At 44.2% G+C, this 288,358-nt stretch overlaps 3 protein-coding genes and 1 long non-coding RNA gene across 11 annotated transcripts; 3 read left to right on the top strand and 1 right to left on the bottom strand.

Moving 5' to 3' along the window:
- Positions 1-45,141: 45,141 nt before the first annotated feature.
- PSD2 (pleckstrin and Sec7 domain containing 2) lies at positions 45,142-96,481 on the top strand. Its single transcript, XM_083448640.1, has 15 exons — positions 45,142-45,597; positions 57,490-58,081; positions 58,963-59,451; positions 62,847-63,041; positions 68,761-68,841; positions 71,789-71,901; positions 72,577-72,635; positions 76,192-76,281; positions 77,529-77,572; positions 84,308-84,498; positions 85,471-85,541; positions 90,287-90,444; positions 91,737-91,881; positions 93,007-93,150; positions 94,869-96,481. Exons 2-15 carry the CDS (start codon positions 57,531-57,533, stop codon positions 95,088-95,090), a joined length of 2,553 nt encoding a protein of 850 aa, XP_083304766.1. The 5' UTR covers positions 45,142-45,597; positions 57,490-57,530; the 3' UTR covers positions 95,091-96,481.
- LOC310681263 lies at positions 87,757-88,775 on the top strand. The gene is made up of 3 exons (XR_014513180.1): positions 87,757-88,278; positions 88,370-88,446; positions 88,598-88,775. It is a non-coding gene; the product is annotated as an uncharacterized lncRNA (long non-coding RNA).
- Positions 96,482-102,405: 5,924 nt separating the features above from the next.
- On the bottom strand, positions 102,406-228,881 carry NRG2 (neuregulin 2). Of its 6 annotated transcripts, none has more exons than XM_083448686.1 (11): positions 228,423-228,881; positions 155,557-155,728; positions 148,485-148,603; positions 141,783-141,903; positions 130,394-130,452; positions 123,362-123,385; positions 111,523-111,625; positions 109,604-109,727; positions 107,952-108,079; positions 107,107-107,331; positions 102,406-104,701 (listed from the first exon to the last, which is right to left on the bottom strand). In XM_083448686.1, the coding sequence occupies exons 1-11, from the start codon at positions 228,877-228,879 to the stop codon at positions 104,044-104,046; spliced, it is 2,190 nt and encodes a 729-aa protein (XP_083304812.1). In that variant the 5' UTR covers positions 228,880-228,881; the 3' UTR covers positions 102,406-104,043. The 6 variants fall into 6 exon arrangements, with proteins under 6 accessions (XP_083304812.1, XP_083304815.1, XP_083304817.1 ...); XM_083448689.1 differs by lacking the exon at positions 228,423-228,881 and adding an exon at positions 179,268-179,458; XM_083448691.1 differs by lacking the exon at positions 228,423-228,881 and adding an exon at positions 156,245-156,342.
- A 20,669-nt stretch (positions 228,882-249,550) lies between these two features.
- Positions 249,551-276,332, top strand: PURA (purine rich element binding protein A). 3 transcript variants are annotated; one of them, XR_014513144.1, is made up of 4 exons: positions 249,551-249,628; positions 250,126-251,689; positions 272,216-272,281; positions 275,007-276,332. XR_014513144.1 is itself a non-coding variant. In XM_083448801.1 (2 exons), exon 2 carries the CDS (start codon positions 250,312-250,314, stop codon positions 251,299-251,301), a length of 990 nt encoding a protein of 329 aa, XP_083304927.1. In that variant the 5' UTR covers positions 249,551-249,628; positions 250,126-250,311; the 3' UTR covers positions 251,302-255,034. The 3 variants fall into 3 exon arrangements, 1 of the variants encoding a protein (XP_083304927.1); XR_014513143.1 differs by lacking the exon at positions 272,216-272,281; XM_083448801.1 differs by lacking the exons at positions 272,216-272,281; positions 275,007-276,332 and having other exon boundaries at positions 250,126-255,034.
- The last annotated feature ends 12,026 nt before the right edge of the window (positions 276,333-288,358 follow it).

The following is a 288,358-nucleotide window of genomic DNA, read 5'->3' as shown; positions in this document are numbered from 1 at the left end:
ACCTTCAAAATAGAAAAGGAAACACAAACCGCTCCCATCATGGTCCTTTAGCCCCCATCTTAACCACAAACCAATTAACTAGAAAGAGTCTCTTGAAAACTCTCCAAAATTACTTTAAGGACAATGACGTGGGCAACATAACAACCCCCCTCCTCTGGGACACAAGGATCACCAGAGGAGCTTGCATAAAGGAGAGAGCATCCCTTTAAAAAAAAATAATACTCTGTTTGTCTTGCTTAATCATATACATATGAAAATTCATCTCACAAAAACCAGCCCTCTTTGCAATCATAACAAGTACACCTGCATCCCTAAAACCTGCTTCCACAGTCTCACACTCCAGATGTTTGGGTTAGCACCCTTGGCCATTGGCTGTGCTGGCTGCCGGGGCAGATGGGAGTTGTAGTCCAAAACATATGTACCAGGCTGAGGCACCAGGCTGAGGAAGCCTAGCTACAGATTAAATATGAAGGGTGATACCTGCATGAGCAGACATCTGCTCATATGACAGGCCTTCCAAGGTCCTTTCCTCCCTTCTGGTCTGGAGTTTTAACAAGAATTATACAAAAAATTATTTGTATGCTTCTTGTGTATGGACTTAGTCTTAGCAAATGCTGACTTTGCAGATGGTCAATAATATACCCAGTGCTTTTTTTTCTGGGGGGACGCATTTTGTGAATCTAAGTTTGGCCTCATTGAGGGGCAATATTTCAATATGAGTAGGAAAATGAGAGTACCCCTAAACATTTTTTTTAGACCCCCCCCCCTGAATATAGCATTCCTTTTCAACTGGCTGAGAATCCTGCTGGACCACAGACTGCACTCTTTTCCTTTAAAAAAAAATAATTGTCCAGTCTCTTGCTTTAGGATCCACTTGGGACCAGACTTTAACCTGCTTCTCAACCCAGTACACTGTGGAATCATTTCTTCAGTTTTCCAAAATCCAGAAGGAAAACAAAACACCTCTGCAGTGTTCCCTTCAGCCAGACAGAGTCCTAGCATTTTTAAATACCCTCATAAGTATATAAATTTTAGTGGGCATCTTCTGACCAATTTGCAGCTTCTATCTATACAAGTCTCTCGTCAAGCAGGTAGCTGCAACCACAAGACCATTCTGCATGTAGTGAGATGCAAGAAGGACCCTACTATTGTGTTTAAACAAGATCTCTTCTCATTCACACATCGCACAGTGAACCCATTTGTTCAATATGTACATATGCAACAAAGTACAACTCATATACAGTGGTGCCTCGCAAGACGAAATTAATTCATTCTGTGAGTTTTTTCGTTCTGCGAGTTTTTTTCGTCTTGCGAAGCACCACTGTGTATTGACGGTTTCCCATAGGAATGCATCAGCGGTTTTTTAAAAAAAGGCGCAAGACGTTTCGTCTTGCGAAGCAAGCCCATAGGGAAATCCGTCTTGCGAAGCAACTCAGAAAACGAAAAACTCTTTCGTCTTGCGAGTTTTTTGTCTTCCGAGGCATTCATCTTGCGAGGTACCACTGTATTCAGAACAAGTATAGCCTCCCCACCCTGTGGGGCAGAAAACCTTGTGCACGCACAGCATCGAGCTCTTTTCACATCATGCAAGCATTTCTTCTTTTTCGTTCAGTCCCATAAAGCAAACAAATGCACGGTGCTGAAAAGCATTTCAAGGGCCTCGGATAGTAAACATTGGGACGCCGCTTCATAAAATGAGGAAAACAGAGCACTCATTCAGAGATCGAGAGCTGCCCGCACGCACAACCACAGCCATGGCTCAAGCAAGTGGCATTAATATGCCAGGAACGTAGTCTACACAGTCAGGACATTTATTCAAATGCTGCATCCTGTCAGCCCCTGGTTTGGTCCCATACCACTTTTTTCTTTCTTTTTGCAGCTAGCAATGATGCCTCCTTCTGCAATGACATGTTCACATGAGTGCTTTTTGCACAGGCCATTTCAACATCAGCTGCACACTGGTGCACATCTGAGCCACGCAATGCCAATGATTTCTGGAATGGTTTTGGTGCTGAAGTGTCTATGCAGCCCAGTCCCCAGTTTTCAAGACAAGAAGCCTTCTTCCTGCAGTGCTCCACTTTGCAGCGCTGGCCAAACCTTCCTGCCCTATGTCATTTCAGAGAAAGCAGGTGGAGAAGCAGAGGCACCACAGTACAGGAACCCATCTGAGAACAATGGCAGGAATGACTCACCAAGGAGAAATGTTGCAAGGGAAGGAGAGCCTTGCGTGAAAGCCAGAGAAAATACGTAAATGGTTCAAAATAGCAAGAAGCCATCGGAGGTGAAAGGGAGGGCAGGGAATAAATGGAATAAACCTTGAAGGAAAAGGAAGGGTTTCTGGAAAGGAGAATATCTCCAGCCACTTGAGCTTCTCTTGATGGGCACTGCCATTCAAATGGTGTGTGTGCACTGCATCATGTGACTGATTATGTGGTGTGGGGCTTACCTCCCTCCCCCTAATATTTTATTCAAGTTGGCACCTATGTCTTGGAGATTTATTATGAATTAGCAGAGGCATACTTAGGGCCCCCTGTGCTCCTGGCAAGAAGCTGTATTGGCAACCCCCTCCCTTGAAAAAAATCACTTTACTGCAACAGCCACATTATTTATCTTAAAATTACTGCTAAAATGCAATTAATTACTGTCGATTTGGTTGTGAATGCTTTAATTTCGTGGATTAAATGTTCCATGTAATTTAATGGTCTAAATAATAAATAATATAAATATTAAGAATAAACAAATAATAAACAAACAAACAAACAAACAAATTTGATGTCCCTGCTAGAATTCGTTTAGGGACATGGGGTGGGGCCTCCTCTGTGGTGGCACCCTGACTACAGAACCCCTTCCCTTGAAAAACAATTTGTGGTTTTCAACACTCAGGAACCAGCTGAAGGCCTATTTGTTTACTGAAGCTTTTGCAGGATGATGGTGTTTAGTGCCCAACAGAAAGGTTGATTCTGACACAGCATTATAGCTGGTTGGGGATTTTAAAAAATGCATTCTTATGTATGTATTTTACTTGTCTGAGTGTATATTTTTCCTATGGGATTCCATACCTAAACTATAGGTATAGGACGCCTGACAGTTAAGTCCAGTCGTGAATGACTCTGGGGTTGCAGCGCTCATCTCGCTTTATTGGCTGAGGGAGCCGGCGTACAGCTTCCGGGTCATGTTGCCAGCATGACTAAGCCGCTTCTGGTGAACCAGAGCAGCGCACGGAGACACCATTGACCTTCCCGCTGGAGTGGTACCTATTTATCTACTTGCACTTTGACGTGCTTTCGAACTGCTAGGTTGGCAGGAGCTGGGACTGAACAACGGAAGCTCACCCTGTTGCAGGGATTTGAACCACCAACCTTCTGATCGGCAAGTCCTAGGCTCAGAGGTTTAGACCACTGCACCACTGAGTACCAGAGATGCCTTCAGGATGAAGAGGTTCAGTGAAACAAACCAAATGAGACAGAGAAATGCCTTCAGCCCCTCACTCCACTCACCAACTAATCTAACCTGGGAGAAGAGAGAGTAAAATCTACCAGTAATTTACCCTGACAGTTCAGGGAAAGATCTTACTGCCTCATGCCTGACATAGCCGATTTGACCATATCAGACAACCATATTAGTATAATTCCTCTCAGATTTTCCCCAAATTGGGCTCAGTTGTATTCACACTTACTTGGGAGTAAGCTTCATGGAAAACAACAAGACTTACTTCTTATTAGACAGGTATACGGGATTCATCAAGTTTGCAAAGATCATTCGCCATGCATGCTGTGCAATCATAGTGTTCAAAGCATTTCATAGCCGTGATTTTTAGCAATTCTAACAACACTCCTGTAAGGCAGGCCAGTGTTATGAATCTCAACTGCAGATGGCTGAGATGAGATTTGAGCCTTGAGCTTCTCCGCTCATTGTTCACAGTCTCAGCAACTCCACTACACCAGCCTCTGCGCACATCATATTTGTAGAGTATGTGTCTGTTTATGTGGAGAGAAAGAGAGAGTGCAAACTGCCACCCTATGCATGGTTACTTGCAAGTATGCCCACCTGTGTCCAGTGGTGCTTCTTTACTCTTAGGTCAGGGCATCCTTAGCTCTTCTGCATCAGAAGAAGAAGAGACAGAGAGAGGTTGATGAAGCTGGGGAGGGGGACCCTGGGAGAAAAATCTCAGGACGTGAAACTACTAGGAGAGGCCATTTAGCCCAGTGGGCAGGGCATTGGTTTAGAAGGTCCCACGATCTCCCAGCAAAAGGATCTCTGCAGGGCTGGGAAGAGATCTCTGCTACTCAAAGCTGGTGATGCAGGGCTGGAAGGACCAATGGTCTGACTCAGAAGAACACAGTGTCACAGGTTCAGATAAAAAAAGAAAAGGGAAGGAGTTTCAAACCATGCAATCCAGAAAAGGGGCACAGCAGAACTCACCAATTTCAGCTTCAACGCCTTGATCTTCTCTCCAGCCCCCAGAGCTCCAGAGCTCCAGAGCAGCAGGGTCTGCCATAGCTACCAGAATGCCTGGCGGACTCCTCCAATGGAAAGCCTCCAGCCCACATGCAAGAGAGGCTGAGACTCTTCCGCCACAGTTTCGCTTCATCCCAGGAAAACCCTTTCTGCCCAGGAACCAGCCCAAGGGGAGCCAAGAACATACCCTCCAACATTTCTCTGATGAAAATAGAGATGTGTTGTTGTTGTCGTCGTCATCAACTGAATGTGTTATCACAGCCACTCTGGGTGGCTTTCAGCATATATAAGAACATATTAAAACATTAGACTTTAAAAAAGTTCCCTATACAGGGCTGCCTTCAGAGATCTTCTAAAGTTTGTCTAGCTACTTATCTCCTTGGCTCAGACACTGCATAACTCCACACTCTCCAATATTTCTCTGATGATAATAGGGACATCCTAAAGAAAAGTGGGACATTCCAGGATGAAATCAGAAACCAGGATGGCTTCTGTGAATCAATCCAGAACTGTCCCTTGAAAACAGGGACACTTGAAGGCTCTGCAAGAAGCAGTGTGATTTTTGCACCCTGCTGGGCATGTGTCCTTGGAGAGAACCAACCTGCCTGACCCCCAGGCACACCCCTGTGAATTAGGCCAAGGCACCTGTGGGTTCAGATGTGGAGCCTTTGGTTGCCTGAGCGCCACTTGCCCACCAAGAGAAAGTGCTGTTCTGCTTAGAGTCTGGGTAGATTTGCCTTCCCCCTTCAAATAAACAAACAAGCACTGCTTTGACTAGGAATGGCTGTCTGGTGACATAATATTAGGGCTTTCATATTAGCATTTTGAAAGGCCAAGCGTTTTTCACCAGCTGCTTGAAAAGTATATCAGTGGTTGCCATGAATCATTGTTCCCATGCTCTAATGACATTGCAATCCCCCCCCCCCATTATGAACATGTCTTACTCTTTTCTGCAATGCTGGTGTGTGTGTTGGGGGGGGCACTCTTTCTTCTTGGTGATGAAACCACCTTGCGACCCCATAGCAGACACATGGTGACTAATTCCCTCCTGACGTTCTTCACAGCACTTGGGGAACAATTTTGTTCTTATTGCCATACTCTAACTTTCCGTATTTGACTTCCTCATACTTCTTCTCCTTTGAACATCCAGTTGCCCTGTTCCTCTGAGCAATTTGTCAGTCTGGGGAGTCTGACAATATTGGACAGAGAGAGATGCATTATCAACATTTTAAGGCTGGTCTTGGCAATAACGAGACGTGTCTGTGTGGTGACACTCAGTAGCCACAGGGACCTAGCCAGCCACACAAGAGTTTCCTCATGTTTGTGAGGGCTTCTCTGTCATTGTATAGAAACTCCCCACTTGATGGGAATATTCCGGGGGTAAGCCATACAGACTGGGGCTGGGTACACATTACCAGTTAAAAATGCTGCAAGGCTGTTATTTTCCTGAATTCAGATAGAAGCTGCTTTCGGAGGGAAAACACATCAGAACAAAGCATTGCATAAGAGACAACAGGATAGATATGAATTGTGGCTCATGTCGTGTGTATACCACTTCTTTCCAAACTGGCTGTGGGAGCATGCCAGATGCAATATAATTCAGCAGGGCAACAGTCAACGCACAGCTAATTAGCAGTGGAGACAAGGGCATAAACACTACCCTTTATCAGAAATGGCAAGCATCCAACTTGTGGGTGTGGACTACTCTGGTGTAATTCAAGTGGGGGGAAACTGGATTAGCAGCTAAATAGCACTCAAATGTGGACAAACCCTGAGTTGTCTCAAGACTTATTCCTTATTGCATGGAAAAAGAGAATCTCACTTGCTATTTGTGTAAAATGGCATGGCTGGTTCTTACACCTATATACAGTTACATCATGGTCATAATCCTGCAACTTGGTGCCTCCGGAGGAGCAGGGCTGTCAAGTACAGGAGGCACCAGGTTCCCCTCTCATCTTAGGCATCGTGACAGGACTATTCGTGAGAATGCCTCATTCCTTTCCTCCAAATTGCCTCCAAAAATACCTTTCCAACTTTAAAAATCTGGATGCAGTGCTATCTGGCTGTTTCCAATGGCTCCTTTGTCATAGTTGCACAAGGAATCCTGCTCTCATTTCAAACTCTGCTTTTACTGCTCCCGTCCTCACCAGGCTCTTACCTCCAGGGACATCTGGGGAGCTGAGACAGCAGCGGAGCCTGGCGTTGCGGAAACCTCTGTCCTCTAATGAGATGATGTGTCAGTCTGTGGTTAATGGCTGCTTTTGCTGGCTGTTTGTGCAGAGTGATTGCAGTTGTTTTTCCTGCAGCCCAGAGAGGAAAGCATTTCAGGTAGGCAGCTGCTGATGCTGCTGATGGTGGGGCCTTATTCTTTCGGCATCTCAGGGCTCAGTCGCCAGCCGGGAAAGAGAGGCTTCATTAAACTCACCCTGCATTTCTGTCCCATGTCCATTAGCTGCTTCAGCAGGGCCTGGGTTCTGCAACAGAGGTTCCTGGTAGGTAAAGGTGGGGAGAGACAGGATCAAAACCTCTGATGAAGAGCACTGACTTTTAAGTTGGAAAGACGGGCCAACTTATTTCATAAGCATGGCTTTGGAAGATAATTGCTTTGGGGTTTCACATTCAAGCAGCACAGCCCGACAATCTCCAGATGTGAAAAGATATCTGCTCAACCTTTTAAGGAAATGTTCTCTGTTGTCCCTGTCTAAAATCCAGTGCTGTAGCATGGCCAGAGTAACAGGGGCAGTTGCCTTGGGCACAAAATTATTAGGGGCACAAATTTAAAAAAAAAAAAAAAATAGAAAGTAGCAGTGTTGTTTTTTTCTAGAAAAAGAGGTGCCAAAACTCACCATGAATGCCTCCCTTGTTCTCTTATAATGGCAATGGCACCCACCTGAGAGGTGCCAGAACGGAGTTCTGGTGAGTTTTGCCTGGAAAAAAGCCCAACAAAGTAATAATAAAATAGTGCGCCCTTCCCCTCACACAGAAAATCTCCCCAAACGCATGAGTGGACTGAAGATCAGTTTTGGGTGATGGTTGGTTGCTGGAGCACCTTCTGCATGCACTTCGGAAATATACCCACCCCTGACCAATCCCCTGACCCAATCTCCATCGTGCTCAAAGCACGTGGGACACCACTCAGGTAGGTCGCCAAGCTATTGTCCCTTTGTTCCAGCCTATAAGTGGGTGGTTCCAAGGATATTTGCCTTGCCCCGGGCACTAGCAATCCACAGTACGCCACTGTTAAAACCAGAGGCTACGCTTCAGCCACTGCCCTGTTCACTATTCTCTTAGATTAAAATGCAAAAATAGGTCTCCAGTGATGGGGGTGCATCACTGACAATTTATAAAGACTGAGATTGTTTCCTGTTGAAATTTCACACAAATACCTAGCAAGAACAGTGGGAATCTTGCAAGCAGGGTGGAGGGACAAGAGTCCTCTCTCACGGTGGCTTCCCAGTGATTGGCAATCAGAGGCCTCAGATCCTGGAGACACTTTATAGCCATCATTGTCATGACTAATGGCCTCTAATAGTTGCATCAACTGTTATTTTTCAAATGCCCTTTTAAAGCCATCTAAGTTGATGGTCATCACCACACCTTGTGGTAGCCATGCCTGCTCTTCAATTATGTACCTTGTGAAATGGTACCTGCTTTTCTCTATCCTGAATCTCTTATCATTCAGCTTTCCTGTATGACTCCGTTGGTTCCCACACCGTAGGGAGAAAAGCTCTCTGCCTGTGTTCTCCTCCCCATGCATATTTTACACACGACTCCCTTCACCTTTTGCCCCTAAACAAAATGGCCTCAGAGGTCACATAAAGGTGCGGTGACCAGAACTGTGCCAGGATTCCAAAGGTTGTTGCGGTATAGATTTTTATAACAGCCTTATCGTATCGGCATTTTATTTTAAAACCATCTCCTAATGATCCTTAACATAGAATCTGCCTTTTTCACCCTACCCACCACAATCTGGTCACCTCACATGCGGATTACTGCCGTGCATGCTATGTGGAACTGCTCTTAATGAGGGTCAGGAAGCCACAGCTAGAGCAGAATGCTGCAACCTGGTGGGAGCCATATAACACTGATGCTTTAGGAGCTGCTAATATACCACTGAGTCAGATTTAGGCTGCATTTGTTGCTTTTAATTGGTGGTTTGAGAATTCATGTCCTCATAACTGCAATGCATTCTGTGTGGGGCTGTTCTTGACAACCTTTGGGAAGCTTCAGCTGATAACATAACATTTTGCACACCTCTTTATGTGTGCAAGAAGACACAAACATGTTCATCATGTGCCTAGAGACTTACCTACACAGGCTGCCAGTTAGCTTCAAGGCACAATTCATGGTGCTGCATTTAATCAGAGCTGGATCTGCCCTCAAACATTCTCTTCCAAATTTTCTACAGCACATTTTGATGTTGAATTTTTCAAGATATTCTCTGAATCTGCCTTTCCCCAATCTGGTGCCATCAGATGTTTTGGACTGAAACTCTTCACAGCCCCAGCCAGCATGCCAATGGGAATGAAGAGAGCCATGGTCCAAAACATCTGGAGGGGGGAGCAATGTAAATACTCATTTAGTTTCTTTGCTCCACTGCTTTGTTTTAGCAGAAGTTCATATCAGAGACCAATCACTTGCAAATCCTATCTCAAGATTCCCCACCCCCACTTCAACCACCTTTTCCAAGCAAAACTCATAAACATTTATCAAAAGCTGCAAGTGTGCATGGGTGCCGTTGTGCAAAATTAGCATTTACTCCCCCCCCCCAAGTTTATGGAAGGGGAAACTATGCATGCACAGAAAGACCTGTGAGGAGCAGAGCCGAAATGACAGACGCGCTGGCCAGGAGTTGAACACAGCCAAAGGTTCCTCATCATTTTGGCTTTCAGTAGCTCACAGTGAAAGAAAAATCTCAGCATATTAGTTAGTAGCCCATGGTTATTTTGTGACTGACTGTGATGTAGTTGCAAGCAGGCACATTGCAGAATACAAATCTCAGTCAGGATGGCTATAATATGTAACACAATAGTAAACATGTGGATCAGCTGTAGCTATTATGCCTGCCAAAGTTTGGTCCCATGTTTCTCCCTCTCCCTCAAATGAATGTGGTTTTAACATTCAAAAATGCTAATGAACACAGCTTAAAACTCTGTCTCATTAGCAACCCTGCAGTGAAGATGTTTCAAAGCTTGACTCTTTCTTGGTGGCGGCAGTATCCGTGCTTTCCTGATCAACTGCTTAAAATTCAAGGTCAGGTTGCGTTGGAGTCAGCAGACTTCCCTGAGCAGGGCAGTGAGAGTGGGCTGCTTTTCTGTGTGGAAATAGCAATGCTGTTGTACTGGAGGGAGAAAACATCCACCTGCCCTCAGAGGAGCACTGCAGGGAATAGATACTGGAAGCTGTTCCACCTGAGCAGATGGCTGAACAACTTTGGCTGCAGAATAAATTGGCTATGACGGTCCAAGGGCCAATCACAGATGGCGGAAATTTTAGCAGTGTCCCAAATCTCCTGAAGAGAGAAGATTTTCTGCTTTCCCTCATTTGTGCTAAAACATGACCAGATTTTACATAGTGAAATCTTAAGGAAATAAGAACCAAAGCATTTCTTCCCAGCCTTTTCACTAAGTTTAAAGTTGGTTGCACATTTGTTCTGTTTCCTCCACAAGGAGACCAAGGTGGTGTAAAAGGGGACTTATTCCTGTTTTACTTTCACAACAATCCTTGATGGTTTGGCAAGAATCCAAGATGGCCCCGTGACATGTGTGGCTGATCAGGCTTTGAAATCTGAAGACCAGGACTTCATGAAACCACCGGGGTCTCAGTAGCCACAGTGGGTAGTTGAATCTATGGGATACATACCCTGCAAGTGTCGTGGAAAAACAGGGACATCCTGTTTTTTTCTTGCGAGAAAATGACGGCCATTTTGGATGCCATGATCTCACGTGATTCTGCACCACAATTCCCCCCAAAAGTGCTTGTTTTATGGCCATGATCTTGCATGGCATCCAAAACTTGCATTTTTTGGCACCATGCCCAGAAAAAGCATTTTTCAGGGGGAATTGCGGCACAAAATCATGCAAGATCATGGCTTCAAAAATGGCTGCCATTGTTCTCACAAGAAAAAATGGGAAGATAGTGTCTGAAAATATTGTGTCCCAAATTGTGTTGATGTGTTGGAGAGTTTGGGAATATGGAGCCAGGGGGACCCTGTGTGAAAGCTCACTGACGCCCAGAATCAGCAGACACCTTCACTGCAGTCATTCAAAGTCAAATAGATGGACAGAAAAGCAGTATCCACCAGGAGCATCCTCTCAAGCTGAGCTGGCTAGTAGACACACACTCCAAATGTATTTCACAATCTCTTGGGTCTGTTTTCACAGTGTCATATATGAATCCCACCCTTATACTCCGAATTAAGTAGGTCAGGCAGAAAAGAAAGTGGAATGGAAGCAGGAGCAGAAAAGAATCACACAGGACGTTAGCAGGCAGAAAAGGAACAAACTGGGCAGAGATTATTGGGGTCCACCTGGCTTAACTGAGTCAAGGATCTTCAATTAGGGACCAGTTTTTCCAGGGAGGGGCAGAGAGCTCCTGAGCCTCTCAGCTACTGAGTATTCACCACCACATTTCACAGATCCGTGACTCAAGGGAAGGGCCTCTGGAGGCCTGACTTCAGTGGAGCTTTGGACTCACAGTCTCTTTCCCTCTCTCGTTCTGGAGTCCTGGTGGCAGCAGAAGAACCACAGAGGGGAGTTAAAATTAGGTACTCAAGGCAATCTTGTTCTTACATCAATATGCATACCTTGCATAAATTACACAGAGTCAAGAAATGAAATTTACATAATTTCTCTGATTTTGCATGAAGTGTTTTTCAGTGGTTACTATTTTGCATAATAGTTCATTGAAGCCTCACTCTTCAAACCACTGGAGATCTCAACCAGCTACCCCCCCTCCTTTCAGATGGTTCTGCCTTCCCTCCAGTGGGGCTGCGCCTGCAATGCTTTCATTCTACTGGCATCCAGCTGTGAAGCCAAAGTCATGCTGCAAGAAGCAGCTCAGCCAACACCTCATTCTTTGTGCCTTCTGCGTTTGCTACAACACTCTCTGCAATGGTTTTCACACCAACCCACCCCTCCCAGCACTGCAAATGAACTGCAGAAATGCAGCATTCTCCAGATCACAGTTTCTTCAGTGCCGTTCTCCTCCAAGGCTTGTCAAGGCTGTCTATACATTTCTGACAATTTATGGGCCAGCATCATTCTAAGATGGCTCGCTTGCCAAATACTATTTACAACACAGTAGAAGAACTGGAGTTATTATTTGAGCAGCTTTTTGTCAACACGGGTCAGGTGCCATTTTTAATGTTGCCATTGCACTGTAGGGGTCTTCCCATTTCTGTCCTCCAAGAGAGATCGAGTGCTTATCTTATTGTGCCATGAAGTCCACCTTCAAAAGCAAGCAGTGTCTTTGAATTTGCAAATGTTTACAGAATGTTTCTGGTCGAAATTAAGTCAATAAATTGTATTCTGCAGGACAAAGATCTAGTGCACTCCCCATTCTGGATAGCAGATGGAGAAGAATTTAATCTCTCCTCTCTCTCATCCATCCCCAACTCTTTCCATTGGCTGCAGTCTTACACATGCCCATTTGCTGTCTTCGGACTGAACATCAGACACCACAACTCCCTAGTTCTGACAGTTTCACACTTTCCCTCCTTCCAATAGCACTATGGCACTTATACACACAACAGAGAATTCTCGGGCATGAACAATTCACACAGAGAAGGCGGCCATGGTGACTCCTAGAAAATAGCCCACATTTTCCAGGTTGGCAGGACAAGATTGGCAAGTGCAAGTTAGATATCTTTCAAGAAATTGTATGTCCAAGATCAATGGTATTTTCTCTGAGGAACCTCAGATAAGACACCAGCGAGGGAACCCCAGGATGTGACGTCTTTTCCATCCTTCTCACCTATCTAAGCTTCCCATGTCTTTTTATATCTAATTGTCATTAACTGGTCATCCTCTAGACCAATAATTATGGTGGCTCTCGATCTCTTCTCTCTGTGGAGCCATCTAGGAGGAGGGTCAGAACTGCACACCCTTAGATTCTACATGGAGAAATTTTCAAAAACAGCACCTCCAGTTGCAATCTGAAGCAGTGCAGTGCAGTCCATAACACTGCGTGTCTTGTGCACTTAGGATCTGACTGCACCTGATCCTGGTGATGCACCTGATTTGTGGTGGGATTTTTGTTTGTTTGTGTGCTTGTTTTAGTCTGGGATTTTTAGAGGTACTGCAGCACCCAGTCCCCGTTATTTTTGATGTGGGAGGAACCAGGATGGTGCTCCTAGGGTGTGTTTGATTTACTTGCCTGCTCTTCATGGCCGTTAACAAACTCTGTTAGAGCAAAGGAGAGGGAAGAGGTGGAGGAAGAGGGAGAGAGAGGGCTTGTCCACACTTCTGCTTGTGCCTAGCAAGCAGTTTGCCCCACCACAAACCCACTCTTTACTGCGGAATCAGAGCAAATGTCAATCCGTAGAAAACCCCGTGGACATTTAAAAGGGGCAGGACAACAGAAGTGTGGATGAGCCAGAGAGAGAGGGGGGGGGAGGGAAAGAGAGGACAGCAGCAGATAAAAACAGGAACAGCAGCAGCAACAGGAACAGCAGCAATAACAGTACCCTATAGATCAATAAATAAGTATGCAGAGGGAGGTAATTCCACAATTGGGTGCAATCACTGAGATAGCCCTCAACAGGGCCACCAGAAATCAGGTGAAGGAGCCAGAGACCTACCTACCTACCTGCAGGTCACAGGTTAGTCACCCATTTTCCAGCAGCAAGGTGCTCTGAAGCAGACCTGAGTCTGGTGTAAACGAGAGACAGAACTGGTGTTATCAGTATATGGGTGGCACCCAACTCCCGACATGTCCTGCATGTTGAACAGCAGGGAGGACAATATAGATTCAGAACCTTTTGGGACATCCTAACATAGCTGACAGGGTGTCAAACTACAGTGTCCCTGCACCATGTTATTGTTCCACCTAGTAGGAGTGGAATTACTGAAAAAACCCAGAAGCGGGCAGGGGATCTCATGGCCTGATGGAATCAGATGCTACATAAATGTGCAGAAGGAGCAACTTGATGTGTGTCACCCCGTCACTCTCTCGGCCCAGGCTGCTCCGTGACCAACATTCATTTCATCCCCAAAGCAGTCCCAGGAGCCAGACTGAAACATTGCCAAGAAACCCATCATGCTAGGAGCTGGGCAGCCTTGCCCTGAAAGAGAAGATTAGCCACCAGCCAGATCACCAGCACCCAGTGGGTTGGGGTGGTTGCAGTGCCCCCAGCACCATGGGTGGGCCCAGGATTTATGGGGGGGGGCAGAACCGAGCTATCTGTGATGTGAATGGTCAGTTAGCTAAGTATTTTTATTTACTTGATGGGGGCAGCTGCCCCCCTGTCCCCTGTCTGCGCCCATGTGAAGCACCACTTTGGCAAGGATAAAAAATGCATGAGATCTTCTCAGCAGGAGCAGCATCAAGCTGTGGTGGGAGTGTGCAAGTCCTCAGGTTTCAGAAAAGTGTTCGCCAGGCAGAAATGGGATCACCATGAAACCATCTTGTGTTACTTCAGAGCAAGGCTGTGGGCGCTGGAGAGAGGCTGGCTTGGCTCCCCTCCCAGCGGTGCTCCTGCTTGCTGTGCTCCAGCTGTCAGCCTCCGTCCTCCTTGCTTTATGGTCTCCCTCTGGAGATTTTCCTAAAGCCTAATCAGCCTTTGAAGATGCAGTCCAAGTTTCTAATATTCCTTCTTCTTATGCAGCCAAGCTTCTAAAACACCAAGCTTCTCAGGATGCTAAATATTCAGAAACCAAGAGGGGAAATTAAGTCCCATTGATTTCAATGGGAGAGAATTAAGGTGCAATCCTATACCCACTTGCCTTGAAGTAAGCCCCGTTGAATTTAGTGGGACTTAAATTCTGAGTAGGTGCAAATCAGATTGCATTGCTAAATGCATGCTTGCTTCTGCCATTGAAATCAATGGGACTCAAGATTTGTGTGACTCTAATTGTTTCATAAATGGGAATTGGCTGCATTTGTCCCATGAGACATTTGACACCCCTTTGACAGCCTTTTACCTTTTGATTGGCAGGTAGGTTGTGGCTGAGAAGTTCAGAGTTATTTGGAAAACCTTAAAGGTAAAGGTACCCCTGCCCATACGGGCCAGTCGTGTCTGACTCTAGGGTTGCGCGCCCATCTCACTTAAGAGGCCGGGGGCCAGCACTGTCCGGAGACACTTCCGGGTCACATGGCCAGCGTGACGAAGCTGCTCTGGCGAGCCAGCACCAGCGCAACACACAGAAACACCATTTACCTTCCTGCTATAAAGCGGTACCTATTTATCTACTTGTACTTAAGAGTGCTTTAGAACTGCTAGGTGGGCAGGAGCTGGGACTGAAAGACGGGAGCTCACCCCACCGCGGGGATTCGAACCACCGACCATACAATCGGCAAGTCCTAGGCGCTGAGGTTTTACCTACAGCGCCACCCGCGTCCCTTGGAAAACCTTAGAGAAGTTTAAATGTTACATGATAGCAGGCATGGATTGGCATGAAAGCTTCAGCACCAAAACCAGAAGCTCAAATTCTGGCTCATAGTGGCTTCCAGACAGCCACCACAGAGAGTCAGACTCCACATTACATCCCTCCCCCAGCCCCCCCCCATAGGAGATGGGGCATAAGACTCAGGTCCCTGGTGCACAAGGATGGGGTCTAACTGTGAGAGCTTAGCAAACTAGTTTACTTCTGGTGGGGGGAGAGTTTCACCAGGACTGTGGTGTGCAAGGAAATGGTTAAACCTTTAGGCCCCCAGAGGCTGCAATGTGCAATGTTTCTTTTATTTACTGTAGTAATAATAATGATTCATGCCAGTGCAAAGAGTCTGACCCTTGAGAGCAGTTTCTGCGCACACCAGTAGGAGAGTTTGCAGGGCTGCACCATTTCAGATTGCAGGTGGGTGTGGGGCATACCATGCTTGAAGGCTGCAGCTTCAATTCCTGGCCCCTACTCTGGTTCGCCAGAAGCGGCTTAGTCATGCTGGCCACATGACCCGGAAGCTGTATGCCAGCTCCCTCGGCCAGTAAAGCGAGATGAGCGCCGCAACCCCAGAGTCGGCTGCGACTGGACCTAATGGTCAGGGGTCCCTCTCTCTTTACCTTTACAGTTAGGGCTGCTGGGAAAGTCTCCCTGCCTGAAACCACCCTGGAGGACCTTTGCCAGTCGATGTAGACAAGACTGAGCTTGATGGTCCTGGGTCAGAGGGGAACAAGTCAGCACCCGATATTTCTAATGCTTCTGCTTTAAAGCAAAGTTTTCACACAAAACAAAAACTGCCCAGGGAAAGAGGTTCTTCTGACTAGGTAACTTAGCCTTCTCCCTGATATGTCTGGAGAGTTTTCATGTGATTCAAGCATACGATTGTCTACTTCCAGCCCATCAAAAACTGCACCGCACAACTGCCCCATAATAAGGGTTTCAGTAAGTAGCATTTGTCGGAGTCTTTATATGACCTCAGTGTATTCTGGGCTGCGATGTTTCTTCACCTTGAATTATCTTCAAAGGTGCATTTTGAAGAATTCTTGGCTACTTGACTGTTCCTGTGATTAGCTATTAAAATGGAAAGTAATCACAACAAATGCTCTGCAACTGATAGCTTCCCTTATACTTATCTTCAAGGAATCCAAGAGGTGGCTGCTAGCATTTCATTAAAAGGAAAATGGCACCTTTGCTTTGCTCTTTATTTCAGGGTACAATAAACAGTGGTTTTAACGAGTCAAGCGACCATTGGATGTTGTTCTCGTTACCAGAAGGATTATTCCTCCAGCATCAGCCTTTTAAATTTGATATGCTTTAGCATGTTTTTAAATTGCCTTAGATAGATATGCATACATAAACTAGTTCGCTAAGGACTGCACTGTGCATGCTGGGGCACTTTGCACTTAGCCTGCCCTCTTGCCAGCTGTTTTCCTCTCCAAACTCTCTCCCAGCTGCTTTTGCCCCTGCCAGGGGGCTGCATATTCTTGCTTATGAGGCTGCTCTATGGAAAAGCGACACAGTAGCAAAAGCCTCCCACATCTCCCCCTTTCCAGGCAGCTTGTGCTGAATATGTGGGTGGCAAGGGAGCAGGGCTGAGGAGTTCTGGCAGAGAGGCAGCTGCATGAACTGGAAGGCAACAGCTGTACTCCAACTTGACCACAGGCCACCCACCCTTTGGTGCCCAAGACACACTGATGTTGGAAAACACTGCATTTGGGCACCTGATAGTAGAAGCAAGGGGCATTAAGTTTCCATTATAGGGATCAGATCATCCCAGGACCAAGCCACACATGGGAGCCCAACCTGGGAGTTGGATTTGGCAAAAAGGGAGGGGCTTTCCAGTAGCAGGCAGGAAGATGCATGGAGAATGCAAGCTTCACGTGATTGAACTTGTGTGTATAACTCTTCTGAGTGTGTGGGTGTGGGTGTGTACCTCTCTCTCTCTCTCTCTGTCTCTCTCTCTGTGGCCTTGGTTCTAGCCCTCAGCATTTCGTATGTATGGGGACAAAGAGAGGGAAAGAAAAGCGAAAGCCTCATTTCTCCTGCTGCTGAAGACGAGGCATGGAAACAAAGAAGGGTGATTCCAGGCTGACAGGAGGCAGCAGTTGCTGCTGGGAGAACCCCGCAACCCAGGAGGAGAAGGCCCTGCAAACCTGTTGCCTTTCAGAAGCGCAGAGCGGGGAACCATCTGCTGGTGGGAGAGCTCAGGGGAGGTGGGGCGGGGGGGGGGGGGAGAGGTTATCAGGAGAGAAAACTTCCTGGCAGGGAAGACTGAGCCGGCAGAGGGAGGCTGCTGTGGCAGAGTGCTGACTGTGGGACTTCTGGAGTGTTAGAGCATCAATTAACCTTTCTGGAGCCGGTGGCAGTGCCAATCAGGCGGAGCAGCTTTTCCCCAGGAAGGGCTGTGATAGGCTGCAAAGTGCCGCATGGCCAGCTGCAGAGTTGGGAGAGAGGCGGAGAGGAGGAAGAAGAAGCAGGCACCTGAGCCAGAGGCACGGATGTCCCACGCTCAGGGCTTTCGTCTCCTCTCCTCATTAAGTTTATGAAGGCGACGCTTCTCTGCTGCTGCGTCACACGGCAGCTGTTAGAATACTAATAGGGGAGAGATATTAGTTCCAGCCTTCGCCCAGAGCTGCTGTCAGGCGGTTTCATCAGCCCCGCAGTGACCTCTCTATTTTTAACTTTCCTCGGGTCAGGCCAAGCAGAGCAGCAGCCGGTGTCACGCAGACACCGGTTTCAGTCCTGCTTCTCTGCCAGACTGCAGGGGCCGGAGCCATTTCCCCAGCCAACATTTCCCTGGCCCAAGCCCCCTGTTGGGCATGGAGGTGTGGGGTGGGGCCTTCCTCCAGAAGGGATCACAGGAGGAAATCCAGGGTGACGCTGTCCTGCAGAAAGCAAATTTGCGGTCCATCGTTGTGCGGCACTGCAAGGAAAAAAGAAGAGTGCATTCTCCATTTTGTTTCATGATGAAAACAAAGAGCTCATTCTCTCTTCCGCTCTCAGAAAAATCCACAGCAACCCAGTAGCCTCATCAATAAATTGGTGGGCCACATGCTGAGTTAAAAAGACACTTTTTGGCAATTGTAAGGGCGCAGAATATGTGAGGTATTGCTGGATTTGTGGTGGTATATTGAAACACAGTATTAATGAAAGCATCATTAAATACAAAGCAAAATAATTTCTGTTTAAAGCAAGTCTATCCAGACATGTAGATGCTGACATGTTTTGATTCCTTTTCAGTTTATTGCTGATTTACCTGTTTATATTGATATCTTTACTGTTTCATGCAAAAAGCACAGAGGTTATGTTACAATGAAGCAGTATATAAACTTTATTTTTTTAACTTAGTTAAATAAAGGGCTCTTGAGGCATGACAATGCATTGCAATAGCTTGTGTTCCAGATCCCATTTGCCCTGCCTAACCTTGTTCTTGGGTTTCCTAACTTTTCTGAGCCTGCCCTTAAAGCTGCTTCTGGTGGCACAGAGATATAAGGACCCATTGGTCAATTGGGCAAGGTGAAGGGTGCGAGAGGCTGTGCTTTGGTTCAGTTCTGCTGCACCCAACATTTGGGTTTCCAGATGGTGTAAGGGTTACCTTTCCACCTTTCCCCATAACCTGGTAAACTCATGCAACAATCGTGGGAGGAACATTGGCTGCCCCAGCTTCCATGTTTCCAGTCCTATACTCCAGGATCCGGGAGGAGGATTAAAACTGTGCAGCCGAAAGGCACTTCAGGCAGCTAGTGGACAAATGAAGGGACACCTACCAATGTAAAAGTTTGATTAATTGCCTTAATTATGTCCCAAGGTATGGCTCATAAAATAAGAAAACCACCACTGCCATTTGGGCTAGGGAATTGATTATGTGCCATGGATGAGACTGCAGTCTGAAGGAGGGTGCTGTTTGATCTAGGACAGCTTGAAGAAATGGTACGTGAACGGATGCAAATTTAAGCAGGGAAGCTTCAGATCATAAGCAAGAGACCTGCCACCAGCAGCTTGCAGCCCTAGGAGGAAGGTGCAAATGCTACTGGCAGAAAAGGCTGCGGATTTAGTAGCAAAAGGTCCTGGCATCTTTGAACCCCTGTGAAGAACCGGTATTATACCCAGGATATTCAAGAAAGGAAGTATTACCATGGTACATTTATTCCACAATGAAGAAGAGCTACCAATCACCTACAGTTTAAGGTGTGTGTGTGTGTGAGAGAGAGAGAGAGAGAGAGAGAGAGAGGGAGAGAGAGAGAGAGCGAGAGAGCGATTGTCACCAATGGGGGGAGCATTCCTGGGGGGGGGGTGTAATTTTTATATATTTAATTAAGGTGTGTATTTTTACCCTGCTCTTTAGCCAAAACCTTATTAGCAAGATCAATAAAATGGCTCATCTCTGCCCAAAGGCTTGCAATCTAAAAGATTGCAAGGGAGGCGAGGAAGGAAGAGGAAAACAAGGAAACTCTGGAGCCAGTTCTGAAAGATCCATAGTAGTGCTTATAATGAACAGTTGGGGGAAGACTGCTGCATGATGAGAGAGGGAGGAGCCTGATGGAAGGGGTCTCTCAGCATAGGTGATGGAGGGGCCCTGGCAAGTGCTAGAGAAGCTCCTCCCCCCTAAAAATGGAGGAGTTTGTCACTGCTGCTCTTCCCCCAGTAACTCTCGCCATCCCATTGGAAGTCTCCTAATTCCTTTCCCACCCCCTTGCCCTCCTCTTGTTCCTCCCCAGACCCTTTGAAATTCCACAAATAAGTTCACAGTGGAAACTTTAGCCCACTTTGGAGATATCAGGAAAATCTGCAGAATGTGACAGCCTGAACTTGTTGAGGAAGGCACAGAACAAATGTAGTAAACAGGTCCTACTATGCTGCCTCCAAAGTATGGCAGGCAGGGTGCAACTTTCCCCTCCCTCTGCTCTTTCCTCATGGGACAACTTCAAGTAGTGTTGCATATGTCTGGGAAAACCCGGACATGTTCTCTTTTTGGGGCCAACATGCTCATCCAGGCAGATTTTTTCATTTTTAAGGAAATGTCCAGTTTTTGGGGGCTCTGGTTTGGGTGGCTGGGGCTTGGGCTCCTCTGCATGCCACAGCCTCTGCCAGCCCGAGCCAGGGAAAGAGGCATGCAGGTGTGGCGGTGGCAGCCCTGCGCACCCATGTGCCGCTTTCCCTGGCTCCTTGGGCCGTCCTCTTTTTGCTCTTCAAGATATGGCAACCCTACTTCAAGGGCTCATCTTAGAGGATTTGTTCCCCAGACCCAGTGGGAGCTGGGCTACAGAATTCATCAAAGCCCTCATCTGTGCCCTCATCTTACCTGATGCTCAACATCTGCATGAAACATCTGCAGCAGGAGAGTTCAAGTGTGCTGGTGGCAATCACACCTGTTTTTCAGTAAATACCGGACCCAGGATCAGCCCTCCTAGTTCTTCATTGGTGCTTGGCAGCAGTACTTGAGTGGATGGGAGTTCGCAAAGTCAAAATTCAAGAATCCTAGCTTTTCCAGAAAGTGAATGGCTGCCATTTAATTATTCAACTTAGAAAAATGTATAAACTGTTTAATACTCTACCCCAATGTGTGCTTTAAACAATATATGACAGTGATCCATGATGTAGAGATATAATCAGCAAATATTAAAAACAAGTATATTTAACCGCATAATGTGTCTGGGCAAGGCTTGCTGGAAAAAACATTATTTTAGCAGGGGCCTAAGTATAGGTACTGCCACATGGAAAGAAACAGATGTAGAACAAATACATTATGTGGCCCTTGGAGAAGTGCGAGTTCCACACATCCAAGCAGTCCAGTGTGGCCAGGGCGATCCTGCAAGCAAGCTGCTCCCAAACTGCTCAGAGCTTTCTGTATTAGTAAGTCCACAGTCAGGGACAAGGGCAGCTCCAGCATTCACAGGTTGCAGGCAGCAGTACCAAAAGGATAAAGAAGGACAGAAGCGGGAATGCGCAGAGGCAGCCCCCCCCCCCCAGAGCAGGCCTGAGGGCAGCCATATTGGCTTCTCTTCTTTGGCAGATCTGACTTTCTGACAGCCAGAATGAAGGCGGCACAGTGCCAGGGGTGACTGAGTGGGAGAGGTGGCAGGCCATAGACAGCTAGCAGTGGACAGTTTTCACCGTGGTTTCCTTCAAGGATGTACTTAACAGAAAATGTGATGACCATGGGATAGCTCAGTCCATAGAGCATGAAACTCTTAGAATCATAGAATCATAGAGTTGGAAGAGACCACAAGGGCCATCAAGTCCAACCCCCTGCCAAGCAGGAAACACCATCAGAGCACTCCTGACATATGATAATAATAATAATAATAATAATAATAATAATAATAATAATAATATCTTTATTGTCATTGCCCCCTTCGGGGACAACGAAATTACTTGGCTGCTCCATAAAAACACTAATTAAAAAAATATAGTAAAATACATAAAACACCAATTAAAAAATATAGTAAAATACAGCAAAGGAGATTTGATGACTTTCAAAGTCCGGGCTTCCCATTCAGGGCCGAGATCACTCTGGAGAAGAAGCTGTTCTTAAGACGGCTTGTTCTTGTCTTCATCGTCCTGTATCTCCGTCCCGACGGCAAGAGCTCGAAGAGACAGTGACCAGGATGCGATGGATCTTTTACTATGTCCAGTGCCTTCCTATGGCACCTTGTGGCGTAAATCCGCTCTAAGGTGGAGAGTGGGCAGCCAACAATGCTCTCTGCTGCCTTCACAACCCTGCGCAACCCCATCCTGTCCTGGGTAGTACAGCTTCCGTACCACACACATAAGCCATAAGTAAGCACGCTCTCAATGGCACAGTGATAGAAGGCAAGCAGCAGTTTCTGCGGAAGATGGTTTTTCCTTAGTATTCTCAAAAAATACAGTCTCTGCTGCGCCTTCTTCACAAGCCCCCTTGTGTTGACACTCCAGGACAGATCCTCTTGTAACTCAATGCCCAAAAATCTGAACGTTGTTACCCTCTCCACACAGACCCCATCAATCAAAAGTGGCTGGACATTGCTCTTCTGTCTCCTAAAGTCCACCACAAGTTCCTTGTGGTGTGATTGTCAAGCCTCTGCTTAAAGACCTCCAAAGAAGGAGACTCCACCACACTCCTTGGCAGCAGATTCCACTGTCGAACAGCTCTTACTGTCAGGAAGTTCTTCCTAATGTTTAGGTGGAATCTTCTTTCTTGTAGTTTGGATCCATTGCTCCGTGTCCGCTTCTCTGGAGCCGCAGAAAACAACCTTTCTCCCTCCTCTATGTGACATCCTTTTATATATTTGAACATGGCTATCATATCCCCCCTTAACCTCCTCTTCTCCAGGCTAAACATGCCCAGCTCCCTTAGCCGTTCCTCATAAGGCATCGTTTCCAGGCCTTTGACCATTTTGGTTGCCCTCCTCTGGACACGTTCCAGTTTGTCAGTGTCCTTCTTGAACTGTGGTGCCCAGAACTGGACACAGTACTTCATCTCAGGGTTGTGGGTTCAAGTCCCAGATTGGGGGAAAAAGGATTCCTGCATTGCAGAGAGTTGGACTAGATGACACTTCTGGGGCCTCCAAACTCTGCAGTTCTGTGATTCTAATAGAGAATGATCTGGAGCACGGTGGACGATGACTCCAGCTCATGTGTATTGAATTTTGCATATCGCATTCAAATATGGGATTCTGAAATCCCAAACATGGAGACTATATCTCCAGACCGGGTGGCAACAGAACTTTGGTGAGTTTGGCTTTACATACCCAGGACTATAACCAAACCCTGGATCATGGGGTTCTGGTGGGAAAAATCATTTGAATGTAGTGCAATAGTTGAAACAATCTGAACGTTAAAGCCAGTGTTAGGGATTATAAGGAAAGAATAAAACTGACAGTTTCATTATTTCTTTTTCCAAATATATAACCTTGACAGACTCAGAGCACATTGAAGCTCCCTTTGAAGGAGCATATTGAAAGGCCAGACAAGAGCATGTGAACAGGGAAACAGGGATCAATGTTTCCCCTACTAGAACAGCGTCACCCAACAAAACTGAGCAATCAGATATTTTATTATAAGTCCTTCCTCATACAATGAATTATTTTGTTCCTAAAATACAGCTGGAAACGCCTAGCCAAGCTACTAGACCTTGTTACCAACGCAATTGCTCATCCGACAACAGCAGCTTTCGGTGGAATTGGTGATGAGAAGATTCCTGCAAATCCAGTGGTATTCCAGAGAACCGCTTTGGCAGGGAAATGATCAGTTGAAACAAAGCGTTGAGTTTTATTTTTCAGAGTAAAAGCAAGAAAAAGAATGTGAGCTGCAGTAGCGATTGCATCACCACAAAAGGCCACATGGTGGCAGCATATGACTCTGTAATACCTGGCTGTAAAGAGTAAAACCAAGTCTTCTACAATTCCACCTCAATGCCCCCCTCCAAGGCTCAGGTGCCCCCAAGTTGACTGCAGGTTCTACAAGGGCCCCACAAGACAAAGCATTCAACTTTGAAACCTAACAAGAATATTCTCTGCTGTAATCAGCCCTCCTGTTAAACTGATTCTTGGTGACTTCAGTACTGCCTGCCTCCTGTTCAGGCTGCCCCCTAATGCTTCCATAGAAGCATAGAATTGTGGAGTTAGAAGGGACCCTACGGGTCATCTAGTCCAACCCCGCTGCAAGAATCTCAGCTAGATAATGATCCAGAGGTGGGCAGGTTGTCCCTGATCCAGGTGACGGGAGGTCATGCACATTTCCATTTGCACTACATATGGTCATTATTGATTAGATCCGCAAACCCGATTCAGCTCTCCTGCAGGCACGGCAGGGCAACGGAGACACCGCACTGGGTTTGTTGAAGACTGTGGACACCTCACTCAGTGCTGGGCTCCTGCATTACCTAAATCAGAGGTCAGCAAAAAAAATTAACCATGGGCTGATACACTGTCCCTCGGACCTTGTGGTGGGCTGGACAAGTGGCACTGGGGGGGGGGGGGAGCTGGAAGAAGAGGCAAGGGGGGCAAGTAGTCCTCCCCATCCCCCAGCCCCCAGCCGCTGCACTTACCTTCCATGGGGCTGCTGCCACTGCTGCTTCTCGTGAGTAGGCAGAAGGAGCTCATCTACTCCGTTCTCTGGCCCACCGGAGCACCAGGGTGGCAGTGGCAGTGGGAAGATGAGCGGCACGGAACATCTGGCTCCGGAGAGGGGCTGCTTAAAATGGCGCTCAGCCAGCTCAGCCCAGCCCCCTTCCTCCTCTAGGCAGGGCGGGAAGAAGCCAGGAGGAGGGAGGGAGGAGGCGCCGCCACAGTGTGTGTGGGGGGGAAATGGAATGGTGCAGGGGAAAAATGGCACAGGCCGAACAAACTGAATCCCCACGCCGATCCACGGACAGTCCGTGGGCCGGATCCTGAAGGCAATTGGGCCTGATCTGGCCCCGGGCCTTAGTTTGCTGACCCTTGACATAAATCCTCCCCCTCATTTTCCTGGGCACTCTCGTGGAAAGGATCCTTTGTGCTGGAATGGGAGCTGCTTAGAAATGGCCAAGAGATCCCTGTTGCTGCTGTGTATTGCAGCCTGAGTGAGATCACCCTTCTCCTGCATCACAGTTGTATATATGCTGTGTGTCAATGCAAATTTCAGTCTCTGAGCGAATTAGATGCTGAGAGGTTGGCGTCTCACTTTGCTCCTGCGCCTTGAAGTATCCTCAGCGGCACAGAACAAAATGCAAAGGAGCAAGAGATCTGGGGCCCGGTGCAAAAGATCGGGAGCGGGACCCCCTGGCCACCCCCTAAAAACACATCACTTTCATGGGATGTGCAAGAACACCCTGCTGAGTGCTAGACTGCTTGGTGCAATGTAAACTTTTCTGCAGAGGAGGCAGCTGGTGGGGCTCAAAGTCCAAGGGATCAAAGTCGAAATGAGTAGATGTAAACCTAAGATGTCTGTCTCGCTGAAGATGGCACTGTGCTGTTGCCAAGTCTTATCCAGGTGGGCAGCCACACAGCCTGAGCCAAGGGAAAGGGATATTTGTGAGTGGCCAGAGCCAAGGGGGGTTTTCTTCGGAGTGGCCTATACTGTATTATGCTGGGTGAGACTCCTTAGGTAGTTCCATACTACCTCTGCATATAACCCCTCTGCAGCACCACAAATCCAACTCAGTGGTGTAACGCTGGAAAATGTTGATCACTGCTCCTACCTGGGCAGTTATCTTTCCACAAGGGGCTACACTGATGCCGAAATCCAGCATTGCCTGAACTGTGCCAGTGTGGCTTTCTCCCGATTGAAGTGCAGAGTGTTTGAGGACTGGAACATTCTCAGGAAATCAAAATGCTTGTTTACAAAGCTATTGTACTACCAACCTTACTATATGCTTGTGAAACATGGACCACTTACAAATGCCATCTCCAACTCCTCGAAAGATTCCATCAACGGTGTCTCTAAAATTTTTTACACATCACTTGGGAAGACAGGCGAACTAATACCAGTGTACTGGAAGAAACAAAGATCACCAGTGTTGAAGTAATGATTCTTCAACATCAACATCGTTGGACTGGTCATGTTGTGCGGATGTCTGATGATTATCTTCCAAAGCAGCTACTCTATTCCGAACTTACAAATGGAAAGTGTAATGCTGGTGGTCAACAAAAGAGGTTTAAAGGCAAATCTTTAAAAATGCAGTATAAACACTGACAACTGGGAAACACTGGCCTGTGAACGCTCCAGTTGGAGAACAGCCTTTACCAAAGGTGTCATGGGCTTTGAAGACGCTCAAACTCAGGACGCAAGGGAGAAACGTGCTAAGAGGAAGGCACGCTTGGCAAACCCACACCGTGATCAACTCCCACGCAGAAACCAATGTCACCACTGTGGAAGGACATATGGATCCAAAACTGGCCTCCACAGTCACTTACAGACTTATTGTTAAAACCATGTTTATGGAAGACAATCTTACTCGGCTATGAGTGATCACCAAAGAAGAAGAAGAAGTTCCATATCCGAAGTGGAGACTTAAGTAGTTTCTTGGACCCAGCCGGCCATCCCTCTCCTGCTGGATATCATGAGGCAAGGTGGGCAAAGGTCAAGGAAAGAAGTGGCAGACTGCTTTCCTCTCAGCACCTTCTCCAAAGGCCGCAGCAACAGCAAATTGCAACATAAAAAGGAGAGGGGGCGGGGAAAGGAGAGAGGAACTTGGTAATTACAGCCCCTTTCTTCTTTGTGGGGTCAGATTAAGGAGAATGAGGAAAGCCTGTTCTGCTATGTCCTGTTTGCAAAAAGGAAAGGAAAGGAAAAAGAAAAGAAAACCACTTGACTCCTTCCCAACTTGGATGTCACAGTAATAGCAGAATCGGAGACGGATGCAGCTATAGCTCTGTCTGGTCAGGTTGCTATGGTTACCTTCCCGTTTGATCAGCCTGTAGACATGGACAGATTAGATGGAGGATTGAAATCTACTTAGGGTTCCAGATTTGGCTCTGGAACTAAATCACACTTGTTGCTCTAGTAGATGCCCCACGGATGGGGTGGTTGGGCAGGGGCAGATGAGTCTCCTGATTCTGCTGACCTTCTCAGCAGATTTTGATATCATCAGTCATAGAATCCACCTTGGTGGGACGAAGGCCTCTTTTTCAGTGGCTCTGCTCCGTTCTGGAGAGTTGCTCCCAGAAAGTGGTGCTCTCCCCTGTGGCAAGCTGTCTGCCACGAGGAAGCATCTTGCTTTCTGTGCTTTTTAACATGGACAAGAAACTGCTAGGATAATTGCTCAGCTGAAGAGCCATCAGGATTGCAGATGACACTCTGCATCGTATTTCTATCAAGGCGGCAGGTTTGGGCTCAACTGAAACTCAATCGAGACAGGATGGAAAGACTGTTGTTTAGAGGTGCTGTCAATCCAGTCTAGATGGGTTTGCCCCCCTCCCCCAAGGACCAAGACCACAGTTTGCTCTTTCTGTGGAACTGCTTTTAAAGACAATTCAGAAACTACAGCTGGTACAAACTGCAGAGGTTAGAAAGTTGTTTGCTGTGTGGTGATCAGAGAATATGTTGGTGATCCTCTATCAACTGCACTGGTTTTCTGTTTGTTTTGGGAGTCAATTTAAATTTCTGGTGTTAACCTGTAAAACTTTAAGGGCTTGAGACCTGGTTACCTTGACAACCACTGTCACCCATATGAAGCAATCTGCTTCTGGGTGTGACTTTAGAGTGGAACCGATGCTGCTCAAGCGTACGTATTTTTTTGCCTTCTCCACATGACATAGCAATCAAAATGCAGGCCCACATTTCTGCTACATTTAATGCAGGTTTTCCTCTACTGCAAAAGTAATCCATTATACTTCCACGCATCATGTGACATCACAACATCTTCCAACACTGTGCAGGCCGGACGGGCAAAGCCTAGCGGAAGACTGTATTTGCCTGCGCGATGCCAGGAGTGAGCAGGACATGCCAGTCCCTGCAGTGTCTCCTTCCGTTGATGCTGCCCTGCTCTGCTCAGCTCCTCTGCCCCCTCAATATTTGGGGGGCTGAGCCCTCTGCTAAGGAATATTGAGGGGGTTGACAACACCTCCACCCCCTATAGTTGCAGACCCTCCAAGTTTTCAGGGATTTACAAAACCCAGATTTACAAAAGCCATCCTGGTTTCTGATTTGATCCTTAGGCAGATCCTTCTGCTTTTCCTTAGGACGTCCCTATTTTCATCAGAGAAATGTTGGAGGGTATGGAGTTATGTAAACCCCAAGCCAAGGAGTTAAGTAACTATACAACCTTTAGAAGACATCTAAAGGCAGCCCCTTTTATATATGTTTGAAGCTGCCCAGAGTGGCTGGGGCAACCTAGTCAGATGGGCGGGGTATAAATAATAAAATTGTTGTTATTGAATAGGATATCCCTATTTTCATCAGAGAAATGCTGGAGGGTATGGAGTTGGCATGCCTGGTGTGGAAACTCACTAGCACATTTTTGGGTGGGGAGTCTGTCATGTGCTTGATGATGTTTCCATGAGTGTTCACTGTTGCTGCGACAGCCCCTACTTCTGGTTCCCCCTCAGCTAGGAACGGAGGAGCAATTCGATTCAGTTCACACTCCAGATCAAAACCTCATTTTGCCGTTATGTGATTGAATCCCACCCCAAATTAGTGACAGCCTGGAAGTGCTCGAGGCTGCAGTATTAAAAATATGGAAGGTTGGTGCGTCTACCAGCTCCCTCCCATGAAGAAGGGCAGCTGATCTTTGATCTATTGTCAAAATAAATGTCCATGCAAACAAATTGTCATGAACAGGCAGGACTTCAGGGAGGAGGAAGAGGAGGAAGAGGATCCTAGTGAGGGGTGCAACTGGGGGTCACACGAGACCAAGCTGGGGATGGGGAAGGAGAGGTTGGTGTAGGTAGTACTCACGGGGTGACAGAGGATGATGGCTGAGCAGTGGGACCCCCTCGCCAGCGCTAAAGAGGCCCCCATCCCCACAAACACGGCGGGTCCCGAGACGAAGGGAACAGCGTGTGGGGCACTTCAAGAAGAAGAGGCAGGCCAGGGCCTGCAGCCTAGTTCACTAGCTGGATGGGTGGGGAAGGAGGCATGTAATTCCTCAGCTGGGGCAAGCTGGGAGCAGGTGAAGGTCATATGGCCCAGATGCTGCAGTCAGCAGACCCAGGGCCAGAGGGCAGCAGAGCTGAGGTGCTGTGTTTGATCAGCTGCCCACACTGAGGGACCTCACCTGGGATTCTCCTTAGACCTTCCTGGGTCTGTACTTCGGGATTGACTCTGGCCTGTATCCTGACTGCTGAGCTCCTATCTTGGCTTACTTGGACTGAACCTGGATTGCATTTCCTGCTCTCTGGACAACACACAGTGTGGAATGGACGGTGTGGGCCAGGGGCGACTTCTTTAGCAGGAGCTCAAACGGAGGAGGTTGTTTAGATGGAGGTTTGCAAAGGAGGAGGTGCAGGCAAGCAAGTAGGCTGTTTCCACAATTAGGGCATTCATGCATATCTGGGTTGCTGTTTTGGTGAGGGCATTTCTGTACGTTTGTCCACAGATGAGTGCTTTCAATTTTATGCCTCCAAAATATCCCTTGATGTTTCCTGTCCACAGTAGTGGTTGGTGGTTGGTGGTTGGTGGGATATATTCACCCTGCGTGCTGTTGTCCCCTCCCCTCAAGCACTGATTCCCAGCTCACCATATGTTCTGGAAAACTGAAGTCCATTGTGGGCAGCCATTTGTTTATCTGTGGTTGTGGCCATTAAAAAAAAAAATAGTACATTTCCAGTATACTAGAGTTGCAAAACTGTGGGTTTGGCTGTGTGCCTGATCAGCCTGACCAGCATCCCAGGAGGAGCACCTTCCCAACAGGAAGATGAGGTGATAAATGGCACCCAGCCAAAGGTCACCACGCACATTTAGAAAGCCCACCTTCACAATGCTCTTTGGCATGTTCACAGTTGGACCACATGGGTTTGATGATGAATTGGGTTTGTGTGTGGATGAACTTGTACATAAGTATGCAAAGAAAAAATGGACCTGTGTGACCCACATGCACATTAACAACAACAAAAACGGAAAACTCAGATGTGGTCAACAGGAAGCAATAAAAGGTCAGAATCTGCAAGCAATGGCAGTCATGTGACCAGGCAAGCATTGCTGCACTCCTACAGCCAAAGAGCAACCTGGAGTTATGGCAAAATGGTGAGGCTTGCCTGGTGACATTGCTGATGGAGCAGATAAATAGCTCCTCATGGTCTTGCAGTTGCCCCCATGGCGCAAATGAGACAGAATATTGCAAGCCGGGTCCTGACACAGTCCGCTTTTTGTAACAACGCAGCCTGTTCCTATCTGTATTGAGTGACTCCTGCCCACAGCCCACACATATGTCATTCATCTCTTTCTTTATTAAATTTATATCCCACCTTTCCTCATGGAGGGACACTGGTGGCGCTGTGGGTTAAACCACAGAGCCTAGGACTTGCCGATCAGAAGGTCGGTGGTTCGAATCCCTGTGACGAGGTGAGCTCCCGTTGCTCTTTCCCTGCTCCTGCCAACCTAGCAGTTCAAAAGCACGCCAGAGTGCAAGTAGATAAATAGGTACCTCTCCAGTGGGAAGGTAAACAGTGTTTCCGTGCACTGCTCTGGTTTGCCAGAAGCGGCTCAGTCATGCTGGCCACATGACCCGGAAGCTGTACGCCGGCTTCCTCGGCCAATAAAGCGAGATGAGCGCCGCAACCCCAGAGTCGGTCATGACTGGACCTAATGGTCAGGGGTCCCTTTACCTTTTCCTCATGGAGCTCAAGGTGGTTTACATAGGTCCCTTCCTCCTCCTCCCTGAATCTCCACAACAGCCTTGTGAGGTAGGTTAGACCAGGCATCCCCAACCTGCGGCCCTCCAGATGTTTTGGCCTACAACTCCCATGATCCCTAGCTAGCAGGACCAGTGGCCAGGGGTGATGGGAATTGTAGTGCAAAACATCTGGGGAGCCCGAAGGTTGGGGATGCCTGGGTTAGACCGAGAGTGTCAACCAGTGAGCTTCATGGTTGAGTGGGAATTTGAACCCAAGTCTCCCAGGTTCTAGTCAGACATTCTAACCACTATGCCACATTGGCTTGTGTGTATTTACACACATGCACTGTGCATTGCATTGCTATTGCTTCCTGGACATTATGGTGGGTTGTGTGGCTCTTGACTTTATTTGCACACAGTTGCTGTTGACCCCTTCTACTCAATGGTCTTGTGGGTGGTTCTTAGTCCATTCCTCCCTCCATCTCCTCACAAGACTCATTTGATTCCTCGTCCTCTTTCAGATCAGGGAAGCAGGGACCCCACAAGGCACTCCGAAGGATGGTCTTTGTCTCAGCACTGTGCCTCATGGCCCAAGCTGCTTCCCCTCCTCTCTGTCTCTGGCATCTCTACCTAAAGCTGCAGGGTGGTTTCATCCCCTCTCGCTGACATAATGGGATCAGCACGCTGGCACCACCGACTCCCAAGGGATGCTGTCGCTTAGCAACGGCTCTTACCCAAAAGGAAAAGGCTAAGAATGTGTCTTGCCTATCAGATGTTTGCACTGCGCATGAGGATCACAGTTGCCTGTTGGCGAGAGGGAAAACATCCTGTGGTGCTCTGTGCACAGATACCTACCCCCTTCATTTCCATCTCCGGAAAGAGGATCTCAGAAGAGGCCTTTGTAGCCCTGGACTAATAGGAATGTGAAGATCTTTGTTTAGCAGCAGCCTCCCGGGCCCCAGCCATTAGCAAAATCGGAAGGTCGCCTGTCTGCTCAAGCAAGCAAGCAAAGACGAAAAAGAGGTGGAGTGAAAAACACAGGGAGAGACTCAGGATGCATCACAATCTGATTTGTTACGTGATGCAAAATAGCAATCCTCTAGTCAGATTTTATGACTGATTATTTTTCTGTAATTTCCACATCACCTGATATTAACTGATTTGTGCGGTGTTCCTTTTCATGCTAAATACATTTACAAGGCCCCTCTTCCCAGCTGATTCATGCAGAGGAGCTGAGGAGGGGGCTACTTCCTCTTCCCCATTCATCAAATGATCAGGCTGAGTAACAGGAAGGGGCAATCTGCAACCCCATCAGCAATGGTGCTGACTTGAGCCCCAGACTGTGGGTGCTCAGCTTGCACACCGTGACGTCATGACGTCATGTGATATTGTGATGCCATGACTGCATGAGGTGGGGCATGTATTGTGGCGCCACAGCACTGAATGGGCCAGGACCTGCACCTCCATTGCGAGTCTTCTGTTGGGTCCTGCTGCGGCCACAGATGCCCACCAGAAGCATGTCCCTGGCCTCAGTGGGGCCCAGCAGAGGCCCCATGGTGGAGGCCCATTCTGTGGCCTAGTTGCCGCCATGGTGCTAGGGCACCAGAGGTAAGGTGGCGGTGGGTGGCCCGCGATGGTGGGCCCCTGGGCCCTGCTGGGGTCAGTGCCAGTGCCTATCAGGGCCCTGGGCTGAGTGGAGAAGTTTTAACCGCTCTGTCCACCACAGGACAGTGGCTACTTTCTTTATGCCATTTTAGCAGTCATTGCTTCCCTCAATGAACCCTGGGAACTGTAGTTTACCCCTCACAGGGATACAATTACCAGCAGCCTTAACAAACTACACTTCCCAGGATTCTTTGGGGGCAGCCAAGAAGTAGCCCAAGTACGCTTTAAGGGTGTTGTGTGGATATGACCATGTCCTCTCTGAAGTGCACTACCTCCAGCATACCTGCGAAAAGTTCATAGATAGGACAGGATCTCTCTAGTTCTCTCCATTCCATCAGGGACTCAGCTAAACAGCTGCAAATAAATCCGTTAAGTGTGTTTTAAGTTCAACATACAATGTGACACTAGATGGTGAGCCATGGAAAATTCAATGTATTTTTAAAAATGCTTTTAAAAAAAGTATTTTCAGAACATTTTTTATATGTGTGTAGATTCCACCCAGGTTTCTATTATGCCCACGGAGAGCTCATCCAAACTTCCTTTTGTGCCTTCCTTTTCTAGTCACAAGTTCAGGTTTTAAAGTGCTGTGTCCAAATCTCTAGTTGTTGTTGCCCTGGCACTTTCCCCGTGAAGATCTGCTCTTTGCTGTTGAACTGGAGTGACCATCAATCTACGGGGAACCTGAACTGCTGTTCCGATTCAGGGTTAAAGAGTGGGTTTTCTTGGGGAAAGAGGTGGGCAGGGCAAGGAGCGCTCACCTGTTTTGGTTTATTCATTAGCATACAAACACACATATCCATCCTCTGTCTAAATGTTTTTGGTGCTTGTATCTTAACCCATGGTGCTCTGGCCTCTCTGAGTTGCTATCCTGCACTCTCAGTGCCTCGTTCTACCTCTCCCCCATTTAAATGCTCATAATTTGTTCACCTTCACCTTTATTTTAGGGACAAGGTTTGTTCCAAACTCAACCCTCCTCAGTTCTCCCCAGCACAATCAACAGGCTCCCTAGACAGCAGTCAAGATCTGCAACCCTTGTGTCAGGCGGGCAATTCACCCCAAGGCGAATTCACTCCGCCCTTCCCTTTGCCCAGGACAAAACAGTGAATGGTCTTCCCACTTTTCTGGACTATTCACAAGCTACCAATTGAGTTGATAACCATCTGTTAACTCAGGCACTAGCACGGTTCTTGCCAATCCAGTTCCTATACTACTTTTAAAGCTAAAGGGGGGGGGGGCTATAAAAAGACACTGCAAGGTCATTAAGACCCACCCCCAAAACTTGCAGAGGATTTGTCCCGAATTTAGAAAGACTCAGGGTGGGAATCACTAGGAGCCCCCAAGCCTACGAAGACTGCTTGACACGAGGCGACCCTGAGATGCAGGTGGGGGAAGAATATGCATTTGTGGGCAACAAAAACACCAGTACTAAAGAAACGACCCTAGACTGATCCCTGTTGCTGTCTCTTCTCCTAACTCCGCCACCTGTCGTGAAGATACGTGGATTTACACGGGGAATGATGTTTGGTCACCCTAGTTTCCCCATGCATGACCTTACTGCAGATGTGAGAAACCTGAAGATGGCATGCACATAGCTTCTTGTTTGTGGAAAGCAATCAGATCCCATTTGCCAAGCTAAGCAGGGTCTGGTCTGGATTGGGGGCAGTGTGTTAAGATTCTGCATCGAAGGGGTTGGACTAGATGACCCTCAGGGTTCCTTCCAACTCTACAGTCGAAGCTGTGTTTCCATCCTGCCACACAGACAACCTGAGGTGCCATGTTGTTGTGATTCCTATCGAGGCCCTCCCCAATATCAGTTACTCCTCCCCAATATTGTTCTGCCGGCTGTGCCTTGGAAGCGGAAGCTTCCTTGCTGTGAGATCAGGATCCTGTGGAAGTATTCTGAATACTAGTATTACGAACCCCCAGCGTAGCCTGTGGTTTCCTTCAGGGAAAGACTTGCCTCAGATTTCCACAGGCCCCTGTTAGCTGGAGCGTGAGACAGCAGAAAGGTGCGAGATGCACCAGTTCGGAGTGTGGACACTAGATGGGGCCAAAGATCCTTCAAAGGACTAAAAGGGTCTAATCCACAAAGAACAGGCGAGAAAACAGCACCTTGCATCTGATGAAGGGAACTGTAATCCATGAAAACATATGCCATAATAGTATATACAGCCCTTAACAACCTGCGAGGTCACCTGTTTTGTTTCTTAATATGTTACGTATTTTTGTGTTTTTAAATTGTAAACGGCCCTGTAATCCTCGGATGAAGGATGGTACAGAAATTTAATAATACAATAGTAAATAAATATGCCCCTTTGACCACTTCAAACTGTGGAACTGGCATTGTTACACAAGTCACCTGATAGCCATTCTGCATTTGTAGGAAGCCAAGCTTTTAGTGTGGCAGCAGCTGCCCTCCGGAACTCCCTGCCTGTTGACACCAGGCAGCTGCCTTCACCCGTCTCTTTTCAGTGCCTGCTAAAAGCATTTTTGTTCAGGCAAGCCTATCTAGACATGCAGAAAGTTGTCATGTTTTTAGTTTATCTTTGATTTTACTTATTCCCTGGATGTTTTAAGTAGCTGTTTGAAACTGCTCTTATTGATTATTTTATTCTTCTCTTTGTCATGTTCAATAGATGTAATACAGGCTTCCTCAACCTCGGCCCTCCAGATGTTTTTGGCCTACAACTCCCATGATCCCTAGCTAGCAGCACCAGTGGTCAGGGATGATGGGAATTGTAATCTCGAAACATCTGGAGGGCCGAGGTTGAGGAAGCATCTTGAGCTGTAGGAATCCATATACATTCCAAACCAGCTGTTAACTGTAGCAATGCCACTTCTGTGATGAGTCTCATGACCTTCTTTGTTGTTGTTGTTGTTGTTGTTGTTGTTTTTATTAAAGATTTTCTTGTTTTACAGAAGTACCGTATGTGTAATGTCTCTCGTATTTTTTCCATGTAACATTTTTGCAAATCAGTTTCATTTGTTGAGACATTAGGAAGAAAAGGGGTGGAGGGGGGAAGATGGGTGGGGTCGGGTGGCAATGTTTCTATTTTGCTTAATGTATGTAGGGTTTGGTGTCAGCGTTGCTTGTGCAGATCTCTGCTGTTCACTTGTGTTCCTTTGGTGGTGAGAGAGGTTGGGGTTGGCCTAGGGTGTGGTTGTTTGTGGTTGGCTGTGGTGGTCTTTGTTTTCATGTGTGAGTGGGGTGGGTGGGTGTTTTGGATCAGGTTAGCCATATTGATTTATATGCTGTTGGTGGATTATTGTCATTGTCTTGTTGGGCTGTGTATGTGATAAAGGTCTCATGAGCTTCTGAGACCTGCCTCTGCCTCTTTAAGTGAATGCCGGCAATCCTCACGTCCACATTGGCCTTTGCCACTACATTCTGTACCAGCTGAGGGGAAAGTTCTTCTTCTGGCTATAAAAGACACTGGAGCTGAGGGCACCAGACAAAGCTTCTTGAAAGCTTCCTTGAAAGTCAGGCCTCATCTTCCTTTTTTGCCACATTTTAAGGCACAGCTTTGCTCTTTAAAGCTCCATGTCTGAGCACTTGTCTTGCCCTGGCTCTTTCCCCATTAAAACCTGCTCCTTGCTGCTGATTCGGAGCAAACAACAATCCACAGAAAACCCAGATTACCATTTGTGGATTTTTCTGGGGAAAGTAGGTGGGGTGGGGGTGAGGAGCACTTGGACATTGAGCTTTTGTGCCTAGAAAAGTGGCACAAAAGGAAGTCTGGATGAGCCCTAGGCCTCTCTGGTCTCAGGTACTGGAGTTATCATCTTTCTTATGTCACACCTGGTGGTAGAGACTGGAGGCTGGGAAACGGTAAAGCTCTCTGCAATCCACTACAGTACATTATTTCCAATTGCTTACTTGAAAGGCCAAAGCTTAAATAGGAGTCTACATGAGTCCAAACTTGATGGCATTTAACATAAGGAATTCTGTGTCTGAACCAGAGAATTGAACCATTTTAATTCCTGGTTGAAATCCAGTACTGATTCATCAGTATTTGCTGACTCTCCCTGGAAGTCAGCAACTTTGAACTGGTTTTTAGCTAGTTTTGACAAGTGCATTTCATACAAGTAGGAGCGCTGACTCCTAGGGGCTGAACCCTTTTGAGCCACCTTCCAATATTTGTTGAGGGGCTGGGCCCCCTCAATATTCGCCTGGGCATCGTGTGACACCTGGACGTGAGGTTGCACATGGCACCCAAGCATTGCACAGTCGCTCTTTCGCTTCCTCCTTCTCCGGCCACGGAGGGGAAGCAGCCCCCGGCCCATGGCAGCTGCAGCAGCAGCAGGAGGACTCGCAACCAGCCAGTCACATGAGAGCTACTGCTAAAGGAAAAACCCCATGTTAAAAGTGTATAACCTGAAAAAAATAGAAAAGCCTTATTGATTAAAGAATCCAGGTAGGAATCGATATATCTGTAGCAGTGGCATAGCATGGGTTGCCAGTACCTGGGGTCATGTGGAGGGGCTGAGTGAGAGGGAAACGGATGGAGTACGCATGCGCATTCACCTGCCTAATGGTGTCCACGTCACCTAGGAGATTGCAGCCACAGAGAAGAGAAAATGTGAGTTGTTCCATTGTCTGGAGAGCTCACTTCCTAGTCTGCATGGAAAAGCATTTTTCAACGGAGCCCAGCAACAGAAGCTTGCAGCTGTATTTTGTGCCCATAAATTTTTGCGCCTGGTGCAAAAACCCCTGTGCCCCACTGCCACCATACTATGCCACTGACCTGTAGTCTTTTCATTGATCTCATGTTTTTTGCTTCTGAACGTGGTGAGGAATAGCTCAAGGTCATCATCCGGACAACACAGACATTTTTGACTGGGGAAAAAGCAGACACCCTTCAAACAAATGGAGCAAGTATTTGAAATTGATGGGGTAGGGTAAAAGTGTGGCAGGGGGACGTGACCAGTTAAGCCTATTTTGAGTTTGGTCCAGCTCTCCCTCAAGCTGAACCAAGATGAAAATGGGACTGGTGCTCCCATCCTCCACACCTACCGTTCCCTCTCCATCCAACTCAAAATTTCCTATCTTTGGGAAAGGAGAGAAGGTGCCAGGCATAGGAAGCACAGGAGATGCCTCATGGGACATCTTCCCGTTGGCCAAAGAAGCCCTCTGTGCATAATCTCCTGTCAAGGACCCTGGCATTCTTGTTTCCGTTTTATTTTATAGTGGAACGGAACCATGTTTGTGTGAAACGAGGGAAGAAACCCAGAAACCCAGCACCAACCATGGGAACTGGCATTTTGGAGAGGATTTTTCAGTGGGCAAAAGTGGGGCAATTCATCACATCAGCTGCTATCCATAGGAAGCAATAACCTTTTAAATTTTTTATTTAACTTTATAGCAAAACTATTTACATAAAACAATACAAACAAACAAGAACGGTACCTCAACGACAACTACACATTAACTAACAACACATCGTCTAACTTCACACATACTTTTGATTTCTGATTCACCTTTTTGTGCTTTCTATATATTCTTAACCTATATGCACTTCCTGTTGCATCTGTTACATAGCAAGAAAGATATTTACATTTATAGTTTCCTTAATATTCAAACAATAACCTGAGCAGGACCTGCAAACAGGAAATGTTTCATTAAAGATACAGGAGCCCTAAAAAGCTTCCACAGTTCTTGGCCTGTGCATACTAGACAGGTTGGTGTTCCTTTTCCCCGCTCTCCCCCAAAAGTCAAGACAAATTAGATCTGGGAAAACACAGGACAACAAAACAGAAAACACGGGACTGCAACAATTTCACAATCAAGTTTTGTTGGGGGTTTTGCAGGGCCGGGGCTGGACTCTCAGAATGTGGGTGAGCAAAGGGCAGCAATTCCAGAAGAAAGGGCTAGTGTGGAAGCAGCCTTAGATGCAAATTGAGTTGTGCATATTCTTCATTGTCTCTCCTACAAAGGGGACCTAAGGATAATGAACGCAGCCCATCTCCCATCATTAAACCATTCAGCTTGTCTTCTCAAATTAAAGGCCTGTGTGATCTGTTTGCTCCCTAAAGCCAACACTGTTTGCTCCACCTGAATAATTTTGCTTGTCATTCTCTGTCATGGAGAAGTTTCCAATGAGAAACACAAACATTATGGCAGTAGGGTAATCATCTGGCATTCAGAAACTGTGTCTTGATTCATTGTAAAAAGTGTGTGCACTTTTTATTTCTAATAAACAGTACAGTAGGATATGGATTTCTAAAATATATTTTATTGATTTTTTAATTCTAAATAATATAAATACATTTGCGTAGACTTACATATTTGGTTGCATATGAACATATAACAATTAAATAAGATAAAAGAATGTAATATCATTTTTAACTTGTAGACAGAGTTATGAGAATGAATGCCAGAGCAATTATAATTATTGTATGGTGTACAATACCACATGATGTTTAGGTTGGTGAACACAGGCAAATAATACCAGTAACAATTCAAAATTCTGTGCTTCAATAGCCATTATATTTTCATTGGTTACACATATAAAAATTAAACAGAGAAATAATAGGGAGCAAAGGAGGAGGGATAACCTATGTGCGCCAGACTATAAGAATATGGATTTTACCTACATGGCCTTTAAGCAATGCTGTTTCTGCTGCTCTGTTCTCATATACTACCTTAACAGTGCAGTCCTAATCTTGTCTATTAAGAGGTAAGTGCTATTGAATTACGCCCAAGTAAGTGTGGTTAGGATTGCAGTCTAAGTGTACTGTCCAGGGGACATGTTTCTAGCTAATATAAGCTGTGGCAACATCCTACTGAAACCAACAGAACATATGCATCCCACCTAAATTAGGCCTCATTGCTTTCAGTGGAATTGAGTCCATCAGTCTACTTCTGAGTAAACCTGTTAGTGACTACTAGAGACAAGGGAGAAAATTGATTTGATTTCCATTTATAGTCGAAACGATCAAATTTCCCGAAACAACGTGAGAAACACAGCTATTCTATGAAATTCACGCTTTTCAAATTTTGCAATGAGGTTCTCCAACCAACCAATGTTTACAAAAATGCATACATTAGTGAAAAGCTTGCATTAAAATGTACATGTTAGTGGAAATAAATAGTGCATTAGTCAAAACCGCATTCCAAAATGTGTTTATTAGGTGCACTAAAATGTTGAGGACTTGAAAATAAATAAATCACAAATTGCTGCAGAAATATGGAGAACTGCATTTAAGACTGGGGGAAATCAGAAACTGAGAGCACCAAACTCGACACATCCTTCCATCCCTAGTTACAACAGCAATACATGTTCAATTGGAATGTGTGGCATGTTTTGCCCTCCCTTGCACTGAGTTTGGAGTTTATTTGCCCCCTCAATCTTTTGAGTTCCCTGGAGTTTCTTCTTCTCCTTGAAAGTCCTTGGTACTGCAGACACCATATTTGCATGCACTATTATAGACTTGCTTATTATTTTAGGATTCATCTGAATCATTAATTATAGCTATTCTATACTCGGCATACCAAAGTCATTGGCCAACCAATCATGCTTATTTGTGGAAACCAGATCCTGTTGTGCACAAACCATTGATAATGCTGACTTTTTGTGTGACTGTTGCTCTCTAGGAGGTTTTCCCAGGCCCATCAGTCTGAGATTAATTTTCTCACTCCTTCTTCAAAGTCATTTATACTGATCCTGCATTTAGAGGCTGTGGATAACAACAATAAAGTCATTCTTGTCATTATCCATTATCATCACACCAGTGGAATAAAACTAGAAACCTTTGTTGTTGTTGTTTAGTCGTTCAGTCGTGTCCGATTCTTCGTGACCCCATGGACCAGAGCACGCCAGGCACTCCTGTCTTCCACTGCCTCCCGCAGTTTGGTCAGATTCATGTTTGTAGCTTCGAGAACACTGTCTAACCATCTCGTCCTCCGTCGTCCTCTTCTCCTTGTGCCCTCCATCTTCCCCAACATCAGGGTCTTTTCCAGTGAGTCTTCTCTTCTCCTGAGGTGGCCAAAGTATTGGAGCCTCAGCTTCATGATCTGTCCTTCCAGTGAGCACTCAGGGCTGATTTCCTTAAGAATGGATGCGTTTGATCTTCTTGCAGTCCATGGGACTCTCAAGAGTTTCCTCCAGCACCATAATTCAAAAGCGTCAATTCTTCGGCGATCAGCCTTCTTTATGGTCCAGCTCTCACTTCCATACATCACTACTGGGAAAACCATAGCTTTTACTATACGGACCTTTGTTGGCAAGGTGATGTCTCTACTTTTTAAAATGCTGTCTAGGTTTGTCATTGCTTTCCTCCCAAGAAGCAGGCGTCTCTTAATTTCATGGCTGCTGTCACCATCTGGAGCCCAAGAAAGTAAAATCTCTCACTGCCTCCATTTCCTCCCCTTCTATTTGCCAGGAGGTGATGGGACCAGTGGCCATGATCTTCGTTTTTTTGATGTTGAGCTTCAGACCATATTTTGCGCTCTCCTCTATCACCCTCAATAAAAGGTTTTTTAATTCCTCCTCACTTTCTTAGTTCCTGGATATACATATATACGAAGGCATGGAGAGGGAATTGGACCCACTGGTCCCCTTTTCAACCTCTTCACATTTTCTGTTTCCATAGGCTTGTGCATGCCTAGGCTCTTTTCACCTGATCAATACTCTTGTTTTGCAGAGAGGGAGCTTGACACCACCTGAATATACACATGTAAATGAGATAATGTATGAGTGAGATCAGGTGTGAAGCACAACCTTGCTGTTCCCCATTTGTTCATTTGTACTTTCAGAAAATTTGTATGCATCTACATCCTAAACCATACTGAAGTCCCATGTCAGGTATTCTAGTGATATGCTGCCTGCCTGGTGGTCACAACAGCTAAAAATGGAAAGAGCAAATGGGTGCTTTGAAATGGCTTTAATAACCCCAAGAGATTGGTTCTGAAAGCAATATTTATGAAGGAGGTTAAACACCAACCAAAAATTACATATTTAAAATGAAACAAAGAAACCAGACCACTGGAGCAAAATTATAACAGATTTTTTGAAGAATTAATTTATTCAAGTTGAACTTCAACCATTTACCCAAAGCCTACTCCCCATTTCCCTTTCTGCGCAAACTCCTTTCAGTGTCTAGGCTGTTGTTCCCACAGAGGCCTCATACCCAGGACTTTATTTGTCATATTCTTTTAGTCCAATGGCTCGACCACAGCTGTGAACCCAGTTTAAGATGCAGCAATGAAGAGTCTTGTGTCATCTTAAAGACCAACTCATTTATTAGGGCATAAACTTTGGTTGACTGCAGCCCGCTTCATCAGACGCATGAAGTGTTATCGTCAGTTTACAGGAATATATGTACGCACACACATAGGTCTAAAGAAAGCATTGTAAGCTGTGGGGTGAAATGGTAATGGAATGGAAAAGCAAGAGTATGTGCCAATTCAATTAAAGTACGGTATAAAAGAAATATACAGGGTGATACATAATGAAGTATACAGTTTCCAGATGCTGTAAGACAGTAACAAGCGATAACTGCGAACTGTGAGGTAGATGTACTTATAAAGTTTGTGTTCTGCTCAGCAGCGGGCAGGGCAAGCCACCCATAGGGGCAGGGCGCACTGTGGGGCCTCTGAGGAGTCCGCCTGCCTCCTCCCACTCAGCCGCCCTATAGCTGGGGGGAGGCAGCGGGTGGACCGTTTGGGCAGCGCGGAGCCTGTGCACGCCCAAGCCACTGCGTCACCCCCAGGAGTGAGTGCCGCCCAGCATTTTGTCACTCCCCTCAGTGGTGACACCCAAGGTGAACTGCCCCCACTGCACCCCTTCCTCCACCCCTGGTTCCTTTACTGAGGGAAGTGAATAATAATAATAATAATAATAATAATTATTATTATTATTATTTATTACTTGTACCCCGCCCATCTGGCTGGGTTTCCCCAGCCACTCTGGGCGGCTTCCAACAAAGACAAAAAATACACCAAGAAGTCACACATTAAAAACTTCCCTGAACAGGGCTATCTTTAGATGTATTCTGAATGTCAGGTAGTTGTTTATCTCTTTGACATCTGATGGGAGGGCGTTCCACAGGGCGGGTGCCACCACCGAGAAGGCCCTCTGCCTGGTTCCCTGTAGCTTTGCTTCTCACAGTAAGGGAACTGCCAGAAGGCCCTTGGAGCTGGACCTCAGTTTCTGGGCTGAGCAATGGGGGTGGAGACGCTCCTTCAGATATACTGGACTGAGGCCGTTTAGGGCTTGAAAGGTCAGCACCAACACTTTGAATTGTGCTCAGAAACGTTCTGGGAGCCAGTGTAGGTCTTTCAAGACTGGTGTTATGTGGTCTCGGCGGCTGCTCCCAGTCACCAGTCTAGCTGCTGCGTTATGGATTAGTTGTAGTTTCCGGGCGTAGGCGATAGCGCACGTCATGTGACTAATCAGGCAAAATGGCTGTGTTTGCAGTGGAGAAGGAGTTTTGTGTTCTTGAATTGAGCAAAACAGAATCTGTAACTGTTGTGTGACGGCATTTTTGATCGTGATTCGGAAAAAAACATCCAAGCAGAAAATGTATCTACGATTGGCATCTGTGGCTGTTAAATTATATATATATATATATTAAATTGTGTGTGTGTGTGTGTAAATTTATTTTATATATATTATTTAATTTCTACACCTCCTTTCATCCGAGGGTCGCAGGGCAATTTACAATAAAAATAAGCATAGTGATTATTCACAACATTAGTTAATGGTGAGAAGACATGTGCATTAATGCTTACAGTGGAACATGTGGTGTTGAGAGTGAGACACCAGCTTCGTTCTCTGGCCTCAGCGTAAAGGGGCAGACAAGCCTAATTTCTACTCTACTCTCTTGAGAATATTTTATTCAAGAGAAAGACAACAACTTTATTATTTATACCTCACTCATCTGGCTGGGTTGCCCTAAAAAATATAAAAACACATATAAAAACATAATATAACATCAAACATTAAAAAAATTCCCAATACAGGGCTGCATTCAGATGCCTTCTAAAAGTTGTTTAGTTCTTTATCTCCTTGACATCTGATGGGAGGGTGTTCCGCAGGGAGGGTGCCACTGCTGAGAAGGCCCCCTGCCTGGTTCCTGTAACTTTACTTCTCGCAGTGAGGGAACCACCAGAAGGCCCTTGGAACTGGACTTCATTGTTCAGGCAGAACAATGTGGGTGGAGACACTTATGTACAGGGCTTTAAAGGTTAGCAACAACACTTTGAATTGTGCTGGAAAACATACTGGGAGCCAGTGAAGATCTTTTGGGATTGGTGTTATATGGTCCCCGTGGCTGCTCCCAGTCACCAGCCTAGCTGCCACATTCTGGATTAGTTGTAGTTTTTGAGTCACCATCCAAGGTAGCCCTACACAGAGTCCATTGCAGTAGTCCAAACAGGAGACAACCAGAGCATGCACCACTCTGGTAAGACTGTCTGCAGGCAGGTATGGTAGACAGCTGTCCTGGACACAGAACTGACCTGTGCCTCCATGAACAGCTGTCCAAAATGACTAACCAGGCTGCACACCTGGTTCTTCAGGGGCACGGTTACCTTGTTCAGGACCAGGGAGTCCCCCACACCCACCTGCCCCCTGTCCCCCCAAAGCATGACTCAGTTACTGACTGACTGACTGAACAAACAAACAAACAAACAAACAAACAAACAGTATTCTAGGGACAATGTTATGGATTTTATTATGAATGAATGAATGAATAGATAAATGAATGAATGAATGAATGAATGAATAAATAAATAAATAAATAAGAGGATTTCCAAACTATGATTCTTCAAATTCTTTCACAAAATTGTGAAACAAAGCCCATACAGACAATCTTTGACATGCCAATACTTCACATATGCATGCCATTCCCAATTCTTGGCCCCTGCCTCAGTGGTTTCCACAGTGAGCCTGTGGATAGATGTGCTGCCACATGGCGCATTCGAGGTCATGACCGCTGCCATCTGAGACCAAGGTTCTCTAGTGAGAAAAAAATATCCATTGAGCAGTTGTTATGCATTCTTTCCTCAAATATATGAGAATGATTTTAATATAAACAGAATGCATGCTGCAACTTGAAAACGAGGAAATGAGGAAGAGAAAGTGGCAAGGCTGGAAAGGAGGGCCAAAGGATGGGGGTGGGGTACCTCACTGGGATGGATATAGGGAGGGTGTCTCTCACTTCATGAAGTGGAAGGGGTTATTCATGCCTCCATTTGCCCCAAGAAAACCTGCAGTTAAGCACTGAATGGCAGTTGGGTTTTCTGCAGATTGCTGTTTGTTCCAATTACCACTAAAGAGCAGGTGTTCTGGGGGAAAGTGGTGGGGCAAAGGCAAAGCCACTCATGCCTAGAAAGTGCATGACAAGTGGAAAACCTCTCGGACCCATGCTTTTTAGGCATGGGACAAGCAGCAGTTTGGACAAGCCCAAAGGCCTGGGAGGTACAGATAGGGTGACTTGGAAGCCTCTAAGACCTCTGATAATTCAAAGGTCACTGAAGAAGAAGAAGAAGAAGAAGAAGAAGAAGAAGAAGAAGAAGAAGAAGAGACCATCTAAATGTTTTCATACATAACAATATCTGCCCAAATTTACCCTATTCCTTAATATCCCATCCAGCTGAGCCAATTGACTTTGAGGTGGAGATAAGACAAAATGGAGCCATTGATAAAGAAATACTTTGAAGAAGCAACGCTGTGTTCTGAAGTGTTTTGCTCCTCTGCTGTGCTCACGTTCAGGACCCTGTTCCTTTCTACCTCTCGGAAAAAGTCTTCTCCTGTCCAGTGTCACTCTCAGTGTGCACATTTCATGCATACTACAATGAACGCATAATTCCAACAGTCTGGGATGCTTCCTGTGACCACCTTTTCTCTTCCTTGTATGCAAGGTGAGGAAAAATATTAGCATGTACAGCACCTTGTGCAGATGAAAATGCACCGGACATGAATGTTCTGTGTTCAAAAACAGGTGAAAAGGTTCACAGTTCAGCTCACAAAGAAAACCTAACAGGAAACAACAACACAAAGGGAAAACAAAGCCTTAAAAGCTAAATGAAAGCTTTCTTTTGTGGTTAGGGTGGGTAGGAAAGAGGATGGAAAGGCCATCTAAAGAGATTCTTGGGAGTTTTATTGAGGTTGTTGGTTTGTATGCATCCTATTTTCTTAAAGACAGCCTGCCTGTTTGGCAGGGATTTCCAAGGTCCAGTTTCAATGTATCTGATTGGCTAGCAGAAGCAGAGCCAGCTCTCAGATCTTTGAGGAAAATGTTAAATATGCTTAGCAATTTGCTCACAGTGGCTGGAGCATCTTCTTTCTAAAGTGTTAGCTGGCCTTTCAGCAGACATTCACCCAAAGGTTTGAGCATCAGGTCTCTCCCCTGCTCTTTCGCTGAAGGCAGGCTCCATCATTCCTGCTCAGGCTCCTCTCTCGACCCCCTCCTCTTTCTCCCCTCCCTTCTTTCCTGCAACCTGCTTCCTAGCAATCTTTTGACACCTGAAGGAAAGCTGGGGAGGCGTAACCCATTGCAAGTGGCGAGGGGGGAGACAATAAAGGGAAGTCTGAGAAGGCATGGGGCTGGAATGTCTCCTTCTATGTAGCTGCTGGCGATTTTGCATGGATTGTTGAGGGAAAAACAAGCTGCACTTGTGAGGGAAAGCTTTTAGCTCTGGTAAGTAGAATCACAGTGTGTTCATTTTCATCCTATATCCATGCATCTCTGTGGCATCCTATGCAATATTGTTCCTGGAATGGCATTTTGTTAGTGTTATGGTCATTCATATGTGATGTATTAGCTTAAAGCTGCAATCACTAGGATTTGATTTATATCTCTTGATGTCTCTAGTGTGCATCCTTGGGTCCCGAGGTAAGCATTTCCTGAGTGTGTTCCTAGAGAGAGAATGTGGAATGTAAAGATTATTGTCCTAATCAAGCACAATTGTATTTCATTCTAATTGATTTCACAATCCTTGAATCATCCAGGGATGAGATTAATTATTATTTATATATCTGAATTCTGGGAAGGAAGCCTGGAAATTATGTTCATGTAATTATGTGGCTGCTTAGCGCACTCTGTCCTCAAAGGCTCTGGGTGGGTAACAATTAGAAACACACAATCAAATCACTTTACCAGCTTTGGTTTTTTTAAAACACCCACACCCAATAAATCTTAAGTTACCAGCCATCATGAATAGGACTGTCTTCCTTCACAAGAACTCTGATGCATTCTGTATTTTATAGCACAACTGTATTTCAGCATCAGTTCAGTAGTATAGCATCCAAATTACATGGTTGTCATGGAGATGTGCAAGGAAGGTGAAGCAATATGACTGCAGCTGGACCATGGAAGATTCTGATGCTGCACCCTGATCTGTGGTAGTAGGGTGTGTGTGTGTGTGTGTGTTTTAGTCTAGTGCATTAAAAAAGGCTGTGCTAAGTTACAGGTTCCCCCCACTTTAGAAAGATTCAGTGCAATTTTACAGGATTTAAAGGGTTATGACCTTAAATGGATGTGGCTGCTTTGACATCACATCATAATTTTAATTGCTACATTAACATTTACATCTGGCTGTTATTTTTTTGTCAGACTGGAAATGGAGATGACACAGGAAGGGCAGTTCTGCAGCTATAGGACTGGCATTCAAATACATCTTAAAGAGATGTCTCTACAAGCAGCAATGCAGATGTATTATTTTGTAACAAAAGAATATTTTAATTGCTTTAGCCATACTTGAGTCCAGTTCCACCCACCCACCCTCCCTTCTCTGAATCTTAACAGTACAGATTCAGTATCTGCTCATTTCACCTTTACAAACCAGACTGTGACATTTTGCAAGTGGTAAAAGGAAATGTGTCAGCTACTGAAGGAAATGAATAATGTATACGGCAGAATTTCTCCTGCCTAAGGCAAAATGCGCTACAAAGGATTTTTCCTGAAAACTGTATTCATGTTGTTCAAGAAATGCATTCAGTTTCATGTCACAGACATGTTATGCTTCTGTTGTAGCTGGAACTCCACCAGACTCCTCTTTATATAGGCACACAAATTTTGCCTATCATTTAATCTGGTCTCATTACGTGCTCATACAATGAATGTGTAATTTGAAGGCATCTGAGAAATGCAGTAGGAAGGCATCTCCATTGTCTCTGTAAAAAACAATTTCAACCTTTATTTTTAATGTTCCTATCCTGTCAGCAGCATGTCAAATACAATGGAATGGTAAAAGGATTGTGTTAGGAAGGAAATTTTAATGTAAGTAATATCTGCAAGACTGGGAAAAATAATTTGCTAGCAGACCCCTGAGTTGTGGCCAAGCAATCCACCTAAGATGGTGTTTTATGTATTCAGGATAGGTCAGGTGCCAATCTGCACTTTAGCTGGATACTAGTTGAGTATGTGAACAGGATTCATTCAGAGATGAGGCTGATCATGTGTGTGCTTGACCCTTGTGCCTCCAAATTAAGAAATTAAGATAACCTGGTTGGGCCTGTCTACATCGACAGCAATACCTTCAACTGTACTGAAACCAGCAGCAGTACACACTCTATGAAAAAATTACCTTGGACCTTGTAATGGTTCTAGGGGTTGCTCGTGCGTAAGCTTGTCCCAACCTCTGGCTGGGTTGCCTGAGTGAACCTTTCCTGTACGGGCAGCCACTTGCCCGTGACTGTCTCAATCGCTGGCAGAATCCATCAGTGGGCGTTTCTTAAACTTCTTCCAGCAAAGAAGTTCTTTGACGCCCAGTCTCCGCCTACTCTCCCTGCGCGGAAGCCTTCTGCACAAGGAGGGCGTAGGCAGCGGAGGACCCTTCCTCTCCCTGCTGGTCCCCGGCAAGGAATCATGGGACCGCCTCGCCGATTCCCCCATCTGCCCCTTTCTCCACTGGAGCTACGTTGATTCTCTTCCCCAGAAGACGGGCTACCTCTCCCACTCCCGGGACGCTCTCTGGGATCCCTTTGGAGCTTGCTCTCTCCCTCGGACACTGATGGCAGTTCCCTGACAGACCTTTCCATCTAGATCTCTTTCCGTGGTTTCTGGCCCAGTTGTGGGTCAACATTAGCCTTGGGGACAATTGCATCCGGAGACAGAGAGAGTGAGTGTGACTCCGCTCAGCCTTTTTTCAAATCATCCAGACAAAACCACTGAGTGAAATTATTCAGATATTTGGACTGGTCAGCATGCAGCAACGCCAGCTTGCCCTCATGACCCTGGGTGCCCAGGGCCACACCCCGTGGGGACAAGTGTGGTGATGTCAGCACACCCGGCGGTGTGCAGGAGTGACGTCAGCACCCACCCACTCCATGCCACCAGGTGTGCTCATGTCAGACACGTGTGCCCTGGGCATCTGCCACCATAATTTGTGGGTGCCCAGCTCCCTCAGCAGGAATTTTGTGGGGTCTAGAACACCCAGGGCCCTTCTGGATCTCGCACTTATGTCAGCATGTTAGTGATAGTCAACTGTACCTCATATTTATAAGATTATAGGGAAGTGGTAGAAACTTGGAACAGTGAGGGACTGGATATGGGTGATCAAAGTGAAACTTAACCCAGTTAAGATAGAAACACTCTTGTTACAAGTTGGTCCAGGGATAGGTCTATAGCCTGCACTGTCCCTGAAGATGCAGGTTTGTAGCTTGGGTACTCTTGGATCTGACCCTGCTTTTGGTTGATCAGCTTCAGCTAGCTGTATTATATTCTGGAGAAAACAGACCGGCCTATATCCATCTAAGTTTAAGTAACCTCTAGCCTGGAATACTGTAAAATATTCTCCCTAGTGTTGCGCTTGAGAAGTGTCTGGAAACTTCAACTGGTGCACAATGCCACTGGTAGATTTTCTGGTGTTGGCTAGATGGAGCGTATTACTCTGAGTATCTTTTATCAACAACGAACTGCCCATCTGTTTCTGGGCTCAATTAAAGGTGCCAGTTCTTACCTTTGAAACCCTAAATAGCTTGCGGGTTTAGGTATCTGAATGACTGCTTCTTCCCTAAGGCCCACCCTCCACTCCATGCACTCTGAGCAACAGAAGAGAGCCTGCTCCAGCTTCCGCCATTGATTCAGGAGCAGTAGATGCGCAGATGGAGCAGGGCCTTTTCAGTCATGGCCTTATCTCCAGTTTAATTTCTCTGCCAAGTCAAGACATTGCATTTTCAGACACTGACTGGTCTACATTTTCCACTTGCACCACTATGCTCACTATGTTGTTGATGCAATGGTTGTTTTGACTATTTAGGGCTGCCACATGTCTTGATTTTCCTGGACATTGCCAGGATTTCAAAGGCGGAATTGACGTCTTAAAAAAAGGTCAACAACGCTCACAGTGTCCTGGTTAATACTTTTTGAAATATGGCAACCATATTGTCATTTTATTGTTAGCCGTTTTTTTATTTTAAAAAAGGAAAGAAAGCCGAGAAACATTTAAATGGATGTATAAATAAATGCGAAACAAAAGAATTAGGGCTACCATTGTGCCCCATCCTGTAGGGGCTGCCAGTAGCCCAGAAACAGAAAGAGAAGTGAAGGGAGACCTCAGCAGAGCCAGATCTTTTCCTCTCACCTTGCCAGCATCCTTCTGCCCTGGTGCCCCTTGTTTCGCTCAAGGGGTGGAGGTGCCACTAACAGAGTGGGCGAGGCACAAAGACTCAGGGCCACCAGCTACAGCTCAGCTGCTCACATTCTGCAGTGAGAGGGAGTCTCCCTAGAGAGAATCTGGCTCAACGTGGTCCAGGGCTTGTTCCATCTTTCCCTCCTTCGTAGAGGATTTGGTTTTCATCTCTCCTAGGAATGGATTTGTTTCATTTCCCCTCTCACTGATCATATCAGGGCTTCTACCTCCAGACCCTAAATTGTAAAAACCCCATGGAAAGGGAGGTGTCACTGAAAGCACCCCTCCACCCTTAGACTGTTGCATTGGTTGAAGGCTGGATTTCCCCCTCCTAGGTGTCTTTAAAAGCAGGAGTGGCTAACCTTTTTTGGCTGAAGGCCACTGCTACCAATCCCCTGGGAGCTCTTAAGATTTAAAGGCACAGGAGCCCTCTCTGGGCATCTCTTCCGTGTCCACAGCATTCCTGCCCGAACCCTCCTCCTGTTTCCAGGCGTCATATGAAGTTTGCTGCCAGAGCAACCATTCTTTAACTTCCTGACATGACCCATCCCTTTCAATGGATAATTATACTTGGAACTGCATTCCAAATTACATTTAATTTAGAAGAGCTCCACAAAGCTCAGTCATTTCCAGCCACTTTGTTTCTTGGCTTGGAATTAAGAGCCTCCATTGCTGGGAAGCCTTGACCACAAAATGCAACCTTGTTCATTCATCACCTTGCATAAATGGACATGTGACTTAGCTTGGCTTTGTGATTCCATCTAAGAATGATATTCAATAAACTGCACCTCTCCTTTCTCTTTCTTAATTTTATCTCTATTCATCTCAGCTATTCACAACTAGACTTCCCGCATAACAAAGCTGCATAATAGCTAAGAATAGGCCTGAGCTTGTTCAGATATGTTGCATGAGGTGGTGCCAGCGCTGGCCCACTGGGGTCTCATGGGCTCTGCACCCCCCAAGCAACATTCAGAGCAGGCCCCTCCCCAACTTCGCAACAGCCTTCGATTCCCATTTCAACTGTTGAGTAAGGTTGATTTGATTCCCAGTGTTGAGCTTCCCTTCTCCCTTGATCCTGATGCAAAACTTTATCCCCTCCTTATTCCTATGTAGATCTTCACTCACCACTTTTTCCTGGGGGGAGGGGCACCATTTTGTGGTTCACCTCAGATGCCATAATGTCTTGGGCCAGTCCTGGATGGGGCACCCCTGCTGTGGTGAACCAGTGTTGGATATAACCCTGTCCCCATCTAACAGTATTCAGTCCAGCCTTACTTAAGAGTACAAGGTATGAGCTAGAAAGTCCTTGGTTCAAACGTCACCTCAGCTGCAGTCCCGCCATAGGCGCCAACTCCATAGAGCTGAGGTATCTTCACCCCCCCAATCTTGAGGGGCTGGGGTTGCACACATGGTGCCCCCCCCCCAATGTTGGGTGGAACCTGGTACCTCTGAGGCCTGCTAGGTAGCCATAGCCAAGCCATGAATCACTGACCTGTAGAAACTCCCTTCCCTACTTCAAATACTGTCATCATTGCATCTCTGCAGTCACAAGCCATTGCTTGCCTTTAAAGTTGCGCAGGAGACTATGGGCTTCTCTACATTTGAACATTATTTAGCTGTTAATCCACTTTCCCTCCATTTGAATTAGACCCAAGAAGTGCGCAAAAGATTTGCTTGTGCTGTTTTCTGGTTTTGTGCAAATCTGAGAGATCAAAGAAAACAGAAAAGCTCCACCATTCTAGAGTGCACTGAAAATAGTTACAACCTGGAAAAGAAATGCAATCATTGAGGAAGTAGTGGGCATGGGAAGGGGACAATTGAGCCACCTGCCCAAAAACGTCAAAATGCCGTGTCTGCAACTCCATATGGAGCAGTTTGGAGCCTGATTTTCCCCAACTTATTTTATTTGGGACCCCTGCCTGAAACCCTGGAAAGCTTTTTGCTGGTCAGTGTAGATAAATAATACTGAGCTTAATGAGCCATTGGCCCAATTCAGTGGAAGTCAATACCTTTTATGAATGTGTTTCTAGGGCAGGGATGGGGAATTGTTGATCTCCTATATGTTGTTGGGCTCCCAACTTCCATCAGCCCCCGCCAGTGTGTACAATGGTCAGGATGATGGGAGTTGCAGTCCAACATCTGGAAGGTCACAAACTCCCCATCTTTGCTCTAAGGAGTATTTTGCAAAGGAGCCATGAGTGGTTTCTCTGCAACAGCAGTTCTTGAATGCTACAACTAACTGCACACTTTGCAGTGATAGCATGTTGATTAACAGTGCAGGTCCTGTAAAGGAACTGAAAATAGGGTTGCCGTATTTCAAACAGTGAAAAGTTGTTGAGCAGTGTTTCTGATATGTCTGGGAAATTCCAGATGTATGGCAACCCTAAACTGAAAAGTCTTTTTCTGATGGAAGTAGGCATCTCAAACCAGGGAAATTTAGTTTTAAGTAACTAAGCACCACTGAATGTGATCTAAGGGCTGGAAGAGTGATCAGTAAATAGGATCTGGGGGGAAAGTAGCCACTGAATCCATGGAGTATGTACCCCTGGAACAGAGTAGTGGAAGAGTAGCTAGAAGGCAACAAAACAAGGGAAGCAGACAGGGATTTGAAGATAGAAAGGGCTAAAGAGGAAGGATTCAAGGAGAGGAACCTCACAGAGCAACACAAAAAATGAAGGTGGATAAAAAGCTATGAATATCTCTGTAAAGGGACTGTGAATATCTCACACCGCTTTTTCCTTTTACATCTGGGCCTACAAAGAGGGACGGGAAACAACCCAATCTATTTTAACAATTGCCTCTGATTGCCAGAATACAACAACTCAGCTAGCAAGTACAAAAATAATCTCTTTGACATAGATGGGAAGACGAAGGACAGTCAGATGTCCAAGGTCAGACATAGCAATTTTATGACAAGAAATTGTTCTGAAACTGATGGCCTCTCTCTCCACCCTATAGGCATTGAATGGATTTTAAAATAAATATTTTGCCAATAGGGATCTTTGAAAATTGTAAGTTGGTATGTGTGAAAGTAGCTACCACACATAGCTTAACCTTCACCCATTTGCCTCTTCCAGGCCTCCATGCTTTATTAGTTAGCTCCATGGACCAGCAGCTGGGAATATTTACAGCAGGACAGCATGCCCTCCAAGTGTCCTATTTTCCAGGGACAGTCCTGGAATTACGAAGTCCTCCCAGCTTCTGATTTGATCCTGGAATGTCCCCATTTCTCCCACCAGTGCCACTGAGCTCAGGGAGGAGGAGAGGCTGGAGCTGGTCCTGAGCAGTGGCAGCAGTGGCAGCTGCGAGAGAGCATCCCATGGCCACCACTGCCAGCCTCCTCCCTTGGGCAGCTTGTAGCAGCGCTGGAGAACGGACAAGGAGGATGAGAGATATTGGAGTTATGTGGTGGTGAGGAGAAGAAGAAACTAAACAGGAGACCCAAGAGATAAGGCAAAAAATAGAACAAGTGGACTGTGAGATCATGAACTGGGAGTGGTTGTGGATGACTCGATGGAGGTGGCAGAAAGTTCTGTTGGGGAGGTGTGGGAACTTCCAGCAGGGAGGAATGGGCGGCCAGCGTGAGCAATGGAGCAAGAGAGAAATAGCTCTATGGAAATGCTCTGTTTGGCTAAACTGGCGTGGGAGATCTTGGCATGGAAGAGTTTACTGAAACTGTTGACGATGCAAGTTATGTTCCCCTAGGAGGGTAACTTTGAGAAAAGTGAACTAAGCTGCCCCCCGCCGTGCCACAATGGATTAAAGTGTTCAAATATTTTGGGTGAAAAGGAAAAAGAAGAAGAGGAGGCATGATTGGATGAATTTTGACAAGAATTTTGAATCATGACTTGGCTGAGATTTCTTGGAACTGTTTTAAACAGGCTTTATAAGAAATTGGATATAGAAACTGGAGGAATGCTAATTTGGATTATTAGAAAATTATTATAAGGGTCATATTGTGCTGTCTGAGTGATTAAAATTTTAGGGCTCAGCTTGGGAATCTAGGAAATTGGCATCTTGCTGAAGGGGAAACTGGCTGGATTTTATTCTGGAGTGCATATGTTAAATATTCAGAATAGTTGTTACAGACGACTGTCAGACAGGGAGGTGGGAATTCTGTTTTCTTTTTATGTATTTTAGTATCTTTTATATCAAGATTCCTTTATTACGAATCAAGGAGGGCACACACAGGAAGGGGACAGGTGGAGGTGGGAGGTACCTGCAAGAAAGGCAGGGCAGGAAGCATCTCTCAGAGGGGGAGACTGGGCCAAGAGGGAGGCACCCAGGTGAGAACTGGGGGATCTGCCTTGCTATATGTGGACACATGATATGATATGCATAACATGCATGTGATAAACTGTCTTCTAAGTTAGTCCTTCTCTATTCTTTTCTCTTTTTCTTCCCCATGTACAATTGTGTTTCATATTTTCTTATAAACGACTTTGAGTTTTATTGTTTAAGGTTTTTTAAAAACTTTCAATAAAATTGTTATTAAAAATAGCGAGTGTGTCACAGGGGAGCTGGCAGTGGGTGTGTATGTTTAATTGTTTTTAAATTATTGTTTTTCCCTAAGTTTTTAGCTACTCTTATTTTATCTGTAAGCTACCTTGAGTCTTGTCAGGGAAGGAAGGAAGGAATGTAATAATAATAATAATAATAATAATAATAATAATAATAATAATAATAATAAATCATCCCAAATTCAACTTGTAATCTTCAATAGGTATTTCCGTTCTCTAAGTAATCCCCATTGATTTTATACCTATGGATTCTATTTTGCTGCTGTTGATGATGTTGTCCTTTCTAGCAAGGAACAAATGATGTTCCACTGCCAGAAGAAGGGCTTTAAGGGCTTGATGCAGAAGTCTTTGAAAGAAAGGCTTTTGCTGTCCTTGCAGCCTCCTTCCATTTCACTGCTAACAAGATCAGAACCAGTTGCAGTGACAATTCAAAGTCATCCCTGCCCCCTGCTTTAGTGCAACGTCCAGACCAGCAGTGGGAATCCTTCCAATAGCACAGCAATAAAATTACCAAGTAAATCCTTTTTGCTGCCTATTCAGTTTTAATGAAAAACTGGTCTGGTACCAAATCAGGCTCCTAAAGCAACAACAGTCTTGTTTCCAATTACAAGCAAAGCAAGGCCAAATTCTTGCTTCTTTGGTGGACGTTCTTGCCATGTCCTGATCACAATAATGAAAAAGTAGCAGAGCTGACCCAATTTGACCACAAGGCAAAACGGGGATGGGAAAAACTGGTAGAAATGTTCTGGAATACTTTCCTGTGGGAGTTGCCATGTTATTGATGTGCAACAATCTTTTACACAGGAGAAAAATAAGATACAGCAAAGAACATAGCAGCTAATAGATATAGATCAGCAGGTGATTTGTTGTGGCTGAAGTGTATGTTAGACAAAAGTTGTGTTGGGCCAGTAAAGGGGGGGGAGAGCAAGACCTTTTACTAGGGTTGACAAAAATACACAAATTAGTGAACACGATTTATAATATTGTTCTTGAGAACTCCTGTTTAGATGTTCAAGTGTCTCTGTGTTTGAAAATTGGAGAGAAAGAAAAACATCAAACTCGGTAGTTTATAACAGACCTGAGATAAAACCAATATATCATGTTCAGGTGACAAAATGTATGAAAATCTTAGCGGATTCGGAGTATAATCAAAGTGAGGAAGACTGTGATGAAACACAAACAGTTCAGTTTCCAGCATGTTGAGGGAGTTGGGCTACAATTATAGGCTTCCATGAGATGGTGATAAACCCATCGTTCTCTTGAGGCAAGCTGAAAGTGAGGACATGAGGAGCAACTATGTTCCATAAATTTGTAGGAAGAGATGTTGCTTTAAAATGAATGAATAAGCCTAACTACCAAACTAAACTACTCACTCCATTTCCATTTCCATCTCCTTGATGACATTGCCATCACCTATGACAGCCAGGCATAAAAGTAGGGATGTTATGTTCATTCAAGGGCACTCAAAAAAACCAGGGTCAAGGCAAGCCCAGCTCTGTTCATGTAAATCTTGCCTCTACAGCCGCCATCCCCTTCCCTGAGCCCCAAACTCAAAAACTGGAGTGGTGGCAGATGCTTTCAAGCCCCAGCAGAGCATCTTGAGTCCTCTAAGCCCATCCCAGGGTCCTTGAAGTGCCCACTGCTACCTCTGCTGCCATCGCCCCTGCCCCAAAGGTAAGTTGTTAGATTGGGGGAATGTTGGAAGAGGAGGTGGGAAAGGTGTCAGGTAAGCTGTAGCAGCTCAAACTGAGCACCTTCAAAAGATCAGCTTCTTTTGGAGCAAACTACAGAATACTCGTGAATCCCCAACATAAAGTCTTGGCTTTACCTCTTATTTCTCAGTTTGTCTTGTGCCCCATATTCTCTCTATGGTTGTCACACCAGTTCTTTCTTACAGGAAGTTAATATTGTTCAATTCCAGCAGAAATCAGGGCTCACTCTGGCTGGATCTAGACACAGCAAAAATAACACAATTCTGTTAAATGCGTTGTAAACTTCTTAAAGGGAGATCCCATTGGCAAACGACGGGACTCCACAGTGCCATCTGGTGTCACAGTGTGGTAACTCATATAAAGCGCTTTTTCTTTTCTAGGGTAGCTGAGTCCTCTGTCTCTCAGCTGTGGAGTCTGCTTCCTGCTTCTAGTTCACACATCTCTACTCCAGCTTTGACAGTTGAGGGAGGGGGCTCCCCCATTTGTCCTCCGGCAGAGAGCCATTAATTTTGTTATTTAATGACCCATGCTTAGGGGCCATTAGCAAGAAACATGTATGCCTATTCCAGCAATTGGATCCTTGTTGGATATAAGACTCAGGCATACAGCCTACCCCCACCCCACCCCCCCAAAAACACCTCAAAACAGTATGTGTACCAAAAGTATGGTCCTTCTTTTGGTTCCAGCCAGTAAAAGCCCTCCTTGAATCTAGATGAAATTTCCTCATTACACACAAGTAAATTCACATTTCCAATCACCCTACTGGTGTGATACATCTCGGCAGTATTCATGGGAAGCAAAAGGTGTTACTCTTGCACTGAGAAAGATATTTATAACTAACTTGTCAGCAGGAACAAAACTGCAAATTTGCACATTTTTGCTGTAGTTTAAGGTGTTACGGAAATTACAAATATTCTCTCATATGCCGAAACTATAAACGCTGCCAGAGACTTATCTATATTTCAGAGTGAAATTGCCATAATCTGCCTTGAGTCTTTAGGGCAGGAGGTGCTGTAAACAAAGAATTCCACTTTTAACTGCAAGGGAAGAAGAAGAAGAAGAGTTTGGATTTTGCCACACATGATAGTAGTCCAGCAGAATGTAACAGTCTCCATGCTCTCTAGTTGTCAGCATTTCCCAGTTCATGGTTAAGAAGAGCCCACACAGTTCAGTTCAAAGCATAAGGTGTGGAACAGCCTCCCATCAGATGTCAAGGAGATGAAGAACTTTTAGAAGACATCTGAAGTTGGGAACCCAGCCAAAAGGGTATAAACACACTAATATAAGAGATGCCAGTGCATTATGAACTATTCTACTAAGTACAATTCTCTGGTCGTAGAAGTAAAGCTGTTGTGATCCAAATATACAGAGTGATCCACTAGCACTTTTCCATGCTAGCTCACCATGCTTTACCAACACCACATAATGTGATACTTTCAGCTGAATGATTTATATAGGACCACCAATGGACAAGGCACTTTGCACCGTATGATGCTTTTGTTTAAAGGCTTAGGAGTTAGGGGAGCAATGGAATCAGGGGCAGGAAGGGAGAGAAGGGTGGGCATGTGCCAATGCAGTGCTTGGTGCTTGGCTTTTCTTTTGGCTGGAGATGCCAGGTTTTAATAAGCCTTACCATCATTTAACTGTCATTTAATTTTAAAGATTAATCAGTTGAGATTCTGATGTCCCCCCCCCCCCCTCTCTCTCTCTCTCTCTCTCTTTGTAGGCAATATTCAAATCAACAAGTCAAGCCAGAACCAACAGAACATGAATGGAAATATTCCATTTTCACAGACACCAGCCCCATATAATGAGCCACATACCTCAAGCATGCACCTAGCCACAGTCCTCTCGAGTGAGAGCAAGTGGCTGACAGAGCCAGCAGAAACCCCTGGCATCACATCCAGCGTCCGGAACAATGCTGACGAGCCACCCAGATCAATGTACAAAGGCACAGATCAGGGTTCCTGTGTGGAGAATGCAATCCAACATCAGGGAGCAGCAGCAGCAGACACAAGGAGGGAGAAGGCTGTGCAGCAGGGAAGGGGACAGCAAGAACAGTCAGGAAGTGCCAGGGACAGTATCAGCAGCCTGGTGCTGACAAATGGGTTACACACAGAGCCTGAGTCTGGAGAACAGAGAGATTTTGACAGCAAGGGGGAAGCTCTGACACAGACTCAAACCACTCCGAGGACTGGTGCTGCTGCTTTGGAAAAGAACACGTTGCTATTCAGCGAGACACTCAGCAATGCAGGGTTGCATCTACAGCAGGATGTTGCAGAGCTGTTTGATCCGGAGGATGGAGAAGAACAGATAAGGTAACAGAAATGTAGTCCATTCATTTGATACTCAGATTAGTGTGTATGCCTTTGAGTTTCTCCTGAAAGCTGCCTTAAGGTGGGACCTGGGTTTGGGAATGCCACTACCCAAAAAACATTTTCAAGGCTGCTGCTGGCTCAGTAGGCGCCTTCCTTTGCTGCCCCTTTTGTTCCTCCTTTCCCCAGTGTGTCAGCTTTTTATTTAAAGGACTGGTACTCCAACTTGGCGCCATCCCCTGGGGTTGTGCCCTCTGCCTTCTCCAACAGGAATTCCTAGGTAAGTAAACTTCCTTGGGTGGTGGGTGGGCTGATTCAGATTTCTCACCTAAATAGCCTGAGCCAGCCCCAGGGTTCTGTGACTGTGGTACCTCTTTGACACAGAATCCAGACACAAAGGAATTAATTATCAGAGGAGTTGTGCAGTATGTCTTGTATGTCAGAAGCTTCTTGCAGCCTTGCCCAAATGTTTCCCATTTTGGAGCCAGATTCTGTCTTCTTGGTTCTATTTATCATCCTTCTATTTATCAAAGAATTTATCCTTCTTTGAAGTTCTCATTCCACCCCTTTCTCTGCTAAAGAAGCAAACTGCTTTACTTGTTTTAAAAATTAACGCAAAAACATTTTGCCTCTTCAGCATGTCATGGAGGTGTCTAAGAAAATACCAGGCTGTTAGACATTTTCTGGTCTTAGAGAGCATCTTGTGTTGACTAGATTATTGCATAGATTATTGATCAGGTATGTTTCACTGCAAAAGCTTTCCTATATTCTGTGATTTGCATCTCTACTCTTGAAACCCAATTCACAAATTATACTATCTCTGAAAAGCATGACATTCAGTGAGTGCAACTTCTTTATTGTTGAGTGGTATGATTTCATTTCAGCTTCACTGGTGCAGAATGCAAGCTAAGTTGCAGTGATGATGACAGGGAAGATTTTGCATTCAAAGACATCAGGGACGGATTCAGTTCTACCTTTGAAAAAATTGTTGAATCTGACCTCATGAAGGGTACATACTATAGCAGTCTGGATTCCTTGGATGTGCTCTCACTGACAGATGAGACAGACAGCTGTGTTAGCTTTGAAGCTCCACTCACACCTCTTATTCAGCAAAGAACTAAGGAAAGCTCTGAACTTTTAGAACAGAAACTCCTTGCTCACGGGAAGGAAGTCCTGGAGCCCACAAGAACAGACAAGCAGGAAGACGCAATGGCCGGGGCGATAGATGGTGACTCTGGGAGCCCCCTGAAGCATTCCATCACCAGCAGCCGGTCCGAAAATGTGCTGAGCAGGGTATCTCTGAAAAACGTCCCAAATGGGTACCACATGGAGAGACCAGAAGAAGATGCCACAAGGCTTATTAATTCAATCAGGTAAAATGACCCTCTTATACTAACAGCTGTCAATAAGTTGGATATTTGCAGTTGATTAACTATGCTGTTTCAACCAATTATTCACTAATGAATCGCTTGAAAACTCAGCTTTATTTCATATTTTTGATGTTGTTGTTGCAGTATTTATAGAGCTGTAGGCTTTAATTAGTCCAGTTAGTAGATCAATCTATGAAAGTGTAAGTTTATTAATTGTTGGATGCTAAATTTGATTGAAGAGGGCGATGCATAGATTTTGTTTATTAAATTGTTATCACATTTTCATAAGTATCTTCGGAAGGCACTTGTACTGAGATTCTGAAGACATGCAAATATATTCCTAATTAATATAAGCCTAGTTAATGTATTAATTGGTTAAAGACAGATTATTAATTGTATTATTAATAATTAATTAATTAATTGCATTATTAACAAACTGAAGTGGCAATCCTATACCCACATACCTGGAAGCAAAGTCCATTAAACTTAATGGTACTTATTTCTGAATATAGGTTTGCACTTTAAATTGCATTAATTGGTCAACAACCCTAATTATTTATATATTGCCTCAGTGCTTAAGAAATCAGGAGGAAAAGGCAGCAGGCAACTAAAGGAGTTTACAGTCTTCGTTTTTACTATAGGAGAGAGAAGGAGGGAAGAGATAAATGATGGAAATATATGATCAGCGTTTCTTTCTATAGACTCCACTTCTTGTTCATTTACCTTTAGAAAATGCTCTCTGCCTTCAGGAATTCTGCTAGATGTGATATCAAATGTCTTAATTTGCACCTGACGTGCAAGTTTTTAGGGAGTTAATAATTATCTAGTTTACTGTGGGCACCGATAGTTGCCAAGATCACTACAAGCAGGGAGGACAATCGTCATCATTTTCTCCACTGCAAGATGAGCGCCACACCCCATAATCGCCTTTGACTGGACTTAACCGTCCAGGGGTCCTTTCCCTTTTCACCTTACAATGCTTAGGAAAGCCCCTTTTCTGAAGCTGCTTGTTTGCATTGGGAGGAAATCCCTCATCATCACCAGTCCACTTTGGCCAGGGGCTTCCTTTACACCCCACAGAGGGCCTGTCTTCTTTCTGCTGTCCAGAGGCAAGGAAGTCCCCAGAGCAGGGAAGTCACTGTTGCTTTCTCTCCTCATCGCCAGCCAATATAGTCAGTCTCCCACCAACCAATCCCCCCATTAGCACAATATCATTCCCTAGGTAATGTCGGGCTTGCTTTTATTAAGCCCCACTCCTTGATGCACTATGTACAAAAGAATTTTTTTAAGAGGCTTTCTTCTTGGTGACATAGGGACACCACTTCAGAATCAGGGACTATGCCATGCTATGGCAGATATATGTTTGGTCACGTAGCTCCTTGGCCAGTTCTATACAGAGGTGAGAAAGCTTGATGGGTGTGAAGTATATTGCAGATCTGGTGGGGTGGGAAGAGCAGGTCATGTCATGTTCCGTACAATTCATAGTCTAAAGTTGAAGAAATTACAACTGTAGCAATGCTGAGAGGGCAGGTGGCTTGCAGTGGCAGAAATCAGATTTTTACACCCTGCGCTTCCATGATTTGATATTTGGGGTATCTGGAGCATTTGGGGGTCTTCGTATGATTCTGTTCAGGCACATCATTGGTTTTGAAGCCAGAGGAGTTGTATATTGTGTGGGATTTGGCCCATACAATGGGTGCCTAAAACCAACAGATGATGGCTATGATTCTAGTATTAAATGATAGTAGCTACTGAATGGCAGCAAAAGTGATAACTGCAAAACATTTGTAACAACAGTTTGATTCCACTGAATAAAATAAAATAATTAAAATATGGAATATAAAATAAATTATATAAAATAGATAAAATATGGAATATTACAGTTCTATATAAGCTTATGAATGTAATCAAAATTACACAAGGAAAGAGAATTCTGGATACATCTTAAAAGGAAAGCTGTAGTTTTATTGCTACTGCAATGAGAGATATTTTTAAAATGTAAGTTGTTATGGGATTTCATGTTTTCATGTTAACTGCATTTTCTATTTTAAATGTTAATTAAAAATGTTAGTTTTCAGTAAACGACCATAAAAAGGCTATATCTTTATCTTATAGTAAAGTTAGATTGGAGTTCTTTAGGATAGGTACATTTTTTTCTTTTTTCATTTGCAAAACGCCATATATTCTAAAGGTGCTATAAGGCCAGTGCACAGTCCCAAGGCAGAAACCAGGTTAAATCCCAGATGAATGGAATAAATAAGATGTACGGAAAGGAGGACATATCTAAAAATGTGTCAAGATCAGAGCACAGGTTTCTAATCAGCCTAAAAGGGCCTTAAACATTTGGCTCTAAAGGCTGCTCCTGAACATTGTCACACTAGAATCGGTGCTCAGGTAGACAAATGCAACATGTTTTAAGACAGTTGTGTTTCTGCTCTGCCTGGAAGCGACAGCTCAGCCCGTTGCTTCTCATCTCTTTCCATGTATTTTAAGCAATCGTTTATAAAAAATATACTTGAGTGTTCCGTACTCATAGTGCATATGTTTTGTACCTGAAGGCAACCGGTTATGAGGCCAAAGTAGCATGAATCTTAACATATGTTAACAGCTGTCTTCATAATAAAACTATCCTATCAACTCATTAATCTGGAAGTCTTAATTGATGATCTTTGACTTCTTGAGAGACCACAGGAACAATGGTTACATATCATTTGAATTGTTTTGTACAGACTAAAGCTGTGCTCCTGACTTACCCAAAATCCTGGTATATTGTGAAGTGTGACCCCTGTATTCCAAACATCCTATATGTGAAATGCTGAGGTCCTCATCAGACATTTTAAGACGGGGTAGGCAACCTAAGGCCCGGGGGCCGGGTGCAGCCCATTCGCCTTCTCAATCCGGCCCGCGTATGGTCCAGGAATCAGCGTGTTTTTACATGAGTAGAATGTGTCTTTTTATTTAAAATGCACCTCTGAGTTATTTGTGGGGCATAGGAATTCATTCATCCCCCCCCCCCCAAAAAAAAATATAGTCTGGCCCACCACAAGGTCTGAGGGACGGTGGACCGGCCCACGGCTGAAAAAGGTTGCTGACCCATGTTTAAAGATAAGGCAGAAAAATCCAGTTTTGATGATCCGAACATATAACATGTAAGAAATGTAAGAAATGTAAGAAAAAATACATTTAAACCAGTGTCTGCCAATGTGGTATCCGCTTGTGGGAATACTACTCTCATATCTATTTGAGCAACTTTTCAATGTAAATTTGGGGCAAAAATATAGTACTTTGTAAAAACAACATGGTTTAATTGGTAGGGGTATTGTTGTACCTGATAGTTTCACTACCCTGTTAAGCTTTTGCTTATTTAGCTGTGTGTTGTTGTTGCTTTGTCCTTGCAGTGATGCCAGCATAAAAGATGCCCTTTCTGACTCAGACTCTGATATGGGTAGCACAGAACAACTTGACCAGGGAAGCACAGACACCCTTGTCAATGGCTGCAAGGCAGACAACGCGGCTGCCAAGAGACTGGCCAAACGCCTGTATCACCTTGAAGGTTTCAAGCACTGTGACGTAGCCCGCCAGCTGGGAAAGAAGTAAGTGCCATCATCAAAGAACCAGGATAAAACAAGTGCAGAGCCGAAGGGGAGGGGGGGTTCTTTTCATGAAAGGGGTGCCCCCCCTTTACTGTAATTTGCCACAGAGTATGAAAACGTTTGCAAAGGTCTGGAAGTGAGAAGGAAGAGAGAACATGTCCCTGCTTTTGTCGCAATTGGAGCAACTCAGTTTCCTTACCCTGATCCACTTGCACATAAAATGTGGATGGAGCTGCTCACTGAAGGAAATGCAACATGGGTGAAAAAGATCCCCATTTGATTGATCTGGATGTGCATCCTTACCCACCTTGTCCCAACTAGTCATGCCTACTAAATAGCCAATGCAGTGTGGCCAGAGTGGGAGAGAGACAGTATACTCAGAGCAGACCCACTGAAATTAATGGGCTTAACCAAGTCATGTTAAGACAGCCAGTGTGGTGGGATGGTTAGAGTATTGGACAAGGATATTGAAGAGCAGGGTTTGAATCTGCACTCAACCAGGAGGTGCAGTAGGTGATCTTGGGCCAGTCACCACCTCCTATCCTAACCTACCTCGCAGGGCTGTTGTGAGGATGCAGTCTAAACCACCTTGAGATCCTTGGAAGATGAAGGTAGTATATACATGCAATAAATTAACTAACTGAATAAATGTTCATTAGTTTCAATGGTTCTACTCTGTCAAAAAACATAGCCACCTCTGGTTGCAATGTGACATTGCCATGCTCTCTATGTGGTTTCTGAGTGGCCTTAGAAAAACTTTTTTGAAAAAATCACCCAAGCAGCAGCAGCAGACTGGAGAAACAGTGTTTGAAAAAAGTGTGGAGAAACTTTGTTGAATTTATAACATAAAAGGTTTCCCGCTAACATTTCTCCACCACCTTTATTATCTAGACAATCTTCACAGTGGAAAAAAAAGTTTAAGTTTTCCCAAATTCAGTTCCTTTGCATAGGGTTTAATTGTGTCAGGGCTCACTCAAGACTTTATCTTGGAATCTTTTCCATTTGAGGTCTTAGCGCTGGGACACATGCATACGCACCTTTTCCCTCAGCCCGGATAAAGTCAACTTCCACCAGCAGTAAACTCTGGTCAGAGATTAGAGACAGAGTGTGTCTTTCAGGGCTTTGCGAGTGACTTCAAGCCTTGCTTCAAATCAGCACCGCTCCCTCCCTCCCTCTCTCTAATATTTTATTATGTGGGGAAACTGAGCCCATGTTCCTTGATGTACTTCTGCTCTTAAGGCTTGCTGTTTGGCAAATCTCAAAAGGGTCAATAGGTCTTTTCCCCATCCCACAATATTAGCATTCACATTTAAATATATTTTGCACTCAAATCTATGTCTTGAAACTAAATGGGGCAGTTTCCCATCAGAACACTTATTTCTGAGAGAAGGGGCACCTACTAATTTAAAGTCCCAAACAGCATGAAAATAGCTTTATTACAATGTCTCCCGAAGGGCACATTGACCTCATTTGCTGAAAAAAGAGGAACCTGGTTTTCTAAGTGACAGCTTTTCCTGACATTGTGTTCCTGCTTTCCATTTTTGTTTCTAATTTAAAGTTTAAAGAGAGAAAGGAGACAAATGATGGGGAAGAGGGCTGGGGAAGCATTCCCCAGAAACAAGCAAAGGATTGATGCTTAAAAAGGAAGAGGCATATGCTAGAGATTTCAAATCTACTAGGGCCAGTTCAAGTCTTCAAATCTAAACTCCACCTTTCTATACAGCCCTTCATCTGAGGATCACAGAGTGGTTTACCATATAAAAATGCAAAAATACACAACAGGTAAACCCAATAATCCTGACAGTTTAATAGATTGTTTAAAACCAGCAGTGTGTCTTGGGCCCAGACTTAGCAGTTGGAGCAGAAGCAGTCTTCCCCGATGAGCAACCTGGCTGCTGATTCCTACACCCGCTGACGTTTCTGAACCAGCTTCAGAGGCAGTCCCACATATAACGTGTTGCAGTAATTTAATCTAGAGAGGCTACCAGAGCACAGACAACGGAAGTTAGGCTGTCCCTGTCCAGATAGGGGTGCAGCAAGGCCACCAGTTGAGGCTGATGGAAGGCAATCAGTGCCACAGAGACCACCTAAGGCTCAAGCAACAGCAAAGGATCCTGAAGGACCCCCAAGCTGCATTCCCACTCCTTCAGGTCTAGGCAACTGCCCACTGATGGTGCCATAGTCTTATTTGGATTCAGCTTCAGTTTGCTGGCTCTCTTCCAGTCCATTACCACAGCAAGGCTAGCTCATCCACTGCCTCACCTGCAGATGTAAAGGAGAAGTATTATCACCAAGCCCAATACCCTGCAATGCAGGAATCTCATCTAAAGCATCCATGATAGATGGCCATCCAACCTCTGCTTAAAAACCTCCCAGGAAGGAGAGGCCACAACCTCCCAAGAGAGACCATTCCACTGTCAAACAGCTCTTGCTGTCAGAAAGCTCTTCCTGATGTTTTGTCAGAATCTCCTTTCTTGTAACTTGGAGCTGTTAGTTCAGCTTGCTCCTTTTTGATGTGACAGCCCTTGATATATTAGAAGATGGCTATCTTATATCCTCTTAGTCTCCACTTCTCCAGGCTAAACATACCCAATTCCCTCAACCGTTCCTCATAAGGCTTAGTTTCCAGACCCTTTATTATCTTGGTCACCCTCCTCTACACACGTTCCAACTTGCCAATATCCATCTTAAATTGTGGGGCCCGAACTGGACACATTACTCCCGGTGTGGTGTGACCAAGGCAGGATAAAGGTAAAGGGACCCCTGACTGTTAGGTCCAGTCATGGCCGACTCTGGGGTTGCAGGGCTCATCTTGCTTTACTGGCTGAGGGAGCCGGCGTACAGCTTCCAGGTGATGTGGCCAGCATGGCTAAGCTGCTTTTGGCGAACCAGAGCAGTGCACGGAAACGCCATTTACCTTCCTGCCAGAGCAGTACCTATTTATCCACTTGCACTTTGAGGTGCTTTTGAACTGCTAGGTGGGCAGGATCAGGGACTGAGCAACGGGAGCTCACCCCGTTGCGGGGATTCGAACTACCAACCTTCTGATCGGCAAGCCCTAGGCTCTGTGGTTTAGACCACAGCGCCACCCGCGTCCCTTAAGACAGGATAGAGCAGTACTATACTTCTGTTGATGCAGCCTAGAATAGCATTATCTTTTTTGCAGTTGCACTAAAAAAAAAATCAATGAAATTTTCCTCAGGGGTGTCCCCACCCATTGGACCACCTGCGGTGAAACAGGAAAGTTCTGCCTCCTCACCCCAGCCTCGCTTACTGGGGTCACACAGATCTCAACAGAAGAAGCTGCAGCCACACAACCCCAGTAGACCCCAGAGCCAGTGTGGTGTAGTGTTTAAGAGCGGTGGACTCGTAATCTGGTGAACTGGGTTCACGTCTCCGCTCCTCCACATGCAGCTGCTGGGTGACCTTGGGCTAGTCACACTTCTCTGAAGTCTCTCAGCCCCACTCACCTCACAGAGTGTTTGTTGTGGGGGAGGAAGGGAAAGGAGAATGTTAGCCACTTTGAGACTCCTTTGGGTATTGATAAAGTGGGATTTCAAATCCAAACTCTTTTTCTTCCCAGTGGCAGCAGGGGCAGGTGGGGCACTCGTGGGGGCACTGCCCTGTAGGATTCTGCCATCCAAGGTGGCTGTTTCAGCCTGCCTCAGGGGTTGGCCAGTCCTGATCTCCCTGCAGACATCGGTTCCCATCATGACTTTCTCTGCTTTTCATAGTTGCTCTCTGGAAAGGGAAATACAGCAACTGAGCTAAGAAATTGCTCACGAGATGACCAAAAGATGCCAAATGACTAGATCAAGGAGAAAAGGATATCGCCTTGCTGTGTAGCGGAGACATCTCTGCTGTGCTTGTGCTTTCTGAGCCCAATTTCTTTCTGCTTTTACTGCTTGTCTGTAAACACTGCACAGTATGACTGGTAGATGAGATGGCTTGATCCAGGGTTGGCCCAAGCGCCTTCATCTGAGGGTCACAGAAGAGCTGTGTGTCATCAGAATATTGCTGACGATATACTCCAAAACTCTGGCTGACCTCACTCAGCAGTTTGATGTAGAGAGAGAACCAGTGGGGTGCTTATGTCTGGAAACAAACTCTTTAGGAAGGACAGGCAAGGCTGTCACTCGAACATCTAGGAGGTTGAGAATTCCAAAAAGGGCAGACTGTTCCACAGAAAAATGTATTGTGACTGGAGATGCCAGCCCCACCCTGCCTAGGAATGTACTCTTGTCCTCCTGACCGTAATCCCCATGGTGGTCTTGAGAGAGCTGGCCTGGATAGCCCATTATGTTATATGAATAAATATCCTAGGAGAATTATTGTTCCAGCATTTATGCTGTTTCAGAAAGGCAATATGAAAATTTAATAACTCAAAGGAATGGAAATGTTTTTTCTTTGGGAAGGTATGTTTTTTAAAAGACTTTTAGTTACTTTTATTCTTACTCCTTTTGGAATACTAGAGCTGCGGCAGGAGTTAACAAACATGATTTCAAGTATACATAAGATGTGAATTGGAGTTTCATGTAAAAACACACTCCCATCAATCACCATGTTTTCTTTTTGTTCTTGTTTGCTTGGCATAGCCTGGGGAACAGTGGTCAAGATGCTTTGATTGTTCACAGGCATTTAGCATGGCAACAAATGACTCACTTTTACTCTCATCTCTATCACTTACTGGTAAATCCCACATTCACCAGCAATGCTGGGAAGTTGTGGAAATTAATGTGCTTTTGTTACATATATTGCTTCTCCATATGAATTGTGTATATAAATGCATTTGTTAAAAGCAACAGTGATGGGACACCTTAAATACTAAAACGTAAGCTTTCATAAGCTGTCATAGACAACAGTCTACCAGGTAGACAGAAAGACAACAGTCTATCAGTGCCATAAGAATCTGTTCTTTTTGGTGCAAGACCTACCCACCTGAAAATTCATTTATTGCAACAAATCGATGCTGGTAGATATGTGCAAAGAGCAATCTGGATGTGTGCGAATTTCAACCTGCACCAGTGAGTGGCGCCAGAAATGAGAACAAAATCTGGTAATTTACCCAGGCAAGCTTGTTGTGAGAGTTACCATTATTTTCTGAAATTTCCCACTGCATTCCTGAAAATGCTAAAAATGATTGGTAAATGCCAACATTTATCAAATATCCAACATACGTAAGCTGAATGAGGAAGCCTTCAAAGGCTAACAACATAAATCTTGGAGTGCAGCCTGTCATTGCAACAAAATATTCCATATCCTTGCTTACCACATCAGCTCCAGTTCTTTGGTCTGTATAAAGCCTTCATTGCTAGCAGTTCTCCTGGCTAGCTCCCAAGTCCTGACAGTTCGTTTAATAACTGCTGTTCACCGGTCACTGAGAATTCTAGTGTCTGCTTCATTAATACAATCATGAAGCAAACATTAAAAGGGGGAAGGACGTCCAAGTCACACAATGAGTAAAAAATACATACATTTACATAGTGAACTTGGAGCATGGATATTTTTCAGTCCAGTGGGGTGGCTTGGCTTTGCAGTTGAAAACCAATGGGACTGGAAAGAACTCATATTTGGCTGGATCAATTTCACTACAGATGGAGGATGTGCTGGGAAAAGTATCTAATGTAGGAACACAAACCCATGTTCAGTAGATTGTGGAATTAGATTCTGTGGTCAAGAGTATGCAGAAATAGACTGACTGTGGCCTCTTTAATTACAGTAATGAATTTAGCAAACTGGTAGCAGAAGAATATCTCCGTTTCTTTGACTTCACTGGACTGACCTTGGATAAAGCACTCAGGTGAGCTGCAAGGGCAGGGATCTCAAATGCGTGAGTTAGAGGTAAGGCCCCACACTATCCATTTCTGTTACCATCATTTAATTTCAGACATCTCAGGAGTCTAACAAAAATCAAGCACTTTCAACTTGATTGCATGTCTCTTATGTCTGGATTCCTCTTTATTTACAAATACTGCCTTTAAATAGGTTAGTTTTATCAGCCGCATTTTGGGTCATCAGATAAAGGGCAGGCGACTGGCTGGCGGGCCGAGTGTAGCAATATCACAGCTTCATATTGTGGTGCTTTTCACTTATATCTACAGGCAGGGTGCTTTGAGTTTTGTATGAAGGCTGGGAAGTGGGAAAGGGTTGTTGGATCAACAGAAGTCCCAGCGCTGGCTCATATGTTGCCTCAATGAAATAGCGATCAAAGCTGAAGATTAGCATTGCCTTTTTTGTTACCTTTCTGTTCCCTTTGACGATCCTTAGGGCTTTATGAAACATTATGAGCAAATATGTGTGATGATAGCCTGATAGCTCTTTCAAAAGAGAAGTGATTTCTCACAGAAGTTCCAAATGATGTATGTTTGCCAGTAGAGGGTAGTTCCAGCAGGACAGGAGGGGTAGGAATACATTTCTCCATTAGAAAAAGCCCTTCACGAAGCAGCTCCCCCCCCCCCATAAAAAGACATCTGGTTTCAGTATACATGATTCTCCACAACATTCAGTCAGATTCCGTTTCAGACTTCTAGTCCTTTCATTTAGGACACCCAGCCTGTTTAGCCAGAGTACATTTCTTCTCAGTCTCTATTCCCATCTGTTTCTGTCTGCTGTGCATTGCACTTCTCCCTTCTTCCTCCTGCTAGGTGCTGGGCTTGGTCCAAATGGTTACTTTCTGTATATTTGGATGTCATCTAATACAAGCATACATTTCCCCACTGAAAAAGCAGGTCAGACTGTTTCTATATCTGGGAGAGCATTTCCCTTCTTAGCTTCTAAATATTTTCAAAATTGCTGTGTTGAACTGCCAAATGAGACTGCCTGGAAGCTTCAGCTACACTCAGTGCAACCCCACACCACCTGAAGAATTAAAGCTACTGGGAGCACATCACGCCTGTACTATGATGTCTGCATTGGCTCCTTGTTCTCTTCCAGATACAATTCCAGAAGGTGGCTTTAAACTACATGGCTCTGAAGACCTTAGCTCCAACGTACTTTGGAGACATCTCCACTCGCACATCTGAGATTAGGAGCTTGTTTTTACAGTTTGTGCAACAGATGAAGAGAGCAAGAACATGAAGAGAGACTTTCTCTCACTAGAGAGTACACTTGGGAGTATAAACCCAAGGATCTTCCAGATGTGTTGTAAGACTTTTTGGGTCATAGGAACATATGGTTACCAGGTTGTTTGCCCATTTAGACAGTTCTCGTCCTGAGACCTGTGGGTATAGGGTGGTGTACAAATTTAATAAATAATAATAAAAATAGTAAAACTCTGAGTGCTTGTCCACGCTTCTGCTTGTTCAGCACCTCCCCCCATCCCCACCCAGAGAAAGCCACACTGTCCAGCTGAATTAAGGCAAATGTCAATCAAGTTTTCCACAGATGGACGTTTGTTACAATTCAGCGGTAACAGAGGGTTTTCCTGGGGAAAGCAGCGGGGCAAACAGAAGACCGCTTGGACAGAAAGCACAGGACAAGTGGAAAACCTCTTGGACCCGTGCTTTCTAGGCAAGGGATAAGCAAGGTGTGGGCGAGCACTGACTGGCAGCCATAGTTCTCCAAATCCTCAGCCTGTGTTCTTTCCCATTATGTGCAATCAGATCCTTTAAAATGTAGGTGCAGATTGAACTGGGCCTTCAGCACACAAAGCATGTGCTGTGGCCCCTCCCTGGGTCTCAGGCTGGCAAACAGAAGGAATTTTAATTATATTTTTATAACATAGAAACATTTCCCCCCTGTTTTGCTGGAAACTTCATGCCTTTGGTGTCCACCTCAACTCCTCAGGGTTGCACAGGCTATAAAACTAATTATTTAAGGTTACGAAGGCACACAAAATGGGAAGCAGTGAGAAGAGTTGTGCTGCTTGTTATAAGTGGCATTCCAGGTTTAATCCATGGCACTCACATAACCAGAGCCCACAGTCCTTCTGGATTGCAATAGAAATGTTCAGGCAGAAGCAGAGATGGACAGATGGGTCTGGTTCTTCTCAATTTCACATTTGCTCATTCATAAATTTATTCTATTTGTGGATTAATCAGCATTTTAAAAATAAAATCTGCATAACATTTTGTACTTAAATAATATTTTATTTATCAATGCACACATTTCTAAATGTATTTTATCTGAATATATGCATTTGTAATGCATTCTGTAATGCAATGAACTGTATCAAAATATGAAGTTTTCCCCTTTTCACATGTTAGTCCAGGAGTTGTGAATCAAGTCAGATAGATTCATTCATTCATTCACCTAACAAGATTTATATACTGTTTGTAATAAAACCACCAGGTAGTTTACAAAAAGAATAAAACTTTTAAGGCATCAATAAAGGACCACTAAAAACATTCAAAAGATAATTCAAATCACTGGAAAGCTAAAATAAGATCAACACATGTGAACTTTCTCCACGTCTGGGTAGTCAGACGCAGTCCCTAGGCAGGGGCAGACCCACTGTAGCCCTGTGCCCCAAATCCCCATTGTGCAGAGCTGCTCCCACAGGGCACCATGGTTAATGACGCCGAAAGCCTCAGTCCTGTGCCTTTTTTCATCCCGAGCCAGGTATGGTGTTGGCATGCTCAGCTACGTGGAGATTTAACATTTATAATGAATAGTATAACAATAAATAGTAAACTGTGACTTTAGAAGTCCCAGAGCCACATCCATTTTAGGTATCTCACAGCCTATGGTCAGCACCTTTTGGTCTCCTTTCGATTTATTTGCTAACTTTCTTACCTTTCCATGTCTAGAACATTCCTAAAAGCCTTCCCCTTGATGGGAGAGACACAGGAACGGGAACGTGTCCTCATCCATTTCTCACACCGATATTGCCAATGCAATCCAGAAGAGAGCACGTCAGAAGGTAACACCACCTTATGTTCAGAACTGGGCCTTTTTGCCCCACATAACGCCTTGCCAAAGCTAGCTTTTTGAGAGGCTTGCCAGTGAAATCTTCTTTAAAAGTTAACAGGAAACATGCAGAGTTTGGCAGAATGAGCAGAAGGGCTCCCAAAAACAGAATAACTTGGCTCCCCGCATTTTGAAATAATTCAGTGCATTAAATGCACATTACTATCTAAAGAAGAGTCGCCCCTCCATCAATAAGAGCCTAAAATTATCTAACTGCACCACAGGAGAATACTAATACTGGACTGGCCTATTTAGGATCTTTGTACATATTCCTGAGAGCAGCACTTTGAACCTTTGAAATGAGCTTTATAATGGTAAGTTTTGCTTTTTAAGCAAACTGAAAGGAAAGACTAGACGGTTTCCTGGAATAATGCCACCTGCTTAATAACTGCATTTAGTTCAAACAGCTAAATAGTTATTAGGATGAAAAGTAAGTGGGAGTGAGGCTGTTGTGGAAGTAGAACAATATCTTAATTTGGAGCCAAATGAAGCTGACCTTCTCAAATTTTGTTCTTGGCTTTTTGAATGTTCCCCTGCCTTGTGAGGGCAAGGACCACAATATGATGAATATATCTAGTTGTTAGTGCAATTTAGAAAGAGGCTAAATTACCGTACTTGCATCTTCCAGATGGAATCCACACACTCACTTGTGCCCTGATGCTGCTCAACACAGACCTGCACGGCCATGTAAGTATTTTCAGAAGAGGACATACATTGCGCTCTTGCTCTCCAGGTAGATTTGTTGCTATCTGGAAAATGCCTTTGAAAACTGATGTCATGGCAGTAGTAGACAATTTCAGGGAAGGGCATTCAGTTCTGTGCTCTATATGCAGCACAAATGCTGCCTAAGCAACATACCCCTCAACTGTCCTACATCCCAGAATTACAGAAGCCATCCCTGCTTCTGACTGGATCCTGACAAGAGTGTGGACCCAAAAGACAATCATCCCGATTTTCCTCTGCGATATGCAGCAATGGAAGCCTCTTCCTTCAAGTCTCATCCATCAGGGATTGTGTAGGGCAAACTAAGATAAGCGTGTATAAGAGTATATTTTCAGAATAAATTGAGATATATGATGAAGACTCCTATTAGATTCCTTCAAAAATGTCACTTTCCTGTCAGGTCTAGTCTGGATTAACCTTCAATTGTTCACCTATTACTCAGTCCATGACTGATCTCAGACGCTGCTCCAAGACTGCCTAGAATCTGTGTAAATGAGAGATACAAGTAATTTGATCGCAAGCCTATTGGAGGCATCACCAACCCGAGACCTCATACAGCACTATCATGATGTTAAACAGCATGAGAGGCAACTTGCTACATTCACATCCGACCCGTCCTTCCAAAGGAGCCAGGACAGACCCTTGTTGCATTCCACGTGCCAGTATTGGTGTGTGGGTGTCATAAGGCCCATGGAATATACGTGCTGAAAGAAAATGCTTACATGACTGGAAGAATTAGTTCTTTCTTAAAATTCAAATGAGTGAAGTGGCTAATAATATACTAGGCAAAGGCACATACCCAAGAAGTATTTATGTTTGTGATTTGCTTAATTAGATAAATGTGCACCCAGCTGCATTCTTCTGATTGCTGCATTGCTGATTGCTTAGAAAATAACACTGCAACTTACACTGATTCGGACAGTAGCACTCATCCTTTTAGGTTGAAGTGCTGTAGCTCCATGGTAGGTCCAAGCTTTGTTTGTCCAAGGTACAATGCCTAACAACTACTGAGAAAGCTGTCTGCAGCTGTGGAAAGGAGCTGCCAGTCAGCATAGTGAGTTAGGTACGCCAGTTAAGCATGTTTAAAGTTATAAAGCTCAAGGTCAAGGACCCCTGACAGTTAAGTCCAGTCGCAGACGACTCTGGGGTTGCAGCGTTCATCTCGCTTTACAGGCCGTGGGAGCCGGCGTTTGTCCACAGGCAGTTTTTCTGGGTCATGTGCGCAACACTTCTGGTGCAACGGAAACCCAAAACCAGAGCAGCGTACGGAAATGCCATTTACCTTCCCACTGGAATGGTACCTTTTTATCTACTTGCACTTTGACATGCTTTCGAACTGCTAGGTTGGCAGGAGCAGGGACCGAGCAACGGGAGCTCACCCCGTTGCGGGGATTCGAACCGCCCCTTCCCACTGGAATGGTACCTTTTTATCTACTTGCACTTTGATATGCTTTCGAACTGCTAGGTTGGCAGGAGCAGGGACCGAGCAACGGGAGCTCACCCCGTTGCGGGGATTCGAACCGCCAGCCTTCTGATTGGCAAGCCCAAGAGGCTCTGTGGTTTAGAGCACAGTGCCACCCGCGACCCCTTATTTAAAGTTAAGCACATTTAAAGGGAACATTTACACTGTTGTTTGACAAGACGAACAGGCTCCGGTTAACCCAAACCAGTTGCATGCTTGTCTCTGTTTTCTGTCTCTAAGGCCCACTTTTTACAAGCAGCAGAGGCCTTTTGACACAACTTTCCATGAATACACTAACTGCATGGAGGAGAGTGAGGAGGGATTGTACCAAAGGAATGCATGAAAAGGACCTGGGTGGCACGGGGAACTGATTTCTCCACTGTTCCACTTCAGAAGTGAGCAAGGGGCTCAAGTAACAACATGCTTCCCCGCGCAACAATTTACCTGCAAATAGAAATGTCACGGAGAGCTGCTTCTTGGACCATTCATCTCTCTGACATGCCTGTTTCCTGTGCGCAGATTTTATTTTCTGTCTGTGGAGGGACATTCAGTCATGTAAATCTGCAACTCCAGAGAGAACTAAAATGGTTTAGTAGCCAAAGAGGTTTACCTGCTGCTTGTGAGAACCAGGCCTAAGTTGCCACTGAGAAAGGAGGAGGAGAATTGGGCAGGAAATTAAATTTCAAAGTCCCAAATTCTTCTGTAGGTGAAATGATCTGGTAAATACGGCAAGTTCAGCGAGGATAAGTATTTGGAAGGCATCTCAGAGCTGTAAACCCTCAATGGCTGTGGTGACATTAATCTCTTCTTCCTCTCTCCTCCTTTCTCTTTCTCTTCTGCTCCGGGATCCTCTTATTATTGCTCTTTAACCCTTTCTCAGGTGGTAAGTGCAGTCGTTACAATTCGCACTACATTTCTGTACATGTTGGGCGCTTGGAATTGTAAAATATATGTGTTAATAAGGAAAGCAACACCTACCAAAGTGGTGCACTTTTAAAAAAGGAAATGTGTGTAATGTGCATGTCTTCCCAACTTTGTTAAGAAATAAATTGACTTCCTTTCATGATTGTTGGGAGAAACAATCCACAAGCGCTGGTTTGCACATAAACCTAAGTCAGTCTTTCCTTTCCCCCCTTCCAGCTTGGAAAGGGAGGAGCCGGGTGGGCACAATGGGAGCAGCACGCACCAAGATGCCCTCTCTTCCACAGCGGACCATAGTTTGGCTTACTGTGATGTGCAAACTGGGTCTCCAAGTCTCATGATTGTTCCCATGCCACTCTCAGCAACATCCTCTTCTTTGAATCCATTGATTAGGAAGTTTTGCATTTTAATAGGCTAATTTTTCATAACGATGCCCCTGCCCTAGCAAGAGCTGTGATATTAGTATTGTAGATAAATCGCACAACCTTGCTCAACCAAAAAGCTATGGGACCAGGGACCGTGCCATTGTGTCAGATGTGGCAAGGAGAGGAGAATCTGGCTTTGACAATTATTCCACTCTGAACAGCATAATTCAGAACTGATAGGTTGAACCTACGCAAGGCACCCTTTGACTCAGTGTGTGTGTGTGTGTGTGTGTGTGTGTGTATATATATATATATATATATATTCTGTTTTTCTTATCAGGTGCCCCACAATGCAACTCCAGTGTCACACATTAACACACACATTTCAAACAGGTTTCCTGGAAAGAAAAAGCCAGTGAGATGACAATGGGGAAACAATTCCCCAGTTTCTACCCCCCCCCCTGCAAAAAAAGGGGGGGAAGCGCTGCAGCAAGACTGGCGACCATAGCCCAGCCTGGGTGTCCGCAGCAGAGTGCCTTATTCATTTCATTTCACATTCATAGGCAAACACTGATAACCTGGTTCAGTCAAAGCCTGGCAGTTTATGCAAAGAAAACATTCCACTTTCTTTCTTTGGCACTGCTCTACTTTGGGCTACAAAGAAAGAGGACATTTGACATATGTTTACTTCATTTATCTCCATATGTATATATATATATATTGCCTGTAGCATTAAAAACTTATGGGGGAAATAAATTCTTCTGCATTGCAGAATATTGGGAAAAAGATGTCCTGCCAACAGTTTACAGCAAATCTGGACAGGCTGAATGATGGGAAGGATTTTGCAAAGGATCTGTTGAAGGTAATCCTATATCTAGTAAAGGAAAGTGGGGGAGAAATGGGGTGTGGTGTCATTGCAGGAAATTCCAAGTGTCTGTGGCTGAAGTTCCATTATGCTAAGGTGCTGAACATGCATGCAATAAGAATGAATTTGGGGGGAGGGGACCCTAGCCTCTGCTCCACAATCTATGCTGTGATTATTTTCACTTTCATTCTTAGAGATGCTCTTCCAGTGGCGTAGCGTGGGTTGTCAGCACCCGGGGCAAGGCAAGTAATTTGCGCCCCCCCCCCACTGCACTGTCCCTCCCCCAGATAGTCCCTCGCTCTCTCTCCACACCGCACCGCACGCCTGGCACCCTCCCCTCCACAGTGGGCGGCGACCCGGTGGCTCGAATCGGATTCGCACAGCCAGCACTGCAGTGAGAGAGAGTGAGTGAGCCAGGTAGGGGCAGAGAGCTGTGAGTGCGAGCGCTCCCCCCCCCAGATGTTGCGCCCGGTGCAGCCGGCCCCCCCTGCACCCCCCACGCTACGCCACTGTGCTCTTCTATATGTCATGATCAGAAAGTAAACACATGTGGTTCCACCTCCATGAGGCTGCCCCACTTCAGATTGCAGCTGTGGGGTGGCACAATTGAATGCCAAAATTCTCTGCCTTTGGAAAGCTAACATGAAAGTGGGAAAGATTAAAGCCCAGGCTTCTGTGTCTGATGTACTAATCGTCTTCAAAGATGAAGCGTTGCTTATATGAGAGAATTTGAACAGGCAGTTCCCTGGCCCTTCCAGATATTGCTGCACTCCAAATCCCACCATCCCTGACCACTAGCCATGCTGGCTGAGGCAGACAGGGCGGCCGGCAGGTAGCCCCAAAGCAGATGTAGCCCTAGGGCTGTGAAAGGTTCCCTAGTTCTGTGATGGGTCCTGTTTGCAGGAGTCTGGCTGGCCAGTGCGGGAAGAGGATTCCGGACTAGCTGGGCCTTTGGTCTAATCCAGCAACACTCTCCTTATGCTATTACTTACAAGTTTTGCAAATGCCTCCAGGTGTGACCAAGCCAAGAAGAAACAACAACTATTCCTTTATTGTTCAAATAATTTAATTAAAAATTAAGATGGACAAGCTCATTTCCTATGATCAGTCAGGGATAGAATATAGCTATGACGACATTTCACCATTATAGGCAGATTTAATAGTGGTTGATATGGGCACCGTCCACAGATGGGAATCATTTTATGAGAACCAACTAAGAGCTGACTTTTGTGTTCTTGTTGCAGGCACTGTATAACTCAATAAAAAATGAAAAGCTAGAATGGGCTATGTAAGTATGTTTTTAAGTGTTTTATAATATGCCTTTGTAAAAAGGATTAATGTGTCTTAGAATTTGTCCAAGGCAGAAAACAGTTTCAGTAATCGACATCTTGAATGGTATCAGGTAGGCAGTAGAAGAGGTTGTGAGAGGCACCGCCATCTACAGGGAATGCATACTGGAGCAAAGAGCTCATCTTTGGAGCAGCTTCCTTTGCTGAATGGGAAGGTCAGGGGGGTTCAAAGAAGCAGGCAACTTTGGCAGGGGAGCTGAATCAGTGGGTTGAATCCAGTTTGCCTACAGCACGACACCCTTGACTAAGGTCACCAGATTTTTTCAAAGGGACGCTTTCTGTTTAAAGAGAGGGAAAAAAGTTACAGTCATACCTCAGGTTAAAGACGCTTCAGGTTGAGCGTTTTCAGGTTGCGTTCCGCGGCGACCCAGAAGTAATGGAATGGGTTACTTCCGGGTTTCGCCACTCGTGCATGCGCAGACACTCAAAATGACATCACGCGCATGCACAGAAGCAGCGAATTAGGACACACAGACGTGGGTTGCCTTCTGCTCAGGATGTGAATGGGGCTCTGGAACGGATCCCATTCGCATCCAGAGGTATCACTGTATTTTTTTAAAAGTTTTTTTTTTTTTTTTTAAAGAAGTAATATCCTCTCTTCTGTGGTCTCCTCTGTCGCGTGGCCTTAATCTGGGCCCCAGGCTGCTCTCTTGGAGCACTAGCCGCCGTGGAGTAGGCTTGGATTGGACCTGGGCTCGGCCACATGTCCTTGCCCTCCTGGTGCTCTCCTACCTCTCCTCTTCAGTGGTGGTGGTAGCGGCTTAGCAAGGTTGGGGCTCCCCTCTTTTTTCTCCTTCCTCCTTCTCTCTCTTCCTTCTCCTTTCCTCCTTCTCCCTGCATCAGCTCCGGGGTTTTCCTGGCCCCGGAGCACTGCCTGAGAGTTGACAGGGTGGCTGGGTGCTCTTGTGCCCTGCTCAATTTGGGTCATGGGGCAGGGGTCAGCGGTTCCCTCAGTTGGCGCACTGGGTGTCCCGGTTCCCCCTCGGCAGTGGCAGTCTCAGCAGCCTGGAGCCAGCCTGGTAGCGCAGTTGGTTCTGGCTGGCTTCAGGAGCTGCTCGCTGCCATGGCATCTACCATTTTGCCTCACCGGAAGTCCCCATATGATGTGTCTTGTGCCATTGAACCAATCATGCAACATTCAGTCCCTACTATTAAATCTACAATACTTAAAATATAAATCCGGGGACATTAAGTGAAATCCGGGGACGGATTTTGTCTGGGGACAGATTTGTAAATCCAGGGACTGTCCCCGGGAAAGGGGACATCTGGTAACCTTGCCCTTGACTATTTGTGACACGAGGAGCTTCAGGGCAAAGAGGAAGTTGGCTAAACTGGAGTCCCTTCTGTGAGTGGAAGGAGCCTTTCCATTTGCAGAACTGACACCCTGGATCCAGCCCCTTGTATTTTGGGCCACAGAAATCCACCCCACATGTCGGCTGTTAGCACAATGCAGATGCAAGGAGCTGTACTTTTTTTTTAATTCACTCACATACAATATCATTTTAACCTGCTCTGATCTGCTATTATATTTAGGGGCTTATTGCTTCATTTGTTGACATTTTTAATGATTTCGTGTCCCACTGGTCTTTCTGCAATGGGTTGCTGCTTGCACTGTACCAGCTGTTTTGGGTTCTGCATGCTCTTTACATCTGCCCACTAAAATCAGTTCACACTGTATTGTGCAGAAATTAAAGGGAGCATCTGAAGAAGCAGCTCATCTTATTTCTGAAACATTGCAGTGGAAGCCTAGCCATCACTTGCACAAGGGTAGCCAATGTGACGCCCTTCAGAGGTTGTGTACTACAACTCCCATGATCTCTGACCATTGACCATGCTGACTGGGGCTGATGGAGATTAGAGTCCAAAATATTTGAAGGGCACCATCTTAGCACCCCTGCACTAGCAGAACTGAGTTGTTGTTTTTCGGGGGGGGGGGGTTGCTAGCAATTTCCTCCCTGCACTCCTATTGACCTTTTCAGCTATGTTTTCAATGACAGTATCTCCAAGGACCATCCGAAGTGTCCTGCAGAGAGTCTACACTATGGGTACCACCATCTTCAATCACATGTAACTCTGTACTGAATGAAGAGTCACAGGCCCACAAGCACTTAAGATGGTGGCTTCCATCGTGTGAGCATTCTAGGGAACAACGTGAATCTCCCTCCGGTTGTCCTTCTGCTATGGCAGCTGCTCTTGATGCAGTGCTGCAAAGGCAAGCAGTGGGTTTTTCCTGTATGCAAACTGCTGATCCCTCCAGGACAGCATCCTTTATAAGCACTCTTCTGGAGGTCATTGCTGAGGACAAAAGTCAAATGGAGTATTTGGGAAACGTTTGCACAAAACTAATAGAAAAACTTGTTTTGAGTAATCCGAGTACAATTTACTTAATCATTCTCCCTCAACCAAAATGAGTATTTCAAAGAAAAATAAAATTTACTGACTATTCAGTTCACATTCTCTGTTTGATTAGATTTAAATGCAAGGGTGAATTAATAGAGTCTGGCATGTAGAATGTATTTTTAAAACCTTAAAAGCCCATTTCAGAGCTGGATTTCCCCCTCCTCTCCAGCAATGCAATATATGGGATTGCACCTTCTCTGCCTCAGAATCATTTCTCTGCTGTGAGATGATTTGCTTTGCATGCTGGGAACAAAAAGCAGGAGATGGGGGTTATTGTTTATGTTTGAGGTGGGGTGGGGTGGGGGGCAGGGAAAGGGGAGCAAATAATGAACAAGATGTTGAAGAAATGCAGGTTGTTGGAACAATCTTGCTTGGTCCCTATCCCACTCCCCACCCCCACCCCTGCCACCTCATTTTAAAGGACTGCTTGAGTACAGTTGTGGAGAAGGATACTGCAAAGTGTTTTTTATTTCCTTCTGGAAGTGCCAAATATCGTGAAGATATGGCACTCACATTGTTTTGGAGGGGGACGCACCGCATATCATATTTAGTTAGATTACAGTCATTATCTAACCGGCTGGTTGTAACAGCCACTCAAACGGCAGCAGGGACATTTGCCACAGGACGAAAATGGGTCAATCAGCAATCTGACTAGAAAAAAAGTCATCTATATATAGCCTTAGTATTACATCACAGGGATTTGTGTGCAGCTTTTACATAATGATCTTTTAAGGCAAAATCAAGTTCTAGTCGTTTTAATAGCATCGAAAGCAGGCCTGCACAATTTAGGACTAGGGTTGCCAACTCTTAAAATGAGACTATTCTGACAGATTTGTGGGGCCAGAAGTTGAGGGAATTTAGCACAACAACCTGAATTCACCAACTGTAAAACAAGAAACATCAGCTGGCAGGGGGCATGGCTTTGCTCCTTGGTTTTAATGAGGCTGTCCCAAATTTCCGAACAAACTGGACCACACCCCAACCCAATGGCCAGCACCCGTATTTCTGACCCATCAAATGAACAGCCATCCACCAGCCAGGTATGGCAGCCCACCAGGAGTTTAATAAACACATTATTGCCTGCGACTGTAAAATGGGGTATATGATCATTCTCCTTGCCAGCCTAATAGATGGGTCGGTAGGTCACAACAATTTGTACAGGTTGCGTCTAAAAAAAGCTTAAATTTGCTTGTTGCCTGGTTTTCTGAGGAAATACATGCCCAGCTAATGACATTTTTCAGGAAGGTTTTGCAGGTTTTTGTAGTTTCAAGTATTCAGAGCACTAGAGAAAGGTGTTGTGTTTTTTTGGTGGGATCGTCAAAATATAGTCTTTTGCTAAAGTCAGTTTTACTTCAGAGAGAGAGAGTGGCAGTACACATCTCACTAAAACATTAATTTAAAAGATCCACTGGAGGGAGCTAGCTGTCTATCTCCATTTGGCTGTGTGTAAAACACTAGCATTTGGGGGAACTGTTATATAAGTGAGTTCAAAGAAAGTGCACCTGAGCATCTGGTTAAATAAATAAATGCATGCAGGAAGGAAGGAGGAGGAGAAACACCATTCAAAAATACCCAAGGCAGGTGACGAACTCATTAGCCTTGAAAGACAGGTATATGATTTCCAGAACTGACACCCTTTGGTGTAAACTGATGATAAAATAGGACGCTATCTAGGACATTTCAACATCTAAGCAGAGAGATTTCCCAGCAGATGGTAGAGCTACCTTCATGCTCTGGTTATCTCTCTGCTGTCAGATACGCTTTTCTGCCAGATAGTACACAATATGTGCATTAGCCATAAGATATACTTCTGTTGCAGCGCTTTCTCTTGAGGAGGCTGCTGCTGTTCGTCTCAGCAGCTAAGGAGCACAGACATGGAAGAGGCCAGCAAACCCTCCTCCACACAACCTTACTGTTCCTGAATCTTTGTAGAACAGTGTGAATGCAACCCCACTTCTCCAAGTGATAAAAAGTTGCAGAGAGGAATTGAGCCAGACTGAGCACTACATTTTTAAATAGAGATGTGCAAGCCCCCTCCAACTTACCTTGAAAATTAATTGGGATTTCTCAAAATCTTTCCTGTTTGCTTTATAATCCTTGTTAGATTTCTGTTTTGTTTTTAGTTTTGGATAGAAACACTCAAAATTACTCTCCCTTTCCCACCAGTCCCTCTGTCATAAGGGCAAAAAAACCCCTCCCTCTCAGGGTAGGGGTGGGGGAGGGGAGGATTAAAGAATGATGATGATGAAGATGATGATGATGATAATAATGTTTTACAAAGCATTTCTTTATCTGACAAGACACCTGAAATGAGCCCTGATTGTTTTGCTCATCCTTTTAATTGAAACCCAAGTGAAACCCATGTTTGTCTAAAGAGAACCTGCACCTGCAGATTAAAGACACAGTCTAAGTATTTAGTAATCTTTTGATGGCTAAATATTTTCATCATCATTATTATTATTATTATTATTATTATTATTATTATTACTACTACTACAGTTTGGTCTCCCTAGTGATTCCTAGTCACATCGGCTCAACAAGAAATGTGAAATTCGATAGAAACCACAGTTTCACTGAGAGATAGCTACTTTGAATACAACCCCCTGGTCATGTCCCCACTGACATGGTGAGGGCTTACCAAGGGCTGCTTTCTGAGGTTGTGCCCAGAAAAGCAAAGCCATTGTTGGGGAGCAAAACCCCACCACCATGGGGCAGATTCTTGCCTCAAGGGACCCATGGAGATGGTTGGCTTTTGCCCCCTAGCAGTACTTTTTCTGGAGGGACGCGGGTGGGTTAAACCACAGAGCCTAGGGCTTGCCGATAAGAAGGTCGGCGGTTCGAATCCCCGCGACAGGGTGAGCGCCCATTGTTCGATCCCAGCTCCTGCCAACCTACCAGTTCGAAAGCACATCAAAGTGCTAGTAGATAAACAGGCACTGCTTCAGCGGGAAGGTAAACGACGTTTCTGTGCGCTGCTCTGGTTCGCCAGAAGCGGCTTAGTCATGCTGGCCACATGACCCGGAAGCTGTACGCCGGCTTCCTCGGCCAATAAAGCGAGATGAGCGCCGCAACCCCAGAGTCAGTCACAACTGGACCTAATGGTCAGGGGTCTCTTTACCTTTACTAATACTTTTTCTGGGTGTAGTTTTGGATTGCAGCTGATGTGCAAACAGATGGAGAACATTTGTCCTGTCTCCTAAGAGTCAGGAGTCATTTCCCAAGTTGTTGTTGTTGTTAATTTCCTGCCCATTTTAGGGTGCCCCAGCCACTCTGGGCAGCTTCCAACAAATTACAACAACAACAACTTATTTATACCCCACCCATCTGGCTGGGTTTCCCCAGCCACTCTCGGAGGCTCCCCACAGAATATTAAAAATACCGTATTGGCCCGAATATAAGACGCACCCACAAATAAGCCACACCTTTAAAATTCAAGGCTTATTTGCAGGTGCAGCCCCCTCCTGGCACTACCACCCTGAACAGGGTTCAGGGGGGTGGCTGGGGCTCGGTTCCGAGGACACTGCACGCCCGCCTCCCAACACTACTGCCTCCCGGCACTCCTGGCACTACCACCCCAAGCTGGGGGAGGACTGGGAGTGGCAGGCAGGCTGTGCGCCATTGACCTGCACTCCCGGGCTGCTTTGCTGACGGCCTTCCCCCCTTCCTCCTTCCTTACGGCGGCTTGGGGGAGGGTTGGAGACGCGGTTGGGACGGGCGCCGTTGTCCCGCACCCCCAACAGCCCTCGTGGGCAGCTGTTTCAGCAGCAATACTATAAGGTTGCAAATATAAGCCGCACTTTAACTTTTCACAATTGGAATTTGGGGGGAAAGTGTGGCTTATATCCAGGCCAATACAGTACGATAAAACATCAAACATAAAAAAATTCTCCAAACAGGGTACCAACAGTAACACACCACACTTCCCTCTCCACGGCTGCCTTCAGATGCCTTCTAAATGTCAGATAGTTGTTATTATTCCTTGACTTCTGATAGGGTCCTCTGCCTGGTTCCCTGTAACCTCACTTCTCACAATGAGGGAACTGCCAGAAGGCCATTGGAGCTGGACCTCAGTGTCTGAATGATGGGGGTAGAGATACTCCTTTAGACATAAGTGATGACTTCAGAGCAACAGCCATTAATGACAATAGAGGCTTCTCTCCCCCCCCCCTTCCAAACACACACTGCTTCCTGCCCACCCACCCACCCATTTTCAAAGGGACCCCCCCATCTCAGTCTTAGTTTGCTTAACTTCTCTATTTCGCTTTATTTCCAAGTGATGAAGATGAGCTCAGAAAGTCTTTGTCAGAACTGGTGGATGATAAATTTGGTGCCAGCACAAAGAAAATGGCAAGGATAGTTGATGGCAGCAATCCGTTCCTGGATGTCCCCCAGGCCCAGAATGCTGTAACCTACAAGCATGGCATCCTCACTCGGAAAACCCACGCGGACATGGATGGGAAGAGAAGTACGTATTTAAGGGGCTCCAGCGACAAGGGCGAGCGCCGCAGAGTGGCAGAGACGCTTGTTGAAATGGTTGTGCTCAAGGAGAGAGTCTGGCTTTCCACTGATGCACGCATGGGCTACAACAAGGAAGCATGGGATGCATCACCCTTCATATTTTCCAGGGTTGTTTTAGCTACTGGTGATAGCATGGGAGTCCCTTCTCCATGGCTTCTCCTTGCACCACACTGGTAACTTTGGGATTTGTTTGTATGGTTCCTTGCAATGTAAATGCTGCTCTCTCTGAATGAGACAATGCTTAGGTGGAAGCAATTACTGGAATTCCTCACCACCATTCCTGGAGTAGCATGGGAAGAAGCCATAGGAAAGTGACTCTCACACCATTGCTGGGTGTGAAATAAACAGGTCCTTATGCGCATAAACAGGCCACAAATGAACTAATGGGAAGACCTTTGCCAAGGCTGATGATGGCAGTTTTCCTTAAAATGCCTCATGTTTCTGCAGCGATTTGTGTGTGTGTGTGTTTTTTTAAAAAGCATTATATTTCTTCAGCATTTTAGCATGGATTTTTGCTTTAACCAATGTATTTTTATGCAGTTTGACACTTTTGCAAGCAATTTCTCCTAATATAATGCATTTTTATGTTATTTACACTATGTTTGCTTTTATGCATGCTTTTGCCTAATTTTCATTTTCCTAAACACGGGTGGTTGGGGGAACTGCACCACAAAAGTCTGCCAAGTGTGTTTTGTTCTCTCACGTTGTTTCAGAAAGTGCAAATATATTAAATTCCGTTTTAAATGTGAACTAGATTAAGTTTCTCTCCCATTTCTATTGATAATCACTTCACTGTATTACCCCCCTCGCCCCATCATAATTGCAGTCTTTTGTGGATTAGTTCAAAAATTGTATTTCTGTGGATCTGCTGTGATGTCTCATATTGACGCTGTAATCAACAGAATTATATGTTTTTCAGCTCCCAGAGGAAGAAGAGGGTGGAAGAAGTTTTATGCTGTTCTTAAAGGAACCATCTTGTATTTGCAAAAGGTATGTTTAATACTCTGAGAGTTCTGTAAGATCCTACCAAGTTAACTCTCTACAGTGCGAGGATTTTTGCTTAAAACAAACACCATAAATAATGAATTCAGCATATATTGGAGTAGACTGAGGGCCCCATCTAGCCCAGCATCCTGTTTTGCAAGATTATGAGCCAGATACTTGTGACCATAAAGGGTGGGTGAAGGTGGGCTGTGGCAAAAAACAAAGTGGGCACAGCGTGCTGTGAAGGGTTCCCCCACTTCGGTTCTGCTCATATTCTTGAGAGCTCTCTGATGCCTCCTGTTCCATTCCAAGAGAAAAGGTCTCCTTGGTGAAGGGGGAGACAGGCCAGGTCGTGGGGAAGCCTCTGAGAAGATGGAGTAGCTTGCCAGGTCTGTCTTCCTTTCCAGAAGAAAGTTAAGCGAGTGGCGCTACCAGGCAGTAGCACTGGCAATATCTCTTGCCCTTGGGGATCCTGGGGAATTTGCATGGAGAGCGTCGCTCACTTCTCAAATGGAGGGGGGGGGGCAGTAGGCTGTTCCCATCTTTGATGGAGCCCTATGGCACTTGCTACCTTGACCCTATTTTCTAAGGTAAGCCTTTTTCCCTTTGTGGGGGGGGGGGGGTGAGATAGCAGATGTCATAGGAAAATGGACCCTTCAAAAAGTGTTTCTTTTGAAGTTTTTGTGCACTTAAAATGACGAATTAAAGGACGCAGCTGATTTTCAGGGAGGGCTCCAGGCTGATCACTCATCTTCAGCAGAGCAGCCATTTTTTCTCTTCTTCTTTGCTCTCTACCACTTCCTTCCAGCAACCCGACGGTTGCTGCCACTTGCAAGCCTGCTCAGGCCCCTGTATCCCCCTGCTTGAGTGCTGCGAGGTATCTTTTCTGAAGGTTAGGCTGGAACCTTGCAAAACTGGTGCTTCAGCACTGAAGAGGCAAAGCCCACATCCTTCAGAGAACTGAAAGGAAATCTCACCCAAATGGGGAGAGGCTGTTGTCATTCATGTGTGTCGTGCTTGCTTTAAAAGATTTGACATATGCTTTCAGTCTTAAGTGTCACAATATTTAATTTAAACTCCCGTCACAGCAGAGGAGAGATGACTTTTAAAAGAGATTAAAATAATCATTAGCAAAAAAGTTTTAATTGATTCAGGCATTTTGGGAAAACGACACTACTATTGATGCCTTCGGCACCATACAGTAGGTCCCTGTGAGACTTACACAATTATATTCCTCAGTTAGCAAATGCTGGCAAAATGCAACATCCCTGCAACAAAGTACTTCCTGAAGGAAAAATATCTGCCCTCCACACAACACGTCTAATTGCCATGAGTCATGTGATTTGGATGATGAGTCGGACATGCTTTGCATGGTACACACAAAGAAGATGTCTGCTGCCGTAGGTGTATGAGGCAGCCTCTTCCCCCCCATACAGTGCAAGTCAGCACATCATTCCCCCATCTCACGATGACTCAGAGGCTCTTGGGACCAGAGTTTTCAAAGTGCACACATGCAATTCACACTTCTTAGATGCTTCAAGCAGCTTTTATCACTTTAAAGGATATTGGGGAGCAGGGGATAAAAGCACCACAGTTGTTGCTAATACATACACACACTATTGCAGAAATGGGACAGAACAAATTTCATCTGAGGCATTGAGAGGGAGACTATCCCCTGCTACCCCCCATTATCTCCAATTTGAGGGGGGGCTTTGGAGAGCTCAGGGGAGCGACTCTACAAGTTCACAGCTGGAAATGGAAACCCCACTATATAAAATTAAAGTCTGTACAATTTCATAACAGCACATTTATGAACAACCTGAAAACAAAGATAGCTGGAAAAAAACCAACTGAACACTTTTCACATATGAGTTAAATATGTTTTTACAAATACTACTGCAGATAAAAAGTAGATCCACTCTTTTAGAGGTTCGCATAAACATTAATCACTCATGGTAGATGGGATTTCTTTTAAAAACAGCCCAAATTGATATTACATTTATAGTTAATAAGAATTCTCTGCAGAAGCCAGCATACCTATTATATCTTAAGCTACATTATTAGCTATTGTAATTAATTATTATTAGAACATTGCAGAAACCATAACTCATATTTTATATTAACCCATCTTTCATTATATTTAATAAATTTTTTGCAATCTAATCAAGCTATTGTCTTGTCTTTCTTCTCCTTCCCAAAAATCCAAGGAAATGTGTTAGCCATTGCTGCAAAGTCCAACAATTTATCAACCTATTCTTTAATTTCGGGTGGTACTGATTATCTCTATGTTTTTGCAAACATATAAAGGACTAAAATATAAGAGTCTAATACTTTATTATTCTGCCCTACAGAATTTCATAGAATAGCTTAGAATCCTTATCAAGTGATTTAAAAAATCCTCCACTATTTCTTTGACACCATCACACATTTCCACCATGTGGAAAACATCACTTATGACTGGGAAATGCTTTCAACTGTTTCTGCTTTAATTTTGCCTGGACTCATGCTTTTCTCCCCATTTCTCAGAGATTACTGTGGAAGGGACCCTCTGGTTGGCCTTCAGAGAGGTCAAGTGTCAGTTTTCTCTAGCAGTGCTTAACAACCATCTATTAATATGACAGTGTGTATTTCTACAAGTAATTCCACACTCTGTGTGTGTACTACACTTTCTTTCCAGAAGCCTGGCAAAAACTTTGCAGTGGGAGTTCCTCTTAATGGCATAATGACAATTATTCATCTGATGGTTGGTTGGCTTTAATTGTTTTCTATTTAGCATAATTTCCTTGATCTATGTACTGAGTATTACAGATATATTTCTGTCCTTCAATGCACAGATAAGACACCTCAAACTTTAGGCATGACCACAAAGACTTCCAGGACTTCTCTGAACGGACAACCTGTTTGATGAAATGTAAGTTATCAGCAAATTGTATCTGAGAATCACCATATAAATGGGCTGCTTGTGTACATGCATGTTGTAAGTGTATATGTATTTCAGAAAATGTATGGATGCCAGCTGGCTGTGCCATGTTTGATCTTTTCTATTATTCTTTCTGCCTTAGGTGTAATCACCAATAATAGGAGGACAAGAAATGTCTATGTGTCATCACCACCAGAAGCATCCCTTGCCATCCCTTGAGGCATACAGCATGCACTGCCCACCTGCTAAAAGATGCCCAACACCACCCACATATCATTATGGATGTGTGGGCCCAGAAAAAGGCAGATTGAGAAGAACACTAGCATAGAATCATAGAGTTGGAAGAGACCACAAGGACCATCGAGTCCAACCCCCTGCCAAGCAGGAAACACCATCAGAGCACTCCTGACATATGGTTGTCAAGCCTCTGCTTAAAGACCTCCAAAGAAGGAGACTCCACCACACTCCTTGGCAGCAAATTCCACTGTTGAACAGCTCTTACTGTCAGGAAGTTCTTCCTAATGTTTAGGTGGAATCTTCTTTCTTGTAGTTTGGATCCATTGCTCCGTGTCCGCTTCTCTGGAGCAGCAGAAAACAACCTTTCTCCCTCCTCTATATGACATCCTTTTATATATTTGAACATGGCTATCATATCACCCCTTAACCTCCTCTTCTCCAGGCTAAACATGCCCAGCTCCCTTAGCTGTTCCTCATAAGGCATCGTTTCCAGGCCTTTGACCATTTTGGTTGCACTCCTCTGGCATGATGAGCTCCATCTGCCAGGAGTTCACCAACTGCATCAAACAACCGTACAAGAGTACAAGGCTATGTGGACTGGACTTCTGAATATTAGTGGAGCTATGCACGATTGAGGACAGGAGCTGAGGGGTCTAAGGAAAGCTTTTGTGGGGGAGAACCCATGTAAGAAGCTGCCACAACCACCACGAGGGAAATGGCTGGCGTTGGCGAAGAGCCCATGCAGAGCGAGAGAGGGTCATGGATCAGTGCACGAGGGGTTGGCCATGTGTCAGGGCCAGGCGAGAGACCCCTGGAAGACGACAGAGGAGGAGAAGAGCAAGTGTGTGCGTGGACACAGGCACTGATGCCAATGGCACTAGGGGGTGTCAAACAGGAGAGCTGCGTCACAAAAGCTGCTTCCATTTGTATAGAGCACAATTGTTCACTGGTCTGTAACAATAAAGTTTATTGAAGGAAAAGGATTTGTCCTGTGTGGTGCACATTTCAGTGAAGTCATACTGCTAACTCTTGGCTAACAGAGAATTTGTGTATTGCTGGCACTGATGCAACTGGCTGCTCATGTGTCGGGCAAAACGTTGATCATCGTGTCTACTAAATCCGCAGTACACAGCCACCTGCGTTTTCTCTCTGCAACACCACATTGATTTTATATAACAACATGGGTCCCGACCCCAGCGCTCTTCACTTGCCTAAATACACCACACACTTAAATACTACAACCTGTATCATGCTTCATGTTTCTAATAGAATGATGCAACTCAAGATGCAACATAGCACAAACTTTATTCTAGAACAATAATTCGCAGAGCAGTGCTAACAAACTCATGCCACTCACGGTTCTTTGAATCAAAGCCACTGTTCCTTCTACCCTTTCCCCTGAGACTAATATTGCCAACTAGTGGGTGGCATTTGATTAATCTCTTCTGTCTTTTATTTTCTTCATTTGAGATGTGTATGTGTGTGTGTTTAAGGAGACACTGGATAAACACCTGCCTGGAACAGTTTTGAAAAGTCCCTTCCAGCATGATTCTATCTGAGTTGCTATTACTGTTATCTCTCTTCTCCTTCACAGGATGAATACAAACCTGACAAAGATCTTTCTGAAGTAGATCTAAAGAATGCTATCCGGATTCACCATGCCTTAGCCACAAAAGCCTCCGATTATAGCAAAAAATCCAATGTGCTGAAGCTGAAGACTGCAGACTGGAGAGTGTTCCTCTTCCAAGCGCCGTAAGTGTTCCAACAGAACCCATGAGGGATTACTCTTGTCCTTTCACCTGGCCAAGTGCAGATTGCCCAGCCATTCTCCACACCATGGGGGACGTTACGAAAGTCCTCATCTCAAGGGGGCTTATTCATAAGTACCTTGTCACATTGTGTTTCTTATTAAAGACAGAATTAGAAAACAGGACATCACTGCTTAGTTGGCATTATAGCTCCTTATTACCTGAAGGAACATGTCTCTGTTTTACTGCAGAAGCTAAGCAGGTATGGCCTTGTAAGGTTCTGGGGAAACTGTGTAAGGTACTGAGTTCTTTGGAATAATAAGAGATGGGTGTGATCTATCTCTTTCTCTCCCTTTCTCAAATATGCGTCTCCCACCCTCCAATAGTGAAAGATCTGACCACCTCCAAATAAGCCCCCCCCCCCCCGTGTACTATTGGCTGTGGAAGGGCTCTCTTGGTTTTGCCTCTGTATTCTAAGACCCATGGCCAACTATTTTGCATACGGCTATGGCAATTGCCTTCAGAAGACGCAAGCAGTCTATATCCCTATTCTGAGGCCTCCTGCAGACGTGGCTACTTAACTGGCACTAGCAACTGTCCACCAAGCATTCCACTAACCACATAAACCAAGAGATGATTGATTCTGGGTGAAGGTTCTTGTCTGGTTTACATCTCTATGACATGGTTAGATGAAACAGGGGAGGGTTGGACCCCGGCACACCTGTGCCCAGGATTGTTCCTTGGTGCAGAAACAGGGGTGGGGAACCGAGGGAAAAGCTTATGCCATTGTAAACATGTTAATCTTTAAGATACCACAAGACTTTTGTGTGGCACCTTATTTCATGCATTCCTTCTGGGGAGAAGGGGGGCCCCTATTTTGGAAACTGCACCTGGGCTTCCAACCCCCTTAATTTACCTTAAATTCACAAAGTGGATGCAGAGAAGACCCTCTTCCTGCTGGTCATGTAATGGATTCCCACAGGAAGCGGGTTGACCAGAGAACCTCCTCTGCTACAATTAAAGTGGGTAGGCAGGTCTATATTGAATCAGGCATTCTTTCAGATAATCTGGTCTCAGACTGTTTGGATCTCAAGTCATTAGCAAAGGCTTCAATACACACCCAGCAGTTCAGAGAGGCTACTTAGTGGGAAGAGAAATGTATTGAGTCTCCCTTCACTTTTATCATATTGGCAAGTGTGTTCTCTGTCTCTCTCCCGCCCCACTTCTGACACATCCTGCCTCTCCTACTCTTGTGTGTAATGGTCCTCTTCCTTCAATCCTGCCTGGTCTCCATAGAAGCAAAGGAGAAATGCTGTCCTGGATTCTGAGAATAAACTTGGTGGCTGCCATTTTTTCTGCCCCTGCATTTCCAGCTGCTATTTGCTCCATGAAAAAATTCTGCCGTCCTCTCTTGCCATCTTCAACAACCAAGCTCTGTCAGGTAAAAGGAAAAAGGGAAAAGCGTGTGTATGTACATATATGGCAGAAAGCCAGCCAACTGAGTGCTGAATGTATGCATAAGTCTTCATCTTGGCCCATTTTTTCTTAATTTCTTCACGACATTAGCACAGTCATTGAGGATCACACACACTAATGGTGGTAGAATGAAGCAAGATTGCAATCTGGGATAAAACAAGCTGCCTGCCCTCTGTCCATGCCCTTCCTGACCTGTCTGCCACATTTGTCCACTCTTGTTAAAGGGAAGAGGCATGTGGTGTCATTCTTGCTTCCGCTCCAAGTCCTCCAAAATGGCTCCCCAAGAGGGAGACAGGACCTTCCCACAGCTACCCTTTCACCCTTAGAGTGATGCCCTTGTGGCAACTTTGACTTTAGGGTCACCTTGCTAGTGGTGATAGACCACCCATCACATTCCACCATGTTTGTTTATGTTATTTCTTTATTTAAATATTCATTCTAAATCCATATCTAGTATTTCCAAAAATATTTCTGCAGCATTAAGGTGGCATACAATCAACACAATTAAAAATACAACACAACACAATCTAAAATGAGCAGAAGAAAGAATCCAGTTTGAGAGATCACCCAGAAACCAGCTAAGCCCAAGGGCTTTGTTGAAATAAAAGTTCTTGCCTCACAGAGCAGGCAAGGTAGAACCCCTGGGGCAGGGACTTCCAGAGTCCAGAAACCACTGCAGAGAGGTCCATCTGATATGTACTCACTAACTGAATATCCTTGCTGGTGGCAGGATATAGAAAAGCCTGAGGACCTGGGTGGGCAGGCAGCCTCCACTACAATGATCCAAACCATTCAGGGCTTCAAAGGTAACAACGGTCACTTTGAATTGTGCTGGAAACAGACATATGAAGTCAATGTAATGATGTGGTCACATGAGCAGTTTGCATCTGGTCATTCTTCAAAGGCAGTTCCATGTGAGAATCCAATTGTAACATTTTAACGAAGGCACGTGTGACTCTGGCCAGGTCCGTTCCAACTATATGTCTCCAGAAAAAGTGCAAAGTCTGAATTCTGGTAAATCCCTTTGTATTTGTATACATGCTTATTTCTGAAGAACTCGACTCAGTCTCTCTTCCTCCTCACCTTCCAGGAGGAGCAGCTGCAGTCTCATGAGAATAAAATGAGGCAAGTTGCAGATGAGTTAACAGAGCATAAACTACACCCGGCAGTGAAAGGCCTCAAGTCCAAAGAGGCTGAAGAATATCGCCTGAAAGAGCATTACTTAATATTTGAGGTGAGGCTTTCCAGGTGACAAATGATCTGTGGGACGAAGATAGGGTAAACCTGGAGAGAATGACTGGGGAAGCATGGCTGAGCTCATAATCTCTTTCTGCTTAAAGACTTTTAGGGAGCAGTCCAACCAGACAGCAAGAGGGAGAACTGGAAGCAAATGAGTCACCATTTCCAGTGTCCCGCAGGGCTCATGACACCAGGGCTGAAGTAGAATTGCAGGGTCACATATACATTCCTAGGGACTTTCCATCATTCTACCCACTGGAAACAATGGGTGAGAAATGCACCCTGTCGGCTTGCATAGTCTCCCCGCTGGTTTGGGGGCGTGTTGGAGGACTAGATAGGTCCCTGCCAAACCCTTGTCAGGCTCTACAAATATCTGAGCTCCAGCATCAGTGAAGCAATGGGAACAGAAGGTTTTGCAGTGGTGGTGGTGGGGAACCCACTTGGGCCAGATCTTCCTCTCTGAGGTCTGACTTCCTCTTTCCGCCCTCAGATGGGGCATGAGCAATACCCGATGGTGCCTGGGATGCTCTCCCAAGGAACATATTTTTGTAGGACCTAAACATGGTTCCCTAGTGCAGAAATGAAGCACACGAAGCAAACCTCTAAGCATCTCTCTCTCTCAGGGCTTACAATATCTTCCCGGCAGTCAAAAGACTCAGTTCCCTGTGTAATTGTCCTGATTAGACTTAATTGCATGTCTCCCAAGTAGCTTTATACCTGTAAAACACTATAAATAAGGTTCTTTGTTGATATGAGTATAGGATGTTTAGGAAGGTCCTCAAACTGTTGAGATAAACAAAGTTATTATCCACCTGAAGTGAGGCATTCAGGGCATAGCGCCTGCCCATGTGATTTCTGCACAATGCACGAGCTCAAGGTGTTATCTGCTGAAGTTGTATTTTACTGAGTTTTCTGAACTTCTGCTGTTCTTTGTTTTTGGCTTGTCCAAAAGAGGTACACCTTCTCTGTCCTCACAGAATTCATTGGCCAGGAGCCCAAGTGCATGCAATAATGCTTGAGGAATTAAGTATTTGTGCATTCCAAGATGAAGGGGTCTGATCCACCCTTCCTGGACTAATCCTGGCATGGATCCAGACTTAGCTCCCCTTCAAAAGCTCAGTTCAAAAATGTACCAAAATGTATTTCAAAATGCATGTTTTGATAGAAAATATGCACATAAGAGTAAGTCCACTAATGGAAGCTCAAGCTGGAAGCCATTTCCCCCATCACTAGTCCTTCCATACCATCGAAGAAGCTAGCATGTGTTGGAAAACGCACTGCAATTCCTCCTGCGCATGATGGGACATGCTGTGTCCTTGCTCTCAGGGAGTTGCTGTGGCAGAAACCAGGGCTGGTAGGTGTAAAAGGAAGAAGAAAGGGGAACAGGGAAAAGAGAGAACTCTTAAACCACCTCCTAATTACTTAACTTTTTTTAAAAAAAGAATTAAATTTATGTGGATTTTTAAAGAAGTTTCCCTAAAATTATTCAGATAAATGTGGGGTGGAGCAGATTTATATGCCAATTCGTGTGATGTAATGAACCAGATTGGGGTCCTGTAGTTGCTCCCTTACTGACCGCTTACCTGTCCTTGAAGCAAACACATCCTTCTGGTCACAAAGAGGAACCCCCAGCACTTGTCTCTCTGTCCATTGTTCTGGTCATTCCTGACTTTCTTTCTCAGGCTTTTTGGTCTGTTTCATTGTCCTTCACAGAAAAGCCGCTATGAGACATACATCAATCTTCTGTGTGCGAAGATAAAGGCCGGGACAGATGATCTGGAAAAAATAGAAGCCAACCTCTTCACAAAGGAAGCTGAAGACATTTCCTTGAGGAAGACTTACTCCAGCCCTTCCATTAGCCAAGGGCAGTTGCCTGTGGTGAACAGCAAAGCAGAGAAAGACATGACAGACCAGAACACGTCAGGTAACCAATAGGTTAAAGTAACCAGAAAGTGGTATCTTGTCCTCCTCAACTGAAACTTATGAGCACAATAGTTTCTTGGGTGTGCATTAAGTACATAATGCAAATACGACAGCAGAAAGAATTCAAAGAAGCTTCTCTTCTGGTGCTTAAGTATTCCAGGATCATAGACTGTCCGCACTGGTTATCACTGTTGACATTTCCCTTTACTGTGCATGCAATAAATGGACAGGTTTTCCATACAAGGATTGGGATGTTCTTTTGCCAGCTGTGTTTCCTTGTAAACAGCTGGATTTTACACTGAGCAACTGCTGCAGTGCTGTAGCAACATGGAGACACGACCAAATCTGTTCCTTTAACTACTACCAGTGGTGCTGCAGTGCCACAGTCCTTACAATATACAGGTCAAGAAATACTAGGACAGCAGATAAACAGAATCAATGGGCAGCATTTCTACAGGTAACTGGGTGAACAGTGTACATGTAAAATCAAATGCTGTCACCAGAACTCAATGAGTGGCCCATGTATTGCAATAACTACATTATCTGCTCTACTGCCAAAATGTACGTACAGTTTTAAAACTTGGTGTCAAATATATAACCTTGTAAAGGTAAGAGTGCCCAAAACATGGACAGGAAGAAAATAACTTTGCTATACAGGGATCTTAGCAGTGCTAAGTAACGTTTTGAACATTTAGTAGCTTAATGGACCTTTCTTTTTCTCTTCTGTAACTGAATCCCAGCTGGCTGTGCTGCCGTGCAGGCTCTGCTCTTGCCGTGCACTCGGCCACCGTAAATAGGGAATTCTCTCTTGCTTCTTCTTCTCCCGTGCCCCATCCCTTCTGCTTCTGCTTCATGGGCATCCAGGCAACTGCAAGCTAGGCGACATGCGTGGGGAGGGTGGGGGACCGAGCTGCTCATCACAGATAGCTGTACATATTCCATTTTGCTGTAAGCATAAATATACTCGCTCAATGGGATGTTGTGCTTCTGTTCCTTTCTTGCTGTGGTAGAAGTGGCTCCGCTGCGTTTTCAAGGCCTTCAGCACTTTATTTACTGATTGACTCATTTTCATCTTCTTTTCTAGACATGCTCACAGTTAATCAAGTTCCAGTTTTAAAGGATCTTGTGGCTGCTAATTACAGTAATTTACAGTTTCTATTTTTGCAGCTTTTTAAGATGAAGATAATAAAGAGATTTGTTTGGATTCTCACAGCTTTTGAGAATTTATAAATTATTGAGTTTCCATGTTTCGTACCACTGGGGAAGCCACCATCCTGTTTTGCCACCCCCTTTTTAAATCTCTTTGTTTTTGTACAGTTTGATAGTTTTATTTGAAATGATAAACCACGAATCATGTACAAATGATGATGAACCTGTTAATAAAATGGATTAATCCAAAGCTCTGTCTGGTCCTCTTTCTGATGACTTTCAACAACTCAGCAGAAACGATACCCACACATATAGAGAGATTATCCACAGTGGAGGAAGCTGCGCATTTATTTCTTTCGGGTGGGCTGAGGAACCCCAGCCCAAAAAGAGTCACCTGGATTGTTCCTTTCCGTTTAGCCTGCAAAGAGATGTGGATTGTTGAAACAGTTTTCTGGGTATTTCATCTCCACTTCAGAGTTTAGAAAGAACAACAGGCTGGTGCAAGTTACAAATATGTACAAGAGCACTATCATATACCCTCCTCCCATAAGTAAAGGTAAAGGTACCCCTGCCCGTAAGGGCCAGTCTTGACAGACTCTAGGGTTGTGCGACCATCTCACTCAAGAGGCCGGGGGCCAGCGCTGTCCGGAGACACTTCCGGGTCACGTGGCCAGCGTGACATCGCTGCTCAGGTGAGCCAGAGCCGCACACGGAAACGCCGTTTACCTTCCCGCTAGTAAGCGGTCCCTATTTATCTACTTGCACCCGAGAGTGCTTTCGAACTGCTAGGTTGGCAGGTGCTGGGACCGAACAACGGGAGCGCACCCCGCCGCGGGGATTCGAACCACCGACCTTTCGATCGGCAAGCCCTAGGTGCTGCGGCTTTAACCCACAGCACCACCCGAGGCCCCTTACCCTCCTCCCATAGCAGGTAACAAATGATTATTACTATTATTACTTAGGGTTAGGGTTGGGAAGACCCTCCAACTTTAGTTTTCTTACCCAAATTCTCAGGCTCCCAAGATAGCACAAACTCAGATTCCATCTCGTCATGACCTTGACCACTGAATTCCCACTTTTCCCTGACTACCATCACATGCATGTCCCCATTTCTTCCTTCTTAGATTCTTTATTATTGTTGTTGTTGTTTAGTCGTTTAGTTGTGTCCGACACTTCGTGACCCCATGGACCAGAGCATGCCAGGCACTCCTGTCCTCCACTGCCTCCCACAGTTTGGTTAGTAGTAGTAGTAGTAGTAGCAGCAGCAGCAGCAGTAGTAGTAGTAGCAGCAGCAGCAGCAGCAGTAGTAGTAGTAGTAGTAGTAGTAGTAGTTGTTGTTGTTGTTGTTGTTGTTGTTGTTATTATTATTATTTATTAATGCCCCGCCCATCTGGTTGGGCTTCCCCAACCATTCTGGGCGGCTTCCAACAAAATTTTAAAATACAGTAATGCATAAAACATTAAAAGCTTCCCTAAACAGGGCTGCCTTCAGCTGTCTTCTAAAAGTCTGGTAGTTGTTCTCTTTGACATCTGGTGGGAGGGCGTTCCACAGGGCGGGTGCCACCACCGAGAAGGCCCTCTGTCTGGTTCCTTGTAACTTGGCTTCTCGCAGTGAGGGAACCACCAGAAGGCCCTCGGAGCTGGACCTCAGTGTCCGGGCAGAACAATGGGGGTGGAGACGCTCCTTCAGGTATACTGGACCGAGGCCGTTTAGGGCTTTAAATGTCAGCACCAACACTTTGAATTGTGCTCGGAAACGTACTGGGAGCCAATGTAAGTCTTTCAAGATTGGTGTTATGTGGTCTCGGCGGCTGCTCTCAGTCACCAGTCTAGCTGCCACATTCTGGGTTAGTTGTAGTTTCCGGGTCACCTTCAAAGGTAGCCCCACATAGAGCACATTGCAGTAGTTCAAGCGAGAGATAACCAGAGCATGCACCACTCTGGAGAGACAGATAGGGTCTCAGCCTGCATACCAGGTGAAGCTGCTAAACAGCTGCCCTGGACACAGAATTAACCTGCGCCTCCATGGACAGCTGCGAGTCCAAAATGCACCCTCTTTTCCTACCCTCTCTTCCATCCTGGGAAAAAGGTGTGCTTTCTTGGTCTTGGCTAGCTGCAGGGCCCTGGAAAGTCATCTTACTGCAAGCCCTTTTCCCCAGACTTCCTGGCACCAAGGAAACTGGAGCTCTTTCACACACCCAGCTAGGCACCCACAAGTGTACACCTGCTGAGCCAGTGGGACAAGCCAATTACATTGCTCCCCCAGAGCACCCAAAGGGGGAAAAACCCACAATTGCAGGAACAAACAATTATCTGGGCATCTCACACATCATGTCAGAGATGTGAAAAGAGATAGAATGAAAATGTCTGCTAGCCATTTAGGGGCTGTCTGGCTGAAGCTACAACCATGTGCAAGTTTGCCCAATAACTCTGCTAAGCTATTCACCCCCACCCCTTCCCTTTGTTCTGATGGAGGCACTAGGCTTCCTGAGAAATGTGAGGATGGAGGGAGAGTGGTGGAGGAAAAACAAGGAGTGGGGGGGGGGATTAACTGATTTGCCCACCCCCTCATTGCTCATGAGACTTGGTGATCTGTTAGTTATGTTCTCTCTATAAAAGGCAACAGCCATATCTTAATGTGACTCCAACAAACTCAGAATGGATGATGAGGATGAAAAGCTGGGACTATTCAGGCCTTCCTCCCACAATGGCTAATGTCACAAGTAACAACAACAACAAAACTTGGCGAACATTCATAAACTGCCCCCCCCAAACCGGGAAATACTGTATTTTTCTGTGTATAAGATGCTCCCATGCGTAAGACAACCTCTATTTTTTGAGTCCCAAATTAGGAAATAAATATTTTGAACACCAAACAGAACAACTTTGACATTTTATTAAATATTCAAAACACTTGTATATTTAGTACCGTATATTTAAACATCAAACAGTGAGGCAAGCTGTGTAATGGCAGCTGCCCCTGTCAGCTCAGTATAACTCCACATTAGCTGCAGCCCCAGCTCTCCCGCCTGTGTGTTGCACTTTTGTCCCAGTATTTACGGTATATGCCGTATTTATTCCACGAGCACGGCAGATGCAAAAGCTGTGACTGCCAGAGCTGCCTGAGTGAGTGTGCTTGGGGAATGGATGTCTGGGTAGCCAGGGGGCGGCTGAGGGAACCGGGTGGAAGGAACAATGTCTGGAGTGGGGGCTGCTGGGGGGAGGGAGTATCAGACCAGGGTTTGTTGTGAGGCCAATAGTGAGGGGAGGCTGGGGAGGGGGGAAGAATATGGATGGTGGCATGTATTTATTTATATATTTAATTGCAACATTCCGTGTATAAGACGACCCCCAATTTTAAACTTAAAAAATTGGGGGGAAATATTTTCTTATACACGGAAAAATATGGTAGCTTACATATTGCTTTTTAAAGGCAAAGGTAAGGGGACACATGACCGTTAGGTCCAGTCGTGGACGACTCTGGGGTTGCGGCGCTCATCTCGCTTTATTGGCAGGACTAAGCCACTTCTGGTGAACCAGAGCAGTGCACGGAAACACTGTTTACCTTCCCGCCGGAGTGGTACCTATTTATCTAGTTGCACTTTGACATGTTTTCAAACTGCTAGGTTGGCAGGAGCAGGGACCGATCAACGGGAGCTCACCCCGTCATGGGGATTCGAACCGCCGACCTTCTTATCGTTAAGCCCTAGGCTCTTTGGTTTAGACCACAGCGCCATCCATGTCCCAAATTCAGACTCCATTGTGTTCCATGTTCCATATTCCTACTGGAGACTGAGAGTCTCCTCTGTAGCCTGCAAATGCTCAACTTCATCCCCCGCTAGCCACTGAATGTGTCCCAAACCCAGGCGCAAGGAGTCACATGGGGGCCATGTTCAGCAAAGGCTGCACTGCCTATTGGCAACTGCCCTCTGCCTCTCTCACACACACCCTGCGAAAGCCCATGGAGTGAGATGGTGACGTTGTGCAGCTCTTGGTAGACACATAATCTCAGAGCCATGACTTCAAGCTCCGTGTTGGCCAACTCTGCAATTGTCTAATTCCAGGAAATCCAAGCAGGTCTTTGGAGCAGCCTCCTTTCCTTCCAGGCTTCCCTTCGCCCTGTGCCACAATGTGGCCTTCTTCTAAGGCTGTTTTAGGAGCCATTTCCCCTCAGGAGTGTGAGAGAGATTACTGGAACCTGGCTAGACTCTGTATGCAATCATTTTTATTTCTGTATGTAATAATTGCTGGCTTCTTATTGTTGTGGGCATTCCTAAGTGTTTATTTGGTTTAATTGCACAAGCAATCTGCAAATGCTTGTTGTATCACAGCAAAGAAAAACGCTTACAAAGCTTTTGTGAAAACTAGACTCTTGGCAGTTATAAGAAAAAATATAAGGCAATATGTTAAAGAAATCAGGCAGATGCAGATAAGAAATCTGTTTTATTAGGTAGGTGTAATAAAACCTATGTAGAAATGCATGAAAACATTAAAATAACTTTATGGGCTCTTTGGTGAATGAATCTGCATATGATGTTTCACGCAAAGGAAAGCAGAAGTCGCATAAAATCTCAATAAATCTAGAATAAACCCCAATGTACCTGTCCATCTTTTTACAAAATGTCAAAAGGGGAACGGGATACAAAAAATGGCTCTTAGGGCTGCACCTGCTGCTAAAGGCTGCACCACTTCCATGCTGTCCAAGATTTCACAGATTTAAGAAAAGGCACTCTGTGCTCAGAGCAAGGAAGAGCACACACAAACAGACATTTTGCTGCTGGTGTATGCAGCACTAGTAAGCTACTCAGAACAAAACTCATCTTTCAAACGTTTAATTTCATGATGGATCTGGTTGTAGATATGACAAAATAGCTGCCATTTCAACACAGCAGTTTACTATCTGGATAGGTATCACCCACTTCTACCCACTAGGTCCAGAGCCTTGTACTCCAACCTGCAAAACTCATGACTTTCAGCATAGCCTCATCTGAGGTCAGTGCTGGCTCCTGTGTCTTTTACCCAGTGTGAGCAACAAGGCTCCCTGTTGATGAAACTCAATGGAGCGTCAATACGTTACTGGAGTCTAGACAGAACTGCATTTTATTGCAAAATCATGATTCAGAGTGTGATTTGAGAATAGATTTTTGTAAGTTTTCTCCTGTTCAAAGGTTGAACCTACACCAGAAAAGGTGTAGAAATATGGACTCATTGACATCTCAGCTGTCCAGACATCAATATACTTACCTGTATGATGTGGTCATTTGAACAATGACTTTCCATGTTTGAAGGTTGGAGGGAGTAAGGGTATTTATTTTCTTTTGAAGTTTAAGCTTATTGTTTGTAAAATATAAAAAGTGAGGCTATTCATTTTGCAAAACCCAATTTTCTGAAAAAAGAACTGGCTGAACAACCAATAAAATGGCAGGTGTATTCAAATCCTATGCTATTTTTTTAAGAGCAAATTTGCACAGGATTGCTGCATTAATGCAATTGCAACTTTATGCCAATTTGGGACAAATTATTGGTGTGTCAGAACCAGGGATGGAGGGGAGATTCAATTTGGTACATGTCGGAAGCCTAAACCCTCAAATTCACACTTTCTGGAACAATATGTGAACTGAAATCCTTTCAAATTTGCAGTTATCTGAATTTTGCAATGCAATTCTCCAACCAACTATTTTTTTAAAAAATGATATATTACAGGAAAGTGTACACAGAATTACTATTGTTGTTGCTAAAATTAATATTTTCACTAACAAAGAAAATGCATTTTATTAAGGGGAATTGCTTGCAAAAATGTGTACAATAGTCAAAATTGTGTATAAAATGTGTTTATTAGGAGAAATTCACACTAAAATGAAAATGTGTTTTTTTTAAAAAAAAATAATCACACATTCCTGCAAATTGTGGAGAACTGAATTCAGGATTGGAAAAATGAAAAACTGAGAGACCTGAAATTGATAGATCCTTCCATCCCGAGTCAGAACTGGCTTTGACAGCCCAGGTCAGAGCAACTGGCTTTTCACTGAAGGAGAGGGATGGCCAGGTCTGCTATTGCAAATCAGAGAACTTTAGTCTAGATCCAATTGAGACCTCCTATAATGGCTCCCAGTCTTTCATTTTCTCTCTCACCACTGACTGTGAAATTGATTTTAGAATCTTGGTAGTCATTTCTTACTTTTATTTATAATATTAAAAAAGTTCAAGTGTTAAACAGTCAAGAGTTCTGACATTCAGACAATCCAGAGCAATTTTTTTGTTTTTGTTTTTACAATCATCTTTATGACAAATTAGCAGCGTTTCTATTGGACCCTGTTGTGGATGAGGAACAAAGGGTTTAAAGTACTTTATTGCTAAAAGTTAAAAGAAATACACTGGCAATTGTATTTTAATCTTCTCAGTCACAGCTTCTCCATGCATCCAATCTACAGTATCTGAAATGCAAAGGACATGCAGAAGTCAAAAGAGAAAAAGAAAAGAGGCAGGCTAGGATGTAAACCGGAGGGCCCCACGAGGAACGGAAAGGAAAGAAGGGATCTCTCTCTGTCATGGGAGTTTCCTTGCCTGCTGTACAAAGAGGTTGTCTCAGAGCTGCTAGTGACACGATGGGGTGCCGTGCGGCTTGCTAAAATATATAGATAGATATTTTTAAGAAAGTCATTATGAAACGCTAGAACGTTACAATAACAACTGTCTTTACAAAACAGGGCACACTGATAGTGGCATTTATTTTGTTTCTTTCTGGGGGGAGAGGTAGCGGCAAGAGCCAGCATGCTGGTGACGCTACTTGGGACAAGGAGGAGGAGGAGGAGACAGCTAGTGTTAGCTCACTTTGGGCTTTTAAAATAGGTGCGCACACGCCATCAACAGCCCCTGAACCTTCTACGGTTGTTTTATGACCAAGCTGGCATCAGCATCTGGGCTGCACCTTTTTTTGGCTCTGGAGAACAGACAGCAGATGCTCAGAGTCACCGATGAACAGCTAGCGCTTGTGCTCAGTGGTAGCAGGGCTGAAGCAGATCTCAGAATTGGCATTTCTTGAAGTAGTCCTATTTAACCACAGTGCTTCGAAGTATTTAATTTGTTTAATTATCTGGTTTCCCCTTGCTCATGGATCTGTTTAGACTAAGCAATATATTGTAAGGGCTGTTGCTACTGTGTGCTTTATTCACTTCCTACTTATCTTGTATTAAAAAACATAATTACCAGTACAGTAAGGGACTTATGGAAACATTGACACATATGTCGTGTGTGTGTGTGTGTGAGAGAGAGAGAGAGAGAGAGAGAGCACAAAAGAGAAAGTGTATGTGTGCGCAACACTTTAAAAGCACTAGATTACCAACATCCAGATATCAAGCAATTTAAAAGGGTGTTTGTGTTCAAATGGAAAAGTGCTTATTAAAATATTCCATAACAAGTTGTCCTAAACATAAAGCTTATGATCTCAAGAATGCTTAAACGTAATTTTCATTGTGGACTCTGGCATTAGCGTACAGCAAAAGGCACCACGAATTTTGTTTTTTTTAAATGATTTGTAAGTAGTCAAAAATTGGCCCATCTCTTTAATTTTTTTTGTTGATTTCTTCTTTTCTCAGAAGCTGTAAATCAAGATGTTACGTATAAATAGAGATTCCTTATAAAAAGGTCTTTGCCATTAGCTATTATAAGACATCATTGCTAAAATGAAAATAAAACATTTCATATTTTTTTCTTTTTTATATATAAAATAAAAATTTGTCTTTTCTGTTATTCCTCCCCGCTTCCTCAGTCCGGGTGTGTTCATGGGGGTGGGCATGAGGGAGAGTCGGTGTGGCCTCTAAGGTGGTGCTGAATCTTGGCGGGATCTGCTGTTATGTGTCACTTGGTTCCCTCCCTGCGTGTTGCATCTGTCGAAGGAATAGTAAGTCCTGCTATCGGCCAGGCGATAGAGAGGGGGCGAATCGGGGTCCATTGCCTCCATGTTCCTCATACTTAAGAAAGGCGTGCTCTCGGCCACCAGCTCCTCATCAGATTCACTGTATGAGGCGCTGCTCACGGAAAAGGAGTCTCTCAGCATTTTGCCCCTGTGTGACAGGTGCCCGTTCAGTTTCGATTTCCTCCACCGCCTGCTGCTGCTGCTGCTGCCCGTTCTCTTTGGCTGATCCAGCACAGAGATGTACTCGTGCGTCGTCTCATATTCGTCGTCCTCCGTGATGCGGAAGGGGCTGGAGGGCAAGCTCCCTGTGCTCTCGTTCAGGTAGCTCCTTCTTTGGTAGTAACTCTCATACCTTTGCATATCTTGGGAAGGGATCTGGTACCTTCGGAGCAATGGCTGCTGTTCCTCCACCTGGAAGCTAATGGATGCTGCAGGAGGCAGAGAGACTGCATGAGCTGAATTAGGAGAAGTGATCTCAAAGGTGGGCATGTGGGCTGATACGGAGCAATGGAAGTCAACCGGCGACAGGCGTGCTGGGGTGGTCAAGGCAGATACGTACCTGGAAGAAGAAACAACGGCATTGGGATCAAGCCGAAGGGTCACAATGAAGAGCTCTCCCCCCCTTTAGCACAGAACTTTAAATCCAGGCTGAGTTAAGGCTTTCTAATAGCCCAAATTGCACAGAAATATTTTTTTTTCTGTCTGTGTGTTTTGTTTACAATGAAATAGAAAGGGGTGGCAAGGAGACAGTCATCTTCCCCGGGGCCTGGGAAGAATTACCACACCAACAGGAGCAAGGTGGGAATTGTCATGGGGTTCGGTCAAATGAACAATAAAGGGTGCATTTTTTCAGTTAGAGGCTCAGACCTTAACTTAGGAGCACAGATAAAGCCCACAGGAAACAAATGGGACCACTTCTTTACATGTGAAAAGAACAATTATGAGCAAAACAGTTCAGTGATTTTTAAATTTTACAGTGGGAAGCAGATTAAGGCTGAAATCCTAAGCCCACTTGTGTTTGAAAAGTAAAACCCCAAAGTCAAGGTGAACAAGCAACAAGCAACAATTGTATAATTCAGTGGGGTTTTTTCCTGGGGGGACGCAGGGGTATGCATACCCCTAAACATTTTGTGAATCTTTGTACTTTTGTCCATTTATTGTATTTATTTTCCCCAATTCGAACTATAAAATGGTGGTTTTCTTGAGTCAATATGAGAGTACTCCTAAACATGTATCTGAAACAATGCAAGATGATCCTCCTAACAAGGAACATTTCAAAATCATGAGGACAAAACACTACATAACAAGCTCTGGGGAAAATGATAGTAAAATTATGTTATTTATTTGCTCGAAGCATCTGCCGCTGCCTATTGTCAGAGATCAGACCCTTGCGATCACTCTTCCCAAGCAACTTGCACTTATGCTCAGACCAAGAAAATCAACCATTTCTACTTTCTCTGGTGAATTACCGGTATGTTATTCTGCTGACCACTATCCAGTGCATTTAAAACCCAAACATGCCTCTCTCCTCTACTAAAATGTCCTTCCTATTATCATAGCCTCTTTATCCCATGGGGTGGATTGCTATGTGTGTTTATTGAAAGTACAGTAGGTTCTCTAGGTTTCACTCAAGTGTGCACATCATTGCAGTTTAATCCTCAACATTGTTTCTGTCAGATGTGGATTAGCCACAATGTAGTTCATTACAGCAGTATGTTCTCTAGCATTTTCGAGGACACCAACTGAAGAAAGTAATGGTGCCTGGCTGTTGCTGTCATTTGAAGAAGAAGAAGAGTTTGGATTTGATATCCCGCCTTTCACTCCCTTTAAGGAGTCTCAAAGCGGCTGACATTCTCCTTTCCCTTCCTCCCCCACAACAAACACTCTGTGAGGTGAGTGGGGCTGTGAGACGTCAAAGAAGTGTGACTAGCCCAAGGTCACCCAGCAGCTGCATGTGGAGGAGCGGAGACGCGAACCCGGTTCACCAGATAACGAGACTACCGCTCTTAACCACTACACCACACTGGCTCACAATGTTCAGTTTCCAGTTCTGTGTGAGCCTAAGATGGAAGTCACGTGGCAGCGGTGGAGGAAATGGGAAAGAGATCAGTGAGGAAGATGTGTTAAGAGTCAAAGAACTAAGCACATGGCAAGCTCCTGGTTTGGGGCAAGCTTTGATCACAGTGGTGCTTTACAGCATGCAAACCACTTCACCTAGTTTATATTATTGCCGTGATTCTGCAACAGCAGCAGACCTGTGGAGCAAGTCAGGGCTGTTTCCCCCAGGTTGCATATGGTGAGGCTGGAACAGATTACAGCTATCTAGTGGATTTATGGCAAATTTTAACCTTGGGCCTCCTAATCCAGACACTTGGGGCTCATTCACATTTACCTTTTGCGCCACACTTTCTAGGCACAGGTCTTTGCTTTCCCGGTCTGTGTCCAAGTGTTGTTGTCCTCGTCATCCCACTGCTTTCCCTAGGAAAATCTGCTCTTTATTGCTGAATCAGAGCAAATGGCAATTCAAGTTTTCCGCAGAATGCCATTTACTCCAATTCAGCATTAAGCAGCAAGGTTTTTGCAGGGAAAGCAGTGGGGCAAACAAACAAAACTGTCGAACACAGACCTGGAAAGCCCAGACCTAGAAATGCAGAGCAAAAGTAAGTGTGGACGAGCCCTTAGCCATTATGCCACATGGCCTTTTAATGTGTGTGTGTGTGTGTGTGTGTGTGTGTGTTGCAAAACAAAAACAAAAAACCCCCTTTAACTCAAGCTTATTCATCTTGACTCTGGAATTGATGCTCAAAGCTCTCACCACCCCCCTCCTTCTCTCTCTCTGTTTCATGAGAAAGACTGGACATTGTGTGAGGGGGGACTTTTCTCTGCTTTTCAGGTCTGTGAACCACCATCCATACTGACAAGCAAGTGGGAACAGCAAGCGAGAATAACAGCAGAAAACGAGACCTCTCACTATGTGGCGAGTCTCGAAGGGAATCCACGGAGTCTCTGTATTGCATCATGGGCCTCCGTTGCTCCTCGCTAGCATAGGCAGCCTCCCTCCGAGCGCGAGCCTCCACGCAGGCAGGGCTGTTGCATTTGCTGGTCCCCACTGAAGACAGCAGAATCCCAGACTGACAGTCCGAAGTCAGGCTTTCTGTCTGCTCCAAGCTCCAAGTGTGGCTTCCATGTCTGCGGATCAAACCAGAGCAAGTGACTGCATGGATCCACACAAATTACTTAGCAGGCTTGACTTGTGAGAGAATAAAATGGGCTAACCCCAGGTATGCAGCTCTAAGCTTCTTGGAGAAAGAGGATGGGCTAGAAAGGAGGCTGGTAATGAATGCAGCTGTACCCTGTGTTTCTACTTATACATGGGCATGCAGGGGTTAAGAGCACAAAGTTCCATGTGGAGCATTTTGTTGGGGGACCCACCTCACCCCTTTCACCACTCCCTCTTACTGCTCAAACCCACTCAGAGCTGGACAGAAACACTCAAAGGGGCACAACTGATTTTGAGAGAGAGACCGAGGCTGCTCACCCCTTCCTTCCTGACTGCCTGTCTCTAGAAAGATAAGAGGACCCTGCTAGCATGAGGGAGGTGAGATCTGAAAGCAAAATGTCACAGGCACAAGCAAAAGTCAATTACTGAAACTAAACTGTTGCAAATGAGGCCACAGGCCCGCAAGGAACATTTCCATCATGCCATTAACTGAAGGGCTTTTCTGCACTCCCAGATGTCTGCATATGCACAGATCACTATGCAGGTAAGTTGAGACCAAACTGAGTTTTGAAGCTGGGGTGTGAAGTACCTTTGCCTTGAAGTCGGAGTCCCTGTGGAGCACGGGTGGGATGGTGAGCAGGAATGGCTCCCTGAAAAAGTGGTCTCCGTTTCCCTTCGTATGACATGCTCAGTAGCAGGAACGTTTTTCGACATATACTGGGCGGAAAGTCACAAATTATCTGTCATCAATTTTAAGCTGAAAACATTGTTTTATTTATAGGCTTGTTATAAACCATACTACATTATGCTTCCATTTACAGAGGATAAGAATTAGGCCAGCCAATTCAGATCGCCCTAAATATGCTTGACTTTTGTTCTTCAATTTCAGAACCTCCAAAACAATTAGCCTGCCTGGAAGTGCTGCTTATGATTGCTTTTAAAAGCTTATGACCTTGTAATGCTAATCTCTGGGCTGGCATCTCCCCAGCAGCAAAGCACAGCACACTAAAGATGCAGAGCAACACATATCACCGGAGGAGACAACTTGCATACAACAGCAATAGTTGCATCACCCGAGCAGAAAACCAATCTCTTTAGAGACGTTTAAGTCTTGCCAAAATACTAAGCCAGTGAGGAAGTGAAACCCCTTTCCACACACCAAATAGCACCAACTGAAATGCACAGATGCTCATCTCAGACTACCCAAATGAAGCTAACACTTATTATCATGTTTAATTCCTACCCAGCCTTTAAGCCCAGGACAGGGCTGCATATGACAAAAAGCAGTAATATTAACTTGCAATCTTTAAAAGAAACAACTGTAATAGCAAACCGGAATCCTCCAATTAATTGAGCCAAAGGGTGGGGGCTGCTGCATGACGAAGGCCCTCCCCCGTTATCCTTACTGGAAGGCATTGCAAGGCAGTAAGGGGGGGGCAGCCTGAAGACACACCGTGGCTGTCAAAGTGGGCAGCACAAAGGATGATGGAAGGATCTGCAAATTTCAGTGATCTCCGTATCTCATTTTTCCAATCTTAAATTCAGTTCTCCACATTTCCACAGCAATGAAAATTATTTGGCATTTTTGTGTGAGTTTCTCCAAACTGACTTTTAAAAATGCGGTTTTACATAATGCACACACTTTTGCAAGCGCTTTGTCCTAATACGATGCATTTTTATGTTATTTCCACTAACAGGCTCCTTTTTAATGCAAACCTTACTGTGAATATATGCATATTTGTTTGATTGGAGAAATACATCACAAAATTCAGTTAATTGCCAATTTTGAATGAAGGGGCTGTGTTTTGGTTCTCAGATTGTTCTAGAAAGTGTGAATTTGATGGCTCCGCCTCTAAATGCAATGAAATTTCTCCCCCATCCCTGGGCAACACACCAGGTGTGTTCGTAGACCATCTGGGCTGCTGCTTGCCCACTGCTGCTTGTGATGAAGTAGCAGCCTCTGTGCCTTTGTGTCTCAGTGTCCTTTTCCCCCTTCCTCACATACAGCAGCTCTTAGTGCAGCAGCTGGGAGCCCCACCAATAAACTACTACATGAGCTGCCTCTGGAAAAGCCAAGGGACAAGAGGGAGAAAGTGAAGAAGGGAAATAGAAATAGACCGGCGGGGGGAGCAGGAGGAGGAGGAAATGACCATTTCCCTCTCTGTCCTTGATCTATCCCCTCCCCCCATTGCCATTTCAGAGGTTCCCACACCCTGAATTTTTTTTTAAAAAGCTACTTACATCAGCCATCTGAATTTCCTCAGGGTCCAGCCGGGGGTGACTAGGGCCATTTGCAAGGTTTCTGTTCTGATGGGCTGGACACATATTTTGCCGCAAATGGTTATGCATTTGATTTCTCTGTTTTCTAAAGAGTTAAACAGATTAATACATTTTACTGATGCTTGCCTTCATCCTGAAAATATATTCAGTTATGAATAGGGGAATAAAATGACGAAATGTTCTTTGAGGAATGGAAACCTTTTGTTGAATATCTAAAGGACTATTGTAATTGCATGAAAATGCCAGTAGGATTTGAAATATGAGCAACAGTAGAAAGACATTAATGCCAATAATATAGGATGTATATATGGAGTGTCATAAGTTAAAATATACAGCATTAAAAGATAAGCACAGAACATCATGGTGGGAGGGATGGGAAGTCAAAGGAATAATTAAACGTAGTGTTGATGGCAAAGTATGTAAACCTTTGAAAACGAAATCAACATTTTTTTTTAAAAAAAAAGAATAGGGGAATACAAAGTTTGACAATGGTCAGCTCTTTTTACTGCATTCTTGTGCCAAGGAAGGCAGGGTCCCCCTTTGGACAAGCGGCTGGGAATTAGAGAATTTTGGCTTGCGCTCAATCTTTGCAGTTTGCATATGGGAACTTTATCAGAATAGATAAGACACTGGAGACAGTAAGAGATAGTAAGAGAACAGTAGTACAATTACTTCAGCTGGGAATTGTTCTTAGCACTACTCTCCTGCCTTGCTGTTCTCGTTAGACGAAGGCGTGGTTTTCAATGTGTGCATTGATGTATTGAGAGAGGGAGCCTATTGGCTTACATATGGTTTCAGTGTCTCTGTGTGGGGTTTTTTGTTTGGTTGTAAATCACTTTGGGTTGCCTTGAGCGAGATAAAGCAGCTGAAAAAATTGTAATAATTAGTAAATGATGATGATGATGATGATGATGATACAGTGGTACCTTGCAAGACGAATGCCTCGGAAGACGAAAAACTCGCAAGACGAAAGAGTTTTTCGTTTTCTGAGTTGCTTCGCAAGACGGATTTCCCTATGGGCTTGCTTTGCAAGACGAAACGTCTTGCGCCTTTTTTTTTAAACCGCCAATGCATTCCTATGGGAAACCGTCAATACAGAGTGGTGCTTCGTAAGACGAAAAAACTCGTAGAACGAAAACACTCGCAGAACGAATTAATTTCGTCTTGCGAGGCACCACTGTAATAATATCTACACTTCAGTAAACTTTTACTATTACTGTTCTGGTTTGCACCACTTTATCAGTTTTTTTCGTTTTGCTTTCTTTAAAGATTTTCTAATTCACACTTCAACAGCTTTTTGCCTATATTTCTAAAATTGTTAACAATGTAACTTACCATGGGTGGCAACAATGGCGCCTGAGGGTATCAGAGTAGAAGCACTGGTGCTGATCCCTGAGGAATGGAAGCGGAGCAAGGGGGCAATGAGGTGGGGAGAGCTCCCAGTGGGTGGTAGCATTCACCCACTTGTGGGACCAACAAGAAGAGCCCAGAGCTCCCATGACCTCACTTCCGCCTCACTCGGCCCCATTCCTGTCCTGGCGAGTGGGCACTGCTCTAGCCTCCTCCCATGTAGCTATGCTGAAAGCACTATCTGAAAGCACTCTGGAACTGCATGTTACATCAGTTGTTGAAAACAGCAGATCCACTCCCTTCCTTTTCCTCCCTAAAGCTTAGTAAGGTTGTATATTGGTGTAAATAAAACCCGGTGTGTCCAGTGAAACTGATCCTTGGGTAAGTGCTGGAATCCCTGCAGTGACGCCACTCAGAGCTCAGGTTACACACAACAGTATTTTAGGCTGGTAACAACTAGAACTTTAAGATCGGCATAAACTGTCCATGCATTATAAAAGCTCTCTTTACTATTAATAAATGTCACTCACTTGGTTTTACAGTAGGCTACCACACACACTATTCCCACAACAAGCAATGCAACACAAATCCCAGTTATGGTTAGAACTCTCTTCTGATACAGCTCCTCAGCTTCTGCAAATGACATAAAAACAATGAGCAGTTAAAAACATATCACTTTAAAAATGTGAATTCTGAATATACCAGCCCTCTCACTAGGAGACTGGAACCCAACGGGCTCTTTTCCTGATTTATACACTAAAATCTGTACTCCTAACCCAACATTAGGTGTAGATATTCTACTTCTCTCCAAACCTTTGCTTTTACTATTTCCTGTCTATGTGAATCAAATCCAACAAAAAACAATTCACACTGGGTTCCTTTTCCTTTCCAAGACATCTCTTCCATGTTTTCTAATAATCCCAAAAACCTACTTCTTTTTTGAACAACTATTTGTAGAATACCCGATGCATGACAGCATTCAAGCAAGAGCATAGCAGTTCTTCCATCTCACAGAAGTCTCATGTTCATAGAGTGGTCATGTGTCCTACTTTACAGAGAGCGGTCTTGCCTTTGAAGAACCTCTCTATTTGAAGGGCTATCTGGTCCAAGTCTGGTTTAAAGATAAACATCCCTGAGAAGAGAAAGGAGGGGCCTTGACGTTGCCCATCAACGCTGAGCACCCGAACAGCAGAGTAAGCCGGCATTCAGATCACATGGTCATCCTGCCCAACTGTGATGAAATGTATTGCAGTTGTTTAAAGTATGTAATTATGTCTACATAAAACAATAAATATAACACATAAAACAATATACACATTGTATATATATATTGATCTACTTTGTTTCTTTTCTCTTTTTTGGCACTATGTCAGTGGTGTCTTTTCATACTCACAAATGTCCTTCAATACTGCAGAAAATTCATGTTGACCCACAGCGGAAACACTTGCTGAGTTTCATTTTTTGTTGGTAAAGTGGCCAAAGGAAATATACATCTACATACACTTCGCTCTGAGCCCTGTATCTCTTAACTCTGGTAGCATTTAGATGTCTCAGAACCCGAACAACTAACCAGAAGACAGTGGAAGAGAAACTGAATCACTGTGTATCTTTTGGCTACTGGAGCCTCTAAGAACAGCAGAGTAGGAGAGTATCCAGGACTCAGCTACACTGGTAAAGAAGAAGCAATTTATATGCGTTGTATATGCAATATAACATTGTGGAGTCCCGTTTTTATCTACCAGATTTCCCTGTTTAAATTTACAACGCGTTTAACTGAAATGCTTCTTTGATGTGTCTAGACCCAGCCTCTCTGCTATCAGAAGCTGTGCAGATGTACCAATGGTTGGAAGTGATTACTTGCTGGGGAGAAATGGGTTGCCTGCATGGGTGTCTGCAGCGAAGACAGGGAGGGCAATTGCCCACCCCACCCCCCAAATAATTCACAATCTCCAGTTTCTCAGCTTTCTTTTCCTTTTTTAAAAAGTATGTCTCTGGCACTTGAGGGACACAAGATATGAGACACCACTTGCAGGCACTATGCTTGCCCATTGGTATTTATGACAGACTGGCTTGCTCCCACGTTTCAGTACTTTTGGTCAATGAATGAAGTGTCAGCAATAACTGACTTTTAGGAAAGAAGATCTAGCCAATAAGACAAAGAGAAGGTTTGAATGAAACATGAATGATATAGTCTTCAAAACAGGAACATCTTGGTTTGTTCTTAAGACTCTTCTGATAGTCTTTAATGGTGGAGAAGCAATTGCTGCCCCACAGAAAGCAATTCTGCTATCCAGAATTGTAGTGTTGCTGTGGTTGAGGTGTAGTAGCTCAAAGACAAAGGCAGCAGCAAAGATCTTTCTGACTCATATCTTATTTCATACAAAAATTATTTTTCTGAGTTAGTAAACATTAAAAAAATTACTGGGCTAATGCCAATGCAAAAAAGGCCATCATTATTATGCTCAAATTGCAGAGGGTAGGACTGGTGCTGAGAAAGCATGGGTTATGTCGACCCTGCAAAGTAACTCAGTGTTGGTATACACATTTTGCTGGGCGGAGGCAGGCTTAGAGTAGCATATGGCCACCATGAAGGTATAGCCCAGTGTTGTGAGCCTGTCAAGTCAATTGGAGCAAAAGTGCACCTGGTTAAAGGCTGGGAGAGGGAAGGAAACCAGGGAAGGAATGGGGGGCTACAACTGTGAGTGAACAGGTGGCATTTAGATGCAGGTTCACGCACTGAGAAACAACAGAGAAGCAAACCTGGAATATAATTTTCTCAGAGGCCAGGTCTGACAATGTCTCACATCCACTCAGTCACCAAATCTCCTAGAAATGGTAGATCTTGTCTCTAATGCCAGTCATGTTTGTTTGTTTGTTTGGCGTGTCTGCCTCCGTGTTGTCTGAAATGAGGTTCTCCAACAACTGTCTCTCTCTCATTGGGCATTTTATACGAGAGTAGAGTGCCAATGGCTTGCGTGTTGCAGCTCCTCCACCAGCTGAAGTGTTGGCTTAGCATCTCGCATACCTATTTGTCTCCCATCCTTTCCCAATCAATCCAGTCCCAGCCTTCCACAAAATAACCAATTGCTTTCCCCGCTACCCCAAATTTTGGCCCTAGTTTTTAAGGTTAGGTTTGCATTTTATTTACAGCTGTGTTCTGTTTTCTGTATTAATACTTAGTCTTCTGTGTTTGTGTCTAAGTCTTGTGACTTCATTGTACAGAGTCCAATACATTGTACACAGTCAGTGAGCAAGCAGCACACATACAGGGTAATATTTCATACATCGGTGCAGTACAGTCTTAGTAAAATTAGTTTCTTTTTTGGAGGGGAATACAAACTTAAAGACAAGCAGAAAATGACTGCCTGAAATTTGGCAAGGCTAATCCTCTCTTGGGAGGCTACCATGTCTCCCAATATCATACACCTACGCGAAAAAAAACAAAAAAGTAATGGCCATTTTGATTTCAGAGTTTAAGTGAACATGAAAACAAGGTTTTGATTTCCAGTCCCAGATCAGGTTGCACTGGGCTCAGATTGATCCAAAATTAATCAGGGCTGGATCCAGATCACCGAATCAGGCCCTGAATTGGATGGGGGTCAGGCTTGCACAGCCCCAGTGTGAATGGGGTGAGAGACTGAATAGTCTCCCTGGGAATGGAGGGTCTGAGTAAGGAATGACTGCAGATAAGGCAATATAAATTATAAAAATCCATGAAGGCGTGGTTCGTAGTCTGCGCCAAATAATTCTCAAGTTACACTTGTTGGGTACACAGGCATAATATTAAGTTACTATTTCATAAAAGAGAGAAGATTATGACCTTGAAAATGATCCCTCCCAAACCGAAGTTTTGCAATGAAGTACATTAGCCCTTCACTATAGGCAGTAATCACATATTTTAGGTATATGGAATATTTTGGTTTATATAGAATTAGAAACAGATACACACACATTTTTGTCTTTTTGTATATGCATACATACTTTCTAATTTAAGGCAGTTACCTTGTCTGGCATGAAAAGCTCTGTCTGAAGGCCTAATCAAATGTTCTGGGCAAACAAGTGTCACAAAACTCTCAAGGCTGCTTTTGTTGCAGAAAAGCTGCTTTAGGAAGTGACAACTTAGAGCACAGAAGCAGGAGGAGGGAGGACTGCTTAACCCTTTCATCACCCACTGAAAATGATCCCTTTGGATGTGTGTGGGTTTGTTTTGCAACCAAACCAGCAGCTGAAGTTTGTTGCACATGCCTGTGCACAAATTTTAATCAGGCCCTTATTTGAGAGTCTTACAAATCAATTCAATTCTTTCACATCCTTAGAGTAACTTTTCAGCCCGTATGAATTCTACTTCACTTTTAAAGCTATTTCACAAAAAAGTGGTATGAACTAACAAGGAGGCTAAGGGGGGGGGGTCACTGCCCACGAACTTCTGATTTATTCCACAATAAGAGTCTAAGCTCCTCTATTTGAACACAGCTATAGAAATAAAGGAGTAATGCACTTTAAAGTATGAAAGGTAAGCTTTTGCTGTGCTGTGAAATTTGAACCAATAAATGAAATAACATGCCCTAAAAGCATGGCTGTCAACTTTCAGATTTGAAAATAAGGGATCAGCAGCCTCGAAAACAAGGCATCAGCAGCCTCACCTGTCCCGGGGACAGCCTACAGGATACTAACAATCCGGGATAGCAGCGGGAAGCAGTGGGAAACTGTAATAAGGGAATTTCCCGCAAAAAAAAAGGGAAGGTTGACAGCTATGCCTAAAAGGTATGCTACAGTGCAATCAGGCAGCAATCCAAACACACCCTGTTTACCTCGGTAGGTTTACTTTGGAGTAGGCATGGATAGGATTGCAGTCTAAATGTTGCAGGCAGCAAGAATGGAGCATTTTTACCTATTCTCACCTTTTACTTACTCATGTTCACTAGTTTCACTTCTTTCACCATTCATTTAAGAATAGCAATCAAACGTATTATGAGTTCTGTGCCTTCTGTGGCGGTGCATACAGCAAATGTTCAGATGCATTCATTCTTTTCATTTTTCATTTTGTCCTACTTTTAACATTTGTGATGCAATGTGAATTTGCTGGTGCAGCTGATGTATCACGGCTGCACTGGCAAACCACTGCTGTGCTCTGTGTCGTTCTGTTGATGCTTGCCATCCAACATATTTTGCAAGCCAACACATGTCTTAAGAAGGGGCTATCAGTAATCCTGTGAGGGATTAAGAAGCTTAAAATGCAGCATTATCACCAATGCAGGGATCTTGTGTAGAAGAGATTGTTCTCTGTAAAGTGGTGGTTTCATTTTACTTTTGGGCTTGCTGGCATCTGAAAACTGACCGGGTGTTCTACATAACTCCTCCTTTTAGAATTTAGCAAAAAATCAGATAACAGAAAAACCAACAGTTCCCTCTTTTCTGGGCACCACAGTTCAAGAAGGACACTGACAAACTAGAACGTGTACAGAGGAGGGCAACCAAAATGGTCAAAGGCCTGGAAACAATGCCTTATGAGGATCGGCTAAGGGAGCTGGGCATGTTTAGCCTGGAGAAGAGGAGGTTAAGGGGTGATATGATAGCCATGTTCAAATATATAAAAGGATGTCACATAGAGGAGGGAGAAAGGTTGTTTTCTGCTGCTCCAGAGAAGCGGACACGGAGCAATGGATACAAACTACAAGAAAGAAGATTCCACCTAAACATTAGGAAGAACTTCCTGACAGTAAGAGCTGTTCGACAGTGGAATTTGCTGCCAAGGAGTGTGGTGGAGTCTCCTTCTTTGGAGGTCTTTAAGCAGAGGCTTGACAACCATATATCAGGAGTGCTCTGATGGTGTTTCCTGCTTGGCAGGGGGTTGGACTCGATGGCCCTTGTGGTCTCTTCCAACTCGTATGATTCTATGATTCTATGATTCTAGTTCCGAGAGTCCTCTGTGTGTCATCCACCAAGTAGAGGCGCTGGAAGGATCAGGATCTGGCCTTTACTCAGAAAGGAAGGCACCAAAATCAGAGATTCTTATCACCTGTCACTGCTGGCATCTACTGCCTGACAAATGGTGAAAGAAAAACTCATTCCCACTTTAGGACCAGGAAGGAAATTTCAATAATGACCTATGTGATGATCAAGATTTCTAAGATGTCCTAAGCAATTTACAGCTTAAATTCCATTCCAAAAAGTGGGTATCAAACCTAGCCTTAAAAAGAGTGTTTTCAAATATCAGGCTTAAAGCTCCTTTCAGCCTCTCTCCTGCTATTCATTCTGATGCCAGAGAACTGAAGGGCACTGTAGACTTCACTTTCAGCCTCAGGTGTGAATATACCTGTGGATTCTATGGCTTGACTACTGTGTTACCTTTCCAGTATATAAGCACTCAGGAGGTTTATACTTTGGCTGTCAGAATTTGCAGGCACACATTAGGCCCTTGAACCCATACCTTGCTTTTCAAAATGGGAATGTGCTATTATAACTCTAGCTCAAAGCGGCTTAAATGGGCAAATCCCACTGACTATCAGTAAGATGAGAAGCCTTTTTCTCACATGAGATGTTAGAGTATCTCTCTATACTCAAGACATGCAAAGCTGGAAACTGGGAAAGCAAGGGCCTTGTCACCAGTTTGTACATGCCAGTCCCCAAACCCTTCCTCTCTGCCTGGTTTGTGATCGGAAAAGATCAATGCTACAAAGATGAGCTGCAGGTGGAATAATTATGAGCCATATAGTATCATCAGAGTTTCCCTTTGAATGTTGGGGGGGCTGTGTCACCACAACTGACCTCTCTCCAGCTGAGTTCCTGCTGAGAACCAGGGTGGGGAGTGGCAGAGAGGTGGCAGAGAGGTTGGTGCAGTGCAAATGCGCTGCTGGAGCCAATCCATTGCTCCTGCCATGGTGTTTGTACCACGTTGGCCTCACCTTGCCTGCTTGCCATCCCTGAATGTAGCAGCAACTCAGCCAGAGAGAGGTCAGCTGAGTAGTGCCACCTTTAGGTACTGATTTCTTATACCAATACAGTGGCACCTTGGTTTAAGAACAGCTTAGTTTATGAACAACTTGGATTAAGAACGCTGTAAACCTGGAAGTAGGTGTTTTGGTTTGTGAATTTTGCCTAGGAAGCAAAACATGTTCTGCTTCCTGTTGAGTGTGTTCCATTTCTAAATTGAGTCCCCTACTGCTATGGGAAAACACGCCTTGGTTTAAGAATGCTTTGGTTTAAGAACGGACTTCCGGAACGGATTAAGTTCATAAACCAAGGTACCACTGTACCCCTTTTTTGTGATACGTGAACTGCTTAGAGATTTCTGCTGAAATATGAAGTGGTCTATAAATTAACTAGCTGACTAAATATATGGGGGGGGGGATCCAATTCTCTTGAAGAGTATACAGGCCACTCCCACATTTTAATTTGAAATCTCAGCAAGGGCCCTGGCAGCTGAGCCGCATCTAAATTTTCAGCACTTTGCAATATTAGACAGGCATATGAACGGACGATGGTTTTAGAATGCAGAGCATCTCCTTTGACTTTATATCATAGACACCAGAAATCTGAACTGGTATCAGGCTGCCCCAACCTTGGCATCTACCAATATAAAGAAGACCCAAGATTCACATTGCTTTCATCAGAAACTAGGGGATCTGAACCAGCCTTGAACATGTTTTGCTGCAAGAAACAGAAAGGCTGCCCATCAGGAAATTTTTCAGTCTGTTACTCATGCTGCACATTTAAACACTCTTTCCCTGAACAACCCTATGCTGAGACTGCCTAGATGGAAGAAGTTTCACATATATATAGAGAGAGAGAAAGTGCACACTGAAGACTTCTATAGTGGCACACGGTTCACTGTATTTAGCGTAATTGCTAAAAGTTTGAAAATTTGTTCTTCACAGCTACAACAAATAGCTGACAGGTCTTACTATGATAGAGTGTTGTTATTGCTGTACCCATGAATCTTGGTACTCTGCAAAAGTAGCCAGATTTAATACAATAATTTATCTGTGAGTTTATTTCTTTAGTGATCTTGTTCTTTTAACTTTGCTTCAAAATAAAATAAATTCCATGACCACAACCTCAGATCTGCTCCAACTGGGATTACCCCCCCCCCCCTCTGATCTCACCACCACAAGGCTTTTCCTCCACCAGCTGCCTGGTGGGAAGGATCCTGATGGCTTTTAATAGTTTTATATTGTTTCTTGGTTGTGAGGTTTTTAAAAAACAGCAGCAGCAACAACAACATAAGTTGATGTTTATTGTGAACTGCCGTGGGAGGATCTGTTTGTTTCCTATAAGGCAGGATGTGAAAGAAAGAAAGAAAGAAAGAAAGAAAGAAAGAAAGAAAGAAAGAAAGAAAATAAAAAACTCAAACGTTGAGTCTCAGACTGGTGAATATAATTCTTCCTAGTGATAGGAGTAAGTCTCATTCAACTCAGTGGAGCTTATTTCTGAGCAGACCTGTCTAGGCCTGTGCTGCAAATCTCATTTGTTGTTATATCTATTACTGTGTAGTGACAATACTTTGGAATCACAAAGTTTCATTTGAAATTAGAGACCTTAATGTTCAGCAAAAATAATTAGCTAAGAAACAATTTATAACATGTAAACTTATACAGGTTTGTACAGTGAGAATATGAGGCAATGTAAACAGCAACTCGAAATTCCACTTAAATTGTAGGAAATTTGAGCCAGGGTCCAGTCACTCTTTCATGCATGTGCTAGAATGTGATTTTTAAAAAATAACAAATTATCTTGTGCGATAATTTGTTAAGAGGAAATCACGTGCATGTGAAGAAATGTCATCCACGGAGCATTACAGGTACACACATGGCTGGGGGGGGCTGAAAAGAAGAGGCAGGGTGGCAAAATATATTTCTTGCATAACAGTGAGCCTAGAAAGAAATACATTTTTAAAAATGCAACACAAGTTTAAGCTAAGTAGGGATGTCAAAAATCCTCAATTCCAAATGTCATTTCAAAGTGTTTTTGATTCAGGAGGCCACTTCCAGGTCAATTCAAGGCCACTTTCTACATAAAGTTTGTTTGTTCACAGAAGTGGATCTCCTGATAACTGACAATTATGGTCTGATACATAAGTAGGCACATTTCCCCTTCAATTACAGCATTCTTGTCAGCAGATGGTATGGGGTGGGAGGTAGCTGTTCTGAATCTTGCAAAATTTCATACTGATAGCACCAAATGGACCTGTGTGAATTCATTAACCACAGTACATTCTCATCCCACCACGAAGAAGAACCTGATGAGAATGTACTGTGGTTAATGAATTCACACAGGTCCATTTGGTGCTATCAGTATGAAATTTTGCAAGATTCAGTAGTAATTTGGAAACATGGACAAACACTCCACACAGGAATAGGCTGGGGTGGGGGGTCCAAGGCTCTCTAGTGCTATAAATACCCTCCTTCTGGAAAGCACTTGCCTCTCTTTCCTAGATAGGCTGTCCTGCAAACTGATTGTGTGGGTAAATGATAACCAAGCACTGCGGACTAAGTTCCATGTTTTGTACAAGTGAAAGTATTATTATAAGTTTTCTCTGAACACAGGCATTTGGTTTTCACTGTCATTGAGGCTTGAAAGGCATGTGCTTTTCCTAAGACACCTGATGTTATAGTAATTCCCTTTCTATATTCTTCTGCTTTTATAATTCTTCACTGGCTTCATTCGTGTGTCAGTGCTACATAGCCAAGAGGAGGAGGAAATATGTGAAAACCTGTGGAGCATGGATTTAGAACAGCTGCAAGGCAGAAGGAAGGGGATTTGGGGGCGCTTCCAAGAACCTCTGCGTCCATCAAGCACAGGTATGACCCAGCTGCCTATCAAGGTCCCTTGGCCAACACCACCCAAGCACCCGATAGCCAGGAGGTTCGCTGGGTGTTTGGGTATCACTGCTTCGCCCTGCGCTGTCCTCACCTCTTCCCAAAGCCAACCAAGCCAGGGATGCCATCTGTGCAACTGAGTTCCCCATGGGACAAGACATCAGATATGAGGCCAGAGGGTATCATTTGGCGAAAAACAGCCTCATGCGCCAAACTGGGAGGTTCCCCGCCCTGACATATGTGGAAGGATTTCTTTGTTTGTTTGTTTTTAAACCAGCCTCACAAACCTCACTTGAAGCGAGTAGAACATAGGAAACAAGGAGGATACTCAGAGGGAGATGTTTGGGATACAATATCTAGCTTTGAATACGTGTGAGCACCTTTTTCTGTTTGTTAAGTTTAAGCATGGGAAATTGCTTCTTTTCGGAAATTACTACAGCAGTGTGGCAACACAACAAACTATTTTTGCTATTATATTGAGTGAATGGAGAAAGAAGCAGGAAGCAGATCATTGGTTAGACGACAGGGCTGATAATAATCAGGGGTGGCTTTCTAGCCTCCTACAGAAACTGCTGATGTGCTCCAAGTTTAGCTTTTTATACATTCAGACCTCTGGCAATGGGATCATGTACTTCTTCCCAAGAGTCATTCTACACATGATGCAGAATAAGCGGAGGGGAAGGGTGGGTGGCTTTCAAACTAGCCTCTCTTGCATTCAATGAATGCCACCACACATAGGCAAAACACACCCAGCAGTGACAACCCAGCATCAAGCATTAGTGAGAAAAGGTCTCTATGCATGTACAGCTGGGAATCCTGATTTTCCAGTTGCATGTGCAGTTCACATTAACATGGAACGCTTAACCTTTAAAGGACATGGCCAGTAAGTGCTTTCACACGATTCCATCATGCGCTCTGTGAAGGCCACTCCTATGGTGGGCAGGGGTGATAGAATTCTGGCCTGTACCACTTGGAGATGGGGAAGATTTTTGGACGTTTCCCCATACAAAATTCTCCTTCCACATAGGAAACTAGCACACTGGAGAGAAAGGTTCAGCCTCATTTTCTGCCTAAGGTGTTAAGACCCAAAGTGTATTTTATCTGTATTTTCTCCTCAGCAAAGAGAACCTGGCAGCAATTTAGATGACAAAAACTGTTCAGAGAGAAAAAAGGTTGGCTATTCTCTTCCCCAGTGCCACTGTTTGGACCCAATCCTCCCTGGCCTGCTACTACACACAACCAGCAGAAAATGTATGTTAGAAGAGCCCTTCATAAATCTCTCTTAAACATGTAAGGTAAAGGTAAAGGTACCCCTGGCCATTAGGTCCAGTCGTGACCGACTCTGGGGTTGCGGTGCTCGTCTTGCTTTACTGGCCGAGGGAGCCGGCATACAGCTTCCGGGTCATGTGGCCAGCATGACTAAGCCGCTTCTGGTGAACCAGAGCAGCGCAAGGAAATGCTGTTTACCTTCCCGCCAGAACGGTACCTATTTATCTACTTGCACTTTGACGTGCTTTCAAACTGCTAGATTGGCAGGAGCAGGGACCGAGCAACGGGAGCTCACCCCGTTGCGGGAATTCGAACCGCCGACCTTCGGCAAGTCCTAGGCTCTGTGGTTTAACCCACAGCGCCACCCGCATCCCTTCTTAAACATGTAGTTTGGCCTTAAATCCAGTATATGCAGTGGATTGTGCATTTTTTTAAGGCTAAATATACCCTCTACTTGAAATTGGAAGTGGTACAGCCCAGAAACCTACCACCTCAGGGTTTTACTTTATTTTGTGTCATGTTCAGAACAGCTATTGGGGAACTCATCTAAACCTAGTGCTAGTGTTGGTGAAATAGGACAGGGCTGCTATGGGGCCTTACATTTCAACATACGCCTCCCTCAGAGATGGGGATCCTTTGGTCCTCCAGATGTTGTGGAACTACAACTTCCATAATCCCTGGCTACTGGCCATCTTTGGTGGGAACACTGGCCATCTTTGGTTCAGCAACATCGGGAAAGTCAAAGAGTTCCTCCTGACCTGCCTAGCTCTATCATTTTAAACTGATTCCTTCCAAACGAACAAGGAATATAATGGGGTGAGGCAGAGGGGAAAATAAAAATAGACTTTTCCATGTTTATTTTTTCAGAGCCAGGGTAGCTTTGTAGAATTGCTGCAACTTCCTAATTTCTTTCACATCAACCTTTTCCTTAATGGAATGTTTGTCCACTGCTCCCACTATACAAGCCGATGGTTTTCCAGAATGACACGATCAATTTTTCAGTTTACATCCAAACATAATGCAGCACGGAAGTGCAAAGACCAGTCTCTGCAGCCGACTAAGGCGAGTGGGAAAAGTGCTGCAATAAACCCATACAGATTATTTACGATTTAATTCCTTTAGTGTAATTTTAGGTATTGTGTTTGGCCCAATTTGTGCCAGAACAAGGAACAGAACAGCTGATTTTTAAAACCATCCCACTGAAGCTATCAAAATACAATATGAAGGACTGTCAGCAGCTCGTAATGGTATCTGGTTAACAAATGAATGATTGAGTCCATACCCTTTAATTCTAATCCAAGGTGCTCTGCCAGTGCAGAAAGAGAACAGAGAAGGAAAGGAGAAAAGAGAAACAGGTTGGTAGGAGAGATTACCAAATATTTAAAAATACTTTTAAAAAAAAACATAAAATACATCAGCTTTCAAAATCACAAGCATCAAAGCATACAGAACTGTCACCACCAGTTTATTTTTAAAACATTCCATATAAAAGAATGCCTAGATAGATCTGCAATGGTAATTAGTAAGGGCTTTTTCAAAAGCAAGCAAGTCTATTGGCACCTGGAATTTGATTTTAGAATAGGCATTTATCACATATACTTTTATTTAAGCATAGGTGTATTCTAGCTAAAGAGCTCTTGCCTTCTCAGTATTGTTGCAACATTGAGGTAGTAGATTTGCACATGTATACAACCCTTTTTTACTGCCATACATGCCTATGACAATATATAGCAGTAACAATACAATCCCATGCATGTCTACTCAAAATTAAGTCCCATTGAGTTCAATGTGACTTCCGCTCAGGTAAGCATGTACAGGACTGCAGCTTAAATGAACAACTTCTGAAGGACTGAAGCATAACAGGACATACCGTTACATCTGCAACGAAATGAAATTTATGCAAGACATTTTCAGCTGAATCTTAAACGCATTTACTTCAAAGTAAGTCCTCTTGAAATCAATTTACTTCCAAGTGAATGTGGTTAAGATCAAGCTGTAAGGCATGTTCCACAGTCTGCACTAAATTAAGAAATCATTTATGAACACCAAGAATCATTAAAGAAATAGTGTTATCTCTTATAAACATTAATGGTTTGGGATAGCAGTTTGCATTATCCACACAACAGGAGAAATGAAAAAGGGCAATTAATTATGCCCAGAAATATAATTATTGCCTAAAGGAAAGAATAAAAAGTGTAGTCTAATATTATTTGTGCATAATAACTCAACCTATACAGAAAATGGAGAAAGGAAAAGAAAGTAGAGCATATGAAAGTACAGATTCAATGTTCCTGACTAGGGATGGAAGAATCTATCAATCTCAGTTCTCTCAATTTTTCATTTTTTCAAACTTAAATTCGTATTTCCACATTTCCACATTTCTGCTGCAATTTGTGATTTTCTTTTAGGTTTGAAAATTCTTCAGCATTTTAGTGCAACCCGCCATAAACACATTTTAACATGCAGTTTTGACTAATGTACAAATTTTTGCAAGCAATTTTATCTAACTTGATGCACCTTTTGTATGTTATTTTCACAAATATAACGTTTATGTGCACTTTGTTCACAAATATAACGTTTGGTTGGAAAACTGCAAAGCATATTTCATATAAATGAGAATTTTGATGGATGGTTGTGTTTCGGTTCCTACAATGTTTTGGAAAGGGCAAATTTGATAAACACTTTAAATGCAAACTGAATCCATTTTATTCCCTGTCCTATTCCTGACAGAAGGCTTGTTTTTTTTAAAACTTAAATTCTGTTAGTGGCCAATAAGACTGCATTGACTCCCCAGCACACAGGAGACACAAAAATCATATACAGTGGTACCTCGGGTTACATACATTCAGCTTACATACGCTTCAGGTTGCATACGCTTCAGGTTACAGTCTCCGCTAACCCAGAAATAGTACCTCAGGTTAAGAACTATGCTTCAGGATGAGAACAGAAATCGTGCTCCGGCGGCGCGGCGGTAGCTGGAGGCCCCATTAGCTAAAGTGGTGCTTCAGGTTAAGAACAGTTTCAGGTTAAGAACGGACCTCCGGAACAAATTAAGTACTTAACCCGAGGTACCACTGTACAGTAATTTCAGCTGATTAGCAAATCCAGTAATCACACTGGGCAAACTTTTGAGTTCTCCAGAACTCTTTTTCAGTTTGAATGTTAAGGAAAACCTGGGGCAGGGGGACATAAAGAGTAAACACTGGCCATTTTGTTGAAGCCCCAAGGTTTACACTTGGTAATCATATCAATTAAGATGGGGCCACCACAAGCAAGCTCCTGCCTTTAGGTAAGCTAAAGTCTCAGCAGCATCCTGAGCACGAGCCATCTCCCTTCAGGACAACAACAGTCATGGGGTTGGGTGGGTAATGACCGCTCCCCACTTAAAACGGGGGGCGCCCTTTGCGTGGATGCGCGCAGCCCTAGATCTGGAGCGACCCCATCAGCATAGGCTTGGCTTTGCGTTCCCTCAGGTGGGATACCTGGAGGTCTCCGCCTACCTCAGTCAGTTGTCCAATCCCACCTGGGAGAAGCATTGCCAAGGAGACCAGGCCAGGTAGCGGAGGGATTACCTGCCCACACAATAGAGGGAGGATCTTACCTGGGAGGAATAATGCTTTGAACTATTGGCATGTGCAGGAGTGGTTAACGGTTCCAGGCTTCCTCAACCTCTGCCCCCCAGATGTTTTTGGCCTACAACTCCCATGATCCCTAGCTAGCAGGACCAGTGGTCAGGGATGATAGGAACTGTAGTCTCAAAACATCTGGAGGTCTGAGTTTGAGGAAGCCTAGACCCTCTTCACAAAACTGCTGCTGTTTGGGGGTTTTTAAAAGAGAAAACGAATCCCAATTCAAGAAGGTTTGACCCTAACTCAAAGTTTGAAAAACATGGTCTGAGGATACATTCAGACTGCAGAAAAAGCAAACAAGTGAGTTACACAATTCTTCAATAGGGAGCCAATACCACAAGGCCTGGGGAAAGAGGAAACCTCTCTAGTAGGGCATCCTCATAGGAAGAGCATCACAGCTCCATCCCTGTCTGGAACATTTCCATTAGAATGACAAACACTGGAAACTTGAGAGGATCCTTTAGAGCCTAGAGTTCCTTGGAGGCAGGGACCTTTTTATTTTTGCCTATGAAACAATGTACTTGGCAATTTACAAAATGGATCTGTATTCATGTATGATAATATAATAGTAATGTTATAAGAATCAGTGAGCCAGCTGCCTGTGAGAAGAACGGTGCGGAAGGGAAACCCCCTGACCCAGCTACCAGAACACAGTCAAGATAGGGGAGGAGGGAGGGGCGGCGGCTGCTGCTACTTCATAGTGGAAGAGGGGGAAAAGATGCTATGTGCGTGTGAGAGCAAGATTATATTACTCAAGTCATATATGTCTCCATTTCCGATCTTTAAGATTTGACATTGCTTTGGATATGCTAAATTCTCGCAAAGAAATCCATATTGTGACTTGGTTCCCTTCCTCAAGTAATTTCTGCTGGTTTTTGTTTACAGATCTCTGCCACAGATTCACTTCATTTTCCATCTCCGATAAAAGCCAGCATTGCTGCAAGCTGTTCTTCCTCGGCTTTAAGACCCTCCCCTTCATTTTAACAATAACAGACTGGATGGTATGCCTGGAACACTTCCTGGCCTATTCGACAACTCTGAAGTCAATAATAAAAGAGGGATCATACAGGACTAATAATAAAATGGCCTACCATATGTAGGTTTGATGTAAAAATTACTCAGGCAATGTGAGTGAAATGCTTTCAGCAAATTACAGCTATTACTGAAGTCAAATTTTGTCACCTTCCTTCAGAGGGCTTACATAATTCTGTGGATTTCTTTTTTCAAAATATAAATAAATTATGGAATCAACCCCTCCTCAGATTAAAATAAAATTTACAAATTCACCCATACGCTGGAAAGTTGTCTGTGCCATATTGAATGCATTGTACAAACTCAGTTATTCTGCTCACTAAAAACTTATCCTTCACATTATCTTCTTTTCTCAGCCCCAGTTATCTTTCTTTCGCGGCAGGTGAAACCCAAATGGCAACAGCCAATCAGCCAAGTGGGGGAAATTCCTGCTGTGCCCCTGTCCCAATGACAGACGACACACGACGGCATAGCAAGGTCAATCACAAAAAATGCCCTAAAAGTAGGGAGGGGTGGGCTGGAAAGAGGAAGCTCTGGGTCACATGCATGGGTATATATAGGTCCCTTGATCTGTTTGGACTGCGCCCCATTGGCCAGATTAAACCCAACATCAAGGGACCTACCAATCGGGTGTTGGGGCTATCCAATCTTACCCACCTACAGCACAGGAGGTCGGTCTCCAGGTCTCACTGCAACATATGCCCTCTTTGAGGGAGGACACGATCTACCTGAAGATAACTACCACTTCCCCTGCTGCTTAGCTGATCGCTGCCCAATTTGCCTACAAAGACACTGGAGGGGAACTGGTTAGACCAGCAGTAGGAAAATCATTTATAGATTCTATTGGCTTCTTTGGAGATTTTGCTGCCGGAGATAATTTCTAGTCTGCTCTTGCTGTTTTCTGATTACGGTAAATATGCTTTAAAGGTATGGCGGCTGGCCATTTGCTACTTATGTCCTTATTTGACTTTAAACTCTGAATCTATCAAGGTTTAGGCCCTACCTCTATGGGTTAGATAATTTCTTAGGAATGTCTTCTTGTATTTTATATTGTTAACTGATCTTTCCAACAAAGAGCCCTATTTTTAATTTACTGCACTAATCAGCCTCTGCATTTGACACCTTTTAACCTAACACACACACTGCAGTGCTAGAGAAACAGCGGTTTGGGGGCTTAATCTGAGAAACTGAGGCACCTCAAAGCACCTCAGGGGCAACCATAAGAAAATTGTGATTTTTGAATTTTAACAAGGAAGCATTTGGAGGTACATGGCTGGAATGCAAAAGCCCTCTTTTGAGCCCAGGTTTCCCACAATATGATTTTAAAGAACCCACCACCCTCTCTAGACCATGCATGCCTAAATATAGCATCTTCTGGCTCTTCTTTGCACTGTGTGGGCCAAGATAAAAATACAGAAAGGCTTGGTCACTGTTACAGAGAAGATATGTGATAGCTAAATGTATACCCTCCAACATTTCTCTTTCATTTTCCTCTTTTTAAAAAGTTGATTATTCCAAAGCTTCCGCTTTTCCTTCTGGGCTGGCCAAATAAGAGAAAAATTATTCTGCTAATTTTTCATTTAAAACCTTCCCAATCTTCCCGGACTGAGATTGTGCACAGTGTTAGACCCTGGATCCATTAGGTTTCTCTGCTGTGACTGGCAGTAACAGGGCCCCCAAGGCTTTCAGAGGGGAGGGTTTCCCAGCCCTACCTAGGAAAGCCAAAGACCGAACCTGGAGCCTTCTCCATGCAAAGCTCCCCCATTGAACTAAACTACCATGGAATTTAGAAAAAAATAGTCCTGCATATGACTACTGTACCAACCAAACATGCATATGTTTAGACTCATGTTTACTTGCACGAGTGCATATTCTGTTGGAACTTTAAAACTATTTTATTGGGTTTTGTGTTTGTTTTGTTTTAGTTTATAGTTTACAAAACCTCATACGGCTCAGATTATTGAATACTCTTTATGACAGAGTCTAGGACTTATATGGCCGGAATTCCTATCCTAAGCTCTTAAAAGTAAGAGCATCACTGTTCTTAAGCATCATTTGTTCGAAGAAGGTTGTATTGCAATGAAATTAGCCATGTATGCAGAAAATATCATTTATTTAAACATTTATATCCCCCCAATCCACGAAAAACCACCAGTAGTAAAAATGGGGGGAGGGCGGAGGCCACATCCTGAAACCCCATACCAATATTCCAAAGTGCACTTCCTCGTGTAGAAGCCAATACAGAAGCTTGTGCTGCAGGCACTATGCTCACCAGCCATCCTCCCTTTATAGCCATTGCTACCCTTCCACCTAGTCCTCATTTTACCATGCAAGGCACATTGTGATAGGCTGCAGTGCCATTTAAGGCAATGAGCAGCAAATCCAGCGGAGGTGAAACTGGAAGGTCCAAAACATGCTTTTTTCAAAATTTGTTTTTGTTGTTAACTATATTTCCCCAACTTTTTGGTATCAACTATAATATCAAATTTGGGTCTGAAAGCAAAGACTTCCAATTTTTTTTCAAAATTGTGTAAAAAAGCAGCCACCCACCCATATATCATAGTGAACAACACTTCTGGGAAAGCAAGTAACAGGATGTCCTGGTTCTGTGGATCGCTGCTCAGTGGTACTGAGCTGCAGGGTCCCCATGTTGGCACAAGGGATTTACGCTAGCTGCCAGGCATTTGGGAACAGATGGCTCAACACAGGTGTGGCTACAGGTTGGGTCACTAATCGTGTCATACAAAATGGCATCATATAGTCCTCAGATCGGAAACGCTGACACATTATAGGGTCATTTGATGGCAGCAGAGAGGTTTGGTTCTCTCCATGTCTTTTTAGCTGCAGCCACTTCCTCTGTTGCCATCATGGAGTGCCCTTAGAATAAAACTGGACTTGTTTTTAAAGTTCAGACTTAGCTGCAATCTTCATCTAATTGCCAAATTGTTATAGCTCTGAGGATAAGAAAAACGATCCCCTTGCATTATGCTTTGTGACATAATGAACTAATGAACTCCTTGCAGGCTGGACACTTTCAGGGCAGCTCACAGATTAACTGGACTCAGGCTATGTACACATTAGCAGCTTAAAACATGCTGCAGTTGCTTCCTTCCTACTGTGTTTCAAGTTGCTTTTGCATTTTGTTGTACACACGAGAGGTGAGGTAGGGATGTATTCACTCAATGCTCATTAACCTGTTTTGTTTTCCCAGCCCCGGTAAATTTTCCCCAAATTACTATTCATGAAGCACACACATGCGCAACTGCTCTCACAAACACAGACACCTCAGCTGAAATGTGAAGTGAATGTGGCTTAAGTTTTGCTTTCAGACTTAAGCTGTGTTGAGACCAAATGCATCAAACAGCATTATTTCTCAACCAACTACAGGGTAGCTCTATATTGTGCACAGAATCAGGAGCACACTGGAGTCAGAATAAATGACAGTGCGTACACAGCCTCATTCCTTGCTGCATTTAGATTTTGACTGAACTATACATCAGTGGTGAGTTCTGTTCAGATTAGAATCAGGAGCAATAACAACTGAAGCACAAAGCAGGAAAGTGAAGGTTCCTATTCAGAAAAGAGCTGCTTTAAAGGTGCCACACAGTGTGTTATGATAAAACAGAGAAAGAGAGAAGTGGAAAGAGACATACTGGAGAAGCTGGCCATTGCGAAGTTCTGACACTGGTCCCCTGTGAATTCGTTCGGACACCTAACAAAAGAAAGAAAACCAGAAAGAGAGAGAAACAAGATAGCATGACATCCAAACAGACTGAAACGAGGCTCTTTCTGCGGCCAAATCAGCTCCCTTTCGAGATTTCTCCTCTGATGTGCCTGGGGTTGGTCCCTTACCTGTAACCCTAAACCTTAACCCAGATCTTAACTCAAAAGAACACCCTCACTATGCCATTCTAAATCCAGCGCTGTACCCAGGAGATTATAAGTAGTATGGTGCAATTTTTTTCTTCAAACATACTTTGCTTAGGATCTGGCATGTACAATCGCAAAGGCTGTTTCTCCAAACATCTCTGTCCGAAGAATCCATTTGGACATCTGGAGGAGGAAAAGGGGACAAATCACAGAACAAGGCTGGCATCATCCTTGAGGCTAGGGTTAGAAATAAAAGTGCACAGCGATGAATTAAAAAAAAATGAAAGCATCTAATGTAAGGCACCTTGATCTAATCTTTGCAGAGTCAAATGGGGGCCACCTAGTTCCTTTTCTGTGCAATTGCTCCACTCCCTCCCCGTGCTTTCTGAAGGCTTTATTCTTCTAATTTATATGCAAGCTAGAGGGCAGGTCCAGGCAGAGCTTGTCTGAAGCCCAGGGTGGGACAGCGTAAGCCTGGCAGGTCCCGGGTGGGGGAGGCCGGACAATTCAGCCCTCCGAAGCCTGGGGCAAGTGTACCCAGCTACCCTGCACAGAGGCAATTGGTTTCAGCCCTGAGAAAAAAAGAGAAGACCCACTAGTCCATGCCTAGGGATTTGAATAACCCCCCATTTCTAAATGTGTTGCATTGGGGCAAGAAGTGGTGTTAGGGTGCTGTTCCCAATTTTCTATCATTCTTCCTTATGTGTGATACAGTCATGATCTCTGGGACTGTCAGTATCTTGTTCAGATTGTTTGATGCTAATTTCAACCTGTCAATATAATTAGCTGGCTATGGAAAGCATAAGTAAGTGAAAATAAGTTATGCCACTAGGAAAACAAATCTAAAGGCATCTCTTCAAAAAGACACCATCTAGCAAAACAAAAGGTCATCTTCTTTAACCCAAAGTGAGCAAATGAGGAGGAGAATGCTCTTACAACATGGTCAGAGGGGAATACCCATGTTTTGACTATACACATCTTCTAACCACAAGGCTACAGTCCTGTGCATTCTTTCTAGGGAGCTGTCCCATTGAAATTAGGAAGATTTACTTCTAAGTAAATATGCACAGGACTGCAATGCATAGCTCTGGAATAACTTAAAAGGCAATCCTTGGACAAGCACTGGAAAGGAACGAAGCTAACATCACCCGTTCACCTAGTGGGCAAAGCTGCATGTACCCGGTTCTTTTAAACCCAGAATGCCCGGAAAAATCATGCTGGATTTACTTCTAAGGCTCCATCTTCACTGTACATTTAAAGCAAAATCATACCACTTTAAACAGTTGCAGCTTCCCCCAGAGAATCCTGGAAAGTGTAGTGCGTTAAGGCTGCTGAGAGTTGTAAAGAGACCCCCCTTTCCACTCACAATTCCCAGAATTCCCTGGGAAGAGGGATTGACCATTGGAATTGTAGTTCCGTGAGGGGGGAAAGGGACTGAAGTCTCTTTCTATGCAATAGTTGTCATTTCTGTACTGTTTGGATGTAACAGTTCATAGCACACAGGATGATCGTGTGTCTTTCTCTGCCTTTCAGAGAGTGTTTACACTGTAGTAAGCCATCCCATATTTCTTTTTATTTAGAATAATGTACAAGCTGGCTGCTTTATTAAAGAATCCTCAAGTGGTGTACCATAGAAGACAATAAAACAATTATCAATATAAAAATAAAAATCAGCAAAACTTTAAAACAGGTATTCATAGCTCATTTACATGTCCAAATAGACTTGCCAAAACAAAATGGGTTTTAGGAGCTGTCTACAACAGCATAATGAAGGTGGGAAGGTCCAGAGGACCAAACTGAAAGCTGACCTTCCTACAGATGTCGAGTGGACATTGTATGGTGCAGTACTTACAAGAGTCCAAGTTCCATAGATCTGAGTGAGGCACACAGGGGGCAAAGCCATGCTTCAAGTAAACGGGTCCCAAGCTATTAAGGGCTTTATATACTACATGTAAGACCTTGAGCTTTGGCTCCTAGCAAATCAGCAGCCAGTTCGGCTCTTTGAGCACAGATGTAATCTCCTGGCCAGGGGCAAACAAAGGTGTTGTGACACCCAGGGCAGGTGTCGCTACATACGACGCATGCACCGTACGTAGCGATGCCACACATGCGCTGTACATAGTGGTTTGCCGGTGGCGCCACTTCAGTGCCATACGGATGGTGCTGGGATCCTCTACATGCGGCTGTAGCACTTCCGGGTTAGCGTCTCCGGCAATGGCGGGTCTCCTCTGATCGGGAGGAATCCGCTCCGTGGAAATTAGGGTCTGGTCGCCACGGCGAAGGCGAAGACCCATTAAAAACCACAGGCGGGAGAAGCCTGTGGACGTGGGATTCGGCTGGCACCTTTTGCGCCTCCCCTACTCGCGGGGAAACCCGGTTTCGGGATCCGGAGCGACGTGGGGTGAGCGGCGCGGTGCTTTGAATCAACTGCTTCTTTCACGGAGTGAAGCCGCACTGCTGTTGCCGGAGAGCGCTGACTTTTTCCTGTGGACAATTGGACTTTAAACAACTACTCGTGAGTAGAACGGAAAATTGGATCTTTAAACATCTTAATTTGGCACCGAAACGGGAAGGTTCTAAACAGGAAGTCCGCCTTCCTTTTTGTAAATACATGCGGCTGTAGCGACAATGGAGGGATCCCACCACCGTCCGTACGGCGTTCGAGCGGCACTGGTGGCAAACTGCAATGTACATCACATGTGCGGCATCGCTACATACAGCGCATGCATACGACACTGCACATGCGCTGTACATAGCTGTTTGCTGACTGCACTGGGATCCTCTGCTTGCAGCTGCAACCACGAACAGAGGATCCTCCACATGCAGCTGCAGCGGCACGATGGCTGCTCATGCCGCCGACGTGGGACAAGCCCTGGCGGGGTGCCTTCTTGTCACCCCCCCCCCCCAGACATGGCACCCGGGGCGAAGCAGCCCCCCCTATTGCAGCACCACTGCTCCTGGCCAGATCTACTCCTGTCAGTAATTGAGCTCCAGCATTCTGCACAAACTGCAGCTTCCGTACCGACCGCAAGAGATGCCCCACACATAGTGCGTCATAATAATTCAATCTTGAAATTACCAATGCTTGAACTACTGTGATCAAGCCATCCCAACAGTCACTGCTTCTGCACTTGTAGTGGAAGGTGTTCCTAACAACAGAGTTGGATCCAGGAGAGATGCCCAATTACACAGCTGCTCCTTCAGAGGAAGACAACCCCATCCAGGGCAGGCAGCTGGCCTATATCTGAGGCACGGTATCCACTCACCCTCAGAGGCTCTGCCTTGCCAGGAGTCAAACTCAACTTATTTTCCCTCATGCAACCCACCACTGCATCTGGGCATCAGTCTGGGTCTTGCATGGACTTTCCTGATTCAGATGCTGCTGCCTCATATTCTTTTCCCCAGCTTCATATTGGTAAGTTAACTCCAATCAGTGACAAACAAGCTCTAGCTATGAATTTATTTCCACCTGGAGAAATCAAGCTATAGTCCCCATTAGCACAATCTGGGGAAGAAGCAGCGGTGGGGGGAGCAATTCTTTTAAAAAGGCATTGGCATCACATTTAGAAAAACATCTCTGCAAACTCTTCCTTCATCAAGTGAGGAATTATGTTGTTAGCCATTATGCTTTTGGTCCAAATTAATTTCTCCTTTCTTAAACCAATTAATATATAAAGTCAAATATTGCTGAAGATTCCTGAATAATTTACTCATATTCCCATTTGTTTTGATCATTTGTGTACAAACTAGTTTTTTAAAGGTTATTATTTAGATTGTGTAGGAATACAGAAGTCTCTGATCTGCATAATAAAGGATCTGGGCAAAGGATAACCTGGAAGGAGCAAAACTCTATTTTTTATTTAATAGCATGCAAAATTTAGTGCATATTCAAGTTCCAGTCACAATCCATACTGGCAGAGAAGCCCTGTGCTGTCACTCAGTGAAACAATAGAATTTGGCTTTGAAAAACTGATCTTTGATTACTGTTATAAGGAAGGAGGTTCTCTTATATTACTCTAGCTCTAAGAAATCTCAAATGCACGTTAAAGGTTCCCTGAACTAAATTAACAGCTTCATTTTCAAGATATAAAGTTCATCTTGCATCCCTAGACAAAGCAACTGTGACAGTATGTGAGAAACGGGAAGTGAGACCCTGTTCATCGGAATCAGTGCAGGCATATCACCCCAGATGTTATATATAGTCCATTCCCCAGGGTACTGGCGACTGATCAGAGCAATTTGGAGAGCCAGACCGAGGGAGAAAAGGGTGATGTAAAGCCAACAGTTGAAACTTGACTATGGTACACATGATCAGGAGAACAAGACTCTTGTAGATCGGAGGAATCACAAGATTTTTTACTCATCCCTCCTTCAGATTCTTCTTAAAAAATCTACATCTTCTTCGAAGCACTTGGTTTACTGCCTCAGTCCTCATCCTCCAATGAAACAAAGCCAAAAGAGATATCTCTTGCTCATATGCATCTCATTTATTCACTTCTTCCATTTCTCGCTATTCTTGGTCATTTGGTTACCCTTGCCACTCAGTCACCCCCATAACATTTGTTTTTCCTATAAGCCCCTTGGGACACAACCTCTCTTTCCATACTCTCCAACATCCCACTGTGAAAAATCAGGACGCTTGTTTTTTGGTCCCGAGCTCTTGTGGGAGACAGGTGAATCATGTGAGAGTGTGGAACCTAAAAATGAGCATCTTTTGGTCCGGCACTGGCACAAGCCAGCTGACTCACCCCAGAGAGCAGGACCAAAAAACAAGACATTCCAGGTTCCTATCAGAAGCTGGGATGGCTTCCTTAATTCCGGGATGGTTGCGGAGTATGTCTTTTTCTCTTCCCTTTGCTTTTTTTGCTTTGTTGTTGTTCTGTAAATTATCTACAGTAATTTTGCCCTGTTTCTGATTATGGTTGTGTCAGATCCTGATTGGGGGAATCAGATTATGAAATAATGCTGCGTCTGCATTGCTGCAACTGAGTGCCTTTTAATTCCTTGGTTGTTTTATCTCTTTAGGGGAAATCCAGACAAGAGAGATATATGGAACCTGCTAAAACTGAAATTTGAAAACTGAAATTATTTTTGTTCAAAAAAAGTTAATGAAATCAATTTTGAATTTTGTTTTAGAAGGAAGTTTGATGGCAATTTTACTTTAAGAGTATCCCAGGTCGTTCAAAATCCAAGATGTTGCCTGTGGCCTACAATGAAATCCATGGCAGCATGATGTGAGGCTATTGACAACTCATCAGTGACACTCCATAGAGGGCAATTAGCATAACGGAAGGTGGGCATTCAGATAGTTGATAAGTCAAATTAATAACAACAACAACAACAATAAAGATACTTGGATGGATGGAATGTTAGTTTTTATAAAGCCAGTCATGTTTTATGCCTTTCTTCCTTAATTTTAGAGAAACAGCAAATGGAATATTTGTGTGTTTCCAAGTTTCTTTCTCCAACTGGTGGGGCGTTTGAGTTTTAGAAAGCCACTTAGGCTGCAATCTTATACCCACTTACCTTGGAGTAAACCAACAGCTGGAGTAGGCATGTATATAATTGCATTGGTAGCTTACTTTGGGTAATACAGCAATAGAGACTTATGGTATTTTTGTAACAGTTGTCTATTTTACGTAAGTTAAGCAGCTAACAGGCAGGGAGCTCAACCCCAAAGCAGTCTCAGCCTCTAAGCAACAGCAGCTATCCCCAAACTCTACCTTCTATGATCCAATTCCAAACCTTCTAATATTTTATTTCTCTTACATCATAAATGGAAAATATTGAATTTATCATTTTTCAGGATTTTCCCAAATTTTATAATAGATACTACAGCAATAGCTATGGACAGGAAGCAAGAAAGGGAGGGATGTAGTAGGGGGATGGGCAAGGAAAGAGATCAACATTCATTCCTCAAACAGTGGCCAAAACCGTCCCTGAAAGATGAGCTACAGTTATTCAGTTAAAGCCAACCAAGTAACGGGATACATGTCCATTCAGTGTCACAGAACTCTGATCTTTCTTCATATATTCTTGTCTCAGGCAGAAAGCCAGCTCCGTACCTCAATCCTATCTTGTATTTCAGGTGCCCAGTTAGTATGAAGAAAGCTACTTTGCCATCAGTCAGCACGTCTGCCACATTTGTTTCACCAAACAGCTGATACACATTGGAAGAAAGTCAAACATTTTTCAGCAAGAAGTCTGTTTGGCTAAAATATCCTGTCAGAAATTCTCTCTTTTGGCGATCTCTGCTAAAAATCCATGGGTATGTGGAGTAAAATTGTGATAAATATTATTCTGTTTCAAATTTTAGGCCAGAAATACGGATTCTAGAGGACAGGGATAGAAGTATCCCCCCCCCCCAAAAAAAATGCTGATTGTGAAAATATTCTCCTTTTCTTCCAGTCCTAGTCAATGTCTTGTTTTCTACCAGATACTTTGCTTTGACATCACTTATCCCTTCTGATTATACAACCTTCCTGGATCACATGGTGAATCCCAGCCAACCAGGAATCATGCAGTGATTAGGGTGATATCACAACACAACACAGTCAGCCTCATGATGATATCACCAAAAACAAAAAGTCAAAGTGAGGGCAATATCTCCTGATTTATTTATGGTTCATGATTCCTGATTTATTCAGGGCTCCCAACTGATCTGGGATCATTCAGTGAATGCTGCTGCATCTTCCAATTTCACTTCAGGCAGCGAAACAGACTAGGCCACTCCTACTAGGTAATAATGTCTATAAATGTCTATAAATGTCTATAAATCCAAATAACTTAATTTTGGAGAGAGACGGAGACAGAGCGCAAGAAAATGTAAGGTTAATGAAAAGGCCAAGGGTGGGAGCTGGACCCTGGCTGGTGAGCTGGACCCTGATCTCCCACAATCACTGTGAGCCACATTGACAGGTGGGTGGTTGACATCAGGTGAAACGTCATCCTCTGCCTGCTCCATGGTGTGAAATCAAACCATGCAGGTAAAGACCCAGGGCTCTGCAGGAGCTGTATGGGCCTTCATTGTGTATAGGAAGCACTTCTATTATATTTTTAATGATAGGCTGGCGGGTACGCCAGAGCATTTCAGAGTAGGGATGATGTGGAAGTACTCTGTGTCTTTGGAGATCATTTTCTGCAGAGGTAAAAAGGCCTTTCAGCTTTTTAATGCCTACAATGATGTTTGTTCATTTGACCGGCGGTGAACCTCAACCTGAAGGCCAAAGTAGAGACCCTACTTTGACCCATGAGGCCATTTCCCAGAAGTCATGCCCAACTGTGCTGCAAGCCTTGGACCACTTTCAGATGTGCCTCAGTACCACAGCCCATCCAGTACCTCCTTACACGCCTGCTCCACCCTCTAGCAGCCTTTTGGTTGGACCAATGCCAGCACCACCAACTTCTGACATGCTGAGCAAAGGTGACTGGGAGGCAGGGAAATTGGGGGAAGGAGGTCTCCCTCCTCTGAAGGGAAAGGGCTAGGGAGAGGAAGTGTTGAAGGGAATTAGAAAGGGAGATAGAAGGGTGGTGGTGGTGGTGGTGATAGAGGAAGAAAGTATCAGGAAGGATGAAAGAAACCGGCAAGTGGGATAAGAGGAGAGGGATAGAGTAATGTGGAACTTAAGTGTGAAAGGAGAATAGAGGAAGTTGCAGGAAATGCATAAAGTTACGTTGAGAGCCAAATGAGAGTAGAAAGAGGAAAATATATAAGAAAAGCCTTCTGTGCTTAGCCTTAGCACACAGTGGCGTAGCGTGGGGGGTGCAGGGGGGGCCGGCCGCACCAGGCACAACATCTGGGGGGGGGGCGCTCGCACTCAGAGTGCTAAAATCCAGGGGTTAGGGGGCGCAAAATACTTGCCTTGCCCCGGGTGCTGACAACCCACGCTACGCCACTGTTAGCACATCTACAGAAAATTCTGCCTAAAATGGGGACACTGAGGCACACTACTTGCAGAGCAAGTGTCTGTATTTAGCTTGAATAAAGCTGAGTTATAGCTCTTCCTGCCATGAGATGAACATTGTGGCAAAGAATTTAGCAATTTGCAAAGATTGGTTAGTGAATGTGCCCAGAGCTGGCTTTGAATAAATAATCAGATCAATAGGGAGAGCAAACATCATCATCTACGTTACTATGTCACGTGCCTCCTCTTCCTAGGAATGGGGAGAGACCACAGTTCAAATCTCAGCCATGAAGCTTCTTTGTCCCCCAGCCTAACCTAATTCCTACAGCTACTGTGAACATAAAATGGGGAAGGGGGAAGAACCTTGGAAGCTGCACTGAGCTCCTTGGAGGAAAGAGGAGATAAAAATGTGTAATAAAAAATAATAGTAATTCCACAAGCAGGTAGTCAAATGGAGTTGAAAATGTTATCAGAGCCAAGGATAATCTTCTTCCAGAGCTGACCTGACCTGAGCACAACTACCTAGTACCAACTGCAAACAACAAAAAGGAGCACAAAACTAAAGTAAAGAGACTGAATCCCAAAATTTCTGAACTGTGTACTTAGGGAAAATCCCCAAATAACTAATTCCCAGAAAGAAACGTATCTTAAGATACAACAATAATAAAAATAAAAATACCTAGCATTTCTTTGCCTTCTGTAAGATATATAAACGGAGTAAGACAGCAGGATTACAAAAATAGACATCTGATTAAAAATGCAGCAGTGTTACAAGTTTTCTCTCTCCTGCACACACTACACACGTTCATTTCTGGTCCCCAAAATATTTTGTTCTACCTTATTTTGTTTTACTACTTCAGCCCAGTCCTCATGCAAAGAGCCTTTCCCACACACACCAGCACAGAAATTAATCCAGCTTCCTTCAGATTCTCTCTCTGTCCCAACTGAAGCAAACACCTTTTGACTGGATCACAAATGAGCACAGTCTCCCCAAATTGAGAGGAACCCCAAAAGACTCTCTCTCAGACAAACCAGGAAGCAAGCAGGAGAATGATAGAACAGCGATGCAGTTAGTAGGGTTGCCATATTTCAGTAAGTGAAAAGTTGTTGAGCTTTCTGAGCTGTTTTTTAGGAAAATTGGCAAAAACGACACTGCTGACATGGCTTGCCATACGTCTGGATTTTACCGGACATTTCTGCCAATTTCTGCCTGGACACTGCTTCCGGTTATGCCCAGGAAATTCCAGACGTATGGCAACCCTAGTTACCTCTTCCTCTCTCCTCCAGCAACTGCTCAGACCATCTTCCTCTTCTCCCTCCAAACCAATAGGCAAGGAAGGACTGTGCAGGCTTAGTTTTTCAAGGTGGTGAGGAAGCTATAGCAAGCTGACTAGTCAACTAAACATTTGCACCTGTTTAGAATCATAGAATTGTAGTGTTGGAAGGGACGACAAGAGTCTTCTAGTCTTTTAGTCCAAAGCAGGAATCAGCACAGGGGTAAAAGCCACAACCCTGCAATTAAGAGTCTCACGCTCTACCAATTTAGCTATACCTCATGATAGCAGCAGTTCTGCCACAAAGCAATGGTTCTCAGGTCTATACAGAATATTACCAGCACCCAGATCGATAGTTTGCATGGACTGAAATACACAGCCAGTTGTGGCATCTAGATTTTGCATACTGTAATTACATATATTTATACTTAAAGCTGGCAGAACCGCCATAACTGCATCGGCACTGCTTCATGGTAGTGAGATGGAATGGGCTTAGATAACCAAAAGGATTTCTTGACATGTTGAAAAGGCATGTGGAATTGTCTTGTCTGCTATGGAAATGGAGAATGCCACAAACATGAATGGAGGCAAAGTTTGGAGGTGACCATCCCAGTAACTGAGGGGAAACTGTCCATCCCAGTACAACAAGCAGAAACTACCATCCTGATTAATGTCCTGCCAAAGGATTGCAACCTGTCAGCTTTTCCAGGTGGCTCACAGGGCAATTCTATGCATGTCTGCTGGGAAGTAGAGTCACACTGTATTCTGTGAGGCTTATACCTGGGAAAGTGTGCATAGGATTGCAACCGCAATCTCCACAGTCCTTTCTCTCAACAAACCTTCTCTTCAGAATACCCATGATGTTGGTTGTGTAATATAGACCCCATTACCATTGGAAATTAGCAATGAAAAAAACATTCCTTTCCTGTGATAAGGTCTATATTAGGCAACCTTTAGAAGCCACACAAAATTCCCAGTTTTCAATTCCTACTTGCCTTATAGCAAGTAGTCATTTATAGGCAAATACTGTATCTATAATTTCTTCTCATATAGCCCTCCAAATTATGTGATTTTCACTCTCTGCACCCAGAAAATGAAGCTCTGGTTTTACTAAATCATTATTTATTTCACCTTGGACCACTAGAAATGGAAAAGTATGAAATGCATCCCTTTTTTGCTGACTGATGGCATCTTTGGCATAATGGTAGACACTGGCCTATTACTGGTAATATCCAGGCTTTTTACCCTGGAAGAGATGACAGTGTCTGAGGTGCTGGGGCAGAATTCCAGGGCCCCACGTGGCAGGATGAGCAGGGGGGCCCCCAAACCCAGGACGGGTTGCTTATCCCATTTTAAAGTAAATATACCCATCTAAAGGGGGGTTGCTGGGTTAAAGCAATTAAGTTCACACTCTAAAATTGCCAAACTGCACCACGAAATATTGATTCTAAATTGTGAAGAAAAGTGGAATGGGTATCCTTCCCTGCAACTGGAAGAAACTGGAAGATGGCAGTCAAAATAAAAAAATAAAAAATTGTCCAGTAGCACCTTACAGACCAACTAAGTTTGGTCTGGTATAAGCATGCACACGAAAGCTTAAAGCAGAACAAACTTAGTTGGTCTAAAAGGTGCTATTGGACAATTTTTAAATTTTATTTTATTCCAACTGCGTCAGACCAACACGGCTACCTACCTGGATCTGGAAGACAGCAGACAGAGAAAGAAGGGAGTGGGGAGAGAAAGAGAGAGATGCTGCTTTTACTTCCAGCCTAGGTGCACTTTTGTTATAGTGCTGATGGTGCATAAGACACTGAGGATAATGGGGGAAATGGCCTGGCGCCACAGACACAGCCTTTAGCTAAGCCTGCTCCTCTTCTTAGTCATTGCCAAGGGACCATCAGGCAATGTCACACCTTGTCCTCTTGCACAGAGCACTTACCCTCTTGGATTCCAAGGGTTCTTTTGTGTAGGAAAAAAGAAATCTCTTCACTTACCTGCAGGACAGCTGGTTTATGCCCTCAATGTAGTAGCACACGCCACCGTTGACGCAATAGGACTTGACTGTTTCATTGCATTGTCTAGTGTGTCCGGGCCCAGAGGAGAGAGTTGTAGTGACTGGGGGAAGAAAAAACACACACATTAAATGCTCGTTTAGCCATTTGTACTTCTTGGGCTAAGTGGCTGTGAGAATGAAATGTTTTAAAAGGGCCACCCATGGCCTGTGGTCACACAGTTATTACTTTATTTGTTATGGAGATTTCTACTCCACCTTTAAACCACATTGTAACAGCAACCTATAACACAGTTCAAACATACAAACAGAAGATTAAAACCAGCAAAATCTAGAAGAGCAGAATAAAATAATATCACGATGGCACGATGGAGGCTGTTCACCTGGTGACAAAATGGAATCAAACTAGGAACCTGTTGAGCCTCTCTGTGGAGAGTATTCCACAGTAAGAATCATAGCTGTCAACCTTCCCTTTTTATGGCGGGAAATTCCCTTATTCCAGCGCCATTTCCCACTGCTTCCCGCTGCTATCTCGGATTGTTAAGATATCCCATAGACTGTCCCCGGGGCAGGTGTGGCTGCTGATCCCTTATTTTCAAGGCTGCTGATCCCTTATTTTCAAATCTGAAAGTTGACAGCTATGGTGAGAATGCCAACACTAAGAAGGCCCTGTCCCCGTGATGGCACCATCTGACACTACCATACTCTTCCCAGGGAGTCTCAAGAAGGGTTATATTGCCCTGGGCAAATGCCGTCCCTGACCAATGGCCATGTTGGTTGGGGATGATGGGATCTGGTATCCAACAACATATGGAGAGCCCTATGTTGACTACTGCTGTCCCAGAGAAGCAATCTGAGTGTCCATCGCTTTTTGTGAATGTTTTGATCAGGCATGTCTAATTCCCTCATCTCTGCAGCTACTTTGCTTGTAGGGTATTCAAGACACTGAGTGATAAATACAAAGGGGTGCAGCATGTCTCACACAGCAGCCACAGACTCACACTCTTAAAAATATATGGGTTGGGAGGCAGTAGTCGTTGTGTGGAGGTGGAAGAACACAATGCAAGAATTTGACCACTAAGCCCCAACGGTAACATCTACCCATCGCAGACAATTATACGGTACTATCTTGTCACACTGTTAATTCTACCCCATTCCAAGAGAGTGAATAAACTAACATATTCCAGATAACACTACAATAATGATAGTGTACATAAGTTGTATGGTCGCCCATGACAGGCTAAAGTCAAAGTGTCACTTATATAACATTTAAAACAATCTTTATGAATGCATATGTATAATTACATCATTTTTTCTATTTTAAAGAAAGAAAATACTAAATAGAAGCACTATTAAATGAAACATGTTCCCCTCTCCTTACAGAATTTATTCAACGTATAGGAGTTTTGCATCTTGATTTTATGTTATCTTAGCATTTTCACCATAAAACATTATAAAACCAAAAATAAATGTATTGTCACAAACCATAAGTAAATGCTACATTTAAATAAGTCCATTTGGGTTTAGGGGTTTGGGAAAATTTCGTGACAAAAATGTGTTGAAACAATTATACAATTATAATTTTTTTATTATTTTATATATATGAAGGGATTTTTCTTTAAATTTTCCTTCTTTGAATTACTGTTTCCTTGTTCCTTGCTATGGTGCAGAGGAGAGGATATCTTTAAAAGTGCAAGGAAGGCATAAAACAGATTTTACTTCCATAAATAAAAATGTTTTTGCTGAAAAAGAACTTAAAAGTGCAGTCCTCAAATCGTCCCTTTAGAGGAGTACCATAAATGCCGACAGACTACTCTTGTGCAGGCAGTTTAAATAATGTTCATTATTTAGTCACTGGGTGCTACAGCATCTAAAGACCATTTGCCAAGTAAAGTAACTGCTTCTGATTCTTTACAGCTTGGGTGTCAAGAGATATAAATAGTAAATACCCCTGTGTGGACACTTAACTAATGATCAAATCCTTTTTGGGGGAAGCTGCAAAGAACAGGCCCGGAGAGATGTAAAAGCAAAATAAATTATAAAATATTTAAAAGAAAGCATCTGGGGGGAGGGGTACATACACTTTTCTTCTATTACAACTAATTTAGATTCTGAAGTAGATAAGATTTGGGGTGCATTCATTGTTCTTGGGGTAATTGAGGTAAGAAAGCAGTAAAAAAAGAAGCAAGTTACCCCATTAGCAGAGTGGAAGATAATGGTAAAGTTAGCTACATATGTTAGAACTGGAGAAGAATCCTTGCCAGGCATGTGATATCTGAAACAGTTTTGTGAGTGTTAAGCCATTTGTGTGATTGAGTAGAAGAAACATTTAAGGAGTGGTTGAGAAATGGAGATCCCAGTACTTTCCTTGTAGCTTAAAACTATTTCTACAAAAGGATACATCTTCTGGATAGCATCAGAAAAAATAGACAACAGAACCATCCATTTCTTATTCAAATAAGGAGATAAAGATAGATAATTAGAATTTTTAACATTCCAATGAAATGTTGAGGAGTCAACCAGAACGTATGTTTTAGTTTATGAAGTTGTAAATGGAGATACATCTGGTACGGTTGAGGTTAAAAGTGGTCCCATATAATGTACTCTCTGGCAGGCAATAAGCCATAAAAGACTTAAAGGTGACTGAGGGAAAATGATGGACTGCATATTTCAATATACACTGAACATAAATAAGATGATGGAAGTTGCCAAAGGAAGTAGGTTAAAGAATGCATGGCAAAGCTAAAACCAGGGGTCTGTGGTAAAATCCAGCTTCACCAAAACTACTGAGGTGCAGTTAAGACAGTAAAAGGGGCTTAGAAAGGCAAATAGTTTTTCCTACCCACCCCCCCGCCCAGCCTGTGACCCAAAGCACACTTGCTAAGGGGAAACATCAATTGGATTTACTTCTGAGTAAGCAGCTTTACTTCCAACGCTAGGAAAGATTTAAAATGTAAGGCTTGCCGGGAGTGTTTGTGTGAGGGGGTGAACAATTCCAAGGCAGCTTCTTTGCTCTTCTCTCTCTCTGTGTGTGTCTTATGGTTCTCTTTTGTAGGCTATCTTGAAAATCTAAATTAATAAAATGATTTTTATTTTATTTTTTTAAAAATGAGATGAATAAAATTGGGCAGGAGCACTGATGAAAAACTAACACCCGTCCACTTTTCTCACACACTTCTTAATACAGTGGTACCTCAGGTTAAGTACTTAATTCGTTCCGGAGGTCTGTACTTAACCTGAAACTGTTTTTAACCTGAAGCACCACTTTAGCTAAAGGGGCCTCCTGCTGCTGCTGATGCGCCGCTGGAGCACGATTTCTGTTCTCATCCTGAAGCAAAGTTCTTAACCCGAGGTAATATTTCTGGGTTAGCGGAGTCTGTAACCTGAAGTGTATGTAACCTGAAGCATATGTAACCCGAGGTACCACTGTATTATAATTATTAGGCTCCATTTTCTGATGCTGTCTCCGTTCCTAATCACACTTACTAGGGAGTAAGCCTCATTTGGATCTCAGTTGGAGATCCTTCACCAAAGGATTGGGCTGGATCTCCAAATGTACGGCAGAGCTATTAAATCTTATATGTACTGCAAGGAAGTGTCCTGGACTCAAATCTTTGCTAATTATCTCAAACAGCATGAAGTATAACTGAACAAGCTGAGAGGCTTGCTCTTAAGATTGTATTCATCTTAAAGATCTCATAATATATATCCACACGGAGTGTGTGCTCAAAGGGGGCTGCAGAAAAGGGGAGAGAGCAACACTGGACTTGTCCGTGCTGGTGCTGCCACAGCTAGATCTCGGACTCATAGAATCATGGAACTGTAAAGTTGGAAGGGACCCAAGGATCATCTAGTCCAACCCCCTGCAAGGCAGGAATCCTATCCACAACTGTCCCTGGGTGGACTCGAACTATCAACCTTCTGGTTAACAGTCAGACGTACTAACCCACCGTGCCCCAGGATAAGGGCTGGGGGTCATGAGGTCTGAGAAAAGTTTGATGCCTTCATGAAGAGGATGATGGCGCTTGGCCCACAAAGTAAGTTCAACTTATACAATCACTGTATAGCCCAATATGTTTTGGAATTTCACTAGCACAAAATGTAAATATAAATCTTCCTTTCTTATTTGCTTGTGTCTTCTTTTTACTATGAAAAGCATGTCTTGCTGAAACAAGAGCCCCTCCCCTCAGTGTCCTGTTTTATAACTGATTCAGGCTTCATATTAAGTCTCCACTTGAGAGTCCTTAAACAACTCAAATGTTAAATTGCTGGTCTTCTTAAAAAACACACGTAACTTGACCCTTGACTTGAAAGTGACCAATGTAACAACAACTTTTAAAGAAGGATCTGGGGGCAGGAACCCGAAAAGTTCAAGTCTTGATGTCTGTTCCTGGAAAACTGATAGAAAACCTTGTTAAAGATACATCCAGACCATATATTTAAAGCACTCTTATATCACTTTAACAGTCATGGCTTCTCCCAAAGAATCATGGAACTGTGCTAATAGATGTTAAGAGACCCCTACAATTCAATCAGTAACCTAAGGATTATTTGGGAGAAGTCATAACTGTTAAAGCGGTATAAGATGCTTTTAATGTATGTATCTTTGGACACCTGTGGGAGTATCAACAAGCATATAGACAGAGGTGATCCAGTTGACATTGTGTATTTAGATTTTCAAAAGTCTTATGACTAAGTACCCCACAAAAGACTCCTGTATAAGCTTAGCAGTCATTGTGTCGTAGATTTGGGGGGACCCCCCTAAAAATTAATAAACGGTAGGATATTGATTATTTGGAGTATTGAAGGGAAGATTGCAGGCCAGTGGAAAAATGCAGGCTAAGCTTCTTTCCCAAGCCAGGGCCTCACCTTGGATAGAGGCATTAAGATGGCAAAGAGCGTTGATGAATCATCTAAGGGGAATCTTGGGAAGGCAGAAGTTGCGAAGGTGAAGGGGTATGTGAGAGATGACAGGAAAAGAGAGTCTTTAGCAAGGTGTGCTGGGAAGAAGAAGGAGAGAACAAAGGAAGAGAGCCATCTTGGGCAAGCTGGCTGAAGGCTGGCTGGGAGAGATTACTTTGGCTCCAGGGTTGCACTGCTGGGGGGAGCAAGCCCTGCTTGAGAAGACCATGCTGTAAGATCTGGACTCCCTCCATGCAGACTGAAGGTGTAAATAGGTGAATAAAACATATTGCTTAAAGCTATGACAGTCCCCACAGCATCTTCAACTCTCCAAAAGAGCCCAAACTCTGGGTGAGCGCCTGGAACCCCCAGAATCATGCTACTGCTCAGCAGAGAGTAGGGGTGGCACCCAATCTTTGTGACAGTGGAGTAAGAGGAGAGGTCCTCTTGTAGATCAGTAACTGGCTAAGAAATGGGATGCACAGAATAAGAGGACAGTTCTCCCAAGGGAAGGGCGTAGAGACCTCCCACAGTTGATACTGGAACCTGTTTTTTTTTTAGCTTGCTCATAAGTGATCTAGAGACAGCGATAAGCCATAGGGTAGCTAAGTTTACTGATGATACCAAATTCTTCAGGAAGGTTAAAGCAAAAAGTTATTTTGAATGGACAATAAAATGTGAAATGCAATTCAATATAAGCTTGCAATATAAGCAAGTGTAAAGCGATGCACATTAAGGAGGTGAGAAACCCCTTAATTTCACCTATTTGCTCATGGGGTCTGCACTGGCCGTGGCTGACCAGGAACAAGACATTGGGGGTCGTAGTGAAGACTTTAACCCAGTGTGTGGCAGTTGAGAAAAAGGTGAATTCCATACTAGAAATCAATGTCTAAAAAATAAAACTGGCAACATCATTATGCTGTTATTCAAATCTTTGATGCAACCACATTTGGAATGCTGTGTCCAGTTCTGGTCAGCACACCCCAAAAGATTCATAAAATGCAACCAAAACTATGAAGGGGATGGGGGAAGTTCCCTATGAGGAAAGCACTTCTTCATGCAGAGCACATTTAGACTGCACAATTCATTCTCAGAATAGGTAATGGTGGTCACCAACTTGGATGACTTTGAAGAGGACTGGACAAATTCATGGCAGATCAGGTTATCCATGGCTACTGCCTCAAGGGTTGTGTTCTACCTCCACTATCAAAGGCAGCATGTCTCTGAATGCCAGCGGCTGGGAATCACAATGAGGAAAGTCCAGTTGCACCCAGACTCTGCTGGTGCCCCCCCCCCATGGGCATCTGGCTGGCCACGGTGAGAGCAGGAGGCTCAAGCAGTTGGGCCTTCGGTCTGATCCAGCAGCCAGGATCTTCTTATGTCCCCCTCTATATGAAGAAGGAATTAAAGGCAACAACCACCAAGCAGGTGCAAAGAAACTAGGGCTGGGCAGAACTTTTTTCAGTTTGGATTTTCAAGTCAATAGCTGCATCAAAAAGCTAATAAAAATCAAATGGAGATCAATAGTGCTTATTGGTTTTTATCCAAGTCTAGGCCACTGTGTGTGACTATATCCAGGTCTAGTTAGCTCAGTTAGGCTGTGAAGCTTCACAGATCTGGTCAGGCTCAGAGATGTTCAGAGTCAGTGCTTCTCTCTTGTTCCCAGGTCTCATGAGCTTCACGGAATAAAATACCACGAGGAATTTCAAATGTTTCCCCTTCAACAATAGCAACAGCAAAACTTAAACTAAATAGATCGTTTTGGCTCAACTCTGTAACTTACCACTTTTCACATTCAGACTGCCCCGGACGGTGTCTCTGCCCAGCACATTCTCGGCTTCACAAGTGTATTCACCTGCATCTTCTACTTTCACTTTATTGAATTGCAATCTGGAATTTTTTCTGCAAAGTAAGCAAACAAACAAATAGGAATGAGACACAGAGAGGAGAAAGGCATTAAGCTGTGACCAGCGACATCAGGGCACTTTCAAATTCTGGAATCAGAATTCTACATAACATACCTGTTGGTGATGTCCTTAGGTCTATTTGCATTCAAAGAATGGGTCATATATACCGCTCCCACCTGCCATCATCCCCACTGTTGATGGCTGCACTGCCAGCCTTCATGCACTCAGCATGCAGGTTTGAAGGGGGTTTTAAGCATGCAACTAAACACAAAATCCCACTTGAGAATGCTGAGTGCACAAAGGTCAGAAGTGGAGCCAGCATCCGAAAGCAAGTAAACCTAACGCTTGACTAGGGCTCTGGGATTTGATGAATTTACAAACTTGTGCATGTAGTACCAAATTTGGAAAACTTCACAACAGCAGCTTCTAGAGGGCAGGAATTTCTGGACCTTGACTTTTAGCTGACCTGAGTATATTCTTGCCTCTGGCCTCTCTGGTTGGCCCTCAACTTTCTGGTCCTTGACTTTGGCTCTACCTGAGCTACAAACTCATCTCTGACTTCTGGTCTTCCAACTGACTGACTGCAGGTCTGGTACCACAAGCCCTGATGGTAATATGTAAACTGAACCTGCTATACAGAACCAGTTCCCAGAAAGACCCTTGGTGAACTCCACTGCTTATTTCCCTCTATTACGAATATGATCAGTTTAAAACAAAAATAAGAGCTATCCCAACAATTCATCAGAACTTTTAAAAGGAAATAAATGGTCAAAACATGTAGATAGTTAAGTATATAATGTCTGTCAAATTGTGTTGACTCCAAGCATTCAAAAACATTGGTGAGTCAAGACTCCTCTTTGCAGAAACCATGCTGATTTTTCACAAGTCCTGCTGTTCTACATGCTTGACATTTCTATCCCTAATAATGCTTTACAGCAATTTGCCTATGATTTCAGAACGTTTCTGTTTCATTTGTGCATAAAATAAATATTACTTCTGTTCTGGTTTTGTTGTTGTTTTTTGGCTGACTTTTAACACCCGGTGAATTTTATATAACAGAAGGAAGGGAACGGTCACTGTGCCCCTCATCCCAATGGTCCAAATGTCACTGTGACTCAACAGGGCAACAGGGGAAGTTAGCAGATTTTGTTGTTGTTGTTGTTTAGTCGTTCAGTCGTGTCCGACTCTTCGTGACCCCCTGGACCAGAGCACGCCAGGCACTCCTGTCTTCCACTGCCTCCCGCAGTTTGGTCAGACTCATGTTTGTAGCTTCGAGAACACTGTCCAACCCTCTCATCCTCTGTCGTCCCCTTCTCCTTGTGCCCTCCATCTTTCCCAACATCAGGGTCTTTTCCAGTGAGTCTTCTCTTCTCATGAGATGGCCAAAGTATTGGAGCCTCAGCTTCACGATCTAGCAGATTTTACCACCTCTTTAATGCTAGTGCCATAAGGAAGGGGAAACCATTGCCAGTCATCAGCAAACAACCAAAAGAACATGAGGAGGAAATGAATGGGATAAGGGTTGGGGGTATGAGAGAAAGAGACTGACCAAAGTGGGTGGGGTCAGCTAGGTAGGAAGGGAAATGGGAATAATCTGGGACACAACCATGAAGAGAATTGCCATGCCCTGAGACAATGCATCCATCCAAACTCAATGCCCCTTCTTTGATTAGCTGCAGTTCTACAATAGCAATTTGAGTGGAAAACACCCAAGGAGACTGGCTGGGTATCCCATTGGAGTCAATGGAAAAACAAAAAGGAATGAACTAAATATGGATGAAAAATTCACCTCTGACAAAATGACAGTTAAAATGAAAACAATCAGATTTGTTAACTGTGTACAGAACAAATCTCTAATAATTAGTCTGGTTAAGAGGGAGTCCTGGTTCAACTGGCTTGAGGTTTCTAGGGAGGGCATACAGTGAATGTATATAACTCAAATTTGCTATAGTAAGTATTCCTTTCTCGCTGTACTAATCATTAAAACTATGCTGGTACTCAAGGACAGAGGAGTTATTAAGTTATTGCATTATTGCTCCACTCTTTTGCTACCTTAATCACATTGTATTCTGCTAATTACAATGTGAATAAGATGGCAAAAGATTTGTGCAATAATGTAATAACATACTAATTCCTGCTAAACTGAGCAGAAGAAAATATCTTCCTCCCCAAATCTCCTTCTCTTCTGAGCAAGACAGGCTTGCCTCTGCCTGCTGCTAATTAGTGACAGAACATGCAGCTCACAAGTAAGGAGTTTTCCCCTCTACTCCGGCAAACATTCATTGAAAAGGACAACTCCCCTGCCCAGTGGCGCCAGGAAGCTGTGCAAGTGGTAAATTGATGGGAAAGGAGAAGATTTGACAAACAGGTAATTGCTACTTTCTGAAGAACACTGTACTCAGTTCCATTACGGCACATCATTACTGGAGGGGATGTTAAACTCATTTGGCTTGAGGAATGGGAAACAGAGAAGGCTGCTCAATATGAAAGCACACGGGTCCCAAATAACATGCGGCATTCACCACAAACTGGCCTTAAAATGTCACTATTACTGGCCTTAAAAACCACTATTTTAAGTTTTCAGTTAACGGAACTTCTAGCAAGCATTTGTAATAGGCAATGGTCAAAATTTCATGACTGCCACTATTCTAGTTAGTACATAATTTTGGTTGGCAAAAACTGTGTTGTTTTTAAAGACTCTGCTAGACTAGAGATATCCACCCAGTTCAACATTTTTTTTGCAGAATGCCTTTGGAAGCCACACAGTCAGGACATGATGGTGGCAGACAACTCCTGTTGCTTGATCCCAGCATGTGATATTCAAACGTGCCTTCTTCTTAGCTCATTTCTCCCTTTCGTCCTTCTTCTTCAAAGTCCATGACGCCTTTGGTAGAGGCTATTCTCCAACTGGAGTGCTCATAGGCCAGTGTTTCCCAGTTGTCGGTGTTTATACTACTTCTTTTTAGATTTGCCTTGAGAGCATCTTTAAACTTCTTTTGTTGTCCACTGGCATTACACTTTCCATTCTTAAGTTGGGAATAAAGTAATTGCTTTGGAAGACGATACTGACATTAGTTTGCCTGTCTTCCCAAGTCATATGCAAAAATTTTCAGAGACACCGTTGATGGAATCTTTCGAGGAGTTGGAGATGGAGTTTATAAGTGATCCCTGTTTCACAAGCACACAGTTAAGTTGGTAGTACAATAGCTTTGTAAACAAGCAGTTTGGTTTCCCTGAAAATGTTTTATCTGCAACGATTTGGAACAAATTCCAAGACAATAGCTAACCATATTAACTGCCTGAATTAATTAAGGTATTGGATGTAGAATTATTATTGATAGTTTCAGGGTCACATCCAATTACGTATCTTGTTTTCTTCAACTGAATAAATGTAGATATCAAGTGCAGGACGAAATCTACATTCCAGAATATATTATAAACAACAAAGAGACTTGTGACACCTTAAAGCCTGACAAATTTATTGTGGTATAAACTTTTACAGTGCTACTTTACTGGATGTATGGAATGCTGGGTGGAGAGAGAGAGAGAGAGAGAGAGAGAGAGAGAGAGAGAGAGTTAGCCATGAGATCAAAGTGAAATGAAATGCAAAAGTGTAAATGTAAAAATAATGACAATGACCATTCACAGTGTGATATTAGCAAAAGTATCTTTGGAGTAGCCTTGGTCAGCTAATTAGCCCCTGTAGTATGATCCCTATTAAGGACACAGATAATAGAACTGAATTTCTTGATAAGCTGTAATACTCTAGCTTTCCTTTGAAGTTCCTTTGTTCAAGAATCACAGCCTTAAGTCTAGTTCCAGAGAGTCCTGATAGGTTGAAAAAGTGAGTACTGCCACTTTTTATGTGACATCTGTGTTTCTTTATTATTTTATGCTGAACCAGTTTGTCCTATGCAGAATGCAGAAAGACAGGTGAAGATGAGCAGATGAATGAATCTCGAGGCTGACATGATTAGGTCTTGTAATAGTGTGCTTGGGTGGAAATGATGGTCTCTGGTTTTCCTGTAGGAGGACCTTTTGTGTCTCCATTATGAAGCCTGTTGTTGCTGGAGGTTGTGGGAGGTGGCTGTAGGTAAGATCAGGCCTGTCACCCAAAGTCTGTGAGAAGGAAGCACTACTTTCTAGAACAGGCTGTAGGTCACTAATGAACTTTAGCTGGGAGCTATAGGTGACAAGTGGTGTTTCGTAACTTTCTCTTCTTTCTAGTAGTAGGTCATTGCTGGGCCATCAATCCTGCTTCCGCACTTCATTTGGTGGGTCTAAGAAATGCCTGGTGTAAATCCATAGGTTGTGAGTCTCCCTTTGACAAGTCATAACAGATTTGATTGTATTTTAGGGCTTGGCTGTAGACTAAGGATTTTGTGGTATGCTTTGGGTAGAAGCCAGAAGAAAGAAATATATGTCTAGTGGTCAATAGGTTTCAGACATAAGGTGGTGCACACATATCCACTGAACAGCACTGCCCAAAAGGTAGTGTGCAGTATTTTAGGCTCAGTCAGGCTAAAAGTAGCTGAACTCCTGATGGAACTTCTCAAGTGCTTCCCATTCATGGGTCCATGCATTAAAGATGTTGTCAGTGTAACTCAAGCAGAAGAGAGGCTTTTGAGGAGTTGAGAACCCATTGTTCTAAGTCAGCCATGAAAATGTTACCTTACTGTGCAGTCATCATGCAAGTGCCCACAGGATGTGCTCCTAAAAGCAGAAGTAACTGTGAATGTGTATCAAGTAACAGACTGATGACTAGATATACTGTGATATCGTCAAGAAATAATATTCCTGATGACATGTGGCCCATGTTTGTGGGGAATATAGTTATAAAGAGCACCAAGACAGAATTGAGATTCAAAATGACCTGAACAGGTTGGAAAATTGGGCGCAAGCTAACAAAATGAATTTCAATTGGGACAAATGGAAGGTTCTGCACTTAGGCAGGAAGAACCAGATGCACATTATAAGATGAGGAACAACTGGCTTACTAGCAGCACATGTGGAAAATGTCTAGGGGTCTTAGTGGCCCACAAGCTTAACCTTAGTCAACAGTGTGATGCAGCAGCAAAAAGTTAACGCTTTTCTAGGCTGCATCAACAGAAGTATAGTGTCCAGATCAAGGGATGTAATAGTACTACTCTATTCTGCCTTGGTCAGACCCATGGGCATAGCCAAGGGGGGTGGGCAGGGAGGGACAGATGCCCCCCCAATCCATAGAAATACATAGCAAACTGAGATTCTGCCCCCCCCCCAACAAAAGGCCTCTCCCCCAACAAAACTCCTGGTTACGTCCATGGTCAGGCCACACCTGGAGTACTGTGTTCAGTTCTGGGCACCACAATTTAAGAAGAATATTGACAAGCTCCAATGTATACAGAGGAGGGCAACCAAGATGATCCAGGGTCTGGAAAAGAGGAGACTGAGAGGAGACGTGATAACCATCTTAAAATATCTCACACGGAAGATGGAGCAAGCTTGTTTTCTCCTGCTCTGGAGGATAGGACTCGACCAATGGCCCCAAGTTACAAGAAAGGAGATTCTGACTAAAGATCAGGAAAAAACTTTTTCTTTTTCTTTTTTTTTATAGGAAAAACCTTCTGACATTAAGAACTGCTAGACAGTGGAATGGTCTCCGTTGGGAGGCAGTGGACTCTCCTTCCTTGGAGGTTTTTAAGCAGAGGTTGGGTGGCCATCTCTCAGGGATGCTTTCGTTGAGATTCCTGCATTGCAGGGAGTTGAACCCAGTGACCATCAGGGTCCCTTCAAACTCTACTGTTCTGATTCTATAATTAGTCAAGGGCCAGACACATCAAAAACAATATCAAGGAAGATGTATTTGTATGTATGGAGCTGGCTCCTCTTCCCTATTCTTGTCCCCAAACTGACACACCACACAAAGTTCTGCCAATATCAGATGGCCTTACCATGCTTTGAGAAGGCTATTGTTAAACACCAGGAGCAAATGTCAGACTTACAGTTCAGTTTTGTTCTAATGAACAATTTATGCCATCTTCCTTGCAGCTTAATCACCACTTCTAAGGGATGTAATTAAAAATATTTCCTTAGTTGACGTTTCTTGCTCTAGAACCTCCATAATGTAGCAAACTATAGGAAGACTGGTATTTCTCAACACGTAGCAACAGGTTCAACTTGGATAAACTTCTTTCTTTTAGCTCTAGAATGCTACAAATGCTGAATCTGAGCCCTAAAACACTGACATTAATAAGAACAAGCATGTCTGAGCATGTTATGAATGCATTTCTTTCACCAAAGTAACAAACTTCAGCCTGATCACTGCTATTTAGAAATCATCTAGTTAACCCAGGTCCCCCCCCCCCCAAATAATGGAGGTGTAAGATGACATTTGCATCTTAAAAAGCAGAGACATCACCTTGCCAACAAAGGTCCGTATAGTTAAAGCCATGGTTTTCCCAGTAGTGATGTGTGGAAGTGAGAGCAGGACCATAAAGAAGGCTGATCGCGAAGAATGGATGCTTTTGAATTATGGTGCTGGAGGAGACTCTTGAGAGTCCCATGGACTGCAAGAAGATCAAACGCATGCATTCTTAAGGAAATTAGCCCTGAGTGCTCACTGGAAGGACAGATCGTGAAGCTGAGGCTCCAATACTTTGGGCACCTCATGAGAAGAGAAGACTCCCTGGAAAAGACCCTGATGTTGGGAAAGATTGAGGGTACAAGGAGAAGGGGATGACAGAGGACGAGATGGTCAGACAGTGTTCTCGAAGCTACAAACATGAGTCTGACCAAACTGCAGGAGGCAGTGGAAGACAGAAGTGCCTGGCGTGCTCTGGTCCATGGGGTCACAAAGAGTCGGACACGACTAAACGACTAAACAACAACAACAAGATGACATTTAAATGAACAACACATTAAATCTTTTTCATTTTTTAGGGTGAAAAGAAGCAGTTATGTACTTACTTTCCATTCCCATATTTTATGCGGATATCTTTGCTTTTCTTCAGTTCTCTGCCATCTTTGAACCATTTGTAGGATGGCTGGGGATTTCCAGCACTTGCCTCGCATTTCATAGAAACTTTTGCTCCCACTTCCACATTCAAGCTCTTCAATTTCTTGAGCTTTGGACGGACAGCTGCAAAGAGAGAGAAAAAGCAGCCCTATTAAGATCGCCACTGGATCTTTCCAGCCGCATATGGTGTTAGAAACCAACAACAGAAGTCTTGCTCTTGACCACTAAGTCTTTGGATTTATTAAAGGCTTCATTTCATGAGCAGCTGATCCTTTATCAAACTACAAGTCATCATTAACAGTGGGAGGCTCTCCCCACCCCCACCCCAAATGTCAAAGCACAAAAGTGCAGCTGCATTTCATACTTTTTGCATTTGGCATAAAAAGATGCTTGAGTTTCAGGCTCTACAGCACTTCCCACCCCTGACTCCTGCTGCACATTTTCATTCCGGTACCTCCCCACTCTCCTTAAGCATGGATGACAGCACTCATTCCTCCCCAAATGCGCAAAAGACACAAATGCACATCACATCCAACTGGGAAGCAGCATCAACTCAGGCAGGGCTTTCTCCGAGAAGGATTCCTGCCCTCGTTCTGGCGTTGCTGCTGCCACAGTCTCCTGCGCTGCGTTCTCCCTTACCTCTGCTGCTGTTGGCAGACATGCTGTTGATTGCACAGCCTGTGCAGATCTGAATGGCAGCATTTGGCTACAGGAAGGGAGAGATGGGGAGGAGGACTCTCTTCCTCTCAGTTCAGCTACAATCACTGCAGGGTTTTTTTTTAATGCTCATGTGCCTGCCTATTCATTCTGGGAACGTACCATATAGTAGCTTTGCTGCTGCCAAGTGGGAAAATGCTAAAGCACATCTCCGTAGAGAAAGTAACTGGGAATTGAGAAGAAGGTCATTCGGCTTTTCCAAATGACAGTGTTCCATACTGAACAATAGCAGAAAGGACCCCAAAAGGAAAGTCTGCCTGCGAAAGAGGGTAAACAAGGAGGGCTCTGGGTCGCAAGAGTGCAGAAATCCAGCAATTAGGTAATTAGATGCCTCTTTACAACATCACCAGATAAACAGTCCAGACCATCAGGTATCAGCGGCGGCGGCTGTGCCTATGACCTTTACTGGATGCTTTTGTAGCAATTTAGCTAACTACGCACCAGGAAAGGATACACAAATTCAAATGTTCCTCAACCAACCTGCCACTGCCACATAATGAAAGGAGGCTTATACCAAGCTTCCTTATAATTACTCTTTGCTAATAAAACTTCACTAATAAAATTTCTTTTGAAATTATGGAGACCTCATTTGTCTTAATGCCAAAGAGCATGTCAAAAGTCAATAATCATGCTATTGATGTCAGTTATCTTAGCATGACCTTCCTTTTATTTATTCTGCATTGCCTAAGATATATTCTTACAAAACATATTGCTTAGCCTGCTTTTTTTTTTTTAGAAGGAGCAGCAACAGTGAGACCAAATGAGGGAAATTTTGTTCATGCATTCTCTCTCCCCTAAAGGTACCCCTGCCCGTAAGGGGCCAGTCGTGTCCGTGCGTGCTCATCTCGCTCTAGAGGCCGGCGCCGTCCGAAGACACTTCCGGGTCACATGGCCAGCGTGACATAGCTGCAGCTGGCGAGCCAGCACCAGGGCAGCACATGGAAATGCCGTTTACCTTCCCGCTATAAAGCGGTACCTATTTATCTACTTGCACTTACGAGTGCTTTCAAACTGCTAGGTGGGCAGGAGCTGGGACCGAAAGACGGGAGCTCACCTTGTCACGGGGATTCGAACCGCCGACCATACGATCAGCAAGGCCTAGGCACTGCGGTTTTACCCACAGCGCCACCCGCATCCCTCTCTCCCCTATGTCTTGCCAAATTCAGTATTTAAGCTTCAAGATATTACCAGACTTAAAGGCCACCATACACCAAATTATTTTCGGAGTGGCAATCACAGTGTCAGATTCTTAGAATTCACATTGTGCCTTGCTTGTCTCACCCTCCCTAAGATAGTTAAAAATCACTACAAAATAATTTCAAAATGATAAAAATACATACTCGAAGTAGTAAAAAGTTCCAAAACGTACCGTAGATAAAAATGGTAGAAATGTCAATATACCTTAGACTGCAGAACTCCTGGGAGGATATCCTGAGAATGGGTTTTTTAAAAGGATAAGAGCATAAGAAGAGGCTGCTGGATCCGGCCCATCTAGTCCAGCATCCTGTTCTCACAGGAGCCAAGCAGAGGCCTCCATGGGGAACTTGAAAACAGGACTTGAGCACAACCGTTCTCATCCCTCATGTGCTTCTCAGCAACTGACATTCAGAGGCAAATTCCTCCAAGAATTTGTCCGCTTCTCTTTTAAAGCCCCCCAAGTCTGTGGCCACCATTTATCCCATAGTTTAGCTGTTTGCTGTGATGGGTGGAGGTGCCTGAGGGCTCTCCTGGAGGAGAGGAAGGAGCACCAGGGTGCATATAGTACATCTGTGTGATGGATGGAGAGAAATTTGTTTTGATACAGTGGTGCCTCGCAAGACGAAAAGAATCCGTTCCGCGAGTCTTTTCGTCTTACGGTTTTTTCGTCTTGCGAAGCAAGCCCATTGGCAGATTAGCGCTATTATCGCTATTGACAGTTTAAGGGCTAAAAACGGCTTTTTTAGGCTTAAGGGATTATCGGTTTTGCTGCTAAAATGCTTTTAGCAGCTTAGCGCTTCAGAAAAAGGGGTTTTGGAGCGGGGGAAAAACCTCAAAATTTTTCGTCAATTTTCGTCTTGCAAAGCAAGCCCATAGGGAAATTCGTCTTGCGAAGCGCCTCTGGAGACGGAAAACGTCTTGTGGGTTTTCCGTCTTGCGAGGCATTCGTCTTGCGGGGCACCACTGTACTTTATATGGTTCTGTAAGGGAAGTGCTCCACTGTCTCCTGGTGTTTTCCAGCATATTTTAGAGTGGAGTGGAAGAAGTGGTTGGTGATAGTGGTTTGGCGACAGAGCACAAGATATTGGAGAGAGAATGAATACTGGAGTGATTAAATAGATGGAGTGTTTACGGATGTGTATGGAATTACACATCCGTAAACACGGAATGGAATTAGTGATATTAGAGAAGGGTAGGCACAGTATGATTTGTGTAGATGTAAGACATAATTTCTGTGTATTGTGTATCTCTTAGTGGTAGGGATGGATGAATTGTGTATCTCTTAGTGGTAGGGATGGATGAATCTGACAATTTTGGTTTCTCTGTTAATCATTCTTCCAATCTTAAATTCAGTTCTCCACAATTCCACATCAATTTTCAATTTATTTATCTTTAAAAGTTCTCGTCAGCATTTCAGTGTGAATTTCTCCTTAATACACCCATTTTATCCATTCTTGCCAAACATGCAAGCTTTCCAAGCAATTCTCCCTAATACATTTTTGTTATTTTCACTAATGTATGCATTTTTCTGAATGCTTTATAATCTTTATTAAATTTATAAACAACTTAGGGACTGTTTTATTATAAAAACATATATAAATATAGGAATTAAATTAAACATATTTTTGCTATGACACATTGAACTGTATCAAGGGTGGAAATCATCTTATATTTATCAGCAGCAGCAAACTTCAGGCAGGGTCCACCATCATGCTTTTTTAAAAAATATATGTTTTAGGTATTATTATTATTATTTATTTTTTTGCTTTGTTCAATGTCCTGAAGAAGAGTCTGTGAAACCCAAAAGCTCAGTGCAGGCAAAAGTCAGCTCAGTCTGACTGAAAACAACTATCCTGGGGAATACGAAATCTTATGTAAGTTCCTGTTTGAGCAGCGCAGATTCAGAAGCCTACCAAATAATCAATACAAACACAGATATTTTCGCAACAGCCCTGAGCACGTCCGCAAAGCTCAAAACATAATGTACAATACCCAAGGGATAGCAGCCCAGTAGAAAGAATGCAGAGTTCTCAAGAAGATGTGTTTTCTTTTTCGGGACAAAAAGGGGTATGCGGTGCAAGGAAGAGGCATGATCCAGATGATTTGCATTTGCTTTCATAATGAACAACAAAAGAGGCTGCTTCCATGTCTCTCTTCAGCTATCCTCACTTAGAACCAGTGGCGTAGCGTGGGTTGTCAGCACCTGGGACGAGGCAAGTAATTTGCGCCCCCTAACCCGTGGATTTGCGCCTCCTAACCCTAACCCCCAGATGTTGCGCCCGGTGTGGCCGGCCCCCCCTGCACCCCCACGCTACGCCACTGCTTAGAACCACTGATAAGCCTAGAAACAATCACCCAAGCTTGTGGAGTGAGTGTTGTAAATTAATTAGGCACTGTGTGAAGATGTGCTTCCTTTCATCTGCCAGCAAATTTCACTGGGTGCCCTAGTCAAAAATGATGATAACTTTCCCTTTAACCCTACACAATTTATTAAATGTGAATAGTGCTATAAATGACTATGATGCTACCTTCCTCTTAATTGTTGCCTTCTTCCGAAACTAAAACTAAACCAGAGTTGTATCCACCTTGCTGCTCAGAGTAGACCCATTGGGCAGGATTCACCCAAGGAGCCCCATCAGCAGCAGTACTGCACAAGGCCCTGCGCAACAGGGCTTTCCCCCTGCATGCCCCCCCCCCCCAGCCTGGGGACATTGGGAGAACCTGCAGAACAGCATGCAAGGGGAATTGTTCCACCTGGCAAACTGAAATGCGTGTGAGGACAGAACATCTGTAACGGAGCAACATTGAATTTCAACTGAACAACCCATGAGGCAAGGTGAGGTGTCCACCTTGGGAAGCTGGATTCACAGGGGCAACAGACAGCGGCGGAGCATATGCCCACACTGCCCAGGGTGGACGTGCTCCTGAGGGGGGCATGGCACTTGGGTGCCCGGAGCGGTGCACGTGCTCTACAGCTGGGGGCGAAGCGAGCCACCCATGAAAGCCATTTGGCACGCTTCCCACCCACAACTCCCAAGCCTTCCCCAAGCTGTCAAAACGAAGGGGGAAGGGAGGAATGCCAACGGCTTGGGGTAGGCTTGGGAGTCGTGGATGGGCAGCGCATTGAATGTCAGCCCCCTCAGTGAGGGCACCCAGGGCGGTCCACCTCCCCGCCTGCCCCTTCCTACGCTCCTGGCAACCTCCAGGGAACGCATTGCCTGCTGCTGCTGCTGCCACAGAAGCCACAACAACTGCATCATGCTTCTTGGAGGCTGGATCTGCCTCATCCTTAGCAGCCCCCCTTCCCGTCTCCACCTCTACAGTGACCTCTTGGTGAATAGGAGGTGCTGCTGGTCTCCTCCCACCCCTTGGGAGGAAATTATGGGGGCCACTCTCTGGGGTCTCCTGGGCCCTGCACCTGCCCAGCATAATTCAGACAAGACCTCTTTCCCCTCTGACAGTCTTTGATTCCAACTTCAACCATCAGCTACAGTTGATTAGACACACACACACACACACACACACACACACACACTGTTTCCATTGTATGTCAGTGTGGTGTAGTGGTTAAGAGCGGTAGTCTCGTAATCTGGGGAACCGGGTTCGCGTCTCCGCTCCTCCACAGGCAGCTGCTGGGTGAACTTGGGCCAGTCACGCTTCTCTGAAGTCTCTCAGCCCCACTCACCTCACAGAGTGTTTGTTGTGAGGGAGGAAGGGAAAGGAGATTGTTAGCCGCTTTGAGACTCCTTCGGGTAGTGATAAAGCGGGATATCTAATCCAAACTCCTCCTCTTCTTCACTCAGCCCTTATTCCCTGGTGGTGCCGGGGGAACCATTTAGTGCTTTGCCTCAGGTGCCAAAATGTCTTGGGCAGGCCCTGAATTCCAGCCACTAATATTAATGGACCTAAGTTATATGACTAGCACAGGATACAACCCACAGACCTTTAACATTTATGTCAAAGGAATTTGTCCCTCTATCCTCCTGATTATTTTGCAGCCTATTCCCCTGTGCATGTTAGTTTCACTGAGTTCCATGACACATTCACAGGACTGCAACCTGAGCTGCCAAATGGTATCTTCTGCAACAGCCCTAAATTTGCAATGAGGCAAACCAGAGTATTCTAGATATTAGGGCACTCTGGTGAATGGACAGGTCAAATATTGTCAACTGTCCCATGAAGTCATGATGCTGATAATGTGTGATGAATAAGCCTGCTTTGAACAACTGCCTTTAAGAATGTATTTTTAAAAAAGGCCTTAGTTTGTTTCATTTTTTAAAAAAGTGTGCCATTCTTGGCTGACCCTAATATTCCAGGTTAAAAGCTTGTTCAGGGAATAATTAACATGTAAATTTATTACAATTTGAAAGTTAAGCTCATACTTTCAAAATAAGTTACCTAATTGTTTTTGTAAGTGGCAAAAGTACCAAACCACCAATGACTAAAAAGTCCTCCTCCCGCCAAAAACCCCCAACATTAATTATTTCTTTGAAAGTAACTATGTGACAGATGGTAACGCTGTCAAATGAACAAATATTTTTGAGCTGCTCTAACGCCCAAACTGCCACAGCACACTAACCTGACATTTCAGTAAACTTCCCACCGTTTTGACCTGTTTCCTAGACAGTCCATTCACTGTGCAATCCTATCTCTACTTAGAAGTAAGCAACACCGAGTTCAGTAAGACTTTCTCTAAGGTACAGAATCAACAGAATCATAGAATTGTAGAATTGGAAGGGACCCTGAACCCCCCTGAAATGCAGGAATCTCAACTAGATCATACATGACAGATGCCCATGCAACCTCTGCTTGAAAACCTCCACAGAAAGGGAATCCACAACTTCCCGAGGGAGTCTGTCTAAAAGCTCTGTCAGAAAGTTATTCCTGCTGTTTAGTCAGAATCTCTTTTCTTGTAACTTGAATCCATTGGTTGAGGTCCTAGCCTCTGAAGCAGGAGAAAACAAGCTTGCCCCATCCTCCGTGTGGCAGCCCTTTAGCTATTTGAAGATGGCTATCCTATCTTCTCTCAGTCTCCTCTTCTCTAGGCTAAACATGTCCAGATCCCTCAAACATCCCTCACAAGGCTTGGTTTCCAGACCCTTGGTCATCTTGGTCAATCTCATCTGCACACATTCCTGCTTGTCAATATCCTTCTTAAATTGTGGTGCCCAGAACTGGACACAGAACCCCAGGTGGGGTATGTATAGGATTCCAGTCCCTGTTCCCATATATGGGAATCCTGTAAATGAAAACAGCCATGACCTATACAATTATAGAGTCATCTCAGTTAAATATGTCGCAACAATGAGTTGCCATTCAAGCTTCCTGTTCCAGCTTACCTAAAGATCCTAATAATGCCTGGCGAATGCACACAATCCTGTTGAGATAGGCAGATTTCCCCTGTCTTGTTGGAGATTATGTATCTTGAATGTGTAAAATGATGTATAGATTTTCCCCAAGGCTTGTTGGAGAGTTATATATATTGACCGGGAAGGCTGCACTATCCCCTCTTCATGGACAGATTATGTGTACATTCTCCATGAGGCACAGAAAAATGCACAATGGCTGGTTGTTATGCAAATTAGCCAGTCACTTCATTACTCCTGTACAGTGGTACCTCAGTTTATGAACTTAATCCGTTCCAGAAGTCCATTCTTAAAGTGAAACCGTTCTTAAACTGAGGCGCGCTTTCTCTAAGAGGCCTCCCTCTGCCGGTGCCCTTCCACAGTTCAGATTCCATTCTTAGACCGAGGTAAAGTTCGTAAACCGGGACACTACTTCTGGTTTTAAGGAGTTTGTAAACTGAATCGTTCGTAAACAGGACTGTTCTTAAACCGAGGTACCACTGTACATACATATAAATTGGATATTAGTCAGGGGTCCTTTACCTTTTTTATATGTAGATTACATTTATCAGTAATAGTAGCAATACTCATTGTATACAGTTACATATTGAAAGAAAGAAGGAAAGAGAAGAGCTCTCAAACCTAAATCACCATTCCATCTAAATTGATAGGAGTGAGTTATTGGTCCTTGGTTATGAAGCTTCTAACTAAATTTTTCATATGAAGGCTGCTACAAAAGACCTCAAACTGAGTTTATTATTTACTTACTTGTTACTTTACAACAGTATACCACTTTTTTCTCCAAAGCACTCAAGGATGCGTATTCTCACTCTTTACCCTCATGAGATAGGTTACACAGAGTGTGAGAGACCCAGCTTAATGGCTCAAAGCAGAACTGAACCCTGGCATCCCATAATATGGGCATTCCTTACATAATATGGGCAATTGTAGTGTCAATAGGAGGGGAGATACTTTTGTAAAAACACCAGGATAGAAAAGGAAATAAGCTGCCTTCATCTCCTTCCATGGACACACACACATGCACACACGGACACGCACAGAGAGAGAAAGAGAGAGAGAGAGAGAGAGGAATGTTCTCCCAGTGTTTATATATTTTCTACCTTGTACATGATTAAGAAAAACAAGGTTTGAATATTCTACAATGTCCCTTCTTTGGACATTATCTGGAAGTGCTAAAAATGATGCATGTGTGATTCATCCTCTTTCTACATTTCTGTGTCACATCCAAAGTGATGACTGGGACAACACTCCTGCAGACAGCTGCACTTACACTTTGAAGAATGTGTTTAGAAGAATGATTTTCAGAACTACCAGTGGATTTGTGCAGTAAGCAAGTCCATTTTTCATACCAACCAAGTACAATGGTACCTCAGGTTACATACGCTTCAGGTTACATACTCCGCTAACCCAGAAATAGTGCTTCAGGATGGGAACAGAAATCGTGCTCTGGCGGCGCAGCAGCAGCAGGAGGCCCCATTAGCTAAAGTGGTGCTTCAGGTTAAGAACAGTTTCAGGTTAAGTACGGACCTCCAGAACGAATTAAGTACTTAACCCGAGGTGCCACTGTATGAAGATTAGTTGGGTCTTTAAATCCACTATGTCCCCCCTTACAAAATGAAGGAAACCTTGGGGGGGGGGTGAATAGTGGTGAGTCCCTCAGCTTCCAAGTACTTCTATGGCTTCTGCTCTCCCACACGCTCTCTCTCTCTCTCTCTCTCACACACACACACACACACACACAGAGAGAGAGAGAGAGAGAGAGAAGTTGCTTTTTCCTAAGAAAACCAAACTGATTGGGGGAATGACCAGAGGCTGAGACAAAAGTAGTGGAGACAGACAGGTCTAGATTTTAATCATAGGGAATTATTTCCCAAGGCACTCCAATCACAGTGATCTTGAGAAAGTATTAAAGCCTGTGTCTTTTTGTCATGTGGTCCTGTGTGTGTTCATAGCGAGCTCCTCTTTGTATCCCCAAGAATCTGTGGGGAGAGGGGCAGAAGCCCACTCTGTAACAAGGTCCTGGCTGAGGGGTCCTTGCATCTCCATTGTATCTTCTCAAAGAACATGGGGGGGGGCAGAAGCCTGTCCACCCCACCAACTACACTTGGGCTACAGAGTGACATTTCCCCCCATCCCAGTGTTCCCTTGGGATTTTTGCACCATCCCTTCCCTATGCAAGTCAATATTTAAAGATCTCTCTCACAATATCTCCCCAAATCAGTGAAGAGGCCGCCACCACCACCAATAGTCTTTGGGGTAACATTGCTGTCATTGCTGGATGTGTGTGACTTCTCCCCAATTCCAGTCTTTCCGTGGGATCCCTGCCCTTTTCCCCACCCCCTGCAATTCCTATTGTTCCTACCCCAAAATGTTAAAGTCTGACATTGCCGGAGAATCACAACACCTGTCATTCTGAAAATAATTCTGGAAGAAAATGAAAATGGTATATAGACTTCTGGGCCTGTAAATTTAACCCATTTTGGTCAAAGGTGTGGAAAGTAATAGTTGTTTTTTAAATTCCCTGTTATAGTGAAAGAGCAACAGAGAGCTTCATTTTATAGAGAGCGGCTCAGAACCCAGAACAAAGAACAAGGTGGAAAACGAACAAAGCAATTCATAAACAGATAAGATTTTTAAAAAATAAAATAAAATGCACAAGTACTCAGCAAAATGTGAGACCAGTACACACTCCTATGACACCCAGCTCTATTTTTTCTTATCATCAGCATTGCTGTGAAAGTGCTAAGCTATAAGCTGCTGCCTGGAGTCAGGAATGCATTGAGAAAGGGTTAGTAAACTGAAGCTGAGTCCGGATGAGATGGATGCACTGTGAGCTTGTGGTTCCACAGTAAGATAGTTGGTGTATTGACCTGAATGGAGCAGGTACACAGCTTATAGATGCTCCTTGATCCAACTCTGTCACTTCAGATACAAGTGGCCTCAATGACATGGGGTACCTTTTACCAACTGGAGCCAACCCAAGTTGGTAGAAGGAACCCCATGTCATTGAGACCAGAGTTGGATCAAGGTGCAGTCGGATCAGCTGCAGTTTTTCCCCCAAATAGAGATAGGCTGATCTCCATTACTCATGATCTGGTAACCTCCAGGTTGAACTAATAATAAAATGCTTGAAAATGGTTTAGAAGCCAGAACTCTGGCATATTAAAAAAAATTCTTTGTATACTACCCTCAAATCCATTTTTTTAAAATTATGGCTAGTTTATAAATGTTCAAATTTATAAGCCTAAGTATGTGTAAGTGCATGGTTGTAAGCCTCCTGATATCCTTGCCCCCTCTTCCCTCTGCTGGGCACCCCTCCCTCAGCTGCCTCCCTTCTGCTGAAATTTAGATTGGAAACTGCTCAGGGCAGGAAACAGACTTTAAAATGTCACAATGTAAAGCATTGCGCTATATTAGTGATAGATGGATTGAAAGCCATTCCTAGACAATACCATAAAATAACACAAAAAATGGATCTCACCTGATGGCCTAATGGGGAAGAAGCAGGAGGCACCACTTTAGACATTATGTGGAACTGTGGAAAGAGGAAGCACAAGTCACGCATGCGTCCTCTTTTCAATGTCCAGAGCCAACCCAGGCAGCCGGATCCTTGGCCTCTTAGCTCAGCAGCGACTCCCCTTCAGCTAAATGGTGCTCACTCCCAAGTAAGGAAGGACACAATTATTATCAAACTGAAACTATAGTGGAAGGTTTATGTAAATAGCCTTTATAATTTCTCACCAATTACTAGTCACATGCTACTTGATACAATGAGATTTATCCTTTATTTGAATCTATAACACACATTGAAATGTGTTATATTTGCTTGAAGGCACTCAAAAGTGCCTTATTATTATGCCCTATAACAACAGTTCTGAGCATCTACAACTCCAAATCCACTACCCTAAACCAGAACGAAGTTTTCTAAAGCTTCTAAGTTTGTTCGTATATCACATGCATTTCAAGACCACAATGCTTCTAATTACACAATAAATTGAAAACTTTTAAAATTAAGAGGGGCAAACACACATATGTACCCAGTCAAAAAATAATAATACGGAAGTCCCGTCGGACATTCAGGTTTCAAAGGACGTTCGCAAACCGGAACACTCACTTCCGGGTTTGTGGCATTCAGGAGCCAAAACGTTCGAGCACCAAGGCGTCTGGGATCCAAGGTATGACTGTCTAGCCTGCCCAAAAGAGCTGACTCACTGGTTTCCCGGGAAGATTGGTAGAGAGGCTACATAAGGGCAGTGAGGAGAATTCAGCACAGAATTTTCTGCAGCTGAGCAGAGTGCTAGCAGCCTGCAAGTCTCTGCTCACAGGGCAGCCAGCAAAAGTCCTGGCTGATATAGGAAGAGAGAATAAGGATAGTTGCCCTATGAATTAAATAGATTTAGGAACTGAGCTTCTAAATCAGACATATGCGCCAAGAGAAATTTCACAAAACTTGTAAACCTGTAGTGAAGTGAAAAAGGTGGAATTTTACACAGACACACACATGCTGTTTAGGGGAGTTCACATTTTGGCTTATACCTTTTCATCTAGAACACAAAGGAAATAATAATAATAATAATAATAATAATAATAATAATAATAATAATATATTGAGATAGATTGCTGTGTAGATTTAAGCTAGAGGGCCAATAAACCTTTACTTGGAAATTTTTGGAACAGGGTTTCCTTCACACTGGGTCTAACTTAATCAGTATCATTTGGGTCCAGAAACGAGTGTTTCTGCAGATAAGACTGTTGGGTAATGGTGGAGGAATGGAAGAATGGTGGAGGAACCTTCTCTATTTGTCTGAGTGAAGGAAGTGAGTACATCATGTGTGCCACCTCCTTCCATTCCCATTAACATATGTACCAAAACATCCAATCTAAGTTCATAGGAGAGAATAGCTAGATATTAAACTTACCCAGACATATCCCAAGCCTGCTGCAACCCATTAGCAGGTAATTATGGACTCTGAATTCCCATAAAATACAAAACTTAATATGGAGTCTAATATGCTTCGTGCTTTAGGCAGCTTATATTCCATTTTGTGTGAAGATGCCCAGAGTTTCTCACAGATCCTAACTCAAGTGCCTTGGAAAACAGCACCGGCTCACTCTGATCTCTGCTGGCAGAGGCCAAGGAAACCACGAGACCCATTTTTTTCATTTCCTAAGGGAAGCAATTGATGACTGCTGGCAGACATTTTCATTCTCCTCATTAGGTCCTTGAATAAACTCAACTGCTTTTGCTTAGTATACCTGCTAGGCTAGCAATTCCAAAGCATCATCTTACAATCTTGGAATCCCATTATGAGCCCCGGGCCATGTGAGGGGTCATCTGGAGATGGCTGGGCAGCAGCTAGCATTGCTAGTCATGGAAATGGCCGTGGCACCAAGGGGCTCTGATATAAGGCCAGGAAGGGAGAGGGCTCTTTTGCTCATGTGGCGCTTGCTGGTTTCCCACAATCCTCTAGTTGGCCACTGTGAGAACAGGATGCTGGGCTAGGTGGGCCATTGCCTTGATCCAGCAGGTTCTACTTATGCTCTTATGTTTATGTTCTTACCTTAAGAGAAAACTCCCAGCAAAACCTGACTATGCTGCCTGGAAACATGGCGATGGCATGAAACTGAAGGAAGGAAAAGTATTGTAAACAAGAATCAGCAGAGGGAGCTAGAGGAGAAAGTGAGGGAAAGAAGTCCTTTAAAATGAATGAAAGTTGCTTCCAGATAACCTGCTTATTGCATATTCACTCTAATTTGTTTGTTTGCATAGATGATTTATGATGTTGCATCAAGTACTTTCTAGTACATTTCCGTGTCACTTTTCTTACTTTAAAAAGCCAAATTTTGCGGAGAATTTGGTTCCCTGTTCAAGAGCTCCAAATCAACTTTGATTGCAGAAGCTGAATTTGCCAGTATGTGATTTGCGTCCCACCCCCAAATAGCAACAGTCTTGAAGCACCCAACATTTATCCTCCGCTACAGCCCCCCCCCCATATACTTTGTCTCTGAACCCTACCACTCCAAAAGCCAAAACATTGCAACTTTAAAGTAACCATTATATATGAAAACATCATCAGACAAGAATTTTCCACTCTCCTATTTTCCATTTCCTGAACTTGGCACACTTTGGATATGGTGACCGTTCCAGTGACGTCACAGGGGTTTATCTCTGGCCCCGTTGCGATGGTAGCACACAACGCCCGCAGCTTACACAGGGTTTACATTCCAGGGATCGTGCCTAAAGGCAAAATTGCGTCAAGTCAAAACCCATTGGGTTCAATGGCAAGGAGGATTGCCAAAGCCATTATTCCTGGGTGTCCCACTCCCTTTGATTTATTTATTCGCTGCCACATGCATAAAGCTCAGTGCACATGTAAGTTGCGTAAGTTGCAGGCTTACTGTATAAGATTGCTATGTCAGTTAGGAAACCCTTTTAGAAAAAACCTGACTGATCCTATTTCTCATTTCTATCCAAACAGTTGCACCCACGTTCTCAACATGCTCCTATTCCGGACCTGCCTTTGTTTCTCAGGGCCCGAGGCAAAGCATACCATGGCTGACTCATTTCTTCTGAACAGCATCCATCTGCTTTATCCCAACCCATGCTTTCCTTTTTAGGTTAGCTTCCCTATTATGTAAAAAAAGAGGAACTAAGAGCTTTTCATTTCATGTTTGTTCACTGCTTTTCCAAAAGGAAGCCCAAAGCCGTGAGCAATAACATAACAAAACAAACGTCAAAAACAAACCAAAGAATATGAAAAATTATCTAATAAATTATCTAACAACTTTTGAAGGTGATCAGGTTGAAACATGCCCCTACCACTAGCTGCTAGTGATCTGGTTGCAGCAAAGCCAAACCAACTGTTCACCAGCGCCGTAACATCTTCTGTAACTATTTCTTTCCAAACTCCGTCAGCCTGCATATGGATGCCCAGGACTAGAAACTTGTGTGAAAGCTATGTAAGGAAAGATCTCTACCAATGACAAAGCTCCCTATCCCTCTTGGGAAAATAACAAGGGGACATATAGACTTCACACATTCTTCCAGTGCTTCTCCCAAAATAAAAAAGGTTGCTACACAATGGCCAGTGGATTTTGAACAGGGATGCTTAAGCATCTCTCCAATGAACCGAAAAGAGTCTTGATCCTTTGGTACGCTCCAGCCATATACACCTTCACCTGCCAGCTCCTTCCCCAGCCCCTACATGGAAGCAGTGAGAAAGGTCACTGAAGCTCCCAAACACAAGAGAAGGAACAGGCATAGCTCAGCTGGATAGCTCAGTTGGTTAGACATCCTAGCTCAGGCTTCCTCATACTCGGCCCTCCAGATGTTTTGAGACTACAATTCCCATCATCCCTGACCACTGGTTCAGCTGGCTAGGGATCATGGGAGTTGTAGGCCAAAAACATCTGGAGGACCAAGTCTGAGGAAGCCTGGTCTATGTTATTATTTTTTACCATACAGTTAATTTAATTGTTTTTAGCCCAAATGACTACTCCTGGATCTTGAGCAGGTTCCCCATATTGTTCTGAATCCATGATTGGTATCTGATGCAGAATTTCTACTAGAAGCAACCTGAAATTTTATTTTAGAGATTAAATTTGCTTGTCAGGGAAACTCTAGTCCAGGCACATGTACAGAATCGTAAAAACTTGACAGTAAAATATCATTTCCGCATCACAGCAAAATGTAGCTACATTCTTCATATTCAGCCTGCAGGCAAAAGAAATCCGTAATGCAGGTATCAGAAGATCAACAAAAGTGTAGATCATCTTAAAGCTCCTTTAACCTTCTGAATCCTGTCATCAATACCCTGAGGAATCTTCAAGCCTAATCTGGCATTGTCATTCCAGTCTCACTTAAGTCAAATTCAAGATTCTAGAGAGCTAAATTGCACAGTAGCTAAGAAAGAAAGTGAAGTCCCTGGTCTGAATCATGCCTCTGCTGTGACGTGAGTCCTAAGGCAGCCAATTCTGCCTCATCCCGCTTCTTCTATCTGCATTATGGAAATAATAATTCCGAGCTACTTTCCACAGCAGTTGAAATGGATGCAACAAGGAAATGAATATGAAGCAATCTGGGCATTCTGAAGTTCTATGTAAATACAGTAAATGCTGTGAAATTAAAGAAACAAATGGGGGGGGGCAAAGAGTCATTTGAGCAACAACCAGAAAACCAGGATGGATCTAGGCATGATAGATGTGGACATGTTTGCTTATTCACATTTCTGCTCCATTCTCATGGTATCCCCATCACCTGTATGCCCCTTTTGTTTGTTTTCATTAGAAACCCCCTTGATTTATACAGGAACAGAGCAGACATGTGGACACAACAAATGCAACTGCCCCGAGGCCACATCTAGAATGGTTCTCCAGCAGGCGCTAGTCTCCTTTGACCCACAAAGGCCCCACCGGACATTAGCCACACAACCACAAGAGCCTTTACAAGTCTCTGGTAGTTTCTCACACTTTCAGGGATCACACTAGAATGAATCCATATTATTCATTCTTTTAAACAACCTTGCAGGGAAGGTTAAGCTGAGTGTCTTGCTCAAGATGGTGAGCAAGGTATGTGTAAGACGTGTTCTTTTGTTTACACAAAGGATGCCTAAAACATTTTATTCAGAACAAACTCTAATTCACATTAGGCATGAGAAAAGCCCACCAGAAATCCAAGTGCCTCAGGCACTAGACCACAAAACTCCAAAACTGTGTATGAAGCCTAGACTGGGATTACTGTACTTCAGACTCTGGTGAAATGCAGTAGATAAAACACAGACTGTCTTCCCTTGGTGTTACAGTGAGCTTCAGCCCTGGACAGCTTTTTAAACCTGGCCTGCTCCCACAGACTTTATCCACTATGGGCTCTTCATTATTACACTCTAAAACAGTGGCGTCCAAACTTTTTCCAAAGAGGGCCAGACAACACTCTAAAGGGTGGAAGATGGGGAGGAGAAACAAGCTCAATGAAAACTTAGAAAAAGTTCTCCCGGAGACAAATAGAGTATCCTGGGAAAGGGCATGGTTCAACTGCTAGGGCCATTCCTTCAAGACTGGATACTGCATGGCGCTCTATCTGAGGCTTCCCTTGGGCTTGATCCGGAAGCTGCAGTTAGTGCAGAATGCTGCAGCATGATTGCTGGCAGGAGGGAGGCCTGGTTAGCATATAAAACCCGGGCTCCGAGATCTACACCAGTTGCTACTTCTTTCACCAAGGTAATTGCAATCTAAATTATGAGAAGGGTAGAAAGGAAAAGGAGGTGCAAGCGTAAGCCTAATCGACCTCGCCGGGTTGTTAGGATTAATTGAGATGGGGAGAACCATGTACACCACTTTCAGCTCCTTGGAGAAAAAGGTGGAGTAAAAATGAAGGTGATGGTAATTTTAACAGCAAAGGATGGATGTGAGCAAAGGTAGCAATGTCCGCTCATCCTAAAACAGCTGTGCCCAACCTTTTCAGTTGCACCTTTAGCGCCTCTCTCTCTCTCTCTCTCTCTCTCACACACACACACACACACTACTACTGCTATTATTGTTGTTGCTATTATTATTATTACAGTGGTACCTCGGGTTAAGAACTTAATTCATTCTGGAGGTCTGTTCTTAACCTGGAACTGTTCTTAACCTGAAGCACCACTTTAGCTAATGGGGCCTCCCACTGCTGCTGCCACATGATTTCTGTTCTCATCCTGAAGCAAAGTTCTTAACCTGAGGTACTATTTCTGGGTTAGCGGAGTCTGTAACCTGAAGCCTCTGTAACCTGAAGTGTCTGTAATCCGAGGTACCACTGTAGTTATATTTGTTACCTGTCCTTCATAAGCCATAGAAAAAGAAAATAGATACAAATAGATAAAAACAAAAGCCCCACTCCAAAATACAACTCATATCAACAAAGCCATAGGGAGGCCCTGGCAGCAATGGTTTAACTGTCCAAGGCCCAGGAAAAGAGGCGTGTCTTCAGTAACTGCCTGAAGCTGTAAAGATGTGGCACCTGGTGCGTCTCCACAGGAAGGGAGTTCTCCCGCTGAGGAGGAGCACGGCAGAGGTTCTCTCCTGGGCACCTCCCAGCACCTCCAAGGCAGTTGGCACAGTAACAGGAGCCTTTCCTGCAGATCATAACATCCTGACTGGCAACGGAGGGGAGGAGGCACTCTGGCAGATATTTTCTCTTGCTTTAAAAAAACAAAACAAAAAATGGTAGCATTGAAAGCACATTGAGCATTATGGCCCACCAGTCTGGCATTTTGTTAGAAGGACCGGAATTTACAAGCACTGTCCATTAAAATAAACCTCACCATTTCACGGCACAAAATGCAAAAGATCTATTTAAAGAAAAATACAATAATCTCAACAATACGGGAGCTAGAGCACTCGTAAGTACAGGCAATTTGCTTAGATTACAAAATGCCACTTCTAACACATTTCACTATTTTCTCCCTTCAAAAGTATTTGAGTGATTATTATCAGCTCTTGTCTCTCTAGACGGTTGGCTCATTTCCTTATTAGTTGCACCCTTCAGATACTGATTTATTCATTTTTAATTTGCCTGTGTGCGCACAGGCAGACACCCATTTTTTGCTTGTACAAAAAATGCATCAGTGCCTTCAACTTCCCCAAGCCTGATGGTTTCCCTGGAAAATATTTGAAGGTAAACAGGTAAAGGACCCCTGGGCGGTGAACTCCAGTCAAACTTGACTATGGGGTGCGGAGCTCATCTGGCTTCAGGCCGAGGAAGCCGGCGTTTGACTGCTTTCCGGGTCATGTGTCCAGCAGGACTAAACCGCTTCTGGCACAACGGGACACCGTGATGGAAGCCAGAGCGCACGGAAACGCCACATAACACCACATAAGATAGATCACCACCCACAGTCTTGTTTAAACAAGGCTGTATTCTTACATTCCCACAGGCTGTGGATTTAACATACACATTCCTACAAATGTTAAATTCACACCAGTAAAGATGAAAAATCTGTCTGGATGAGGGTAAATAAGATATTGCTAACAACACCAGGCAAAGTTCTTTGCTTTTGGTTCTGTTTTACTAGAGTACTCTGGATGCGGTTTAGCGGTGGGGTGGACATGCTTGGGGATTAGTTTGGTGGTGGCTATTTAGAAAAGAGATCTTGCAGTCATCATGGAAAGCTCACTTAAAAACTCAGTGTTCTGTGGCAGTGAAAATAGTTCAGGTTTAGGAAGTCGTTTGAAAACGATGCAGCCATTGTCACATGCTACTATATAATCACATGGGGAAATATTGTTGCCCAATCTCTGAGCGGTGTGAGATTCCAGGGCTTCCAGGCATTTAGTCAGAGTCTGTGGCACAGCGGATGCTGTGGTGTCTGTATGCTATATGGTTTATTTACACGTATCTACAACCTGAGCCTGTGATGGAGGGGTTCGCAGCATTAAAACCCCCGAATGGTTTTTTCTTCCACAGCCACAGCCTTGGATTCAAGCCGAAGGCAAACAGTGCTCTCAGATGTTGCTCTGACTCTCATTCTCCAACTTGCTGCTTTACATCTAGGTCACATCACTAGCCAAACTCAACTCTGCTTTTTTCACTTGAGGGAGGGGACCCAAGCCAATTGCCGTCTCGCACCAGGCCCCTTAATCCCTCATCCCCTCACCAGGAAGCTAGTATGGCTAGTTCCCAGAATTAGAAGGCTTGGTGAGCTTTTAACTATTGCTGGATCCAGGGTTCAGAGGGGTCTCTGCCTACTCCCCACTCCCATACTCATAACGCTATGTACAGTTTTGCTCTCAAAAAGGGTATAATAGAGCTGGAAAACAATACAAAGAATTACTAAAATGACCAAAACTCCAGAATCCCCAGTTAGAATAATAGAATTGTAGAGTTGGAAGGGTTGGGAAACACCTTTATTAGGGGCAACCAAAATGTTCCAAAATGAGGCACATGAAAAGTTCTGGCAAACTTGAAAGCAACAGGCATTTGGGAGTTTATTTTTCTTACAGACCAAAAAGGGTTGGTGGAATCAATGGAGGAAAGGTCTATCAGTAACTGTTAAGTTGTGGGTGAAGATATCAGATGACACAGCGATTCTTCAAACAGCTCTTCTTTATTCAGATGCCAGAACAGAACTGAACTGAAGGGCTCAGTCAGCCTGCTTATATAGAGCTCCAGAACAACGTAACTGTTGCAACTTTCTAAAACTATCCAATCACTGAACGTCACTTTCGATCCTTCATTTGCATACAAACTATCCAATCACTGAACGTCACTTTCGATCCTTCATTTGCATAACTATCTACAGTATCCCCCTGCTGGTCCAGGGTGAGAACTTCAGTACATAACAGTAACTATGGAACACCTTCGCTCCTAGGCACTAAACATCTAGCATTCAAATTAAAGCCAGCAGTTATTAGGCTACACCAGTATTCCCATGAAATAACATGATGATGAAACAATGTATGCGCCACTTAAAAAAAAAAAAAAGGAAGCTGCAGAGCAAGAGGATGTAATTTTTAAGTTTTGTTTCAGGCATAAAAAGATCAAAAGCCTGCTTTGCTCAAGGAAGAGAACACGAGTGCCTGTCAGCCAGAAAGGAAAGCAGGCCCTGCTCCAAGTGACAGAATAAAAGATGGGAACTAAACATGTTACCTGTATAAACCACATTGGCTAATCTAGCAACATAACGCAAAGGCCAGAGCTGAATGATATTCTCCCTGAAAAGGATCAGAGAGATCTTCTGCAAACAAAAACAATTAACAAACCTTGTGGTGCCTTAAAGACGAACTCATTTATGGGGCAAGTTTTCCTGGACTGCATACATTTCTCTGGTGAAAATAGGGACGTCCCATTCCATAATGATAATTTTACTATTTATGCCCGGCACATCTTACTGTGTTACCACAACCACTCTGGGCAGCTTCCAGCATATATAAAAACATAATAAAACATTAAACATTAAAAAAAGGCCTTCCCTACACAGGATAGCCTTCCGACGGCTCGGAGGTTGGATAACTCTATACCTTCCAACATTTCTTCAATGAAAATAGGGATATCCTAAGGAAAAGTAGGACATTCTGGGACGATATCAGAAACTGAGATGGCTTCTCTTAATCAAGGATGTCCCTGGAAAATAGGGACACTTGGGGGGGTCTGGGCCTGGAGTATATTTCATCAGAAGTGCTATCCTAAGTTACCAGATAGATAACATACATAGACATAGATACATACATATGGTTGGTGTTTGGGTGTGTGTTTAATCACTGAGATTAGAAGCAAATGAAGTGAAAAAATAAGGGTAGTGACCATTATTTTAAAACTTAAATAAATGTAAAATTGCTCCAGTGATTCTACCAGATCCTCAGCACTCTGCTCAGCACCCCCACACCTTCTGGCCAGGCCACTGGCCCTGTTTCACATCCTGCTGGAGTGCTTTTGACTGGCTGGAATGTGCCCTTGATTGGCACAAGCTTAAAATGCCCGGATATAGGATAGATAGATAGATAAATGTATTACAGTCGGAGACCAGCTTATAAAACACACTTGGGGTACAATCCCAGAAAGAAAGCAAACATTTAAAACAATGTACAACAATAAATTTAAAATTTATAAATGCCATAAGCGTATAGACACTTAAAACTTTAAGATAAGCTACCACAGAGAGATGACCCAGAGTCACCCATGGAACCGAGTTTGGGGATTTTCTTAATGAACTAGTTTGGGTTGCAGGGTGGTCTGTGCCTACAGATCTGTACATAGAGTCTGGCGGTCATCCAGGTCGTCTTATGATCTTTGCCTAACAGGAAAAGGTCATTTTTTTGCTTTTCCGGGAGGTCAGGGAGCCTCACCAGCAGGGGATCAATGGGAATAGAGAAAGGTGTGTCAAATGCAATTGCTCCACCCACTTTTCCAACTGGCCCCACCCACTTTCCCCACAAGCGCCAGCCTCCACTGGCATGCGGCTCTCAGAAGAAGCGCCTTGTGGCCTCTTTGAATGGTCATTGAATCATAAAATCATAAAATGGTGAAGTTGAAAGTAAATGAAAAAACAGTCCTATTTATGAGCTGGATGTTGTGACTGACATGAATAGGTCCCAGGACAGCATGGCCTAAGCAGAGATGCAGGCGACAGGGCCTGGCATGTGACCAGCTAATCAGTAGCTTTCTTTAGGGGGCTGCCTGCAAGCAAGGCCTGTGAGGGGGCAGTTTCAGTGTCCATAGTGGACTATAGATCATTGATCATGGTTGGAGTGGCTTTAGTTGGGGGCTAGAGGTGGCAATATCCTGTGAATATCTGATCAGGGATGCTTGGCGTTTTGTGCCTATTGCACTCCTGTATATGCATCCTTCAAACTCTACTCTCTTCCAGGTGTTCACTCGTTGGCAAGGAAAAGAAATATTTTCATGCTGAGGAGAGAGAAATAAATGCAGATAATCTGTTTTTTACCAAATGATCCACATGCAAAGGATCATCAAACAACAGCACACTCCAGGGGACCAAGAATTCTAAAAATGCCAAACAAGGTAGTTCCCTTAAAAGAAGAAGAAGAAGAAGAAGAAGAAGAAGAAGAAGAAGAAGAAGAAGAAGAAGGCGCTCCCCACCTTTAAAATATCTAGTTTACTCAGAGTTAGAAGTTTCGTTGTCTGTTCCTTCTAATCCTGCTCTTGCTGCCTGCAGAGAACAAGGAAGGCACAGCTCCTTTGGAGACAAAGAATGCCAACCTGCCCTTCATCGAATCCAGTCACCTCTGCAGCTGATAAATGTCTGCTCTCTGCCTCCACTTTAGGCATTAGCACAGCTGCTGATCCTCTTTTTTAAAAATAAAAACCACCTCCCTTTGCTAAAGGGCATTTAGATTATTCATAATATTCTCACTCCCAGAATTCTGAAGTGCATGACACAAAATCTAGTGCTCTGGAAGTTTGATGTTTTATGAGCACTATGTGGGGGTGGGAGGCTGAGAACTGGAGGGAGGTTTCACATATTTCACACTCACAGCTGCTATGGTGTGTCTATTATTCTCCTATAGCACATGCCATTTGGCTACTATTACTGCCCTTACACGTCTCCAGCCTCAGTGAAACAAGAGCAGGAATGTGGATGTGAGCAACCGTCTAAAGGCATCTATGCACTGGGAGTTACAGCAAAAGGGCTCATACAGGGGCTCACTAAGACATGACCTGATGAGAGCTTAGGAATATAAAATATAGAGGGAGTGTGGTGTGGCAGATACAGTCCTGAACTCAAAACGAGGAAGATCCAACTTCATACAGAGGCGGATTTGGGGAGCTCAACCAGTTTAGTCACACTGAGCCTGGAGCCTGGGGTGGGGGGCACAGGGGGTGCCACAACCAGGACTTTACTTCTAGAAAAAAGGGGGCTCATCGCACAAGGTGCTGTTGAAATTTGAGACCCCCAAAGAGCATGAGTGCTTCATAGCCCCAGCTCAGTCATGAAGCCTACTCAGTAATCCCGGGACAGTTACTCTTTCTCAGCCAAGCCTACCACAGAAATGTTGTGATACAATAGGGAGGACCATGTGTGCTTGCAAATGCAACTACGGTATTTGTAAGAATGGAAAGTTAAAAATATAGCAACAATGGAGATTAATAAACTATTTCACCATTCCAATATAATATTGTTGTTTTCTGTGTGTGTGGACAGTTTATTAGATTGATAGATCAGCAGCCAGATGCTTCATTGCTTCAAGAAATCATCACTCAAGTGTGCGGCGAGAGATGGAGAGAGGCTTGTTGCTGCATCTTTACTAATTTAAATTTTCCTTCTAAATAAACTGGCATTGTCGAACCATACAACCTGTTGCTCTGTTTTGTTTTTTTTTTGCAAAAAAGGAAGCATTAAAACTGCTCAACTGTTCTCTCTGCTTCACTGAAAACATTCAGTGAACGCACAAGCCTCTGGCCGTTTTAGCCCACTAATTGACAGTCAGCATCTGATAGCCAACACCAGTAAATTACCAGATCAGAACAATCTGGAGTTATAATGATTACACCAAAGCATTTAGAACTATAGTAAGCACATCATTTGTGAAAACAATTGCATTGACAACAGTAGTTACTTGGGTCATGTTTGGTCTGTTACTGCTTCTGTCTCTCAAAAACACTCTCTTTTTCTTTGGCTGCTACACCAGGGAATTTCTGGATGTTACACAAGAAAAAGCCTATTTGCATGAAACGTTCTAATCAGCACATCAGCACTTTATGAGTCGTGACCATGGATATTTCCAGAAACCACCCTGCCTTGATTCCTGCTGAGATTAGTTTTTTGTTGCTATTTTTAAATAGTTCAGGAATGTATTTCTGAAGGAGACAGAAACCGTATCTTGGTACATTTGCATTAGCTCAGAAGCTCTCTTGTTCAGATGCAGTAAAATGTGCTAAAAATGGAAAGTACCTTCTGTGGGGCCTGCTTCTTTTTCCTCTGTCCCCCCTTCTTTGTTCTTTCTGCCCCTTCCTCTGCCCTTCCTCTTCTTCTCAGACATCCTGCACAGGCAGTATATTTACAGTCCCAGGGAAAAGGCAAATCCCGCCAGATGTAAATGCCCCAGCGGTGCTGCTTCAAGGTTTTTCTCACCAGCTGAAACTTCCTACTGTTCTTATACTCTTTTCTCACACAGGCAACACCCACTTCTGGGTGGAGAAGTGCGGTTTTTAACTATTTCCATTCATATCCCCCAGCTGTCTGACAGAAGTGCCAGGGACCGCAGGCAGGCAGGCAGGCAGGGCTGGGTGTGAAGGAACTGAAAAGGAACGAAGGTTTGCAGAGAGCAGAACTGACAATGGAGTAATGAAGAAAGCCTAAGTGGCCGCAGGGTCCCATGGGGATGGGGCCTGGGCTCTGTGGCGTGGGGGGCCTGGGAGATGCATGGAGAAATTAGGTGGCCAGCACTATCGGAATTCTTCCTGTGTCGTGAGCGGCTCCCGAGTGCACGGCTCACTTTAAATACTGCACGTGTGATAGGGGAAGCGGCGAGAACTCAGGGCTCCCCTCTATGCTCTGCTCCTTCTGTGGTCTGTATGCCACAGAATGATATACACAAGACCTACAGGTGATATAGGAAGTGCACTGAAGCAATTACATTTCTGAATGGCCTCTCCCAAAATGGGGGCCCTTGGTGCAGGAAGGCATTTCCCACATTCTTGGTTCTTCTCCCAGGCATTTTCCCTCAAGTGATAAACTTTTCTCTGTGTAATCTAAGAGTGTCTCATTTACTGGCACCTAAAATAAAGTGAAAAAGTACAGGGATTTGGAGGTGCAAATGTGTATGTATAGGTATAATTTATTATAATTAATTAAGATTCTGAATACAGTAATTTCAATGCACACATGTCACTATAGTGGGAAGGCTATGGCAAAGTGGCCTTTGCCCCTTCTCAGTCCTCTGGAGAGGTGCTAACTGTGGAAGGGAACCTTTGAGCCCAGGCTTCTTTCACTTCAAACCAGACCTAGAGCAGACAGCCCTACAAACAGGGCTCTTTTTCTCTGCCAGCCTTTCAAATTGGCAGCTGTTACCTGCAAAGTAGCGCATATGGTCTCCCTAGCCCAAAGCAAACCAGGAAATGGTGCAGAACTGGAAAAAGAAAATGGCGCTAGTATTTCACAGCCACTCTCCACCACACCAGATGCAAACCTTTGCCTCTCCTTATTGATACTGTACTGAGGGTTGCCTTGCAGAAAATACAGGCACTTGATATTCCAGTTTGTTATTTATAATTAAAATAATTTGTTTGCCTTTTTCAGGCAGCATGAAAAAGGCAAAATGAATGAAACAGATACCAAAAAAATAATAATTTAAAAACAGTGCTGAAAAGGCAAACTATCCAGCTGACCTGAATGCCCCAAAGAAGCGATGGTGTTTTGCACCCCATCTGGAAGGCCTGTAGTGATGGGAAATTGTGAAGCTCTGAGGGCCCTTCACCCCACAGCCTGGGGAAGTTGCCTCAAAGGCAGTGTACTCCTTACCAGCTTAAAATGCAGGAAAGTCATTCATCCCACCCCGCTCTGCGTCTCAAATCACATTTGCACATTGCTGTACACGCCAATACGGCTGGATGTGCTTCTGAGTTGCCCACAGTCTGTCCATACCAGAGAGGGGGCATGGATGTCTTCCTATGGCTTACGTTTTCAAATCAGATCAAAACTGGTTGGAGGAAATTGGCATCAAAACACAGTATTTCTTAAGAAACTACACTGCAGGATTGCGACTCACCTGTGGTGGGAGTGCACTGGGTGAGAGTAAACAGGACTATGTACACAGCCCCAAAGCCTGCATCTCACTGAGTAAAGCTGCCATTCAAAACAGGGCCTGGGGAAGGAAGGATTGACAGGGGAACAATCTAGAGGCATCACCCAGAGATAGGTGAGCATCAGCACCTTGAATCAAATCCGATTTGTATGCAGTAAGTGCTGTTGGAACACAACCAGCTGAATGTGTTTGTGATGGCTCTCATCCATAAGGTGTGCAGCTGCATTTGCACGAAGGGAAGCTTCAAGGACAGCCGGCTGTACAGTGCATTATAATAATCAAGCCTGGAGGTTATGAAAGCAGGCCCTGGCATTGTAAGGTCCTCTGCGTTCCGGAAGGGGCAGGGCTGGGGCAAAACTAATTCCCAGACTCCAAACATTAACAAAACAAAAAACCCAGGGCTGGGTCAAAACTAATTCCCAGACTCCAAACATTATAATTATGCGCTTTGTGGAGCATTTCGGGGGCAGCTCCTGCTTAGTCATGTCCCTGCCAGCAGAGCTCATGCTCTTACTGGCTGACGGGGCTGGCTAAGTACATTGCTCTTCCCAAACTCACCATACTTTGTAAGCAAGGTCAACCAACACAGCTTTCCCTGCCTCGGGGCAAACTGGGGGGAGACATTTTGGAACAGTCCTGTGAGGTGGGAGAAGAGGGCACCATCAAATGATCCCCTCAATTACCCTAGTCCTCCTCCTGTTCCAAACCACCACTAGAGCAGCGACAGAGCTGTTGCCTTGATCTTCTACAAAACCCACTAACGAGTTCTGGAAACCATGTGGATCTATCCATCTCCAGGGATGGGTGGTCCATCACAGAGGAGAGTGGTGAACTGTATACATTTCCTGCGTTACAATATTATCAACATTTTGATCTTACTAGCTCCCCAAAGTATTAAATATGGAGCGACACTGCTGTATCTGGATAGTGGATCTCCCGGTGGGGGTAAAGGTAAAGGTACCCCTGCCCGTGCGGGCCAGTCGTGTCCGACTCTAGGGTTGTGCGCCCATCTCACTTAAGAGGCCGGGGGCCAGCGCTGTCCGGAGACACTTCCGGGTCACGTGGCCAGCGTGACAAAGCTGCTCTGGCGAGCCAGAACCGCACACGGAAACGCCATTTACCTTCCCGCTAGTAAGCAGTCCCTATTTATCTACTTGCACTTAGGGGTGCTTTCGAACTGCTAGGTGAGCAGGAGCTGGGACCGAAAGACGGGAGCGCACCCCGCCGGGGGGATTCGAACCGCCGACCATGCGATCAGCAAGCCCTAGGCACTGAGGTTTTACCCACAGCGCCACCCGCATCCCTTCCGGGTGGGAGTAGGACGTTCAGTTTAGGGGTGTGCACATAGGTAATTTCCTGCAGATATATTAAGCTGTGCATAGTGTTAAGCATTAGAAGACATTCTAGAGAACATTGACCTCCCATCCATCCATCCACCACCCATCACACCTCTCCACGTGTCCCATACACCCTTAATGACCTGCAGTGGCTTCTGATGCTGACAGCTGCCACCACTGCCTTCTGCCTGGGACTGGGCTGCTGCTGCTGCTGCTGTCAATGCTGCCCTGAGGAGCCCCACCAACTTGCAGCTTCCGCCTCCACCACCACGACCAGTGCTTTGGGTAACATGCCCCAAAGCAAGGCTGCCCTCAGCTAATAATGACCTCACCTGGCAGGCAGGTTCATTTGGGAGAAAGTCATCCTTAAGGTACCTGGTGCCCAAACCATATGAATTCACCTTCTGCTACAAAATCTGCCAGCACATGTCAGTGTAAATTCTGGCTAGACATGATAGCTAGTAATTGTTGGAATAGGGCCGCTTTGCCAAAACCACTGCACATATTTAAAAAAACCCAAGCCTGCTCTGTCTATGTGGGTTTTCTCCTTGGATTAATAAGGCAAGGATAAGCATTCTGAACCTGCCATAGTAAATGCACTGTACACTATCTTTCCTCAACATCAACTGAAATTAGTATCGCCTATTCTATGCTTTTGCTTATAACCAAGTAGAAGTTTTCCTTCCAGGCATCTGACTCAGTATCCATGGCAATATTTGCTGATGGTGTGAATAATGCTCAACCAGCCCATCCCTCCCTGACCCCCCTCCGGGTTAAGCAGCAAATTAACTTAATTCATTGTTAGAACTGGAGTTTCAAAAGATTGATCTTTCACCAAGATAGGGTTGTGACACCTTTCTACTTCAAAGAACCTTTCCCCCTCGACAAAGGGTGGGTTTCCTCAACATATTCTGTTAGTCAGGTTTGTCTCCTCTCACTCTGTGTATCCAAGCTGCACCTTTGCCAGGTGAGATACAGTATGCCTGGACTGTATGTGCTTTTCTGAGTTCTGAAAAAGCCTGAATAGCTCCTGACCACCTTTCCATCGACTTCCAGGTCTGTATTAGGGGAGTAGGAATTCTAAAATTCTAGGTAGGAATTTAGTGTCTGTTGCTGATCACTTGAGACTCTGCAGTGCTAGGAGATGTGAACAAGCTTTCAGCTGTTGCAGTGGACTCTTAGCCACCCCTGCCTCTCATGCAGCTTGCCTTGGCAAGGATAATCTTCTAAAGGGATGCCATGGGGGGGGGCTGAGGCCCCCCAAGGAGGCCTTCTCAAGCCCATAGTGGGCCTTGTTGAGCCCTCCTGTGGCTGCAATGGGTCCTGTCAGGTAGGAGCAGATACCTGAAGGATGCTGTAAACCACCCTGTGATCCTCAGATGAGGGGCAGTAAAGGAATTTAATAAATAAATAAACAATACCTGAGTCTCAAACTATGCAGGGCTTTGAAGGCGAGCACCAGCAGTTTAAAAATTTCTCAGAAATGGCGCAGCAGCCAACATAGCTGCTGAAGAACTAGCATAATATATTCCTGTTGATCAGTCCCAGTTAATCACAGCTGAATCTGGGGTGAAACTGCAGTTTCCTGGCAATTTTAGAGGCAGTTTCACGTACAATGCACTCCAGTTGTCCAATCTGGATCTTCACAGCATGGATACCTATGACAAGGCTATCTATCCGGAAGAGGGTTGCAGGTGACACATCAGTCTCAGCAGGTGAAAGGTATACCATGCCACAGATGCTGCTTCTCTCCTACTGCAGCCTCTAATCAAAATGGTTTTGTGCATTTGCATGTGGCTGCATGCTGTATCTTGAAAACGCAAAAACAGTCTCCCAGTAGCTTACATATGTTGGAGTAAAGTAAATGCATTTATTTCATTTGAGTTTGTAGTTCATGCATGAATTAATAAGAGGACACTGCTTATCTAGCAATCTAGCCAGCACTTGCTTGTAGTCTTTGCTTTGTCTAACTTAACTCCACCCCTAAAAGCGGAGCCATTTTTTCAATGTTCTTTCCAGACGAGATACTGGCAATATCTTTCTCTCATCTTCGCTCATCCTATAAACAGTTCCTGCATGAATAAAGCCTTTGAACTCCAGAAACTGTAAGTTATTCTTTCAATCTAATTCACCCAAGCTGCAATATGTATACAATACACACGTGCATTCTACTGTGCAGGTTATACACATTTACAGCATCCCTAAGTCCCTTTGCATTTTAATGCAAGTCTGGTGAAGAATTTGTTCACTATATCATGAGTCATGTAATAATAATAATTGTATTATTTATACCCCACCCATCTGGCTGGGTTTCCCCAGCCACTCTGGGCAGTTTACAGCATATTAAAAAGCATAATAAAAACACCAAGCATTAAAGACCTCAGTTATGTACTAAGCTTGGATCCTAGAACAATAGGCAGGTAGGATCCTAGAATGCAACAACTGATTGGCCTGCAGGAAAAGACCAATCAGGCTCCAGGAGGGAAGCAGAATCAGCCAACCAGACAGGACTCATTGTGTAAATAATGTATATAACAGCATGAGGTTGGGGGGGGGGGGGAATTCGTTCACTGTTTTACAAGCTGCAATAAAGAGCATGAAATCACTACAGAACTCCGAGTATATTTCAACTTCCCAATGCAGGCCTGCCTTCAGATGTCTTCTAAAAGTCTGGGGGCCAGTGAGGATCCTTTAGGATCAGTGTTATATGGTCCCAGTGGCCACTCCCAGTCACCAGTCTAGCTGCCACATTCTGGATTAGTTGTAGTTTCTGAGTTACCTTCAAAGGTAGCCCCACGTAGATGACATTGCAGTAGTCCAAGCGGGAGATAACCAGAGCATGCACCATTCTGGTGACAGGCAGGTAGGGTCTCAGCCACATAGCAGATGGAGCTGGTAGACAGCTGCCCTTGGCACAGAATTGACCTGCGCCTCCATGGACAGCTGATGGTCCAAAATGACTCCCAGGCTGTGCACCTGGTCCTTCAGGGGCACAGTTACCCTATTTAGGACCAGGGAGTCCTCCACACCCACCTGCCCCCTGTCCCCCCAAAACAGTACTTCTGTCTAGTCAGGATTTCACCTCAATCTGTTAGTCTCCATCCATCCTCCAGACACTCACACAGGACCTTCACTGCACTCATTGGTTCTGATTTGAAGGAGATATAGAGCTGGGAATTATCTGCATACTGTTGAACACCCAGCCCAACCCCCCTGATGATCTCTCCCAGTGGCTTCATGTAGATGTTGAAAAGCATTGGGGAAAGGACGGAACCCTGAGGCACCCCACAGGTGAGAGCCCAGGGGTCTGAACACTCATCCCCCACACCACTTTCTGGGCACAGCCCAGGAGGAAGGAAAGGAATCACTGCATAACAGTGCCCCCAGCTCCCAGCCCCTCTAGATGGTCCAGAAGGATGTAATGGTCGATGGTATCAAAGGCCACTGAGAGATCCAGCAGAACTAGGAAAAAACTCTCACCTCTGTTCCTAGCCCACCAGAGATCATCAACCAGCGCGACCAAGGCAGTCTCAGTCCATGACGAGGCCTGAATCCCGAATGGAAAGGGTCCAAATGGTCTGCATTCTCCAGGTGTGCCTAGAGTTGTTTAGCAACCACCCGCTCAATCATCTTGCCCAAGAATGGAAGATTTGAGACTGGGCAATAGCTGGCCATATTGGCCAGGTCCAAAGATGGTTTTTTAAAGAAGCAGTTTAATAACCACTTCTTTTAGTGGGTCTGGGAAGACTCCCTCACAGAGAGAAACATTCACCACCCTGCAGAGCCCATTGCCCAGCCCTTCCCAGCTCCCTTTTATGAGCCAGGATGGGTAAGGATCAAGGAGACAAGTGGTTGGTTTCACTCGTCCAATCAGCCTGTCCACATCCTCAGAGGTAACAGATTAGAATTGATCCCATGCAACTTGACCAGACAGGACTCTAGCACTCTTCCACCCCAGCCTTGCTTCCACAGTGGAGTCTTTCTGAATCTGAGCGACTTTTACAGTCATGTGTCATGAGACCATGTTATTTTACATAAATTTGACTCTGTTGCTTTCTCTTGTACATACTGGAAAAGCTAAGGACTATTGCCCATGTGCCCCTTGGGATCTTTCAAGTAGTTTCATTATTTAGCACCAACACCTAATTAATGATCCTGTACCATTCAATTACACGCAGTTCATTCATAACAAAACTCTCACTGCTGGGGAATCAGACAAGTTGCAGCTTGCAAAACTCTTGGTTGCTGTGTCTCCTTTTCAGTGCAGACTAAAATCAGTAACAGGGTGCTGCAGATATCAATGAAATTCCAGTCTTGAAGTGAAAGTCACAGATTATAAATTACAGATAGGCATCTCAAAGTAGCTCTGTGAAGATTATCAATGGCATAGAAAGAAATAGGAGTGACTCAAGTGTGCAAGCTGCACAGTTAAGCAAACTGTGAGTGTACCGTATTTTTCGCTCTATAAGACACACCAGACCACAAGATGCACCTAGTTTTTGAAGGAGGAAAACAAGAAAAAAAATATTCTGAATCTCAGAAGCCAGAACAGCAAGAGGGATTGCTGTGCAGTGAAAGCAGCAATCCCTCTTGCTGTTCTGGCTTCTGGGATAGCTGCGCAGCCTGCATTCGCTCCATAAGACGCACAGACATTTCCCCTTACTTTTTAGGAGGGAAAAAGTGAGTCTTATAGAGCAAAAAATACAGTAATAAGGAACAATGGTTCAGAACTGTGCAGCTGTTTTCAGTCATTGGGATCCACTTTGCAAAAAACTGCATACACAGATAAAGGTCCCAAACATGCAGGAAGATGAGAACAGCTCTAGTGTCAACATTTGATTTAGGATTTTGTACTCAAACTTCACCATCCATTTGCATTGAAACTTGAATAAAATAGGGGGGGCAGGTAAGCCCCGCCCCGCCTAATTGATCATGAGATACAGCACATGCAATTTGAGTGGCAATGCCCAACAACTTGGGGGGGGGGCAGCCCTCTTAAATATTTCATTGGGGGGCTGAAACTTAGCCCCTAGGAGTTGGCTCCTATGCATAGAACCTTTACTGTTTTGCACTGCTGTTTGTATTTGCCATCCCTCTTTATTTGAGTGTGAATCTGTCAGAAAGAGGTGTTTTCTTAAGTTCAGTCTCCTCTGCCTTCTCTGCATCTCTGTCTTCACTACGGATGCTCCACATAAGGGACAGCTGGCAGGGTTTAGAGTAGAAGTGCAGGGCAGACTTTAGCAGCAGCAGCAGCAGCAGGAAAACAAAGGTGATTCTCATCGCTTGTTGCCTAATTTCCTCATGCAAATTCTTCTGCATGTTCCTACATGAGAACTGGCCTTTGCAAACCTAGTGGTTATGTGACCAAATGCTCCTTGGAGCTATTTATGTGTGGGTGGCAGAGGAACTTAACAGGCAGGCCCTTTTACACCTTAATTGTGCTTCACTTGGACCTGAAAGTGCTTTTAGGGCTCTGTTTTCCCTTTCTAAATACCATGCCGTTTGGGCAGGATGTGTCAAGCATGTTTTAAGGCAGGGCTAAGTCACCTCACACAGGGCTCTGCAGAAAATTAAGACTGGCGTGATGCGAGTTTGAGAACAGGGATTCAAACAGACTTCAATGTATCAAAGCTCTCAAATTTCCCATCAGGTTTTGATTACATTATTTCATCCTATTGACAGAAGGGCCTTAGGGGTGTAAGAACACGTCCTCCCTGCCCTGTTGTGGTCCCAGCACTCCACTGTAGGTCTTAGAGAAATAAGGTAGCCTGCAAACGAATCTATAAGGCATGGCAGATTTGAATTGGTGCTAGTGATCATGATTCCGTTAGCACACACAAAACAGAATGAGTTTTCATTCATGCATTTATATGCAGATTTTCAAAAGTTGCAGGATGCCTAACAGGTTCTGTGTTCTCCACAAGTGCCAGGTGCAACCCAACTTGCGGGGGGGGGCAGCATGCATGTGTGTGGGCTGGAGGAGGCCATGAGGCCCACCACAGCTATGGGGAGGCTAGACAGGGCCCATCATGGCCATGGGAAAGCCCAGTGGGGACTGCCATTGCCACAGGTAGGCCCAATGGGGCAGTGGGAAGGCCTGCCACAGGCCGCAGTATTTTAGGGGTCCTTGCCCCACCCTTGAAAAAATGGGGGGGCACTTGCCCCCCCCTCCCGATGGTGCACCTGGTGTTATCTCAGGGCTTAGTCATGCTTGTAGGTTTTCATCAACAGCCATACTACCAGTTTGAATGCAGGATGCTAGAAGATAACAGGAGTGCCAGGTACTGTTGGAACCATTATTTTATACAGAGATGCCAAATTTTGGATTTGCTTAGAATACTCTTGAAAGCTCATGTTATGAAACAACAGAAGCCACTATTGATTTCAAATCCAAGCTGGAGCTATACAAGGCATCATCCAGTTGAAACTGCATGCATGAGTTTCAGTTGATGTTTATTTTTAAGCACCTAAAAATTCAAGAGGTGTGTACTTGCCTCTTGTAGACAGTTTCACTCCCCACTCCCACTCCAGAGGGATCAGGTTTGCAGCATGGGAGTTCACCTGAACTCAACTGTGCTCTTGCACCTGCTACAGTGTGGCAACCGGTGTCGTGACTCAGACATCTAGCAGTGACTTCAACACCAACTTGGAGAGCAGGAGGTCAGTGGAACCGAAAGCAAATAGCACAATCTGCATAGATGCCAGATCTGGACCATGTCACCAGTGAAACTGGGTACAACCACCACAGTCCTCCTGCGCTCAAGACCTCCAGATCAATACCCCCAGTGACTGCACTTCCCGAGCTGGGCCTTACCAATGGGGCAGGATCCTCACCCTCAAATGGAAGCTTCAGTCAAGCAGTTTAGCTTAAACAGTTGTTTAGCAGAGTTCACTTTTACTCGGCACGCTACTATACACTACTATATACATATACTATACACACTTGTTGTGAGTAAGCATCTCTCTCTGATCCCAGAGAAGGTTCTTTGCTTCAAAGGTCTTGCTGTTCCAAAGGCCACACAAGGCATATACAGCCTTTCCTCTAGCTTCTAGTTTTACTTTTAGCATTGAGAACTGGCAACTCTAAGGGTGATGCAACTGCCAAACAAATGTGGAGACAGCAGTGGAGATTCCTTGACATGAACATTCCTGGCACAATACCTGGGCTGCAGTCTTCTATGCAAATGTATGAACATATTTTCATTACTGGGTTTTTATAAAGCAGCCCTCCCCACCCTGGCTATGGTCGCTTTGGCTGGTAGGAGCTCCAGTCAAAAGGATCCAGGGAGTTGGGGAAAGCTGTCATAAAATTACTGGTGTGATGAACACGAAACATTCTGACACTAAAATAGCAATGTACTGTATGAGCATGATTAGCATCACCACTAGGATGAAACATGTGGTCTTTATCAAGCTTTCTTTGCTGGTGGCTGTTTTAGTATGCAGTTACTGGGATTCAAATCAGATCTTCTGCCAGGTTTTGATCGCATTGCTCTTACACGGTTAATTACTTGGTGGAATCTATACATGACTTCTTTTTCAAATTTTCATTTATTTTTAGGCCTTGTTGTCAGCAGGGACAGTGCTGAATTTAGATCTTGGAGACCATGGATGTAGCCAGGATTTATCGGGGGGGGGGGGCAGGGGGCAGAACACCCACCTGTCATCACCCTCTGTCTGGTTCTGTCTAGCAGATTCAGAATGAAATGTCTCAACAACAGTTGTTTTAGACTACTTTCTTTTGACCCCAAGTGCTCAGAAAAATCTGTCAAAACATTTCAAATTTTCTGATTATTTCTACTTATAGTTAAGTATTTTAATTTATTTACTTGATTTAGGGGGGCAGCTGCCCCTGCTTCCGCCACTCCCCCTCCCCAGCTACACCCATGTTGAGGACCTGAGTTTGTATGTACAAAAAGAACTGCCTTATATCGAGTCAAACAATTATTTCATCTAGCTGGGTATTGTCTGTACTGTCCAGCAGCAGTTATCCAGCAATTCCCCGCTACCCTGCTATCTGAGACCATTTTAGCTTGGGACGCTAGGGACCTGGCCATGTCATAGAGTCGGAACTGTAGAGTTGCCGTTCCCCCAAATTTCAAAAACATAGGACTTAAAGGTGATAACTGGTTACTCATCTACACAAGGAGAGATTCCAATGTCCCATCCATTGTTGTGAAGATAAATATTAATCTCCCCTTTTAAAAGGCTAGGTTACAAATGCAGTATTAAAAAGTGATTCCTTGTCTATGTGCTGCACCCAAATTACATTTGCTTTAAAGAGCACAATTGTACTGATGAAGAAGGACACTGAGGTGCTGTGTATCTTTCAGAAAAATAATCCCAGATTAATTTTATGTAAGCCTGGAGGTCCCTGTAAGTACCCTTTGCAATGCAGATGTACCCATCCATATTCTATATACATACACACCCACACAACACAAACTTCCTGCCTCCTTGCGCAGAAAATAAGCCTCTATGTTTATTGACTCAGAGTGGGATTTTCTCATGAAACTGCAGGAGAAACAAAAAAAAAATTCCTCTTTCAAAATATGGGTCATGCCTAAACTTGCTGCTGTGCAACCCATTTTTACAAAAGAAGAAGGGAGTTGTTAACCAAGACCTGTCAGCCGCTGAAAGCACAAGTCCTGCTACTCCAATGAGCTGCAGACACAAAGCAGCTGTTTGGCAACGCCAGCCAGCTTACTTTGAAAGAACCCAGCCCACCGTGGACATCTTCAGCCAGCATCATCCAGAGCAAAACATGGGGGGGGGGGCATGGAAAAGGATGTTTATAATACTCCTGACATGAAGGCATGTAAGGCTACACAAGCATACGGGTGCCATCCGCGAGTGATCCCTTCCCAGAACGAGTCCCAAGCCTGAGATCTGAGCCAAGTTCCAGCACCTCACCCCACCCCTTTACTTGGTTCTTTTCCAAGAAGAGTAGCTTGATCTGGGGCTTTTCAACCTTCATTGGGCTATGCCTCCCCAGGTCAGGGAAACAGCTGCCTGGGTCTGCCCTGACTCAAGCAAGATATATGGCTCTTGGAGCAAGGCTGAGTCTTGTCCTTGGCACAAGGACAGGTAGGTCAAAAGGGGGCACAGGAGTGGGTGGTGGAAGAATATAGAAGATTCTAGGAGGAAGAAGAGGGAAGCAAATGTTTACACACACAAACAAACAAAGAGAAAAAGCTGTGATTGACATAAGTTGTTAAATAACTTCTTTGATGGTGGCAGAAGGACTCAGCCAGTCATAACACACTGAGTGAAAAGTCTGGGGGGGAATTGTTTCTGGCAATGCTTAATACTTTTCAAGGGATCATGGACTCTGTGCCCTCCCCACATGCCCCATATTCAACAAGTCTTGTCAATGCCAGCACTTAAATTATCCAAGTAGGAAGGAAGAGGACAAGCCAAAGGGCCTTCAGCTCATCTCCCTTGTGGCTTCATGGCTAGAACGGCTGAGCTGCGGACAGGGAGATTTGGGGTCAGAAACTAGGACTGTGGTGCTTTTTGGTACATGTTTTGTATTTCCACTCCTTACAACAGTTCATAACAAAATAATATTTGGAAACATTTATTCTGATGCTGGAGAAACAATCAATTATAGATAGCAGTTTTCTTGCCACTAATGGCATAGAAGGAAGGAAGGAAGGAAGGAAGGAAGGAAGGAAGGAAGGAAGCCAAGAGAAGTGAGTTGTAGCATCTGTGATCATCACGCTGGAGTCCAGTACCCCATCTCTAAAGCAGTATCATATCACTTTGAATAGCCTTGGCTTCCCTCTAAGAATTCTGGGAGCTGTAGTTTCTTAAGGGTTCTGAGAGTTGTTAGGAGACCCCTACTGCCATCACAGAGCTCTTTCCAGAGAACTCTGGGAAATGTATGGTTTGATACTGAAGATTATGGCTGCAGTCCAGGGGGGATTTCTGAAAGGCGGTGCTTTGTCATGGATCATTGACAAGTCAATCAAAAAATTGCAACAACTTTCAGGGTGCCCTGGTTTTTAATTTTTGAAATATGGCAACCCTACTGCAGATGGACCTAGCTTACAGTCACAAGAGAGTCTTTCGAACAACAGGGCAACAAGAGGAAAGGCTGTATATGCCTTGTGTAGTACCTGGGCCCCAGCCCACTAAAAACAGCAAAACAGGCTCCTAAAGAACAATTTATCCCTAAATGCAGATGAAAAAGTAAAAGCCCTGGATAAATAATAAAGTATGTGACACAAGCAAATTTTAAAAAAAATACTTGGTCCCATCTCTGAGGAGAGAGTTCCCGAAGCAAAACATCATTTAATGCTATGTAATTAGATAGCACATAATGCTATGCCTAAATACATATGCTCCATAACTGTGAAGGCCTGACAGCTAAGTAACATCAACTTTATTACGGAGCATGACAACTCATGGTGGTACCAATTTGAGTGTCAAAATATTCTTCAAGCCTTTCAATCATTGCAGAGTGTCCCTCCACACAAGAGCTCAGATGTTGGCTACCCAAATCTAGAATCATAGAATCAAAGAATCATAGAATCATAGAGTTGGAAGAGACTACAAGGGCCATCGAGTCCAACCCCCTGCCAAGCAGGAAACACCATCAGAGCACTCCTGACATATGGTTGTCAAGCCTCCGCTTGTACACCTGTGTACACCTTTAAAGCACATTCGAAGCACATTTTTTTGCATTGAAGAATTCTGGGCACTGTTGTTTGTTAAGGGTTGCCGGGCATTGTAACTCTGCGAGGGGTAAACTGCAGTGCCCAGGATTGTTTAACTGTGGAACTGGCACTGCTGCAAGTGCTACACAATCCTACAGAATTGTAATAAATGGATCTTTTAGTCTGGTAGCCCATACACATAGGAACTGACATCAGGGAGGTGCCTTTGCTGTTCTGTTTCTGCTGCCTGCTTAAAACATTTTTATTTAAGCAAGCCTATCCAGACACATATATGTTGGTGTGTTTTATTCTCTTTTACTGATAATTTTAATTATTTTTAAAAGTTTTAATTTTTTTATTTATAATCTTAATACTTCTTGTAAACTGCTTAGAATTTTTTCTACAATCATCAATATTGCTGAATTAATAAAATAAATAAAATAATTGTATAGTAGTTCTGGCATGACATCTGGTAAATCAACACATCTTGTTTTTCTAGACAATTTCTGGTAAGCAGGTGGCACACAAACAAAGAGGTACCCAACTCATAGGTCCCGCCAGTGCAAGTATTTCTCTGGTGCAATTCTCTTCCTCCCCTCCATGCCTGCTAAATCTGTTCTAGCAGTTCCGCCAACACAACATCCCAAGCCGATTTGGGGAAGACACAGAACACTAGAGAGAATGAAAAGGTGGGAGGGTGCTCTGTTGCACAAGCATAAATACTTGCACTGACACAACGTGTTAGTTGGATACTGCCCAAAATGCATAACTACATAAATATAAAAGAACTACTCGTAAGTAGGAAATAGAGGGGTGTGTGTTGAGTTGCCTTCAGGTGTCTTCTAAAGGTTGTGTAGTTGCTTATCTCCTTGGCTTGAGGGTCACATAACTCCATCCCATCCCACTTCTCCTATGAAAATACGGACATCCTACCATACCCTCCAACATTTCTCCAATGAAAATAAGGACACCCTAAGGAAAAGCAGGACATTCCAGGACCAAATCAGAAACTGGGGCGGCTTCTGTAAATACAGGACTGTCCCTGGAAAATAGGGACACTTGGAGGGTCTGCTATTGCCAGGGGAGGAGCTGGGGTGACATTCTGCTCAGACATGCATTTCTTTGTCCCCTAGATGCAAGATGTGTCCTAGATTTCAACTCATCTTTGTTTAAATGAGTGCAAATGGAGAAGGCAAACTGAAATAAATGAAGCCTTCATCATTTTCAGGAAGATTATGACATGTCCAAAAGAGTCTGGAGTGGGAGATACTGCATAAATTTTGCAGAACTGCACAGAACACAGTTTTATTTTAAGGATGCCACCTAGAAGTCAGGGGTCCTCTGAGTAAGGAGTCGTGCAGCTCATAAAAAGGAGGGTATGTTTCATGCATACAGTGTTTTGCACTTAAGGCTTGACAGCCAGCGAGACGTCAAGGGAGATAGAAAATTGTCCCCCCCACCCCCCCGGAGTGCACGCAGAAAGGCACAACAAGCATTTTCGCTCCATCTTACCCAGGTTTCTCCTCCCTTCTTTTCTGCAGCAGAGCCTCCCACATAGAGCGGCCCCGCCTCCCTAAGCACGAGTGCTACAGAGTCCCTTGGGCATTTCATTATGCTCCATGTCTTGCCAAGCTGGGTTCCTTAAGGAATCATCTAAGCCTAGCGGAAGAGGGACAGCCTGGCGCCAGCAAAGGAACATCAATAAAAATTACACAGGAAGAGTTAACACAAGGCTTGGCTGATCTACAGGTGCAATTAGAAATTTAAGCATAAATTTGGAGCAGCTCCCAAGAGCAGGTATGTCAGTGTTGCCAAAAAGTTGTTAAGATTCAGTTGTGCTTCCTGCAACGATGCTGGCTGCTGAGCCTGGCCATGTTAGTTTGGTCAAAAGACCTCAATTATAACCCCTACCCCAGAGTCCATGGAGTTTTCTTGGCAGGGATACTGGAGTGGCTTGCCAGTTCCTGCTCCAGGTGGATTATGGTGCTGGAGGAGACTCTTGAGAGTCCCATGGACTGCAAGAAGATCAAACCATCCTGAAGCTGAGGCTCCATTACCTTGGCCACCTCATGAGAAGAGAAGACTCCCTGGAAAGACTCTGATGTTGGGAAAGATGGAGGGCACAAGGAGAAGGGGACGACAGAGGACGAGATGGCTGGACAGTGTTCTCGAAGCTACTAACTTGAGTTTCACCAAACTGCAGGAGGCAGGGGAGGACAGGAGTGCCTGGCGTGTTCTGGTCCATGGGTTCACGAAGAGTTGGAAACGACTACACGACTAAAAAACAACCCCAGAATCGAAGAGGGTCCCCAAGATACTATTGCATGCAACAAAAAGCGGCAAATGATTCATTCAAAGTGTTTTCATGGCTTCAAAAATATAAGTCTGAAATTAAAGTAAATGGTATATTTTTCAGAAGCCTCCCCCCCCCCACCGGCCACTTCTCCTGACCCACCCACCAGCTCCTCCTTTTGCAGCCCTCCCTGCGTTCTCTGCCAGTCTTTGTTTAAAAGTGCTGTCCTTTTTGCCCCAGGGCTCTCCCTGCTTTACCTAACCTTTCCTAACCATTTCACAACACTGGGCTCCCTGATACTCACCTCTCCTTTGCTCTTCAGCCTGTCTGTGACATCCGGGCTGCTCAGCCAAGTCCACCAGCCGAGGAGCCAAGCCTCTGCCCCCCTCTTGTTTTACATCACAGCTGCTCCATTAGAATGGCAAGAGACTTTACACACAACAACACACAAACATCTGTAGTGCGCTATTATTTAGATAATTAAACCAAAGAGAACTAGAGGGAACCCATCAGGTCTCTGTGCTTAAGTCTGCCTGGCAGGCAAGGTGGTGAAACACTTATCATTGATCCGCTGCCAAGGTGGGTCGTTTGAACGGTTGATGTAGTTTGATAGTTTCATTCCAGACTGTGATGCTCAGTTCCTAAAACTGGTTGTCTTGGTGACATCACTCAGAAACACAACAGCAGCCTTCCTTAGTAATTATATGCATACCACTGGAAGTAGGTTTTATTGAACTCTGTGGAAGTTACTTCCAAGTAAGCCTGCATAATGGTACTACTGTATTGCTGCCTGTGGTTTAGCAAATCACCTTCAAACCTGTCTCCAAGCCAAGCCGTGACTTCACCCTAGGCAGTGGGGCGGCAGCAGGTCTGGCTGAGGAATACTGCGCTCTCATCTTCAGCCTGGAACCCACACATTTGCTTATTCAAGATAAACCATGGTTTGGCTTAGCATTACGTGTGAACCATGCCACTGCCTCTTCCATGTCCTGAGACACGGTGCATTTGCAGCAACCTGTACACCACCACACACCTAATAACCCAAGAAATCCTGTTCCAAGTCAATTCAGGAAACATCGGAGCAGGTGAGAGGTTCTCTCCTCCATGAAGAAGAGGAGAAAGAAGAAGAGAACGTCATAGTGCTGGGCTGGACAGAGAGATTTAAACCTCTCAGCACCATTATAGTGAGGGAAAGGATGCCCTCTTTAGAGACATCATCTGTGGAGTGGAAGTGATTTTTCTCCCCATGGCACTCAGTGAGGCTTGATGTGATATGACCGTTCCAGGAAAACAAAGTTAAGTGCAGCCAGAAGGAACCTTTAGCAGCTTTAAAGGCACAGTGGAGGTAGCCTGGGTCAGGCAGGATGTCCAGGCAAAATGCTTAGGACCAAGACTTTTGCCCTTCTAAAATGAAAGGGAAAGAGGACTGAAGGGGCACTGCTGCAAGCACACAACAGTGGCCCTGGGGAGCATGGAAGGGCTGTGTGTGTTGTCTTTCCACATGCACTAGAATGTGACTTGGCCAGGCCCACCATGCAGCCCTCAGACTGAAAAGGGCTAGGCACTTCTGGAAGAAAGGGAAGGCCGACAGAGAGTACATATGAAATATCTTTGTATAAAATGTAAGTCACTTAGGGGTCAGTCAGTTTGAGGGCTGCACGTCTCCCTTTCCTCCGGTGCTCTGGAGTTTTATGGAGCCTATAAAAGATCACACTTGGTGACGACAAAGGAGGTTTGCTTAGCTCTGCCTGAGCTCTGATTAGTTTCCAGGATGGATTTGTTTTATTTCATTTGGGAACAATTTAATATTATATAATGAAAGGATGCCATCAACATGGCAACTCTGGTTACAAGTCACAGATATTTCAGTATTCTGGGTGCCAAGCCAATTTCAGACTGAGCCAAGGGGAGTTTATCCATCATTACATGGTGTCCTCCTCACCATATTTTGTAGCCATAAAGTGGAATTCACTACTATAGAATGTGATGCAAAGGAGAATGGCATTGACAAAGGTTTTGCGGTGTCAGCAATGTTTGGTACTGTAGTAGCAAGAGTCTCTTCCAGTGTCTTTACTAAAGCGATGCAGTATTGAAATTGAGTCAGTATGTGATTGGGAGGTGAAAATATTTACTATCTAATAGGTATTTTCCACACTAAATATAGAACTCAAGCCTCAAATGGGGTGTGGAGAGTGTTGATATTTTCACCCCCTCCCATTGCAAGAATCTCCTGATCTGATGTTTTGAGAAAGGAGCGGGCGGAAACTGCTCTTCTACTCTTCCACTCCTGACTGACCGACTCTGTGTGTGGAGAGAGTCTTATCTATGTAGTGACTAGATGGCTCTCATTGATATCTCAGGGCCACTATTACTTTGCAGTTAGCTTAGGTCTCAAAACATATCTGGCATGTCCCTATCAAAGGGCAGAAATTAGAAACATAAATAACAGCCCAAAACAATAAATACTGGTATATCAATATATATTTGTAGAAATTGAGTGTCTTCTTCTATTCTTCCTCTTCTTCTTCCTTGGTGATCACTCGTAGCCGAGTAAGATTGTCTTTCATAAACACGGTTTTAACAATGAGTCCGTAAGTGACTGTGGAGGCCAATTCTGGATCCACACGTCCTTCCACAGTGGGGACATTGGTTTCCGGGCAGGAGTTGATCACAGTGTAGATTTGCCAAGCGTGCCTTCCTCTTAGCAACTTTCTCCCTTGCGTCCTGAGTTTGAACGTCTTCAAAGCCCATGACACCTTTGGTAAAGGCTGTTCTCCAATTGGAGCACTCGCAGGTAAGTGTTTCCCAATTTTTTGTGTTTATACTGCGTCTTTTAAAATTTGCCTTGAGACAGTCTTTAAACCTCTTATGTTGACCACTGGCATTACACTTTCCATTTTTAACTTCAGAATAGAGAAGTTGCTTTGGAAGACGATAATCAGGCATCTACACAACATGACCAGTCCAACAAAGTTGATGTTGAAGAATCATTGCTTCAACACTGGTGATCTTTGCTTCTTCCAGTATACTGGTATTAGTTCGCCTGTTTTCCCATCCCAAATGATGTGTAAAAAATTTTGGAGACACCATTGATGGAATCTTTCGAGGAGTTGGAGATGGTGTTTATAATCTTGAAGACACTGAGGTCTTCCTAGTAGTACATGTGAAAAGGATCTTGTGGTCTTAGAAGACCACAATTTTAACATGAGTCAACAGTGTGGTGATGATGATGATGATGATGATGATGATGTGAATTTAAATTTGTATACCTCCCTATACCCACAGGGCTCAGGGCAGTTCACAAGATAAAAATCACAATCGCTAATGCTATTCTAGGCTGCATCGACAGGAGTATAGTGTCCAGAAGTAATAGTCCCGCTCTATTCTGCCTTGGTTAGACTACACTTGGAATACTGTGTCCAATTCTGGGCACCACAATTTAAGGATGTTGACAAGATGGAATGTGTGCAGAGGAGGGCAACCAAGATGATCCAGGGTCTGGAAACTAAGCCTTATGAGGAACGGTTGAGGGAGTTAGGTATGTTTAGCCTGGAAGAGAGGAGACTGAGAGGAGATATGATAGCTATTTTCAAATATCTAAAGGGCTGCCACATGGAGGAGGGAGCAAGCTTGTTTCCTTTTAATTTCAGGTCTGCACTCAATGTGTAAACTTGCAATAATAAAACCTGAGATTTTTGAAAATTCAAATGTTTCTTTTATTTTTTGTTTCTAGTTTCCTAGAAAACTTCCATAGGAGTTAAGCTTCCCTTTCTAAAATAGATATTTCTGTTTAAGCACAGAAAAGCATATAATTTTACATTGGATTGCAAACTTCACAGCTGCGGGGGGTGGAGGCAGCCTCCTCGTAAATAGACAATAGGGCGTTGAGAATTTATTCATGGAATGTTCATGGCATTAACTTGCCACAAAAAAGGAGACAAATTTATCATATTTTGGAGAAACAAAATTTGGACATAATTTGTCTACAGGAAACCCATATTACAAGATTGCACACAAAAAAAATTTAATAAATAAAAGATTGGGTCAAGAATTTATTTCTTCTGATAAAGTCAAAAAAATAGGAGTGGTTTTCTACATCAAAGATAAATGGAATCCAAAATTTGCTTTCAAAGACGAGGAAGGAAGATATATCGCAGTTGAAATTTCAGCACAAGGCGAGAAATTTTTGGTATTAGGAATCTATGCACCTAACGATGGCAAAGCGGAATTTTTTAAGAACCTGGAACCAAGTCTGCTGGAATACTTGGATTATAAAATTATCTTGATGGGGGATTTGAATGGAGTTGCATCTACCTTGATGGACAGAACTCAGAGATCAAAGGTTACGAACTCTGGCAGACTACCGAAGACTTTCTTTGATCTAACTGAAAAATTTGATCTGTCAGATATATGGAGAATTAGAAACCCAATGGAAAGAGACTTCACTTTTTTTTCAGATGCAAACCAAGTATTTTTGTGAATAGACTCTATATGGATATCCAGAGACTTGGTTCCTAAAGTGGCAAAAATGGAAATTTGCCCTAAAACCTGCTTGGATCATAATGCAGTTTCTATGGACTTGAAAATGTTTGTTCAGGGTTCCTTTAGATGGCGAATGAATGATGATTTGTTCAGAAATTCATCAATTGTAAATAAGGTCCAAAAAACCCTAAAGGATTATTTTGAACTTAATATGACTCAAGGAATGGAGATAAGGGTCATTTGGGAGGCCAGCAAAGCGGTAATGAGAGGGTTTTTGATACAACAAAATGCAGTTAGGAGAAAGTCACAGAATGAGACAAAAGACAAAATTATGGAACACCTGAAAGACAAAGAGAAGAAGCTTAGAGGAAACCCAAAGAATTTGCAGATCCAAAAAGAAATTAAAGCCTTACAGGTTCAATATTCACAGTTAGTAAACCAAGAAATTGAATGGAAGATAAGAAGGATGAGACAAAGAAATTTTGAATCTGCAAATAAATGTGGGAAACTATTAGCCTGGCAATTAAAAAAGAGACAAAAACAAAGTACTATTACAAACATTGTTACAGAAGGAAAATCGGTAGAGAAACCTGCAGACATTAGAAAATGTTTTTATAAATATTATAAGCAACTGTATAAAAAAGAAAAAGAAGATCTTGGGAAAATCTTCTACTCTGATTCCTAAACAGGGTCAGGATAGATCCAACGTTAAAAACTACAGACCAATCTCCCTACTTAATGTGGATTATAAAATTTTTGCAAATATACTGGCTAATAGGCTAAAAAAGGTTTTATCTGAGTATATTCATAAAGACCAGGCAGGATTTCTGCCTGGAAGACATATGAAAGACAATATTAGAAATGTTGTGGATATTTTGGAAAAGTTAGAAGCAAGAAAGAGTTGTAAAGCAATGCTAATGTTTATCGATGCTGAGAAAGCCTTCGACAATGTTTCTCGGAGTTTTATGTTACATAACTTAGAGAGTATGGGGATAGGTCATGATTTTATAAATGGTATTAAAGCGATCTATCGAGAACAAAAAGCTAAAATTATTGTAAATAATGTGGTTTCAGAGGAAATTAGAATTGAGAAGGGAACCAGGCAAGGGTGCCCACTGTCCCCTCTGCTGTTTATCTCAGTTCTAGAGGTCTTGCTAAGTATGATTAGAAAAGATGAACAAGTTAAAGGTATTACAGTAGGTTCGAAACAATACAAATTAAAAGCCTTTGCTGATGATTTAGTTCTGACATTACAAGATCCAGACTCCAGTGTAGTTAAAGCACTGGAGCTAATACATGAGTTTGGTCAGGTAGCAGGATTTAAATTAAACAAGAGCAAGACCAAAGTAATAGAGAAAAATCTGGATAATGAAGAAAGGAAAATATTACAAGGAAAAACGGGCCTAGATTTTGTGAAAAAAAGTTAAATATCTGGGGGTGAACCTGTCTGGGAAAAATTTGAATTTGTATAAGGATAACTATGAGAAAATATGGAATGAAATTAAAAGAGATTTAGAGGTGTGGTCTAACTTAAAATTGTCATTAATGGGCCAGATTTCTGTGATTAAGATGAATGTGCTGCCAAAGATGCTTTTTTTGTTTCAAGCCCTCCCAATTATAGACAATGTGAAAAGTTTTAAAGAATGGCAAAAAGCTCTTTCTATATTTATCTGGCAGGGGAGGAAACCCAGAATTAAATACAAATTACTTACGGATTCCAAAGAAAGAGGGGGATTCTCTCTGCCAGACTTAAAAATCTATTTTGAAGCTGCTGCACTTTGTTGGATTAAAGAATGGATGAAATTAGAAGATACAAATTTACTAGATTTGGAGGGATTTGATGTGTTTGGTTGGCATGCATATTTGTGGTATGATAAAGTAAAAGCCCATAAAGCATTTAAAAATCATATAATTAGGAAATCGTTGTATAATGTTTGGATAAAATACAAAGACCTTTTAGAAAGAAAGACACCCAGATGGCTTTCACCAATGGAGGCAAAGGCTCAGAAAAAATAAAATATGGATACCAAATGGTTGAGATATTATGACTTATTAATAGAGGAAGAGGAAGGCTATAAATTAAGACCATTTGAGCAAATTAAAGATAAGCTAAATTGGCTACATTACCACCAGATTAACGAATTGTATAAACTGGATAAGAAAAATGGTTTTGCCTTGGAAAAATCTAAGTTGGAGATGGAGTTGTTAGATACTGAAGGTAAAAACTTATCTAAAATGTACAAGCTTTTGCTGGACTGGCATACGAAAAATGAGCAAGTTAAATCAGTGATGATAGATTGGGCAAGAGATTTAGGGCATAACATAATGTTTGAGGACTGGGAAAGATTGTGGAAGAAAGGGGTGAAGTTCACCGCATGTACTTTGTTAAAGGAAAATATTATGAAAATGATGTATAGATGGTATTTGACCCCTGTAAAATTAGCAAATATGTATCATAATTGTGATAATATATGTTGGAAATGTAAAGAAAAGGAAGGAACATTCTTTCATATGTGGTGGACCTGCCCCAAGGTGAAAGACTTCTGGGAAAAGATTTATAATGAATTGAAAAAAATGTTGAAATATACATTTATAAAGAAACCAGAGGCCTTTCTTCTTGGAATAACAGGTTTGGAATTGCCCAAGAAAGATGTTAATCTATTTTTGTATGCCACAACTGCGGCTCGTATTTTGTTAGCTAAAAAGTGGAAAACTCAAGAATTACCAACAGTAGAAGAATGGCAGATGAAGATGATGGATTTTATGGAGCTAGCCGATCTAACCAGAAGAGTCCACGACCAGAAGGAGGAGGAACACCACAAAGAATGGAAGAAATTTAATGATTATTTAGTTAAATTTGTTAAGCTAAAATAACTGGAAATAGCGTCCAGATACTTAAAGGGCTTAGGATTGTATTTATGTTAACTGATAAAATAATATGTTTAATACAAGAAGGAGAAGATTTAAAGATGTTAATGTTTAATTTAAAGGGTATTAAAATTGGGATTTGGAAAACCGTTATAAGGATATGCAATGTAATTCAACTAAGGGGAAACGAGGAAGTCGTTTTACAAAGTAAATAACTGTTATTTTCAATAAGGTTATGATTTATGTTTGTTATGTTTTGTTTGTTTTATGTTTTTGTTTGTCATTGATATTGTAAAAACTAATAACATTTTTGCAAAAAAAAAAAAATTCAATAAACCATTTCTGTTCTTTTATAAAAGCTTTGTGCGTCATGAAGACTTCTTGGCAGGGCTGGTTAGAGGCTGGGGAGGATTGGGGCCAGAACATGGAGCCTGCTGGTCTGGAAGGCACTCACCTGGATGCTCACCTGGGGATGGGCCAAGCGGGCTTTTCTGGAGGGCTCCCACCTCATTGCCACTGAATGCTCCTACTGTGGCGGAAGAGCTGCCTGAGCATAGCCTCCTGTCAGCAATGCACCCCCTGGGGAGGCACCTGAGACCAAATCGGGCAATGAGTGGACCACATTGTCTCTTCCTCCATCACAGTGTTGACTGTGATGGCAACAGCAGACCCAGTCTATGCTCAGGAGCACCTGCTGCTTGGGACAATCACCATGCGAATGGCTGTGCTGCCCATGGCGCTCTTCATTAATCCCTAGCCATGTACCTTAGAGCACTATATGTACCTGTGAACCTGATCTATGCAGTCTGCAGCTGGTGTATGTTCGGTCGGCGTGGTGAATTTTGGAATAAAGCTTTTGGCAAGAACCAAAGCTGAGAGTCTGAGTACTGTCCATGAGTGGACGCCAGGAAAGGCTAGAAACAATCATATTGGATTTCTGAGTCTCCCTGCCCCTCAATGACTCAGTTTGGATAATAATTAAAATAGTTCCTTTCATGGACAAATACATGAAATGACATGAAATGAGACTGAGGGGGGCTGGGGGCTCTGCTGAAGCTCTGGCCAACTCTAGGGTAGAAGAATGACCTGGCTGGTTGGCAAGATCACTCCCAAAGGCTCTCCTGTATACTCTAGTTCAATCAGTCCATTCCATGGGAGTAGCCAAGGACAGGCAGGGAAGGGCAGCTGTCCCCCTAAATTAATAAAAATCAATAAAAATACATAGCAAACTGTGGTTCTGCCCCCCCCCAACAAAAAGCCTGCCCCCCCCAAATCCTAGCCATGCCCATGGTCAGTTCCATGGTTCTTTGGGGGGCTGAAAGTGATGCAGCAGCAAGGAAGGGAGCTGGAGCGTTGGTGTGGCAAGACCAACCTCTGGTCCTTTTCTGTTTTGCCATCGCTGCTTCTGTGCAATATCTCTTCTGCGAATTACCGTATTTTTTGCTCCATAAGACTCACTTTTTCCCTCCTAAAAAGTAAGGGGAAATGTGTGTGCGTCTTATGGAGCGAATGCAGGCTGCGCAGCTTTCCCAGAAGCCAGAACAGCAAGAGGGATTGCTGCTTTCACTGCGCAGCGATCCCTCTTGCAGTTCTGGCTTCTGAGATTCAGAATATTTTTTCCTTGTTTTCCTCCTCCAAAAACTAGGTGCGTCTTATGGTCTGGTGCGTCTTATAGAGCGAAAAATACGGTACTTCAACTGGTGAGGAGTCTTGTTACATTCTGCCCCCTAAGGAGTTCAGTACTCAGTATGAGCAGTTTGCATGACATTTCGCAGATCAATTGCTTACGCTCGTTCTGTCTCGGACTCCAGGGTGACTTGCTTCTGGATGGTACGCTGGATCATTTTTATCAAGTTTTCATGAATGCATTTCACTTTGTACAACTTGACTATGTGGACAGAATTCTTGGAGATACTGTGTAAACACATGTGCTTAACCCCTGCCCTTTCTGAGCTAATTGGCATGCTTGGGAGATTAACTGAGCCAGAGGTTCTCAATACCTCTTAATGTGAAGGTTTTATTCTCTCACTTTTGAAATAGGTCATTATGAGACAGTAGCAGCTGCCTGAAGTAAACAATATGGCAGGCTGTGAGGGAATGTTTCAAGGGGGAGTCACTTCACTGAGTACTGTAAGAGAAACAGCTTTGGAATGACTGGGAAAGAATTCTGACAAGGACGCGTGTCCCTTCCCAGCTCTAGCTGGGGCTGGAGGTTGTGAAGGGGGAGCCAGTGCATTCAATTCTGAGGCCACCTGCACCATCCTGGCCCCCAGCCCCCAGAAATGTGTGACGGAAAATGCTTCTTACAGGCATGTTGCAGCTACCCCAAGGAAATCACTGTGAAAGAGCCACCAGGAGTACACCATACTGGTGTGGAAACTCCCCATCCAATGTAAGAATTATTCCTTAGAAAATCAAAATTAAAGAACAATCAGCATGTGCATGTCTTATTGTACCTAGCACCACATTTTTGTCCAAATTGAGTTTGCTTTGTTTCTATTGAGTGCACAGATTGGGGAAGAATACTATTAAAATCTTAAGTTCTGTTCCTTTCATCAAGGCAGTTACATCTTGCTTTATTGAGCAATCTAACACCCGCCTATAGCAAAGGAAGAGAAAAATGAACAGGAGAGTTCAGAGGTATGTCAGAGGTTCATGACAAACCTTGAAGGCTCTGATCCTAATTCTTACTCAAGCAAAATTCCTTGTACAGTTGACAACCGTAGGTTCAGGCATCTGCAGAATGCCGCCCAATATAAACACTTCCTATGGTCTGCATAACTTCAGCACTTTGATTCAATTTAATAAATGACAAAGACAAATTGCCATTGGTTTATGGAAATGTTGCCCATTGCAGAAAGGAGAATACTCTACCGACCCCTCCAGATCTATGCTGACTGCTTGTCCAAACCATTAATGAGCATCAGAACTCATGCTGATTGGTAGGCACCATGAGAGCTTTCAGAGCAGTTCCCTTATTGCAAATGATGCAAGCTTTATTGCAATATGTAGAAGTTCTAGAAGCTACATTGCAATATGTAGAAGTTCTAGAAGCTAAACCTGAAAGGCTCCTTTAGCCCCATTTCTTATTCCTCTTGCTCACATGCTCCATATGAGTGAAAGGAAGCTAGACTAGATGGTCTTCAGACACTAGGCTATGACCCAACCCTACCTACATTTCTGTCATCTGAATTTAGATTTAATTAATTTATGTGCCTCAAGCAGATTATGGGTGTTTCTGCTTTGCCTTGACAACCCCAAAGAGAAAAGTCTCCATAACCCTCACATTGAGGTGCACTGAGGGTTTGTGACTTCCCAGGTAATGGCAGTGGCTATCCAAAATGAAGCATGGAACTGAACCAAGAGTCTAACCAGGCTGGTTAGCAAATGGCACTCAACCAGTTTCCCTGCTCTTTGCCCTCCCTCAGTCAACAGGCTTAATTTCAGTTCTAACTACCCTCCATTTTTTCTTTTTCTGCCTGCTTCCTGGTCAAACTGAGCCAGAGGGAATTTCTATAATAACAAACCATGCATATATAGTGGGAAATGAAAATTCTGAAGTCAGTAGTATGACATGCAAAATCCTTTCTGTGGCCCTTTCCATTTGAAACACTTCCCTCCAGCAGAAAAGGGGGCTTGATTTAAAAAAAAAATAAAATAAAGTGTCTGCAGAATGAAGGAGGCCAGAGCTAAAGTTGTGTCACTAGAGCTTCACATTCCAAAGGGTAGCAAAGACCTTGCACTCCATGCAAGCTTGAACACGCTGATAGGCTCATGGCACCCAGTGGGGAAACCCCCAAATCTGTCTGAGGAGAGGTGCAAAGGAAAACCAAGTGCCAATAAACCTTAACAGGGCCTGTTATCAGCCATTCTGTATTTTAATGCAGCTATAAGGACCTGCCTATGGAGGATGGAATCGGTTCCCAGTCAAATGGTTTGTGTCAGCCTGACACCAGACGCCTCTTCGTCTTCCTAAAAGAAAGAGGTTTATGGCCCCTGCCAAATTTAGTTTATAACCTGTGTCTGATACCAGCCATCTCAGCACATGTCTGAGAGAAACTTTTCTGAATTCCAAGGCTAGGATGACTGTACTTATAAGTGAGACAGCAAGGAAAGCTATGTGTTACCATGAGGATTGCTTCACATTTAGAAAGCCCTGTGAATTGAAGATCTCCTGGAAATCTTGAGCCGTGAAGATCTAACATAAAGCCACAGAAAATGCTGTGTTCCAGGACCTTTCCTACACAGAGCTCTTTTCTGGATCAAAGTCAAGCCCAAAGGGCCTCCTGGCTCTCCTTGCCCTCACATATCCAAAGCAGTTGCATGTATGATTACCAGACGTCCCCGTTTCCCGGGGACAGTCCCCGGATTTACAAATCTGTCCCCGGACAAAATCCATCCCCGGAATGTCCCCAGATTTCATTTAATGTCCCCGGATTTATATTTTAAGTGTTGTAGATTTACTAGTAGGGAATGAATGTTGCGTGATTGGTTCAACGGCACAAGACACATCATATGGGGACTTCCAGCGAGGCAAAATGGCAGGCGCCACGGCAGTGAGCAGCTCCTGAAGGCAGCCAGAACCAACTGCGCTACCAGGCTGGTTCCGGGCTGCTGAGACTGCCACTGCCGAGGGGGAACCGGGACAACCAGCGCGCCAACTGAGGGAACCGCTGACCCCCGCCCCATGACCCAAATTGAGCCAGGACCAAGAGCACCCAGCCACCCTGTCAACTGCCAGGCAGTGCTCCGGGGCCAGGAAAACCCCGGAGCTGATGCATGGAGAAGGAGGAGAGGAGAAGGAAGAGAGAGAAGGAGGAAGGAGAAAAAAGAGGGGAGCTAAGCCGCTGCCACCACCACTGAAGAGGAGAGGTAGGAGAGCACCGGGAGGGCAAGGACATGTGGCCGAGCCCAGGCCCAATCCGAGCCTACTCCACGGCAGCTAGCGCTCCAAGAGAGCAGCCTGGGGTCCAGAGGAAGGATATTACTTCTTCTTCTTTCTAAACTTAAAAAACAACAACAACCTTTTCTTCTCTTTAAAAAAAAAGTGTCCCTGGATTCTTTGAAAAAAATCTGGTAACCTTATGTTAAATGTCTGAATTTGGTGTGGGGGGTGGAATCCACTGAGGGCTACATTCCCTTGAGCATACTCTGTTGGGGTCACATCCTGGCAATGAGCAGAGACAAAGTCAATTGTGGGGACCTGTCACCCCCTCTCCCCCCTCTCTCTCTGACACCCCTCCTCTCTCTCTCTCCCACCCCCACTGGAGAGGGGCGGGTGTCTATTTCCAGAGGGCTTCCCCCCCCCCCCATCCTGCACATTCACACACATTCTTCCATCACTGTTTGGGCTCCCCCCCATTCCCCCTACTTCTGTCCTCTGGGCTCCCCCACCTGAATGGAATCAGGCCCAGATCTAAATGTTGCTCATTCCTGGTCTGAAGTAGGGAGATTAAATATTGGTTAATAAAATTTTAGTCTACAAAGATATCCTTAACAATTTTAGTGATGGTTTTCGGAGATCTGATGCATCCAATGTGCAAAAACGTAGCAAAACTGTGTTTGGTGTATGTCAATGTGCAATTTAAGCAAATGATGCCATATTTAAAATAAAACAAAATCATAAAAATATCTTATATTTACATAAAAGGTAGTAGAGACAGAAATTAAAAGTAAGCATTGTGCATTGATGAAAAATGAATAAACTGAGGAAGAAATAGAACACTACTGGCATTCACTATTGCTACCTGCTTTCCAGAATGCCAACAGGACTGGTGCCCAGTTTCTGACTAAAAACAAAAGACAATAATCTCTCCAAAGATCAGAAGGCTGAGAAAATGAGAAATCTTACAGGTTCACACCAAATGAGTGAGTGGAAGAAATTCATGCAAAAGCAAGCATTTCAGAATTTGAGGGGACTGGATATCTCCTTTATAAAGTGTCATGATATATATTGCTATATGGACACACACACACATAGCAACTTCAGTAAGAAAAATAATAATTGACTAATCACCAGATGAATCTGTCAATTAATAAATTACAGATTTCTAATTATTTTTTAAGGCATACTGTCGTGTTTTTCCAGAACAGAGCTGAAGACTTATAAACAAAAGTAACGTACTATAGCATCTATGTATGTGAGATCCATCTGAGCCAGCCTTAAGCAGCAGAGCCTGCTACTTTGAGGGTTTTAAAAATTATTATTTGCACGACCTACCGGCAATGCCAAACACTAAGGAGGGAATCTGGCCAACTGCCAGAGGAACTTGGCATTTCTCGGGCGAGAGGGAAAACAAATGACAGCCTCCCATTCTTGAGGATTTGAAGATACTGTAGACTCCCTATAGAGAACTGAGCTGCACTGCAGATGTGGCAGACACAAAACCACATGGCCGGGTACAGGAGTCGGTGGGGCACCTGAACTCTGCATGCTGGATGATACCTTCTGCTTTGTGAAATGGGACTTCGCCTGCCCCCCCCCCCACTCCACCCAAAACTGGTTCTGGATTTTCTCCCAACCCTGAGGAGCAGGTGTAGGAATGACAAAGCGAGTGGGGAGTTCTATTGCACAAGTGGAAGTCATTCCACTTGTACAATTACCGCATTTTTTGCTCTATAAGACTCACTTTTTCCCTCCTAAAAAGTAAGGGGAATTGTGTGTGCGACTTATAGAGCGAATGCAGGCTGCACAGCTATCCCAGAAGCCAGAACAGCAAGAGGGATTGCTGCTTTCATTGTGCAACGATCCCTCTTGCTGTTCTGGCTTCTGAGATTCAGAATATTTTTTTTCTTGTTTTCCTCCTCCAAAAACTAGGTGCTTCTTGTGGTCTGGTGCGTCTTATAGAGCGAAAAATACAGTATTTGGTTGAATACAGCCCATAGTCTGCACAATGACAAATGTCTTGTCTCATTTTTATTTGGGTACAAATCGATGACCTCCCTACATTCTGACTCCAGAAGAAGCCCAACTGACTCAGCTAAGAAACAAAAGTCGGGGGACTGTTCTTCAGTAATTGCAGGGGTCTATTTTTTTATTATTATTTTTAAAGAGAGATCTCTACTGAATATCAAGAGAATAACACATAGAAAACAAACAGACCCGGAAGTGGGCAGCTGCACAGCGCAGCGCCAGTAAGAGCGGGCGGCAGGGGTCGCCGCAGGCCAGACAAACGAGTCCCTCGGGCCTTATCCGGCTCGCAGGCCTTAGTTTGGGGACCCCTGATCTACAGGTAGCAATGGATGCCCTATCTGTGAAAAGAGTCACAGCTCCCCTCAGCATATCCAGCGCTTGGAAAATGTGGCCTTCCTGCTAGAGAAGCCGCCCAGCCACAACGAGGGAGGCTATCTGGGCTGGCATGATAATCTGGGAAAGTTTCAGTGCAAACACCCCTCAGGGCCAGGCTGAGGATGTCTGCAATGATAAACATTGTGCGCCCTCCTTGCCTTGCGCCTGACTTCTGCCCTCCAGAGCCACAGCCCTGGGCAAGAGGAAAACAACAGGCTTCTCTACTTCCACCTGAGCGCAATGAGGCAGCGGTTGGGGGGGGGGAGAGGGCGGCAGAAGCAACAAGACGTGGGAAAGCGGGGTGCCGGCTTCTCAGCTCATCGCAGGTCGGGAAAGTTCAGCTTTAGTTTCAGAGACAGAAAAATTAAATAGGCTTTGTAGTGTTTATTAAATTCCCTTTAATTATAGGACTGGGCTAACTGAAGAGCCAGCTGAAGACAGTTTAATTAAAATAGCTGTTGACTGATGGTATCTTCATGTTGTAAGTGAACTGGAGCACTTCAAAAAAGGAGGGGGAAGACACAGAAACTCTGCAGTGTGGCAAACCTGTTCCCATTTATTTCAGAGAGAGCAGATGGGAGAGCCTTTGGGTTCGCCCTGCTGACACTTGTTGGAGGATAATTGTCAAAATGGGTGAGTGCAACACTGCCACCTAGTGCTGATACGTAATCAGAACAGCCATTTTGTTGTGTTATAATTCAAGTATTATTTTTATGATGACAAGCCGCTTCAGAGCATTTTATTTAGAAATATATTTATATAAGCTGCTTATAGACTGCCTTTTTAAAAAAAAAGCTCCCACGGAAGTTTTACAATGCAGATAAAGATGTAATAATACCACTGTTGAAAATGTAAAACAACAACAATAAAAGGTTAAACCAGTAGATGGCAGAGCAGGATATAAAATCCTATAATAATAAGAAATTGAAGTTCACAATTAAAAGGTCTGGGAGAATAAAAAGGCTTTGGCGTGACAACAAAACTACATCAAGCGAGGCACCAGGCAAGGCTTCCTGCGGAGAGTATTTTATAACCACCAATGCAGTTTTGAAAACATTTTTGAAGGCAAGAGACCCTTGTCCCCAACCCATACCCGCCAACATTTCTCTGATGAAAATAGGGACATTGTATTCTACATGAGGAAGCTTCTCCCACGTTTGATCTGCCACGCACATAGACACCATGTACCCACATACATTGCTCACCTTGAGCCAATTGCCACCTGCCTAACCTACCTCACAGGGTTGTTGTAAAGGGAAAATATGTGAGGGGAGAGATCATGTACAACACTATCAACAGATCGATGGAATGAAATAAAATTTTACCTGTAAGCTGCCTTGAGTCCTTGTCAGGGAAAAAGACGGGTTAACGATATGAATGATCAGGAACATACCAGAGAGTTAATCCTATTGAACTCAGTAGGACTTAGTTCTGCGTAAAAATGCTTAGGATTACAGTGTAAGGCTGTGCAGTCTTTACCCAGTTACCTGGGAGTAAGCTCCATTGAATACAGTGGGACTTACTTCTGAGTAGATAGGTAAAGGCTTGTAGTGTAAGGCTCCAGTTACAATAAAGAAATAAACACTCCACACATTTCCTTTAAAATGTCTGGCTGCTGAAGCATTTAAAGTGAATTGGTAACATTTTCCTTCGAAATTATAGGAAGGGCTTCGTATGGCAGTTTCACCGTTTCCTTCATTTGGTGCAGGTATTTTATTTTTGTGTAAACAGGACTCAGTTTGTGCGCCTGCACACAGCAAAGTCTCCTGTTTCCAAAAACCACCACTTTTAATCGAGATGAGGAGAGGAGGAAAAGGGAAAACCAGGAGATTCCGGGATTAAATCAGAAACTGGGATGGCTTTTGTAATTCTAGGACTGTCCCTGGAGAATCAGGACACTTGGAGGGTCTGCCCCCACCCCAATATGATGTATCACTACAGACAAACCTGAAAGTTGCCGGAGCACGGTTCTCTAAAGTGTGCTTCGTTTTTCTGTGGTTAGCCCAGCAAAATCTTGCAGAAATAGAACAAGACTCGTGCCTGCTCCGAGGCAAGAATTGAGCCAGAAGGCACGAATGGCCTGGCTCAGTTGCCCCCTTTACCTAAAAAATCAAAAGAACATTGAGCAGATTGCTCAGTACAGCAAAGCAATTTGATTGTCAGGTGTTGCTTTTTAACACCTTGTCCGAGCAACCCCTTGTCCTCTGAATACCACTCCAGCCATCCCATGCCAAGTTCCTTCAATGGCTTATTTTTTACCTAGCACAAGGAAAGATCTATGAAAGCAGGGAGGAATGGAAGCAGCAAGAGCTGGGGCCTGCCAGCCTAGGTTGAACATCAGCGCTGAAGGGCAGAGGCTCTTTCCCTTGCCCTGCTGGTAAACGCAGGACCAGGTGGGCCCTTGCAGACCCTGACAGGGGGGCCTCAACAATCTGCCAGGAGGGAACATATTAGAAGAACTCTCCTACGTAAGGCACTAAAGCCTGGGCTAAGGAGGTGGCATGTCTGTCATGCAGCCAGGTCACTGAATGCAAATGGGCTGCGGGGGGGGGGGGGAGCCTTGGTTTGGTTCTTGCTCTGGGCATGTCATACAGCTGTTCCAGAAGGCTATTTTCATTTTGCATGTTTTGCCCTTTGTAGAAGCAACCCTCAAAGAGCAGGCATGTGTTCGGCCTACAAAATGGGGGACATGTTGTGCACATTCCCACCTATTAAGGAATCTCAGGGTAGAAAACACAGGATGTGGGAACCATAACATCACATGTGTACAAAGGAAAGATAAAGAGAAGCCATAAACTGAATAAGGGAAACTTCAGTGCTGTCTGACAGTGCTGGTGTGGGAAGAGGGCCTTTCCTATTCACTGGGGAGCCAATAACCTTGGGGTGTCCAAAGAGAAGCTTCAGCTGAAATATTCCACCAGCAGGAAACTAACCTCCCCTCCATTCCTTACCTGTGAAATGCTCTTGCACACGTGTATGATCTGAAAGTGTGCAACAAAAACAGGTTGCACTTCCTCTAGGCACAGAGTGTGTACCATTCAGTCATATTTCCTTCTTTTCTGGGGAATGGAGGAGAATGAGCCGTGTTACCCAGACAACCTTCTATTGAGTACAGTGCCCAAGATTGCTTGGGGTTTTGTCAGCTACATCATGGAAGCAAATGGAGGAGAAGACAATTGAGAATGGGAGAACAAGGCCCCCAAGAAAACAACCAGGGGGTTTTTTCACCTCCCTCAGGTTGTAGCTACTGGTTACTCTTAGTGTTCTGTATTAGTTATTTCATAGAATCATAGAGTTGGAAGAGACCACAAGGGCCATCGAGTCCAACCCCCTGCCAAGCAGGAAACACCATCAGAGCACTCCTGACATATGGTTGTCAAGCCTCTGCTTAAAGACCTCCAAAGAAGGAGACTCCACCACACTCCTTGGCAGCAAATTCCACTGTCAAACAGCTCTTACTGTCAGGAAGTTCTTCCTAATATTTAGGTGGATTTACTTCAGAATGTTTCTGCAGCCTTTATTCTGGGTTCCTCCTGAATAAGACAGCTCAGCCTGAAATAGCAGTTCTCTAAGGAAATTAGAAGCTAAGCTGCCATACTTGTAACAAACAAACAAAAAAAACTAATGCTATTCTAGGCTGCATCAACAGAAGTACAGTGTCCAGATCAAGTTAAGTAATAGTCCCACTCTATTCTGCCTTGGTCAGACTACACCTGGAATACTGCGTCCAGTTTTGGGCACCACAATTTAAGAAGGATGTTGACAAGCTGGAAGGTGTGCAGAGGAGGGAAACCAAGATGCTTAAGGGTCTAGAAACCAAGCCTTACGGGGACTGCTTGAAGGAGCTGTGTATGTTTAGCCTGGAAAAGAGGAGATATGATAGTCATCTACAAATACCTTAAGGGCTGTCACATGGAAGATGGAGCAAGCTTGTTTTCTCCTGCTCTGGAAGGTAGGGCCAGAGCCAGTGGGTCCATGTTACAAGAAGAGCTTTTCAACAGTGGAACTGTCTCCCTCAGTATGGACAGACTTAGGGCTGTGTGAACAGTGTGCATGTATTGGGTGCTGAGAGGGCCTGGTAAGCAAGGCACAAAGAAGGAGGTGTGAGGGCTCTGACAGGGTCCTAGAGTCCTCCTTCATTCTTCCAAAGCCTAGTTTGCACTTTCCCAGCTTTGGGAAGGAAGTGGAGAGCTTTAGGACCCTGCCAGAGCCCTTACGCTTCCTTACCAAAGTTGGATGCCTCCTTACCTGTATTTGGGAAGGCAACATGAGGGCTGGAGGGGTGCGACAAATTTTGGGCTTGCACAGGGCACTACAGTACTCAAATTCACTGCTGCCCTCGGAAGGTGGTGGATTCTCCTTCTTTGGTTTTTAAGCAGTGGTTGGATGACCATCTGTCATTGATACTTTAGTTGAGATTCTTGCACTGCAGGGGGTTGGACTAGATGACTCTTGAGGTCCCTTCCAACTCTACAATTCCATGGTTCCATGATCTTCAATAAGAGGAGGAAGAGGAAGAAGGAGGTTAGGGCTGTTGCCTGTGTTTGTATTACCTTCCTTTCACCAGCAGTCCCAGGCAGTGGCATAGCATGGGTTGCCAGCACCCAGGGCCACACAATGGGGGTGGGAGGGAGGGAAAGAGATGGAGTAATGCACATTTACTGCCTAATGGTGTTCATATCACCGAGGAGATCACAGTTGCAGAGATAAGAAAAGAAGAGTCATTCTGTTGTCTGAAGAGGTCACCTCCTAATTTGCATGTAGAAGCTGTTTTCAACGGAGCCCAGCAAAGGAGGTGGGCAGCTATATTGAGGCAGTTCCAGGTGTTGAAATTCTGTGCCCACTCTACACCAGCAGAATTGAACATTAGAAACAGGAATAGGGTGGGTCCTGAAAATATATCTCTCAGGTATCGAAACTATTCCAAAGAGGTAAGTCTTCAGCATATTACAAAAGCTGCACAGTAAGGGCACAACTTCCCCCAAGTTGTGGAAGTGAGAAAAACTTCCACAACTTGGGGACTGCCACACAGAATGTCCTCTCCTGGGCTGCCACCACCCCAAACTTCATAGGAACTACTGAGAAGGCCCCCTCTGCTGACCTGAACATCTGAAACAGTCTTCAGTACAATAGAACCTCATGTTACGTACCGTCCCCCTTGCAAACGATGCGGGTTACAAGCTCCGCTAACCCGGAAGTAGATGCTCCCAGTTGCGGCCTTTGCCCCGGGATGCAAACGGAAGTCGTGCGCCGGCAGCGCAGCAGCAACAGGAAGCACCATTAGCAAAATGCGCCTCATGTTATGAGTGGTTTCGGGTTGAGAACGGACCTCCAGAACGAATTAAGTTCGTAACTGGAGGTACCACTGTATTGTAAGGAGTGCTCTAAGAATGGACTGTAATCCATTGTTCTACAAACTTTTAAGAAGTTGAGTTCTGGTGTGGAGAAATGGAACAGTGTGCCAACCCAGACAAGGCTTCTGTATTGAAAAAGCTGCTCTCATGTAAGCCTCCACCCTCCATGGCACAGGTTGCCATGACAACATTTAGCACAGCTGAGATACCGTCTCAGTATCACTTCCCTGTCACTTCAGAGTTCTCTCCCTTCTACACACGGCATCTGAACATCCGGTCTTAGGGCTCAGCCTGAGTGCAAAGGCCCAGCTCCTTCCCCCATCCTGGCTCACATGCCCCCTCATTCCTTTAGCTCAGGCACTTCCGTTCCACAAGCTCCTTTCTTTTCCATGTGGGTCAGTGCAGGGAAGGTATCCAGCTGGAATGAACAGTAGGGTGGAAACTGGAACCAGGGTCAAGCTGGGTCATGGAACTGGCAGCTAGCCAAGCCCATTCCCACAGTGTGCCCCCCAAATAGAGTCAATCTGTGGCACTGCGACCCTTGCCAGCACAGCAACATCAGCAGCCATGTGCATTAAGCTTGCTGCCTTATTTGTTTATTTAAATTGTATACCACTGCATCATTTTTTTAAAAAAATCAAAGCAGTTTACAGCAATAAAATAAAACCATGCACTAAAACCCATTGAAAAAGTTAAACACAGACATCAATGAACCATTGTGGAAGGATGCACTCTTAATTGCCTGTCTAGGCCTGGCAGAGTAGAAATGTTTCCAGCAGGTGTTTAAAAGTTGGCACAGAAGGCGCCTGCTGAATCTCTGTTGGCAGAGGGTTGCACAGCCTGGGCTGATGACACAACAGGCTTGGTTTCTTGCTGCTGTCAAATGAGCCTGGCGAACTCGGGGAACCACCAGTGATGCTCCTGCGGATGGTCTCAGTGATCAAGCTGGGACATAAGGGCTGTTTGAACCCTGAGGTTGTTTTCAGGCGCTCTTAAAACAAAAGGCCACTGCCAATCAGGATGTGATTTGACAGGGGAAAAATAAACACACAAAGACTGGCATAAGGAAATGTAAAAGTAGATAACAGGGGACTAAAGAAATGAAAAGTGGAGAAAGGAGAAGAAAAGGAGACATGTAGCTGATAGGAAAATTGAAAGTGTACAGAGAAGGTTCTCCATGGCACCAATTGTTGTGTGAAATTCCTGCCTGTCTCTTCACCAGAAGCAATACTTGCCAGAGCAGCTCTGCACATTAGAGGAACAGAATGCAGGTCCTGGGAGTGGGAAGAACCAACCGACTCAAGACTGAGCACAAACATGAAGGCCCAACTAGATGCAACACTGAACTGCAAGTCCCACGAGTCTTTTCTTCTCCTTACGTCCATCACATACTGTAAAGTTTGTTCTGCATTGCACTGAACCATGTTGAATCCATTTTCTCTGCATGAAAAAGAAATTGCCTCAAGCTTTCATATTTTGAGTTGCATTATATATTATTATACTAACCTGTGGTGATGGCTTTTAATTATGGAATTGTATTTTATTACTTATTTTTTGCTATTGTGTTTTTATGTTTTAAACATTTTCTACGAGCCTCCTCACAAGGGCAGAATTCCTTGCAAAATAGGTTTAAATGCATTTAATAAATACGAGTGAATAAAAAATATGGGGTGGAGGAAGGATCCTACAACTGATTGTAATGTGCAGCTTGAGCAGGGGTCAGCTCATATTTCTTCAGCGTTTTTATTTCCCTTTGTCTCTCTTGATAGTTCCTGTCAGTGGCTTAGGATGTGTGTGGCTTAACGAGTGGCGTTCCGCCTGCGACTCTAAACCTGGCTACACCTCCACGGCCTTCTAGACATGCTTCTCATTTGCCTGGGTGTCAAAGATGGGTGTCTGAATATCCTGAGAATATGTCCTGATAGGAAAACTGTGGAGAGTGTATTTAAATCAAAATGACACTGACAACCAAGTCAAAAACATCAGCGAATATCACTTATGATTGCCCATGGTTGTATCCCAGGGAAATGACGTCAAAATTAACTAGTTAATTATTTTGTATTTTAGCTCCAAGACAAAACAGACCACCACAGCAAAAGGACTTCCAGAATCCTCCATTGTCAAGGACTGCTGACCTTGGTCCCATGTGGTGAATGACATAGGCCCAGTCCCACAGCCAAGAACCTTCTGTGAAGAACTGCTAACCACTGCTCCACGTGACGGAATGCGGAACAGCAGATCCTCAGAGGAGAACCTTCCAGATCCAGCCTGGTCCTCACCTCGTTAGCTCCTCCAAGTCAAGAAGGAATATAAGAGGGCCTGTAATGCTGCTACTTAATCTATTAATGGCACTGCTCTGATTCCAAAATTAAAGCTAGATACAGGAAGTCACACTTCCATCATCTCCACAGCAAGGCAAGAAGTTGATGCAGGACAGTATCAATATAATGTAAAAGGTAAAGGAGCCCTGACCATTAGGTCCAGTCACGGACGACTCTGGGGTTGCAGCGCTCATCTCGCTTTATTGGCCGAGGGAGCCAGTGTACAGCTTCCAGGTCATGTGGCCAGCATGACTAAGCCGCTTCTGGCAAACCAGAGCAGCGCACGGAAACACCGTTTACCTTCCCGCCAGAGAGATACCTATTTATCTACTTGCACTTTGACGTGCTTTTGAACTGCTAAGTTGGCAGGAGCAGGGACCGAGCAACTGGAGCTCACCCCGTTGCGGGGATTCAAACCACCGACCTTCTGATCGGCAAGCCCTAGGCTCAGTGGTTTAACCCACAGCGCCACCCGCGTCCCTTTTCAGTATAATGTACTACATTTTAAAGTCTGCATAGTGACAGGAGGAGGAGATTGTTCAAACCAGATCCACTTCTTTGCCATGCTTCCCCCCCCCCCCCCCCCCCGCATGCCCTATCTTTTAGCAAGTCATTGTCAGCTCCTTTCGGTATAGCAATGAATTTACAGCAAAAAAAAAACAACAACCACGGGCATCAATACTGCTGATTCAGCTGCCAAAGGACAAGAACCGCATGCTAAGGTGAACTGGCATTCAGGTTTTGAGTTTGCTTTTGCCAAAATAGAAGGGGGGGGCTTGCCTCCTTGTGCCAAACCTCCCTGAAACTCCAGTTTTGTTTCCCAAACTTCAGTTGCTGCAGCCATGGCTTTCACTCATTTTGGAACCAAGAGCAATTACAGGTGACAGTGCAAAAGTAGTCACCCCCTTTTTGTGACTCCAAGACAACCATCACCATAACCAGACAGAACCACTGAAGATCTTCACTCCTGCAACAGGCAAGTGAAGAAAATGGACTGCATAGATGTACAAACATAACTTGTGGATTAATGTCTGCCATACATGAACAATTATCCAATCTGATAAGAATAAGTAGGAAATGAGATGCAATCCTGCAGACTGCATCAATTATTATCTGCAGTGTTGAAGAACTTATTTGTTTTGTTATATAGCAGCTACAGCTTGGAAATTTTTGTATTTGTGTTTTGTAATGCTTTAATTTATACACATATATCCACATGTGCTTTCATTTTTAGCTGTCTATGTGTATTGTAATTATCCATTATTTTTTATTTTGTTCCACTTGGGTTCCTGTCACTTTGTGTCTTTCAGAAGCTGTTATTCAGTTGTCTATATTCCACATTCTGAAAAAGGTCAAGAAGACTTTTCCAATTCTTTTCAAAGCAACATTTATATTTCAGAAGTTTTTTTTCTTTTGGTCTTTCCTATCTCTCTCACCTGTAGCTGATCTGAAGGTTCTGCAAACTCAACTCGGTCATTTTTCTCTAACAAAGCATGTTTTCTAGTTCTAATAAAAGCAAATATTATACAATGAAAATACAGTTTTTGCAAAGCACTATAGATAATATGCAGTGCTACAAAAGGCCTCCCACTTCTCAATTTACGGGGCATCATCCATCTGAAACATGGACAGCATTTGCTAGGAAAGTTAAATTTATTCTCAGCAGAAATCCTGGCTACAAACTCTCATGAGCCAGAAACTACAGCCACATGTCACAGAAGTACAGGGAATCCTAGAGGCTAGAGCAACTGAGAGGAAAAGTGTGCTGCCAAACCAATAATCTCCAACTGACCAACCTACAGTATTTCTGCTTGAAACAGCCAATCAGATTGGAAGCTATTTTTCCTTGCAATTATGATTTGAAGTGGACTAAGTTGCTTCATCCACCCTGACTGAAGCTAAGTCTACATTCCTGGCACAGGATTATATGTAAAAAAAAATACAACATTCCACCAGATTAGAAACAGACAACCCCATCAAGAGGGGGAGAAGGCTGTTCCTCCCCCCGTGACGAGTGAGACACCACGGCACTGCCTGGCCCCTGCTTGCTGCCTGCTTCTTCAAATGCTGCAATGCAGTGGCATCACAATGCACTGTGTGAGCAGAGCAATGCCTGCTGGAGGGGGGGTGGGAATGGAAGGCTGCTTACTCAGGAAGGGGCATTGCCCACTTTTTCCTATGACATGTTGGAAGAAGGTGATCAGGCAAGGCAGCAAAGCAGCCCAGGCAAGCAACAAGTAAGAACAGCTAGAGGGCTCAGAAGGAACGGCCTGGGAGATGCCTACCACTGCCCTCAGCATCTGCTGCCTGAGGCAGTCCGTTTATTCTGTCCTACAAGAAGGCTGTCCCTCAGCAGAGTGTGTCCATTTGTGTGTTCCCTGCTCCTCTTCCAGCACAACCACAAGATTGGAAGCATCAGCTTCCATCTTCAGCCACCTGCAGTTTGTTGTTTTGCTTGAATGAGGACAAACCGTCACTGCAGTTAATTTAAACCATGGTTATCTGAACAAAGATCAAACTACAGTTCCTGACCCTGGTTTGTTCAGATAAAGCACAGTTTAAACTAGTGCTATTTTTCTAGAAAAAGAGGGGCCGGAACTCACCATGAACGCCTCGCTTGTTCTCTTAAAATGCCAATAGCATCCACCTGAGTTCCGGCTGGGGAAAAAAGCCCTGGTTTATTCTAACCACATTTCCCAGTTCAGTTAAAATGTCATGTTGTGGCTCAGAACTTTCCAAACTGTATGTTGCAACACGTTAGTGTGTTGGCTGCAGTGTGCAGGTGTGTCACATAAACATTCCCTGCTCTCCTAACCTCTGGTTTGCTAGTAAAACTGAATTACTGTGTTGCAAAACATGTCCATAAACTGTGTCACCAACTTGAAAAGTTTGGAAAGCTCTGTTGTGGTTAGTTGAGAACAGAAATGAATGCTTACAGCCACCTCCTTGCAGCTGCTCTAGGGGCTCACATACATAACACTAAACTATGGTTTAGCATTATATATAAACAAGATCACTGACACTTTAGACATGCTCTAAAGAGGAAAAATATCCGCAGGTCAAGATAAAAGGGCCAGATCTAATTTTAACACTTAGGGAGCATGTCAGAAGAAGGGCCTAGCTATTCACCTGTCAGCTTGGGAATCAGAAGTTGCTTGTGTAACTGTCTTTTAATTTTTGATGTAAGCATGTACTCAGAGAAATTAAATATTTTTAAAAGGGAAATCCAACCCGTGTTGGGCATTTCTCCTTTGTCTTTGGAACCACACATAGAAAGTTTTAATGAAAGGGCTAGTGCTGTGCTGTTTTTATTGTAATTACCCTTGTGTTTTTAATACTTTATATAGTTTCAATTCAATCAATGTTTAATTAATAGTTTTAAATGACTGTTTATTTCCCCAATGTTTTTAGTTGCTGATATTTTTATCTGTAAGCCGCCTTGAGTCCCTGTCAGGGAAAAGGTGGGGTAAAAGTAAATATATATTAAAAAGTGGCACAGTTAGTGCCTCTTCTCCTACACTAGAACCCAAATGGGGATGCAAAAACTCCTTAGGCATCTGATCAATCATTTGCTCAAGTGATCACCTGAGGAGGGGTGGCTGTGTGCCCAGCACATGTTGTCTATGCGCATGGGAAATTATGGTCTGGCCACACTCTCTGCTGGCAAAAGGCCCCTGGAGCATTGCCCAAGGGGGAATTTGGAGCACAGGCCAGAAATGGCCAGGCCACCTCTGGCCTAGAGGATGGCTGCATGAGGTGCCTGTGAAATATTGGGCAAGATCCAACATCACACCAGTAGATGTGACAGAGCTTCTTCCTCTCCTCCCCCTGCACCCTCCACCCCCCAGTCTTCTCCAGAGGGTTGCCACCTACAACAAATAAATATTCCCAGATAATGATATTTCTGGTACCAGTAGGAACAATAATATTTCGGGAGAACATGAATCCAGAGAGGAGCTTCCAGTCAAAAACAGGACTAGAGGTATTATTTAAAAACATAAAGGATTTGGGAAATTGTTGTGGAGGGAAGTAAAGGACTGTAATGCTCAATTGATTAACTGGCTAGAGGAATTGTTAAAGATTGCTGACGACAGGGCAGGTGGCATCATCAGGCTACAGATTTCTACACAGAATTGGTCACAACTCCTAAAAGGTCTAATATTTAATACATTTCACAATTCTTCCTAAACTTTAACCTTTCTAAACTTTCCCTCTCATATAGTATGAAGTATCCTGGGCATGTAGGCTTTTGTAAATTTATTCTGATATGTTAGCTCCTGATCTGTTTCAAACTATCCATGAGGCAAACAGAGCTGGTTGCAGGGCCAGCAAAGGACATTTTGGCACCTGAGGCAAACCACAAAATGGCACACACACCTTTTCCCCACCAGGGAAGAAGGGGGGGTGAATATCAATATCAGGAACAAAGGAAAAGGAAAGATCAACACTGCCCCTGTGGATCCTGCCACAAAGCGGTCCCCTCAGCTTGCCTCTTGGGTGGGCCGGCCCTGGCTGGCTGGCTGCCACCACAGCTTTTATGGCCTCGTTTCATGTTGCCAGCTCCCCAAGGCTCCTCCTGTAACTAAAGGGAGAGCCCAAGGGTTGCTGCTGAGGGCACAGGTTCAACAACCCTGTGATCTTGTCACTTTGGGGGCGACATTAAATCCCTATCCTGGCCCCCAAATGCACAGTGATCAAGCTGTCCCACACCTTGCCTGCAGAAAATAAATGTTTTCAATGTTGGCAGAACACAATTAAAGAAGAAGACAATCCCTTGTGTGTTTTGTCATCTGCCTCTCCCTTAGAAGGCAATGGGACACGCAAGGTGTACATGTAACACCCCCCCCCCTTTTTTTTAAAATAGTCCAGGGTGACTTTATCACATCACTTCTCTGAATATTTTCATTGCTCTCGGTGTCTGGCTTGAAGATGACACAAATAATTCTCCCCTAGACTGGTAGGGAGGGGCAGTTTGGAGAGTATCTCTAGGGTTTCTTTGGATACCTTTGAGAGCCAGTGTGGTGTAGTGGTTAGAGTGTTGGACTCGGACTGGGGGGACCCAGCTTCAACCCCCCCCCCTCAGCCACGAAGCTCCCTGGGTGACCTTGGGCCAGTCAAGCTCTCTTGGCGCATCCTACCTCACAGGTTGTCATGAAGATGAAACAGGGAAGGGGGGGTTCTGTAGAGCACCTTCAGTGCCTTGAATGAAAGGTGCATTATATTTCTCTTTTATCCCTCGGGGAAAGTTTTAAAGACACATGTGTGATTGTCTTCTGAACGTCCACTCCCCCTCATCACTGAAGGAAATAAAAAGGTAAAATGTGAAAGAATTCAGGCAGCTCCTTGCAAACTTCCTTCTCCTTCACCCAAAAATTAAAACGGGAAAACAGGTGTGTTTGTGAAAGGCTTCACAGAGCCCCCCCCATCCCTTCACAGCTCCACCCACATATACATGCCCCAGCAGCAGCAATAATCTCAAAAATACATGGATAACAATATATTGTTTCTCTGGATTGCTTCAAAAGCATCTTAAATCAAAAGGCTGCTGGGTGGGTGAGGGAGGAGGGAAGAGGCGCCACAAAACCGTAAGAGCAAAACCAATCCAAGCAAAAAGAGACCCTGTAGCTAGAGCACACAGCTGGCTGCAAACAGATAATCTGCAAGTGTATCATCCACCCCAAGCCCCACTTTTCCACCAATGCAAACACAGGCAGAGAAAGCAGCACTAGCAGGCCTAGCTTGTCCGTGAGGTAGACTGAGGCAGGCGGCAAGGGGCGACTCTACAGGCACACCCACCCGTGCAAAGGCATGCATGACAAAAAAAAAAAATCAATGAAGGGGCCAGGCCACCTCAAAGTTCTGTGGTGGCTGTACACACATGCCATGGGGCATGCGCATATCTCGCACGCAAGCCACAGACATCTGCATGACACGCCAACATGCCCTGCCATGCACACATGGTGCAAGCATGCCACAGGGCATGCTGATGTCATGTGCACATGCCACAGGGCGTGTGCACATGGCGTGTTGACATCGCACGGCCCCCTCAATCATGGGGGCAAAGTGGCACGTGTCAATGCCACCCACTGGCATCCTTGCAGTCTGAGCAGTAAGGGGAAGTGGCTACAGCGGCTTCTGGGTCAAGATCTTCTGAGGCCTTCCCGTGGGGCTCTTGTCAAACCTGGAGCACAAAAATCACTGGCGCACAAGATGCAGAAGCACATAGCATCACCTCTATGTACCTCAAATACACATGCCTTCCCTCTGCATATCACCATGACAGACAAGAAGCAGAATGGCCGAATGTAACATACTATAGTCTAGGACCTGAAATGAAGCCAGACCATGAAAGGTTACTTAGCCCTGGATCAAAACTATACTACCCGCCCCCAATTCTCTCTAGGATTACAAGAGCTCCCCTGGGGTCTGCTCAACATTGCTTTGTAACATTTTACAAGAAAAATCCCAGGCAATAAAGATTCTTGTGAGTTTGCTTGAGAACTATTCAGCACTTTGGACACAAAGGCTGCACATAGCAGAGTTCATGATGCTATGGCCCAGGAGTTGGAACAGAGGAAGGTTCTGAGGGGAAGACTGAGTGCAGAAACCAGTCCTGGAAAGTTCCCTGGAAGACCCTAAGCCTCCTAGCAACTCCCAGGAAAGAAAAAATCCCAGAAGCCAGCAATGTCTTCACCTGCCTAGCCATAGCAGGCAGTCCGTACCTTTCTCCTCCAACTCTTTCCCAGGGGCAGCTCCCTATCACACAATACCTTCAGGGGCAGTGACCTGCCCAGCTCTGTAAGAGGCAGCACCTGAGGAACAGGGAACAGCTATTTTAAGCACCAACAATTGCCCCAGTGTGGGCAAGGGGGGCTTCAAACACCAATCTGACAGCAAAACTACTTGAAACAGTCTTCTCCCAACCAGGTGTTCTCCACATGTTTTAGCTACCACTCCCATCATCTCTGACCATGGGCCGAAAACATCTGGAGAGCAGAGACTGAGGAAAGCTCTCCACAGACTCCAGATGATTGCTTGAGGAACACTAGCTCTTGAGTGCCCTGACTCTGAGCTCCACACTGAGCTGACCATGGTCCTGCTCTGCTTGCAGCCAGCCTGGCCCTACCCCATTCCATGGTGAGCTGGCCATGGTCCTGCATTGAGTGCTACCTGTGCAGCCTCAGGCCCCAGCCAAGAAAGGAGACCATAAATGTTGACAGCACAGTAAAATAGGTTAACACTATAAGCAGAGCTGTGGGCATTCAAAACATCCAACTACACCAATTATTTTATAATGGCATCATTTAATATAATAGCAGAACATGTCTTCGTCCTGGCACAAGAAGATTGTGGGATCCAGAACAATGTTCAAATGAGCAATGCATCCTACATCCCATGACTTCTGAGGAGGTCCAGTCCTGTGCAGGACAGAATTATAGGCATCTGTGAACATCACTCCACTGGTTCAAGGGTAGAGAAGAAGCCCGTTACAGCAATTCACCTTATAATGAAGTGCAAGATAAAAGGGAGGGGATGTTGCAATCTGCACCATGGCTGCGCTGAGAAAGTGCTCCTGATAACCCCACAGAGTGTTTTAGCTAGAAGGCATTCCTTCAAACTGTTAAAGTGCAGAAATAAACTTCCTTTTACACTGAGCCCTTTTCACAGAATTAACTTGTGATTTCTCAGTTTAAAAATGCATAGGATGAGCCCTTTCCCAATATAAGAGGGGGAAAATGTGTTAGCTGGTGGTGCGTCCCCCAATTTTTAGTCCTCTTAAATTAATCAATCACTGGCTTTCTTAATTTTATCTGCTGTAATTTTGTGAATGAGCAGAGGGATATGCCAAACTTTCAGCTAATCAGAAGCATGGGAAAAGAGGAGTGATGATTATTCTCAGGGTACCTGCTGTAGTTCAACCATTTCCAGTAATAAAAGCTTGCCACAGATCCCGATGGGAAATGTTGGACTTCAACATTCCTTCTCTGTCACAGAGAACAAAATTAATCAAGCAGATACCCAGAGCCAAAACTTATATCTGAGAACCGAAACTTTCACATATATGACTTCTGTCTCCAATGGACAGTTCATCAGCTTCAGAGTATTGATATTCACCTTCATTCCTTGCTGGCAACTGAAACTCCAAAGGAACTTTTAAAAATCATTATTAAGTGAAGAACCATCTTAATTGCTATTATCAGTTCTCTTGTACGGCAAAGTACTAACTCTGGAAGTATATATGTGAAAAAGGGTGAGGAGAACTTTTATTACATACATCTGTATGACTGGCATGCTACAAAGCTCTTAATGAATAAATGATCCAATTAACCCAATGAATGCCCATGTGCTGTCAATTAGAACAGCTTGCTCATACATTCTTTATGTTATAAAGATTGTCCCCGGGGAATTCTGTATTATTCATGAGAGTGTATGTTGAAATTTCATAATAGCAAAGATATTCAGAGGAGAGAAATTATGGAGACTGTGGGTGTTAATCACTTTGAACAATATTACTTATATGTACTGAAAAGTCATAGTTAAATATCAGGAAGCAGCAAGAATCATAAACAGTCCAGCCCGTTACTTTAATGGAATAATGCTCAACACTGATTAATTTTGATTTGACTGTGCCCTTCAAACTATTATACACTTTCTAAGCAAAGTATTTGCATAAGGAAGATCACAATGAAACATCAATAAAACCAACTCAAAAGAAACCCCCCAAGACTGCTTTGTCCCCCTCCCGAAAACCCAAGGCAGAAAGAGAAGAGAATGGGAGCAGCTGGGGCAGAGAACACCCCCAGGCCTGGCCGGCATGAAGCCATTTTCACCTGACCTGACATATACGGTGAACGTCTGAGCAGGAAGGCCTCTACCCAGGAAAGACAGTCCTAAAGCTGAGTGAAAACAACCCTATCATCACTTGTATCCAAGTATAAATTTAATTAATGTTTGAATGCTTTAACTGTCTTTCATTATACTGTTTTGCTTTATTATTATCTTTCTAAGTCACTTTGAGGTTCTACTAAATCAAGGGGTATCTAAATTTTGTTACAATACTGTATATAAATAAATGGCACCTAAGCCACCAAAAGCTATATTGGGTAAGTTTGAAAAGGAGAACCAGAAATTCTCTATTACTTGGTTAAAAATCCTGTTCATTTCCTCACGGCGTCCTTAGGTTAAAAGAGAATGAAGCTAAATTGGCCATCCAATCCAAACTAGCCAATGCATGTTTACGTGGAAATAAGATGCACTTTGTTCAGTAGAGCTTACCGTTTCAGCTAAGCATGCATAGACTTATAGCTTTAGAATATGTCAGTTCCCTTTTAAGCTACAGTCCCTTGCTTCCAGGTCAACATGTGTGCAACCAAGTTGTACAATCCGTCACTTAGGAGCTTCTGTTATTTCAACTGCCTTGAGCTTCTGGGGTTAGATAGTCCAGAAAAATCTGCCAGGCTACGGCCAGTCAGCTCACGCCACAATCATTACTGGAACCACACAGTAAAACAGGCCACACAAAAATACAACTATGAACCACTGTTTCATTTTCCAGATGATCATTTTAAATATACACTTTTTATCTTGAAAAAAGAAAAACCCCTAAAGGGAAGCACAAAAAAATGATTAGGATGAAAAGGAGGCTATGGAAAGCACAGAGGGCTTTTACTTGGGAAGAATGTTCTAATGTTCTGCAGTTTATAAATCATCTGCATTAGAAAATGTTTCTGTCTGCCACAGGCATGCAATGCATCAGCTACAGGACATCATTTCAGAGTTAGAGAAGGAAAAGCAAGGAGTGGAAGGGGTTAAAGCCCCACTCCAGCGGTGCTGGTGTTCTATCTAAAGAATTTGGAAGTCCACAATGCCTGGTTGCTTAAAAAACCCATCAGGCTGGATCTAAGCATCTGTTGTGGCCCTAACTCCGGCGCTTCCTTGGCCCTAAGGGGGTGGGGGGCAACAACACCTTAGTTGTATCCCCTTAATCGCCCGCACCCAACAGGGAGGCCTCTTCGCTCTTCAGTGAGAGGAGCCAGCATCTGCCCTGCCAGCCTCACAAGCAAAAGAAACGTGGCTCCTGACAAAATCCAAACTTTCCTGCGAAATGCAGCATAAAATCTGCAAAGCCCGGGGCCGCACAAACTCCAGAGCGGCAAACGAGCATCTGCAGCAGAAGCGCGCACCCCAAGAAGCGCCCTTTTCCGCCCAGAAAGAAAGACGGCACAAAGGATTTCCCCGCAAAAGACGCGGCCACGGGCTGCCCCCGGCCAGTTGTTTTCTCTGGAGAAATGAGAAGCGGCTCAAAGCAACAAATGGAGCCATTTAACACCCAGGGATGGGGGGGGGGAGCAGAGAGGGGGGGCGTTGTTTACATAAGAAAGTTGCTGCTGGCGATGCCTTACACAACGGAGCGCAGCCTGCGCCAAGAGGGGCGCCCGGGGCAAGGCGGGCAGCAGCGCCCCCGGCCTCCTTCTCCACCCCGACCCGCCCCCTCAAGGACAGCAGCGGGGTTCGGGGGCGCCCGCCCAGGATGCCCAGGCCCCGGCAGGCGCCCGGGCGCCCTCCCCGCCTGCGCCCCGCTCGCCAATGCAGCACTGCAGAGGAGCGCCGGAACAGCCGGCCTTGCGCAGGGAGCCTCCCGGGCCGTCGGGCCCCTGCCGCCCCCGCCCTGGGCCACACGCCCCCCTCGAGGGCTCACCGCAGTCGGCGCACAGGATGCGGCCCACGTCCTTCTTGAGGTTCTTGCCGCTGGTGTCGAGCGGGGCGAAGGAGGTCTTGAAGACGAGCGGCTGCTCGGTGGGCTCCAGGAAGAAGATGTAGCGGTGGTTGCGCTTGACTTTGGAGCAGGGCGCGGGCGCGGAGCCCACGCGGATGAGCTGCTCGCGCTGCAGGCCGCCGCTGTTGAGGGGCCACAGGTCCAGCACCTTCACCAGGATGCCCGGCGGCGGCGGGGGGCCCTCGGCGCCCTCCTCGGCCCGGCTGCCGTTGCCCGTCGGGGCGGCGGAGGCGGGGAGCGCCTGCACCTTGCCCTCCAGCACCACGGCCGCCGAGTACGCCTGGTCCTGCACCGAGCGCAGGCTGGGCGAGTAGCAGGCCAGCGACACGCCGAAGAGCAGCACGCACAAGCCGGGCGCCGCCGTCGCAGCCCGCCGCATGCCGAGGCAGCCCCGGAGCCGCCCGCGCACCAGGCCGCTCCTCCTCCTCCTCGCCCGCCGCCGCCGCCGCCGCGCCGCGCCCAGCAGCTCCTGCGCCCGCCGCCGCTGCTGCTGCCGCACTGAGCCGTCCGTCGCCGCCGCCGCCGCCCAGGCGCCGCACCGCGAGGCAGCAGCAGCAGACCTGCCGCATCTGGCCAGGCCATGGGGGGACGCCGCCGCCGCCGCCGCCGCGGCTCCAGCGCCAGAACCGGAAGCGGCGTAAGATGGGGGGGGACCGGCCGAGGAGCGGCGGAGGGGCTGCGGATCCCGCCCCTGCCCTCGGGGCTCCCGCGCTGGACGGCGCCGGAGGAGGAGGAGGGCGGCGAGGTAGGGGCAGGGGAGCGAGAGCCGGGCACCCAGGCGGCGGAGGGCGCGCCTAGCCCATCTCCGCCCCCGCCAGCCCCCCGCGCGCCTCCCTCCGCGGGCGCCCCCTCGACGGCCACCTCCCCGCCAGGTAGAAAAGCCCGCCCGGCAGGCGGAGCCGCGGAGCCGCGCCGGGCTCGGCGGACGTGGCTGCTCCGGCGGCGCGGGAGCCCCCCGGGGTCCGGGCCAGCCCTCGCCGTCTCTTCCGCGGCTCGGCAGCCCCCGCGGAGGCCTCGGGAGGGGGCGGCAGGCAGCCGCTGGCGGGGCGAGATGCGCAGCGCGGGGCTTTTCCTTCCAAGCGCGCGAGAAAGTATCCCGCGTGTCTGCATCTGTTGCGGGCAAGCGAAGATGCTCTTGGGCTTCGGTCGCTGATCGAGCAGAGAATGACAACCCAGCGGGGGATACTTTGGGAGTTCGAGGACCAGCCTTGAACCTGTCGCGAAGGGAGGTTGGCAACAGGTCTTTTTTATTTATTTATTTATTTAAAAAATGTTTATGGGAGTTCCCCTGGAAAGAGTAAACCCAGACCAGGCCCACCATGAAGCCGTGATGTGCTCCTTGGAGACTGCCCCCCCCCCCACCCACCGCTGCTCTCTCCACAGCAGACTCTCCGTGATTGGAGATGCTGCCGGCCTCCTCCCACTCCTAGGGAGGAAACGGTGGGGGCTGCCTCCTGGGCGCTGCTTCCACTGAGCCCGACGCAGAGTGTGTGCCCCTGCAAGGGCCTTTGATGTAGACCTTCGCTCAGTCCTTCTTCCCTGGTGATTTGTCTCAGGTGCCAAAATGTCCTGGGCCACCCAGCCCAGATTTAGAGGGGAGGGCATGCAGGCTGGCATTCTGATGCCAGCGATGTCATGTGGGAGTCCACATGACATCGCTGGCATCAGAATGCCAGCCTGCATGCCCTCCCCTCTAAATCTGCAAAATAAAAACGGAAGAAAGATTTGTGCATGAGGAACCCTGATCCCACAGGAAGCACCAGCCTGGAAGCACCCAAAAGGGACACAGGCCAAGGCATGCTACTGGCTTCTGAGAAAGCTGGCACTGCCTCCATTCATTGCCCAAGAGCCTCTGACTATTAGAATATCTCAAAATGGGGGCATCCTTGTCTCAGAACGATTCCAGCGCTCAACATACCAAGCCACACCGAGAATGGAATGCAGGGTTCTGCTGGTTTGGTTGGGTCTCCAGGCACTTAGGTTGAATTTAGATTAGAAGCACTGCCAGCAGTAAAAGAAACATACATCTCTGCTTGCTGAATGAAGACCTCAGAGAGGGATTCAAAGAGAGAAAGATGCTGAGAGATCATCCTATCAACAGGAGGGATCCAAGAAAAGGTAACTTGCTAATTGCTTTAGAATATGTTTTGATGCTCTTATGTGAAAATATGAAGCCCTAAAATGATTTAGGCCCCAAATACCTGAAATATTGTCTCCATCCCTACCAACCTTCTTAGGGGTTAAGATACCCAGATGGGGCTTTCTTGGTAGTTCTGCCACACTCAGAAATGTGGGGAATGGAAATCAGGGAGAGGACTTTCTCTGTGGCAACCCCTAAATTGGGGAAGCACTTCCCCACAAAGGTGTGTCTAGCACCTGCATGGTACAAGGTTCTCCATATGCTGAAGGCACCCCTCTTTACCGTGGCCTTTGATGTTGAAAGTATTTGGTTTTGTGGGACCCATCTCTTTTGCTGTTGTTCGAACAGTTTTGTTTGTTTTACAAATGCAACCATTTAATCTATTTTTATGGTTTTGTTCTCTATTGCTGTAAGGGACCTTATGTAATGGTGAAGGATGAGTAAGACATAAGTACATAAGTTGTAGTTTAATAGTACTTCATGGAGTTTTGCAGAACCTAAAACATTACACATTTATAACAGAGTGCAATCCATCAGATGTATGAAGTGTTATTTTGAGCTGCAGGTGCCTGGTGGTGTGAACTGATGAAACTGACAGCAGTCCACAAAAGTTTATGGCATGGTAATATATTTGTTAGTCTTTAAGATACCACATACTCTTTGATGACCTTGCTGCAAGAGATTAACATACACACCCTTCTGGAAACTTTAAATTGAAATAGCCTTCAATTGTTTGACCATGATAACCTGTTTTTCATAGAATAAAAAGCAAGGTCCAAAAAAAGGCAATTGGTTGAGTGATCTCCACAGTCAGGGATCAGAATGTGAACAGAGAAATAAAAAGGTTGGCAGTGGCAGCACTGCTAGCATCTCATCTAAGCAAACTTAACATCCAATATATCAAGGATAACCAAGTGGTGAACCTCCTGGAGATCCAATCTAGTTTAAAAGGTAGGGGGTTGTTTCCGACTAAGTCAAAGTCAGAGCAGACCCAATAAAGCCAGTGAACTTAAGGAAGTCCTGACTAACTTGAGTTCGCTGATTTCAGTGGGCCTACCCTGAGAATGACTTAGTTGGCTACCATCCATTTTTTCAAATTATCCCAATTCATTTGAGGGGTTAAAAAGGTGTCTGAATAGTGTAATCCTTCCCCACAGTGCTCTGTAAGGGAAATCCCTTATCACTTAGTAATGTCAGCTTCACAGCAGAGCCCCAGTGTCTATGCAGAAGTGTGATCAGGTAGCAAAATAAACTTCTGGTCCCTAAACTACTCTCTGGAGAAGTTTTGAGATCTTGCACAACAAAGCCACATTCAAAAAAGACTGAGCTTTTAAAAAAAAGTTTATGTGGAAAATCCTGTTAGATCAGAAAAAAAGTTTAGGAAAGTGACAGGAAAATACAATGGAAAGTGTTGGATAGCCCCACAAACAAATAAGGATAAATGCTCAATAAACAGGCCATAAGCCAAACACTTTCCCCAACAGTTTTGTAATCCTGTTAGATCAGTGGTTCTCAAAGGGTGTAGCACGAAAGGATGGCAAGACTGGCAGAAACAATCAAATAAACTTTTAAACATAGTATCAACATATTACATGGGGGGGGGGACAAACAGTATACACACTTTTCTTCAACAGCATATTGTTCCACGACGTATTGTGAACAGGGATCTTCAACTCTAACAAATATGAAAGATCAGAAAAGAGAAAGGTTTCTTTGTGTTGTTTGTCTCAAATTAGACCTAATATAAATAAGATTACCCATCAAAAGCAAGCTCACATCTCACATTGAGTCTGTATACATACTAAAGGTAAATATGTAAGAGGCTCATTTATATTTTGGGAATGATTAATGTTCTTTTGTAGTTACATTGTTTTATACTTTCTGAATGTCCCGTGATCATATTCTAAAGCAGCTGTGTTCTGTGTTATAAAACAGGCACTGCTAGTTGTTTCTTTTTTGTTTTCTAATGTATTTCTTATCAATAAAAAGAGTGGTGCGGCATGAGCAAATTTTTATTCTGAAAGTGTGGCCCAGGGGGGACAAATTTGAAAACTACAACTAATTCTGTAAATATTTATAAATGTGGGTGACCTATCTTTTATCGTTAAGATTATGTGTTAGGTGTTCAAATGGCATTAGTTTTCATTTACTTGCTGTTTAATAATACCTTTTGCAATAAATGAACCAACTTGCCTAAATTTAAACCAAGAGTGTTCTTGTTCATTTGAGACTTCCGATTTTCCTCGAGCACCAATAATGCAGTGTTCCTTTAGCAACCTGAGGCTTCCCTTCCCTCGCTTGAAGGTGCCGCATTGGGGAAAGAGCTGGGACTGCTACGCAGCCCTGAGCTTCTGCTAGTTGCTACTGTGACAGCTCTGCAACAGGTAAGCTGCTTGCATAGCCTTGCTAACTCAGCTCTGGATTTGCTGGACAGCTCCCCTGCTGGTCTGCGCAGCTCCGGCTGCTCCAGTCACCAGCAATTTTTGCCTTATTCTCAGTAGGCAGAAGCAGACAAGAGGCTGGCAAGCATCGGGGGTAGCCAAGCTTGCAGATTCCGTTCAAGTCACTGTGTTTCTCTATGCTGCTCTCCAGTCACACAAAGGTCAGCGGTTGCTACACACACAAAACTCACCATCCAGGCAATAAAATGCACTATTGCTGCTCAAGGACACATTCCAGCCATGCAAAAGTGCCAACAGAATCCCAAAGCGGCTTGCAAACAATTTAAAAAACCCCTAACATAATAGAACACCACACAAGTATAGCATAAATCATCAGTAAAACAATTGCAATCAATAAAACACTATTAACAAACCAGTAACTAAAAATAAGCTGAACATCACACTTACAGCATGTCATATTATATGATTAACAGATCAATAATGTATTTATAATCTGTAAAACAATATTAACAAAATAGCAACTAAAAATAAGCTAAATTAATGAACCCACACACCCCTCCTCCAATGACTCAAAACCTTTCAATTAATTAAAATACACATCCACGTCCACCATACAGAAAGACCCTGATCTAATAATTAACTATGAGGGTGCAGCACTGTGTTATAATGCGCACAATTATCTTTGCAAATTTTCTCATTAAGATAACTTCATGTGTGGCAAGACTCACATTTCTTGACATGGCTATAAAAGTACAGTCGTGCCTTTAAAAAAAGTGCTGAAGGTCACATATTTCAGTTTTCTTTGCCCTGAGCAAAAGGATGAGAGTTGCTCAAAAATGCTGGGTCCTGAAGAGGGAAAAGCATACAGACAAGTTAACAGCTAATTGGTATCAATTTATTGTATATAAAAACAAATGGGTCAGTAAGAGAAAAGTCATGGAAGCACACATATGAAATTGGGCTGTCTAATGATCTATAAGAAGTGTTTTCCCTAAGTTCACAAGAAATTCACCAGTCCGGAATGGAAACCTGAGGCATACAAAACAAGGCAAAATGTAATGTGATATCAAAAGGGTTTATATTTGGTTGCATTATAAAGTTGTGCACATTATAATTATCAATGTCACACACTTGGCGATTTTAAAAAATATTTATTATTAGCATTATTTTCTTGGTTGTTGTTCATATTTTTTTGGGGGGGGGGGAATCCCCACCAACTGGAAGCACCACACTGGCTATCTCTGATAGGCTCGTTCACGACATGTTCTGTGTTTCTGGGTGGGAATTCTGCAGAACCCCCACCCATTTTCAAGAGGCAGAATACGTGCAGAACACAGCAGTGTGACATCTGCGCTGAAGACATCTACTTGAAGGAAACAAGCACATTCCAGACACAACTCTGCATTTCAAATTGAAATATCTGCTGTGTTTGTTTTCAGGAAGGGAGGGAGGAGTTTCAAAATATATTGCAGTGAAATAACTGAAGTGGGGCTTGTGTCACAGCTTTGCTCTGTGTTAGCCCCTTTAAGACTGCCCAGTTTCTCTTGCCCTCCATCATGCCTAAAGAGAGAGGTCACACCTCTCTTCTGCCAGAGCTGAATACACCTGTCTAGCAGGGATGTTGGGGGGAGGGTGTCTGCAAATAGTTACAACTTTTCACAGTCCCCCACTGACACCTTGACTGCTTCACTCTGCAGTCATACTGGTTCGACAGCTATGATCATTCTTGGACTGACGGAGCCTGGCCACAGTAGTTCATGCACTTGTTACTTCAAGATTAGATTACTGCAGTGCTCTCTGTGTGGGACTTCCTTTGCACTTGATCTGGAGGATGTAGCTGAGCTTTCCAAACTTTTCATGCTGGTGACACGCTTTTTAGCCATGCATCATTTCACGACACAGTAATTCAGTTTTACTAGCAAACCAGAGGTTAAACTAACCCTTTTCCAGCCCTGGAAGGAGTGCGGGAAGCGTTCACATGACACACCTGCACACTGTGGCTGACACACCAGTGTGTCGCGACACACAGTTTGGAAAGCTTTGCTGTGGTTAGTGCAGAATGTTGCAGCGCCATTGCTGACAGGAGTGCGGGCTTGCCTGCCTACAACACCTGTGCTCAGAGATCTGCACTCATTGCTGACTTGCTACTGGGCCAAGTTCAAGGTGTTACTCTTAGCATATGAAGCCCTTAACAACTTTGGACCAAGATTGCCTTATCCCACATCTGCCCACACAACTGCTCCAAGCAGCAGAATTGGCCACACATTCTGCATTTGTAAGAACTTGCTAGTTTGGTGTGGCAGCACCTGCACTTTGGAACTCACTGCCTATTGAGATCAAGCTGGCACCCTCACTGTACTCTTTTTGTGCCTGCTTAAAGCATTCTTAGGGACGCGGGTGGCGCTGTGGGTTAAAGCCTCAGCGCCTAGGGCTTGCCGATCAAGAGGTCGGCGGTTCGAATCCCCACGGCGGGGTGCGCTCCCGTTGTTCGGTCCCAGCGCCTGCCAACCTAGCAGTTCGAAAGCACTCCCGGGTGCAAGTAGATAAATAGGGACCGCTTACTAGCGGGAAGGTAAACAGCGTTTCTGTGTGCGGCTCTGGCTCGCCAGAGCAGCGATGTCACGCTGGCCACGTGACCCGGAAGTGTCTCCGGACAGCGCTGGCCCCCGGCCTCTTTGAGTGAGATGGGCGCACAACCCTAGAGTCTGTCAAGACTGGCCCGTACGGGCAGGGGTACCTTTACCTTTTTTAAAGCATTCTTGTTTGAACAAGCCTACCCAGATACTTAGAAAGTTGAGATATTTTTAATCTGTTTCAGTATTTTAAGTTTTTTATGTTTTTAAGTAGGGTAGTAATTTTTTCCTTTTTGTAATTTTTTTCCTTTTTGTAAACCGCTTTGTGTTTGTTTGTTTTTTATGATCAAGCGGTGTATCACTTTTATGAAATAAATAAACAAATCATTCCCAACCCCATCCATGTATACCTAGAAGTAAGACTGGCTGGGTTTGATGGGATTACTCTTAGATAAAGTAAAGTTACCCCTGACCGTTTGGTCCAGTCGCGGATGAGAGTATTAAAAAATAAAGTAGATCAATACAGCTACTGTTCTGGAAATGAAGGAACTTTAATGTCACACACACACAGAGAAGGATATTAATTTTTTCTCAAACAGCTGGGGGTGAAGCTGCTTTGATGACCAATAAAACATACCTCTCAACCATCTCGATTTAAGTGGGACATCCTAGAATTATAGAAGTCATCCCAGCATGTCCTCTCTATTTTGTCTGCTGCTGTGGTACATATCAGCTGGCCAAGGCCAGAGTGCCAGAGCAAAAAACTCTTGTGTTTTGTTCTCGCACGCTTGAGAGAGTCACCTGACTCCTGTGAGAGCTCAGGACCAAAAAAATTAGTATCCCAATTTTGACCAGGAGGATGTTGGAGGGTATGGTGCAATTGTGACATGATTGTGACATAAATTGTTCACAAAAATGCTGCACCTTCCAATTGTTCTGAAATGATATAGACACTTTAAGACGCCTTGAGAAAAGGAGGAAACAAACAGGTAGGAAGGAATCGGAGTAGGATGGAAGTATGTGGCCTCTTCAGAAGGATAGGAGGCTGCATGGAATGATATTGTGGCCCCAGGTCACAGACTGCCCACATGGGAGCTGTGAAATCATATGATGGATCAATGTTTTCCTGCTTTTTTTGTCCAAGTTCTGAAAGCTGATCCCACTACTCAGACAGAGATCTGCCTCAGGCCCCACCTCAGGGAAACTCCCAAGTCCCGGTAGTGATGAAGCAAGGCACACTGCACAGAGCCTCACCACTGTGTCCCCCTCAACTGTAGGGTCGCTGAGGGAGAAGCGGCGGGCAGACACAAGCCCCACACTGCCATTTCCGGCAGCGCAGAGCCTGGAGGCGCCCAAGCCACCACGTCACTCCCAGGAGAGACATGTGGTTCAGGCACGCTGCAGGCCCCACGGTAAGTGCCGGGCACTGTGGTGTGGCGCCCAGTGACCCCCACCCGCTAGCTACGCCTCTGGCTGGCACATTAGCATGGGGGTGCCTGCTTTGAGCCTGCCAAGTGCTACGTTGGCTGGCCAGGCTCCACTCCGACTAGGCGATCAACTGACAACACATGGTTGTTTTACCTTCTTGCACCACCCTCCCTGGACCCCAACCTTGCAAGGCTGCTGGGGGGGGGCAGCGTGGGGATGTGGCACCTGTGCACCCTTCGATCCCAGACTCGCCAGCTGGGATTGAGGGATGTATGCATGGGCATAGCCAGGATTTTTGTTAGGGAGGGCAGGCCTTTTGTTAGGGGGTGGAGAACCTCAGTTTGCTATGTATTTTTTATTGATTTTTATTGATTTGGGGGGGCAGCTGCCCCCCCCCTGTGGTTCCACCCATGGGTGCATAGCTGTTGCGCCCTTCTTGTGCCACCCTCCCTGGAAGCCCTTTCCATGTGAGTGGAGGCAAGGAAATAGAGGTGGAACTGGAGGCGGAACTAGACAGAGCTATTACGAAATCTTGACAGAAAGTGAAGCTGGGGCAGGAGATTGCTTTTCAGCAACAGGAAAAGCAAAAAGACTCGAGTTGTAGCATTTTTAATAGTGCAAATGACTTTGAGTCACCACTAGAGGGTAGTACAAACAGTCTGTTTTATTTCTAAATATATTTCCAGTTTCTGCAAGGGAAGAGTGCATTTTGTTCTGATGTGGGTATAGTAGCTCTCGGGTCTCACGTCGCCCACACTCAAAGCCCACAGGAAGGAACCTGCGATGGGGGAAAGGGCACTCTGCCTACACAGAAAGCACTTAGCTTGGCCTCAGCACACATGGGAGCTTGAGCACATTGGCTATCACCCCTCTGCCTAGCACCCTGATAGGTACCTCCAGGCACAAACACCCGACCCCCACTCAAAAAACTTTGTTTTAGTCAGGGTAGAGCAGAAAGGGGCCTTGAGACTATGTTTAGCCCCATTCTCCACGTTAGCAATGGCACATTCAGCAGGTCTGCAGTGATGAACCTTCCCTTTCTGCTGAGGCTCCCTGGGCAATTTCAAAGCCCCAGGAGATGCCTCTCAAAGAGGGATGAGAGTACCATCTCATCTCTGGAGAGGTCATTTCCTTATTCACACTGTGAAGCTATTTTTAATGTCTCCAGGGGCAGAAGTGAGAGCTGCCTATAGAAATCAATAGAGAAAGCCAAGGTTTTTAAAGTAGCCACCCGCAATATATAAATAAATAGCCAAAAAAAAAAAAAGTGGCAGCAAAAACAAATGTCCCTGCTCTTTCTAACTTAGTTTTTATTCTTTTAAAAACATTTAAAGATAACATTGCAAATAAAATTCCAAAGCAAGTGCAGTCCGTTCTCCATGTTGCAGGTTGGAAGGCGCTGTGGCTGGAGGAGAGTGACTTAATCGCAGTCCTGTACTGTAGTCTGAAGATCGGGTTCTGAGTAGCATTATCCAGAAGAATTAGACCCCGGCTGCAAGTTGAGAGTGGAGCTGAAACTCAACCTAATAATAAAATCCATTGCCTTTATCCACACATTGTAGCTTGGACTGAAAGCTTGTGTATTCAATGTAATACCTCTATTGCTGGTTGGAGAGTTGCACTGGGAAAAAGCAGCCACTCACAGCATCCAGTCAAAAATCCCCCATTCCTCTCAAGTTGCAGCAAAGGTAAAGCTGCTTAAATAGCCCCCTCAGATCTCCTTCTAGGCCAAATTATGCACTCAGTTGCACGCAGAAGTAGGGTTGCCATATTTCAACAAGGAAAAACCAGGGCATCCCAAAAGCTGTTGAGCTTTTTTAGCAGCCCTGGCAGAAGCCTCATGCTCCATCACTGACTTGAATGCAGACTGGTTGGACTTCTTCAACTTTTACTTTTTTAAATTGCGCAAGAAGCAAGAGTCAGAGCAAAGATTCCTGTCATTGACACTAGTATTTATTTGTTTCAGCTCACACAATTGCATCTTCAGGTAGCATACAAACACCAGGGATTCATTCTAACATTTTATCGGCCTTCTGATTCAAGTTGTCCTAGGTCAAAGCCACACCACCTACTCACCCACAAGAGCGAGGCATTAGCAGGCCACAAAGTTTGCAGATTCTCACATTTTTGCCAAATAAAAATGGAGGGGGTGGCCCCATAAGAACTCCATAGCATGGAATGTTTAGAAATGCTGGCAGCAGGTTGGTTGGTTTAAATTTGTTTACTGTCCTTCATCTGTAGATCTTAGGGTGGTTCACAGCATAGAAATACAAGATATGTGACAATAAGAATAAGGAAATAAACCAAGGGGAGAAGGGGAGTGGAAGGGGGGAGGGGAGGAGAAAAACCATAAAGGGTAAGAATAACCACTTCTTAAGTGTTCCTAGGAATGAAACCAAAGAATGATCACATAAACTAAAGCTTATGCGCATACATACCAAGAAATACAAAATGGGGGCAGGGGGCGGAGGCTGGAATGGAGGGTTAAACCCCAAAAACAAGGACGGAGCACCTTCAGTGGGCACTGGATACCAAGCAGAGCAGAGGAACACCAGGAACAGAGAAGAAAGAATGGAGGTGCTGGAATTCTGAAAAGAAGCACTCAGCACTGCAACTGGCTTGGGGCCATGTGGTGTTTAGGAACAAAACTACAGTGGTACCTTGGTTTAAGAACAGCTTAGTTCTGAAATTTAATGCTGAAATTAGAACTACCCCATTGTGTTTGAAGGAAAGTGTAGGGAACTTTTTTTTTAAAGTAACAGACTCCTCCAATAAATGTATCCCAACACCTTTGGAAATAATCATTGAAGGAATGTATCAAAGTTTCCCAAATAATATAGATATTTCTCCCTTTTAGGCTTGGAGATGTGTGTTCATATACACCCAATTCCTTTCTGTCCTCCTAGTGGTGCAGCAGCAAAAGTGCTGGCACATTTGCAAAGCTAAGCAGGGCATGGTGTGGTTTTGGACTGAATGGGAGGCTGTGTGTTGAGGTTCTGGTTGGACTAGATGACCCTCGTGGTCCCTTCCATGTCTAGGATTCTGATTCTATTACTACATGCCAAGATCCTCTAGGGATAGAGAAGAGCAGGTTCTTTCCATTGTTTCATGCTAATAATACAAATCAAATATATCCGATAGTGATTTGTAATGCAAGAGGTGGGAGATGCTGAGAGGTACAGTGGTACCTCGGGTTACATATGCTTCAGGTTACAGACGCTTCAGGTTACAGACTCTGCTAACCCAGAAATAGTGCTTCAGGTTAAGAACTTTGCTTCAGGATGAGAACAGAAATCGTGCTCCAGCGGCGCGGAAGCAGCAGGAGGCCCCATTAGCTAAAGTGGTGCTTCAGGTTAAGAACAGTTTCAGGTTAAGAACGGACCTCCAGAACGAATTAAGTACTTAACCCAAGGTACGACTGTATTTTGCTTATTTATTAGCACATGATGAGTGTTATTATAGCTATTTCTGTGGTGGTTCCTCATTTGTGGGAGGCTTACATGGTCCATTTACTAGATATCTTTACACTTCAGGTGAAAACATACCTCTTCAATCAGACCTTTGGCTCTTAAGCAACATATAGCTTTTCAAAACAGGACAGATATTGTCTGTATTATGTGTTGTGTGTTACAGAACAGAACATTTGGGGATACACGTCTATCTGATGTTCTCCACCATGTGACCATCAATACTGCAAGGTCTGGACTGGCTGAAATGGAGAAATATACAATGGGTGTCACTAGGGGATGGATGGTTTCCAAAACTATTTTCATGTAATATTATCCAGCAGTTTCCTTTACATACTGAACCAAGGGAATGTCCAAGGGAAATGAGGAGCAATGCCTTTATGCTCTGAACCTCTCTGGGTGGACAATTTGGTTGTATCCAGCAAGGGAATTATTGTGTTCTTAAGCAACCATGAGAAAGAACCCTAACATGTACAATAATGTGTGCCAGGGATGGTAAAATCAGACTCAATAACATTTATTCCATGTTAATTAAAGAGCATAATATGGTAGATGTTACCTAGCTTGATGGATGGAACGCAACTCATGAGAAAGGATCTGCTGGCCTACCCAACATTTGTGGCAATTACAGAGCAAATACAACATTTAGCTTGTGTCCTGACTTCCCCCAAACTTTTAGGTATTAGAATACATATATTTGTGCTCAAACTACATTTTGATCATTTTCCAGCTGTGACCATGCATCCATATAGATCGTCAATCGAAAATGTGCCAAAGGTAGCACCACTATATGGACATGTTAACTGCTCCTTTCTCAACACACAGGAAGAAAGAGAACTATATCTGGGCATGCTTAGGAAAACTGAAAACAAGGGCAAAATTGCATGTAATGTGCTACTACTAGAACGTTGGTGGAGAACTTTAAGTGATTGACAGCAGTATTCTGAGGCAGTTGAGGAAATATGCTTTAGGCAGTTAAGAGAGTCTGCTAAGTTGAAAGAGTGTGTGAGTATATAGAGGAATGAGAGAATGGGGGGCAGGCAATGTGAAGCAGATTTATAAATGGGGAAATTTCTCTTTGATTGTATATTTGACCTGCCCGATGAGGCATGTTTGTGTCTTCGCCTGATTTCCTCTTCATGGATATAGTAAAATTGTCCCTGTTAGATAGTGGATCCAATTCTTAAACTATGACTAGCCAGAGCTTCAGGAGATGCCACTTTCTTCCAAGGCTTTACAATATGTATCTTAATGTATTTATAATTCAGAACTTATAATACACTTAATAAAGTAATTATTATTTGTTGCTGTTTCCCCAAAGGAGAAAAAAAAAATTCTCCACCCTCGGTTTATAAGTTATTGTTAGTAAAAAAAAATAATCCAAAATTTTTTATTAGCTTTCACAATATTATAAACCAACAAACACATAAGACAAACAAACATAAATCATAGCCTTATTGAAAATTACACTTATTAACTTTGTTAGGTGACTTCCTCGCTTCCCCTTGGTTGAATTTCATTGCATGTCCTTTTAACAGTTTTCCAAATCCCAATTCTTATAATATTTAACTTAGACAGTTAAAGTCTAATGTCTAATGTCATTGTTAGTAAATATTAATGTGCCTTAAGATGAATGGCTTAAAAGCTCTATTACTTGCTGAATCTTTTAGTATTTATTGTCCGTTGGTTTACAACAATAGGCTTTGCCTCTTCCACGAGTCTGAAGGACAATGTCCACTTGAACCTCTCTCTCACACACATATGCAGACATGAATAGGTAGCACATGGACAGAGGGTAAGCCCTATAAATGTCTGCATGGTTTCTCACTGCTTGCTGGGCTGAAAGTGTGTGTGCGGTGGAGAGAGGCTGGCCTTGGGTCCCACATTCTCATGACTCATTTATTTATCTATCATGCAGAGCATTTTGACTGCTCTACAGTCAAAACCAGCTCCCCAAGCCGCTTACATGCAATTAACACAAGTCCCTGCACACAGGCTTACAATCTAAAAATGCACGCATAGAGAAAGGATAACCAACTTGACTATGAAGAAAAGCAGGAGAAACAAATTCGGGGAGAAGGAAAAGGAGGAAGAGGAAGAGGAGGAGGAAGAGGAGGAGGAGGAGGAGGAACAAGCCTTCTTGAAATGCAGCATTTTAAAACGCGAGATGAATGCCCTAAGCTGAGCAGCTTTTCAAAAGGCCGGAACATGCCGGCGGGGGGGGGGGGGCGATGGACACTATTGCTGCCCGGCTGCCCCCGCCCCGCGCGCCCCCCGACCCCAAATGCGGGGGGGGGGGGGGGCGGAGAGGGGGCGGCAGCCGAGAAGCGCCTCCCTCGTCGGACTCGCGCGTCACGCAAACAAAGCCAAACTCGGCGTGGCGGGGGGCGGGGGGGGGCACCCCGAAGAAGCCATTCTCTCTCGCTCTCTCTTCCCTTCTTCCCCGGGCGGGCCCTGCATCCCGGCCTGAGGAGGCGCGCCTGCCCGCCGCCAGGCCCAAGCGGGCCTCCCGGGCTGCTCCGAGGCCGCTGGCGGAAGAGGCGGAGGGAAAGGACGGGGCGGCGGGTTCCGCGCGAGGTGGCGCCGCCCGCTCGCCTGCCACGACTCGCGGCTCGGCGGCAGGAGGCGGAGCCCCAGCCAGCCCAGGGCCCAGGCTGCCCAGCGAGGCCTGCTCTGCGGCCGCCCCGGCTCCGCTGGGCCCCACCGAGCGCGCACAGGCGCCGCTGCTCTCCGCGCTGCCGCCGCCGCCGCCACCGTAGCAGCCGCAGCAGTCCGGCCAGCCGCGCGGGCGGAGAAAGCGCTGCGGCCGCGCTCGGAGCAGGTGCCCGGCGGGTCGAGGCTGCGGCGGCTGCGGAAGAGCGAGCCCAGGAGCCCCGCCGCCGCCTTGGTTGCTCCCGGTGTCCACCTGCTGCTGCCTCCGGGATCGCGCCCGGCGATGCTCCGTCTCGCAGCAGAACTTCAGCTGCCGGGAGGAGGGAGGCGGACCTGTGGCGAGAATCAGCTGCGCCTTTACTTGGGAGTAAGTGGCATTGAACTCCGCCGCGGGCCTTACTTCCAAGTAAAAGATGCCCAGGCTCGGTCGGTAAGGAGGGCAGCGCTTCTGCGGGAGATTGTAAAAGACGGAATAGCGGCGGCGGCGGCGGTTTATTGCAAAACCTACGGATTTGTGTGGTTATAATTATTATTAGGGCCAGCAAGGTGCATCATATTGGCGGAAATATCTAAAGCGTTTGCAACCTGTTAATACCCGTACCTGCAGTTTTTCACGTGTTGGTTAGGAGGGTGAGAGGAGCCGGACATGCCATGATGCCAATTTTGAGAAGCAAAACTCTTAAAAGTTTGCGACAATGTATCAAATGACAGATTAAGCAGGTGACAAGTAGCAGTTTCGGTGTTGGAGAAAAATGACTGTGTTTGACTTCTTAGCAAAACGTTCATTAATTTGTATTCTACTCTAAATATAATTTCCACTGTTTTAAAGCAACTTTATTGTACTGAGTCAGACCATCTAACTGCGTATTGTCTGTGCTGATTGACAGCAGCTCACCAGCGCTTCAGGCAGGAAGCATCTCCCTGACTTACCTGGAGGTGCTGCATCCCTTTCCAATTTATCAATTTTAGTTCCTTATGTAAGAAATTTTCCAGCTGTGGGAAACATGGGCTTTCTACAACTTTTCTGAATTAAACATATTTGATTCTTTAAGGTTTAAGGTAAAAGGGGGGGGGGGGGAGCTAGAGCCTACTTAAGAGATTTTCAGGGTAAGGTCTGTGGACCACTGATGGTTGACAAGCTCCATTTTACTGGTCCTCAGAAAGGTTACAGAACACTCCAGAATCTCTGTACTTAGCCTTGACAGTTCATTCATTTCTTCCCCTCTGGTAGCTGGGATCGGATGGCTAGGGCTGTGTAATCGTGGTTATGACCATGGTTGCCTTACATAGGAAAGACTATACTCATTAAAATGTGTTTTGTAGAACAAATAAAAAAACACATTATTAAGCCCAAGACCCCCCAGCAAAGGGATAAAAGCTGTTGCCTTAAATGTTGGGAAAGGGGAGAGTTTCATAGGTACTGGGGATGGGAAATTCTATACTTCAACGCGTCAGTGTGATTTCACCTGCTATTTAATATTTTCATTTATTTTGTGAAAAGTTGTGCTAGCTGCCAATTATTTAAAGATTCTATAGGTTGAAGCTGTAAACATTCAAACTTGACCATTTCTGAACTAAAACACAAGTTATCAAAATAAAGTACAGTGCTGAAGTGCACTAGGGTTTTTTCCCTAGCAGATCTGCAATTGTTTTCTGTAGTACATTCATTAATACATCTATAAGATTATATTAATATCAAATGAACTTTTTCAGGCTGAGTGTGATAAAAGCAATAGTGATGGGCAGAAATACACTTCTGCTAGCACTGTGATTCTAAGCATGCATATTCATATCAGTTCCAATTAATACCCTGAAACTTCAGCAAATTTGCTTAGTGTCACACTACATGGATCAAATTTAAACATAGTTGCAGAAAACCAACCTTTATTTCCTCTGCTTGATATAAAATATTTTTGTAGTCTCTTTGTTGCAAGAATAGTGGCCCATAATTAGTAAATAGTAAGATAAGATATAATTACAGTACCTGAAGCTATTGTTATAATATTGATTAGAAAACTTTTTTCATTCCTCTGGTTTATTTGTGGGTCTTTATGTTTTAAACTTAAGTTTTTTGTGGGTTAATTTGTTTCTTTAAAAATATACAAGATCTGTAAGGATGTCAGACATCTTAGAGAAGCTGGTGATCTTGCACTTTAGTGAAACTGAGGGATTCAAAATTCAGTAGTCCCAACTCAGGGGACTCAAATCTTTTTACACACTTGAGAAATTGTAGCCTAAGGGACTAAAATCTTTTTACATACTTGAGAAATTGTAGCCTAAGGGGTTCAAACTCTTACTATATAACTATTCCACATGTTGTGAAAGATCACTTTTAAATCGTTTTTACAGATAATATTAATACACCTTTTTCTTTAAAATTTCATATTTTAAGCATAGTATATAAATGATAATAGATGTTCCTCAAACTAAAACTTTACTATAATCAACCTTCAAAGCCAATAATTTTTAAATTATTTGTACCCTTTTATTTCCTGTTTTTCTCAAGTATTTTGTTTCAACAAAGCTGACAATGTACATGTACACAATATTTTCAAAAATTGTTAACTTTTTATTAGTAGTGATGAAAATATTTTGATTGGCTGTTTCTTCTGTTTTAAATTTATCACTTCCTAAGCCTTTGGATGTCAGTGTGTTTTGAGCCCCTTTATTCTCCTTGTTTTCTTCTTCATTTGCACACTGATTGGTTGATCTGGGGAAAAGTTCCTTTGAGAAATCTAATTTTTATTGAAGCTTGAAAAGTAACTGTGAGCTCTTTAAAAAAATGAATATGTTCCTTAACATTTGTTGTTTTATTCCATGCAGAGTATTATGCTGGTCGTTTCCCCTGTTTACTTAAAAGTGAGCAAATCTTTACTTTGTTTTTTTGTTGAGTCATATGCAGTCATAGTCTTGTGGAAGTTTTAAATAATGTTTTGTCTTCATTATTTTTGAAATCACACTAAATGCCAACTTGCATGCCATAATTATGCTTTTAAATGAGGCAACTAAAAATCGTTTTTTAAAAAATGTATATACCTTATTTGATAAATAAATACATCTGAATCCCTGCTTGTATGTGCTTTACTTTTTACGTCCTACTTTTTAAAGATCTAGTTGTGTAGCATTAAATTTTGTAATTAGATTAATAAATTAACTATGTCATTCTTACTCAGAAGTCTCATTGAATTCATTGTTTTGCTAACTTAGCAAAAATCAAAAGATAAACTGCTTCTAATTTGATTAAAATGAGTGTGAAATCTCAACACCTGTTTCCACAGCAAGTGTGGGAGTTGATAGACTTGCTAGTTTTTAAGTGTATTATAATAGAATATTCATAAGTAGCAGATGTATGTTAGCTTTAGTCATATAATGGAATATTTCTACACTGGAATTTCAGTAAAGCTTCAATAAAAAAGTATAGGGGGAGGTTTTACAATTGCTGTTATGTGCTAAAAGCCTTGAAAATCTATTTTAAGCAGCTTTAGCAAACTAAATGTATAGAGAACTGCATGATTTATACACATGTAAGGATTATTTTTAATGAGTTTAATAAACACACACACTTTTATCTGGAAATCTATGATACCCCCACCAAGAGTAGACAATAATTTTTACATTCACTTTGTTTTTAGTTGTCAACTGTATTTCTCAGAGCCTGGGATTTATTTTATGAAAAATAAAGAAGTTACAATCAAAGCTATTAAAATAGAACTGTATGGGTAGAAAACATTACTTAGAAATTAAAATGGAATGTTAGCTGTATCTTCTACAAAGATATACACACACTAAAATAGCTCTAGATGTCACATATTTGATGTGAAACACAAACCCTAATTATTTCATTTTGGCTCACCTACTTTGTTTAAAATTCAACAATGAATTGCTGTTGTTTTGGCCATAAAATTTTCCTTAATGTTTTGCTCTTACAATGAAGGGGGACTTTCGGATTCCAAACCTGGACTACATTTCCTTCCAGTAATTTCCCTCCCGCAACACGCAGGCATATCTTCTTCTATCAGCAAGGTTTTTATGTTTTTAGTCCATGCTTCTCAAGTAGGTGGCAGCGGCATGAGAACCGGGTCTCATCTCAAACTGGTCGGCTAATAACCCGTCGGGTTAGGAAAAAAAAAATGTGGGCTGAATGAAAAGCCTGCGCGTTGCGCGTATGCGAAGTGAAAGGACCGAGGACTCGCTCGCTGAGCAAGGGAAGGTTGCAGGTGCGAGTGGATGCGCTCTTCGCCGCTTCTTCCCATTTGGCTTGAGCAAAACCGGGTGGAGCCCAAGGCTGCCTCTCACCCGCCCCCTCCTCAGCCTTTCTGCCCGAGGGAAAGCAACGCTTCGTTCTGGATTCGGTGCTTGGGGTCGGGGCCGGGGCTGCACCTGAGGATGCTTTGACACGTGGCCGAGGAAAGCGGGGGCCGCGCGGCTAGCGGGGAGGCGCAGCCAGCTCGCCCTGGAGGCTGAGGTGTCTCCGTCGCCGCCGCTTTGAGCCCGCGGGACTAAGCCCTCCGGACAGCTCCCTCGCCGGCCAGAAAGCAGCTTCCCAGCTGGGCTGCTGCAAAGCTCCGCCTCTCGCGCCCCAAGTCCTGCTTGCAGGAGCAAACGAAAGCCGAAGGGGAGCAACCCACGTTGCTCACCTGGTCCCTCGGCTAAGGAAAAGAAGCGTCCCGGCCGCCCGAGCCGCGGCTGGCGAGGAAAGGGAAAGCCCTGGGCAGGAGCCACGTCGGCTCTTGACCTGGGAATCCGGTGCGAGGGAACGAACTTCGCGCAGCCAAGGATCCGCAAAGCGGGTGGCAGAAGAAGGGGGCGGCCTCCCTAGGGGCAGTACAGTGGTATCTCGGGTTACAGACGCTTCAGGTTACAGACTCTGCTAACCCAGAAATAGTACCTCGGGTTAAGAACTTTGCTTCAGGATCAGAACAGAAATCGTGCTCCGGCGGCGCAGCGGCAGCAGGAGGCCCCATTAGCTAAAGTGGTGCTTCAGGTTAAGAACAGTTTCAGGTTAAGTACAGACCTCCGGAACAAATTAAGTACTTAACCCGAGGTACCACTGTATGTGGGACAAGGGCTCCCATAATGGGCAGCTCATTCCCTCCCCGCGCGCGCGCTCCATCCGTGCAGCCGGTGCGTAAAATGCGCGCCTTGCAGCTCCCGGGTATCCAGAGTCCTCCGCTATGGCTGGTTCTTTGCTTGGTCCTTTCCGCGCCTGCAGTTTGCACCCCGAGATCTGCAGCTCCGCGGGGAAGGCCTAGCATTCAAGCCTTAGGAAGCAAGGCCTGGAAAGGCAGAGAGCGGCCCTGGGGAGTCTGTCCGCTTCTATTCAAAAGGGAGACTCTCATCCCCCTGTCCCGTTGCAGGCAGGCCTGTTTTTCGCCGGTTATGCAGAAATACGGTGCCCGCAGAACCAGCCCCGCTGAGAAAGGGAAAACGGGAGCTGCTTGCGGGGGATCTCCAGCCACGCTCGTCACAACGCAGAGCGGTTCCTCCAGTTGAAAGGACGCACTTGCAGGCACACAATCCCACTGAATTTGCTGGAATAATGTAGTATACGTTTATAATGCTCTTCTGACTTCTGTGCCATCCTGCGCAAAGGCCGCACTCGCCCCAGTGCAAGCAAGCGAAGGGGTCGCGGGCTAGTCCTGCCAGCATGGTCTGGGCAGGAGCAAAGTAACAGAAGTTTGCCAAGGCCTGAATCTGCCTCTTCCCACCTCGCCGGAGGAGGAAATTCCGGGGCAGGCCTGGCCACAGAACAGCTCCCTTTTCCCGGGAGGGCTGTCAGGAGGCCTGGGGCGGCCTCTAACTTCGAGGGGAGCCCTAGCTGCGCAGCCTCCACTCCAGGCGAAGCTCTTGCGTGGGATCCAGAGCTGACCTCCTCCTCCTCCCTGCGCGGCCTGCCTCCCCGCCAGCAAGGCGCGCAAAAGGGCGCCGGAGTTGCTGCTGAGGGGGCGGGCGGAGCCGGGGTCGCCCTTTCTGAGGGGGGCGCGCAGCCCGAAGGGGGCGGCCGGAGGGGTCTTCTGCCGCTGTCCAGACAGGACCTTTGAGGCGGGCGGGAATTCCCGCCGCTCTACCTCAGGTATCCCGAAACGGCCCTCCAGCCTCGCGCCCAAAAAAGTTGTGTGGCGTTGACTCTGCAGCATATTTATTGTGGAAAGATGGAAGAGATTTCTGCTTCCTCTTCGCCGGACACGGATGAGGCACGTCGGCATCCTCCAACCCGGGTTGGAAGCGATTCTCATGAAGGATCTCCTTTTCCCCCTCCTTCCGGGCACTTTTTATTCCTGTTCTTGTTATTCCTGTCACTGAGGGAGGCCCTCGCGAGCCCTCCGTCCCGGTCCCGCGCCTGAGGGAAAGAGCGGCTGTCCGAGTGGGAGCCTCCCTCCCTCCCGCCTTCCCGCTGAGGAGAAATGTGGAGAAGCGCCTGAGAGACGCCGCCTGAGGGGAAACGGCGGGAGCCCCGCGGACACCGGTCAGTTCGGGGCTATTTCGGCGTCGCCCTTGCGCGTCTCCCTTCCCCTCAGCCTTTTTTAATGGGGTGGGAGGGGGGGGGCTCGCCGGTCGGCGCGTGTGCGCGCGCGAGGAGGCGAGTGACAGGAAAGCGGGGTCTGTCTGTCCCTGCCTGCCTCCCTCTGACCGGCGGCGGCGGCGGCGGCGGCGTGAGGATCGGCGCGGGTCCCTCTGAGGGGCTGGAAGGAGCAGCCTCGGGCGCCGGGCGGAGGGGCAGGTGGGTGGGGCCTGAGCGCCACTAAAGCGGGCTGTTCCTCTGTGCCCTCGCCCGGCCCGGGCGGCGGGGCGCTGCCGGCGGCGGCCGCCTTCCATCCTGGGGCTCCTTCGCCGCCTCCCTCCCTCCCTCCCCCCGCCGCCTCACTCTCTCTCCCTCCCTTCCCGGCTACTGTACACAGTCGCGCGCGCCTCTCTCTCTCTCTGCCATGTTAGCCGCTCTCTCTCTTTCTGTCTCCTCCACAGATCTCGCGAGAGCGGCTGGCTGCTGCTGCTGCTGCTGGTGGCGGCGGCTGCGGCGGCGGAGGGGGTTGGCTCGGCGGCGGCGGCGGCAGCAGGAGCAGTAGCGGCGGCGGGAGGCGGAGGAGGCGGCGGCGGCGGAGGCGGCGGCGGGGGGCGCAGGCGGGCTTCGGGAGGCCCGGCGGCAGCATCATGGCGGACAGAGATAGCGGCAGCGAGCAGGGTGGCGGCGGCGGCGGGGCTCCGGGCCCGGGCGGCGGCGGCGGTGGCGGTGGCAGCGGGCCCGGCGGCGGCGGCGGCGGCGTGGGCCTTCAGCACGAGACGCAGGAGCTGGCCTCCAAGCGGGTGGACATCCAGAACAAGCGCTTCTACCTGGACGTGAAGCAGAACGCGAAGGGCCGCTTCCTGAAGATCGCGGAGGTGGGCGCCGGGGGCAGCAAGAGCCGCCTGACGCTCTCCATGTCGGTGGCGGTGGAGTTCCGCGACTACCTGGGCGACTTCATCGAGCACTACGCGCAGCTGGGCCCCAGCCAGCCGCCGGAGCTGGCGCAGGCCGCGGACGAGCCGCGGAGGGCCCTCAAGAGCGAGTTCCTGGTGCGCGAGAACCGCAAGTACTACATGGATCTGAAGGAGAACCAGCGCGGGCGGTTCCTGCGCATCCGGCAGACGGTCAACCGCGGGCCGGGCCTGGGCTCCACGCAGGGGCAGACCATCGCGCTGCCGGCGCAGGGGCTGATCGAGTTCCGCGACGCCCTGGCCAAGCTGATCGACGACTACGGCGTGGAGGAGGAGCCGGCCGAGCTGCCCGAGGGCACCTCCTTGACGGTGGACAACAAGCGCTTCTTCTTCGACGTGGGCTCCAACAAGTACGGCGTCTTCATGCGGGTGAGCGAGGTCAAGCCCACCTACCGCAACTCCATCACCGTCCCCTACAAGGTGTGGGCCAAGTTCGGGCACACCTTCTGCAAGTACTCGGACGAGATGAAGAAGATCCAGGAGAAGCAGAGGGACAAGCGGGCGGCCGCCGCCGCCGCCACCGCCGCGGCCTCCTCGCCCTCCTCCGGGGGAGCCGAGCAGCCGCCCGAGGCCGAGGGGGGCAGCAGCAGCAGCAGCGTCGCCGCCGCCGCCGCCGCCGGCCCGCCGGGAGCCTTGCTGCAGGCCGAGGAGCCGGAGGAGGATTGATCTCCATCCCTCCTTGCCTCCTTCCTTCTCCTCCTCCCCACTGCCTTCCTCCTCCTCCTCCTCCTCCTCCCCACTTGGCTGCCTCCTCCCTGCCCTGCTGCACAGAGACACTCGTAATAATAATAATGACGACGACGACAACAACAACAAACAACAACAACATCGCCACACAGAGAGAGAGATACTGTAAGCGAGCGAGAGAGAGAGAAAACCGACATCCACACACTGAAAATAATACATGCAGTTAAATATTACCTGTTGTTCTAACTCCAAGGGGAGCACCACCGACCACCCACCCACCACCAAAACTGACAGCCGAGCAAGCAACTTCTTTCTCTCCACCCCATCGCTGGATTGTTCCTTCCACTCTTGCCCATCGTATAAAACAGTAAGCAGCTGCTAAAAACAAAAAAACAAAACAAAAAAACAAAAAAAATTACAAAAAAAGTAATAACATTATATATGATGAACTGTGTTTCCTACTTGATTAAAAATATAAAGAACTGAGTGTTTATTTCCCTAATTAACCAAGAACTTTTGTACACGTTTAAGCTATTATTATTATTATTAAAAAAAAAGTGTTTGCAAAAATGGTCAAGATTAAAATATTGCTGAATTATATTAAAAAGAGAAAATGTCCTTTTCATGTTGAGCTAACATTTGACTTTAGCACAAAAAGAGATATTTTAGAACACGTAAAATAATATTTTTAGTTTTTCTTCTCATTTTGTTACCAAATTTCAAAACCTTACATGAAGGTTATTATAGTATATTTGACACCCTATATACCTGTGATTAGAGATGTGTATATATATATGAGGGCTAGGCATGCTGTGTGTCTGAGCTTTGTCTAAATGTTATGCAGAAGTCTGTAGAGTTAAAAGGTACGTAGGTTTAATTCATGCAAGGTAAACAATAAGTGCTCTCTTTTATACAATATGCATTGCATCTGGACCTTAAACATATAAAATGGTCAGTGAAACTTCTGTGAACATGAAGAAAAATTATTAAAAAGGCATTTAAATGAAATTTGCTAACTTGTGATTTTTATGGTTTGAACCAAAGTTATTCAAATAGTTAAAAAGAGAAAGAGAGAAAGAGAGAGAGAGATGATCTCCCATATTTTTCTGCACCTATTTGGTTTACAACTAAGTAGGTATATTGTCCTTATTGTGTATATGAGATGTACTTGTATTGTTCATAATATATTTTTTTTATGATGTGTACTTAAAGTACTTCACGTGCAGCAATTTCCAGTAAACCTGTTTTTGAATAACAGGCGGTGAAGGTTTTTTGTTTCTTTTCCTGTGTGTGGCCACTAGCACTATCCCTTTAACTTGTTTAAGTCTGAATTGAAACTCCTGTTTTGTGCTAGTGCTAACTAATTTATATAGGCCTGTCATGGAAGTCAATGCAACATGATTATAGAGTAATCCTACTGAGCCATGGATTTTGAATTTCCTTTAAAAGTGAAAGCCAAGTTGGTGTGCTGTAAAAGAAATTTTAATGTAGCTGTGGTGCTAGTTATTACTGGCTACATACTTTATACATGTAGTAAGGATACCCTGCCCCTCCCCCAACTGTGCAAGCTCCCCAACCCTTCAGTTAAAAGTATGTACTTTGTGTGATTATATCAGAACTGTAGGGTATGAAAACAGTCTGTCAGAACACTAATCTGTCAAGTAGTGTTCTCCAAATTGCAATTGTTTGTAGTAATATACTTTTACAGGTTTTTTCTTTTAAAATGTTTGTGTGCTTTTAATTGACTAACTTCTTGCTGCTGTATAGTAAAATATTAATATATTTTTATCATTAAACTGCTGCATGACTATCATCATTGCAAGTGAAAAGAATATGTTATAAATGATGCCTTAAAACAGTAGGAAAAATAGTTGGAATTCTGTAGAAACAGTCAACAATATAAGAATCTGTGTGATTCTTGAGATCTGGAGTGTATTCATTTTCTTAACACCCTGACAAATTTAACAATTTAGATTTAACTGCTGTATGTTGAAGATGCTACCAGTAGGAAAGAGACTTTCTAAGCTTCTCATTGATTGTAAGAGGTTGGGCCTAGGAAAGACAAAGAGATTGTTCAAAGGAAATGTATTTTCTGTTTTCATTAAAGTATAATTCCCTTTTTGGAGATGCACTGTTAAGTGTCAATATAAAATCTGTTTCCGTTGTATCATCCATTTCCAGTTTAACAATTTTGCTACTGGTGTCCATAGAGCACCACATGTGCAATAATGTTATAGTGGTTAGAAATTTTTGTTTTGAGAATCACTGGAATTTATTACATTACTTTCTAAGGTGCACTTTTCCATATAGCAAAAATAAGCTCCCATGGTGCGTAATATGATAACTGAAATGGTTTTTGACTGCATGTAAACATTGACTGGTAAGCCGCCTTTGTTTTAATTGGAGAGTTTGAGCAGTTTAATACTGCATTTGAATGGTGAAAGAATTGCATTCTCCATGCTACAGGTAGTTAGGAAAGTTTTAAATTGCTTAGATTCTGCTATTTGGTTGTCTCGGTTCTACTATTCATTATAGTTTTAAAAGTTGCAATACTGCAGATTGGCAGATTTTTTTATTTTTTTAGCAATAACTTGTGTAGGTCGGTGTACAGCAAAGTGTCTTTATTCTCTTTGAATTAATATAAACTTTGTTAAAGAGCAAAATCCTTATTCAGTTTTTGGCTGGACATAAACAATTGTCTTCAGAAGAGCTGAAAGTGTTTTGTCTCATGATATGAAGCTATATTCCATTTTATCCCACTATTGTCTCTGATAAAGGGTTAGTTTTGCAGGTTCATAGAACAAAACAAGCACCTCTTTAATTAAGAGGCCAAAGTGGAATGCGCATACATATTACAAGCAGTGACTCTCTCAAATCACTTTTTACTCTCTGAAAACCTATTGTCTGATTCCAGCCAACATGTAGATTGGTTTAGTCATTGGAATCAATAGAATCAGCATTTTGCCTGTTTCCTTTTTCTGAGAATCAAAATGCATGAAAAGGAACTCTACTTGACCCACACATTTGAGAATCTTACCACTGATCTGAGTAGGTCAAGCTGATGTGTGGGTTATGCAGTTGTCCTGGTATGGTCTGCTAATCAGCACAGTTTCAGCAGCATTCTGCGTCCTAAGTCTCAACGTTGTGATTTACATGCACACTGTAGATATTGTGCATTGACTTGATTCATAGTCATAATATGTTATGTTGACTATAAATGACCTTGTTTTGGGTTTCACTTTTCCCAGTTGAGGTGCTCAGTTCTTTACCATGGTTGTGCAGCTCACTGTTTACAATGAGCAACAGTGAAAAGACCTTGTCTTAAGGTCAGGGGGTCAAAAAAAGAGAGAGAGGTATATTTGACCATATTTGGTGTTCCAAAAAACAGTATGCTCAAATGTGCCAAGCAATCCACCTTTGGAAAACATGCCTTATTTTCCTTAATGTTTTCAGTGTCTTGTAGGAAAGATCCAAGCTCATAATGCTACTTTATATGAAGTGCAAGAAAACTTGAAATCTACTGCAATACAAACATAGTCTGTTTTTGTTTTCCTTTCTAAGCTAAAGCGACACTGTCAAGTAACTTAACATTTAAAACATGACCTCCCTTTCAGGTGATTACAGCATGGCAAATAATGTCCTTACTTTGAGTCCACATGTTTTTTTTTTTAATTGCTCTGTCTGAGAAATTAAATAAACACATTAAAAATTAGACACTGTTGATTCATGCCTCTTTATTGTTTTATGCTGTAAAATGCAGTTTTCAGCCAGAGGGGGAGCTAAAGTAATAAAAATAAAATAATTGAATAGGGAAGAAATTATAGAATTTGACTACCAGAAGAAATGAGCAGGGAATCCAGCATTTACTAAACAAATGATTGAGGGTTGAGGTAAGAATATTTTCAAGTTCAAAGGCAAGCCTTGCATACTGGTGGTGGGAAACTTGTGAAAATGTAAACATTTAACTGAAAAATACTTGACAGTGTCACTTTTTAAAGTATTCTTGCAGGAGTTGCAGCTTGCGCTATGTAGGTCTCTTTGAGAAGTACTACAAAACAGAACCACCTTCTCAGAACTTTGTAAAATGTAATAGATCTGTTTACTGTACAAAGAACTACCATATCAAGCAGCAAAGAAAGCTTAGAAGTGCCCGTCGTAGGCCAATAACTTCTTTTGAAAACAATTACATATTTGGCTTTCAAAACAGCACTGAAACCACATCTTTGATCAGCCATGTCCCTTTTAAGCTGTGCATTCTGTTGTATACTGTAGTTGGCTAACAAACAAATGGGATTTGTATCCACTACTATATCTATTCACTAATAGTGTACAATACACACACACACACACAGAGACTAAAAGTATATAATATATATATTCACTACTGAATGTATATATTATTATGGCTGTTAGTTTGCTATCTACATTTTGTTAAAAAGGCACTAACAAATCCTACCTATTCTGCATGGAAAAATATACACCCCGACTTCTGATAGGTTGGAAATAATAAATAATTCAAACAATGGTCAGAATACCCACAATGGGCTCGCAGTATTTTATAATTGTTTCCCATTAAAATACTATTTTTGGCAGTTTTTATTTAATTTGTAAAATAGTTTTTTACTTTGTACTGGCATACCTAAATAGGTAGATCTTTTTGAAGCCAACTGGTCAGTACATTTGTAATAATAATAAAAAGGCAATGGATCTGTTTTGCTTGTACAGTACTCACTTTTCATTTATTGCATGTACTAATGCCCAAGGTTTTATATGTGCCCTGAGAAACTGCAGCCATTGAAATGGCAGAACAGGAGATAAATGAGAAATATTAACTGTACATATTGAAATGCTTTTAATGTCCAAGTTGCTTTGTTAATATTCAGTGGCCTGTTCGTGACATCCATTCCAGACATCCAAACAGTTGTTTGAAGCATTGAGAATATGTGTCCCATGTGCTCCTAACCTATTATGTGCCAGTTTCTCCATTTCCAGGTTTCCTTCAGTTAGAGATTCTATGTAATCTTATTCAAAAGGCTAAATAATTATGTTCATAGTGCGGGTTGTATGCCTGCTTAAAAGCCTTGTTTGAAGGTTGTCATAAACCGTAGCCTGATTTAGATGCGCTAGCAAACTCTGGCTAGAAGAAACCTGGAAACAGAAAAAGGAATTGGTATGTGGTAAGATGAGGAACAGGTGAGCACATTCCTGATTCTCCAAACCTTTTCTCTATGCTGTAGAGGCCTTCCTGAATTGGGCAAGTAGCAATGAATTGGAGTCCATTTTTTATTGAATTTTATTGCTGACCATTTTTTTCTCCAAAGCTTTTTCTAGGCTGTTATTCTGTGCACACTTGCCTAGGAGTAAGGCCCGCTGAACACAGTGGGGCTTGTTTCCAAGTAAGCACACATAGGATTGCAGTGTTAAACACGGATTTGTTTATTTATTTATTTTTAATCAAGATTTAACCATCACTTAAGAATTCTTGATCAAAGACAACACTTGTCAAAGTGTTGATTTTCATGTTGTGGATTACTTAGCAACAGGCATTGTGTTCAGAGGAGCGATTCATGTCTAACCAGCTTAAAATTATGAAGGCTGAAAGTGAAAAATTCTGGCATTGATATATACAATGCGTAAAATATGCTTCATATGAGTAATAGAATGCGCTTGGCCCATGCATACCTTGATTTCAAACTTAAAACAATTTGATTGGTGAATCCAGAGGGCTATTGCTTTAGAGGTCTGCCCAGATATTGGGCAATGGGGACTTTGGCTTTTCTTCCCCGTGAACTGCAGACCCTGAGACATATTCCAAGGCACAAATTACTCTGAAACTCATGCCTGTTTCTAAAGATGCTCATCATGTAGCACAGACAGCTGCTGTTCAATAAAGTTGAGCATTCCTGTAGCCATTTAGACCTAGTTATGTGGTTTAGATCCTGATCTTTGCCATGAGCTTCATTGAAAGGACTGCAAGCTTCATCAGTCATTTTAGGTGCCTGCAACCTTGGCCTCTTAAAAAATAATTTGTCTTCTGCAAATTTTAAAGCTTGTTTTAATGTTAGCATCTCTACCTGGTCATTCCTCTAAAGCATTGAAGAGGCAGTATAAAGGTGACCTCTGAATAATTCCTTTAAAAATAGCTGCAGATGTATGGGGTTATCTTGCAAACCCTTTGAAGAGTTTTTAAAATGCCCCCCCCCCAAGAATCCAGTGTTGTTCATAAAGTTTCTAGTATTTTTCAGTATGCGCTCTTGTACAATACAAAGCTTTATCCCATTTTGCAAAGTCTAAAACTAATATTTGCTGCAAAGGGGGGGGGGGCTGATTCTTGCCCTTTAGGGCACCACATCTTTCAGTAGTGCAGTGCTAAACCATATGTAGATTACCTGACTACTGGTAACAGAATCTGTTCATTTCAGTTTTTGAAGATGAATGCATTTTGTTCTGTTTTTGACTCAATAAACTGCCCTGTTAGTTTTGCAAAACATTGAGGCTTTTTGGTGTAACTATGTTCCTTGGGTAGTATTTAGCAAAGTTTTGCCCATTGTAATTCATGAACATGTCTATGGCAGGCCCACTAATTTCAGTGGGTCTACTCTTGAGTTAAACGTAGTTGAATCTCCCCCTTTATTTTACATTGTGAAAACAAGTCCAAAGGAGTTGAAGTGTGGCTTGAGTAGTGGTCACAGAAACGTGTGTCCCTTCCCAGTTTGCTTCTTCCCAGTGTATCTTCTGTTATCAAAATGTAGGTAGGATCAAATATTTTGGTAAAGTGTACCACATATGCCATATCTCATACGGCTTTCCATTTCTCCACATGTGACAACTGTAGTGGTTAGCCTTGATGCTAATTTTAAACACAATGAATGTGGAGCTGCCCTTGACGATGGCATGGAAGCTGCAGATTGTGCAAAGTGCTGCTATTTACCCCTTGGTGAATATTTGGAAGATGGGTACATGTTATACTAGTCCTGCGACAATTGTACTGATTACGGTTGCTTCCAGACCCACAGAAAAGTGCTGGTGCTTTATTTTCCATAGGCCTTCTCATCCGGCAACCCAGGTATCTTCAGACTTCCTTGGCCTATAGAGAGACCATCACACTGTCTTTGCTCGGGAAACCAGTCTCTGCCCTGTGCAATGTCAGGCTCTTTGCTACAGTTGCCCGTGTTTGGATCTTCTAGATCAGGGGTTGTCAACCTGGTCCCTACCGCCCACTAGTGGGCATTTCAGGATTCTAGGTGGGCGGTAGGGGGTTCTACGGCACAAGCGGAATCCTCCTTCCATTGAGCACTGGTGGGCGGTAAGGAAAATTTACCATCAAGAAAGATGCATTAGTGGGCGGTAGGTATAAAAAGGTTGACTTCCCCTGCTCTAGAGGGTGTTTAGCCTTTCAGAAAAAGTTGGAACTTTGTTTCAGTTTTTATTTGGCAAAACTGACTGAGTTTCTTTGCTGACTAATTAAAAAAAACAACCAGCTGCTCTGTTTAACTTCTTTTAAAGATAAAGTTTGCTTATATATCACTTTGAATGCTAGAAAAGCAGCATATAAATGCTTTAAATAAATAGTTTTGCTGTTGAAATGTTGCTCTATTAGGTTAGTATATATTTATTTTTCATTAGAAGTTGCTGTTTAAAGTTCACTCTAGCAGCACACGTTTTTTCCATTAAGTTCCTCCCACAAAACAACCTCCTTTGAGAGGTAAACTTTATAACAATGGCATTTATAATTTTGTTTAAGTAGATGAAAAGTTGCAATTTTTCTAACAACCCAAAGGGGTTTTTGTAACAAACATCCTTAGTGGCATTTGTTTCTGAGAGCTTGTGTGTTGGTACCATATTTAACTTGAATATGAATAATTAGCTTGTTGGGGGAGGATCTAAAGTAACTGAAAGCATATATGCAAATCACTCTTTTGTCAGACTTGGAAACAGCAGAAGGAAGCATCAAGTGAAAGTATAATTTTATGTGTATCCCTGTTAACTGAACTATATAGAGTTCAGATGGATCAATGGCCTTGCTTAGACTATGGTGGGCCTTTATCAATAACTGCTATATAACTAAAACTGATTTAGTCTTATTGTAACTACTGTAATGATTTGGAACAAATGTGGTTTCAAGAAATATAGTCAACCTAACCTGGGTTGTAGATTGGGTTGTAATTTGGCTATCTTGAATTTCAGACGTTCATATTTTTAGGCTTAGGTCATGAGGATATTCATAGTTTTCATAGTTTTCATAGTTCTAGGCTCCTTAAGAAACCAATAACTCTGCCCAATTTTCACCCAAAAATCCACTTTGTGGATTTGTAAGTCAGGCAAACAAACATTGAGGTGGCTTGAGATTCTTGGAGCTTCTTGTATTTGCTGGACACTAGAGATACTGAATGCAGAGGGTATTTATACCGGTGAACTTACTCAAGGATTTGCCTTAGTTTGACAAACGTCCATTCTAAAATAGTGTGCTGAATGCAAATCAAATTGTTTCTTCCTATATACATAAAAATGTAAGGCTGCCATTGTATGGCCCTCGTTGGAGGGTTGCGGTACCACGTCACGGTCCTGGATTTGAAGGAAGTCAGGGGAGAGGAGCAAAAGGGAAGGCATATTTCACAACGCCAGTGTCCATGGCTCGGGAGTAAGAATGGAGAGACACTGACAAGGGGAAAGTATGAGTAAAGCAGGGATGGAGGAAACAGTGGCAGAAGCTTGTGTGAAGCACCTTTCATGCGATGCAATATCTGAGGGCTCTGCATCATTGGAGGGAAAACTAAGGGCAGGGGTGATACTGGCGAGGTCTGAGTACAGTGAGAAAGGACTTTGGAAAGGCTCTGTTATGATAACTTTTGGCGTTAGCGCCTGTGTTGTACCTATCTCTACTGTTTCTCCTTGTTAAACTTTTTATTTAAAACAGCAACAACCCCTCAGTCTCCCTCCTCCCTTGCTTTATTCAAACTTGTGCCTGTTCTTTGAGTACAGGGAGAAAGAAAACAATGGCTGTTTTAAAATTCTGCCTTCTCCAGTCCTCAACTGTCTCATGTGAGAGAGAGAATGGATGTGGAGCCCTCAAACATTCCATAGTACCTTCCCACCATTGTATTTCACCTCTTGGTCCACTGTGCTGGCTTCAGGATGAAGTACCAGACTCTATGTAGTACTTTAGAAGATATTTTATTAGCAAGCAGACACATATGCAGGCGACTCCTCGCTTACACAGGGGTTATGTTCTGGGCTCCTGCACAGATAAGTGAAATTGTGTAAAGCAGGGAGCACTCTCTAAACCCCCTCTCTGCCGCTCTCCAATCCATACCAAAAAGACTGTATCCAAAAATACTGACAACTAGAATTGAAGCTCTGGGGCCGGCAGGACGCTAGAGGATGGTGGGAAAACAAAGGAGGCTTTGCTCCCCCGCACCAAGCCCTGCTGCACCTCCAGTCTCTTCAGTGTGTCCTCCCTCCCCACTGACGCTCTCTTTGGGTCTCCTTGCAAGCCATGAGGACTCTCCAGCTCTCTCCCGCCATTACTGGTTCTGAATTGAATTATCTAATCATTTCCTGGCACCACACATACGTGCAGTTGAGCACAAGTAGAACAAGTGTGAGTGGGGAGTCGCCTCTATGTACAACATCCATCAGCCGAACTTAACATGCTCTAACTGAATAAGCTGACAGCCTTGCTCTTAGGATTCTATTCATCTTACAGGATCATTTATCAGCATGAGGTGTGCAGGCAAAGGAAGCTGCAGAACTGGGAGAGAGGAGGAGGCATGAAAGTGAGAAAGGTCTGTGTGCAAGAGAGAACTGAAGAAAGGATGAGGGTGAAAGTGTTGTGTATGTGCAAAGGGAGCAGGAGAGCACAACTGGAGAGGTGGCGGCATGTCGGACTAACATTGGGGGCAGGATCAATCAGTGGCGTAGCGTGGGGGTGCAGGGGGGGGCCGGCCGCACCGGGCGCAACATATGGGGGTTAGGGTTAGGGGCGCAAATCCACGGGTTAGGGGGCGCAAATCCACGGGTTAGGGGGCGCAAATCCACAGGTTAGGGGGTGCAAATTACTTGCCCCGGGTGCTGACAACCCACGCTACGCCACTGGGATCAATGTTAGGGGGAGCAGAACTGAGCTATCTGCGACACAATAGATGGAAATGGGTGTTCTTTGTGCGCAAGGGAGAGTTGAGAAAAGTAAGGAGGGTGGAAGAAAAAAGGGAGTGAAGGTAAAAATGGAATGGGGTGGAAGAAGAAAGCAGGGAGATGAAAAGGTCTGGGGAATAGGAGGGGTTGGTAGCTTCATAGTTGGGTAGAATGTGCAAAGGGTACTGCATAGTTGCCATGTGTGAGAGGAGATGGCCTTGAGGGTGGTTTGTGTGCAAGGGGGGGGGGTTACACAAAAGGAGGGGCAGTGTAGAGGTGAAGCTGAAAACAGGTGCATAGTAGGACTGCGGAACAAGAGAAGTGCTTTCAGAAATGGGCTTGGGAAGGCAAAAGTGAACTTGGTTGCATGGCGTGGGAGGGGAAAGCTTTTAGAGGTTTATGGGGGAATGGCCATGCAGAGAGAGCAGGGGCACAGACCCTAAATATTTTTGTCAGTAGGTATTAATATGTTAGTTTAGCCTAGGCTTGATAGATTTATGCAACTCTTCTTAAAATGAGTTTTGTGGTTTTGTCAGTTGCTGCTTTAGGGGCGAGCTTTCCAAGTTTACTAACTGCAAAAGTCCTACAATCTCTGGTCATAAAAGCTTCAAACTGAATTGCATAGTAACTTGTAGAATACAGTGGTACCTTGGGTTAAGTACTTAATTCGTTCCGGAGGTCCGTTCTTAACCTAAAACTGTTCTTAACCTGAAGCACCACTTTAGCTAATGGGGCCTCCTGCTGCTGCCGCGCCGCCGGAGCAAGATTTCTGTTCTTATCCTGAAGCAAAGTTCTTAACCTGAAGCACTATTTCTGGGTTAGCGGAGTCTGTAACCTGAAGCGTATATAACCCGAGGTACCACTGTAGTTGGATATTTCAGTTTGTGTGTGTTACTTAGCATATCACGTCTGTAGACTGCAAGACTCTGGGCAAAGTTTTGGTTTGCTTTTGCTGTTATACAATTTCTGATGATATTATATAGTGCTTAGATTTATGAGCTTTAGCAATACAAAGTATGAAAATTCTGTTCTTTAAAGAATTGAGAAAATTTGTATATTAGTACAAAATCAAGGAGTAGCTACCTCTTTGAGAAAAAATTAGTCAAGAATGGTGGAGTAAGAGCAGTTTTTTGCTTGGTTTTTAAATGCTTTGAGGTTCAGGAATCCCATATTTTTCTGACCATTTCTATGCCCACCTAAAAACATGGTTTAAATTTCCCTCCTTTTGGAATCTTAGATTATGTAAAAAATTTCAAGAATATTGCAGCAGGTTCCTCTTCTGTGGTTTGGTGAATTACAAGGTTCCAAAACATATATTTCTTAAATGTCAAGTTTTGAATGAAACAATTATTCATAGGTGTGTTTCACTGATAATATAATTTTTATAGTCTCATCCTAACTATGTTTTTTGGAAGTAAGCCCCACCCCACTGAGCTTTATGAAAATAACTTCCTATTTTTCCTAGTAATGGTGCTAAGAAGCAGTGAAATTTTTGAATACTAGACCCCAGGTATTTAAGAGGAGGAAGTTATTGTGCCAATTCAAAAGTCCAATTGTGCATGGAAGTTTAGATGAACAGCAAGAATGCAGCCCCCCCCTCCTGTTTATGCACATTCAGTATGTGTGTGGCTGCGCATACGTGCATTGTGCCAAATGGCAAAAAATGCTCCTAAAAGAGTCCAGAAAGGTCAGAAAGGTGTGAAAACTGTACCTATCAATCCCACAAACCCTTGCACCGACTGTTGAGACCTGTGCAGAGTTGGAGTTTGAGCAAGGAGGTTTGGAGGGAGCAGTTGTGGTGGAGTTTGACGGAATTTAACGTCTGGTAAGTGCTGCTGGTTTTTTAAGGTGTTTTCAAGGATTTTCAGAGGTTCAGAGGTTTCTTCAGGCTTTGCCAATGGTGTTTCAAATATACACAGTTTCACATATATGTGTGGTGCCTCAGAACATAACGCCCATAAATGGGGGATTGCCCATACTACTAATGTTTCTGTAAGTGTCCATCATCTTGTATCTGGAGGTATATGGAATCAGAACTTAAAAGGCAGACTTTTCCTGTCCAAGTACAGTATATTCATTACTTTAACTTGCGAGGCTGGCAAAAGAAGAGAATCTAGAAGAGAAAATGCTCAGAGAAGGGAAAATGTGCTTTAATGGGAAGCTGGTGAGCTTCCTTGAAAAGAAAAGAAAATGTTTGGGATGGCGGCTTGCATTACTTTTAAAAGCAATCAATAAGATACAGTACATGCAAATTCCACTATAAATGCTATGAAGATGCTAACAAGTAGTTCAAAGATAAGCCATTATTTCCGAGGAAATAAAACTTCACCATAGACATGGCCTTTGAAGGATGTGGGACAGAGCAGGCCTTTTTAGACATCCATGTATATAGTAGGGAAAGAAGCTGCCAGCACCTTCTTGGTCTTCCATTAGTGCTAAGATCATATGGATTCCTCTGACTTCCTTTCAGTTGGATCAATTTGGAAATGAGACTACATTCATTCTAATTTCTGGTGACAAATCAGGATGTCCATCAATTGTGTTGATATTCTTGGTTACATGGTAGGCTGTGTAGTTTCTGTTGTAGGGAAATATCAAGGCTGTTTTGACCAATTTTGTAACAGCTTGCTTTTGATTGGGGCTAATTTACTACTCATGGCATTGTGTACAAGAAACAACTGTTTAAGTCAGTATGCAAAAAAGAATGAGCATGGTGCACTTGTCAGATTACTAGTGTATATGTTTGGTGTTGTTTTCTTTTTTAACCAAGATTAGTGTCATGAAACTAACAGCTGACATTACAGAGCTAAATCACGTGGCACTCAAATCCTTGCACTGAGGCAGAATCCAGAGTACTCCAGACCCAGTTATGAACTGAGAACGGGACTGTGGAAGTGAGGATTTGTATTGTGCCCATAGATCGCTGGTGTGAGGGGATAACTTTTGTAGTTTAAGGTTAATTAACTTTCTGACACTCTGATCCCAAATGCTGGCATTGCCACGACTTGTTTTTGGCACGCAATAGAAAGAAGGCTAAGGTTTTTATATATTATAACCTTCTGCCTCTGGTGCTGCAGAAACATCTTGGCAATGTCTGTATAATACCCTGGGTTGCAGAAGTTGTGATGTAGTCCCACAGTCAGTATGGCAGAGGTAAGGTTTATGTTTTTAACATAGCAGTTTGAACCATAGTGTAGCTCACGGTGTGGGCATTTATCAGGACCAGGCAGAATAACTTTTGGTTCTCCTTTTTGGAAATGTGCCATTATCAGTCTCCTGCCAACAGCATCCAGGAGCTCTGCCTATGGGGGCAAATCTTAGGAAATGATTACTTGGTTTGGGGGCAGGGCCTGCACACAAGCTTAATGGCAGCTTCGTGCCAACTCTCCTCAAGTCATGAGACAATAAGCACTTCGGGTGATGGCTTTTGCAGTATGAAAACAAAAAGTAAAGTAAATAGAGTTTGGAGACAGATGCTTCAAACTGCTGGCTCATGCCTTAAAGAAGAAAAAGCCCAGAAGCTTAGTAACAGGCATTAGGGAAAAGTGTGTTGTGAAGCTAAGACAGAGGAGGTATCAAATTCTGTGCTTCCCTCTACTCCTTGGACAATGCTTAGGTGCATAAATACATAGATGCATAAATCCATAAATGCTTATTTGTTGAGGGTACACCTCAGAGTTCTGTTAGGTGAGCACAGAAAGTTCTTGAACCAGCCTATAACAGAAATGGAAGTCAATGAAGATGTAAAATGATGAAAGAACAGAAATTGCCTGGGTTTGAATGGTTTCAGTGGGGGGCTTCTATGAGACCTTCTGAGCTGAGCTGACCTCATGGCTGACCAAGCTGCTCAATAAGATTCTTGAGTGGGCTACCATACCAGACATGGGTAAGCAATCTAAAATTGTGGTTCTCTTGAAGCCTAGTCAGTGGCCCTTGTGGCCTTTTACCATCCCATAGCCCTGATAAACCAAGATGACAAATTGCTATCAGCAGTGATGGTCCTCAAACAGAATGTTTTCATCAGTGACTATATTTCCCCTGATGAAACTTGTTTTATCCGTGGGTAGAATATAGCAGACTCCATCAGAATGGTGCTGAATGTGGTTATACAGAATCCCAGCAGTACTGTTCTCAGTGGATATCATTAAGGTATTAGATCGTATTGAATGGACAAGGGGGTTGGGCGATAAATGTATCTGTTCAATCCAACAGCTCTATTCAGTCAGAACAGCAACAATTCGAATGAATGGGCCTGTCTTCCCTGGTGTAAATCTCCATAGGGCACTAACCAGGGGTACCCCTGTCACCCCTATTGTTTGCCTTGTTGACTGAAGTTTAGCCAAATCAGCAAAGGTGCCTGTGACAAAGGAGGTTTAGCGTTGGCGAAATTAATTGGTTACAACAATTGAAGCAAATAGTTTACATTTTTAGAGGGTCAAAGGTTGTCCCATGGGTACCCTGATTTGCTTTGTGCAGCATGGGGAACCCATTCCTGAATGTATACTAAAGGTTTGGAAGCACTGGGCCGGGTTTCTGCCCCCCACCCAGCCGTCCCCTATTATCATTTTCCTACTTCATCCTGCATTCTGGAATAGGGATAAAGATGTGCATTATAGAGGATGGGAAGTCAGGGGTCTATTTTGAGTTCAGGATATCATATAGATTTGGAGTAGAATCTCAGAAATATAATCTCTGATCTGATGCCGGCTCTTCTGTCACCAGAGAGTGCAGAATTTATTTAATAGTACATAAGGCTCTGGTGTCTGTGCTGCAAGCGGCTGCCCATATGGAAGTAGTGAAACACTGGAAGGCAGCAGCAGCAGCAGGGTTCATTGTGGCTGGACAGGATCTGGGAGATTGTTTGCGCTCTCTCTCTCTCTTTCTCCCCCCTTCCCTCCCTCCCTCCTAACTTAGATGAGTGTGCCGTAGTCCATGCAAATTAGGTTTGCTGTAGTGTTTCTCTAAGGAAGACAATTATCCATGTCTTGCCAACTACTGTCAGGGCTGTAGATCTTCAATAAAGCAATAACTTGCCAGTGAAGTTAACTCATTATTCGAGAAAAGAAGCACAGCTTGGGCCTAGCATTCTCAGAAACTCTAGGAAGTCTTGCCCTGATGAAGCCGTTGTGAGGGCGGAAGGTGAGCCTTCCCAGTGCTCAGTAGGACTCCTCCTCTTCTGGGTCTTTCCCACACTGTCTCATGTGGTTTCTGTGTGCAACCACCCTCTGCTCTGCCCATTTTGTGGAGTTCTAGGAGAGTTCTAGGAGACAAGGGAGGAGGGGAGCTGGTTGCAGCAGGAGGGGGGGGGGACTCCCTGGATTCTTCAGCAGCCTGTCTCAACTTGACCACCCTCCCCTCCGGCTTCTGCTTCAGCCTCAAAGTGCAAACTGCTCTCTGCCGTAGCCTCTTCCTGTTCACTAAAGCCTGCTGCCTCTTCTGCAGCTGATGCCTCCTTCCAGTCTGCTGCTTCTCCCTGTGAACACTCATTGTCACCCCACCACTAATTTCCTAGGCTTGGTTCTCCAGGGGGTTCTCCAACTGATGCCTCCTACCACTCCTTTGCATCCAGCCAGTCCATGGCAGCTACTAAGTGTGTTGTAAAGTCTTGTATCTTATCTGCATGGCACTTAAGCTTTTGACTTTGTAATACTGCTCTTTATGTTACAATGCTGTGTGATAGTTTGTGTGATGAAGCTTATAGTTCCCTGTTTTAGTCATGAATAGATAGTTTTCAAACATTCTTGTTATTTCAGAGACTGCCTTCCAACTTATTGTGGCCCCATACAATAGCCAGATGGGTGGGGTATAAATAATAATATTGTTATTCTTATATAGGCAGACAGTGCAGATGCTTAAGAAAGGTGTAATGTGCTGATGATGGTAACCTCTCAGCAGGATTTTGGCTAACTGGAGCTTCCAGCCCATCCTCAAGGGCAGCCTCAAATAGAGTGCATTCCAGTAATCACATCTCACGTTTACCAGCATATGGACCACCATGGCCAGATTATCCCTGTTGAGCAATGGCCATAGCTGGTATACCAGCCAAACCTGGTAGAAGATACTTTCAGCTACTGCAGCTACATGAGTCTCTAGTGGCAAAGATGAATCAACTACAAGGCTGCTCCTTCAAAAAGTTTGTGACCCTATCCTGAACAGGCAAATAGGCAATTTCCTGGATCCAGGAGCAACTCACACACAATTCCTCCATCTTGCCAGGATTTAATCTCACTCTTTTGACCCTCTCCCAGCCTACCACTTCATCCAGATACTGGCTCAGGAATTGCATGCCCACTCCTGATTCAGATACTATAGAGTACTAGAACTGAGTGTTTCCAGCATACTGAAAGATTTGATGCTCTAAATCTCCTAATGACCATGCCACGAGGCTTCATATAGATGTTATATATGGGGACTAACAACTAGTCACCCAGTGCTGCTCTTCAGAACTGGTCCTGCGAATAGGAGTGGAACCACTGAAAAAAAGTGCCTCTGATCCAGGCAGATACCATGGTTGATAATATGAAAAGCTGCTAGGAGATCAAGTGTAGCAGAGTCACACTCCCCCAGACCATTTCTCAATTAATGGGATCCAGCTGGGTGACCAGGACTGATTTGATGCCAAAGCTAGGTTGGAACCAGATTGGCAAGGGTCAAGATAATAAGTTGCCTCCAAGAGTACCTGTTGCTGATCCACCACTACCTTCTCAAGCAATTTCCACAGGGCGGGGTTATTTGTGATCAGACAAGTCATGTACTATTGGATCCAGGGTTGAGTGGATCTGCTTTTTTGAAGTGGCCACGCTACTGCGTTCTTCAGGGCGGTAGGCACCAGTCCCTCATTTAACAGCACATTAGCACACCCTGAACCTATCAGATAGCTTCACTTAGGCAAGATGGGCAAGAGTTGCGAGGTTAAGTTGCTGGACACATTGTCACCAGGCTGCTGTAACAGAAACTGATCCCACGACACTTGCTCAGTTGGCGCATTACACATCCCATCAACTAAAATAAGAGAAGCCTCAAGGTTGCTACAGATGCAAGCAACTTTCTCCAAGTGCCTTAGAAATAATTCTCAGCAGGTTACAAAGGACTTTATTGCTCCATCCATAGGGGCAGATAATAGCCCCCTGGCTGCTCTGCAAAGCTCAACTGGATGACTACATGGGGATGTAGTGGAAGCAAAAGAAGCCACACAATAGGTGCAACTATGTGCTCTCACTCAAGTTTGATCAACTTCAGATCATTCATGTCTTGTGGCATTTCCTCTCTAGCCATCTTCTGGATCATTTTAATTTGTGAAGTTCCCCAGAATACCAGGGAGGCTGCTCAGAAGCGACCATGTCAATAGCTCATTCACAAATCCTCATTTCAGGGGGGTAGTAGGTCATTGACAGGATCACCAGCTCTGTCTACAGTAGTATGTCAGGTTAAGTACTTAATTCGTTCTGGAGGTCCTGTTCTTAACCTGAAACTGTTCTTAACCTGAAGCACCACTTTAGCTAATGGGGCCTCCCACTGCCGCCGTGCTGCTGCTGCACAATTTCTGTTCTCATCCTGAAGCAAAGTTCTTAACCCGAGGTAATATTTCTGGGTTAGCGGAGTCTGTAACCTGAAGCGTCTGTAACCTGAAGCATATGTAACCCGAGGTACCACTGTACAGGAAAAGTCCCCTAGAACATAACTACAACTCCCATGAGCCCCAACTAGCAGGCTGTAGTCAAGCAACATGGGGAGGCTAATCCTGCTTCATAGCATCCAGGAATTCTCAGATGCCATACATTTTCAGGAACAAACTATGTGATTAGGTCTTTTAGCCATGCAGGGAGAGATACCAAAAGTTCACCAGGAGGTGGTCTGGCCAAGGTAACGGGGTGGTTTGCAACCCCCACCCCAGTTTTCCAATCACCCCTCACATTGCCTGGAGCAATGACTAATTTGGGGTTGAGACCTGAATTTATGCACAATTGAATTAAACTACTGTTTAGGGGCTCAGATATTTTTTGGGGGGGGAGGCTAAATTTAAAAAACAATAATTAAGATTATTAGTTTTTATGGAATCATAGAATCTTAGGGTTTCACCAACATTTGAAAAAATGTCCGATGTTTTGGGATGCATGTGGCTTGTATTTTGCACGGACCTTTGAGAAGGTGCACAGCACCAGTTTTGCATTCTGTACATGAAAGTACATCTTCCCACCATCTCACTCTGTAGGAGTCGGGGCGGGTTTTCCTCTCCCTGCAGCAATCTTTTCAATTGCAGCACTTTCCTTCCTCCTGCGAGGTAAAAGTAACAACTACCATTAACTTATACGGAAGCAAGTAAAGGGACTCACACCTTCTCGCATCCCCAGTTACTGAGAATCCAGCCTCCTCCTGTGAACAGCGGTCCTATTCTGTGTTGTATTTCTTGGCCACTAGAGTGTGGTAGAATGTTGGAGACTGGCCTTCATATGGTTCGGGAGGTTCTTTAACAAACTATTTATGGGCTAGAAGGAGCTGTCATCTCTTAGGGAGAGCTCAGTTTTCAGGGGCACAATAGCTTCCCAGGTGAGAGACGGATGAATCCCTACAATGCTTCTAGGTAGAGGTCTTCTTGTTATTATTTGTAATAATATTTTATTGAAATAATTTCAATTATAAATAAATTAAGTGATATGGAGGGGGGAAGTGAGAAAAAAAGAACAAAGATGTGTAATATATATATATACACACACATATACACACACACACACACACACAAATTCAGTGTAATATACAGTACTCCCATACATTCTTATATGAAGTGATATAGTGTTATTATCCTAATACATATATTGCTGTTAATAGCCTACTACATTCTGTATAAACTCATTCCAAATGCTGTCATATTTATCCAAGCAAAGCCTATTTCTGTAAGCAGTTCATAAGTTGTGAGTGTTGTCATATTGTCAATCCATTGATTAAAGGGTATCGTTACTTGATTCTTCCAATTCATCTGTATCAATCTCTTGGCCACAATTAGGGTGCGTAGAGTCCATTTTTGTTGTCCCATTGTTAATTTCCACACCATAGGCTTATAGTTCAAAATAATGTTCTCTGAAAGTTTTAACCTTTTCTGCACAATCATAGTTACACACTCCAGAACTTTCTCCCAAATCTTAGTAAGTACAGAACAAAACATACAAACACTCTCCCACTGTCTTGGTAGTATTGGAAGTTCCAACACTTTATTCCAATCATTTCTTAAAGTCTGCATATTGGAACTTATTTATTGCCAATACATATTTCTAAAAAGTAATCACTGGCTTTCTAGTTTTGAATGAGCCATCCAATTGCTCCAGTATTTCAGGTAACTCGGAAGCGGAGAGGGCTACCAGCCCAAACACCCTTGTTAAGAGATGTTGTAATGGAAGATATTGCCATTGGACTGCATCTGATAGATGATATTTTTGTCTTAAAATAGCATAGGTATAAAATTAATCTTCCTCATCTATCAGTTGGTCCAAAGTCAATATAGCTGCTTCCATCCAATTTTTCCATGTTGCCATATTTTTTGCAATTTTTAGAGCAGGGTTTCCCCACAAAGTAAGTTTAGCATGTGAGAATGGATCAATATTCCACACACACACCCCCAATATATTTTATATCCTTCTAACTGACTTAGTTGTTGCTGGAGTCAGCTGATATTTCAAATATTTTGATCCTAGTATTGTCCAACCAACCAAAGGTGCTGTCTGTGTATATTCTAGGGTTGCCTATGTCAGAAAATTAAAACCAATATTTAATATTTGATGGTAAATAAGCATAATGATATAATTCCAAATTCAGAATTTATAACTGCATTCTCTGCAAGAATGTTCTCGGTGTTGTTGAGCCTCAAAGACATTTCCTAAACAGGGAGTTTTATCTTTTGAAGGTATGATCCAGATATAAAAACTGGAAGTCCTCTCTGAATATAAATAAATCTGGCAGTAATATTCATTTTGAGAACATTCACCTTTCCCCAAAGGGTAGTGTTCAGCCACTCCCACCTATCAATATCTGAAGAAACCTTTTTTATTAATTTATTTATATTAACTGTGACTAACCATTGTATATCTTTTGGTATTAACATAACTAGATATTTAATAGACTTGGAACTAATCCAGAATTGATATACCTTGAATGAATGTGCAATCAGATTTTTGACCTATTGGCATCAGTTCCAGTTTGGACCAATTAACAGAATAACTAGATATTTTACCAGAAACATCAAGATGGGAATACTAGTCTGAGGTTCTGAAATAAACAAAAGAATATCATCTGCAAATAAAACTAATTTGTATTCAACTGAATTATGAGTTGTATGTATATACATTTTATGTATATAACATGAACAGAATTAGGCTTCTTTAAAGAAAAAAATTATTTCTTTATTAAGTTTCATATTTATTTCTTGTATATTATAATAAAAGTGAATTTTCAAAATCATAACTGGACATTCTGGAATTGGGACAGAAAGAATTGTCTCTGACAGAAAGCATTATTCAGAATGGTTAAGTTCTCTTGAAGATGTCTGGAAAATTTAGGTGTGCAGAGTCCCACTGCCCACTATGAGCAGATGGCTTCTGGTTTGAGGCAATTACCGGTACTTTCCCAAAAGAATTCAGGCATGGTAACCTTCATCACAGCCTCTCATCTCTCTAGCAGTTTTAAAGAATAAGAATATGAACAATTTTTCTACTCCACATAAACCAATATTTACCAGTAATCTTATGTTTCTATTTTTGTTTTTTGGCAGACTTTTACCAGTAAATATCGGTTTATTCCTGAAACCAGAAGCCCTAAACATATCTTTGTTTATAAGGTCAGTCTTCATTTCCTGTTTCTGTCCTCCCCCACTGACTTACAAATTCTATCGCCTTCAAGGTAATGAATGACAAGCATGTCGTATTCTGTGTTCTGTTGTACTTGCAGCACTTTTCAAATAACTTTGCTAGTCTGTATGAACCTAAATCACGAGTGGGATTTTAGCTAGCGAGTCCCGTCAACAAAAGTCCACACAAGGACTTCCACTAGTGCAACAGGACTTCCCCCCTCCCCCTGCACTCCCCCAAATTTGCTCGGGGGGCAGGAGAACCCCCAGAATAGTGTGCAGAAATGCTTGCAATGGCAAAGCTATATGCTTAGCACTACATTGAATTCCTCCTTTAAACTTTTGGGAAATATTTTTTAAACGTAGAAAATTTACACTGGGATAACTTTAGTAAAGAAGCCTGGCACATATCTTACAGAAATTTAATTGTTTCCATGCAGATGCTTTAGATCTTTATAACTGAGAGCTTGCACAAGAACCAGTTTCTTCTTCAGCAAAGGATGTAGAATATGGAAGCATGTCTAGATTTTAGGAGGAAAATGTAAAAATGAAACACCAGACTGAAAACAAGTTAGAAATATGTTTTAAATTCCAGAATACAGACTTAAAGTCTCTTTTCCAAAACGAAATTCTTTTAAAAATAAAAGTAGGATTTTAAAACTAGCCAGCACTGTACAACCTTCTGCTATGACTTGAAACTACGGATCAGAGAAGCAGGCTGCTGCTCACAATAATATAATAATGCATGTAATTTAGCTTCAGTTGTATTAATGGTGCAAGTGTCCATTCTTTCTAAGGAAGTCTCTAATATATATACATACATACTTTCAGAATCACCTTGCAAAACAAGATAACCTCCACACTCGGAAGGGCTGTGAAATCACGCACCCATATCTCCATGTGCTTGCATTCTTTCCTAAATTTTGTGTGCGTGTAGAGAGAGAGCCCCGTGCATGTGGGAGCAGGAATCTTGGTCATTCTGTGTAGGATTCTATGCATTTCTGCATCATTCATACCAGGGATGGGAAGCCTGTGGTCCCCCAGATGTTGCTGATGTTGCAATTTCCACCATCCCTGACCAGTGACCATACTGGCAGGAGCTGATGGGAGCTGACTCCAACCATTTCTGGGGGCCACAGAATTATATGTTACATCCAATATGCAGAGGTCAATATGGGACCAAGGGAGGGAGGATTCTGTTGCCTCACCATGTTGTTGGCCCAGTTTTGTGAATGTGGGAGCGGCACTCTGTGGAGTTCCCTACATTTGTGATGACAGCACAAATCAAAACTCATTCATTCCCTGGGTAAAATCCTAGTGTGTTGTTGAGTCTTTACTGTCCTATCCCAATTGAAAACTCCCTTTCCTCCCCTTTTGCAGCCTCCATTTTTGTGCAATGTAATTGGCAACAACTTTAATCTGAGCAATTGACACTGGCCCTTCTTCAAAGCATTCAAAAGGTTTGAGGAGAACCCGTTACCACTGTGGAACACACAGGGGAAGTCATTTATTTAAAGTCAATGACAAATTATCTTCAGCACTTACAAATTGCAAAGCAAAAATACTATTACAGTATTAGCCTTTCCTATATAAGCAATTCCTTCGTAATTTCAAATGGGAAAGAAGATTATATTAATGGTGTATATCAGTCTTGGTTTTTTACTGTCAATATTGTAATTTTATAACACTGTCAATATCTAATTGTTTAATGTGAATGATCCATGTAAAATCATTTCAAGGTACTTCACATTTCCACTCTCTGCCATCAGTATTATTACTGTATGAGTAGTTTAAAGGAAAGAAGGTAGCTCTGTGTACAATTCTTAAACTTTTCTCTTGGGGCTAAATAATAATAATACATATTTTAAGACATGGAATTCCAAAGCCCACATTTGCTAAAGCTCAGTAGTTGTCTCATATCTTAAAAATGGAGTGGTTGTTAACAAGCCAATTTGAAATTGTATATGAAATAATGAAATAGCAAATATTTAAATATTTTTTATAATTAGAGGCCATCAGAGAAACAGTTAAAAAAAAGAAGTTCTCATGCCACACTCACACACATAGAGAGAGAAACCCCTTCTATACTTCTATGCTTCTTCCATTACTCCAGTAGCAGGTAGTTAAAATCAGCTTGCAACGTTCCTCTGGCCTTACATGTCCCTATTTTTCCTGTTTTTGGAAACCCTTGATTTATAGCAAATCTTGCACAAAAGTGGCACTTTAGCATTCTGTACACAGCTCAAGCATTTCATCTTGTTTACTGGTACATCAGAACAAGGGAGGAGGACAATAAACCCTGTGTTGTTATTATTAATAGTAGTAGTAGTAGTAAATTAAATTTCTACACCTCCCCTAATTCAAAGAGCACAGGGAGGTTTACAGTGTAAAAACAGCATTAGTTATGCCTAGGGCTGCCATACGTCCAGAACTTCCTGGACATAGCCGGTTGGTATTCAGCCCTCGCAAACAGCGTCCGGATAAAAATCGCTGAAATGTCTGGGAAAATCTGGACGTATGGCAGCCCATGTCAGTAGTGTAGATTTCATTAAAAATAGCTAAAGAACTTGTTTTATTTCACAACTTTGGGCAACCCCCCCCCCAAAAAAAAACACCTTTGCCTGAAAAAGCTCAACAACTATCCAGAATTTCACTTTTTGAAATATGACAATCCTAGTTATGTGTGAAACTGAAGGACCTTTCTTATACATTTCAGATGAATGGCAAAGAATTCAATTGACATCTCTGGAAACAGCATTAGTTCCCGGAAGCACTTTCTTCACACGATTATGTACCTGCATACATAAACCTGGAATTCCAAGATTTCATTATTACGCTGAGCATTGAAGGCAGATCCTCTAATATAGGGTGCTGTTAAATTTACACCCGAGCCCCCCTTTCCAGCCCCAAGAGCCACTCCTCCACCCAGCCTTGTATGAAGGTACATGTCATTGTGAAGAGAGGCCAGTTCAGCCATCTCTGGAATTTCAGCTGATGGGGAGAGTGCAGCCATGATCACAGTTTATGCTAACTATTCTCCATATAGTTGAGCACCTCGTACATGATTGCATGGAAGGATTTAGCAGTGCAAAGCCGTCTTTTCCTTTTTTTTCTTTTCGGAAGATGAGGACAAAACCTGTAGCGTATTTTTTCACATGTGAGTTTTCTGAAAAGACCACGAAAAAAAAAATCTCTCAAGAAAGGCTAGAATTAAATCTCTCAAGTCTCTGCATTATTATTTTTTGCTAGTTAATCTTTATTAGATGTACTCCGATCTCTGCATTATTATGATTATGATTATTATTTGGCTAGTTACTCTTTATTAGATGTACCAATATCCATTGGTGGTCATGTTTTTCTGTAACGTTTTAATTATCATACAAGCATACACTGTAAGAGTACACACTTATTAGAAGATTGGAATGTTGAACTAGGCAAAAATATTTGCTTTTATTTATGTAAATGGCTGCTATCCTGTTTTTATTATTCCTGGCTACCATCTCATAACTGTTGTATTTTGATCTAATGGGCAATGTCGGGCAATGTTCAGACATTCTGTGGTTTATGTATTTGTGTAATTGTATGTATGTAACTACTAACTCTAGATTGTAACTAAGAAATGTTCGTTTCATTTATTCAGAATAGTATATTTCCTGTCTAAAAATATTTTCAATTATATGAGAAAAGGAATTTATTTTTTTTTAAGATTTGTCCTGCAAGGTCTGGTTTCTCTGCTTTTTAAAAATACTGCCGGGGCCGCTATCTAGTTTCACTTGATAGACCAAAGTTACCATTGACACTGTCTTGCAATGCTGAACAAATTTATATCCTTTGCACTTTAAATGAATATAAGATAAGGAAAATCAAAGTGTCAATTGTATATACATTCACTGTACAGTAGAATGTATATCTTTCGTCAGTCTGACTCTGTTTATAAAGGGGGTATTTTCCTTTGTTGTTGGAAGAGGAGTACTTGAGCAATGTATTTGCTAGTCAATATAAAGTGTTTACATGTAATTACTTAATAAATTATTTGATTTAAGATGCATTATAGTGATTTTTAAGTGTCAACCATTGGGGATATCTGGCTCCTCTCTTTTAAGATCCTACTGTTTTGAAAATCTTTTGAAGCAGTCAATTTAAATGTATTCAGTTGCTCAAAACTGAGCTTTGAGGAAGACACAAAGCATACACTTCTGTGAGATTTAACAGGACTGCTGAGTATACCATTTTGTAACAGCCACAACATGCACACGTTGAATAAGGAAATATTATATAATTCAGGATTCTAAATGCAGCAGTGCCTACAAAATATATGCCATGATCTTGATGATGGCAAGGAAAACATAGGTATATAAAGGAGAATTCTTGGATGCCAAGATCCAAGTTTGGTGAGAAAACCCCAGCAGAGATTTAAAATCACAAAACATGCAGCAAAGTAAAGCATGGTAATATAGGCTGTTAGACTTTTAAAATATGCCCTTCTAAGCTGTTTCCAAAGTCCCCCTCTTTCCCTAGCAAAGAAAAAGACCACACACTTGGTAAATTAAAAGTGGTTTAGTTACAAACTCTCCAAGGGTCAGATTCATGTGCTTTTCCATACAGCATTCAGAAAAAGTTGCACGGGCAGTAATACTTGACTTAGTTACATTGGTGAAACTTCCTAAATTATTTGTATAGGAAATTATTAGCATAGGCTTGTAAAAGCCATACAGTCTGAGCTGCAGCAACCAGCTCAAAACATGTTGTGCTTGCCTGTTAGACCGAGGAGAACAAAGGCCTTTGATTACCTTTCCCCCAAGGTGAGGGGGAATGACTTAAATAAGCCTGGCAGGGCAGCATACTCTATGGCATTAACTATTTCATGCATTAATTAGACTTATGCATGTTGGTTGTATGAGACTGGTTATCCCACAAACTACTTCTCAGACAAATATAGCCATTGCATGGGCAATTAATGAAGCACCCACAGCCCTAACTTGACTTGAAGCTTCTCAAAATTGTCTCTTGGTAGTAGCTTGATGAGAATGTCAACTGCCATTTCTTTGGTTTGACAATACGCCAAGTCAACAAGTCCATCTTGTGTCACCGCACACATTATGACATTTCACCCCAATGTGCATCGTTTGGCCCAGGAAACAGGACTATTTCCAAACATAAAGATAAATCCACATGTTGATTTGTAATCCTTTGTGTGTCTGGTCAACATCTCTGCAACCTGGTAGTTTTGGATAGTTGTCGGCTGGCAGTTTAAGTTTACAGCTCATGGTTCCCTTTAAGTATCTAGCAACTCTTTTCACAGCAGTCTTGTCCTTCTCAGTGGGAAAGCTAACTTTCCTGCTTAGGATTTTAATTTTCCTGCTTAGGATTCCCACTGCATTTGCTATGTCAGGTCAGGTTGTTGTGGGTCAGTAAAGGATCTTTCATATAGCTGACCTGTTGTTGTCTGAGAAGGGTTCAGACTTACCTTTACTCTTTAGAAAGTCAGTCACCATCGGCATGGCGACTTCCTTGACTTCTTTCACTCCTAGACTGTCAGGAGATTCAATAAATTTCTGCTTTTGACTTAGAGTCAAAAGAATAAGGATCTTATCTTCTATTTGACTACCCAAGAAGAAAGACATATTTCCCAGTTCCTTTATCTCTACTTCTTTGCTTAGGTACGGTATTCCACAACTTCTGTATAGCCTTGGTTATTTTCAGTTGCAATACTTAAACCATCCACAAAGGCCAAAACAAAAGAAAATTATTCATTTTTGTCCTCGGTGTACAAGCACTTCCCTGCATGACCATGTATGTACCCCAGTTGTGTGAGCTTCCTATGTGGTTTCACATTCCATGCTCTAGCAGCTTGTTTTAATCCATAAAGCCCCTTCTGAAGTTTGTATACGAGATTCGCTTCTTTTGGTTTGATAAAAACTTTGGCTTGTTTCATTTACAGAACTGGCCATGCAAAAATGTGGTTTTAATATCTATGCATTACACCTTTATTTGTTCAGAAGCTACTATGCTCAAAAGCAGTCTGACGGTAGGGTGTCTCACTATAGGTGCAAAAGTTTCACTGTAGTCTTTCTCATACTCTTGCAAGTAACCTTTTGCCTCAAGTCTTGCTTTGTAGTGCTCAATTTCCCCCTTCTGCACCCTTTTCTCCCTTCAACACCCACGTGCTTCCTGTTGCCTTCTCTGGTGCTGGTGCAGTGCCAGTGTGGTGTAGTGGTTAAGAGCAGTAGACTCGTAATCTGGTGAACCAGGTTCGCGTCTCCGCTCCTCCACATGCAGCTGCTGGGTGACCTTGGGCCAGTCACACTTCTCTGAAGTCTCTCAGCCCCACTCACCTCACAGAGTGTTTGTTGTGGGGGAGGAAGGGAAAGGAGAATGTTAGCCACTTTGAGACTCCTTCAGGTAGTGATAAAGCGGGATATCAAATCCAAACTCTTCTTCTTCAATCCCTTCCTGTGCAGCATTCTTCCACAGGTGAGCTTCAGTGGCTTGCATCTGCTCAGTCTTTTCCCAGGTGAAAGTTTCTAGGGGTTGCACCAACCTTGTGAGGTAGGACAGTCGTGGGGTTGGAACACCTTTGTTGCATCTCAATGAGCACCTGACATCTGGCTCTGAGATCTCCTCAATCTCTTCATCACCATCTAATGTGGTCTCCTCCTCTTTGGTTGCGCTGCTTCTTGGAATCTACTCCTTCACTTCTCTTTCCTGTTCAGCATCTGTGCTACGTGATGGGACAGTAGAAGGCCAATCTAAACTATCATTCATCAATCCAGGAAAGTTTATGAGGGCTTGTGCATCATCCTCTGACTCGTCAGAAAAGTCTTTCACAGTTCCTCTCTTGCCAGCTTTCCTGTGCTCCTCAAAATGAAGCACATGCCTCGTGCTGACTTTCCCAGTATTCAAGTCCACTTCTCTGAATTATTTGCTCCCTGGAGCACAGCCAATCATAATAGTCTATTGTGCTCTGGGATCTAACTTGTGCCTATTCTCCTTGGGTACATACGCATAGGCAATACTGCCAAACACACGTGTGACATATTAGGTATTCCCTCAATGCAAGAAGTGAAGTTACAGGGAACCGGGCAGAGGGCCTTCTTGGTAGTAGCACCCACCCTGTGGAACACCCTCCCATTAGATGCCAAGGAGATAAACAATTATACTACTTTTAGAAGACATCTGAAGGCAGCCCTGTATAGGGAAGTTGTTAATGTTTGATGTTTTATTGTGTTTTTATATTTTGCTGGAAGCTGCTCAGAGTGGCTGGGCAACCCAGTCAGATGGGCAGTATATTATTATTATTATTATTATTATTATTATTATTATTATTATTCCATGCCAGAGTTCATAAGGTGTACATGTAGTTCCCTTGGTTGGCAGTCTATTTTGGAGATACACAATCCTATAGTTCCAGTTAGGGAGCAAGTGATTAGAGGCATAAAACCTGAGCCATGAATGAAATGTGAATTAATTCTCTGAACCTAAAACAAGAGTCTTGCAGTACTTTAAAGTGTGACGTATTTATTATGTATAATCTTTTGTGGAGTAGCATCCACTTCATCAGATTCATGATGCTTTCCTCAGTTGGCAAGAATTAATGGAGGCATAGGGCAAATGTAAAAGGCAGGATGGAAATGGAAGTGCATTTAAAGCTTAAATGTATGCAAAACAAGCATAGTGATCATTCACATCCACAGTAATTTGATGAAACATCTCCTACTGTGTTAACAATTACTGGTACTGTGAATGGCCACTACTTATTTTGAATACAGTACATGTAAACTTCTAATTGAATTGTCAAAGTTAGAATTTTTATGAAAGTTCATCCCACTGTAAACATCATATACACAGAGACACAGACACACACACAGCTGCCAGCTGAAGATAATACTTCAAGCATCTGACTAGCATCCATGAAAACTTATGCCATAATACACTTCCTAGTATTTAAGGTACCACAAGATTTTTATTGGTTTTTCTGTAAATGTAAACAGTTTACTTAAAATGCAAACATGCTTTTGTGTTGTTTATGCTGCATGTTCCTCAGATTAAGAGCAGAATGAGGCAAGGTTAGTTTTTGTAGCTTAGTGTCCGTGTGAAGCAAAGCAGACCAAAGTGGTGTAGCACATGATGGATTTTATTCTTTTGATCTGTTCAACTCTTTTAAAACTTATTGACTGTTACTGTGTCTGTAACAGGAAACAGTTTTGGGAATCCTGTGGCCATTATCTTTCAGTAGCCTAGTTTGCACATAATGTTGAACCATAGTTTATTAAATCATAGCTTAGTATTATGTGTGAACTCAGCTCAGCAGCTTAACTGTGTGGTTAAAGGTTGCTCATTAACCAAAGTTTGTACCTGGTTTACAAACCTTAGTTAATGTTAAACATAGTGCAGCGTTATGTGCGAACCCAGACCTCCCTCAACTATGATTAAGGAGCCATCACAACCTAAAAGTATGCAGAACCAAACTCAATCCTAGACACTATTCTCTGATGCAATAAACCAGGCACATCCAACTCCCAAGAGACTGCGATCTACTCCCAGTATAAAACAACTGGCAGTGATCTACCCATTGTCATTGGGGGGGGGGAGAGGTTGGAATTGTTGGGCTTTTTTTAGTGGGGGAGGTCAGAGTTGATGAGCTATTTTGGGGGGAGGGAGGTCATGAAATGCTCAAAAATACACCGCCACTAACAAGCAGACACAGCGATACGGACAAGTTTAGTATCACAAACGACAGCCCGTTTCATGCTAAAGACGGACAGAACGAGGGCAGCGGGGGGCGGAGACTTTTAACACAATGCTTTTATCAGCCTGAGATTGAAAGGGAGCCTGCGATCAACCTGATCATCTGGGGATCTACATGTCGATAGCGATCGATCGGTTGACATCACTGCTCTAGAACTGAACTGTGGCACAAGTTAGAGGCTGCAAACATCCATGGCTGCAAATCTACAAGCACTGCAGTTGGATTACAAGGTGCCTTAATGGCGTTAGAACAGCATTGCAAGGAAGGTTCCCTAATAAAAAATTACCAAAGAAATCAAAGATAATGGCCTTTGGCATTATCTCTGGTATACGACCGGGCTTCATTTTTTTCCTGGGTTCAACTGCTCATCTGGAGCTACTTTGCCTTATCTTTCCTCTCTCTCTTTTTTTGGGTATGTGAGCTCTGCTTTATTGATGTACAAAGTTGTACTCTATGACCCGATACACCTGTTTACAGTAGGTAAATCATCCCAATTATTTATAGAGGATAGTGCTCAGGAAACATGACTGAACTTGAACACAAAACACAACACTGCAACAGGCACACAAGCATGCCAAACAAAAGAAAACTGGTCCGAGATGAGGAAACTGGAGCCTCATGAATTAGGAAGAGGAAACCCCAAACGAAAGTTACCATTCCTGCAGAAGTACATCAGCTGCAATACAACCCTCTTTGGCTAGTGAATGCACCCATAGCAACTCCAAAGGAGATCACTGGAATCAAGACACTAACACAACAATGACAACCAATGCAACTAAAACCTGAAGTCTCCTGTCTGTCGTGGAACCTGGCTGGCTGGAGGAACAAGCTGGAAGATGGTGATTTTTTTGAACCACATCCATAATTTTCAAATTCTGCTGTTTCAGATACGTAGTCAATGCAGGAAATGTGGTTATGTGGATATGCGGCATACGTATCTACCACACTTCCCTCTTCTCAAGGTGGAGGCTTGAGGACCAAGTGGAGGTTTGGCAATACCTACCTCCTTCTCAGCCTCAACTACTCAGTTTAAAGGGCTGGTCCCAGGCAGCATAGGCATCCTTATCCAAAATCCAAGCCATTCTTATATGCCCACCCCGTTGCCTGACCTTTGCTGGCTCTCTGCCGCTGCCACCACAACAAGGCCAAGGTTTCCAATGCTGCTGTGAGGCCTCCATTGAGGCCCACTGCAGCTGCAAACGTACTTCAGGAAGCTGGGCTAGGCTTCTGACAGTACCTCTGTGACCACAGTGGGACTCAAGGAAGGCCTCGCAGCAGTGGTAGAGGCCTTGGCCTCGTTGTGGCGGTGGCAGTGGAGAGCCAGCAAAGTTCAGGTGGTGAGGCAATGGCGGCAGCCTGGGTGCATTTGCAGCGGGAAGGCAGGGGGCAAGGCAGTCTAGGCACGTTTGCAGGCAGGGGGGTAGCAGTGGACCACATCACGCATGCATCGCCGGGAGCAGGCCAAGCATGGAGAAATACGCATCACTGATCGCAGCATCTCTATGAGCTTAACTCTGGTGCAAATTAGAAGCTGCAAACATCCACGGAAGGCTACTATTTCTGATCCGAGCTCTCCATGAAAGCACCTCCTTAAGGGTCAGTTATAGGAGGTCAGAAGGGATGCGGGTGGCACTGTGGTGTAAACCACTGAGCCTTGGGCTTGCTGATTGGACGGTTGGTGGTTTGAATCCCCACGATGGGATGAGCTCCTGTTGCTCGGTCCCAGCTCCTGCCAACCTAGCAGTTTGAAAGCACATCAAAGTGCAAGTAGATAAATAGGTACTGCTCTGGCGGGAAGGTAAGCGGTGTTTCCATGCGCTGTTCTGGTTTCGCCAGAAGCAGCTTAGTCATGCTCCCTCAGCCAGTAAAACGAGATGAGTGCTGCAACCCTAGAGTCGTTCGCAACTGGACTTAACTGTCAGGGGTCTCACAAACACTCAGGTATGAAGTAGGGCTGTGTTTCAGCCCCAGTTTTATTTAATTTTTATATAAACCCCTGCTTAAATGCCTAAGCAGACAAGACCTTCACCCTTCCAAGGCGATACACCATCCCTGAATCTCAGTCCTACCGTATGCAGACAATGCTGCAAATCTATGGACTCCAGTTTGATTACAAGGTGCCTTAATGGCGTTAGAGCAGCATTTCAAGGAAGGTGCCCTAACAAAAAATTACCAATACGGTCAGACTTCATTTTTTTCCTGGGTTCAGCTGCTCGTCTGGAGCTTTGTCTTATCTTTCTTCTCTCTTTTTTTGGGGGGGGGGGCGGTATGTGAGCTCTGCTTTATTGATGTACAAAGTTGTACTCTACAACCTGATACACCTGTTACAGTAGGTAAATCATCCCAATTATTTATAGAGGATAGTGCTCAGGAAACACAACTGAACATTAAACACGACATTGCAATGGGTGCACAAGCAACTCCTAACAGCTTGAGACGTGGGGAGTGTATCAGGTGACAAGTTTTTGACTGCGCTGCTCAGCCCTTTAAAGTTCCATACATGAAATCTGCCATTTTTAGTTTTTTACATTATAATAAACCAAGGTTTTAGGCAATTGTCTGCAAGATGCCTCCGCTTTAACTATGGTTAACACTAACCATGGTTTGGTGTTATGTGTGAAGCAAGCCACTATAATGTTTCCAATAAGATTGAAAATGTCATACTGACTTCCTGTGAACTTATTGTTTTTTTCTTTCTGGAGGTCAACCATATTCTGTCTGACTGGAATACAGCTCCATGGGGTATGAGGGATTTCTAAAATATTTAAGTAATCAGAAATCTAAATGCATAGGGAATTGCACACTGGCTGTTGGACAATAGGAGGGCTTGGATGTCTTGTGCTTTGTGGTTCTTGTGTTTCCTTTGGTGTACTTTATATTAGAACTTAATGTAAGAGGTAGGCTTGACAAAACAATTTGTGGTTACATCAGTTTTGTTTTACCTGACTGTATGGGGGCTCTACTGGTGTACCTGATGAGCTGTTAGACAGCTTTGATGGACCAGTGCATCATCTCAGAGGATCATCATTACTGGAGGCCAACAGTTCCATGGCAGCCTGTTTCCTAACTGATAGGCCCACTCCTAGCTTTCATTTCTTGCTAAGAAAATGGTTTCCAGTTCTCATGGTTTTCCAGAGAAGCTTATGCTGCTCTTTGCATTTCTAGAAAATGTGAATGAAAATTTAAAAAATAATTGAGTGTACAATACATTCCTTTTTTAAAATGGCAGTTCCCACTTTTTGTTTCTCAATGACATTTGCAGAAGATGCTTTTAAGGTGCTCTTGATGTCAAGCTGATTCTACAGCTTAGTTCTAGGTTTAACTGAAAATTAACTGCAGCTACTCAATGCTTCCTTCTTCCTTTGAGATGATTCAAAACTCTTCAAATTTAGTTGCATAGAAGTATTTTACAATAAAAAGCCACCCAATGGATTGTTTATTTAAATATTTATAAATCACACTTTTGCCAAAATGCACCCTTCAAAAATGACCAAAACAATAAAACACCAGTAAAAAGATGCATGAATACTAGTTGGCAAAAGGAAAATTCACATTTCAAAGGCCTGTCTAAATGACACCAATTTCAGGAGATGTCTTTTAAAAAGCAGCAATGAAACTCTGCTGGCAGGTAGTTCCACAGTGCTGGGCTTTCCACCCTAAAGGGGATCTCAGAGATCAAGGTGGAACCAAAGGACTCAGGCCGTCCATAAGGTACTTTGGACTCAAGTTGTTTAGGGCTTTGTGAATTAACACAAGGACCTCCGAACTGGCCTGGGAACAAATGGACAAGCAGAGCAGTTGCATTTTGCTCCTGTGGGCAGCCTGGCTGCTGCGTTCAGCTTCCAGACCTGATACAAGGATAGCCCCACTTAAAGCGCATTAGAGTAATCAGGTCTTGAGGTTAACAATGCATGGACCACTGGGGTCAGGCTATCGCTGTGCAGGAACAGTCACAGTCTTCAATATTGTGGCCCCAATAGAAATACAGCCAGTATCATCCCTACTAATGTTCAGGTGCCTGGTTAAATTGGTTTTATTTTGGGTTTTTGCACCATAAATGATGATCAGATGCTTTCAGGTGTTTTAAATTTTGTCTATTGTATATTCTCATTTGTTAGTTTCATGCAGATGTGAAGAAAAGCCAGGAAATAGATCCACACAAACAGAACACCAACATCTTAGAAATTGCTGTAAGAAAATATGTAATCCATTTAGTGTTAGTTATACTTGCTGATACAGGATCCTAGAAGGAAATGACAATGGAGGCTAAAGCAATATTAAAAATCTAGAATATTCTTAATAACACACAGTTGTTTGTTTTCCTAGCATCTAAAAATTAAGATAAAAATAAATATGAGCAGCTGCATACAATAAATGTGAACAAACATACAAAAGTGGAAGGAACCCCACTTGAACGAAAGAGAGACTGAGACGCCATTCCAACGTTAACAGAGAAAATGGTGAAATAGCAAATATATTTATCAGTGATATTCATAAGGGCTAGTAGTTGGTAACACATTTCTAATTAGATTCAGATATAAAGTGGCAGGTTCTGGTGACTGGGAGGCACCTTGAAGAGTCTTGCAAGCGAAAACAGACAAGTCGCTGTTCCCGGGAACCTACAACCAAAAAGAGGTGATTGGGAAACAAGAGGGAGGCGAGAAAGAAGCTAGTGCCGGGTGGATGGACATGTAAAAATTCAGTTCCACGCGCTTAAGTTTGGCTGCTGTTGACAATAATGAGGATATGCGGTTACCTATCACTAGATGGTCTACTTGTTATGTTTAACTCGCATTAGCAATGCAGGAGTACAGATATCACTCCAATTTCACTTGCATGCCAGGAGACTCTAAAATACTGTAAAGGCGCCTAACCATCTGCCAGAATCGCTTCTAGAAAGGCACACCACGTAGGGCAGTAGCCTTTAATGGGGAACAGTTTTTGTCAAAGGTCTCGTTTACCTTTGACCTGCTTTGTTTAATTGTGACCCAGTAGGCTAATAGTCCATCTCATAGAGGGTAGCTATAAAAGGTTATTTATACTTATTTATACTGAGCTGCAATGGCATCTCAGTGCTGGCGTTGTCCTGAGGGCAGTATGAAGGTCAGACGCACCACTGAGAGACTATTAGCATGCATTTGTTTCTGTTTAATCCGCTGTGAAGCTGGTCTGACCCCATGTCAAGCAGCCAGAGGAGCAGGAGAGGACCCGGGGGGAGAAAGCGCCGTGAGTGGAGGGGGGCCTTTCTCCATCCTCTGGACCCCCTGGGAAACTCAACAAACATGCTGCTCCTGGAACTGGGTGTGGAGAAGGCAGCTGAACGGGACACGGCTGTGGACAGCCTGAGGAAGGACCATCCCTCTTAGCAAGTCTAGAGGGAGAGACTAAGGCGATGGGACCAGCTGCTTCCAGGAACTCTTCTTGTTGGGAGACTTTTGTGGGTGAGCCGAGAGTTCATTGGGTGAGAACCAAAGGGCTAAGAGGGAGGGTGTGTCAGAAGGAAAATGAACTGATAACTGATTTTTATATATGTTAGTAACTTTGTATTAATATAACACTTTTATATGTAACTGTACATTTTTGTAATTTTTTAAAGTTGTCTGTTGTTGCTTCTTTTTTGTATACAGCTTAGAGATGCTTATAATATATTAAGCAGTATAAAAATCAATCAATAATGGTGCAGAAGCACATGACAGAACTGATAAGTGTTCCCTTCTATAGTTCTCAATTTACTTTTCACTGAACCTCTAGGAGACCTCATTAAAACTGTTTGCACAGTCTCTGAAGGTTGGCTTCTTCTGAGATATTTAGGGTTTTGAAATCCAGAATCCCCAAATTTGGACAACTTAGGCAGCTGTTTGCTTATATTTGCATTCCACCCAGGCACAATTTCATAAGATGACACAATGTGTATAGAGAAATGTTACATTTTAGGCTTTTGTTGTCGTTGTCCTTCTACACCATGCATGCTGGCTTCTTGGCTTTTCAAAAGAGATGAAGAGTTAACTTCATGCCATTCAGACTTAGCAGAGTCGAACCTATGTGCAGTGATTGATCTGAATTGCTCTCTATCCCAAATCCAGTTGGTATCTCCGTAGCTGTGTCTACATATAACACAAAGATAAGCTCCCCAGAAGGAGATTGCAGTTATTTTGCTTCCCCCTGGTCCTTACAACTGAAAAATGATCTAAACTCTATGTACACATCTACATGCGCCCCATTATATTTTAAACTTAGAGAGGCCTATGAACATACATCTTATTTTAATGAATTGTCTTTTGTGCAACTTCAGACACAGATAAGTACCGTATGTGACCTGGCGTGTAGCACTCTTTGCAGCTGCCACTAGGAAAATTAGAGCAAATTATATAGCCATGGTAGCCACCAACCATAAAAGAGATGAATTTATTTGACCCTATCTTTGTTGTTTAGTTGTTTAGTCATGTCCGACTCTTCGTGACCCCATGGACCAGAGCACGCCAGGCACTTCTGTCTTCCACTGCCTCCCGCAGTTTGGTCAGACTCATGTTTGTAGCTTCGAAGACACTATCCAACCATCTCGTCCTCTGTCGTCCCCTTCTCCTTGTGCCCTCCATCTTTCCCAACATCAGGGTCTTTTCCAGGGAGTCTTCTCTTCTCATGAGGTGGCCAAAGTATTGGAGCCTCAGCTTCACGATCTGTCCTTCCAGTGAGCACTCAGGGCTGATTTCCTTCAGAATGGATAGGTTTGATCTTCTTGCAGTCCATGGGACTCTCAAGAGTCTCCTCCAGCACCATAATTCAAAAGCATCAATTCTTCGGCGATCAGCCTTCTTTATGGTCCAGCTCTCACTTCCATACATCACTACTGGGAAAACCATAGCTTTTACTATACGGACCTTTGTTGGCAAGGTGATGTCTCTACTTTTTAAAATGCTGTCTAGGTTTGTCATTGCTTTCCTCCCAAGAAGCAGGCGTCTCTTGATTTCGTGGCTGCTGTCACCATCTGCAGTGATCATGGAGCCCAAGAAAGTAAAATTTCTCACTGCCTCCATTTCTTCCCCTTCTACGGTATTTGCCAGGAGGTGATGGGACCAGTGGCCATGATCTTCGTTTTTTTGATGTTGAGCTTCAGACCATATTTTGCGCTCTCCTCTTTCACCCTCAATAAAAGGTTTTTTAATTCCTCCTCACTTTCTGCCATCAAGGTTGTGTCATCTGCATATCTGAGGTTGTTGATATTTCTTCCAGCCATCTTAATTCCGGCTAGGGATTCATCCAGCCCAGCCTTTCACATGATGAATTCTGCATATAAGTTAAATAAGCAGGGAGACAAAATA

This window comes from Podarcis tiliguerta, assembly GCF_965153285.1.
Source record: "Podarcis tiliguerta genome assembly, chromosome: 7".
Lineage (NCBI taxonomy): Eukaryota > Metazoa > Chordata > Lepidosauria > Squamata > Lacertidae > Podarcis > Podarcis tiliguerta.
This window is presented reverse-complemented; position numbering and strand designations above follow the sequence as displayed.

Excerpts from the sequence above, each read along its gene's own strand:
- PSD2 (XM_083448640.1), top strand. The coding sequence starts at position 57,531 with ATGAATGGAAATATTCCATTTTCACAGACACCAGCCCCATATAATGAG. Across the intron at positions 71,902-72,576 it reads AGAAGAGAGCACGTCAGAAG|ATGGAATCCACACACTCACT; the intron begins GTAACACCACCT and ends TGCATCTTCCAG. Across the intron at positions 85,542-90,286 it reads CCATCTTGTATTTGCAAAAG|GATGAATACAAACCTGACAA; the intron begins GTATGTTTAATA and ends TCTCCTTCACAG.
- PURA (XM_083448801.1), top strand. The coding sequence starts at position 250,312 with ATGGCGGACAGAGATAGCGGCAGCGAGCAGGGTGGCGGCGGCGGCGGG.
- NRG2 (XM_083448686.1), bottom strand. The coding sequence starts at position 228,879 with ATGCGGCGGGCTGCGACGGCGGCGCCCGGCTTGTGCGTGCTGCTCTTC. Across the intron at positions 123,386-130,393 it reads CGCAATGGCCAGCTTCTCCA|AGCACCTTGGATTAGAATTA; the intron begins GTATGTCTCTTT and ends CTGCACTGGCAG. Across the intron at positions 108,080-109,603 it reads AGGAAATTCAGATGGCTGAT|TATATGTCGAAAAACGTTCC; the intron begins GTAAGTAGCTTT and ends CTTTCCGCCCAG.